The sequence below is a fragment of the Ursus americanus genome, chromosome 22 (assembly GCF_024610735.1).
Source record: "Ursus americanus isolate L20-20 chromosome 22, mUrsAme1.1.p, whole genome shotgun sequence".
NCBI lineage: Eukaryota > Metazoa > Chordata > Mammalia > Carnivora > Ursidae > Ursus > Ursus americanus.
Window position 1 is genome coordinate 10,735,186 of NC_142148.1, and position 286,848 is coordinate 11,022,033.

The window sequence follows — 286,848 nt, forward strand, 5'->3', positions numbered from 1 at the left end:
AGAGAAAAAAAGACAAGTTGCAGAAGGCTCCGTAGGGCACGCTGCCATTAACATAAAGTTTTAAAAACATGCAAAACCACACTCTGCGTTGTGTATGGATACAGCCATATGGGGTAAAAGTATAAAGCTGCGCCTGGGAAGGGTGAGGGCCGCACTCAGGAAAGTGGGGGCGGAGGGGGGATGCAGGAGGCTTAGGAACGGGGTTTCGATTATACCCGAAACGTTGTCTTTCTTCTGCTGATGTTGGCTCTCAGAGTTAACCCTATTGAATGCCCAAAATGACTCATTAAAAGCAAGGCAAATAAAAGGCCTGGGATGTTATCTAGATATTATCTAGAAGTGCAGCCTGCTCGGCCCCCCTTGCCCTGGAGATGGGGTGTCTGGGAACGATCTGCGCTCTTGACCAGCGTCTCAGTGATTTCTACCCTGCGCTGAGTTGGCTAGCCAACAGTCATTTTGCTGTCAGGGTTGGTTTTTTCTTTTTTTTTTTTTCCCCTAAATGTGTGATTATGCCTTAGAAACATTTTGCTAAAAATACAGATGCCCGGAGCCCTCCCCCAACTTTCTGAATCGGAATCTCTGGGGAGCGAGACATCTGCCTCTTCACAGCTCTGCCGTTGATTCGGATGCACGCCAAAGTCTGAGAAGGACCCCTGCTTAGGGGCTCCCTCTTGCTGCGGGCTTTACCCAGGGACCCCCGTGGGAGGCCACATCAATGGTTTTCAACAAAGGGGACCGACTGTGTTCAAATCCTCTGGCTTCTCAGTGGAGCTTGGCTGTGCCCCAGCGCCCTGCCCTCAGTCCCCAGCTCTTGGGGAGACCCAGGGGCAGGCAGCAAGCCTGAGGCCTGGCATGCAGCCTGCCAGGGCCGCACCCTGCCCAAACCAGTTTGAACCAGCTGCAGAGATGGAGCCGTGGCGTGTCCCCACGAGCTCCCTCTGGCGCCCAAGCCGGGCTCGGAGCTGAGGCTCTGGTCTCCTGCTTGGGAGTCCTCCGCGGGGGCAGGCAGCGGGCTCTCTCCCAGCCTGCGGGTGGGGGTGCGTGTGGCTGCCCAGCTGGCAAGGTCCCCTGGAGCCACAGTAGGAGTCCCTAGCTGGGCCCCGGGGTCACACACTCTGCCACCCCCCATCCCCATCTGGCTTCACCTCCAGCTACAAAATGGTTGCCTGTTTGTGTCTTTTCAAGGTCAGTTCTCCCAGTTCAGGCCTCAGGCATACAAGGTTGTAGATTAGCAATGGTTCCCAAGCTTGGCGCCACATTGGAAACTCCTGGGAAGGTTCCAGAAAATACTGATGCCCAGTCCCCACCCCAGAGATTGTGATTTAATTGGTCTGGGGTGTGGCCTTGGTTTGGGGGCATTTAAAAGACCCCAAGTGATTTTAATCTGTACTGTTCCAGCTTAACTCTGCGGGTGCTGGTGACCCTGGGGTCCCTCTGTATCCACCACAGTCCTCAGGGTTACTGTGTCCCGAGGCACTGTTCACAGAGAAGGCCCTACTGAACCTCTACCACACCCTGGGAGGTAGGTGGGCCTTGCTGTGAGCCCATTTCACAGATGAAGAAACTGTGACAGAGACAGAGGGTAAACCACGTGCCCGGCATCATAACTCATATAAGCAAGAGCCAGGATTTAAACTCAGACAATCTGATTCCAGAACCCAACTCCTAAATGTTCACATCATACTGCATCCTACAAGATAACCCCTTTTGGTTCCTGGTGTTGCCTCCCTACTTGTAGCCTGGCCTGTTGGGAAAGTCTTGCTGCCCGGCCCCTGCACCAGCCCACCCTCCTCACTGCCCTCCCTCTACAGCACATTCTAGGCATCTCCCTTCTTGCTCATAAACCTTCAGTGGCTCCCCAGTCCCACTGAGTGATGTTCAAAGACCCCCCGTCCCCGGCCCTACCTTGCCAATCCATTTTCACTGCTTTTCTCTTTGAACCCTAAATGACAAATGGCAGCACATGGAGCCGGGCCAGGACAAGAGAGCCATGTGGGGTACAAACTCCAAGGGGACCTCGCTCTCGGGGTCTCCTCACATTGTGTGGCCTGGGTGTCTCGCTTGCCTTACCTGCCACATCGCTTGCTGCTATATACTGAATGTGTCCCTCCCCAGATTCCTTTGTGGAACCTAGCTCCCCAAGGTTAGGAGGTAGGACCTCTGGGAGGTGATCAGGTCAGGAGAGTAGGGCCCTTGTGAATGGGATTAATACCTTTATCAAAGAGGCCCCAGAGAGCTCCCCTGCCCCTTCCACCACGTGAGGACGCAGTGAGAAGTTGACAGCCCACAACCCAGAAGCAGGCTATCACCAGACACCGAAGCTGCTCGTGCCTTGATCTTGGACTTCCCAGTGTCCAGAACCACGAGAAAGAGCTGTTGTTTGTAAGTCATGGTCTGTGGGATTTTGTTATCGCAGCCTGAATGGACTAAGAGGTCTGCAAACGTGTTTGGTGTGGATAACATCATGTTTAAAGATGTGTATCTTTTCATTTGACACACTTTTATTTTTTTAAGATGCATTTCTTTATTTTAGAGAGAGTGCGCCAGGGGGACGGGCAGGGGAGAGGGAGAAAGAGAATCTCCAGCAGACTCTGTGCTGAGCACCGAGCCTAAGGCGGGGCTCGATCTCACGACCCCGAGATCATGACCCAAGCCCAAACCAAGAGTCAGATGCCTAACCCACTGGGCCACCCAGGCGTCCCGACAGGGTAGACTTTTACAGTTCACGTGGACATTCCGATTCCTGGCTTCTCTTGGAAAGAAAGGAAAGATCAGGAAACCACGAGCTTGCCCTGGGATGGCAGTACTTGGCCAGCGAAGGAGCCGCCCCCCGCTGCCAATCTTCCGCACCCGGCCCCAGTCTCTAACTGACCTGTTGGACCCTGAAGATGTCAGGTTTCGGACCCCAGGGTCCCCTGGACATGGCCCCACATCTATGTCCAGCATTTCCAGTCTGCAATGCCCTAGCTTCCCGCGAGCTGCCTCCACCAGCCTTCAAGGACCTATGTCCTGACCCGCAAGCCCGTGTGCCCTTTAGGCTTGCTTTCTGAGACCTTCCACCTTCTAAGCTGTAAATCCACCCCCCAGACTGCACGTTCCTGCAGGACAGAGAATATGTCTCATGCGTTTGGTTTTTTTTTCTTTTTCGCGGTGGGGGTCCAGCAGGGGGCCTCTCTGCACATAGAAGTCCTCAATAAACAGCACTATCTAAAATTTGAAGTCATTCTCCTGCTTAGCATCTCTGTTTCCCACTAGCAAACTCATGTGGAACACAACCCCCCTTCGAAGAGGCAGAGTGAAAAACCAGGTTTGGAAATTCTCACCCTAGAGGGGAAGGACACAGCGAGAGCACGGCTCCTATCCTTCCCTCCAAAGGAAAGCTTCGAATTCTCTGCAGTCATTCCATAGGGTTTTTTTTCTACCTCTTCCCCTTCCAAAACAGAGCTACACAAAGGGTCTCACAGCCTGGGAGGCAAGGGTCAAAGTTCAAACTGGCCCGCGCATGTCCACATCTAGCTTTATAGCTAGAGTCAGCCTGGGTTTGAGAAGCGAGAGAAGAATCACTGGTTTGGAGGAATGAGGAATTCTCCTTCCAGCTACTGAGATGGTTTGTAGAGTTTCCTGGATTTCAAAATTACAAAAAAGGAACTGTGGACTCATTTTCCTGTTTCACGTTTGGGGAAACTGAGGCTCCGTGGCCCAGGCCGACACGTGTAATGGCGAAGTGGAGTCCAGGTTCGGACCCACAGGCTTTCTAGGATCACACATGGAGATGGGACAGAACGCATCAGAAGACACTAGAAAGTGAAGTGCCCCAGCAACCGCAGTATTCTTTAGACTATTTGAGACATCTGAGTGTATTTGCTTTTCTGTTTCGGGAATGAGCGTCTCTGTTCACTCGGATTCAAAGGTCCTTTTCTGTCCTTGGAGGACATGGTATAGCGTCGTGCATACAGTAGGTACTCCATAAAGGATTTAACTGCTCTATATGAAACCTACAGTCATTTCAGCAGCAAACAAAAAAGCCGTGAGGGGCCTCGGGTTGTAACAATGGCCAAAAGTAAACACAACAAAATTTCTGGGGTGGGGGGGAAAGGTGTTTCTCTTAGTGACATTGTGGGAAACCCTGTTTTTAGCAGTTCAATTGACAAACATAGGGAATTTTTAAATTAACTTGGAGTTTAACTTAAGACAGTAAAATAACACATCTGCTAAAAGGCAAATGAGAAAGAGGATGCTTTTCTGAAAAATGCAGAGCAAAGAGCTAAAATTTTGTGGAGTATTCTCTGGCGCTGGATGGCCCCTGCTGGGTACAGAGGGTAGCTTTGAGAGGGAGGAATGCAGAGTGGCTAACTGCACAGACTTCAGAATCAAACTATCCGGTTTCAAATTCTGGTCCCCACCTAAAAGCTGTGTGACCTCAGTGGAGTTCCTTAACTTCTCTGTGCCTGAGTTTCCTAATCAGTAGAACAAAGTGCTACCCCTTCCTACTGCTGAAAAGATTCAACGAGCTGATCTATGCAAACTGTTTCAGTGTCTGGAATACAGCGAATGCTCAATAAATACTACATTCTAAGTGGAATATTGACAAAGTAGAGTGTTTCCAAGGGAGGGCAAAGAAGATGGCCAGATAACTAACAGGTGAAATCGCCAAGCCAGGTATTTGTCACCGAGTACGCACTTGATAAACCTCTGTTGAGACAAACCGAACATAAAGTCCTGTCATGTGATGCCAGTTTGAAGGTGCTGGCGCTGCTCTGCAGGGAGAAAGCCTGGATTATCGAAAGGAAGATCACGAGGAAGGAGTCCGTGAAATCGGCCAGAGACAAAAAGCCAGAGAAACCCCACCCGCCCGGCTGCGCGGGCCGGTCATCGCAAAGCGCTGGAACGCCACTGTGTGAAGGGCGCCCTCTGGTGTTGGCACTGCGCAGCAGCGGAGGGAGGCTGACTGCTAAGCTGGGCCCCAAGATTCCTGGCCGCTGGTGTCCGCACCCTGCGTAATCCCCACGTGCGGGTGGGATCAGCGGATACGATGGGCTGTCACTCCTGTGATTAGGTCACTGATTAGTCCGCATTCAGTTAATCAAAGGAGATTACCCTGGATGGGCCTGACCTAATCAGGCGGGCCCTGAAGGAGAGCTTGGAGGCCAGAGATGAGAGAAGTTCAGAGAGAGACACTCCTACTGACCTGGAAGAAGGCAAGCAGCCGTGCTGCACACTGTCCGTAGGGGTCACCGGGCAGGGGCCTGCAGGTGCCCCTAGGAGTCCGGCCCTTCAGACCTACACCTGCCCGAACTACTGCCTGAATGCATTCGGACGCCCACCCAAGCGGCTGAGAGCCCAGCCTAGTCAAGGACCCAGGTAACCCGTCTTATGCAGACTCCTGACCCATGGAAAGGGAGATAACAGATGTGTGTTGTTTCAAGCCTCCATGATTGTGGGAATTTGTTATGTAGCAGTAGGAAACAGGTACGGGGGCATGAGGGGTACCCGGAAACGAGGGGAGAAGTTGCTAAAAGTGAGGCTTACATGAGTGAGCAGCTGGTTCTCCAAGTGAGTCCCCGCTGATGGGACCATTCACCCCGTCGGGCTGCCACGCCCCTGTCCCTGTCCCTGTCCCTGGCACAGAGGGATAATATAGATGGGGTTTCTGCTGGGGTAGAGGGTTGACATGGGGGTGGTGTAGACGATGTTTCTGCTTACGACTACAAAAGGTCGATGCGTAGATCAGTGTTTGTCAAACTGGAATGTACCAGGTAAATGACAAAGAGCAGATTGTGATCCGGAGGTCTGTTCGGTGACCCAGACACCGCTGCTCTTCAAGCCACGTGAACTAGAAGCCCGCAGGATTTCTGATGGTCTCCAAGTGTTTCCTCTTTCAAGCATTTGCCTTTTATTTTCTTTCCCAGGATGTAGTGTGATATCAAGTCCACTAGACTATTAGCTCCTTGAGGACAGGAACCGCGTTTTCTCGTTCACAGCTGTAACCTCGCACCTGCCACAAAGTCCGCACGGTAGACAGTTGGCGTTTCGAATCAATGAGGTTTGTGAATCACTTTTTAATAGCTTTATTGAGCTATAATTTGCATACCGTTCAATTCATGTATTTAAAGAGTACGGTTCCACAGCATATACTAAAGTTACTCCCAGAGTTGTGAGACCATCACCATAATCGATTTTAGGACATTTTCATCACCCAAAAAAGAAATGCCACACTCCTGAGCCGCCACTCGCCAGTCCTCCCTTCCCTCCCCCTCCCCCCAGCCCCTGGCAGCCACCAGTCTACTTTCTGTCTCTCTGGATTTGTCTCTTCTGGACCTTCCATAGAAACGTAGCCTAGAGTATGTGGCCTTTTGTGTCTGAGCGCTTCCACGTGGCATAATGTCTTCAGATGTGCTCCCCGTCGTGGCATACGTCCACTCTTCGTTCCTTTACGTGGCCCAGTCCCTTTCCGCCCTACTCCATTATACAGATGTTCCACCAGTTGCTTATTCGTTCCTCAGTTGATGGCCATTTGGGCTGGTTATGGATCATTTTTTAATGGCGGTCAGTGATCACCAGTTAGTAGACCATCTCTATATTCATGTTTTCGTCATTCTCACCTTTTCTTGTCTGTTGCTACTCATCGAATTTCACCATATTAAAGGTTTTTTGTGTGTTTTTTTTTTTAAACAGCCTTTCACACACTTAGAAAAGAAAAGAAAGAATGCCATCTAGGGTTGACCAGAAGACGGAGAAGGACCTGGACCACCCAGCAGAATATAAACTCAGAACAACTTCCGCGGAGGGAAACCTGGCAATCCACATCCGGCATTTTATAACCTGTCCACAACCCTAGATCCAGAAATTCCGATTCTCAGATCTTTCCTAAGAAAACAATCGTGTTTGTGTGCAAATCCTTGAAGAGTTACAACAGGAGAAAATTAGAGATAGTGTGCACGGTCACTGACACGGGAACTGAGAAGGTAAATCGGGCACCGCCCGTACACAGACCTTGTGCAGACATAAAGGAGGGGCTGTGGATGAATATTTAATGAGGTGAAGAACTGTTCATACTATGTTGAGTGAAAAAAGCGAGGTCTAGGACTGTGCGGTCGCATCTCAGTTCTGTAAAAGAGAAAACTCCATGTACGCACACAGAACACAGGGCTGACAGCGGCTACTTCCAAGGGGAGGTAATGCCGTGATTTTAACTTTCCTCTTCTAGATTTTGCCTGCAGTGAACATAGATTAATTTTGCAATGTGACAAACAAATGTTTTATTTAAAGAAGTTCTTCTTGGGGCGGCTGACTGGTTCAGTCTGAAGAGCACGTGACTCTTGATCTGGGGGTCGTGAGTTTGAGCCCCTGTTGGCTGTAGAGATTACTTAAATAAAGTTTAAATAAAATCTTTAAAAAAATAAAGAAGTTATTATTATTATTTTTAAAGATGTTATTTATTTATTTGCCAGAGAGAGAGAGAGGGCACAAGCAGGAGGAGCAATAAGCAGAGGGAGAAGTAGGCTCCCTGCGGAGCACGGAGCCCGATGTGGAACTCGGTCCCAGCACCCTGGGATCATGACCTGAGCTGAAGGCAGATGCTTCACTGACTGAGCCACCCAGGTGCCCCCGAAAGAAGTTATTCTTAACCATGAAATACTGGTGACATATTTCTAAAAGGAAGCATCGTCATTGTATTATCCTTCTGGAAGGATTATCTAATTAGAAATAGTGAGCAAGCTATTTACTAAATATACCAAACCCCCAACAATAACTAGTTAGAAAATATAGTGGTTGTGGGCTGTCGGGGTGGCTCAGTTGGTGAAGTGTCTGCCTTCAGCTCGGGTCATGGTCCCGGGGTCCTGGGATCGAGTCCAACATCGGGCTCCCTGCTTAGCAAGGGGTCTGCTTCTCCCTCTCCTCCCCACTCGTGCTCTCTCTCGCTATCTCTGTCTCTCTCTACTAAATCTTCAAAAAAGAAAAAGAAAATATAGTGTTTGCAATAACTCCTTCCTAGGAGAACAAAGAACAGGACCTGGGAAGATACTTAACAGAAAATGTGCAGGAACCTGAAGAAGGAAACTGTGAGACTCTAGGAAAGAATATGGAGGAGGAAGCTACTGAGCGAAGAGGAGAATCCAGACCGTGAAGCTCTTCTCCCCTAAACTAATCCACACATTTAACGAAATCCTGCTCTAGGCCTGCAGTGGAATTTTTCTTTTGAAGTGCAACAAAAAGATCCCAGCGTCTACCTGTGAGAATAAACATAGAATATCTCATCGATCCTCAAACACACTTTTCTTTCCTATTTTAACATTTTTGAGACCAAGACGCATTTTAGATCGAGTGAACTAACGTGTCAAGGTTCACCAGCAAAGTTTTGAATGAGAGTAATTGAAATTACAAAATTATAAGAATTACCCTTCTTGTTCCACGGCTGTTCAGTAAGAAGGCAGAAGAATGTAAAAGATCAAAGCCCCCAAAATATTTTTGCTCACATTTGACACTTAAAATGTGAAAACCTGGGTACAATGGACAATTTCGTAGGAAACTATAACTTGGAAAAATACCAGAGAAAAAATCTAAACAGACCGATTTCCCCCGGGAGCAATGGCGATAGTTGTCCAAGATTTATGCCCCAAGAGTACCAGGGGGAAGTGGTTTCACAAGGGAATCCACCCTACAAGATCTTTAGGGAATAAAAAAATTCCAACATTATTTGAACTTCTTGAGAGCACATAAAATTTCTTTTCCTTCAAATTATCTTCAAAAGTAAACAGAACACTGGTACCAAAGCCGGATAAAAGTGCCACAAAAAGGAAACAAACATTTTCTCTTATGAATATTTATGCAAAAATATTACATTAGGAAGCAGAATCTAATAGCACATTAACAAATACTAATATAGCATAACCCAATGAGGCTTATTCCAGGAAGACTAGTTCAATGTTAGAAAATCTCTTAAGAGAATTAATTCATATTAATAGATCCAAAGAGAAAAATCATGATTTTTTTTTAAAGCTGAAAAGGCATTTGACTAGATTTGGCACCCTTGTTTGATGAAAACACACCCCAAATACCCAAACATACACAAATACACACACACATTCACACTAACTCTAGTAGGAATTGATGGATGATTAAAAACTTTTTATTATGGAGAATTTCAAGCATAAATTGTTTTAAACGTAAGTAAAAAGTTCAAAAAATTGCTAGTTCATGGTCAAGACTGTTTGATCTATACGCACACGCACTTTCTCTCCTACTCGGAAATACAATGGTTGTCTTATACGCAAACGACAACAGGCGAGAAGACACAGTGGAGGATAAAAACATCCAGGAACAAAGCTAACCAGAGAGGAGAAGACATACCTGAGGAAAATCGCACACTCTGGAGGACAGGAGTCTGTCCAACAGAAAATGCGTATCCTATCTTGGCTTGGACAACCTGGGATCGGGAAGAGGCCAGTCTCTCTAAATTACCGCAGAGATTTCATGCAACCCCAGTGACCATCTCAAGAGCTTTTTGTTTCTGCTTTTAACTCGACAAAGTGATTCTCACATTCATATGAAAATCTAAGGAGCACAGAGAGGCAAACCCTGGGGGCGGGGGGAGCAACCGGGGGATGTGGTCGGCAGAATGATCCCCCCATAGATGTCTGGGTCCTAATCCCCAGAACCTGTGAATAGGTTGTTACCTGAGAAGAGGAAATGAAGGTTGCAGTTGGAAGTTCGCTAGCTGGTTGATGTTGATGTGGGCAGATTATCCTAGATTATCCGGAAGGGCACAGCGTAACCACAAGGGCCCTTAGAAGTGAAAGGGGGAGGCAAGGGGTCAGTGTTTGCGAGATGCAGTGTGGGAAACTCGACCCACCATCGCTGGCTCTGGAGATGGGAGGAAGGGGGCATGAGGTGAGGAATGCGCGTGGCCTTCAGAAGCTGGAACCCTCCAGAAATGTCTCCAGAAAGGAATAGAGCCCCACCGGCACCCTGATGGTCGCCCCGTGAGACCCATTTCAGACTCCTGACCTCAGAACTATAAAGTAATAAGTCTGTGTTGTTTTCAGCCAGCAAGCTGGTGGTCACTGGTTACAGAAACAACAGCAAACTAACGCAGGGGATTAGGCCTCCCAAATATTAAACCCTGCCGTAAATCCTCAATAATTAAAACGGTATGGAAATGAGGGGCACCTGACTGGCTCACGGGGTGGGGGGAGCGTACGACTCCTGATGTTGGGGTAGTGAGTTCGAGTGCCGTGTTGGGCGTAGAGATTACTAAAAAAATAAAGAAACTTGGGGCACCTGGGTGGCTCAGTCAGTTGAGTGTCGGCCTTCGGTTCAGGACATGATCTCAAGGTCCTGGGATCGGGTCCTGGGATCGGGCCCCATGTCGGGCTTTCTGCTCAGTGGGGAGTCCGCATCTCCCTCTCCCGTTCCCCCTGTTTGTGCTCTCTCTCTCTGTGTCAGATAAATGAAATCTTTTATTTATTTATTTATTTATTTATTTATTTATTTATTTATTTATTTTTTAAAGATTTTATTTATTTATTTGACAGAGATAGAGACAGCCAGTGAGAGAGGGAACACAAGCAGGGGGAGTGGGAGAGGAAGAAGCAGGCTCCTAGTGGAGGAGCCTGACGTGGGGCTCGATCCCAGAACGCTGGGATCACGCCCCGAGCCGAAGGCAGATGCTTAACCGCTGTGCCACCCAGGCGCCCCAGATAAATGAAATCTTTTAAAAAAGGAAAAACTAGAAGTTTCTGTATGTCAAAACTACTATAAGCATATTCTTTTTTTTTTTTTTTAAAGATTTTATTTATTTATTTTTTTTTGAAGAGTTAGAGACAGCCAGAGAGAGAGGGAACACAAGCAGGGGGAGTGAGAGAGGAAGAAGCAGGCTCATAGCAGAGAAGCCTGATGTGGGGCTCGATCCCATAATGCCGGGATCACGCCCTGAGCCGAAGGCAGACGCTTAACGACTGCGCCACCCAGGCGCCCCTACTATAAGCATATTCTAAAATAACGTAAGGGCCTCGGAAATATTCTATATCCCGACTGCGGTGGGGCTCATATGGACGTACTGAATCTGTTGCGAATCATTGAACTGTACATTCCAAGTACGTGGCATTGAACTGCATTATACCTCAGTGAAGTTCGTTGTTAGGAACAGTCTCGTGACAAGCTGGGAAAAATTATTTGTCCCTACCACATATCATAGTCAAAGGGTGCTCTCCGTCATATACACAGGACTTCTGGAAACTGATAAGAAAAACACCAAGTGGGCAAAGTATATGAAAAGATAGGTGGAAGAAAAGTTCATTCAAGAAGCTCATAATCATATGAAAAGAGGTTCAGTCTCACTCATAAATAAGATACATTCTTCAACCATCGGACCGGTGAAAAGGCACAGGCTCGCAAGGCTCTGGGGAGGCAGACATTGATACCCTTTGTTGACGGGAGTATAATGGACGCACCCCGAGGAAGACGAACCAGCCCTACGTCTCAAAATCACAAGTGCACGTGCTTTTTCCCTCCCTAACTCCTTTTCTAGGAATTTACTTTATCAGTATATTTCCATCCATGCAAAATGACCTATGAGTTCAATTATTGATTGCCACGCAGCCGCTGTGGCTGAAGAATTGACAGAAACGAAGGCCCACCCCTAGGGGATTGTTTAATATATGAAACTGGTTACAGATGATGGAACTGTAGAAGTGAGGGGGGATGCAAGGTGGTATCCCAGATTACACCCTGGAACAGAAAAACAGACATTCGTGGAAAACTGGTGAAGTCCAAAGGAAGTCTGAAGTTCAGTCAATAGTCATGCTAGAGACTGAATATCTGGGTGTCTCTCCCCTCCCCCCATTCATATGTTGAAGACCTAATCCCCACTGCGTGCGTGCGGCCCTGATCCCAGAAGAGTAGTATCTTCAGGGTCCTGATAAGAAGAGATGCCAGAGGTGCGGTTGGTCCTTGGGTGAATTGGGGACAAAGAAAGGAGAACGTGTTTGCACTGTGTACTTTCTAAGCTTGTTTTGGTTGTTTGAGCCACGTGAATTTACTGACCATTCCAATGATGGATTCTGTAAGAAGGAAAGAACATTGGGGAGGAGCAAAAGGATTCGCTCTGTAGATGCAAGAGTGTATTTTAAAGCTTCAGGAATCAAAAAAGCATGAAATGCTTCCAAAGGAGACAAAGAGATCAATAAAGCAGAATGATCTGGCTAAAACAAGCCCAAGAACATCCAAGAAGTGAGTCCACGATCAAGGTGAAATTTCAGTTCGGGGAGAAAGTACGGTCTTACTCAACACATTACGCTGGAATACCTGGAGCCCTGAAAAACCAGACCTCTTTCTTTCACCGAACCATTGGATCATTTTCAGGTGGACTAAATATTTAAATGTAAAAAAAAAAAATCATAAAAGTACTGTAGCACTTCAGCTACAATCTGGGTAAATATTTATAGAATTTGAGGGTTAAGTTGTAAGAGGAAAGAATAAAGGATTTTACTGTAGGAAATAAAAGATTCCTGTGCAATAAATACGAAAGCCAAGGACAGACACCGTAAGAAGCAAATGACTAATGAGGAAAAAGTGAGAGCCAAAACGTTGACTTCCTGAATATATAAAACACTTGTATATATCAAGAAAAGGCCAGTGGTGCCTGGCTGGCTCAGTCCGTACAGCACGTGACTCTTGATCTCAGGGTCGTGAGTTCAAGCCCCATGTTGGGTGTGGAGCCTACTTTAAAAAAAAAAAAAAAAGGCCAGTACCTCAATTTGTCAAGAGTCATGCAAAGGACGCAAATAAAGAAGATAATAAACAAAACACAAATAAACAATAAAAAAAGAAAAACCTTGTCCTAATAATCAAAGATCTGCAATGTAAAATAATGAAATGCTTTTTTCCCTACTAAATAGGCAGACCATAAAAATAATAAATCTGATGTTTTAAAGGGAAAAAGACTCACACGTACCCCGGGTAAGGATGTAGAGGAGAACAACCTTCCCGAAAGATAAATGGATATTTTCTTGAGCCAAATCTTGTGCTTTGACTTGATGATTCCTCTTCTGGGAATTTATCCTAAGGAAAAAATCAAACAAAGAACAAAAAGATGTATTTACAAAGCTGTTCACCACAGCCCTGTTTATAACTGAGAAAAAATGGGGGCACCTGGATGGCTCAGTCCATTGGGCGGCTGACTCTTGGTTTTGGCTCTGGTCATGATCCTGGGGTTCTGGGATCGAGCCCTATGTCCTGCTTCACGCTCAGCGGGGAGTCTGCTTGTCCCTCTGCCCTCTGCACCTCCCCCCTGCACGCACTCTCTCTCTCTCTCTCTCAAATAAATACATAAATAAAATCTTTATAATTAAGAAAAAATGAAAGCAGCTAACGATAGGGAATTGGTTTCCAAAACGATGGCTCATCTATACAATGAAATACGACAAAGCCATTATAAATGATGCAGAGATATTTTGACAGAGCGGAGACATTCACAATATATTGTCCTCTGCAGAAAGCAAACTACAGAATAATTTATATGTTATGATCCCGTCAAAACATATCAGGTAATATATATATTGATATGCATGTGTACCAAAAAACTTAAGAGTGGTTATCTCTGAAAAGTGATTTGGGGGGGCGGGTGACTTTTTTCTTTTATATGTGCACTTTTTTCCTAAAATTTCTCCTGAAATCTTCTGTCACTTCAGGGCACCCTCGGCTTCCCTAAACAGTCAGGGTTTCATAAGCAAAGTTACATACGCAAATACATGTTTCTCCTTCCTGCGTAGGAGAAGCTCCGAGCCCAGACGTGAATATACAAAAAACCTTGCCTACAGTTTTTACTTTTGTTTCCGGTTGATGGGAACAACATCTAGGAATGAGTTCTTCAACGAGAAAAATGCAAAAACAATTAGCCGTAGGAAGAAAGGAGTAAAAATAAGCAGCAGGTCTATTTGCCAAGGAGCCAGTGGTTTGCTGTTCTGAGAAGCCCTAGTCGAGAGCCAACCACTGGGCTGGAAATGAGCTCCCACTAAGGAATAAATTATGCATGGCCACCGTTAAATATTTCATCCGCCCTTAGCCATTATTTGTCTTCGCGTGGCTAAAAGAGGAAAGACTTCGTAAGCAATTTCAGTCCGGCCCTCCATCCCCCATCCCCGAGCGGCCGCCGATGTTCAAACACAAGCCCTTCTCAAGAGGAAGAGTGCTGGCCACGATAACAGTAAGAGATGACTTGGCCGGTCCAACTGGAACTTCACGCCTTGATGAAGGGATGTCAAGGTGACCTCCCCTTCCGCATCGTCATCCCTCAAAATCACGAGCGTTTTGCTCGACTTCACACACTGTTTGAAAGACGGACGTTTATGAAGTCTTGGCGGCGCCCAGACGAAGGGGTTTTGTGTTGCTCTGTATCCACGCCGCGAGTGGAAGAGGCGAGAAGGATATCTGAGGAGTTGTCAGGAGCTGATGGAGCCCATTCAGCCCTTGGCCGTTTGGCCAGCTTCCCCGGCGGCTCTGCCCCCTCTCCTGGCTCTCCCCCTTCACCGTTGCTTCCCACCCTCTCCCCTGGCCCTGTGTGCTTGGCCGCTGGAGGCACATGCCAGCCCCACTGGGCACAGGCCCTGCGGACGCCAGCCAAGACACCCTGGGGGTGCAGGAAGGACAGCCAGGCTGGCTCACTAGAAAAACCCTCGGGTCGCAGCTGAGCGGCCCAGGGTTTACAGTTGCCTTCTGCGGGGGCCTGAACAATTACGACGATGGCCATTTGGGGGTGAGGTTTATTGGGAATCCCTTCTCAAGTCTTGCCTGGCATTTTGTGTGGGCTAGAAATCGAGTTTCACCTTCAGGCAGACCGTGTGTGTGTGTGTGTGTGTGTGTGTGTGTGTGTGTGTGTGTGTGGACATGCATCTACCCGATTTAAAATCAATGAGTCAAAGTTGTCTGTGTTTTTAAGTCATGAAGGCTTTTGCGCCTTTCTCTGCTTTCCCGGACAGGAGCTCAAGCAAGGGGAGCCCACATTTCTGTGCGACATTCTATCATCCTCGTGGCTTGCTGTCCTTCAGAGTGACTGACTGGAGGTTCTTTCTGACTCCAGGGGCTGGTGGGGTCAGCCTCCGGCCCCCCCGAGAGGCACCGCGGTTCGGCATGGCTGTTCCCACTCGGCCGTCCTCGTTGGCGTTCTGGAAGAACCATGTTCTTGAGCCCTCTCCAAGTTCCCTTACCCACGCTCTGCAGGCACTTGCCAAGTTAATGATTTAGTTTCTGAGTCACTGAGCATACAGATTTTTGCCTGAGTCACCGCGGGTACGTACCTGAGACAGCAGCTGAAGGCCTCTGGGAATGTTGGAGAAAACCTGATTTGCAACTCCCTAGCTCCCACAGATCGAAGGTGAGCCTGGCTGGCAGGACCGAAGGCCCGGGAACAGAACCCCTATGTTCTGTAAGAACAGCACTGTGTTTCCTTGGAGGTAACCTGCTCTTAGTCAAGAACAATGGGTGAAGGCCATTTCCTTGTGGTTCGTGCGTTGCTAGAGACCAAACGGACGAGGAATGCTGCACAGACAGAATCAGTGGGTTGAACCACAAGTCCAATTCCAGCCTTTCCCGTCCTTTCTTTCAGCGGATAACCCAGGACAGTGACCTTCGAGGGAAGGGGGGAACAGCAGAGGGAAGAGAGCCGTTGGTAGGTCTGTGGTGGCTGAGGGCAAACCGGCGGCCTGCCTCAGGACAGTTTTAACAATCCGACCGTCTCATGTGAAATTCTGGGTTTCTGGCATCTTCTGCAAAGTTCAAAGAGCTGGCAACACTGGGGCCACACATGCCCACATGGCAATTACAGAGTGTTACACACATACACACACACCCACAAACGTGTAAAAGGGGACTCTGATTTACCAGCGCCACGGGCCCTGTCCCACCCTGGCCCCTTGGGCATTTGAATTTATACCCATTGCTCTAAGACCATGTTTCTCTCGTTTCTACATTTCAAACATAATAAACTTTGAACTTTCTGCCATTTCCGATTGAAGTTTCTATTGGATTTACGTATTCTTTATATACTAGATTTCGATCAGATTTAAATCAAATCAAATCAAAGTAGAGAACAGTACCTGAAAACACAAGTCTAGATGCTGTCATTATCAGATTTAAACTTGTCCTTCAAATTCACAACACTGCCATCAGACCCCAAATAGGATTGCACGTTTACCACTCCCTCGGATAGAGGACTGCTCTCTGTCCCCATTTACCTTTGCAAAGTACTTTATGCTTTTGACCCTCTCCCTTGTGAAACCTGAAAACCCAAATACTTTTATATATATATATATATATATATATATATATATATATATATATATATGTATTTGAGAGAAAGAGAGCATGAGCGGGGGGGGGGCAGGGGGAGAGGGAGGAGCGGGGAGCCCAATGCAGGGCTCTATCCCAGGACCCTGAGATCATGACTCAAGCCAAAGGTAGCCGCTTAACCGACTGAGCCACCCAGGCGCCCCTACCCAAATACTTTATAACCGAAGCTGCAGGGGGTAACCACTGTGCTCACTTCCCGTGGCCTTTCCTCTTTCTTATGGTGGCAGCACCCTGGTTCCTTCCCTGATTCCTTACCACCACCGCCAACCCAGGCAGAGTTGGGCCCATGACCCAGCCAGGGCTGGTCAAAGTCGGCTCTGAGGCTTTCGTTGTGATCAGCGGGGAGGAGAGGCTCCCTCCCGGGTGAGCTGCTCGTACGACCAAACGTACACTGGAGCTGCTGGAGGCCACTTTTGCCACCACAAGTGGGTCATCTGCCTGGGAAAAGAGCAGAGGAAAGCAGAGCAAGAAACGGAGAGAGATTCTAGCTGGTGCTGTAAAATCTGGTGCCCACCAGCTCCATGTGGCTCCATGTAAATCACACGCACGTGAAAATTCAGCTTCGCAGCCACACGGGGCACATCTCAACTTTGCAGCAGCCACGTGTGGGCTAGAGACGACTGTGGGGAATGAGCAAATACAGGCCATGCCCATCATCGCAGAGTTTTATCGGACAGCACTGGTCGAGAGTATCTGTGACCCAGGTCTAGCCTTGGTTTTTCAGCTACGTAGCCAGTAAAGCTTTGTATTTCAGCGATTGGAGTTGGGTTTATTCATAATCCACAGAATCCAAAGGCAGAAGCCTCCGATTCATACTCTTGGGACTTGACCGTGCACATGCTTTAGGTTCCATGGGATGTTTTCCTTCCCTGGAGTCGGTGCCAGAAAAAATCCTCCCTGGGTCCAGAAGCGTGGTTAGGCAGATAACACTCCAGAATACTCCTGCCGGGTCACCATTCCCACCACTTCTTCAGTTAGAAGACAAGCGAAGATGCGCGGAACAGACGGATGTTGGACACGGATGTCTTTCCTGAGCACCCGTCCGTGTTTATCAGCCTAAGAACAGTTAGAACCCTGGATGACTTAGAACAGAGTTTCCCGTCAGCAAGTGTCATGGGGCGCCTGGGTGGCTCAGTTGGAAGAGCACGGGACTCAGTCTCGGGGTCATAAGTTTGAGCCCCATGTTGGGTGTAGAGATTACCCCCCAAAAAGCAACTTTAAAAAAATGTGTGGGGCACCTGGGTGGCTCAGTCAGTTAAGGGTCCGACTCGTGGTTTTGACTCAGGTTATGATCTCAGGGTCATGGGATCCAGCCCCACATCAGGGTTGGTGCTGAGAGTCGAGTCTGCTTCTCCCTCTCCCTTTGCTCCCCTCCCACCTTGCTCTCTTGTGCTCTAATAAATAAAAACTTAAAAAAAAAATTAAGTGTTTTTACATGAGCGGTGTTGAAATAAACTGACAGGCTCTGCCTCCTGACATGGCACAAGGACGATGTAACGTCACATACGTGGCATTCTTGCCCCAAAGCGTAACTTGAATCTAATTATAAGGAAACAGATAAACCCAAAATGAGGAACAGTCTGCAAAAAGTTTGTCTTTAACTTTTCAAAAATGTCAGTATTATAAAAGACAAAGAAAAGCTGAGGAACTGTTTTGGATGAAAGCAAAGCAGAGAGACTTGCCATCTAAGTGAGATACCTGGTTCTGGACTGGATCCTGATCAGGGGAAATCTCCTGTAAAGGACATTTGGGGACAATTGGTGAGATTCTAGTATGGCTTGTATATTACATTTTCTGAATTTGATAAATGAACTTTGGTTGCATAAAGGAATGTGTAGTTCTAGAATATCCATGTTCTTAGGAAATATGTGCTTGTCTTTAGGGGGTTAAGGTGATCTCTGCAACCAATTCTCAAATGTTTCAGGAGAAACTACAGAGAGATAAAGCAAATGTGGGTATAATCTAGGTGAGGGGTATAAGCCAAACTGCCCTGTAGCTCTTTCCCACATCTGAAGTTATTTAAAAATATAAAAGCATGCAGGCAATACAGTGCTACCCCCACACACCCCCCTTAAGAAGAGAAAAATGCTGGAATGTTCTATGGCAAATCTTTCAAGCAGAAAGCAAAGTGCTTCCCAAGTGTTTTTCAAATAGTGCATCCTGAAATTGTTTTGGGATGTCCCAATAAACATTTTAAAGAATGGGATAGAAAATCAGGCATTTTTCACATAATCGTTTCACTTTGTGACACCTGCAATTATATATATGTATGTGTATGCTTGTATGTATATACGCACATTCATAACGTATCTGTGTACTGGATCACAAGGATCAATGCATTTCTTACTGTGGCTTAGTTTCTAAAAAAAATGTTTGAAAGCCATTCTGCTACAGTATCTTTAATAGGGTGACTAGCATTGAGACACCTCCAGTTCACACCTATCGACCTGTCCTGTCCGTAGAATTAATAGCAAACGCACTCTAAAGCGTCCTGGTATGGATTATAAATTATAGTCCCTCTTATTTTAAATGCTTGAACTCCTTCTTGTAACAAAGTACGGTATACGTTAAGTATGCTTGGTGGCCAAAAAAGAATTTCAGCCTTTTTTAAATAAGAAGAATGAATTTATGTTATTTGTATAATTGAAAAAAATTTCAACGTTACCTATACTAATCCTGTATTAAGTAACTGTTCTCCATTCCTTGGGATTATAATGAACTAGTTAACTAGAATAAACTAGAAAATAATTATTTCCTATTACATGAAGAACATTGGTTTTGGAATAAATACCATTCCCAAAAGAGAGGCTTCTTTTGGGAAAGAAGGTGTCCCTGGGAAAACTGGGGGCACTGGGTGGCTCAGTCGGTTAAGCGGCTGCCTTTGGCTCAGGTCATGATCTCAGGGTCCTGGGCTCCATGCTCGGCAGGGAGTCTGCTTCTCCCCCGCCCCTCCCCCTGCTCATGCTCACTCTCTCTCAAATAAATAAAATCCTAAAAAAAATGGGAAAACTAAATATAGATTGTAAATAAAGTACGAACTCCACTGAATTTTAATATTAATTTATAAAATGCACAGACTTTATAAAATACAATTTAGGGACATTATCTTTTAAAGTATTCTCTAAATCTTACAAAGTAATTTCCTTTATAATTTACCTTCTAGTAGCCAGTCAGACATCCACCCAATGACACACCAGGAGGCACGGGGAGTCTGCTTTAGCCTGCAGCTAACAGCCACCATCACTCGGTAATACACTGTCAGAAAGACTTTCAATGCCTTGTAAGACACCCCAACACCTCTGTGTAGGAGCTCAACTGCCAAATCATTGACGTAGACACTTAAAGCTTCATCACCCACAATTAAACTGCCATCAACCCAAAAGGCGATCACAGCGAACAGCCAGTTGCTGGTAACCATTAGCTGAGCACCTGAAGGCATACAATCAGAACAGAGGCGCTAATTTCTCCTTGCAAACTTGTTTTTTCCTTAAAATCAAACTTAACTCTTTACCCAGAACTAAAGACTTGGAAGCAGCAGGGATTTAAGATACAAACAACACTGGGGTCCTATTTTGGGGGGTGAAAGGGATGTTTTAGTTCCATACCATCGTTTCATAGATCCTGAAACCCAGAGATAAGTGTCAGGTACTGAATGCAACACAATCCTTACCAATCAGTGATGTAAGGAGTTCTATGTAGATGACGCTTATTATTTACTCAGGATTTTCAATCTGTTTTTCAATTGGGGGAAGGCATCAGAAGGCTTATCCTCCACCCTGGCTGACAGAGTTAGTGCACAGATCAGCTCAGCCAATGACAGTGATGGATTTGGGATTAGAAACGGCTCAGGAGGAGGGTCTGATCTATCTCAGGGCTTTTCCATCGTCCAGTACAAAATGAACGCGACCCATACAGGCAATGCCAGCCAGGGTGGTAATAAATAGCGTAACTAAGTGAATTTGAATCGCAGAAGACCAACTGTCCCATTACAAACTACTTTTGCCTTGTTGCAAATCATCTTACTGCAAATGGTAACTCTGCAGTATCACACGTTACCTCTCACACAACCAGAATAACTACATTTTAAATGCTATCGTCCTGCACATTATCATATGCTCACACAGAGTTGCAGTCCATGTATACACAGCTTGGCGTTTATCTTTTAAAAATTAAAAGTTAAGGAAGCCAGGGTATTATCTTCTTCCTACTCATTTTATATAATGAGTGCTTGGTAAATATTTGTTGGGTGACTTTTCATATATTTGCAAACAAGAAAGTAGCCTTTATACAAGTCTATCTTTATTTGTAAAAAATAATATGCAACTAAAGCTAATTTGATTTTTAAAATCAAAGTTCATTTAGTGATAATGTACATTTTATAACAGTTGTAGTAAAATACTGACATTTGATAGTTTAAACAAAGTATCATTCATGTAAAAATCATGTTGTCGCATGTAAAATTTAATTAGAAAATTCATAGTTCACAAAAGTACATATATTTTGTTGATAGCTCATGAGAACATTTTCATAAATTTACTCAAGATACAGAACAAAATTCACAGTTAGGCTTGACATTTAGTACTATAAAATTTTATGCTGAATCCACTGATATTTCTGTTAATAAGGTACACTTGGAATAACTGATTCTGACTATCAACGAACTGACATTTGATTGTATAACCAAGATCTATTGGTTTTACAATACGTCTAGTAATCAATTATCTCACCAATAATTTAAATGAGAAATCTAGTTTTAACACCACTGACATATACCCTTGGCAGGATAATTAAAATAAAAAGCACTAGCAGCTTTGATTTCCATTTTCATGAATGCATACAAGACAAATCTGTACTTTATAGTTAAAATTTGTACAAAAAGTCAAGCCCTGAAGTATTTTTCCCCCAAGAGAAAAGTTTGGATGTTAAAACTTTGTTAAAAAAAAAGAGAGAGAGAGAGAGAGGTAGTGTGTGAAAGGATTTTTACTTAATGTGTTGAACCCCTGCACCACTTATAATATAAATGAAATTTAACCTACATGTTAACATTTTGCCGTTCAAGAGTCAAATTTCTATACCTCACAGAAGGTTAAGGCTGGAATGCCATTAACAAATAGTGGTAGAGAAGTGGAAGAACTTGGGTGAATTCAACAAAAGTACATTGCATTATATAATGCTGTGCAGTTACTAGTTCAGTGATCATCTGTTTAGTGGTAACGTGAACAAAATACATGAAGTATTCTGAGTCAAGTGGCCTTCCTTCAGTCCAAGACTTCTTCATGTATCTTTACCGTAGAGAGAAAATATCCTTCAAAACGGAGTCACTTAATTCTTCATTGTTTCCGTAGCACGCGGCTGTTACAGAGGTACCCATTCTAGCCCTACCATAAAATTAATTAATAAATAACTCTGAGAGAAATAGCCATAAGCCATAGGGAGCTTATGTGCTTCACACGATCCTGGGTTTCTATATACAGGCCCACTGTAGCGCTCGTGCACGCCGTACGGGGAAATCAGGCGAGGAATGGAAGTCAGCAGCCTTACCCTTCACTTGTTCTAAGTGGATGCATTGGAAAGCAATAAATAGCCTCATAAAATTAATAGCAATAAACTCTACCTGTCCAAGGTGAATACTCTATATTTCTTCATAAAGTGTAGGCAGTGTTCCTAGAAATCCCATTAAGGAAAAACCAAATAGCTCACATAAAAAAGTGCACGTCTGTCCTGTGTGTAAAAGTCTCTTAATCGGGGTGCATTTTTAATCCAACCTGATTCGTACTACTCAAATACAACAGCAGAGTATAAAAGCACACCAACGAAACACACACCAACAGCAAAAGCAATGATTTCCGATGAGACGGGAATGAGGGCGAGAGGAGATGAAGGGGGTCTCACGTATTACCAGTTAATGGAACTGCCTTTTGCAACATTAAGTCATATGTACGTGGAATGAGTCTGTAAATGTGAAAGCTATAGGATGAACAAGGTTGAAACCTGAACAACTGTTAGAGTTTAATTCAGGAACATGGTTTCAATGCTTTATGACATAGGAAGCAACTCCCCAAAACAGGCAACTGGTTTGATTTCTTAGATATCAGAAAAAAAAAAAAAAAAGGATTTGAAAAAAATTACTTGTAACAATTAGCAACAGGGGAACAACACTAAAAAATCAAAATAAAATACAGGGAACAATGGGGCTGAGGTCCCCAAGGTACCGAAGGACAGAATCAGACTTCTTCACATTAGAATTTTAAAAAAACACAGTTAAAGGAAAAGCTAACTGGGCTCTGCACAGCAGGTTAAATACGCAACCACTTCGAACGGAAATGATCTGGTCCTCTCATAGTTCTGAGAATGTGCTCTAACATTCAGTTCTCTAGAGACAAAATAGCAGAAGCACATGATTTCATTAGCAAAGGCCCCTTTTAGGTTTAGACTCACCTCTGACAAACTGAAGTTTACATTAACAATTATCAAACTACTATTTTAGTAACATTTTAAGCTTGCAATATTATTTTTCTCATGCCTACTCCAGGTCACTGGTTCAGAGGTATATATGCTTTGAACTAGCCAAATTTACAAGTCCCTTCGGCAGCCTCACTCCGAAGACATTCAGACAAAGGTTTCATAGTGTTATGATCGTCCCATCTTCTTCTAAGAGTTTTTGACCCGGAGCATGTGTTTCTGTGTTTGTGCCACTTGCTACAGGTGCTAAGCTCACTTCATTAGAAGGAATAAAACCATTCTGTCCAGACTCAAAATTGAGTTCTATTTGCGTTAATGATTCGAGGCTCTCGGTATTGGGAACGGCTTTAGGAATCTGCTGTGGCACTCCGTTATCTTCAATAATAATGTCATCTTCATCACTGTCTTCGTCCTCTGGCTCAAAGCTTGGTTCTACCTGCTGGGGATAGCCCAGGAGGCTATTATCTGTGGACTGGCCAGAGCTGCCGGAAGTCCGACTGTTCCGAACAACATTATTCCTCTGGTTTGCTGGTCTCACTGTTATAATGAGGTTGCGGCTGTTGGCGATCATCATGTCTGTTACTTGATCAAGACTCTTCCCTGAAACTTCTATGCCGTTAACCTCTAAAACTTCATCATTAACAGCTAACAGTCCTGTGCTTTGAGCCAGGCCTCCTGGGACAAGTCTGGATATAAAGATCCCTGGGACCTTCTCTAAGCCATGCGGTGTGACCCTGACACTGGAGCCATCCCGGATGTAGAATCCTAAGGGTTTCTCGGTGCCGTACTTGTAAAGACGAACCCTACGATGTGTTTCTGGGAGAATATCCACGTCTATAATAGAAGACACGGGTCTGAAGTCTTGGGGCATACTAATGACTATATGTGGCTTTTTTCTATGGTTGTCAGGACGCAATACATTGGTTAAAACATTCTTCTTCTTTATTAGTGTGTCTGTACCAAAGGCACTGTAGTCTGCTTCTTCTGTTTAAAAATAAAATAAAATAATTATAGAAATGATGTAAAAACACCCATTTTATCTATACAGAAGAGATAACTCACATGTATTTGGTACATAAACAATTTAAATATTAGTTTATTTCTAATCAGATCAAAATGTAGTGCGGCAGTACCATCTGCTGTACTAAAAGGAACCACTAGGTGGCCCTCTCAAGCACACATCGTAAAATCCCAAATGTTCAATCCGCTAAAACTCAAGGACTATTTAACAGTGAGAGGGGAAAATGAAATTCTGATAAGCTTAACAAACACACTCTTGAACAACATTTCAAATGAGTTACTTAAAACGTATTTTTCCTTCATTCGTTTAAGAAATTCCACGTTGCCTATTTCTTAACTCAACGATATAAAATGGGCCACTTTTGAGTCCCAAGGTAAACCAAGAGAATGAACCTGTACTATACAGGCTGGCGGGGCAGGTGATGTAATTAAATGAAACAGATAAAATGCATGAAATGATCATGTAAATTAGATGAACGTATATCTAGAACTTAGGAATTTTGGTCTTCTGCGAATAAACGTTCTCCCTCAGGTTTCCAGGGGTGTTCTTAATCTTCAATTTCCTCACTTTTGAAAGAGGCTGAAGTCCAAGATTTAACTGTTTTCTTCACTGTGTGAAAAACAAAGAAGCGCAGAGGACCCTGTCTCCGCGGTGATGCCGCAGACGACGCGGAGTGGGAGGACTGGCCAGCGGGAGCGCTCCAGCCTCACTTAATGGCATCGCTGCCCCCGTGCCAGGTAGGCTTTCCTCCACTATAGGATTTTGTGTGGCCAAATCCCATTTGCCACGGAGCCTTGTTTTTTAAGTAAAAATGTTTTCGTTTTTAAATGCTGACACCTAATTAAATATCAACCACACAAACCAGTTTGAATCAAACAACAGAAGCGGGTTGCATTCATGCTTCCAGCCAGCAATCTATAATCTCGGATGGAAACTAAGAGACACAGGGCACCTAAAACCAGATAGGCCTTCTGAAGTCATACTGCTGAAGGAAAATACCTACGAACAAAACACCTCATCAGAAAACTAGAGGTCAAAAAAAAAAAGGAAATGAAATTAACATCAGGCGTAAAACTTGAAATCACGTTTCAAAAATAACATAGGAGAAACTAAAAGGTCAGAATCTTTAAGGATAAAAATGTATTTCCTAAGAACAAAGGAGACAAAAGCCCCCTCCCGCAAAGAGCTAGTTCAAAATCTTAGTCTCAGCTACTGCTCCAGATAATAGTACTACCACCGTACTATGATTGTACAGGATTCAGTTCATATTCTTTCCCTTGACTCTCACACTGTATTGATAAATATTATCATCTTTACTCTATAAACCAGGAAATTAAGGGCACAAAATAATGATTAAGAGTACAAAATACAGAGAAAAGACTGGACCTTAATTTTCTTACTAGGCCGATAACTTACCCATTCACAGAATGAGTATTAAGTGTCAGGTGTGTGTTGGAGTATGGAGAACTTTTTTTTCTCATGCTGCTTCAACATTCTTCAAAAGCTAGTTGCAAAGAAATATACGAGACTAGGGGTACCTTAATTTTTGGCATTTCCCCCTCTGGGGATAATTCTGTCTTTATTTATAAAGTATCTACACCCTGTTCTTACAGCGACAAATTTATAATTTGGCTTTGGAAATTAACCCACTGATACAAGAAACTTTTTGGCAACATTTGACCAAAAGCCTATCAACGATAGTCTTCTACTGAAATGTGTTTTCTCAGAAGTATGCATTTTCATTTTAAAACAATCAATTAAGAAAACCCACATAAGATTTATAAGGAAAATTCCAGACCATACACACTGAGAACAAAATTAAGTTGCCTACATGGGAAACCTGACCAAAAAAAAGAAAACAACCCCAAATCTGCATAATTTGGCATCGCGTCCAGACTGTTTGAATGCTCTCTGCTAAATTCTCAAAAGCAATATGCCCCAGCACAAAGGCACCTTTGTTCTCCCATCTAGCTAATCAGTTTCCAGCCACTGGGAAAAGAAATATTTTGGCAGAAAGCCAGGGTGCAGAGTGTTAGTTTAAAGTGTAAAGGTGACTGTCCACAGGGAACCGAGAGTTCACTTTCTACCTGAGTCTGTGTCAAAGCACGAAACTCAGAATAAGATGAAAAGTTTGCAAACCTGGTTCACAGCAGCCTCCCCCGCTGTAAAAACCCAGGCTTATGCAACAGTACATGATACAGGCTTAGACGGCAATCCCTCCCTCACCCCAAGCCTGTCCCTCTGCCACAATCTCGGCTGACGGCAATCAACAAGGATCCACTTGGAATGCCTCGGAGGAGCCAAACTGCGTGTCTCAATTCCTTACAAGCAGAAAGCTCCTGCGCTTTACTTCCAGAGGAGCCCTGCAGGAACTCCCCTCCGGACCTCTTACTGTTTAAACAGTTAAATTCCAAAAAGCCTGGTTATCTCATTTCTTAACTCACAGGGAGTCGCAAGTCACAGATTCAGAGCAGGTGGTAAGGGTCCACCAGTGAGTGGCAGGCACAGACACAGGAAGTAAAAGCCTACAGTGTTAAAGCAAATCTGGGGAGAAAAAAATACCCATATAAATATCTGGGGAGAAAAAAAAAAACAAACCTCATATACACCCCATCATCATCCCTGTACAGTAACAAAACAGTAACAGTTCATGGTAGGGTCATCAAGAAAGTTCAAGATTATGACCCATTTGAAGTTCTGTGAGAAGACAGGGAAGAATGAAGTAATTTTTGAAATTATTCTATTCCAGGGTTGACCACCTTCTCCCCTCCAAGAGCAGCCATTGGCCATACAGAAAGGAACGAAGTGTGGCTGTGTTCCAAGAAAACTTTATTTACAAAAACAGCTAGCAAGCCTTGTTTGCAAACCCCTGTTCTAATCCAAAATGGTTAAATGAACTAAATTTGGCAACTTTAAAAGGATTAAACATCACCTAAAGCAATATTCAAAGTATGCAAATCCCTTCACTTCCTAATATAAGAAAAACCAATCACCAAACATTTCAGAAGCAGGCGATGTGGCCAGGCCTTGCGTCCTGCACTGCGGATTCAGGGAACAGAAGAGATACGGGCGGTGCTTGCTCTCACGGTGCTTACAGTCTATAGGAGGAGACGGCAATGAACACTTGCAAACAAATTATGACAAAGGGGCCAAGAGCCTGGGTGTAGATACAGTGAGCTTTGGCAGCCTAGCCTCCTTGCAGGGTGAAGCGGGGCTTCTCCAGGGGAAGTGAGGTTTGTGCTGAGATCAGAAATGAAGCCAGTAGCTAATCAGGTAGAAGGGAGGGAAGAATGTTCCCGGCACAGGGTGCAACAAATACAGCGGAGGGCAGGTTGGGGTAGACGAAGAAATCCAATAGGGAGGGAGGCGTGGGAGAAGGAGGAGCCAAGAACCCAGTGAGAGGCAGCCTGGGGCCAAGCAGACGAACAGGGCCTCCCGGGGGTGTAGGATTGTGGACTTCAGCCTAAGGGCAATGGGAAGAACACTAAAGATTTGGGTTTTTCTATTAAGCTCACCCTGACTGGAGAGTGACCCTGAGGGAGACCATGGCGGGGGGGGGGGGGGGGTACTGCCTGGTCTGGAGCAGAGGCAGTGCTGATGGGGAAACAAATCCGAAAAATAATTAGGACTGTTGCTAATAGGCTTGGTGACTGACTGAACAACAGGTTATGTGTCACAGGTGACACCCAGGTTTCTGTTGTGAGCAACTGGTATCATACGCTGTTCTTCAAAATTCAGCTGACAATTACGATGCATCTCTCTTGGAGCACTTCTAAATCAAACCTGGATTCATTAAAAAGCAATCGTACACCTACAGACTAATGTCCACTGCACAGTTCTAAGGACCGAGGTGCCTGATCGGGTGTCTGGGCCACCAGGCCGTGCCTGAAGTACAACCATGTGTAAAGCAGGCAAGGCCCTTCAATGTTTCCAACAAACTCTTTCGAATAAATCCAGGATGTGAATGCGTCTGTCTGATGTCACAGGAAAACAGATGGTAACACAGCAAGGAGGTGTGGTGGGGATACTCCTGATCGGATCTGGCGAGCAGCCTGTGCACATCCTCGGGTCCCTGACTTGGCTGCCCCTCACGACTGGCTGGGAAAGCCTCTTAACTCCAATGGGGGATGGCGGTTGGCAAAAGATCTGGGAATCCTCTTTGTGAATCTAATTTTTCAGAGAGCAGGCATTTTGTTTTCTTTGGTTTCTGCTTCCATGACAATAGCCTGAGAGTATGGGGTTTTTCTTCTAACAATAAATTATTATAAGACAAAACCTTTCAAGATAGGCAACGATACAATCTTCGAATTCACACTATATAGTTTACGCATTCAACTGTGAACTTTCACTTCTAAGAAACTTCTAGATGTATCAGATTTTAAAAGATAACATGATTTTAAAATTTAAAATGGTTTTAAAGTTTGTTTTTTAAAATCACTTGGTACCATCTAAGTGTAACTGCCGCCTTACCAATTCCTAAACTGGAATCAACAAGCCAAGAAAACAAAGTGTATTGTAATGAAGCAGTAAAATGTTACTATACTTAATGTCAAGCTTTATATTAACTTCCTGAATTTAATGTCCATTGAAGTTTACCTGAAATCAGCTTTCTGCTCAAGCATCTGCTGAGCTTTAAAAGAAAAAAAGTTATCACTGGGAATCACGGGGCACTGCTTAAGTCTGTTAAGACAGACAATAAACAAGATAACTCGTACTTACATAAGGTAATTCCAGGTCTGATAAAGGTGGGGGCCGGGTTAGGGGGCTCTGGCTAGGGTGGTCCAAAGAGACCCCTCTGAGGAAGTTATTCTGATAAGATACGGATTGAGGAGGGAGCCGGGGGAGGAGAGAGGAGAAAAGCAAAGAGCAAAAGCACAGGGACAGCAACACCCTTTCAAAGTCAGAGAGAGAGCCAGCCAGCGCAGCGGCTGTGATGAGGGACTGGGGGAACAGAGGATGAGGTTGTTAAGTTCAAACAGGAAGGGTTTTATTCTGGTTGCAGTGGGAAGTGGGGGGGGGGGGCATTAAACAGGAATGGCTTGATCAGCTTACTTTTATGCTCTCCATAAGTCGTATTTGTATTACATTTATATTTTTATTATTTTTATTTTAGGGCACCTGGGTGGCTCAGTCGGTTGAGCATCTGCCTTTGGCTCAGGTCATAATCCCGGGGTCCTGGGACTGAGCCGTGTGTCGTGTGTCTGGCTCCCTGCTCAGCGGGGAGCCTGCTCCTCCTCCCCCCCCACCCCCCCCGTCTTGTGCTCTCTCATATAAATAAATAAAATCTTAAAAAAAATAAAGATTTTATTTATTTATTTGACAGAGAGAGAGAACATAAGCAGGGAGAGCAGCAGACAGAAAAGCAGACTCCCTGCTGAGCAGGGAGCCCCGACACAGGGCTCGATCCCAGGACCCCAAAATCATGACCTGAGCCAATGGCCGATGCTCAACCGACTGAGCCACCCAGGCGCCCCTACATTTATATTTTTAAAAACAAAAATGTTCTCTTGAATGTATTGCCTATTTCTAAATAAAACTTTTTTTTTTTTTTAAAGATGGTGGGGAGGAGTAGAGGGAGAGAGAATCCTAGGTAGGCTCACCACTCCCTTCGCCCTTCGGCAGAGACCTGGGGCTCAGGGCTTAATCTCTCAACCATGAGTTCATGACCTGAACAAAAACCAAGAATTAGACGCCTAACTAACCGAGCCACCCAGGCGCCCCTTTCTAAATCAAATTCTAAGAGCTGTTTACTATATTAGACATTTATTTCTAGGACACAGAAAACTTTTGTTCACATATAAACATATTCAAAAGCAAACAGCAGAACATAACCAACCTTAAGAGATGTGAGGATTAATCAATCCCACAATCATTAAGTGTTACAACATCAGTAATGAAAACATGTAGTGGTATAATCCAACTCCCACCATCTTACAAAAAGGATAATCCAACAAAATGTTCTGGATGGCGGTAGTTTAAAAATAAGGCACTCCACACTTGAATACACATTCCAAACAGAAACAAAGTTGTTAATGAGAATTACAACTGCTAATAAGAAAGGCCTAATCATCAATAATTATTGACATTATTCTGCTTAAATGACAAGTTCCACATGATTGCTTTGTTTTCTCTCCTCTGCTGATGTTCTTTTGTCTCCAACAGTCTGTACACAGCTTTACAAGGGTCCATCCCTGGTTTTCATTCCTACGAGGCCTTACGTCTCCTCCCGAGAATTTCTCAACTATCGCTTTTCCACAGACTTCCAATTTTCTCTGACGGGGCCTCTAGATTTCGATCCAAAGTTCCTGTCTACCATTTCCAATTTCCTACGTGGCACGGTTAAAACTCACCAGCCAAATATCCTAAAACCAAACCCGTTTTCTTTCCGGACTTATCTCCCTCTTCCAAATTCCGCTTGTAGATGGCACTGTCCCAGCCATCAGACTTGAACCTGGAAAGCTGTTCTCTGTCGGACTCCTCTTCAACTCGCTGCCATCCAGCGGGGAGCACAGTGGCTCTCAAATACCAGATATGCCCTCTTTATCTAACACGGCCACTGTCGTCATCTGCCTCCCCCAATGGGGCGGCTTCCCAGCTGTCCCTTCACCACCAGCTCCTGGCCCTCCCCCCCCCCCCCAAGACTGCTGCTCCCTCCAACTCATCCCCAACAGCCAAACTAATATTCCTAGATTAACACTCTAATTGTACCACGCCACTGTTATGGATCTATGAAATCCATCTCAGGGGTCTCTAGGAAAATCAATTTGTGTATTTCTAAGTATTCTGTAAATGGTCAAGTGATAATGGACATGTTACCCTTGGAGGTTTATTTTGTTGGTAGACTTTAGTTCCTCCAAACCCAGAAAAGCAAAGCTATGTAATCAGTGGAATTTCAAAGCCCTGGGAGTGGTCTAAGGTTTATCAACTGATTGGAAATACAGTTTCACCTTCCAGGGTAATCCCTACCCATTCTCTCGAACTGCTTTCTGGGTTGGTTTATAAACATAGTAAGGCTTTCATTATCCCACCAACACTGAGCTTGCTGCTATCATGCTGGCTTTCTAAACCTCTTCATTTACCAAAGGCAAAGAAATAAATGGCACACATCAGGCCCATGTGCAGACAGACAGACACACAGACGTGGAGGAGGGACAAAGTAAAAAAAAAAAAAAAGTTTTAAAACTCAAAATACATTTGAAAATGCTTGCCATATAGGATGGTTATTTTGAATGTTCTTTTGCAAGACTAGTATCAGTGTTTAAATTCCTCCACAATAATGACTTGCTATCTAATTTTCTGTGAAAAGCATTCTAAATAAGTAACTTTCCTTCAGGTAGCTATTAAGTAGTAAATACAGCACTTGAAAGTTGGTTGCCACCAAAAAATGAGAAATCTTATTTCCAAAATCACAGTCTTTTCTATCGCACCTTTCTACATGGACAAAATTCTATTCAACGAAGTGAGGATTCAATGCATAATCCTATTAATGAGGAAAATAAACTACTTTTATTTCTAAAACAATTTTTCTACACAGTGGTACTTACCCTTTTTTTGTATAAAAATCCTAAGCAGTGGATTGGCCGTTGAAACAGCTTTGTGATAATTATCATCATTATTTATAGGCAGTAAGTCTCCATGGATGTCTGCATAGCCTACTAAAACGTCAACATTGGGTATCTTATGAACATGCTGCAGTAATCCATAAAACTCCTCAAATTTTCCAGGTTTGGATCTTTCCAGTGAAAACCGACGAAATTCAGCTCCGAACTATAAATACAACGAACATATTAATTAAAAACAAAGCAAAAGGAACAGGATTCAATCTGAAAACGCACTCCATAGGAAAATTAACAGGCATAGTATTCCCATAATAAAAAAGACAGTCTATTGTCAGAAACCTCATTATCTGGAGATAAAACAGCATACGGGAGACACAGGAATGTGCCTTCTCACTGCTACGTCTCTGAAGGGCATTCCCTTCCAGAGATGCAGGCTCCGCTCAATCCCTTGGGTTCCCGGGCCTCACTGGAGACTGTCCTGCAATAGTGACTCAGCTCAAACCCTGTCTGGAGCCCAGATCCTGACAGCAGTCCTCGCCCCACTTAGGCCATGGGGTAAAAAAGATGTGCCCAAGTCTTTATGTTGACCATTAGCAAAAAGCACCTAATTTTCTTCCCCCATAAAAGGAATTACGATTTCACAGGAAGTGGCAAGAATTAATAGCAACATATAAAAAAGGGACTTTGAGCTTCTTGGCATTGAGGCACAATACAAATGGGAGGTACATCATGTAAGAACTAGGTCTAGAGATAAGAAGCATCATCCCTATCATAATCCTGGAAAAAAGCTTTACTGATACATAAAATATATATCCTACAACCGCCCAATTAATGCAAGTAGTGCTTATGTGCCTGGCACAGTGCCTGAGCCCTAAAGATGGAAAGGCTCAGGCCTGCAGCAGGAGCTCACCCATGAGTGGGTAAAGAGGACAAAGACATCAGAGAGGTATTAAGGGACCACAGAAACACCTCTATTATGCCCCATTCTGATTCCTCTTCTAGAAACACACCTCTGCTCTCCAAATGCCAGATTATTAAAGTGGCTGTTATTCAGCACTCAGGACTGGCTTCATCTGGTCCCTGATAAACAGGATCTATGACTTACTATGGGCCCAGGGCGGCAGTTTCTCCAGGTGGAAACCTAGGTAAGGTTAATCAGCCTTTCTCAGAAAGTGTCCCAGCCACTAAGTTTAGGAAATGCTACAAAACTATAATCATACTCTTAGGAATCACTGTGGAGACCAGCTATTAAAGACTCAGCTCAGTCCTCAGTTGATTTTTTTTTAAAACTTTAAACAAATGTTTGCTACATTTGTCAACCACTGAACTCATTTTTCCTCTAAATATCTACTATTAACAAGAAATACTAATGTATTCTAACGTAATGTAATACTAACACAGCCTTAAGCATCAAGCAGAGAGAGTCCCCATCAGAATAATTTGAGCAGATTACAAATGTGTCAATTCATCTTCCCAAGCAACTATGGGATATCTGGAGTCACTGGGTCTGTTACACTGAAGAAATTCATCCGCTTTGCTAATACCTACACTACATTAGTATTAAATTAAAAAACTCACTAAAACCACCTCTCCTAATAAATAAAAACACATTCCTGAAACATAAACACCAACATTTGTCAAGAACATAAGGTGACTCATTGCAAAAACTCTCAAAAAAGTTTAGTCACACCTTCACGTTTCAAAGTAAATAAAAACTCAGCAACACCCTTCATATCAGAGCTAGTCTTATGATGTTATCAAAAGTCACAGTTTCTCCTCCATGTTCTTTATTCCAGTATCACAACGTCAAGCTCCTTGTGCCCTGATTCACGCCAGGGTTTACCACTTCTCCAGGTATGTGAATGTAACATCTAACACTTGAACATTTGAGGGCTCCAACGTCTTTGCTAAAGCTTTTGGGTGAAAATCCTTTGCACAACACGTTTTTCTCGTCCTTAAACGTTATGATAAAAACAATGAAAAATTGTATGGCTTCACAGATGTGCCCTTTTGCAAATGTTAGCAGAAAACAAAACTAAACAAGAGACACTGTTATGCTCCTTGCAGAAAAACAATAGGATTAAGAGAACGTTTTACTACATAAAGAAAAATACTAAGATAGAGATAAAATTAAGACCCAGTCAACTATTCACTACGTGAGCCATTTAGAACTCTTATTTAGGCCCGTCTAGTTTGTCTTGGCCACTCAGGATGTGGCCTTCTCCCAGCATCTGTTGGTACGTTCAAGAAACCACAGAGTTAATTTTAATACTGTTTGCCCATGAATAGTAATTAGAAAACGTACAGTCCAAAGACTGTTCCAAAGTTATTAAAGAATACCACCTTCATTACTGATTGGGAACTTTCCCAGCTCTGCTCAGATAATACCGTTGACACTCTTTTCCATGCAGAAGAAAAAGAGACCCTGAATGTGGATCTGCACGTCACCTGGTTGTGGTTACAAACCTCCTGACCATCAGTTTTGTGAAAAACCGGGATATCACCAAGGCAGCTGACAAAGGGAAATATTGTTTAAAATATCTGTCCAAATACTTTTTAAATGATAAAGATGACAAGTGTTTCATTTAATCCACTAAAAATAAATGTGTCAACAATATCTCCTTAAAACATAAGGTGTCACAGACACACTAAAGACAGTACCTAATATTGTGTCTATTCACCAACATCGAGAAGAACAGAGGATGTACACTTCATTCAGGGCAGGTTCTCAGAATGCCTTGATTCTACGTAAGAGACACGGTTCACTACAAGTCCAGCATGGCAGATCAAACACATAACATGTAGTATAGACACACGTGTGGGAAGGATTCACAGATCAGGTGACAGAAGAGAAGGGGCAGAAAGCCTGAAATTCCAGTCCCAGAGTGCTCCAGGTTTCTAGTCCAGGAGAGAAATTACTATTTGATTGTATTTATCAGTGCCCCTAGAATCTCTACTCCTTTTTTCCTATGGTGAAGAATTAAAGACTTGCTACCAAGATTAGGACCACAAACTGAATTCTAAGATTATGCAACATCATAAGTGTTTTTCTTTTCTTAACCTCGAACCCCACAGATGCAAACTAGATTTATGACAGAAATGCCTGAGAAAGTTCAACCATTGGGCACAGAACCACCACCGCCGCTATTCTGCTCGAGGAAAAACCCTGTTATATCTGGAGTCATCTTAACCCTTAGCTCAAACACGTCTTTTCCATTTGCTCTGGCAGTGCCATGGAGGACAGAGGGAAGAGCACATTCCTTAAATTGCTATAATTACATTTCTATTCTTATTAAACAGAACACTTTCGGTGAAACTACTGCTTACCCTGATACAGATGTCACAAAACGTTTAAATGATACTCAGAATGAATGTGGATATTCCCGAGGCGAAGATCTCAGTTACAGCAACTTACAGAACTTTGCTTATCAATTCTAGATAATAAAGCCATTCCTCCCACCCGCTCTAGGGAGCTCTCCTTACTCTCCTTCACTCAAAACCACTCCCTGATTTGGATTTGCCCTAAGTAGTCTTACATTCAGTGATGTTTCATCATTCTTGAAGTTGATGTGCTCGCACTGTGCTCCCCTTCTTGCCGGTGTTTTGGTTTTCTTAACTATCTTAAGTGTTCTCAAAAACAGTTTTATTCTACAGAGTCTAGAAGTTATTCTACAAAAAGGCTTCCAGGTTTTGGCATAAAAGCAGAGCCTGGCAAAGTCATAACCTTTCTGACCCCTCCCTTTTCTCAGAGAATCAAACTCGATCATCTAAACTCCTCTGGCTCTTCAACTGATGAAACGCTTGCTGAACATGTTGCTGTGGTTGCCGATGACTTTCAAATTCCAGCTCAAAACCCCCTTTGGAAAGCATTTTCTCCCTAATCCCTACAGACTACCCTGCTTAAGGAGCCCTGCAATTTAGGAATTCAGTGGATACGGACGGAATTATCAGCAGACTGGCATGCCTTCGGTCAAGAAGGAAAACACTTGATGTGAAAAGGTAGCACGGCGGAATGAAAAGAGCATCCAGCCTCAAACTGTAAAGGGCTACTCAAACGAAAGGTGATAGTGTTAATTTCACAGATTAAACGCATACCAAAGTTAGTTCTGGAGAAATCCATAGCAGGAAGCAAAGCTAACTTTAAAAGGGCTCCTTACTGCACTGGGCTCTCCTTTTCACCACTCGATGCACCCATGAACCAAAGAAATGGGTAACATTTTGTGACCACGCGTGTTCCAAATACCTTTTACTCATAGACCAGGAGCTAGAATTTCCCCCAAAGCTATCGCACCACACTGCGCTCCGACATCTCCCATCCCTGAACAGGAATGAGATTCAAGGAGATTAAGTGCTCCACTGGTCTTCCCACCTGGGCCAGGAACAAACACAAGGCCCCTCCTTCGCCCCCTTCTCCCAAGTTTACTATCCACCACCTCCTGCCTCCAAATCCCACTGCCGCACCCCCCGCGTTGCACACACTCGGGCAGCCCGTCAGGCCTCCCTGGCCAGCCCCCGGCCTCCCCCAGGCCCGGCCCCGGCCCCCATCAGCCCGCCGCTCCGCCCAGCCCCGGCCCCGCGCACCTTGCTCTTCACCTCCATGGTGCCCAGGCAGCCGCTGCCCGCCCCGTGCCGGTGGCTGCGGTTCATGCTGAGGCCGGGCCCCGCGGCGGCCTCCTCCGGCCGGGCCGCCCCTCGGGAGCGCAAGGAGCGAGTGCGCGGCCGGCGGGCTGGCGAAGCGGCTGCGGCCCGGGCGCCTCCTCACAGGCACCTGCAGAGGGGCGGCCGCGGCTCGGGTCTCCGCGTAGAGCTCCGCTCGGCTAGCTCCTCACGCGGCGGGACCGAGGGTCGGACTGGCGGCGCGGCGGGCGGGGACACGACTCCCTCCCTCCGGGCCTCGGCGGCGGCCGCGAAGGCAGAGGAGGAGGAGGAGGGGGCGGAGCAGAGGCGACAGGCGCCGCAATCTCGCTCTCGGCCACCTCCTCCGCAAGCCCGCGCGCGCGCACCCGAGCCGGGCGGGAGCCGCGGCGCGTGCACGCGCTCACCTGCAGCCTTTGCCGAAGGCTCGGCGGCTCGCGCTCCGCCCACACCCAATAGGAAGCGCGCACCTGCGCCAGCGTCGCCAACCAATCGATACGCGCCTCGAGAAGCGCGTGGGCGGACCGCCTTCTCGAGAATCCCGCCCACCGCCGTGCGATTGGCTCCGCGCGGCGAGGGAGGGGCGGGATCACCTGAAGCCTTTGGCCCCCTCCCTGGATGTAGCAGGAGAGCTGGAAAGCGCATGCGCAGGCTCTGGTGTTTCCGCCTAGGGAAGGCCGGCCGGAAGCGCGAGCGCACCTGGAGAGGAGCTGGGGCTGGTGCCTTTTGCGCAAGCGCAGGCACGCGCCTGACGACCCGGTCCTGGCGAGAGCGCGCCTGGCTGGGCTTGCGCTGCGCTGCCCCGCCGGTCGCAGAAGCGCGGTGGTTCTGTTCGGTTCCCGGCGCCGCCGACCCCACGTCCACTTTGGGGTGCTGCAGCGTGCAGCAACGCCCCTCCACCACCGAGTTGAGTCGTTTAGGCGTCCAGTTGCAACTCTGGTTACAAAATAAAAGTTTTTCCGCCCCTGCAACAGTTACCAGGGGAGAACATAAGGCTCCTCAGGATTGGTTTGTCCATAGAGATTTTTCTGCGATCCTTCAGGTCCCAGGAGGTCGAGAGGGCGCCGCGAGTGGGGAGGGAAAGTGAGCTGAGGCCCAGGATGGCTCCCCTCAGGTCCGGCTTCCCTGAGGACTTCAAGACCCGCCCGCCCGGGCTTTCTTTTTTCTTTGCTTATTTTGTATTTATTTATTTTTAACCCCTGACGTCTTTCTCGCCCTCCTCTGGCCATTTCTTGGCCGATTATTGTTTCCACCAACGGCAGCCTCTGGATAACGTTCTTTTCTCCGAGTGTAGTGATGGAGCCGTGTCCTTTTTAAAGACTGAACCCATTGCTCTAAATGCCCCAGAGTCAGGTTTCTCCTCACGGGGACAGTGCCGTGGAAGTGGGGAAGAGACCCTCAAGTCCCCCCCCCCCGAAGGGCCCACTTGACCCCTTCTCTGAGGCGACCTGGACTTGAGGGGTGCCTGAGATGGCCAGGAGGAATTGGTTCGGGCCCTTCGTTCCACCTGAGTCCTCAGGGCCTCCCCCTCATCTGCCTGCCTCAAATCCCTCCTGACTCCTTGTACATCCTTCCCAGCACCTGTGTGACGAGTTTCAGCTTTTTCATGTTTCTGGAGTCATCTGCCTCCGCCCTAGAATGAAGGCACTGAGAAGACCACATCAACTCACTGTGGAACAGGTGGCATGGCACCTGACTCCTAGCAGGGACTCAGATACGGCTTTGCTGGGAGCTGGTGCTGAGGGAGTGTGGTTTCTCCAGGCTAACTTTGCCCCGCCTTGGCTCAAAGGTGAGAGGCCCATCTTTCCCCCTGGTTCAGTTCGCTAAGTGTCTGTGGGGGAATTTAAGGTTTTTCTGGCCATTTTGGGTGGAAGTACAGATGGAAAGGATTCCATCCCAAGCTGCACAATAATAAGGCTGTGACCTTCACCCCCTGTTAGCACCTGCTATGTGACTCAAGCTGTGCTGGACATGAAGTGTGTGTTGTGATGGGCCAGCTCCACAGCTGAGTCTCAAGACCCCTTAAGACCCTTTAAAATTATGGAGGGCCCCCGAGTATTTTGTTTATGTGTTATGTCTTTTAATACTCATTGTATGAGAATTAAAACTGAGAACGTTTAAACACAAGAACACACACAAGCACACATTCCAGGAGTCACAGGGTGACGTCATCGCATGTCCCTTCTGGAAAACACCACTGGATACCCGTGAGACAATGAGGATGAGAAGAACAAGTGACATGTCAGTATTGTAAAAATAGTTTGAGCTTTGAGAATCCCCTCAAAAGGTCTTAGGGACACCCAGGGCCCCCACTTTAAGAACCGCTGAGTAGAAAACATGTCATAGCCTTTAGGAATCTTTATTCTCAGCTGTCACCCTCCACTCCCCAATTGCCAGGGCTGCGCCCTGGAAGCCAGGGCCGCAGTTCAACATGAGCCAGTGTAGGCTGGTTGAGCTTTATCAGTGTTATCCATACTGATTTATCAGGCCCTCTTCAAAAGGAAGTTCATGGATGCCAGCACACCTGCGTGGGCCCTGCATTCCTAGAGGTATTGTCATGTCCTCTCTCCCCTCCTCCGGGTGTGGTATCCTTCTTGGACTTTCCTTTCTAGAAGGGAGGGCCAGGCCAGAGCTTCCTGGATCTCCTGAGTGGAATTTGCTCTGAGGCCTGCGTCACAGGTGCGCCTGAGCTGTGTAAGGAAGGAATGTGGAAAGTAGTCTGAATTTGATAAAGGTGCTGTGGAGGAGGGGAGCCTTTTCATTCCGAGAGCTGTTGTGGCCACAAGTTTGTTGGCAGGGCCTGAATTTCAGCCTTACTTGAGAAGCATGAAGCCCAGAGCAACAGCACAGAGGAGGGTTTATATTTCTGTTTCTTTAGTTCCCAGACTGAACCCTAATCTCATTTCTCTCCGTCATCCCTCCCCACCCCCAAATCCTCAAGCCAAAGCTGATCAAGGCCTTAGTGTGGAATGAAAAGCGAGCCCCATGCCTGGGAGAATTAGTACCCAGTGAGTTAGTGAGATAAATAAGGTGAGTATGACACGGACTCGATAAATTATAGGTTCTCAAAATCATTAGTTGGGAATGGGCCACCACTGATTATCACACCCACACGCTGTCAGGTCCTTCCAGCCTGTCTCCGCCCCCTGAAAAAGCCAGTGGGGGTTACATCTGTGCTGCATCCCCCTTTTCAATACTTCTGTCTTCAAGTCCTGCAACTTAACACAGCTGTTGTGTTCGTTTGGAATCTATCTTGTGAGGTGGAAAGAGACTGTAATTTTCCACAGTTAGTTTTATTGATTCATGTTTTATACGATAATACTTCTTTCTTTCCTTCCTCCTCCAACTCAGAGAAAGAAGAAAAAAAAAAAAAGAAAGAGGGGCCAAGAAGTCGTATATACTGGTGGCGAGATTTTATTCAAGACGTTTCTCTTGCCGGCTTTTTCTCCTTGATAGCTCAAGTTCCAGTTTTGATGGAGCTGGTTAATAATTCTTTGAGAAAGAGTTGAAGTGTGTATTTATGAATCTCAGACTACCCACCAAAGCATTTTAAGCCCTTTAGCGGAGGTGGAATTAAGTCACATGACCAGTTTTCTGGTTAATAGCTTATAACACTTCGGTACTTGGTGTGGAGGTGGGGCGGGAGTGCTCAAAGCTCAGGAAACGAATGAATTATCTCCTGTAGCCTTTAAGAAGCTAGATGCCCTTTTAGGTAAAAGCCCCTCTTGGTGGGAGGCAGTAGGTGCCAGGCACAGTTCAGGAGCCCTACCCTGGAGAAGTCTGCCCTCTGACCTTTTCCCTCTCTAGGACTCGATTTCTCCATCTGTGAACGCAGGCGCCGGATGAGCTCATCTCCACAACCCCTTCCAGCTCTTCACATTCTATGGTTCCCCAGGGATAATGGAGATTGATCATTATTTCAACATTACCAGGGATGAACTAGAATGAGAAGGGTAATCTTTCCATCAGGCTCAACAGACGGGCTGCAGCATCAGCGAAAATACTCCAGTTCCTAGGGGGTGTTGATGAAGATGATGCTAATTCACATTTACGGGGGTCCTACCTGGTTCCACGCGAGTGCTTTCCCGGGATAATCTTATTTACTTTTAAGTGACGTGAAAGAGGCTTACGTTTGAAAACACTCAGATCTTAATTTTTTTCAAGTGATAGACTCGAGCCGTTGCTCTGCTCCTCACTGGTTGGGTGACCTTGACCTTGTTGGTTTAACCGCTCAGAGCCTCGATTCCTCTTCTATAAGATGGGACAGAAGGCCGCCTCATCACCTTGTTGCAGGGGTCAGATGAGACACAGTGCATGAAGCCGCTCCGCCCACCATCAAGGGCAACGTGCATAGTAGCGGTTATTACTTAGCAAGTAGTACTGCCTACCAAAGCCTTTGGTGGAATTTCAAGAAATCCCTTGAAATAAAACAGAAATGTGTAATAAACCATTCTTCTTGTCTTCACACAGGGTGGCCTTGTAATGGACATCTCTTAGCTGAGATGCAGCCCAGAGTAGTTAAGAATGTGTCTCTCAGATGCCTACATTCAAATCCTGCCTCTGCTATTTCCTAGCTGTGTGACCTAGGGCAGGCTCTTAACCTCTCTGAGCTTCCTTTTCGTCATCTGTAAAATAAGGTTAGTAAGAGAATTAATCGTCTTCATTCGTGTACTAAGCATTTAGGAAAGGGCCCAGCACAGAGTCAGGACTTTGTAAATGTTACCTATTATGGTCATGATTGCTAATTATTTTTATTACCTAGTGCCATAACAGAATTCGTTAATGCAGCAAGTATTTAAAGGCTCAACTATGTCTGTAACACTGTTTTTAGCATGGAGATAAAGGATAAAAAGTGAAGATAGGATTTCTACCGTCTAGCATCTCACAGTTCACATATCAATTGGTTCAGCAAATATCCTTGAGTCCCTACCGTGGATCACGCAAGGAAATCCAAATCTGAATACAATAGAGTTCTTGCCTCCAAGGAACCCACATCCAGCTGAGAAGTGAGAGCCGGGGAGAGATGTCTTCAGGAAGTGGTGGCCCCTGTAGTTAAGGGTAGTGGGGGGTTGTTGAAGTTGACCATCCAGAAGTCACATTTGACTCTACCACCTGTGGAACCATCTTAATCTCTCTCAAGACCACTTACCTTGGGAGTAAACCGAAGATAGTAATATCTATCCTCGTTGAATTAATAAATATTTATTGTCTATTATGTGCCAGGTGCTATTCTAGATGGTAAGCATACAGTAGTAAAGAAGACAACATCCCCGCCCTCCCGGAGCTGACATTCCACGGGGTAGAGACTGAATGCACAAATTAACCACAACGTATAGTGTGTTAGTGATCCGAGTCATGGAGAAAAACGAAACAGGGAGGGGAGACGCAGGGGCCTGGGGGGTAGGACAAGGTGTGGAAGGAGAAAGAAAATTCCACATAGGATGGCAGGGGTGGCCTCTCAGGGAAGCTGGAGGTGAGAAAGTGATCCTCCTGCGTCTCTGTGTGTTGGGGGGAGGCTGCTTTCCAGGCAGGGGCTCGGCCTGAGCGTGAGGATTAAAGGCGATAAAGCTCAGTCTGTGCCTGGCACACGGCAAGTACTCAGAAGACACCAGCTGCTATTCTGAGCCATTACTCAGTGCTGAGGCCAGGGTATGAAAGGGGGGGTGGGAGCAGAAAAGAGAGAATGACTAAGTCAGCCTGGGGGGGTTCTGGAGTGTTTCACAGTGAAGTGACTCTGGTTAGCGCTAGGGCAGAAGAAGGAGTAGGAGTTTGCTAGAGGCATGGCGGGGTGTGGGCTGGGGGAGGACGCATTCCAGGGAAAGGGAGCTCTGCAGCAGAGGCGTGGGGGCGGGGAAAGAACATGGTGTGTTCCCTAAGCCATTGCGTGGGGCGCGGGTGTGCCGGGTGGGGGGCTCTCTCTGGAGGTGGGGGCTGGAGAAGTAGGTGGAAACCAGAGGGGAAGGGCCTCAGATGCCTTGGGGAGGAGTTCATGCTTTCTCCAGTTGGTGCTGGGAGACTCCTTGGATGGTTACAGTGGGGCAATGAAAGGATCAGATTTGTATTTTCATAACCTTTCCGGAGGAGGGAGGCACTGGGGGCAGCAGATTAATGAGTGTTGCGGGGAAGGGTGTAATTAAAAGGCAAAATGAATGGTATGGCTTATGGGACACAGGGAGGAGGCAGGGCATCTATCCATCCGTTCACTTGTTCAGTTCATGGTTAGTGAGGTCCAGCCCTGTGCCTGGCACCGTGAGACCCTGGAGCTGCGCTGGGGACGAAAACCATCTCTCTCCACGAGGCAGACAGATGATAAGTGAACCCAACTTGGGAGGGGGGCAAAGAAGTGTCACAAACATAGTTGTCTAGGGCTCAGACAGGTGACTGAGGGGAGTGCAGAGGCTGGGTGGGGCCTTCCCGGGACTCCTGCTCCGGTCCAGGGCTCACCTCCCGCCTGTGTGGCCGTGGGAGAATGTGTGCTTGGTAGTGACAGGTCTTCTGATCCTTTAAGGGGCTGGACATTTTTGTGTGAAACTTCCTGATTTTTAAATGTTGGCAATTGATCAAACAGAGTGTGGCGATTGAGTATGAGAGTGTGTGTGTGTGTGTGTGCGCGCGTGCGTGTGTGTGTGTGTGTGTGTGTGTGTGTGTGTGTGTGTGTTCTACTCAGGATGGGTTGTAGGAAAAGCTCTGAGGACATGATATTTAAGTATTATAAGTTGGTGGTGGTGGGGAGAGAGAACATGTGCCAAGGATCCAGGCGGGGGAAAAACGTGGTGTGTTTGAGGAATTAAAGGAAAGTCCATGCCTGGAACTTCGAGACTGAAGGAGAATGGTTCCAAAAGAGGCTGAACGCGAGACGTGGGCAGGGCCAGGTCATGCTGGGTCTTTGCAGGCCTGGGGTGTGGGATTTGGGTTTTATTCTGAGTTCACTGAAAGTCTGTCTCTGAGCAATCAGGGATAACTTTAAGGTCTGTGGCATCATTCAGATTCTGCATTCCAGATTTAGAAGAGGGAGGAAAGGAAGAGCAGTTCGGGGAGGAAGAGGGCGAGACCAGAGCGGTTCTCACAGTGTGCAAGCATCCTGGGTAGAGATGAGCAAACCGAAGGACTGCGAGGCAGGCAGCACAGTGGGATGAACTCCGAGGCCCTGGAAACCCTTGGGAAGTGACATTCGCATAGGAGGTTGGTGTCAGGGTATGGAAATCACTGAACCAAGATCCTTGGTCTCTTCTGAATTTCATCTCGTGGGCCAGCGTGCTCCAAATGTGCCTGAGGTTAAGAATCATTTTGGGAGCTCATTAAAAACCCAGAGTCCACGGCTCCCCTTCTGCAAGCCCATTTCCAAAGGTCTGGAACGGGGCCAGGGAACCTGTAATTTTAACCATCATCTGTGGGATTCGCACCCCAGATAAGTCTGGGAAGTGCTGTGTAGGTGCTGGGCGTCATGGGGTGTCTCTGACCTGGGAGTCAGAAGCCGGTGTTTTCAGACAGACGTGAGGCGAGACAGATGGCAGGCAGGGACACCAGTGAAGAAGCCCTTGCATCTGTCAGGACACAGACTGCGAAGGTCTGGACTCAGGTGATGAAGGGGGCTGTCCTCGGTTCCTAGGGCTGCTGTAAGAAAGTGCCACCAACCAGGGGGCTTAAACTGACCGAAATCTGTCCTCTCAGGATTCTGGAGGCCAGAAGTCCGAAATCAAGGTGTTGCCAGGGTTGGTTCCTTCTGGAGGCTGTGAGGGAGAAGGTTCCAGGCCTCTCTCCTTAGCTTCTGGGCGTTGTCGGCCATCACGGACATTCCTTGGATGTAGACACGTCAGTCAGTCATCACATGGCATTTTCTGTATTTTAACCTTCAAGTTAGATGCTGCCTGAAGGTTGAGGGAGATAAAGAGGGAAAAGACGACAAGATTTGTGGAAAAGCTTGTTTGCCTGGCATGTAGTAGTAGATTCTCTGGAAGCTGGTTCTGTGGAGAGGCAAGAAATATTTCCTGGGGACTTTGGGGTGTCGGATCAGTGGCATAGTCGGGGTAAGGCCCCTGTAGAGTGGACAATAAATAAACGAGGACCATGGCAACCAACGGCAAGGAAGAAGATGGCTGCTGGAGGTAGCCGAGAATAACAGCAGCTAAGACTACCGAGCAGTAAAGTGTGCAAAGACTGTCCCTAAAGCATTTACACTGTAGTCCCGTTTCATCTTAGGGTGCGTTTGCCTGGGACTTTCCCAGTTGTATCCCTGAGCGTTCTGGGACAATCCTTCAGTCTCTGCCAAGCCCACTTTTGTCTTCACAAAAATATATGGATTCAGGTACTGTTATCACCCGCATTTTACAGAGGAGGAAACCGAGGCCCAAACGTGATAAGCAGCTTGCCCAGGGCCACACAGATGAGGGGTAGGGCTGCTGCCCAAACGCAAGCAGTCGGGTTCCAGGGCTCTCGCCCTTTTGTTGCCCTTTATAGGGTCAAGTGAATTTCAATTGTCGGTTTAAAAATATTTTTCTTGGGGGGCCTGGGTGGCTCAGTCGTTAAGCGTCTGCCTTCGGCTCAGGGCGTGATCCCGGTGTTCTGGGGTCGAGCCCCGTATCAGTCTCCTCCACTGAAGGCCTGCTTCTTCCTCTTCCACTCCCCCTGCTTGTGTTCCCTCTCTCGCTGGCTGTCTCTCTCTCTTTCAAATAAATAAATAAAATCTTAAAAAAAATATTTCTTTCTTTGTGAAATACATACTTTTGTTTGGAAGCAGAAAGCATGCCTGTGTCCTTTTCCCCTTGCCCTGAGACAATCCGACAGGTAAGAAGTCAGTTAAGACTTGTTGCCTTCTAGGAGCCTTCTAGAAACACGATAGCCTCCAGGGGATCTGCCCCACAGCCCCGGCATCTGATCAGAATTCCTCACGGGACTTTTTTCAGCAGAGGGAGGGTGGTTCACTATGGAGAGGAGTTTCCAAAATGAAAATAAACCAACAAACAACCCAACTTGTTAGCGGAGATCCAGTGACTTAGCCTTATTAAATTCAACATTACGGAGAAGAGAACCAAATCATTTATAGAAAGCATTCTTTTCCCCCCTCAGGGGACATTTAAAAACCGAACATTTTTTTAAAAAATTTAAGGGAATGCCAAATTTTTGTAAAATCATACCAGTGAGGAAGGCTTGAGAACAAAAACGAAGCCAACCAAAGCTGATGCCCAGATGCCCACGATCGCATGCCTTCCCTCGGGAAACACAGACGAAAGCAAGACCCAGGAAGCCAGGAGGGCGAGAGGTGGGTGATGATGGGGAGCACAGTGGGGGAGCCTGGCTCAGTTCCCTGGCCCCCCGCTGCCTGAGCTGGCCCAGCTGGGACAGGGGACCTCACCTCTCTGAGTCCCGTCTCTACAAGGGGCCACCGAGTAGCTACCTCAGCGTTTGTACCAAGAATCCCAGCAGATTATAAATGTGTCACTTCACGCTGTTCTGGCACGTGTTGAATTAGTGGTACCTGTCACTGCTCAAGACTCCTTTGGGCTTGCACTTTGGTCTGTGATTAGAAAGAGCCCTGAGCTAGCGTGTGTGGAAGGCTCACACTGCATCAGGCCTGAGCTAAGGGTGCTACACACGTTCTCCTGTTTACTCCTCCCTTGAACTCGGCTCCTGCTGTCATTCCATTTGCAGATGTCGGGACTGAGGATAAAGGGCCTAATAATTCGCACACAGGAGAAGGGCTTAGGACGCAGGTCCATTCTGACCCCGACCCTATGGCATGACTTCACAGGAAAGCCTAAAAGCAGGGAGCAGTCATTTTTCTCGTTTCAGGTCTCTTTGAGTATTAGGAAGATCTATTTGTCTCTGGAAAGTGCTTGTGGGAAATTTCAAAATGGAGCAAGGTAGGCCCAGCCGCCTTCTGGATTGGGGAGACTTTGCCCATGATCTGAGGCAAAACCTTTCGGGCTGAAGTTGCTTCCCTCAAGGTTGAACCTGTGCCCCAGGGTGGGACCCTGCTCCCTCCTCAGTTTCTTCACCCTGAGGTAAACGGACAGAAAGCTTCCTCGTAAACAACAGTGCTTCAAATCCGAGCTTTGTGCACGGGGCCTGTGTTTCCTGCTCCTTGCTCAGGCTGGTAAGGAGAATGTTTATCTTAGTCTGCTAACTTCATCTGACTTTGTATTCACAAGCGGGGAGTGTTGATTTTTACTTGTGTGTGGCCCTTGCCTCACTTTGCCCTGGTGGGCGTCTCCACGACTTGGGGGAGAAGGTCTCCCAGCTCCCTCTTTAAAATCAGGACACAGAGCCTTTCGTGATGCCCCTATCAAGTCCGGCCGTGACCCTGAAGTCCTAAGCTCTCACCCTTTGCATGGCCCTGAATGAGACACCGAGATTCTGGGTGTTCCCCCCCCCCGCCCCCACCCCGTGCCTCCCTCTCGCTCATTCACACAGTCACTCATTCAGCGATGAGCGCGTTCAGACGCCAAACATGGAGCACCTGCTGTGGTGTGGACGACTCTCTTCTCTCCAGCAGCCTGGTGCTTCTCGGAGATCCTGCTAAAGGACCAGTTTTTAAAGAATTTTCCAATCCCTGCAGATGCATATTTTTGTAAAATATAATAAAAAACGAATTGCCAGAAAAAAACGAAATTAAAAAGTCCCGAAGACCTATCAAACGCAAGCCCTGATTTTTTAGTTAAGGTTCGGCAGAGGCCCCATTTTGAGCAGCACTGTGCGGGAGCCCACAGTTACAATACAGCGTATCTCATAGGGATGAGATCCCAAAAGGCAGAAACAGAAATAGGTCTGTAGGAACCCAAAGGAGGCGGGGCACCTGGGTGGCACAGTCATAAGCGTCTGCCTTCGGCTCAGGTCATGATCCCAGGACCCTGAGATCAAGCCCCGCATCGGGCTCCTTGCTCAGCGGGAAACCTGCTTCTCCCTCTCCCACTCCCCCTGCTTGTGTTCCCTCTCTCGCTCTCTCAATCTCTGTCAAATAAATAAATAAAAAAAATCTTAAAAAAAAAAAAAAAAGGAACCCAAAGGAGGCAATCCCGTGTATAGAAAACCAGTCTGGGGCCTCCATTTCCCACCTGCCAAATAGTCCACCCCACAGGCTGGTGGGTGTAGCTGACTCGTACAGCACGAGATGCACCGAATCCGAGGAACACTGCAAATCTCAAATCATCGGGTTCTTCTGCTAGTTCAAGAACTCAAAACCGCTTAGATGAGATCCACGTAGACTTACCTTATATTATGGCTCTACACTTTAAAATCTTTTAAAGTAATTTTTTTTTTGGTAAAAGTAAAGCATTCTGTAGGGGAAAAGATTCCCCTTCACCCTTCCTACTGGATCTTTCGTTATACAAATATAGCGATATGCACATACCATCAGATTTTTTTATTGGACAAATCTTGCTGGTTTCACGCAAGAATATATCATGGTGGGGGCACATGGGTGGCTCAGTGGGTTAAGCATCTGACTCTTGATTTGGCTCAGATCATGATCTCAGGGTTGTAAGATCCAAGCCCTGCCTCAGGCTGTGAGCTGGGTGTGGAGCCTGCTTAAGATTCTCTCTCTCCCTCTCCCTCTGCCCACCCCCTCCACTGCAGGTGCGCTAAGAAAAAAAAAAAAATGATGGTGATACTTCCACTCTACTACTTACATTCCTTCTTCATTCTTTTCTCCAGGCTACGTTGTTTCCCAAGGCATAGGGTATGCCACAACGTATCTAGACAGTCTTGTGGTGGTGGACACTCAAGTCATCATTACTCAGTTTTTCAGTGAACATCCTGTGCATCTGTCTGTGCACTTCTGTGTGTATTTCTCTAGTCATATTCCAAGAAATCAGTGGGTGTGCACATTTCAATGTGCAGGTATTGCCAAAGCTGTCTTCCTGAGGGACAGTGCCAGTCATCAGCAGAGTTGAAAGTTGGAAAGTGCGCTGTTGAACTTATGCCTCCTTTTGCTGATCAACAGGCGGAACGGGGGAAGAACTTGATGGAAGTCACATGTGAGTTCAAGACAGCCAAGAACATGACCTCCTGACTCTGTCCAGGGAGGGCCTTGTGTTTTTATCAACCTTCAACAGGGCTATGGTCATGTACCTTGACTGGTCTGGTGCCCTGCCCAGAACCAGGAGCAAAGACTTTGAATAAGCATATTCAAGTCACATTTCAACCTCGGTCCTTAAGATCGTGTCTTAAGTTGCTTAAGAAACGGAGTCTGACTTCGGTGCCTTGGCAGTCCCTTTGCGGGGGGAACATCTGGTCCCTTTTGACCAAATCATTCTGGTCACGTCCAGGGACAGCTGAGTCTAGTGAGTGAAGCACATGGAACAAGGCCTCCAGGCTTAGCTCCGCTCCAACTGGGATTTGGGGCATGGCGCTCAGCCTCTCTGTGCCTCAGTTTCCCCACCTTGGAAACAGGAGCCTCTCACAGAGTGATCGTGAAAATAAAATGACAGCTGTACGGGAAGGGTTGGGAGGCTCTCGGGATGTTTGTTTTCCTTCTCTTGTGGAGTTTAAGGACCGGAATGTGGGGCTGAGGCGTCCAACAGAGGGCAGTCTGAGCTGGAAGCGAGGTTCTTCACACCGAGGAGAATCTGCACGGCGCACCCCGGTGCTAATTTGTTCCCAGAGTTGAGATTTAATTGAGGTCAGAGTCATTTGTACTTATCGCTGGTGAGCTGCTCTGAAGAGGTGATTTAAGGACAAGAAGTGGCCACATCCCAAAATTCCTCGGACACTCCCTTTGCTCTTGTTTCTCTCTGGATTCTTCATCTTCTAAATATTATCATCTGTCTTCGCTTCTCCATCTGCAGCGCGCTCCATTCCCGTTCATGGCACCGCTGCCTCTCTGGCCACCCAGGACCGTAACTCTACCATGAGCCCTGAACCCCCTCACTCCCCATATCCACACCGCTGCCTCCTCCAGGACGAGTGGCTAGTAGTGCCCTGGTCCTTCCCCGTGGCCAGGCCGTGGCACGCCCGGGGCGCACCTTCCTGACAGCCGGCGCGAAGCACCACGTCCAGGCAGGTCCGGGAGGGCCCAGTCTGAGCGCTGGGGCTGCGGCCACCTGATCTGCTGCTGCCCGGGTGACACCCCTCCCTGTCCTTCACACGACACCAGGGCCCGACCCTCTCCCTTCCCTTCCTGCTGTCATGGTGGCCCTGCAGGGAGAGGCGACTGCGGAAAGCCAAGGCCTTCGCAGGTCTGACGTCATACGCTTCTCAGGAGATGACAGATAGGAACCGTTAGTGTCTCCTGTCGATGGATGGAGAAACCGAGAGCCTGCTGAGTGCAGCCACTTCCTTCAGTCACGCAGCTGGGAAGCGGTGACACTGAGATCTGACGCCCGATGTGCCTTCACTGTTTCCTAAATAGTGGCCCTCATCCTGCCTAGGGGTGTGTTAAGAGGGTCCCACGAAGTGTCAAAAACGCCAATGGCTTCTGTCTCAATATCGATGTTAAAAAGACGAGTTATTATGTTTGAGTTTCCCTTCAACAGCCAGGCGGCCTGGGAGCCCCCACCTGCCCAGCGAGCACGGACGTGAGGCGCATGCGCGTGGCCCAGCCTCTCTCTGCTGGGTGTCGGTGACCCCCGAGCGCCGGGGCCGTGTGGTCGTGTGGTACGGACCGGTCTTGGCTCTCATACCTATCTTGCTTCATTTCCGCCACAGCAGAGCGTTGCCATTGTCGTGTGACTAGTTCACGAGGGTCCCGTGTCACTGAAAAATCAATATGACAAAGAAAAACACAGCGACGATTCTCTACGTGCCGGTACTCTGTCAGTGGAGCAGTGCTTACAAATAAAAATCTGGAATGATCTCGCCTCTTAGAAACAGACACAAAAACTGAGAAAATAAACTTTTAAAAGCACCAAATGCCAGGAATCCAAGAAAAGTAAGACTTACAAAAGGCGGCAGTTAGGACAGCGGTTCCTTTGCTAAGAAAGAGGCTCCCTGAAACCGGGGACTGTGTCTACTTTCATGGTCGGTAACCCGTGTCTGGCACAGAGGAGAGGCTCAGGAAATGTTTGTTGAATGAATGAACGAACGTCAGGGATACGGTCCAACCCAGGATGAATGCGGATTTCTGGACTTGGCCCTCCAGGAAGAACTAAGTGATGACCAGGATTTCCCGCCCATTCTGGTTTGCGGCCCTCCCCCACCCTCCTCTCCCTGGACCCTTCCCTCCCCCGGCAGTGACTGGGGAAGGAGGTCGGGAGAGGGGAAATGCAGCGCTTGGGGTCCCACAGTAGAAGGTCTAGGCTCCACATCTGCCTAATGAGGTGGTGACTGGCCCCGTTTCTAAAGGCTGAGACCCCCCCAGGCCTGGGTCTAGGACCTCTTCTAGGTCTCCTTCCCCAGGTTATAGTCTTCGATGTCACGGCTTTAAATACCACCCACGCGCTGATGGCCTTCGCGCTGCTATCTCCCGCCCCAATCTCTCCTCTGAACCCAGATGTACATTACTTGCCTACTCGGCCCCTTCATTATTTCTATCTACTAGACATCTCAAACTTAATGCAGTCCAAACTGAACCCCTGATCTCCCCACCCGACGTCTCATCGTGCTTTTTCCATCCACGAGGCTGTCGCTTCCAGGTGACTACCACTGGAATCATCCTCGACTCCTCTGCTTCTCTCACACCCACATCCCATCCAATTGGCTTGACCTCCCAAGTATCTCCAGAATCCAACCCCTTCTCACCACTTCCACGTCTTCCGCCCTGGACCAAGTCGCCACCATCTCTTGCGTGGCCTGTGGCAGAGGCCTCCTCCCTGGTCTCTCTCCTGCTCTTGCCCCTCTACAGTCTGTCCCCGACGCCAAGCCAGAGGCTCTCAGTAAAACCTGAGAGATCAGGTCCATCCTCTGGTTGAAGCCCTCTGAAAACTTCTCATCTCGCTTATAGTCAATGCAAACTCCTCTCAATAGCCCCCCGATAGTCTCTATCTTTCCGGCTTTCCCTAACCTTAACTACCAGCACCCTTCCCCTCATTCAGGGCCTTCGAGGCACCCTTGGCACTGCCTTACTTCTCCAGCTCTGCTTCCAGTAAGAAAGGATGAGATTCTGGACATACTTACTCGCTTTCTTTATTATTTGCATTCCCTGTGACAACATGAGCTCCGTGTAGGCATGGACCTTGTTTTTCCCCGCTTGATTTCCAGAAACCAGAACAGTTCTGGCCCAGAGCAGTGCCCATGAGTAAATGAGGGTGATCAATCAAAATCTATGTACAGTTGACCCTTGAACAACACAGTAGTTGGGGGCAGTGGCCCCACCCAGTCAAAAATCCATGGATAGCTTTGACTCTCAAAAGCTGAACTACTAATAACTTCCTGTTGACCGGAAGCCTTACCGATAACATAAGCAGTAGATGGACACAATAACAACAGATTTTTGCATGTTCTATGTATTAGATGTTGTATTCTTACAATGAAGTAAGCTCAATTAACCATCTGTCCTGGACATTCTGTTTCACTCAGTTTGGGGTGAGTCCCTTAAACCTGTCTTTTTTATGATTTTATTTTTTTAATTTTTTTAAAAGATTGTATTGATTTATTTGAGAGCAAGACAGAGAGAGAGAGAGAGAAAGAGAGAGCGTGCATAAGCAGCGGGGAGGGGCAGGGGGAGAGGGAGAAGCAGACTCCCTGATAAGCAGGGGACGCAGGGCCTCGATCCCAAGGACCCGGGGATCATGACCTGAGCCAAAGGCAGACGCTTTAACCTTAACCGACCGAGCCACCCAGGCACCTCGAAAGACTTTTTTTTTTAAGATTTTATTTATTTTTATTTGACAGAGAGAGAGACAGCGAGAGAGGGAACACAGGCAGGAGGAGTGGGAGAGGAAGAAACAGGCTCCCAGCAGGGAAGCCTGATGTGGGGCTCAATCCTGGAACGCTGGGATCACACCCTGAGCCGAAGGCAGACGCTTAACGACTGAGCCACCCAGGCGCCCCTCGAAAGACTTTAAATAGTCTCTACACCCAACGTGGGGCTCAAACTCACAACCCTTAGATCAAGGGTTGCACGCGCTACAGACCGAGCCAGCCAGGCACCCCAAAACTGCCTTTCTAAAAAGCGCCAGTGGCTGTTTTTGTCCTGAGGCAAGTGGGGAAACACTGAACTTTCTGGAAACGTGCAGACCAACTCTAGAAGTCAATTCTGCTGTTCTTAGTCGCCCCCTTGTCCACTGCAGTGCCCAGAAGTCCTAGGGTCACTCCTGCCCCACAGACAGGCTCCCTCCGGGTGTCCCAGATTGCGTAAAGTCCACATGGAAAGCAAGCTGGTGGCATGTGCTGAGCCCTTCCTCCCCTTCAGTCCCATTTGCCTCCAACTCGGTTGGTTTGCACTGGCTCTTAAGTTTTGATAACTGTATCGTTTATCTCTGTCACCTCCCTCCTGCCCCACCTCTTTCCCTTTGAAAATATTTCAAGACTTTTTCCATGGCTGTTAAACCATAAGGTACAGATTCAAGTACCTTTAAAAAAATGCATAACACACAAGAAACGATTCTATCTTAACAACTGGAATCCAAACAGAATGAAACAAATATGTATTTGTTTTTGGTACTTACTGCTCAGAGAAAAGCCAGGGAATTTAAGTGGCAGAAAGAATACACGTCTCCTATTTACTGTCGGGCAGCTGTCATCAGCCTGCTGATGGAGCGTTCCTGGGGCTCAGTTTCTCTGACCCTTAAACACCCCACCTCCCTGCATCTCGGTGTCTGGAGTCCTCGAGCATCTCTGGGGCCGTGGTGGATCACATTTTCCCAACAAGCAGCACAATTTCTCCCTTAAGGAAACTTGTTATCAAGAGATTGGAGGGGCTGGAATGTGTAATACAAAACAGACATGCAAAGACGACTGAGTTTTATGGCTCAAGAAGAGAAAGAACGACTTTATTGACTATAAAATAAAGTCCACATGCTATAAGTTGGCCTGAACCCACCCTGGGCAACTTTTTTTTTTCAAATAGATTTGAGATGAATAATCTACCAGCCCCTTTGTAGCATGGTGGGACTCCATGCTGAGCAGGGAGCCTGATGCAGGGCTTGATCCGGGGACTCTGGGATCATGACCTGAGCCGAAGGCAGACGCTTCACGGACTGAGCCACCCGGGCGCCCCAAGGCCTGTGGTTCTAACCTTAATAGACCTAAGGCCTCTTTGTCAACCCGGAAATGAGATTCCTCAAATAATGTAACCTAACTACCTGTGGAAGGAGACAATGTCTGTAATTCTCAAACTGTAAGAAGAAGGAGAGTAGAAAGTAATTTATGATGAAATCATTATGCGGCAATGCTGGTAGCCCTAGTGAAGTCTCCAGGTGCTTGAGCTTCCAGGTGGAAAGCCGAGAGCTGCAAGCGCAGGTGGGTCTAGGTGTGGGGTGCGGACCACCCACACGCCCCAAGCACGCTGAGTCTAACTGCTGCTGGAGCTGGTCCTTCAGAATAGCAACCAACGTGAATTCCCGAGCAAAGCCAAGTGCAGTCTTCTCTCAACTTACACAGTCATAGCATCCCAGGAAAGTTCAGTATATATAAAAACCATGAGGAAAACACTCTGTGTTTGTATGTAAAACAAAGTTGGGCTCCAGGTTGACCTAACTAACCCAGCGAACCTTCCAGACTTCTCACCAGGTGAACTCTTTTTCCGGGCACCCCGTGCTGCTTCTTCATGGCACTGGGCACCATTTGTGGTCATAGGTTCACATGTCTTCTTTTTTATTATTTTTTAAATATTTATTTATTTGTTTGAGAGAGACAGAGTGTGTGCACAAGCAGGGGGAGGGGCAGAGGGAGAGGATATCCAAGCAGACTCCCCGCTGAGCGCAGAGCCCGATGCGGGGCTTGATCTCACAACCCAGGACCAGAGCCAAAACCAAGAGTGGGACGCTTAACTGTGTCTGAGCCACCCAGGAGCCCCTGTCTTCTTTTTATGAAAGTCTGCATCCCTCACTAGACAGAGACCCCAGGAGGTCTGGATTTGTGACCTTCCCATCTTTGTATTCCCAGCCCTGAACGTGGTGGTGCCCGGTCCTCGGACATTTCCTGAATGAATTCCTGTCTAGCAGTGTTCTTGTCCACTTCCCCTCCTGTCCCGGGAGTTCTTAAAGTCCTGTGCCAAATTTATCTGTGTCTCCAGTGCTGACGATGGTTCCTTTTTCATGTGGAAAACAATGGCCAATTATTTAATAAGTGAGCAGAAGCGAACAGGGCTACCAGTATCCTCATAAGGACACATTACGACACATGCTTCCATAAATCCTCCAGAAACTGCTGTGCTAGGGACGTGGTCATATGGGAATACTCTCTTTTACAGCTGTGGTTTCAGCAGAGAACCTTCATTTTCACTGTGTTAACAATGATTTCCACTCTAGCTGCTGGGTGGCAAATGACCCCAAAACTTAGGAGCTTAAAGCAACGAGGAGTTGGTTGTTTCTCACCATTCTGTGGGGTGGCAGTCTGGGCAGTAGTGCTGCTGGCCTTCTTGGGCTCACTCTCGGGGCCACAGTCACCTGACAACTCGACTGGGGCTGGAGGGTCCAAGGCGGCCTCCCCCACACACCCAGCAGTGGTCTGGCTGTCAGTGAAGGTGCCGTGGTTCCCTTCCACATGGACCTCTGGTCTTCTAGGGGGCTAGTCCAGGCCTCTCCGCTATTTGTGGTCTTGAAATTCCAAGCAAGTGAAAGTAAAGGGAGAAAGTCCAGTGTGAAGGCCTGGTTCCAGAGCTGGCAGACGAGCATTTCCACCTCATTCCATCAAAGCAAGTCATAGTGCCACCCAGATTCAAGTGGGTGATGACACAGGCTTTCAGAAGGAGCTGATCAGCACACTGCAAAGGGCAGGGGACCCAGGGAGGACACGCAGTAAGGGCCCTTCTTGTCATGCCCACCACAGCGATCTCCCTGGAGCACACTCTTCCTGTTCCTGGTTCTGGAATCCAAAGGGCAGCGCTGGCTCTTTCTTATTGATGGAGGTCCTCTGCGACTCTGGGTCTCCCCTTGGGACTTGGCATCTCCTTCTCTGGCCCTGAAGGTGGAGGTGCAGAAGGTAGAGAAGATGAGGTTGAACGTGTTCTTTTCCAGATCTTGTGTGGTTTAATTTGAGGAGCGGGACCTCATTTTTGCTTTGGTTAAGTCCCAATATCATTTTATTATTTTCTTGCCATTTGCCTTCTCTTCCAACTCGACAGCAATCAATAATTGAGTTAATGCGGCATTCTGGCTAGGGGTTCTGTAGACTTGACTACAGAAGTATCTAAGAGTTGAGAGCACTGATTCTGGAGCCAGACTCCCTGAGTGTGAATCCTGGCTCTAGGACCTGCTGTGGGGCCTTGGGGAAGTGACTTCACCTTCCTATGCCTCAGTTTCCTCCTTCCTAACCTGGGGATCACGACACCGAGGATGAGGCTGTTGTGGGGATGGAGCAGGTGTGCAGAACAGCTGGGAAAAGCCCAGATCAGGACACTCGCCCACAGGTCAGACTGCAGCTTCTGCTATAGATGGGCTTTTTTTGGCGGGGGGGGGGGGAGGCCAAGGGAGGTGGTGGCTTAACTAAAGCGCAGTCTGTAGTCTCTGGTAGTGCGTCCATGAAAGAGCAAAGCCAACATGTGCATGCCTCCTGCTCATAACTGTGTCTCATTCTAGCCCTATTACGAGGTATTTGTGCTTTCGGTATAAATTATAAATCTAAACACATGCAGGGTTTGTTTTCCCCCCAAAGCAGATTCCAACCAGCATGAAACCAGCCAACCCAAATAAATTGTGCACTTAAGTCCATTGTTTCCAGCAACATGTAAACTGTTGGGTTGTAGAGAATGGCTTTGAAGAGGGCGCCCCATTAGTGGCCTAGCATCAGGGTTCAATTTAGGCAGTGCATACTTGAAGAGTTTACTAGACGTTTGTGGCAAAGAAAGACACGCATGCTCGGGGAGAGGGGCAAAGGGCTCTTATCAAATTGTGCAGGATGCATTTAGGCGGTGTTGTCATAAGAGCACAGAATAAAGCAGCAGTCCTGAACTCAAGGGGACTCGCAGAATTCCTCAGCTGGGGAAGTCATTCTGGGAATGCGAAGATCGCTTTCAATGTTATGTTTGTAAGGAAATGACAGTCACCAAGTGGAGAACGTCAGGTCTTCGGAGAAACCCTGGGGGCACTCACGTGCAGAGAACTATTTACTTAACTGGGGCTGGTTCTGAAAATATTTGACTCTGGAGGGTCCCGAAGGGAGTGCGGAGGGTGGCTGGGATTTTCTCTCAGGTCAGGACTCTGCCTTTGCTAATCCCCTCAGCTGATAAAGCTCCCATCTTCAGGGCAGATTCATTCCTCTGCTGAACCAAGGTTTATGGCCCTGGCAGACGCCAGAGCGGGAACCTGTCATTCTAAAGGTTTCCCCAGCAAAACAGAGCCTTCTTCTATCTGATGGACTGGTAGCTTGTCACAGGGGAGCAGAGGTGCCTGGGGTGAGGCTCTGGGTAAAGATGAGTGTGGAGGAGAGGCCTGACAATGAAGGATCTGGGCATTTATCTTCAGGAAGAATCCAGCGACGTGACATTCTCAGCAGCGCTGAAGGTTGACGGGGCTGACAGAGGAGGGGAGTTTTGATGTCATTACCAGGAAAATGATGGATTTTACCAAGTAGGCTGAGTCTGGGGGTTTGTTTTTTCTGTTAAGCTTGCACCTCCACTTCCCGAGTGGGAGGTCCTGTCACCACTCCAGACTTTGTCCCCGCTGTCTTGCAGGATCTGGGGCATTAATGGCAGTAATGAGTCCAAAAAGCCAGGAGTGAGGCCACCTGGTTCCCAGTCTGGCTTCTCCACAAGAATTGGACAAATGAGTGAATTCAGCCCTTAATTACCGAGCACCTACTCTGCTCCAGGCACTTCGCATGCAATGGCACACAGGGCTGTCCTGGTCAGGATGGACCGGGTGGAGGAGAACGAGAAAACAGGTGATCTCGTGGGATGACACAGCGATGATGATGATGATGATGATGATAACGGCTATTTAACAGGAGCCAGACAGGGTCTGCAGACTTGCCGTGTAACGTCTTGTGCTTCAATCACTTTGGGATCCGGGTAAAATGCAGGGTCTCATTTGGGAGGTCTGGGGTGGGGTCTGGGACTCTCCTTTTTTTTTTTTTTTTATATATATATATTTTTTAAAAGATTTTTCATTTATTTATTTGACAGAGATAGAGACAGCCAATGAGAGAGGGACCACAAGCAGGGGGAGTGGGAGAGGAAGAAGCAGGCTCATAGAGGAGGAGCCCGACGCGGGGCTCGAACCCGGAACGCCGGGATCACGCCGTGAGCCGAAGGCAGACGCTTTAACCGCTGTGCCACCCAGGCGCCCCTGGGACTCTCCTAACAAGCTCCAGTCGGCTGGGCCCCACACTACACATTAAGAAGGAAGGTATTGTTTCACCCAATCCTCTGAACATACTCTTGAGGCCCTATAGTTATTCCCATTTTACAGAGGAGGATATGGAAGCCTGGAGACGTCAAGTGACCTGCCCAAGGTCATACAGCTGGGAACAGAGGAGCCCAGACTGGACTCCAGGGCCTGAGTGCTTACCCAGCTCTGCCCCAGTAAGGCAGTGACGGTGGTGCCAAGAGGGCCACGATGCCCAGAGTGGGGGCTCAGAGAAAGCTCTGGGAGAATGTGCCTCTTGGTTGGGTGCCAGCAGGTTAAGGGTTAAGGAATTAGCCCGGTGAGAGCCAAGGAGGGTGGTGAGAGAAACCTGAGGGGAGAGAGTCCCCAGCTAGGGGACTAGGGGACCCGCAGGACAGGGCTTGGCACAGTGAAGGCCCTCAGGCTGTTTATTCAGCCAGAGAGGAGCTCTGCGGGGCACAAACGCTGCCGTTTGGGGCCTTACCCTGAGGGCCCGGAAGGAAGGTTCTCTGGAAAGATCGCATAACCTTTCTGTTTACTCATCCTTCCCTGGTGACACACTTCCTTGGGGCATCCCCTTCTTCTCAAAGGCACTCACCCCTCACTACCTGGGCTGCCATGAGCACTTGGTTGGCTCTGTGGGTGTCTGTTTACACATCCGTCTCCTACGAGAACATTTCCTCCTTATTCATCTCTGTCCCCAAAATACACGGCCTGGCATGTGGGGTGACGGAACCTGCCCCGCTTCCATAGTGAGGACGCTGTGAGGGGAGGGGAGCATGGATATGCGTACTGTCTGGAAGGTGTGTGCCCGTGGAAGCTGTAGTGTGGGTCCTAGGGCAGTGGGTAGTGGGATCTCCCTGCCAGGCCACCTCTTTGCCTAGGGTCCCCCAAATGCCCACAACTCAGGCACCACTTTGACCACTCTGGCCATATTCGTCTCCGGGGGCCCCCATGTACTTAGGATTTTCCTGTACATGGATTTCCTTTTTCCTCTAACTTCACTATGACAAGTTTCCAACCTGCACAGAAGTTGGGTGAAGAGCATCAAGAACACCCGTGCGCCCCTCCCCCAGACCCACCAAGTGTCAGCGTTTTTGCCACAATCGATCTTTCTCCATTTCTCTCTGGACCTACGTGTTGAAAAAATAGCATGGGCTGATTTTTCTCTGGGTTCATTAAAAATGTTTAAATAGACTTTGGGGCGCCTGGGTGGCTCAGTTAAGCGTCTGCCTTCTGCTCAAGTCATGATCCCAGGGTCCTGGGATCGAGTCCCGCATCAGGCTCCCTGCTCGGTGGGGAGCCTGCTTCTCCTTCTCCCTCTGCCTGCTGCTCCCCCTGCTCGCACTGTCTCTGATAAATAAATAAAATCTTTAAAAAAGATTTAAATGAACTTTAACATTTAGCCTAGTTTTCGATTCCTGACAAAGCTGCGGAGAAGTGCAGGGAAGTCTTACGCACCCCACACCCGACCTTCCGCGGTACCGCAGTGCAACTGTCCCGACGCGTGAACCCGTGTGAACACGTTACTGTTGACTCTACCCCACGTCCTACCAGGATTCTGTGCATTCTCCCCTTACTTGGTGGACTATTAAACTTTAAGAGAGTCAAATAGGAAACTGTCCACGGAAAACCATGGTCACTTGCCAAACACTGTTCTAGCCAGACGCTGTTGGTTTGAAGGACCTAAGCCTGAGGCCTGCTTTCTCGTTAAAAGGAGACATGAGGAAATGTTGGAGACGTGGTCAAGTCAGGAGGCACTTCCTCACAGAGGCTTCAGCACTGTGTCGGGCCCAGTCCCTACAGCTGCCTTGGAGGCCGCCTCGTGGGAGCCCTGCCCCGGGCTCCCTGGGCCACACGCTCTGACAGCTGGAAAGCCACGCCTGAGACCACGGGGCTCCAGACCCGGAGCTTCCTTCCGCGCAGGAGGAGGGCGCCGAGGAGCTGGGTGCCCCTGGCTCTGGGCTGCGGAGCATGTCACCTGTCTTCTATACCGTAGCTCCCCTCGCTCAGTGCCCAAAGCCAGCAGGCATGTGACAGGTGAAGAATTTCATCACTAGCACGGAAGGAGCACCTTGCATGGAACACAAGGTCCCCGTGCCTGTCGTGTCCATGTGACGGGGGAGGGGACTGTTTAAATGGCTCAGTAGTGCTCTCTCCGTAAGGCCCCGACTTGTTCATATTCATCCCTGGCAAGTGTTTCTAAATGGTTTTCATGTTCTCTGAGTTAGAGTAGGTGACGCTGTTTCCTGAAACCAAGTCGGCACTTTTCAATACTTTCCTTTCTGATATGTATCTGCTGTTCTCATTTCCAGGAGACCTAAGCCCCCGGGGGAGGCACTCGGACAGCTCTCCTGCTCTTGAGGAATCCCTTCCGTGACGAGTCACTGCTGGTTCAGGGGTCCCACATCTAAGTGGGAGTGATCACACCTGAGTGTCTGGAGAATTGCCAGGCTCACCCCTCAGCACGGCTATGACCTCTCCGCGGACGTGCCGGAGAATTCTCTGAGTCAGTCCACGGGGGCGCGCACTTGGATGACATTTTTTCTGCACCCCGGTGCGGAGGAGGAAGCTGCTGGGACATAGGAAATAGATGATTCCAGCTTCGCTTTTCAAAATGAAACTGTTACAGGTGAGAGCACCACCAGTATACAGTTTTGCCTCCCTTTTTCCCAGAGGTAATGACCCAGTTTGGTTTCAATCCTTTAAGACTATTTTTCAGGCTTGACCTGTGTTTCTGCAGTATCTCAGTTTTTGTGTGTGTGCATAGGGGAGGGTTACACCACCAGGATTATACCAACGATCTCATTCTGACCCCCTTCTCACTCAATCATGTGTCTTGGAGACCCACTGCTGTTGTCACCGACCAACTTAGCACATTCCTTTTAAGCCCCTGCCTGGTAAGCCCTAGCGTGACCCTTTGCATTCTGAGTAACCAGTCATTGTTTGATGGGTGTTTACATTATTTTCAATTGTTTCCTATAATAAACCTTTTTTTTTTTTTTTTTTTTTAAGCAACCCGCTTAAGTGTGAGTGCCTCCCTCGGCACATGCCTGAGTTATGTTCTGGGTGGCGGCGTATGTGCTCATTTCTGGTTTCCAAGGTCTTACCAAATGACTCTGCAGAGTGTGTGGTGTGTGTTTGGGGAGGGGCGTCAGTTACTATTCTTTGGGGCTGTTTATTCCTGGTTTCTTGTCTGCAGTGGCTGCAGGGTGGAAGGGAGCCAAGGGAGAGAGAAATTCATCTCTAGGTGTTACAGGCTGGTGGGCTCCGAGGGGCCAGGCCTCTCTGCCCCGGTGGTCAATGGGGGCTTTGTTCCGGGGCCATCCCTGAGCGGAATCCCAGAGTTGATGTGCCAAGGTGACAAATAGAGCCGTTGGCGTGTCGTGCCCGGACCCCACCCCCTGACCGAGACACCAGCAAGTTTGCAGGAATCGCACATACAAATGTAACAGGGGTGGCAGGGGTGAGGGGAAAGCCTGAACACATTAGGTTGTAAAAAAAAAAGGAAAAAGAAGCTGACCACTAACTCTAAAGACGTAAAGGGAAAATGCCCAGCTAATTCGCACCCCAGGAGAAGTGGGAGGTGCAGATGGGACAACGGGGCTCAGGGGAAACCAGGACCACAGGAAGCGGTGTGTGGACGATCAGATCCGGACAGGACAGACGGAGGGGGACCCATGGGGCAGAGGGAAGAAAGGAGGAAAAGGAGAAGGAGTGAGGAGGGGACATGAAAGTGGCAAGGTAGGAAGAGGAGGCAGAGGCGGCGGAGGGAGGGCAAGGCTGTGTCCCTGTCTGTTTGTGATTAGCACACAGCCGGCGCAGAATGGAGTAAACAGAAACTTCCAGGCGTCCCCACACCCCCCTCTGAGGCGAAGCAGAAATCAGATGCTCCGTGATTAATCGTAGAGAGTTCAGGACAAGAACACAAGCGCTGTGCGGACTTGAAATTAGCTGCCTTTTCCCGTCCCCTTGCCAAGATGGGAGTGGGGGGTGGGACGTGAAGGGGTGGGGGCCCCGCCTGCTGGGGGCCAGCATGGAATTCTCCCTGGCAGAGCTCAGTGACACTGACGGGCAATCGGCTGCGTCCAGAGCAGCAAGCAGCATCCGGGGAGAGCGGCCGGCCGGCCGGCGGGGGGGGGGGGGGGGCCCAGGCGGGCTTCCTGGAACCCGGGCTCCACGGCTGCCTGCACCCGGACGCAGGTCAGATAAGAGGCCGGCCGTGCTATCAGAGCCCGGCAGCGCGTTGTCCCCCAGGCCCTCAGCACCACAAGGAAGACTGGGGGACAGTGGGCTCCTTGGAAGCAACCTCCCGAGGGGCTAGTCTGGACGGGCTTCCCGGAGTCCCAGCTCGACTTCTGCAGCCGATGAGAGCTGCCGCTCACCTCGGTGACAGAGAAACCCAGGCTGCCTGGATGGGGATGCGTACCCCGGCCTGAAGCCCCGACCTGCTTGATGGTGAGTGAGGCTGGCGTGTGGACCAGACGCTAGAGGGAGGTGAAGTGTGAGGAGGCCAGCACTTGCTCGCATGCCGCCCTAGAGCTCCCCGGAGAAGGGAGCCTGCGAGGGGGAGGGATGGGATTGCAGGGGCTTGCTGTGTGGCCTTGGGCGAGTTCTCTCCCCTCCCTGGGCCTCCGTTTGTCCATCTCTGCAATGGAGTGGTTGGAACTCTTTAAGGGGCTTTTACTGTGACTGTGTTTCTTGTGTATCTGCCATATGCCAGGTGCTGTGCTAGGCATTTATGAAACTTTAGCTCAGGGAACCTCCATGAGCCTCTGGTGGGGCAAGTATTATTACCGTCGTGGTACACTGAGCAAGCAGAGGCTCAGAGAAGTGACTCGCCCAAGGTCACACAGCTGGTTGGTGGCAGAAACCAGAATCAGATCTCTGTCTTTCTGACTTGACTTGCCCTAAACTGTCCATTTCCAGTAGTCTATATTCTTTTCTAAGATTCCATGATCTCCTTAGGAAGCCGGGGTTCAGGAGGAGGGGGTGTCGAGGGGAGGATTACCTGTGGGAGGCAGGCAGAGAGGTCAGAGAGAGGCAGCGAGGAGCCTTCATCTCTGGATGGGCAGGGGCACGTGTCCCGGGAAGGGGCTCCCGGCGGGAATGAAGGGTGCCCGATGCCACGTGCTGTGCTCGCCACCCTGCTGGAGTGGGCTCCTGGGGACGGGAGAAGATGGCTAACATCAGGCAGGGGTGGAGAGAGCTGGGCGTGGGGAGAGTGGCACATGCCTCTACTAGGTTTTGTTCCAATTTTATTCTGCTTTTCCAAAAATCTGTTTCAAATCATTCTGGGCCCCCACTGCTCCTCTGGACGAAACAGAATTGTGAAACACATACAGCGCTTTCCACACGCCTCCCCCGGGGGGAATCACGTATTAATATTATCGGAGGCTATTTGCATACACAGCCCCACAGCTGTGGAAGCGGCAGCCAGAGATAAGCCGCAGATCGGGTCAGCGAGTGTCTCCCTGGCACGGAGGAAGTGGAGGCATGTTACATCCGAGGGCCCGGGAAACACAGAGCAGGGCCCAGGCAGGTGGGAAATCCCTCGGTGCCAGGCACCTGGGCAGAGCTAGAGATCCCAGCACCCAGATGTGGCCTCCTCTTTTCTCTCCTCTTGGAAAATTCCACCCTGCAGCAGCTCTGTACTGACTCAGGCCTCCTTTCCTTTCGGGGATTGGCCCAGGCCCTCTGCCTTGGGCTGGAGCGGAGACCTGAGTGGGGGTCCCGGGGCCACCCTTGCCCAGTCCTGGGCACACCGGGACGATTGGTCATCCTACCCACTTCTGCCCTTGATTTTTCTTGTGACCTTGACCAAGTCACCTCCTATCTCTGGGCCTCTGTTTCCTCATCTATAAAATGAAGGGATTGTTTGAGGAAATCTCTAAAATCTCTTTGCGACTCGAAAATTCCGTGCGTCTGCTTGGAGGGCACTTAAGTTCTCAACAAGCTTAGAGAAGACGAAGGTCTCCCACGAGCCCTGCCACCCGGGAAGGCGCCGGAGGAGGCGGGCACGAAGGGGGCTTGAAGAAGGGACTGAGAGCCTCGTTACTGACATCAGTGATCCCAGGCCTTTGGCCCCGAGAGCTTCTGAGGAGCAGAATGGACTGCTTTCACGGGGAGTGACTTCACCCGGGTGCGAGCTGGCCAGGAAGCTTACCTACTCTGCATCAGAAGCTCAGCAGCCCCCCCCCCCCCCCGGGCCCTCCAGTTCTTTCTGGGGAGCCGCGAAGCAGTGGCTCACATGTGCCCAAACTGGGCTCTTGCCCTGCTTGTCCTCTCCTGCCTCCTCCTGCCTCTGCCCCCCTGAGACTCTCAGCGCCCCCGGCCTTTTGGTGCCTGAGCTGCTCTGGGCTCTGGGCAGAGATGGAGGGACTCGCTTCCTCCCCAACCCGGGACACTCTTTGCCACCTGGTCCCTACACTGTGGCGCGCTGGAGCCAGCATGTCCCGGCTCTTGAAAGCCAATGGTCAGACCGTCAGAAATGCGGTGAACGTGTTGCTAAACAGAGCCGTTATTAAAAATTAAATTTCGCAGACTTATAATCAAATCGATGATGGTACAAAGGTAATGGGTACTCACTGCTCATCCCTTTCCGTGTCTGAGGACATTCCGCTGCTCCGGAGGCTCCCGGGGCCACTGCCGTCCGCGCCGTCTGGTGGAAGCACATTCGATAGTCTGCTGTTGCACACCTCTCCCCAAGCCCGCGTGCGGTGACCCCAGGCTGGTGGCCTGGGAAATCAGCCCCAGTGGGAGTCCTTACACCATGGGAACCGGTAACAGGACGACTCAGGGCTCAATTTATGGTTTTGCTGATTGTCTAGAGTTGAGGGAAGAGACAGGAAAAGTTAACGATGCAGATTAAGCATAGAAGTGTGTCCCCTCTGTGGCTGTTCCCTTGTCAACAGCCCCCAAAGGAAGGTCGTTGCTCACTTCGTTGACAAACTACACTCTGTTGTATCACTTTTGTCTGGATCCTTAAGGTAAAGAAAGATACCCACCAGCCTCGAGCTACCCTCACTCATCACTTGTAAGCCTAGGCTGACCCCAGATACAAGGGCTGGGGGCCAAAATCAACAAACCCCTTCCGCGTGACTCAGTCGAGTATGTATGAAACTTATAAGGGGGTATTGTAAATTTTATTTTTATTTGTAAATTGTGTGCTGCACGTCCTTACACCAGTACAATCTATGGTAAACCTGTATGTGTCTATGCACATATATTCGTATGATACACACACACACACACACACACACACACACACACACACGCTCTATCTCCCCTGGAGTGCCAACTGCTAACCTTTCCCAGCACACCACTGGCCCCACAGCACACACGCTTGTGCCCAGGGTCTCAGAAATCCTGGCATGGACTGTCCTCAGCCCTCACCCAAAGGGAGTTAGACTCCAGGCACTGAGTCTGCAGCTTCCTCCTCTTGCCTAAAACATACCAAACAGCCCAATTCCTCAGTCCCATTCTGAGAGATGGAAAGGATGCAGAGACTGTGCTGGGTAGGAGATGTCATCTACACAGGCCGCATCTGGGCCCCAGTGCAGATGGCGGCGGCCCTGGGCTCCTCAGCACCTTCCCTTGCTCTGCGTGCAGGGGCATTTCTGGCGACCCATCAGGGGCAGCTCCCTGTTAATTCCATCCACTTAAAGTCTTGCTCCTGCCGTACTTTATTTTCACGTGCAGAGCATAACTCTCTACCAGAAACGGCATCTTGGAATAAGTAGAAGGAACAGCTAAGCCAAACCTATAGGAAAGTTAAGACACCTTTCTATTTTTAGAAGCCCTGGAAGCCAGGTGGGCCCTTTCCAGTTCTCCCAAGCCAGCGAGCAGCAGAGGAAAGTATTTCCCATTCCTGAGCTCCGTCTCTTTCAGCCGAGGCCAAGCAGGAGGCCCAGGTGGGGACGCTGGCTCAGAGCAGCACAGCTACAATGGCGAGAATGGAGGCATGCTCGCAGCACTTTTAAAAATAATTACAAATGGGTTTTATAATTATTTTATTTTGTGTGCTCGGAAGGGTGATCCTGAGTCTGTCTCAGCGGCTCCCACCCTGGGCAACCCCTGTTAAGAGTCAGGTGTTTATTCTTCCAGACCATTCACTCATTCTTCTTTGCACCTTTTTTTTCTTGTAATTTTAGTTTTCACAACCGAGCTCATTCTATACATTCTCTTCTGCATCTTCCTGTTTCCACTGGGTAATATATCCTGAGTGTTCACCCACGTGAGCTCATGGAGATCTAAAACATTCCTTTCAAAGCCTGCATATCACAAGTCCCAGGAGGCTGGAAGAAGGTATCTATTTTGTGATAGCCGTATCTCTATTTCCTAGTCAGGTCTCCAACTTTCTTGACCCCAAAACACACAAGTAGAACCCAGCTGCTTCCATCTTTCAGGAAAAAGAAATCCTATTGGTTTTCCCTTCAAGCTGTATCTGGAAGCTCACCACTTTTGTCCCCTCCCTTGCCCTTACCCTGGTCCAGGAGGGCATTTCTCTCTGGGCTGTTATAGTTGTCTCCTCACTGGTGTCTGCTTCTCTTGCCTCTCTCACCCAGTGGGGTCTTATTAAAATGAAATCAGATCCTGTCCCTCCTCTGCTCAGAACACCCTCCTGCCTTCCAGTCCTGGGCCCACCTCACCCAGAGTAAAAGGCCAAGTCCTCACCATGCCCGCAAGGTCCCGTAGGATCTGGACCTCATCTCCCCTGCTCTCCCCCTTGCCATGCTTATTATTTTCAATTGTGCCAGGCACAGTCCTGCCTCAGGACCTTTGCGCTTGCTTTCCCCTCTGCCTGGAACACTCGTTCTCCAGATCTCCACATGGCTCATTCCTTACCACTTACCATCATCTAGAATACTGTATTATTTGTCTTTTCTTAAATGTCCCCTACTAGAATGTAAGTTTCCTGAGGGTATATCTATCTATCTATCTATCTATCTATCTATCTATCTATCTATCATCTATCTATCTATCTATCTATCTATCTATCTATCTATCTATTTTTTTCCTTGTTTTGTTCAGTGTTATATTCCATAGTAGGCACTCAATAAGCTTGTAGAGATAGCTGGTTTGCTATGTCGCCAAGAGTGACAAGGCAGTCAGAGCTTCTGGGAGAACCATGAACTAGGGTCACCAGGAATCTCCAGCCACATACTACATTTATGAATGCCACATTTCAATAACCCGTGCCAACACACGCAGTGGACCTTCATTTGCATAACAATGAAGGCAGTGGAACTGCAGGCACATCATCGGCTCTCAAACCAGCCCTGGCCCAGATTCTGCACTCTTACGTGGCTCTTGCACTCACCCCTCTTGTCTGTGTCAGGTGGGGTGGGAGGGCTGGTAAACAACACCATCTCCCACACTAGAGGTCGTTTTTTTTTTTTTTTAAGATTTTATTTATTTATTTGACAGAGAGAGACAGCCAGTGAGGGAGGGAACACAAGCAGGGGGAGTGGGAGAGGAAGAAGCAGGCTTATAGAGGAGAAGTCTGATGTGGGGCGCGATCCCATAACACCGGGATCACGCCCTAAGCCGAAGGCAGATGCTTAACGACTGCGCCACCCAGGCGCCCCTCCCACACTAGAGTTCTGATATACTGGGAGTCAGGCAGGGTATGGGATCTGTTGTGGGATCTGTTGTGGCCAGGCGGCTGTCACTGTTCCATCCCTTGAACTGGCTCTGCCACCCCTGCTCCACCCATGCTCCTCTGAGGAGCGTGCCCGGCCCTGCCTTCCAAATGAGTGAGGGGAAGGGAGGGGAAGACCCTGCAGATGCAAGCACATGGAGGAGGGCAGACGCGTGCCCTCCAAATGCACCACGGAATGCCCCCCCACCCCGCCCCAGGACCAGACAGTCCTATGCCTGATTAAGAGCAGAGGGAATGGCCAAAGGCCTTGCTCACTTGCTCAGCAGCCCCCATTATATCCCGGGTCCCCAAATCCTGGTCCAGAGAACTTTCCTCGAGATTTATAAAATAGACCTCAGGTAAAAGTGAATTAATCAGAGCCTCCACAGGACACACTGGAAGAGGCTCCTGAATGGCCCCATTCACCCTTCCATCTAGCAGTCTCACCACATTTATTTATGAAATAAAACCCCTCACAGAGCCACCCCCCAGCCTGGGAACTAGACCTTTGACAACTATCTACACCTACCTACATGCTTCCCCTGCCACGGTAGCCACCATCTTGAATTTTGTGTTTATCTTTCTGTGGCTTTTAATTTATTTTTAGGTTTTTGTTTTTGTTTTACTTTTTTAGAGAAACAGAGAGAGAGTGTGCATGCATGTGGGGGAAGGGCAGAGGGAGAGGGAGAGAGAGAATCCCAAGCAGACTCCCCGAGGAGCACGGAGCCCAACACAGGGCTCGATGTCACCACCCTGAGATCATGACCTGAGCCAAAATCAAGAGTTGGGACTTAACCGACGGAGCGACCCAGGTGTCCCTTTCTATGGCTTTTTTAAAAATTGTGGTAAAAGGTACATGAAAGGTACCATTTTACCCTTCTTAAGAATACAGTTCGGTGGCATCAAGTACATTCTCGATGTGGGACAACTGTCCTCACCATCCGTTTGCAGAACTGTTTCATCATCCCGACTTCCCTTGTTTAAAAAAAAAAAGTATTTATACCTAAACGAAAGACTATTGACTTTTACTTATTTTTGAACTTTATAAAAAGATCTGTGTTGTCTTGTGGCACTTCTGTTTTCATAAAGCGTTCATCACTAAAGTTCATGCCCGTGGCTGCACGCGGCTCCTTGCTTCCTCGTCGTCCCCCGCTACACGCTGCTGCGTGGTGAACCACAGCGTGTTTCCCACATCTAGAGGCATCCGGGTTGTTTCCCACCTGTGCTTGCTGTCACAAGCGGCCCTGCTCTGAGCATCCTTGCACGTGTCCTAGTGCACACAAGCTGGCCTGTGTCTCCTGTGTCCACCCGAAAGCGGGACTGCCGGGTTGTGGACAATAGCAAACCACGTCCCAAACTATTTTCCACTGTGCTCTGCCAACTCACATGTGCCCTCGACCATGTGGCATTCGTCTGATGGCTTACTTTCTGCCACGTGAATGAGTGGAATTTCCCCTGGATCGCCACTGTCACCGCCGTGGACAGACCTGGCTGCCACTCGCTGCGTATCTCCAGGTCTAAGAATAGCCGAAAGCCTTGAGCGAGCCGCGGGTTCGTGATGGCTCTCATCTTTGTGGGAGAGCTGCTCCTGGAGGGGACCCGAGCCTGACGGCCCCACGACAGGAAGGAAAATATGGAGAAGCGTTTGGAGACCTTGCCCTCGTAGCATTGATGGCTCCCTCCTCCCCAACCCCTGCCTTTACTTAGCCTGGTTCTCGCAAGTGTGGGACACAGAGTGACAGGGGTAGGGACAAATCCTCACTCGTGACAGGTACTGTTGCTCACACGGTACGTGTATCGTTGTTAATCCGTTCAACCCTCAGATCCCACAAACGGAGGCGCTCTTAGAGGCCCCACTTCGCAGATATGGAAACTGAGGAGCAGAGAGATGAAGTAACTTTTTAAAAAAATAGATTTTATTTATTTGAGAAAGAGAGAGAGGGATGGAGGGACGGTGGGCAGAGGGAGAACGAATCTGAAGCAGACTCCACACCGAGTACACAGCCGAACGTGGGGCTCGCTCCCATAACCGCAAGATCACGGCCCGAGCCAAAACCAAGAGCCGGACGCTGAACCGACTGAGCCACCCAGGCGCCCTGAGAGGTTAAGTAACTTGCCTGAAATCCCACAGGCAGTAAGTGGCAGAGATGGGGCTGAATCCGGTTTGTCTGGCTCTCTCCAGAGGTTATGCCACCTCTTTGCAGAGCCTAGGGGTTAAATGTCACAAACTCTTCAGTCCTACAGACCTCAGCTCAGATCCTGAATCCCCTACTACCATGCTGTGTGACTCTGGGCAGGTTACTTCAACCACTCTGCACCTCTAAAATCGCAAGAGCTCTCTTTTCTAGAAGCTTCATTACATATTTTTTGTGTGTGTGCCTTGTTTCTTCTTTTTTTTGAAAGATTTTATTTATTTGAGAGAGAGAGAGAGTGCACAAGAGAGCACAAGTAGTGGGAGGGGCAGAGGGAGAGGGAGAAGCAGACCCCCTGCTAAGCAGGCAACCCGATGTGGGACCCGATGTGGGACTTGATCCCAGGACCCCGGGGATCATGACCTGAGTTGAACACAGATGCTTAACCGACTGAGCCACCCAGGCTCCCCTGCCTCTTGTTTCTTGTTGGGTTGTATGCCTGTTCCTCAAATTTCCCATGCTCATATGCCAGGGCTCATCCCTGGAGCTGCGAGGGGATGAAGTCCCCCCAAACCAGTGCGTGGGGATGGGGGCAAGGGTATCCCAAAGCCAACAGCTGCTTCTAGGAGGGGGGCAGTGGTCCTGGGCAAGAGGAGAGCAAATGTCCACTCCAGGCTGGGCTGCTCTGGGCCAATGACCTTTGTGACCATCTTACTGCAAAAAAGGCCGAGCTGGCTGAGCGGTAGCCTGCGCGGGCCGCCTCTGGTCTCGCCTGGGGGAGGCGGGCGGCTGTGCATGGGCAGCTGCACACAGCATGTCTGGAATACCTATTCCAAAGGGTAATTCCCAGGGATAAAGTATGTTTATACTTTTTTTGGGGGAAAAATTCCATTTCTGTTGCCAATTAGTTCTGCTTGAGAACAGCTTTTCTCAACACCAACACGCTGGCCGCCCAGTCTTGAGTTCTGTTGATTAGCTCCAAAGTGGGGAAAAAAGTAATTTCTTTCTTTCCTTCCTCCACCCCCAACCATGAAACCCGGCTGTTCGTGATGAAAGGGGTCCTGTGGATCGTTTAGTTTTCCTTGTCATGACTCCAGGAAAGGCTATAAAAATAATCAGTGGGCCCCGCTGGCCGTAATTGACTGTAGAGAGCAGTTGGCTACCACAGCGTCTGAGTTATCAGAATCTGTTGCAGACGCAGGACACTTCAGTCAAGCCCCTCTGATTACACCTGCTCCCCGCCCCCCGGCCAGCGCTGGCTGGGAAGTGCTGGAGGTTGTGCGCTTCTCCTCTTTCCCTGGTTCCGGGGAGTTCCTGGAGGAGGGAAGAAGCGGGGAGGCAGAAGGCAGGGTGGTTGTGACGCGTTCTGCCTGCACCAAGCCCCAGCTCCATCGTGTAGCCGTGAGCCTTGGGCCAGGGACCTGACCTCGGGGTGCCTCTCTTCCTCATTTTAGAGTGATGATAATGGTCCCTCCTCCTGGGACTGATACAGGATCTAATGAGTTGATGCACGTGGGAGAGGCTCAAAGCCTTCATAAACGTCAGCTTTTATTACTCAAAACCCTCTCGCTCTTCCCCCGTTGACACCTGAGTCCTATGTGGTCCTGCCAAAGTACCTCGACCTAGTCCCCGGCTGATGGACTTGAGGTTGGTTCCAATCTTTTATGATCACAAATAATGCTGCATTGAATAGCCTGTGGCTCTGTGTACCCGCCCCTCCGCTAAGGTATGTGACCCCCATGATAACCTTGGCTCTGGACTTTGCTTCTTGGGGCCTGCAGAATGAGAAACGTGCGGGTGTAGGGTCAGCCCTGGCCTGGCATGCGGACAGGCCGGTGGGAGGCGGGGTCAGGCTCTCCCCAAGCCGGGCAGGACGGATTCCTCCCGAGGCCTTCAAGGGAGTGAGGTGCCAAGCGGTGAGTTTCAAAAGGTTGGGGCCGGGGCCATGCAGCTCCCAGGTTCCTGGCAAATGTCCTGAGGTGGGTCTGAGGAGAGGGAATGTGCACCATGCAGGTTCTGCCGATCCTCTGCAATCCTCTTCCTCCAGGAAGCCTCCTGGGATCTGGACTCCGAACACCCCTGACTGTCTCTAAACTGATTTAGCACCAGTGGTATACCCAGGTCCCCTTTGGGAGGCAAAATGCACGGTGACTGAGAATCTCAGATGTGGAAGAAGGCTGGGTTTGGTCGTAACTTCTCAGTGCTCCCACCCACGTAACCCCTGCCCTCCCGTGTCCTCCTCTGCTTGGGCGGGATAATGATCATAGTGACGCAACACCTTCTCAGGAAGGTCTTGGGAGGCCGTAGTGACGTAACACGCTGTGACATGTGAAGGGTCTGACATCATGTCAGGCATGAGAAATCCAAGCTTGTGTTAGGAACGTCTCGCTACGGGCGGGTCCAGGTCTCCCCGCGCTGGGCTGTGGGTCCTTGCAGGCAGAGCGTCTCATTTGGAGCAGAGGCTAAAGGGAGCCCAAACTCACTGTGTGGCCTTGAGCCAGTCGTACGCCCTCTGAACTGAGTTTTCTCTCAACAGTGGGGTTCTGAGGACATTATCTGGCGGGTGTGTCGTGAGGATTCAGAGAGGCAAAGCGCTCAATGCTCCTGGATCTACGAATGCTCAGTACGCGGTGGCGACATTGTTCACCAGCAGTGGTAACAGCTGCAAATAGCCTCCCAGAAACTGGCACAGCATCGTGCACGCAGTTGGTGCTTAGTGAATACATCCAGACTAAGTGACAGGGTCAACTCCGCTTGTTATGAAGTGCGGTCTGGGAGAGGCCGTGTTAGAGGGACCCATTTCTCATGTCATTGACCCCTCGGGACAACAGAGGAAAGAGCCCCGTAGGACCGTATCTGTACTTAGGACATCCGCTCTGCTTTGTGAGCTGAGGGACTGGACTCAGCGCCCCCATTTTACAGATAAGAAATCCAGGGCCCAGAGGAAAGGGGAGCTTCAACGGCCCCCCCACGGCATGCACACAGCAGTACTCACTTGTCCTGACTCTGTGCAGTGGTCTTCACCCTGACCCTCTGCCCGGCGCAGGAAATGGACCTCAGGGGTGAGATACAGTGTCCCTCCGTGGCCAGGGCCCTTGCACATTTCTGACATTTTTGTGTCCTGGGACAAAGGGTGAACAAACTCACATGAACTGTTCTTGTTTCCTGGTGGAAAAACACTCCTGACCCAGGGTGGGGGAGCTTGGCCGTGATGTACGGTTTTGCCTCCATTCTGCCCCTCTCCGCCCTATCCTAACGACTCAGCAGCAGCGATCATAGCAAATCCAGATTGCAAAAATCCAGGGGTCACCCTAGGAATTGTTTGTGGGTACTGCATAGGCCAGAGGGCTCCCTGCACCAGGGGTGCTGGCCCCAGGGGGCCAGCCTCGGCTGCCGCTGCTGCTGCCCTTGCCCTGAGCAGGTGAACAAATGAATAAGAAGATATCGCTGCCTTCACGTGGCCTTCTTCCTCCTCAAAGGACACCAGTCATTGGCGTTAGGGCCACTCCAATCCAGTGCGACCTCATCTTAACTAGTTCTGTCAGTAAAGAGTCTATTTCCACATAAGGTCACACTCCTAGTCTCTGGGGAGACATGGATTCTGGGGGGCCAGCGCGCCCGGTAAACAGCAGCTGTTCCTACCGCACCTCTTACTGCAGGGTCTGTGCAGCACCGACAACCGCCGGGCACTTTTCTGTGCTCCGTTCATTCCCTCCCCCGCTGAGCCCTCTCTACAACCTTGTGAAGCGAGTTCTAGGATCATCTCTGCTTGAGGCCGGAGAGGTGAACTGACCTGCGCGAGGTCACACAGCTGGTAAATAGCACATCTGGGAGCAAACCTTTTCTTTCTGACTCCAAAGCTGGCAAGGTTTTGAGACCCTCCAATCCCATTCCAAGGTCTTGGAGTCATTGTTCTTTCTTTCCCAGAATCCCAGCCATGCGAGCTATGCTGTCTCCTGGCCCACACCTCCCTCCACTCTCTCCAGACACATCTCCCCCAAAGAGGCTATAAAAAGGCGGGGGAGGGGGGAGGGGGGCTGGATCTTGTTTTCACAATGGCAAACACGGAGTTGTGTTCTGCCTGGGGTCGCCGGTGCCCAGCTCTCCTGTGGGCAGGAAGCTTGCGACCCCTGTGTGTAAGACCATGCCAGACGCGTACATTTCATCCTTCACATCTGGTAACATTTTAGGAGTCTTGGGCTTACAAATTGAAAAATGGTCCATTAAGGTGTGATTTATTCGTCACCAAGACAATGTTGTTGAATGCTCGCAAAGTGATTCACTCTGTCGGTCCACAAGCCCCAGCTCCTTGGGCCAGGCCTGGCGAAGGTCTTTGCAGGCAGGATGAAGCTGTTTCTCTGACAGCCAGGGGAGAGCAGGGGCCTGGTGGGGCCGGAATGGAGCCTGACAGAGACAGATGAGCGTGCTGCCAGACGAGGTATGGCAGTTTACCTCTTAACACGCCTGTGTCACGGCCATGGAAATAACTTGCTTTGGCTAATGGGAGACGTGTGCAATCAGGAGTGTCTCAAAGCCACGAGCTTGGAGCCATGAGGAAGGATTGTAATTTCCAACAACCGGGGCTTTGGGGCCAGGAAATAGCTGCTCTGTCAGCAGAGAGAGCCAGGAGCCTTTTCCTAGCCAGTGAGCAAGTTGGAGGCCCCTGGGCAGATCAGGGGCTCCCCAAGAACAAAGCCAGTCTGCAGAACTTTGCCTCCCCCCCCCCCCCGGGGGTGGGGGGAGCGGGATGGCGGATGTTAGGAGCTGAGAAAGTGGCGAGCAAGTGTGTAGGAGCCAGCCACATCACTGAGAGCACCGCCCCAAAGCCAGACTGCCTGGGTTCAAATCCTGCCTCTCCCACTGACTAGCCAGGCCTTAGCCCCTCTGCAAAACAGGGATTCTAACAGAACCTACCTTGGGGGTGTATGGGGGTTTCCTGAGCTAGTGGCACAGACAGTGCTCATGAATGCTAATCATCGTTATCATGCTGATATGGTGGGGCTTGCTGGCGTACAGAGAAGAGCCAAAGTCAGGACAAGAGAGAAACGACGATGTGCCTTCTGGCTGTGGATCTAGGGGCAGGCTCCTAACTTGCTGGGTGCACACAGTACAGGAGGCTTCTCCCAGTCCCTGGCCCTCAGGGCAACTGGGAGACCAGTGCCAATGTTGGCTGTCACCCAGCTTGGCCAGCCCGTGTGCCCAGAATCCAAGAAGTGGGATTAGCTTCAGTGGGGAGGACCCGGAAGGAGGACTGGGGTTACCACAAGCCACCGCCTGCCACAGGTGGGCTGCCCATGGGCTGGCAACCTGTCTGCATGCCTGTGGACATCAAGGGTCTGATTCACATCCCCAGCTCAGCAGTGAAAGGAGGACAGACAATGGCCTTGTTGTCCCTGTGCCCCTTCTGCCCAAATGGCTCCAACCTCAAATGAGATGGGGGATGGATATGCTCATCTCTGGGTCCTTAAAACTGAGGTGGGAGTTCAGAGGTGGGCAGCACAGTGGGTCCAGCTCAGGTTTGGAGATCACACAGACCTGGGGCAGGGAGGGCTGGACATGCATCCAAATGGAAAGTCTGTTCTGACTTGGAGTCAGGCACTTGTTACCATGTGAAGGCTGAAGCCTGACTCCTCCCCTCTATCCCTGTATCTCCCAGGACTGACTGCCCAGGAGCCGTGGCCAGCTCATGGTACTCATGCCAGCTGGCTGCGGCTCTCCCACGAGGGTCAGTTTCTAGTGCTATCAGATTCTGCGGCTGCTGGCTTGTTTGTCTCCATGGAACCAAGCCTGGCCAGCTTTTGGGCAACAGCAGCCCCATGGGGAACATAATCCATGAAGAAGGGATGGCAGAACCCAGTGTAGGGATGGCCGCATGGAGGGCAAAGGATGCTGGGCGTCCTGACTGCCGGCAGCTCTGAGCACTGGTCCTTTATTTTAATTTTTAAGTAATCGCTACACCCAATGTGGGGCCCGAACTTACAACCCCGAGATCAAGAGTTGCATGCTCCACGGACTGAGCCAGCCAGGCGCCGCTGAGCTCTGGTCCTTTACAGCCCCAGGAGAAATTCGCTGGGACAAAGTGAGGGTGGAGGTGGGGCTTCGCTTTGGTGAAGGACCTTCCTGGGGGTTCCGGCTGGGCACTTGGCCTTGTGGCAGCTCCCCAGTAAGGACTCTCCACAGCCTCGCTCTGCCCTACCCTTCGGGCTTCATTTCCTGATTCTGTAATCTCCCTGCTCCAGCCAGTTGTCCCATTCATTCGTTCATTCTCTTGGTCCTCACGACGAACCCAGAAGGTGGGCGTGCAGTTATTGTGTCCCGTCCTAGCTCAAGGAACACACGTAAAGTTAAGCAGCTGGTTCAGGAGCACAGAGCTAACGAGGGGCTGGATTAGTTATCCACCGCTGCATAACACACGAACCCACAACTCAGTGCCTTAAAACAACACATGTCCATGATCTTACTGTTTCGGCAGGTCAGAGTGCAGGCGCGGCGCTTCAAGGTGTCCGTGGGGCTCCACTCGCGCGTCTCGAGGTTTCAGGGTCAGGATCCGCTTCCCTGTTCGCTCAGTAGTGTGGGCAGGATTCACGTCTTCTCAGGGTGGTGGCCCTCCGTTCCCAGTCACGGGGCCCTCTCAGGTACGGCAGGTCACTTTGGCACAGTCAATCCGCCAGGAAAGTGCATGTGTGCGGGGGCGCGTGCGCATGCGCGGGGGCGCGCACGTATGTGCGTGTACGCATGCGTGCGCTCAGGTGCCTAGTGCGCCGGTGTGCATGCGTGCGGGTGCTCGTGGATGGGGTTGAGTCACCGATGGTGGAGGTGGTGTCACATCACTTTTGCCGCTTTCTCTCCATTGGAGCAAGTCAGTGGGTCCGCTGGCACCGAAGAGGGGAGTGAAGGCCAGCCGGCGGCGGGACCCCTGTCTGCCCCCCTCCCCGAAGGAAGCCGGGAAGAGCTCCTCCTCCCTAATCCCAAAGACGGGGCCCCCTGACCGCCACCACTCAGCCAGGCACCCTCAGTTATTTGGGGGGCTGTTCGTGGCGCCCCTAGCGCATTTCGGACAGGTGCGGTTCCGCCCCCAAGAGCCGCAGGTTGGTGACGGACCTTGAGGCTGCCTCTTTACCCGCAGCATCACGTGCCTCTGCAGGAAAAAAAAAAAAAAAAGTCTTTTCATTATTTCCTGTAACTGAGCTGAGATTTCTCACAAACCCTAGTCCCAGGGCCACAAGGAAGAACACTAGATTTAGTCTAAACTGGTCAATTTAATCTGACCCAGTACTTGAGATCTTTAGGTAATGTTGGGTCTCAGATTTCCTTCTGTTCCGTCCTCAGCCCCTCCAACGTGGCATGGGGTCTCCAGCCACGTCTCTTGCCCGGGATCACTACTGGCCTCTGGCACATGCGGCTAAAGCTGGCGGCCGGAAGAACACATGCTCTGGGCCTGGAGCCCTGCCCGGCTGACTTGTCTCTTCCCTGGCTCAGAGCCCTTGCCTCCACCGCATCTGGCCCCTGGTGTGCCGGGGCTGTTCACCACCCTAACACAGTGTCCCCTTCCCCCGCCACGAAAAGGGACATCCTGGGTCCCATCCCAGCCATGGGAGGACCCCGTATAGCCAGGGAAAGTGCAACACTGGGGAAGGCCTCTTTCCTTTCAACCTGGGGCATTTGCACGGCCCCCCTAACTTAAATTGGTGGGCAGCAAACTCAATGCAGCTTCCCGTCAGGTCCCAAGAGGGTCAGTGCAAACCCCTGCCTTTGGAGCAGGCTCTATTTGTATTGAACAAACAAACAAACAAACAAACATAAATAAATAAATAAATAAATAAATAAAAGTAGCTGATACTCAGAATGCTTGTAAATATCAGAGTCTACATGAAGCACTTCACACACTAACTCACACATTCATAGCAACTCTGTGAGGAAGTATTCTGCATCCCAGTTTACAGATGAGGAGACTGAGGCACAGAGACATGAAATAATTTGTTCTGGGTCAGAGAGCTTTTTTCTTTCTTTTTTTTTTTTAGATTTTATTTATTTATTTGACACAGAGAGAGCACAAGCAGGTGGAGCGGCAGGCAGAGGGAGAGGGAGAAGCAGGCTTCCCACCGAGAAGAGAGCTGGATGCAGGGCTCCATCCCAGGACCCCGGGATCGCGACCCGAGCTGAAGGCAGCTGACTGAGCCACTCAGGCACCCCCGGGTCAGAAAGCTCTTAAGTGGCAGAGCTGGGATTTGAACCTAGGTAACCCTGCATCCCTACTCTGCACCACCACCCTCCTCTATGCCCCTGTGCTCTCTGTGCTGAAACCAAGAGAGGGGCAGCAGGATGTCCTCCCTTCTTCTATGCATGCTCTCCTTCTGCCCTAGATAGCAAGCCTGGGGTCATGGGTGAAGGGAGACCTCTATTTCCTAGACAGTTTGGGAAAGTACTATGCCTTTGTTATGTTAGTTGGCACCTAAAGGACTTTAAAAAAAAAATGTTTTCTCATGGTGGTGGCTTTTAAGTCTACTGTCTTGTGGCAAAATCTGTTTTGATTATGAGGGACTGACTATTGCCACGATCCTGCTCTTTGTTCCTCTATGAATGCACATCGTCCCCAGGCAGATGGGTATCTGCGGACCAAGGGGAAGGACTGTTTACCCAGAGAGGCATAGAGGAAAGCACAGTCATACTCTTCTTCTCCTTTTTTTTTTTTAAGATTTTATTTATTTATTTGACAGAGATAGAGACAGCCAGCGAGAGAGGGAACACAAGCAGGGGGAGTGGGAGAGGAAGAAGCAGGCTCATAGCAGAGGAGCCTGATGTGGGGCTCGATCCCATAACGCCGGGATCACGCCCTGAGCCAAAGGCAGACGCTTAACCGCTGTGCCACCCAGGCGCCCCCATACTCTTCTTGTTACAGAAATTATCACACACTTAATTAGTGGGAGTCGCGGTAAATGTGCTGAAGGAGAAACATTCAGAGCAGTGAGTGTGTAATAGTCGGCTTCATATGCTCAGGTGCCATGACCAAGTACCATGGACTCAGTGGTCAGAGCCTCCGCCATAGCTCCGTCCCTGCCAGCAGACTCTGGGACCTGGGCAGAGGGCCAGCCTCAGATTCCCCACCTGGGGAAGAAAGAGCCATCCCTCACCTCTGAAGGGATGAAGCAGATAGGTCTCCAGAGGATGGCCAGGCATGCTGACAAGGCGTGATGTCGGACCCCCCCAGGGCCGAATGATGCCGAAGTTCTGAGATGGCTCTCTCTCTGTCTCTCTGTCTCTCTCTCTCTCTCTCTCTCTCCCTCTCCTCCACCCTCCTTCATTCCCGCCCTGGTCTAAGCTGATCTAAATGAGAAAACCACGAATACTCATACTATGACTACTCCAGACTGTCAAGCTGCGTGCAAGTGTTAGAATATCCAATTCTCAGAAACAACCCAACACGGTGGTATTATCAACCACATTTTACGGAAAGCTGAGGCTCAGAGAGGTGAAGCAACTTGTCCATGATGACACAGCAAGAATGTGGCAGACTAGGTTTTGTCCCTAGGTCTATCTGACATCAAAGCCTTCGCTAGACTTCCATTGCTGCTGTGCCTTTCAGGTTCCTGAATGGGGGAGGAGGGAGGGAGAAAAGAATTTGCCCCAGAAAAAAACTTAAAGAGCCAGACTCCAGAGAGGCCCAGAGCTGTTAGTCCCCTGTTGTGGTCCCTGCCTCCCCCTTACCGTGGAGGAGCCGGGCCAGGAAGCTGAGCTGTGTGAGGATATGTGAAAACTTACAACAGAAGGCCATTCTGAAATGTTCTAGGACAGGCAGGGAAGTTTACTCTGGGGACAAGGTGGAGAGGTTCCAGTCCATTTAACTGGAGGAGACGGGGTGGGGCGGAGGGATATTAATGTTGCTAGTTGATGGTTAATGTTCTCTCCCGAGGGTATTTATGATTTATGCCCAGGTTTTTAAACAAAATTCAACCAAGCTAGATTCAGTGTCCCAGGAAGCTAAGGAGAAAGCATTCATGAAAACAACGCTTTGAGGGGGATTAAAAAGATATTCCAGACAACTTGCCCCCTTTTAAACACTACTTGTCCAAATCAGAGGCTGTCTTATCACAGGGACCCCTGGCAGGTGTCTCCCAGGTCTCTGCATTTGAAGAAACTGGTATCTTTTCTCTGCTTTCTAGGCCTCTTGCCTTGGCTGGATCAAACGGGAACAAAAACACAGTCCCGAATGTTCTCACTGTCAAACTAGCCAAATCCGTTTTGGTCCTCTTTTTGGGGCCTGACTGGGAAGAAAGAATCTGTGTGTTAGGACTCCGTGAGTTCTAAGTGATGAAAGCCCGATTCATACTGCGTAAGCAAAACAGAGAATGCATTGGCTCCTGTACCTTAAAAATCTAGAATTAGATTCAGTGTCAGGTGTGGCAGGATCCAGTGGAGTGGGTGGGAATAAGGGATCGTAGGGCTGATTTTCAGTGACCTGACCTGGTAGAGATCACCTTGGCCGAACCCATCATGGTGGCTATAAGGATGTGGGGGTCTGAATGGGCCTCCATGGTGGGCACTGAAAAGGTAAGGGAGCATTCACCATGAGAAGCCTGTGGTGCTGTTAGAATAAAGGTCAAATCAACAGAGAGATCTTCTTAAGTTTCGTGTGATCCCATGAGACCTTAAGACTCTGAGCCATTTCAAGCTTTGAGGAACTTTACAGAGTACCTGGGTTGGGTTGGCAACTATGTGACACCAAATATACCATCCTTCCCATCCTTCAGTTCGTGGAAGACATTGCTAATCGACCACAATACCGTTTCCAGTGAGCCCGAATACGGCCTCAGAATCCATCTCAACACTACACCAGAAGCAACCTGCATCCACCAGCTGGTGTTAGAACATGAGCCAAGACCGATCTGCAATTTCTCTTCTCAGCCCACGGAGATAAGAAAACAGAAGGTCCGAGGGTTGGTTCGCCCAGTGTCGTGTAGGAACTTAGTGACCGGCCCTCCTGGGGCAGCCTCCTTTCCTGTGGCATTCTCCTGATTCTAGCAGAGAGAGGAGGTCTGTCCCTTAGTGGAGATTTCCACTCCCGACAGCTGCTGCACATGGAAAACAAACAGACTTGAGGTCAAAGGAAAGACGGAGAGCTTAGCCGCTGACCTCTCTCGCTGAGTGCTGTCTGGAGCTGAGTGCAGCCCGGGGGGCAGCCGGGCAGGGCGAGGCGCAGGGAACCTACCGGTCCATCCACAGACATCTCAGTGAGCTTTTGGAGGCCCTACCTTAAAGGCAAGAAACCCAGGTAACGTGTTCTATTAGGCTCACATTCTCAAATGGGGGTGATGCTGACGTTACTCCCTCCTGGAGATGGGGGCAGGGTTGTCTTGGAGCAGAGGACACATGGCTGGCCACCAGTCTAGGAAAGCCAGAAAGTAGAGAGAAAGCTCCAGCACAGCTATCACGCACCCAGCTGGGCCGCACCCAATCAGAGGAAGAACAGAGGTGCCCCGAACCAGCTGATGATTTGACTGGAATAAGGTAAGCGGTGTCCTGACCCCAAGGAGCCTATTGTGACAGCTATGATATGTGGACTTCATGACTGTAGTGGGCTGACATGGAGCTTGCGGTGCTAAGAGCATTGATTAATTCAAAGTCACAAGACAATCCTATAAAGTAGGTGGAGTTATCCCCCGGGAACAGACACCGAACCGGAGGCTAGGAGAGAGGGGACAGAGCTACCCATGGCCAAGCGTAAGGGCAGAGCTGGGCTTGAGGTCAGGTCTGCCTGAGCCCAGTTCTGACGGGCTGCGCTCCACAGGCTAGCAGCCGCCGTGAAAAGGCACAGAACAGGGTATGTGAGTCGCTGGAGAACCTTGCTTCGTGCAAGGTGCCAGGTGGGAACAGAGAAGCACGTGGGATTCCTGCCCTCGGATCATTCCCAGAAAGGATGGGGTGTGCACTTGGGGAAATGTCACCATGGAGGCTGAAGAGCAGAAACAAATCCCTGTCATGACTCCCTCTGTTGAGCTCATGGCCTGCAGACAGGTGTAGTCCACAGTCTAGAAACTTCTGGGCTACCACGAGCCCCCCAATGTACAGGTGAGAAAAGTGAGGCTCAGAAAGAATCGACGTCCCCCCAAGTCACACCGCCAGTGAACAGGGACCAGAAGGAACCCCATGGTGGAAGCAGCAGGGCATCGGAGAGGAGGGTCCTGGGTGGACTCTGGATGGAGAACCACCATGTGTGCCGGGCCCCGATGCCCACAGCTGTTCCCCTGGGGCCGGGGGCGGGGGGGCTGCCGAGATTATGGCAGCACCCGTGATGTCCCTTACCCGGGCTTGAACCCCGGCCCAGCGCCTGCCTGGCCCTTGAGAAGCACCCCATTTCACAGATGGGGCCAATTACAATTGCTTCTTTCCTTTTGGAAATTTACTTTTAATTTCTCTGGCTTTCCCCTTCTTCGGGGGGTCTGGTCCTCATCAAGGCAGCCTGTCTGACGACAAAAGCAGATGCTCCCAGGTAGTCTGGACACACCCACGCCTCCGGTGGGTCTGGCCGAGGCCGGAGGGAGAGTCAAGTTTGCGGCTAACCCTCCTCAGCAGCAGTGAGCTCCTTGGAGCCCCTGGGGAGGGGGGCCCTGGAGGGGCTGCTGATGACAGAAGCAGCTGTAGGGGAAATGCCGCAGCCAAAGCCTGCCGTGGCCAGAGCTTCGCTGCGGTGAATTGGAGATGGTGCCCCACTCGGAGCCATCAGACGCCGGTGCCCATCCCAGGGCCCCCACTCACTGCCAAGCCCCTTTGCCTCGGCGAGACTCAGCACATGCCCATCAGTGCCTTCAGCCCTGGGTCGCTGCCTATCCAGTGAATGCTACTTGTCCCTAGTGTTGGCTAACCTCACTGCGGACAACAGCTGTGCTGTGGGGGCCCGAGGGAAACGGAAGACATATTTCTGCCCCAGCCCCTGCCTGCCCCTTCTCTCCCAGGCCCCTGACCTGCCCTCAGCCTCAGGAGTTCCCGGCTTCACCCTTTGTCCAGGACCTTCAGAGAGATTCTGATAACAGTAGTTTTGAGGCCGAGAAGGGGTCGTCGTGAGGACAGCATGTCCCTGCAGCAAAGTTCTAACCTCCTGGCCCCTCCTCCAAGTGCTTCAGACCAGAGAAGGGGAACTCGTCCACTTGGGACATGCAGAGACACTGCTTCGAATCCTAAACTCTGCCGAAGGGCTTCTGCCTGCTTTGGTGTAGTCTGTTCGGTTCTATGTTATAAATCTCTGACAATTTCAGGTAAAAATGGGACACGTTGGGAGGTTATAGAGATGTTCTTTTTGGTCATAAAAAAAATGGAAACTCAGAAAAACCCAGAAAACCTAACAGAAGGAATTTGAAGAAAGATTTTTGTTGGCTCGTGTAATGGAAAAGTCAGTGGTAGGGTGGGTTTCAGATAAAGTTTGAGCCAGCTGCTCAACACTTTCACTGGGAGCCAGAGCGCCACAGTGCCTACCCCTTTACTACATACGTCTGTGTGCTTATGCCCCCAGAAAGGCCACCCTCACCCCAAATATCCACGACCTTTCAGCTCAAGTCTCTGCACCTACTGGAATGTTCTTCCATGCCTCTTGGTTCACATTCTTTCGGGAGGGAATCTGATGTCCGGGTTCATCCCTTTGGACCAAGCACCAGAAGTCTTATGCTTCTGGCCAGTGAGTGAATGGTCTCTCCAGGGCCCAGTGTCCGAGGCTCGTTCAGATAGCGGTGGCCAGACCACAAGGGCCACAGGCCTGTTCCACCTCCGTAGAGGCAGGGTGTCTGAGAAGGGGTCACGGACCAGTCGGCCACCCTGGTATCTCCCAGAGAAGTCGGGACTCAGCCCCTGCAAATTCTTCCCTGGACTAGAGGCTATCTGAAGAGTCTCATTTTGTTCTTAATTAATAACTTCAGGAAAACTCTAAGTTTGGTTCTGGTTACAATTTTTTTGCCTCACTGTTTCCGGAGGTTCTGTTTCTGGTTCATTCAGGCGGAGAAATTCAAACTCGGGCTCTGCGACGTGTCCCCATTATTTCAGTGAGTCCCGATCACCCTCCGAGGGCCGCTGACAGGAGGCAGGGTGGCTTCTCCAAACAGACCTGCATTATTTTATTACTTTCATACCAGGAAAGAGGCCTGAGCTTCAGAACAATGTACTCACGTCATCAATTAGGCTGGAAGAACTTGTTTGGCCAAATTTAGAACCCACAAAGAAGGTCAGAGAATAAATTTAGAACTGAACTCTGAACCTTGAGGGCCAGCCCGGCATGGCTAACATTGCCTGCCACCTTGAGTTGGGCTGGTCTCCCTCCAACAGATCTGTCCACAAATTCTTATAGCATAACATGGGCCCGAAGAGTCAGACCCAGCACCTAGGCCTGTCTCAACTGCTTATAAGCTGTGTGACTCTAGGAATGTGTTTAACCTCTCTGAGCCTTCCTTTCATAATCTTTTAAAGAATGGTGGGGGGTGGTTAATAAAAACATCTACCTTACAGGATGTTAGGAAGATTGATTAAGACTTTTTTGCTCTGGTAAAATACACATAGCATAAGATTTACCACCTTACCCATTTCAAAGTGGCGTTAAGCATATTCATATTGCTGTGAAACCATCACCACCATCCACCTCCAGAACTTTTTCATTTCCCCCAACTGAAACTCTGTCCCCATTCAACACTAACTCCTCAATCCCCTCCCCCAGGCCCTGGCTCCCACCATTCTACCTTTTTTTTTTTTTTTATGATTTATTTATTTGAGAGAGAGAGGGAGAGCGAGCTTGGGCACACAACCTGGGGAGGATCAGAGGGAGAGAGAGAATCCCAAGCAGGCTCTCTGCGGAGAGCAGAGCCTAAGGGCCGGGGGCGGGGTGGGGTGGGGCTCGATCTCTCGACCCTGAGATCACAACCCGAGCCACCGAAACCAAGAGTCGGATGCTTGACTGACTGCGCCACCCAGACTCACCCCTCCCTCCACCATTCTACTTTCTGTCTCTATGACTTGGACTGCTCTAGGGACCTCAGTTGGGGGAGTCATATCATAATTGTCCTTTGATGACTGGCCTCCCTTACTTTGCATCATGTCCCCGAGGTTCATTCATGCTGTAGCCTATGTCAGAATTCTCTTCCTTTTTAAGGCTGAACAGTATTCCATTGTACGGAGAGACCACATTTTGTTTATCTGTTCATCTGTTGATGGACACGTGGGTTGCTTCTACCTTTTGGCTACTGTGAGTAATGCCGCTGTGAACATGGGTGTATAAATATCTGTTCAAGTCTGGGTATACACCAGAAGTGTGGTTAAAAGAGTTTATGGAGAGCCCTTTGCCCATGCCGGGCATATAGTAAACATTCAGCAGTGTAGCTAATAAGACCAGGGTTGGGAAAATAGTGGGTGAAATTTTTTTAAATGCAAATTAAAGAATGGGATGTCAAATTAGCAATGACTAAAAAAGGAATATTCTTCAGTGCAGTTGGGGTACGGTGAGATGTGTAATAATGTGTAAATATTATATATATTCCTCCCATAAAATAGGTGCCATTTGTGGGATCATTTACTAAGTGCCAGAAATGCTGCTACACTCTGTATATATTTTCTCTCATTTACTCCTCCCTCCTGACAACTTAAAGGGGTGGGTCTATTATTACTCCATCCTACAGATGAGAAAACAGAGGTCCCAAGTGGTAACACAGCTCTCTGGGTCTCACAGCCAGCAAGTGGCAGAGCTGGGATTCAAACCCAGGCCCTTGGCTCCGAGAGTAGAAAAGCAATGGAAAAAATTGCTCTAAAGGCTGACCGCGGCCCCTAGGAAGGATGGGAGTACTTATTTTCCACCGCGCATTGGTCTGTATTTTTTCTCCAAGCCAGGAAAAAAAGAGCATATTAGATTTAAAAAAAAAAAAAAAAAGAAGGGAAGAAACAGTTGCCTCTTGCAAGCAGGCATCTTTGATGATAATATATCCATGTCGTGTGTCTCATGCCATGAGCTCAGTTTGTGTCTGTTTTTTTTTCTGGCTGAAGAACAGCAGAGTGTCCTGGCTGTGTCTTCTGGCTGATTGCTTAATAATCATGGACGCGCACACACACACACAAACGTACACACACACGCACGGCCCAACCCATGAGAGGAGACAAAGCCAGCAGTAGCCAAAACTCTGCTAGATCGATGCGGACTGTTACGGGCACAGCTTTCCAAAAAGCAGAGCTCAGTGAAATAAATATTTTTCCTGTGAGAAGAGGCTTAAGTCGGCGATCTTAACAACCCCCCAATTCATTCCAGATCCACTCAGAGTGGCTGGCGTCAGGGAGCCCATCTTGATGTACTTAGGATCGCTTGGTAACGGCAGCGTGCCTGCGTGTCTGGCTGGCTTCTCCCACGTGGCAGCGTGCCACGGGATGCTGGCCAGGGCCGGCAAGAAGGAGTTTGTCTCTGGAGGATGCTCTCTCCACGCCTCCTGAGCTCCCACAACTTCCTGGGGTCCCTAACTTGCTTCTCCTGGGAAACCAGCACTATTTGCTCTCAACCGGAGGCCTGAGAATTCAGCCTCTTTTCTCGGCAGAGGCTCCGTTCTGTCGGTCCTGGAGACAGTCTGCAGGAAGAACTTAGAATCAGGGCCTTCGGAAACCAATACACATGAAGCCGCTTGGGGTATCTCGAAAACTGGGAGCCTCACTACCCAGGCGAAAATTCCTTGATGATTCACTCATTCACTCACTGGGTGGCACACTCAATAATTGCTTATTGGGTCACCTCCCAAGGGTTAAGATTTGGTACGAAGCTGGCGTAAGACAGTATGAAGTTGCTGGAAGCCCAAGATCCGTTCGGTCACCCATGCCCCCATTCATTCATTCAGCAGGTATTTACCGAGTGCCTCCCAGGTGCCAGGCCCTCTCCTGGGACGGCTGGTCCGTTAGGGCACGCATTCTAGCTGGAGGGACAGACAGGAGACAAGGAAAATGCAGTGAATAGGATATCTGCTGGTGTTAAATGCTAGAGAGAAAAATTAAACAGAGATGGGGAATTGGGAACGTGGGGGGGGGGCAGGGCTTGTCCCACTTAGATGAGGGGCCAGGAAAAGCCTCAGGAGGAGGTGAGATTTAAGTCATTGCAGGAGAGGAGGGAAGATGATTCAGGGGACAGGCATTAACAATGTGACTCACGGATCACTTAAGTCCCCTTTCAATGACCTCTCAGTCCCAATTATGCCAGTGAGAGTCTTCTTGTTGTTCGTACGTCTTTAATGCCTCGCTAAGACCTACTAATCTCCCTACCTTGAAAGAACAGGCTTAGCTGGCAATGTGCCTGCCTGCACTTGGACGTGGCTCTGTGTGCAGTGTGAATATTTCACAGTCCCTGCTTACGATCTTATTGATGGCAAATGATGCTGGCTTTTCATTTACAGTCATGATTAAATTGTCCTTTCAAAATATGCTTATTTTTTGAAAACTGAGTTGATTTACAGAAAAGCATTCAGTAACTTGTAACACAGGTGGTACTCCAGTGTGGGGAAGTGGGGAAGTCAGGAAGGCGATACACGCATGAAGTTTGGGACGCACTAAAACAGGACAAGACCCTTCTCAAGTTGCTCAGAGCCTGGCTGGGGAAACCTTCTGGGTGGGATTCAGCCTGCCATCCGCGACTCCCTTTAACGCCTCTGGAAGAGGATGGCGCTCCCTGGATCAGGGCAAGGGGCTCAGAAGAGGCGCTGCTGGGGGCATGCCTGAAGGCAAGGGCAAGTTTGGACCTGCCCACGAACAACAGACAGGGTTGCAGGGAACAGTGGGAACATCGTACACCAAGGTAGTGCCAGTGGAAAGAGAAGAAAAATCAGCTGGGCAGCATGTGAATAAGGGAGCAGAGTTGCTGGAGGAAGCAGACCCTCGGGAAACCACCCCAATTTATCTAGTCCAATGACTAATCCTAACACGAATTCTACAACTTCCCTTCACTGAGCACTGCTTTCTTGTGTCTTCTTATGTCATTTTCGCAGACTGGCAAGGTAGTGCTGTTATGGCCCCATTCTACAGATGGGGAACTTGGGGGCTCTGGCCAAGTTACCTGCCCAAGGTCATGCAGCTAGTAAGAAGCCATCACGACTTTTTTTCAGCCTATTTTTTAAGACGGAGATATAGCTCACGTACCATAAAATTCACTTTTATTTTTTTATTACTATTTTAAAAGATTTTATTTATTTATTTGAGAGAGAGCGCACACACGAGCCAGGCGGAGGGGCACAGGGAGAGGGTGAAGCAGACTCCCCACTGAGCAGGGAGCCCGATGCAACGCGGGGCTCGATCCCAGGACCCTGAGATCATGACCTGAGCCCAAGGCAGACGCTTCACTGACTGAGCCACCCAGGAGCCCCTAAAATTCACACTTTTAAAGTGTCCAGTTAAGCACATTCACAAAGCTGTGCAACTGTTGCTACCATCTAATCCCAGAACATTTCCACTGCCCCCCCAAAAAAAACCCCGTCCCCATTAGCAGTCACCGCCCCCCCATCCTTCTCTGCTCCCAGCCTCTGGCAACCACTAATCTATGTTCCGTCTCTATGGATTTGCCTATTCTGGACATTCCATAGAAATGGAATCATATACTGTGTGGCCTTCTGTGTCTGGCTTCTTTCACTCAGCATCATGTTCTCAGGATTCGTCTGCAGTGTGACATATACGACCGCTTCGTTTCTTTACATGGCCGAGTACTATCCCGCTGTATGGATGCCCCCCCGTTTCAGGATCCACTCGTCAACTCATGGACACTTGGGTAGTTTTGGCTCCTTGGCTACAGAGAATAACGCTGCTGGGAACACTTGCGTGCGGGTCTTGTGTGGACATGTGTTTTCATTTCTCCCGAGTGTATGTCGAGGAGTGAAAACTGCCCCACAGACCGTAACTCTGTGCGAAGCATTAGAGGAATGGCCAAACTGTCTTCCAAAGCGGCCGCCCGAGCTCCGTCCCGACCAGCGGGGTCCGAGGCTCCGGTCTCTGCATGCCCTTGCAGGGACAAATTCACTTTCAAGATCACTCCTGTGGGTGTCATTTGGTTCCATGTGGCTATAGGACTGAGTTCCCTGCTTCCTGACTAGCTGCCAGCTGAGGTCACTTCCAGCTTCTAGAGGCCCTCAGTGTTCCTTGCCACACGGCACCCCCATCTTCAAAGCCATCAGTGGAGACGTTCCCTCACACAGAACCCCTCTCCTACTTTAAACCTCTTTTGACCGGAAGAGCCAGACCACTGTGCCTTAGAGGAGGGGCATCCTGGGGGGGAGGTGTGAAATGGCATCTCCTTGTGGATTCAGTATGCTGGGGAAGCAGCCAAGGGGGGCGTTTAATTCGAAATGTTTGGTCTCGCTGCCCATTGTTGCCAAACCGGGGTCCAAGGGAACAGGGAGGCGGGAGGACTGATGGAGTGTGGATGTATGGGAGGGTGGCCAGGGCTCGGGACCGCTCCGAGGATGGGGGGAAAACCGCAGGGGCAGGCGGTGGGGCTCAGAGATGGGGAGAGTTTGGGGGTGCAGTAGGGTTGGCGAGGGAACGTGCCAGTAACTGGGAGACTGGACCCCCTTGTCTCCCTGGGTCGAGGGTCAGCCTCTTCTGAGGATAAAGCCTTGGCCTCGAGCTTCTATTTTTTTATTTTAATTTAATATTTTATTTCATAATTTTAAATTTAAATTTAATTAATTAACATATTGTGTATTAATAGTTTCCAAGGTAGACGTCAGTGATTCATCAGTCTTATATAACACCCAGTGCTCGTTCCATCACATGCTTTCCTAATGTCCGTCTCCCAGTTACCCCATCCCCCCACCCCCTCCCCTCCAGCCACCCTCAGTTTGTTTCCTATGATTAAGAGTCTCTTATGTTTTGTCTCCCTCTCTGATTTCATCTTATTTTTCCCTCCCTTCCCCTATGCTCTTCTGTTCGTTTCTTAAATTCCACATGAGTGAAATCATATAATTGTCTTTCTCTCATTGACTTATTTCACTTAGCATAATACTCTCTAGTTCTATCCACATCGTTGCAAATAGCAAAACTTCTCTTTTTGGTGGCTGCGTAATATTCCATTGTATATGTACACGACGTCTTCTTTATCCATTCATCTGTCGATGGACGTTTGGGCTCTTTCCATAGTTTGACTATTGTGGACACTGCTGCTAGAAACATTGGGGTGCAGGTGCTCAGGCTTCCTTTAGACAGAATGAGACTGAAGCTGAGCAGCAGAATTCCTCCTCGGTGCGAAGGGGATCTCGAGGAGGGAATGATACCAGGGCTCTCTGCGCTGGGCAATGGTGTCACGCAGTCCCACCTGCTGCCTCCAGAGTTGTGACTTTCAGGTCCTGATTCCCCAAGGGTCTGTAATGCCCAGGACGCTGGGTCAGGGCTCATTCCCATGTCCTCGGTGTGTGGGACAGGGCTCTGACGACCACAGGTGCACTGTTGTTAGCTGTCAGCTGGTTTCTAATCATTAACACATCCGCTGTTCCTGTTTGTTGAGCATTTACTATGCGCCCTTGTGACGTTCCCTGCCCTGACGCTTCACACACATTTAATTTCCATCCCCATTTCACAGATGAGGAAACAGGTTCTGGGAGGTGAGGGAGGTAGTGTGGCCAACAACACGCAGCCAGTGAGCTGAATGGTCAGGATCTGGGCCTCGTCTCTGACCGCCCGGCACACTGGAGCCTTCCGTTTTAAGGTTTCCTCGACAGACGGTGTTGGTTTTCTGCTGCTGTGTGACACACTGCCACAACCCCAGCTGCTTTACACAATCCCCATGCCCGAGCTCCCTGTTCTGGAGGGCAGAAGTTGGTGTGGCTGGGGTCTCTGCTGAGGGCATTATAAGGCTCGATTCAAGGTATCGGCCGGGCTGCGTTCTTGTCCAGAAGGAATGGGGACAAATTCACTTTCAAGATCACTCCTGTGGGTGTCATTTGGTTCCATGTGGCTATAGGACTGAGGTCCCTGCTTCCTGACTAGCTGCCAGCTGAGGTCACTTCCAGCTTCTAGAGGCCCTCAGTGTTCCTTGCTGCATGGCACCCCCATCTTCAAAGCCATCAGTGGAGATGCTCCCTCACACAGAACCCCTCTCCTACTTTAAACCTCTTTTGACTGGAAGAGCCAGTCCTGTTTAAGAGCTCACCTGATAAGGTCTAGCCCATCCAGGATAGTCTCCTTTCCGCCACAGAAGGTGACACAATCACCGGAGGCAAATCCCATTCTATTTACAGGTTCCGTCCACACTCAAAGGAGAAAGGATTATGCAAGGTCAGAGGTCACCGGGAGTCATCTTAATATTCTGCCTGCCCACAGAAGATCCTAGGTGTTAATAACAACGATCATGATAGCTACAGTAATAGTACAAACTTTCGTTTGTTACAGCTTCATGGTTTTCAGGCTGATCCTACGTCTGTAATCCCGTTGGAGCCCAGCAGCCATACTGTGAGGTATCTGCTTTTTCCCCATTTTGCCCACGAGAGAGGGAATGCCTACCTCGCCCAGCAAGGGCTGAAGTCCAGATTTTTGACCCCCAACCCCGGGCTCTTGGCGCCCACAGGATTCCGCCTCCCCTTAGAACCTCAGACCTCATCACCGTCCTTGGAAGGGGTGAAGCGTCATTTCCAGCCAGCCCAGCCTTCGGGGAGTGCCTCCCTGTAAACTCGCCACATTGGGTCATCGAAACTCCAGCTTTTACAGGAATTGCCACTGGGCTGGGCAAACCTCACCTCATTTAGCAGGAAAAACCAATAAAGCCTGAGGGGCTCAGAATCAAAACAGCATGTGTGCAGGAAGGGCCCAGCTTGGCAGCAGCCCAGCCTCACAGCGGGGGAGGCGGTTTGGCCAAGGCTGTGATGCGTGGGCCGAAAGCGAGGGGCCACCCGCTCCGGGGGGTGGGGGCGGGGGCGGTCAATGTGTCAGGTAGCAGTCACCACTGTCCTGTATCAGTGGGCACGAGGCATTTGGATGCCCCGAGAGTCAGCCCCCGGATGCCCACATCTTCTAGACTTCCCGTGGTGTAGCCCCCCTTTACTATGTGAACCAAGGCCTGAGACCCCAGTGAGAAATCCAGGACCATGGCCCCCACGATCCCTAAGGATTCTTGAGGGTCTTAACATTTCTTCTAGATCCCTTTGTGCTGACATGTTAATTTTTAAAAATTCTCTGCTCTTCTAAAATTGCTGTCTTTTCTCCTTGTATCCCATGCTGGACACTGTTCCAGTTCTTTCATTTCTCCTCAAGTATTGCTGACACAGGCCTGCCGGGAGAGTGGACTCTAGAGATATCTGTTGTGAGCTCACGTGAAAGAATTGAGCTGACTTGAGCTGAGGGGGTCTCCCGGAAGGTCACTGGTGGGGGCGGGGGTGCACAGGCCTGGCAATGGGCCTGAACCAAGAGTTCCAGAACCCATGGTGGGCTCACAGCAGACATTCCGGTCAGGGCCCTGCTGAGCCAGGATGAACAAAATCCAACGTGTTCCATCTCCTGTCCGCCTGCCCCCGCTTTCCTTTTCCAGAGAGGCTGTGTCTGCTTCGCCTGGCGTGGCTCTTGTGCCTGTCCTTGGTGAGGGGACCGTGGGGCTCCTGGGCCAGGCCCAGTGGACCTACAGCAGATGAGCAAAAACTAGGTCCTCAAAAGGAAAATGGGGTGCCATCAGGAAGAGAGAAGGGGCAATGGGAAGCCAAGGGGAGCACACTTGGAAATAAATTTAAGAATCCCCATTGTAAAATTTCATTGCCTGGAGTATTTCATGTGTTGTCCCCTCCCATCCCCCAAAGCCACATTGCTGTGCTTGCTTATACTGACCTAGTGTCTTCTCTCCCACCCACCAATGCTTGGAGCACACCTGGACACATGCAGAATCTCCTTAAACTGCTGCATTAAACAAAGTGTTTTCTACCTGTTGTAGGTTGAATTGTGTCCCCCGAAAGATCTGTTGAAGTCCTATCCCCTTGTCCCTGTGCATGTGACCTTATTTGGAAATAGGGTCTTTGCAGTTGTCATCAAGTTAAGACAAGGTCATTAGGGCTGGCCCTAGTCCAGCGACGGTCCCAAGGTGTCCTTATAACAAGAGGGCCACACCTTATGCAGACAGAGACCACTGGGACGAGGCCGCATGACCCCACAGGCAGAGGCGCGAGAGGGGCAACTATCATCCAAGAGGCACTGAGGACAGACAGCCACCACCAGAAGCTGGGAGAGACTAGGAGAGAGACCCTTTCCTTGAGCTTTTAGAGGGGACATGGCCCTGCTGACACCTTGATTTTGGACATCTAGCTTCCAGAAGCGTGAGACGAGACACTTCTGTTGCTTTAAGCTACCTGGTTTATGGTATATTTGTTACAGCAGCCCCAGAAAGCTGATACACTTCCTCAGGTCTCTAACCTTGGGACTCAAAGCAGTAGACCAAAGCTATACATTATAGTTTGGTTTTTCCTTTTAACAACAACAACAAAAAAAGCACATTCTTGCGACTGTAAAGCGAGTCACAGAAGGTAACTTCAATGATCCCTATTTTACAGATGGAGAAACTGAGGCTCAGAGGGTAAGTGACTTAAGTCACAGAGCTAGGAAGAGGCAAAGTCTGGACTTGAACTTGGGTTGTTTTGACCTCAAGGCTTACACTCCTTACTCTGCTCGTGAATCTGTGGATGTGTAGCTCACAGATTACCACCGAATCCTCCCATCCTAGTCCCCAGGGGTTCCCTTCCTTATGACATGAGCTCAGAACTGCGTACTAGCCTCATACGTATGGAAACCACCTGCTGCGGCCACATCTTATGTAACCTCAGCCTCTGCAAAGTGAGCCCTCTTTCCCTGGTGATTTTCATTATAAAATTGGAGATGCATTCCCACCAAACTCATCTCCCAGTAGGCCAAGTAAGAATGTTTGGCAAAGAAGGAATTAATTGATAAACAGCTGGTAGAACACAAACTCCAGAATCCGCCTGGAGTGTTTTGCAACACTTTTTGGAAACTCCAGGATTACAATTTCAGCACAAACTGTTTATTTCAGGCTGTTAAGCCACACACATACCCTGCATGCCTGGGAATCCACTGGCTCCACTCTGAACACCCCGAATGGAGTCCCTCTCTTCCTTCTGTGCGGACGTTTGTAGTGGCTGGTAGAGCAGGGCTGCAATACCTGGAGAGACCAGTAGGGGTCTTCTTCCAATAGGAAATGGATTTCAGGCTGCAGATTCTGGAAATTCAAGACTTTGAGTTCTAGAAAATAAAGCTGTGCCTTCGGGAGGAAATCCACTCTCCTTACAATATGGGTTAACCATCTGGCATAGAGTCACTCAGTCCTGAGGGTGGGGCAAGAAAAGTTGCGAAAAAATCTGACGTTTCCTGCCCCTCTGTCCCAGGGAGACACAGGAGCTGGGGTCAGGGCGCCTGGGACAGCCTCTTTCTCTGCAGTTGGCCCCGGAGCACATCGCACTGTCGAAAGAAAAACCGAAACAGCGGTCTGGCTTGGTTTGTCTCTTGTAAACTGTTTATCTTGGGATGACCAGATGGCTCATCTCTGGATGAACCCCTAACCATTTCCGGTGCTGTTAACAGCCTCCATCAGCAAACAGTCCCCCTCGACCAGCCCACGTGCCTGTGCAGGAGTCCCAGGGTCGGCTGGCAGGGGACCTCGGGCATTCCAGGAGGCTGACTCCGCACCATTGGGCCAGGGATCCTCATCCAGATGCAGGCGCCAAGTTAGACAACTGCGGGGTGTGGACGGAATGGCTCATGAGCAACTTCGGGGGGTGGGCTTGAAGTGTTAATACCCACTGGGCTCCCCAGTTACAGCCCTAGCCCCTCACCCACCTGGGGTCCCCCAGTGAGGTCCCTGTTCAGCCTATCTCTTCACGTCTCACTACTCAAAATGTGTTCGAATGCCAATATTTCCCTCCTGCCCACCTCTCCATCCACCCCGGCCCCCCCGGCTGTGTGACTGTGGTAAAACCACTTGCCCTCTCTGAGCCGCAGCATTAAGCTGTAAACAGGGAGAGGGCCTGACACCCCTTCCTGCCTGCCTTCTAGGCTGGGCGAGAATGGGGGGAAATAGGAATGGATTGTGTGAAGACTTTGCAAGTCCTCCCCTGCCCCCTGCCTTCACCAGAACGAGACCCAGTTGTGATTCCTTTTTTCGGGCGAGAAAGGGGCACAACAGGTGCTCTGGCCTTTCTGGGCAGTGGGTAGGGAGCTCCTGCCCGCCCCTATCTGGGCTCCATCCTGAGGCACCCCTGACCGAGGCCTCTCTGCGGCGGGTGCTTCCTCAGAGCTTTGCGGGTGCAGTTCTGGGGGTGAGATTTTAGTTCTAGGTGTGTCCAGAAGCCACAAGCCTGGGGAGGGTGTCAGACACCTGATGGACATTTTTAAAAGCTTGTTCTGGTTTTCAGGTGGGGGCAGAGGGCCAGGTGGAGGCAGAGAGACCAGGGAAGACCAGAGAGGTGAGGGGGTCTTGGCCTTGAGGGAGGGGGATGCAAAGGAGGAGACAGATTCAGCGTGTTTCTGAGAAGCAGAGCAGACAGTGAAATTTCTTGGCCAAGGCCCTCTACGAAGGAGGGAGATGCTCTTGAGGACTTTACAGCCTGGCTGGGAAGACGAAATTCTCCCCCAGGGAGCTAGACTTCAGTGGTCTACAGAGTAGAAACTTAATCTTAGAGATGCAAAAAGCAGGTTCCAAACTCTTAAAACATAGAAGGACAATGTTGACAGATCTGGTCACATAAATACTTGAAGCTTTTATTACATACACACACACACACATCATTAAGAACAAGTTAAAAGGTGAGTGAGGGGCTGGGAGAAAACTAGAAGTCACTGAGAAAAAGCTAGGTAGCTGGGACCAAAGAATATGAACTGACAAGTCTCAGAAGAGGAGATTCTAAAGATAACGAGCATATAGAAATACTCTTGATCTCATGAGGAATCAGGGAAAGGAGGGTGAAAAAGCCCCTTTGCCCACACCCCAGGGAACAACACGGGAGTGAGGTGGGAGGAGGAAGGGATCCAGCCCTCCAAGAAGAGGAGAATCTAAACAGTGCTCAGTGGGAGACTGGGGGTGGGGGGACTCGAAGGCTCAATGACGTCAGCAAAGCCCCTGCCAATTCCAGAAAGCTGGCAGTTAAGGCCTGTGGATAAGAGGCTGACTTGGAAGCCAGGCTGCCTGGGCTGGAACTCCTAGATCCTAAGGGCCAGAACAGGGTCAAGTGGAACGTAGGGCATAACAGTTTGGTAAGGGTCAGAAGAGCATAGTCAGGTCAAGTGCAAGGCCCCACCTGGCTCTGTACCCCTGTCTCTGCTGGGCTGGCCAGGCAGGGCGGCCGGGGAGCAGGGAGCAGGCAGACCGAGGCCAGGTGGACTTGCGAAATGTCAAGCAGCCAGAGAGGGAGTCTGTGGGTGAGAGGTAGCGGCACTGTTCCAGAAGCAGATACATGGAGGGGAGGGTAAGCAGAGGGCAAAGGGCAGGGCCCGTGATGACTTTCTTGAGCCCCCAGCACCTTGGCCTTCGCGGGATGCTTCCTCCATAAGAAATATTAAATAGTGTATGTTACGACTGAATTGGTGTAAGGATGGAAAAATTACATAAAAAATACATGCTATTAATATGTAAATAGTAACACATATACAATATCATATAACAAAACATTCTATTTAACCTACAAGTTCATTTCTTAACTTCTGATTTTAAAAGTAATCCAACCATTTCCGCCGGCCCGCGCACAAGCCCCCTGTGCCCAGTGATGTCAGGCCAGGGAAGGGCACCTAGCTGCTCTTCCTGAGACAGCAGTGGGGAAAGACATTCTCGCTCAGCCCTCTGCCGGGTTAGGAGAGGCTGTTCTGATGTCCGGCTGCGTGGGTGAGCAGGGGGAGGGTCTGTGTCCCTGATTATGGAACATTCGGGCAGTTCATCCAGTGCGGAGTGGCTGGCCAAGGTGGCCCTTGGGTTTGAATCCGAATCCTGACTGTGTAAAGTGGACCCAAACCAGTGTGTGTTCATCAATGGTTGGGGTCTTTTGGATAAAACAAGTAGGTTGCCTTTGGGTCTCTCTTCACGGCCAGGAGGGGGTCACAAAGAAGGCGGGTCTCATGCAGAGCTCTGATTTTACAGCAAATACCCCAAGGCGTTCCGTCACCAAGATCTTGTCCAAGCTCGAGCCCTTGCTCTCAGGCCCCAGGCCCTTGTCCACATCCCAGTGTGAGTGTACAGGTGCACGCATGGGGGGCGTGGGGGTGGCAGAGGCTGCGGCCCCAGGGACCCTTCTGAAGCTGCTGGGCTGCTGGGCCCCCCCCGATTCCCACACCCTATTCAGGTGAGGGTGAAAAGCCTCAAATATTTGTAGCCAACGGAATATAGTCCCTTCACCACCACTACCTGCAGCCATGGAAGTGATCCCGAAAGCCCACGGTGCTAGTTCACGAATCCCTGCGCACAGAGGGAAGTGCTCCCTTTAACCCCGAGGTTCCCTTTGGACGGATTCTGCCTCCAGAGGACGAGTGGCAGCGTCTGCAGACACTCTCGGTTATCACACTGGAGGGGGCTGGGGTCCTGGTATCCAGCGGTGATGAATACACAGGACGAACCCCGCGGCAAAGAATGATCTGGCCCGAAGTGTCGAAGTGTCCGTGGGGCTGAGGCTGACACCCTCCCAGTCTGGAGTGAGGGCTTCTTTTTTTTTTTTTTTTTTAAAGATTTTATTTATTTATTCGACAGAGATAGAGACAGCCAGCGAGAGAGGGAGCACAAGCAGGGGGAGTGGGAGAGGAAGAAGCAGGCTCATAGCGGAAGAGCCCGATGTGGGGCTCGATCCCATAACGCCAGGATCATGCCCTGAGCCGAAGGCAGACGCTTAACTGCTGTGCCACCCAGGCGCCCCTGGAGTGAGGGCTTCTGCTTAGGGTCGCGCGCCTGTTGCTTGGTCATGGCTGGGATGTGGAGGACGTGCACACGCCCCTGAGGCAGAGCGCCCACACACGTGTTTCAAGGTGAATCACTGATGCTAGGGTGCTGCCCCTGCGAGTTCCGGCCACTTCAGCTCTACAAGCCTCAGTTTCCCAGTCTGTAAAATGGGGGTGGTAACAGCACCTGCCTCAGAGCCGCGGGGAGATGCTGGGTGTCCAGCTTTCAGCCCAGTGTCCAGGATACAGTAAGGGGGTGCCGCTCAGCAGGCCCAGAGCTCAGCTGAGGCCACACTTTCTGGGTACCAGGAATGAAATGAGTTAATTCTTAGAATAGGGCCTGGGCGCACAGTAAATGTTCTCAAAGTGTTGGTTCTCATCAGCAATATTACTGCTTTCAGTTTTTAACATCAAACAGAGGTGCTTGGCCAGGAACAGTCACTTGACCTCACCCTGACCTGCCAATGAGGTCAGCGCCAGGAGGGGTCTGTCTACCCCCTCCCTCCATCTCAAGCTCTCTCTGCCAACCTGTTTCCTTCCTCCCTTCCTTCCTCCCTTCCTTCCTTCCTTCCTTCCTTCCTTCCTTCCTTCCTTCCTCCCTCCCTCCCTCCCTCCCTCCCTCCCTCCCTTAGATTTTATTTATTTGAGAGAGAGAGAGCATGTGCACAAGCAGGGGGATGGGCAAATGGAGAGGGAGAAGCAGGCTCCCCACTGAGCAAGAAGCCCGATCTGGGGGCTCCATCCCTGGGATTATGACCTGAGCCGAAGGCAGGCGCTTAGCTAACTGAGCCACCCAGGCGCCCCTCAGCCAGCCTGTTTCTATAGCTGGCCCTACAGCCACACACCAGCGTGGAGGAAGCATTTGCGAGGGGATTCAGCTGCCCCTCTCGCGCTTCCCAAAGGATCGGCTTTTGTCCCCCCATCTCTGTTATCTTGCAGCCAGGTCCTATCTTTCCCAGCCATGTGCCCCTGGTGGCACACACATTCCCACCCCCATGGTGGCCCCAGGAGGCTCCTTCCCCAACAGTTCCTATCTCTTCCAGGTGCCCCGGGCACACTGGGTGGGGGGAGCATGTGATGAGAGCCTTTCCTTCTTGGTGATCAGATCAGTGAGGGGCCCATTTAAATCCAAACACCCTCTGGATATTTCACAGAAATTCATGAGTCATCTTCATCTTACAAAAGCCCAGTGGAGTTAGCTGGGAGTGTAGATAATATTTGTGGGCCTTAAAAAAAAAAAGTTTGTTTTTCTTTCTTTCTCTCTTTCTTCTTTTTTTTAAGAGAGAAGTTTCTCCTTTGACCCCAGGTTCACCCTGAAAAGCAGCATTCTCTAGGTCAGAGGGTACGCAGAGTCAGCCCTGCAGCTTAATTACTATGCAACCAAGGACATGGTGACAATGTTTTTTGTTTTCTTCAAATTAAGATTTTTTTTCCAATCATGAGGGAATGCATGTCCACTGCAGAACAATTGGTAAGGTGTCGTCTCAAAAATAAATCTGAGACCATGTCGTATATAGTTTACCTCTTGGTCTTTTCACTCAACATCGTACTTTGAACATCTTATATTTTCCCACATCATTATTCCTCAAAATCATATTCCCAACTCTTATTATGGCCACGGAAATTTCCTCCGTGTGGCTGAGCCATTTGGGCTACTGAATCTCTCCCTCGCCCTTGGCCATTTGTGGCTGCACCTGGGGTTTTCATCTGTGAAACAGTCACAGGTGCACTGTGAACACAGGTGCACTGTGAAGCCTGAGGAGTTGGCCCACCTGTCCACCCATGTGACTAGTCCCTTTGAGCCTCTGGGCCAGAGCTGGAGCTGGTCACGGACACCTCGCAGGAATGCCCTGGGCAGGAAGGTCACAGGGCGCTGTAGGCTGTGTGATAAACTGAGAGAAGGGACCCTCTTGGATCCCGGAGCCTGACTCCCATGCCTGGTCTTGGACCATCAGAAAGCTTCCATTTGCCTTGCAGCCCTGGGACAATGAACTCTGGGGGGGCAGTTAGGGATCCCCAAGGAGCTTCTTGTGCTTCTCTTTCACTTGAAACCAGGGCTGTCCGCTCCTCTGGCTCTCCGTCAGGCCATCTGCAGAGACACACCGGGGCTTCCGACCCGCCCCCCCCCCTAGCTCCTGGTCCCAATTCCATGGTGGGACCCAGAAATGTGGGCTGCCAAGAAGCTGGGTTCCTACCTGCTCTACTCAAACCAAGTGTCCTTCAAATCCATTACTCTTCATTTAAATATGCTATTATTTTAAAAAACACTTTCTATCATACAGAAGACCGTTTGCTCCAAATAGGAGGTTACCTTACAAGAAATTCAACAAGACACCTGAATAAATTTGAGCTCCTCCCTCTGCCTGCCCATCACCCTGTGCCTGGGGCCAGCTCTGTGTTCAGCTGAACAAGGGGGTGACAAGTGTCAGGTGGCTGGGAAGCCAGGACAGAAAGGGGACTAAGGCAAGTGGGTCACAGTGTCTACTATGCATTCCTCACTTGGCCCAGAGTGGCCTGTGCTTGGGGGACCCTGAATTCTAGACCAGTCTTCCCACTTTATAGACGGGAGACAGAGGCTCAGAGGGGAGGGGACTTATTCAAGATCACACGCAGACCCCCTGGGCATGCTTTCCTGGCTCAGGAGAGGTGAGCAGCGGGGAGGGAGCATCTGAAAGCATCCGGTAGGAGTTGGGCCCACTGGTCTCAACAGAGAGAAGGGGAGCCCAAGTTGGTAGGTGTCAGAGCTAACATGGCCTCTGTCCCCTGTGGGTGGCTATGGGATTTTCCCTTTCAGCGGACTATCAAACATCTGGGTCTTGTTTGTGGGGGAAGCAAGCGGTGGGTGGGTCAGGGATTGATTGCGGAGGGCAAAAACCCAGCTCAAGCTGGTGTAGGCCATACGGGGTATCTGAGCTTCCCCATAAATGGTGGTCTGTGCTGGCCCAGGAGACACAGACCTTAGGCCAAAGGGCAGAGCCCCCCCCCCACAGTGTGACTGCTCCCGGTCCCTGGTTGGAGGTGCCACGTTCGAGGTCCTGGCATGCAGTAAGCACTCATTCATCGTCTACTGAGACACAGCATTGTCCAGCCAGGTGAGCAGTGGGCATACTGAGTAAGTGAATGAACTCAAAGGGCGCCATTACCAGAGCCAGAGGGTGCTGGAGGCCTGTCCTGCCTACTTTTCTCGGGATGCAGCTTAAACCCCCACCCCCACAAAGATCTGGTCCCCACTAGCCCCTCAGGGATGCTCTTTTGTACCCGATGCTCTAGCCACACACACTGAACTAAGTTCATCTAATTGACCCTATCTCTTGCCTCTGAACCTTTGCACATGCTGTTCCTGACACATGACACATTCTTCCAGCCCATCCTCTCTCTCTGCCAATTCCTCCTCCTCCTTTAGATTTCAACATATTGCTTCCCCCAAAGGGTCTCCCCAGTCACTCCCCTTTGGCTGGGTTAGGGGTCCTTGTCAGCTCCCCAGGCCTCTCGTTTCCCATCCCGGTCCAGCCTCATTACCTCATGTCCTAAATCCTGTCTCCTGCTAGACTAGTTCACAGCCATATGCCCAGTGCCTGCATTCAGTAGGCACTCAATACATGTATGTTGAAGGAACAAATCAAGTGAAGGAATCGTAGGCACAGTTCTGAAGAGATGTCCTTCAATTGTTCATTTATTCAAGCCGTCACTTACGAACCAGTACTTTTGGGGGGCCCCCTAGTTGCTGAGATCCTGGACATACAACTGTGAGCAAGACCAAAAAGTTCCTGCCCCATGGAGCTGGGACTCGTGGAAAGGCCACACAACTACCAAGCAGACTGACAAGACAATTTGGGGTGGTGATGAGGTGTCCGAAGGATTTGAAACGGGGTGAGGAGGGAGGCTGTCAGGGGGGGTCAGGGAGGGCCTCTCTGAGGAGGTGACCCTTTTACTGGGACCTAAAGGCTGGGAGAGAGCATCATGGGAGCCCTGCAGGAAGAGTATGCCAGAAGGGAGAGGCCACTGCCTAGAGGTGGCTGCAGCCGTGGAGCCGGGGACTGTGCTGGCAGGGGGAGGAGCGTGGATTCTTCTGGCCCTTCCATTCACCTCTGGGCCATCCGGGCCAGTCAGGTGACCACTCCTGGCGTGCGCACCGGTGAAATGAGGGAGTTGGCCCCCACTGGGCGCAGACAGTCTGATTCCCAGAACGGCCTCCTCCGGTCGCCCATCCCTCTTAGGTATAAATTCAACATTCCTCATCCTGGGCTATTGTACCATTTCCTTTCGTGCTAAACCAAAGGGTCTATTTTGGAAACTCCTATAAGCAAACTAAGCCCTGCCTGGCATTTGAGCGGATATAAAAGAGCCCTAAGTGAGGGACTCAGGCATAAAAGCCACCCAGCCCTGAGAGCCCACGCTGTTAAATTTAGAAGCATCACCTCCAAATGAGGTGAAATTGTAGGTTCCCTGGGCCGGCGGGCGGCTCTGGCCAGCAGTGAGCTGGACAGATTTAGCGGAGTGGGCTCGGGCTCCCTCCAGCCGCACCTTGGGGGCGGAGGCCCAGGACGACAGCCCCGGTGTCTGGGGAGCCGCGGGCTGGGTGAGAAGCCCCTCCAGTTGTCCTGTCCCTGCTGTACTCACCAGCTGTGTCCGAGCCATCTGTCTATGTGAGCGCTGCCCACGGTGCCAGGCCAGAGAGAGGCAGCGAGGGACGTGCGAGGAGGACGTAGTCCTGTCTGCCATCAAAGGTTTGGGACCTGCATGACTTCTGTGCCTCTCTCCTCTACCCGGGGGCCCAGTGAGGTCTCTGGCTTGTCTCTCATGCTCTGCAGACTGCCGGTTGTCCGGAGCTGCACTGAGCCTCCGAGTGCCCCTCCCCAGGGACTTCCCAGACCTCCCCACAATCCAGCAGCAACAGGGTAAATGCCAGCCACAGCGGGGGAGGGAGAGGAGTGGGATCTCCAAAGTGCCCGGTCTCTGTTTTGCGGGGTCGCTGCCCCTGTTGTGTCAATGATTCAGCAACAGGAATATGAGCCTTGGTCAGAAGTGACCAACATTCACGGGGGCTTGTCAGGAGCTACACACTGAAGGCTCCCAAGATTCCAGGGGTCTCAGCCTGGCCCTCCCATCCCCAGTCCACAAGAAGGGAGATGCTTTTGCCACAAGAAACCCAGCTGGGCAACTGCAGCGGTCAACTGGTCAACCACCAGGATTAGCTCCATCAGGGCCTCGGGGGAGGGCTGCTGGCCTCACTTTTGGAGCAGCAGAGCTGACTGGGAGCTGAAGCTGGTCCCAAGAGGCCCACAGGGACTTGGGCTCCCACACCCTGAAGCCTGCAGGGGATGGGGCTCGATTTTTCTCGGCCATCCCCAGCTCACTGCTGGCTACGTTTCTAGCTTGGCAGTTCCCTTTCATGACCTGCTTCCATTCTGGGGCCTCCTTCTCTCCCCTTCAGCCTGGGTCTAGCTCAGGGGCGGGAGCATGTCCTCAGCCCGGCCCCTGGGGGCAGGTGCGGCCTAGCATGAAGCGGCCAGGCTTTTAAGGCCTGTTGTGCCCAGGTCCAAATCCCAGCGCTGGCATCTCCTACCTGTGCGACCTTGGATGAGTCCTTTCCTCGCCTCTCTGAGCCTCGATTTCTTTATCTGTAAAATGGGGATATGAAGAGTACTTACTTCATATAATCTTGGGAGAATTAAATGAGATCTGACGTCCTTGGAGCAGGTAGCAGGCAGAGTGCTGGCTGCCAGGGGTCAGAGGTAGTGCTGGCCACCCAAGGGTCATTCAGTAAGAGCTGCAGCTTTTCTAAGCACTGTTTCACGAGAACACAGCCATGCTCGTCGTTTACATAATGTCTGTGGCTGCTTTTGCTTTTGCGCCAGAACAAGAGAGCTGAAGACTTGTGACAAAGAGAATATGGCCTGCAAAGCCAAAAACTTTAGTATCTGGTCCTTTACAAAAAATGTTTGTCAGTCCCTGCCTTGAAGTCTAGCACTTAGTGGAAATTCTTATCCTTATTCTTCCATTTATCCGGCATCAGGGGGCTGCACAGCCTGGTGCAGTGGGGACAGCAGCCCCAGCCTGTTAGGCCTTGTTCTCTGGGCCCATAAGGATGTGCTGTGAATCTTCCAGGCACCAGGGAACACTCCAGTCCCACCTGCAAGTCGATCTCCCCGGGGGAGACAGAGAAGTCACCATTCACAGTCCACTGTAACTAGTGGACAGGGAGGGTTGGGGAAGGGTGTTCCAGCCCCCCACCCCCCAGCCAGCCACTGACCTTGGTGATTTCCCTCCCTGCTTCCCCGTCGTTCCCTTGCTCAGCTTGGCTGGGGGCTCTCAAGAGTTTGAGAAGGTTCCTAGTGCCACCCTGAGCTCACACTGATAGTGGTGGGGCAATGGTGTTCTGATAAATGTTTAATAACCTGCGGGGGGGGCACCCAAAAACCAAATCTGTAGCACCTGCCAACATCCAGGGTGCAAATATTCCTACCAAAATTCCAGAGAACGTAATAATGGCTTCCTGAGAGCTGGTCCAGGCTGGCAGCAGCCCAGACCAGGTGGGGACAGTGGGACCTCCTTGTGGGACTGGGGCATCTCTCAGAGAGGTGACGCCTGACCACCCACAGGAAGGAGCGCTGGTGTCTGCAAGCCATCACATTCAGCTTCAAACGTGTCTCCACCGCTTCCACGCTGGCTTCCTGGGCCAGTCTCGTCCCCTCTTTGGGCCTCAGTTTCTCATCTGTCCGTGTAGGTCAGCAATAGCTTCTATGCCTCAGGGCTTGTGGAGATTTAATAAGATAATTTCCGTAAGGCATTTCGTGCCGGGTCGGCTTCATAACGAGCACTCATTAGATAATGGCTCCCACCAGGGCTGGTGTTCATAGGCCCACATACAGCACGTGAGGGTCCCTGGCGCGGGGGCTTGCCACACAGTGGGTGCTCCGCAAACACTCACCAGCTCCCCCACCCCGTCAGGCTCCTTTGCCTCTGTCGTCACCTCTGGGACTGCAGCCTCAGTCAGCCAACTGCACTGAGACAACCAACTCTTCCTGAGCGTCCCCTTTGCCTTGTCTCCTGGGTCCTTCTCTGACTTTCCATTTTGCAGCTGTGACCACTGAGGCCCAGAGCCAGTGAATGGCACAGCTGGATTTGAGCCCAGGTCTGGTTTTTGTTTGTTGGTTTGTTTCCAGTGCTCGCCTAGGTACAGCACATGCGGGGTGGGTGGGGGACGTATGGGGGGAGGAGAAGGCTTGTGGGGGCTGCCTGGGGGCTGACCACATGCAAAATGCGGGACGGGACACTGGACAGATGTGGCTCAAAAGAGAACGTTATTCCAGGGGGAGAGGCCCCAGTATGAGCCAAGGCGTGGACACTGGACTCAGCTGGCGGGAGAGGGGACGAGGGGACGCAGGGATAGGAGGGAGGTGGTGCCGTTTATAGGTGTGGCTTGGGTGGCAGGGTCCCTGGAATCCTGGGACTGACTTCACCCTGGCTGAGGAACAGGGTATGAAACTCTAGCTGCAGAGATTTAGGTTAGATACGGAGAACCTTCCGCTCATTGCTGCTGGAAGACACTGGGCAGTATTCCCAAGGGATGTGATGGCATTTTTCCAATACAGAGGTGGTTCGGAAAAAAGAAAAGACAGCCAGGGTTCTAGGCTGGCCTCACTGCAGCCTGGGTCGGGGACAGGGCAATGGAGTCGGGGATTCTGGAGGCCTGGGATGCCAGCAGGCTGGCCTCCGTGGAGTTGGGCTTTATCAACTCCTGCTCAAACCCTCTCGAGGCTCCCAGTCACCCCGGCCTAATTGCAAGGCCAAACCCCTCCCTGGGGTTACCAAGGCCCCCCCCAAGACCTGCACTCTGCTGGCTTCTCCAGCTTCACCTGGAGTCACACTCCAACCCACTACACTGCTTTCTGTTTCTGGATGACACCATGTCCTCTGCACCCCCAGGCCTTTGCCCATGCTGTTACCTCTGCCTCAGATACTCTTCCTTCCCCTCTCCTTTGTCTCCCCTCCTCAGCCTTTCCTTCTCAGTACTCGGTCGCCTCCTCTAAAGCAAGGTCAGGTACCACCGGGGCTCCCCTGTCACTTTGCTAGAGACTTCCTACTGTAACTGGTAGCTCATCAGCCTCCCTGCCAGACTGGGAGCCCCGCAGAGCAAGGGCTTTGCCTGTCTTGCTCAGTGCATGTCTCCAGCACCCTGTCTGGCACACAGTGCTCAGGGAGGGTTTATGGAGGGGGGTGAGGGTTCCGGGCAGAGAGGAGAGTTAACTGAGAGGAGGTCAGCAGGTCTGGTTTCAGGAGGAGCGGACTCCCCCCTGCGGGAGAGCTCAGTATTGCTCAGGCATTAAGAACCAGAGCGCACAGTACAGAGACCTCGGTTCGAATCTCGCTCCTGCCACTAGCCCCAGGCAGGTTCCCTAACCTCACTGAGCCTCACTTCTCTCACCTGTCGGCTGGAGACAGGACCTTGGGGGCCCTGGTGGAGGGGACCCGGCCGCGGTCAGCACTCACCAGGCTGACTCTCCTGTCCTCTCCCCGCATAGGTGACGGCCATGTCGGTGAGGCTGCGGTTCCTGTCCTCCGGGGACGCGGGGGCCGTGGGGGTCGTGGGCCGGAGCGCCTCCTTCGCCGGCTTCAGCAGCGCGCAGAGCCGGAGGCTCACGTAAGTTCTGCCCGGCGGACGGTTCGGGGCTGGTCCGTCTTCCGCCGCCTGGGACCCGGAGGCTCGCCCTCAAGCGAAGTCTGCAGCCCAGCACAGTGTGTGCGCATGCGTGCGTGGGCAGGCGTACAAGCGTGTGCGTGCGTGCAAGCGTGTGCGTGCGTGCGTGCGTACGCGTGCGACACTGGGTGCGGGGAGAAACCTGTAATTTCCTTGAGACCCGAACGGGTATCATCTCAGTTGGTCCTGCAAGTCCGATCGGCCTGAGCTTATCAGACCCTCAGAGAAGTGGAGCTGCTCCCCAAGGTCACACAGCAAGGCAGGTTCAGCCCTGGAACTTAGCCTCCTGGGGTGGGGTTAGGATGGAATGTTCTTCCTGTTTGACAGAGTGGGACGTGGGGCCACCTATCCCAGCTCTGTGACCTGGGGCCAGTGACTTCACCTCCGAGTCTCGGTTTCCTCATCTGTGAAATGGGGATCATGAGTGTCCCTCCCCCACAGAGCTGTCAGGAGAATACAATGAGGTGACACATAGCAAGCAGCCAGCACAGGCTGGCGCTCGGCAGGTGCTTGTGGGAAATCGTCAAGGGAGGCGCAGCAGCCTCTGCAGAGCTGGGCCTGGGGTCAGTGCAGACCCTCTAGACACGAGTTCATGGCTGCTCCATGTGTTTCCTCCAGCTGCAGGTAACCCCCAGGAGGGAGGGTCGTCTCCACTCCTGGGGGCCACCGCCTGGTCCTGCTAGTAGGCTTAGGGGGTGGGGCAGTCCTTCAGGCATTCTGAGGGGCCCACACACCTGCCTGTCCGAGCCAATGTGGTAGACAGGCAGGAATCCCAGCCAAGCAGGGCTCCAAGCCTGGTTGGTCAGTGAGTCAGTCAACAACCAGATCTCACCATAGCCCTCTCCTGCCTGAAGTCCGCACAGGTTCCCATTCACCTGGAATACAATCCAGTCCCCTCACACGGCCTAACAAATAGCTCCCTGTGATCTGGCTGGCTAGCCTTTTTTTTTTTTTTTTCATTTGACAGAGCACAAGCAGGGGGAGCAGCAGGCAGAGAGAGAGGGAGAAGCAGGCTCCCTGCTGAGCAGAGAGCCCAATGTGGGGCTCGATCCCAGGACCCCGGGATCACGATCTGAGCCAAAGGCAGACACTTAACCCTCTGCCACCCAGGCGCCCCAGGCCAGCCTCCTTTCTCATCCTCTGCTTTTGCCGTATGGACCTCTCTCCCCTCCAGGCCTTAGTGCAGGCAGTGCCCTCCACCTGGGCCTCTCTTCCCATCCCTGTTTACCTGGCCAGTTGCTGCTTAATCTCCTTTGGGCCTTGGTTTCACTGCCATATCCTGGGGTGGACCACCTGAGCCCCAGACCAGGCCGTCCTACGGCTCCTCCCTGGGGTCCCACAGCTGCACGCTTGACCTCCAATGATGCCTGGTCCCTGAGGTCAGTCCCTCCCGGCTTGCCCTCTTGTCTCTTGGCTGCTTATTTCCAGCATGTGCCTGGGAGGAGTGGCATCTCAGGGCTGCAATTATGGAGTGTCCCAGTTGGACGCACCCTTAGGAATCCCTAATTCATTCCACAAATATTTAAGGAGCACCTACTTGGCCCAGGCCCAGTCCCAGGCTCTGGGGACAGACCCAGGCCCTGCCTCCTGTCAGGGCAGCGAACAAGAAGCCAACTGTAATCAAGATGGATTCAGCCAGTGGCAAGTGCTGTGAGAGAATTAAAACGGGGCTGTGCGAGGGCAGCAGGGGTCTCAGAGGAGGACCTCAGTGGGGAAGCGGCACATTTAAGGCCAGAGAGAAAAGTTGCCTATTTCGTGCAGAAAGCGGGCAGTGCTGGGGAAGTCTTCCAGGTGGAGAAGGCAGCCAGTGCAAAGGTCCTGAGGTGGGGATGAGCTTTGCAGTGCAGAAAGGGGGTGTGTGGCTGTCTTGAGGGATAGAAGTGAGAGAGGGAACTGCAGGGCTTTGCGGGAGACGGTGAGGACATCTTCAGTGCAAGGGGAACCTCTGAAGGGGCTGAAGCACCGGAAACGGAAATTCCCAGAGGGAGTGAGTGCCCAGTTTCCCCCCACTCCCAGCCTCCAAGAGGAGAAAGTGTGGATGCCATTGTGAGGAAGGCATACAGTAGGCACTCCATAAGTGCTGCTGGGAGGGGCTAAGTAAACTGGCCGGGGAATGATGATGTTCCTTGATGGAACCACTCCCCAGCTGCCTCTGCTGGGCTTCTTCAGGGCCCCCATCCCATGGGGTCTGTAATCAGGGCTGCTAAGGACACTTGTGCGGGTCACCCAGGCAAGAGGACATCCAGCCATGCAACCCTCCCAAGCTCTGGGCTCTGGCATGCAGCTGGTCCACCTGGCGGGGACCTTTCTCTAATTCACACAGAGGCACCCTGGGGACTTTGTTCGTGTGGTCTGGCAGTGGTGGGCGGCGGTGGTGGGGTTCCACAGACACTGCGGCCCAGGCCGGCTGCATGAGTGTGCCACGTGTGTGCTCACCAGGGCCCCGAACTCAGATGAAACGCTCTGTTCTTACCTCCTTGAAATCCTTAATACGTTTTGCAAAAGGGGCCCCGCTTTTCTTTTGCACTGGGTCTTATGAATTCTTGCCTGGTCCTGCCTGCAGCTCTCCCCCTGCCAGGCCTTTGGGGGCCTCTGGATTTCCTTGCATCCATGGGAATGTTCCAGCAGGCCCCAGTCAGGAGCTCTGCCCAGATAATGTCCCAAGGTGGGTCCCTGATCTCTTGCTGCCCCACTCTGGGATTTCTGGGGTCAGCACTCTGAGTGGGAAGAGGACAGAGGGGATCTGACCCTGTCCCATGAAGGCTCATTGGCCATCAGCAAGGACAAGATCACGTCCTGCAAGGCCTGCGTCCTGGTTCGAGAAAGGTGACCCTGATGGCCAGACCTCTCCTGGGGGCTCCTTCTCCTGGAGGATCCCCCACTCAGGGAATTCCGGAAAACTCCCAGCCTGGGTGGGTTCTGAGGTCCCTGAGTGACCACCATCTGGCCTCAGTCTCTTCGGCCCCCTTGCCCATGGGTGAGGAAGAAGCTGCCCATGAGGACAGGGAAGCAGCACAGGGAAGTTTTTAACTTCCTGTCTCTGTCCAACTCCCAGGAGTCTGGACCCTTGGCTCTGCGCCTGGATGGCCTAGATTGGGTTTCAGACCTCACCTTCTGGCCTTATTTCTCAGGTAATCCAACCAGGCTGCAGCACAGCCACATTGCCGAGGCAGGCAGGCAAAAATAACCTCAGATAGGAGAGCAGGAGATCGAGGCTCGTGGATGCCTTTTTTGTCCCCAACCCTCGCCCCTGTCCTGGCACCTGAAACCCCTTTGACTCTGGCCGTGGCTTTTTATTCCATAACCAAAGAATTCACTTGAGGAAGTGATCTATCTGGTGGGGAAATTTTACACTAAGGTGTGAATGATGGCTATTACAAGGCCGTATCTACTACGTATATTATATATTATAACATAAGGCCATATGTAATAAGGTGGGGAGAGGAAGAAGGGGGCCAGGCCCTGATGCTGTCCCATTCTGCCCCAATTCACAGGCATGGCTGCTCTTAACCCCCTCCTGCCACTCCCCAGCCAGGTCAGCTCTCCCCCAGGCCGTCAGGAGGGCACCCCTCTGAGCTAGGAGCCACTGTCCTGGCCACCTTGGGCATCCCGCTGTTGGGATGGCTGGGGCATGTGGGGGTGAAAACTGAGCTATAGCCTTTGATTTTCGAGGCAAGGAGGCTGGAGAAAGAGGAGCGGTGAGGGGTGCAGACTCTGCGGCCAGAGGCAGTCACTGAACCCCTGTTTCCTTGACTGTAGAGAGGGCGACACCTCAGAGGCTTGTGTAAGGACAGGCTAGCCCTCGTGAGGCTTGACCGTTGTGTGTGCCCTGTGCATGTTACTCACCCCCTCTACCCACCCAGTGCCACCAGACGCGGGAGAAGAGGTTAGCTTACACCGCCAGCGCCCTGGGTCCTGGTCTGAGACGTGTGCGGTTGGTCCTATAATTGCCCCGTGGCCGCTCCCAGGCCCGCCTGCCTCCAGTTCCCACACCTGCAGCAGCTGTGCACCGAAGTGCGTGTCGACGACCCCAGGCAGAGGGACAGTCCCGGTGGCCTCACGTGAGGGCGGCGGCCACTGGGTGGCACGTGCCTGTCTGGAAGCTTGTCTGGGATGCCAGAGGCTGTTTCATATGGACTGAGTCCTCCCCGAGCTGGTAAAGCATCCGCCCCCAGAGGCTGCTCCCTCCCCCGGCAGCTGGGTCACCAGGCCAGACACGCAGCCTGATTTCGCCACCCGAAGGAGGCACAGGCGTCCAGCACTCAGAGCAGCCACCGCGCCCGCCCTGCGGAACCTCAGACAAGAGCCCTGAACTCAGAGCCTCCCCGGGAGCCAGGTAGATGGAAGCGGGGCCCGGCCAAGGGCACCTACCTCCTGGGGACCGTGGACCCCTGGGAGCTGGCAGGTGAGCAGGGCTCCTTGCCAACCCCGCCTCCCTGTCTGCCTCCCGCCCGCCCGCCGGCCAGGGCCCCTCGCCTGTCTGGAACCCTCCTCCCTGAAGGCAGCAGACCGGCCGTCTCTGCCTGCCCGGAGATGTCCGCTTTGTGCAGGGCCTGTTCCGAGAGGTGGGTGATGTGGCCTCAGGCAGGGTGAGGGCGGAGAGAGCACAGTCCCTTCGCGGCCTCCCAAAGTGTAACTTGACGTGTAACGTATGAATAACAGCAAAAGCAGGTAAGGGATGGGCAGTGGGGGTGTACCAGGCTTGGTGCCCAGGGCTGACTGGGGGGGCCTTCCCTGTTCACCCCCATGTCATTTTATCACCCTGCTTTTATTTTTGCCCTCAGCACTAAGGACCATCTGGTGTTCATTATCTTACTTAACTCGGACACTTACACAGTGCTTACCCTTTGCCGGGCACCGCTCAAAGCCCTTTCCATTTCTTAACTCACGCGACTCTCACGTAGCCACCCTTTGTCTGGTGCCCATTTTACAGACGAGAAAACTGAGGCACAGAGAGGTTCAATAATTTGGCCAAGGTCACACAGCTTGTAAGTGGGGTTACCATAGAGACCATGGCATCTAGCTCCAGAGCCTGCGCTGGCTGTCCCATGGTCCCCCGCCCAGCTGGCCTGGCAGCTCACAGACATGGGTTTTGTCTGTTTTGGTCACTGTTTTACCTCCAGCCCCTACAGTGGTGTTTGGTGTGCAGTCAGTGCTCAGGGAATATCTGTTGAATGAAGGACTGTCTCGTGACTGTACCATGGGGTACACACTCTTCTTACCCCCTTTTACACATCGGGAAACTGAGGCCCCAGTATGTTAGGTAATGGTGACCTCGGGCTGGGATTGGAACATGGGCGGCTGACCAGGAGCTTGTGTCTCACGAGACAGTATAGGCTCCCAGGTTGGCGAGGCCCCCGATCCTCCCGGATCCGTCTTTGCGGCAATATCCTCCGGGACCCTGTTGTCAGTGCGCTCAGGCAGGGCCTGGCATCTCTATTTCCAGCTGCTGGTTTGTGATGTGGCTGCACAACCGCGGGTGGGGGGGAGCGCAGCCAGAGGGGAGGCCGGGACGGCTCCTCTCTCTGGAGTCAGCAGCAGGTGTATGTGTGTGCACGCGTGTGCGTGTGCACGTGTGCGCACGTGTGTGTGGACCGTGCAGTGTCTGGCTGGGCTGGATCTATAGCCTGGCTGCCTGCTGAGCCTCCTGGGGTGCCTGCGAGCTCCTCTCAGACCTGCCGAGGGAGCTGGAGCCGTGTGCCGCTTGCCCCCTGCCTGGCTCTCCAGACCACAATCCTCCTCTCTTCCTGTGGACCGAGAGCCTTCGAGGGTGGGACCCGGGCCTCTTGGCTCCCATCACAGTGCCTGACTCAAGGAAAGCCCTGCTCTGTGAGTGTTTGAATGAATGCATGAGTCCGGGACCCTTGATCTGAGGTCTCAAAAAAGTGCAGGAAACTCTACAGGGCTCCCAGGGAGAGAGGCATACCTGGGTTTCCAGCAGGAGGGTGTCCCCCGAGTGGAGCCGATAGTGAATCCCCTCAGACAGTGGTCCTTGGACCAGCAGCATTGGCAGCACCTAGGAACGTGTTAGCAATGCAGATTCTCAGGCCAGACCCGGTGACCCCAAAACTGTGGTCGGAGGAGGGCTCAGTGACCTGAGCCTAGGTCCTCCAGGTGACCCTGAGGACCTGCTCCCAGATGGGTGCTTCACCTCCCGGGCTGGGAATCTGCCCAGGTGTGGGTTTGGGTCCCAGCTCTGCCACCTACATGGTCCGGGGCAAGTGACTTCTCTGAGCCTCAGTTTCCCTAGCTTGCAACGGGGTTAAAATCAGTATTTATATAAAGCCCTTAGCAGGCACGGGAAGCCGCGGACACTCAGAGCGCACCTCTGTCCGTGCACCATCATTATGCTCCCCCGTTGTCGTCCTCGAGGTCTTTGAGGCTGGGGAGCTGACCGTCTACCCATCGTAAGTTCCCCCAGGCAGGGGGGACCCCCATATCCGGCTTCACCCGCATCTTCTTGCCCTGCTTCCATCAATTCTGGCTCCTTGCTGCGCTCCCACCATCACACACAGATTGGATGGCTCCTCTCCTCCCTGGCTCACTCTGTCCCCCGACTCAGAACACCCTCCTGGGGCTGACCCCTCGTCCTGTTCTTCCTTTGAGGTCCAGCTGAGTGCCTTGGGTTCCCGGACGTCTCTGCTCTCTAGTCCCCACGTCACGCTGTATTTCCCTCGTTCCGTTCAGCTCAGGATTGACTGAGCACTACTGTTTTCCAGGCTGTGGGTGCAGGGAATGACACGGATAGGATGTGATGATTCTAACAGTGGCAAACACTTGCCAAGCACCGACTGCCTCCGTTGTGCCAGATGTCTGAGCTGCAGCTCCCCTCTCTGATTCAGGGTCTCCTGTTTCCCATGTAACAGAGAAGTAACTAGGCTCGGGTAATGGCATTATGGTAGAGGTGAAGTTCCTTTGACAAAGAAACTCCCCCAAATACAGGGACTTAAATAAGACTGATTATTCTTCCTTGCACCCCTCCCCACCTCCCACTTTCGTGCATGCTCCCCCCCCACCTTTCTCTCTCTCTTTCTCCTCCCCCTCCCCCAACATTTCTCTCTCTCTCCCTGTTCTCCTCCCCCATCCCCACACCACTCTCTTCCCCCCCCACCCCCCCCTTAGCCCTCCTTAGAGCACAGGTTGAAGCTGGCTCCTTAGCGCACCTGAGAGGAAGACAGGGAGGGAGGAAGTTGGAAAGAAAGGCTAGCCGCTCCTTTAAGAAACTGACCCAGATGTTAGTTTGAGTGTCGTTTCCACCCTTGTTTCTTCCGTGAGAAGGGAGTCTGAAGCCGCACCTGGTGTAGGGGCATCTGGAAAACAGTGTCTTTAGAGGCTGAGCCTTTAGAGGATGGACTGAAGCGCGCCTGGTGGTGAGTGTGTCAGCCGCCCTGGACTTGCACATAGTGGACAAGGCATAGGATCGTAGAACTCTAGAAGGGGCTCCGACGCCCGTGAAACCAGCCCTGTACTGTGACAAGGGTACCCGCACCCTGTACTACTGCAGTCAATCCTGAAACGCTGGTGTATCCCTCAAGGGCTGAGAGACACAGCTGTCACTGCCGGGAGATACCAGGTCTTAGGATCATTCAGTCCGCGCCCCCAACTCCAATAGGCTTAAGCAAAAAGAGAACCAACTGGCTCACGTAACTGAAATTCCATGGGCAGGTCTCGCTTCAGGCATAGCTGGATCCAGGAACTCATAGTCGTGTGGATTTGGCCCACCTCCACCCGCTTCTCCCTGCATTGGTTTCATTCTCCCTACATGATGCAAAGGACATGGCTGGCAGTTCCAGGTGTCTGTGCCCCCTGAATAGCAATGTCAGAAGAAAGAAACCTTTTCTTGCCTGTGACTTTGGAACCAAACTCCAGGCAGGGTTACTGGCCAGACTTGTGTCCCATGCCTCTCCCTGAGCCAGGGGAGTGGAGTCTGTTGACTAACCCAGCCCTGGGACATGTGTTTGCCTCCAAATGCCTGTGTATGTGTGTGCAGCTGTGTGTGTGTGTGTGTGTGTGTGTGTGTGTGTGTGTGTGTGGTGATTTGTTAGGCTAACTCCCTCCAAACCACTATATGAGTTAAAACCAGTATAAAGAGCAGAGTTAGGGAGGTGCCCCAGAGGACAGCAGAGGTGGTATTTCCAAAGGCAAGGGCCTGGATCCTGGGCAGACAAAGCCAACAGGTGCCCGGCTATGATCTGGCCACCTGACTTGTTTGCCTGTGTAGACAGAGCACACTGAGCAGAAAGCATTGGCCTTTGGGCGGCCTGAATGTATTTCTCACTGTGTTAATTTCTCAGGTCAGGTTCTTTGTCTTTTTTTTATCTTCAAACGCAAGCCCTCATTTTGCAGATGAGGAAACTGAGGCCCGGAGGGTCTTTCCTGAGACCACACAGCTTGGTGGCGATGGGATGGGACTCAGCCAGGCCTCCTGACAGCCTGGGGTTTGACCTCTGATCCCAAAGTGCCTGCCCTCCGGGGAGGGCTCTGTCTAAGATCCCTGCTCTGACCCTCCTCCCTTCTCACAGGAAGTCCATCCACGGGAACTCCGTGAGGTCTCGAATGCCTGCAAAAGCCTCCAAGATGTACGGCACGCTGCGGAAGGGGTCTGTCTGCCCGGACCCCAAGCCGCAGCAAGTAAAGAAGATCTTTGAAGCCCTCAAGAGAGGCCTCAAGTAAGGACCCCGTTTGTTGCCCTTAAAATGTGTGTTCTCTGTCCTCACTCGCTTCTCCTCCGGGCCCCTCCCTGAAGAACGCGGTTGCGTCTTATCTGTAAGAGGCCGCATAGGGAGCCAGCTCCTGCCTATTATTTGTGTCCTGGGCGCAGCTCCACACTCGGGCCTGTCCTTGGGCTCTAGGGGCGCAGTGCAGGCTGCTGGAGGACCCTGGTCTCATGGAGCTTATGGCGTAGACGGGAGACAGCAACGAGGGAGGGACACGATCAATAACGTAACTCCCAGCAGCCCTGAGTGCAGTGAGGAAGGTGATGGGGAGGCAGCATGTGGAAGGCCTATCAGACAGAGTGACCGGGGAGACTCACTGAGGAGATCCAGATGGTTGTGTTGGCCTCTGGGAGATAAGCATCCCTGGCAGAGGGAACAGCACAGGCAAAGGCCCTGAGGTAGAAGTGTGTAGGACAGGAGGCCAGGGTGGCTGGATGTGAGTGAAGGAGAGTTGGACTGGTTAGCTGGGCAGAGGCCGGGACAAGAAGATTCAGTCACTCACGCCACATCTTTTGATTGAGGGCTTATGGAGCGCTAGGCACAGGGCGTGGGAGTGAGCAACACACAGAAACCCCTGCTGCCATGGGGCTTCCTAACGGGAGACAGACAGACAATAAACAAAATACAGAGTAAGTCAGGTGGTGGCAAATACCATGGAGGAAAACAAATTAGGGTAAGAAGGCTTGGGGCTGATTTTAAATAAGGGGTTCAAAGAAGTCCTCATTCAGGAGGTGACATTTGAGCAAAAATCTAAAGGGGTGAAGGAGTGAGCCCACCAGATAATGGAAAAAAACATTCTAGGCCAAGGAAGCCACATGTGCAAAGGCCCTGGGGCAGGAGCATGATTAGAACATTAGGAGCTCAGTGAGCAGGCCAGCTTGGGAGCTGAGAGAGGGAGGGAGGGGTGAGGAGGTCTGGGGGATGTTGGGGACCAGATCATGTGGGGCCTTGTGAGCACACAGCATTCACTCTGGGGGAGGGCTGGGAGCCACGGAGGATTCCACGTGGGGGAAGGACGTGATCTGAGTTTGGTTTTAATAAGATCCTTCTGGCTGTATGTGGAGAATGGACTGCAGGGGGCCAGGGCAGAAGAGGGGGGAGGCCGGTGAGAAGGTGACTGCAAGGGCCCAGGCGGGAGACGATAGTGGACTTGGCCAGGTGGCAGCTGGGCGGTCAGGGCACAGGGTCAGTTTCAGGATACATTTTGACGGTGGAACAGAGAGGATTTACCGAGGGAGGGGCTGGGGGTGAAGAGGGATTTGAAAGGAGGTAGTCGGGGCACAAACCTGAGATTCACAGGAGAGGTCAGGGCCCTGGCTTAAGCGTAGTGTTGCCCCAAGAGCAAGTCACATGGAGGGGCTGCTACCAGTAGCCTCTCAAGCCTGGACGCGCAGTTCAGGGTCCTTCTGGCTCCCAGCAGCCACCTGCTGCTGTCCCAGCCCCGCCCCCACCCACCCCTTCTCCACCTGCCGCCCGGCTCTGCTCAAGTCTCTCCCATGGCTCCCTACTGCCCTTGGGAGGGCATTCAGGGTCCTTTCTGACCTTCAACCTTTCTAGACTTTTCTTCTATTATTCACTCTCCATCCTCACCGGTTCCCCCGAATGTGCCATCTCCCTCCATATGCCTGCGCCGTGGCTCTCCTGAGCGGCTCCTGGGCGGTGGGGAGTCTCCGCAGGCTGCCAGTCGCCCATATCCCTGGATCAGCACACATGCACAGTTTCTGAATCAAACGCTACTCCTTCCCGCTGGGATGCCTGTCCTGCTCTTCGTGCCTCACTAATTAATAATAATAACAGCAGCAGCTGTGGCTCGTTTGGGGCTTTGTACACATCATGTCCTTGAACCCCTGAAGAACGCTACCAGAGAATCTCCTAACCTCCTCCCCTCCTCAGGAGAGGAAACTGAGTCCCAAAGTTGGAAGCAACTTGTCCAGGGTCCCACAGCCAGGAAGCAGGGAGTGGGGTTCCAGGGCCAGTGCCCACCTGCCCTCTGTTCCCCCCTCCTCCTGGGGTTAAGGGTAAATGTCACCTCCCTCACTTGCCAGGTCCTGACTCCTGCCCAGGGGGCATCTGTCACCCTCCGCCCACGATGCACACTGCATGCCCGGCCCAGTGCTGGTGCGGAGTGGGAGCTGGGGTGTGTGCCTGAGCCTATCTTTAAGCGGCTCATCTCTCAGGACTGCTTCTGCTGAGTCCTAAGGACCACACATTTGGGACTTGTCTGGGCTCACTCAACAGCATCCCCTTCTACCCGGGGAGCCCAACCCCTAAGTGAGCAGTGGCCTGGCAGATGGTGGTGTAAGTGGGCCCAGAGAGGGTGAGTCCCATTCCTGGGGCGGTCCAGTAAATCTGTGATGAAGCAGGATGGGGCCTCACCCTGGCCCCCAAGTCCAGACCTCAGGTTTTAGGTCTAAGGCGCTTTAGCTGGAAAAGAACATGAAAGGTCCCCTCCAGGCCCACAGCATTCTCTGTGCTTCCCAGGATGGGTCTTCCAGCCCCTCTCTGGTCTTTGGTCCTAAACATGTAGACAGCAGGATGGCCTGCCTTTGTCGGTGAGGGAGGCGTGCTCTTGCTGACCTCCGCATGGGCTGGGGCGAAGAGAATGGAGATGACTGCCTGGTTTAGATCTGGGTTCGGCCTCTTCCCTGCTGTGACTCTGGGCGGAGTTACTTGCCAATTTTGAGGGTCAGTTTGCCCATCTCTAAAATGGGTATAATAACAGTAAAACCTGCTTGTGCGGCTATTTGGTGAATTAATGGAGAGATTGTGCCCTCAGCATGTGGGGTCTGGAGCCTGACCGAGCTGGGGCCAGGCTTCCAGTGGGCGGAATGGCTCTGCCCCTAGGACCGCTGACCCCGCTGAGAACCACCGCCGTTCCTGCTGGCAGCTGTGGCTGCCTCCACTCCAGAACACTGGTCATCTGGCAGTTTCTTTTCCTTTTCTTGTTCCTTGGCAAACTCCTCTTCCTCGTTGTCCTCGCAGGGAGTATCTGTGCGTCCAGCAGGCCGAGCTGGACTACCTGTCAGGTCGCCACAAGGACACCCGCAGGAATTCAAGGCTGGTGAGACCTCTCCCTGCCCCTTCCCACCCAAGCAGCCTTGGTGGGGTGCAAAAATGGACTCTCCCTCATACCCCTGCCCACATCAAGGGTGTAAATCTCAGTCTCAGAGCTCAGAGGCCTAAGGAATGGACTGTTTTATTTTGGGATGAACTCACCTCACTTAGCCCCTGAGAGATCTAACCTCACAGACAGTTAGAAACTTCTACCCTCCTTCCCCCTACTCTCCTGCCCCCCCTCCCCCTCCCCCTCATGGTCCAGCACTTCACCTCCACTCTGGCTCTAGAAGTAACCGTACGGTAGGCCAGTGTATGAAGGCTCCTGCGGTCTAGCTGCTCCCATTTCATAGGTGGGCACGCGGAGGTGTGGGAAGGGGTGGCCACGCTGGGGACCTGGGGTCCTGTCTCCCTGGATGCTGCCGCTTCTCAGCTTCCTGTGCAGTTTTTCTTCCTTCCAGGAAAAGGCTTGAGAACTTTCTTATTTCTCTATAGCTTACGTGGAGTCTTAATTTCACAAGTGCACACGTACAATTTCTTATAAATGCATATGTGGGAAAACAGACACTTTAGGGGGGATTTAACCCACCTTTCCTTTTGCTTGACACCCCCTCCTCCCCAGTCTTCAGTGTCCCACCCTATTTAACCCCTGAGGACAATCTAGCATTTCTCTTTCCCTATTTTTCTCCCTGGTCACATAAACACACAAACGCGGACAGAAGGTTTCGGTCAACAGTCGTCTTAGAAAGATGAAGTTGCAACTTACCACTGTCGCACGTCCCGCTCTCTCTCTAGCGAATCTCTGACTTCGTGGAAAATCCTCCCGGGTCAGGCAGGGTGATTCAAGCTACGTGGGCAACCGACGGCCCGTTTGGAAATAGTTTCTCTGCACGCAGCCGCGGCTGACACTGCCGTGCTGTGCGTGGCTGCGTGCAGACCACGCGGCAGAGACCACGCGGCCCCCAAGGCCAAAAGTAGTTACTCTCTGGCCCTTCATACGGTCTGCCCAGTTGATATGTTCTTTTCGTTGGCTGCCCCCTGGCCCCTGGCGTGGCTGGACCCGTCTGGATCTGCATTTTCCCAAGCCTGAACCCCTCCCTGGGGTGGGGGTACCCTCCCTCAGTTCTTCTGGCCAAAATCACCCCTTAAACAATCAGACCGCAACGGTCCCCATTTTGTTGAGGGCTTACCTCGTCCTTGTCATGGCAACCCTATGGGGCGGGTGTATGTGCAATGGCCACCCCATTTTACACAAGGAGACAGAGGCTCAGAGATGTGGGGTAACTGACCTGGGACACACAGCTGGGAAACAGAGTCAGGCTGAGAATGGCCTCAACCCAGAGCGCACGTGTGTATCGCTCTTCCCCCGGGGTTCTGGACCAGGCCACTGACTGCAGGCCGCGCAGGAGGGCATGGCTGCTGGCTTTCTGTCACCTGAGTTCAGGTGCCCCTGGGATGTAGCCTCATGGGTCTCGGAGGAGCACCTGGAGCCCTAATACCCCGTCCCTCCCCCCCTTCTTCTCCCTCACAGGCTTTCTATTATGACTTGGACAAGGTGAGTGTGACTTTTTGTCTGCAGAGCCGTAAGTGGGCCAGGGCTGGGCCCTGCTGGGAGAGGGACCAATGTCGTTGCTCGCATTTCGTCCCTCGGGCCATCCTGCAGGAGGGATACCTGGGTTTCCTCCCTACTTTACAAATGGGGGAAAAGGTTCAATGATGCGTTCAATGATGAGCCTTTCTTGAGGATGGTGAGGGGCTGGCCCGGCTTCGAGCCAAGTTCTGTGTGTTAGGACCTGGAGGAGGGGGCTGGGGCTGGGGGCTGGGGGGTGGCCCAGGCTACTTTTAAAGCACCTTCTGTTTTTCCGGGAGAAGCAAACGCGCTCTGTGGAAAGGCACATCCGGAAGATGGAGTTTCACATCAGCAAGGTCAGCCTGCCTCCCGGAGGTCACGGGTAGGGCAGGGGCGTGCTGGAGCGCCTGTGGGTTAGCAGGGGAGAGGCTGAGGAGGAGCAGGGACTGCAGGGGCTCGGCCCTGAGGTGGGAGTCGGGGGAGGGGGCGCTGGGGTCCCCAGGAGTGTGGGGTTTAAATGGAAAGACCTCATGCTCCATCTTATAGGGCGAGAAGGCAGAGTCCAACCAGCCCATTGCAGAGATGGGAGAGTAGAGGCCCAGAGAGGGACAAGGATGGGCCCAAGGTCACAGAGCAAGTCCTTTAAGCTTTATACTCTGCCAGCTCTTCCACGACCTCGCTTTGCTCTCCTGGTGGCCCAGGGGCTGGGCAGGGTGTCACAAACCCACCTCCCCTGTTTTACAGCCCAAAAGTTGGGCAGGGAGAGGGGAAGTGATGCGTGCACCCATGCAGTTCACTAGTGTTTACCGCGTGCTGTGTGTCGGCTGCTGCCAGGCGCTGGGGATACAGAGCGGATGAGCAATGTGGTCCCTGACCCGGGCTCGCGTTCATGGGGACCCAGGACCGCTAGCCCAGTAGCGCAGGGCTGTGTGGCCGCTCGTGGGGGTGAGCATGTCAGGCAGGCCCGGGGCCCTGAGCCTCGGCACGGACGGTGTCCACCAGCACGCACGTGCGGCCTCTGCAGGTGGAGGAACTCTTCGAGGGTTACTGTCTCCAGTGCCGCCTGCGGGACGGTGCCTCCAACATGCAGAGAGCCTTCTCCAGGTGCCCGCCCAGCCGCGCCTCCCGAGAGAGCCTGCAGGAGCTGGGCCGCAGCCTGCAGGAGTGCACCGAGGTGGGTGGGCAGTGGGGGCCGCGGAGGGCAGCCTGTGCGGGGCGGGGGGGGGGGGCGCTGGAACCCGAGGAAGCATCCCTCTCTGCCCCCGGGCCTCTGGCTGGCAGGATCTGCATGCCCCCTCCCCCCACCTCACCTAGCCCGGGGCTGGGCGGTGAGCCACCTTGTGTGGGGCTTTGCAGGACATGTGGCTCATCGAGGGGGCCCTGGAGGTTCACCTGGGAGAGTTCCACATCAGGATGAAAGGTAACAGAGCTGAGAGCGGGTGGGCAGAAGGCGGCTTGGGGGGGGCCCCAGGCCTTCTTGGGGGCCCCGGGACTTCTGCTGAGGGTGGGGGTTTGGTCAGGATCCCAGGGGTCCCGGCAAAACCTTGGGTTTCCACTCATGGGACTTGTGACCTCAGCCGAGTCCCGTCCCCTGAGTTGGACACGAGGGCCCAGTCCTGTCCACTGTCCATCCTGATGATTTATCCCTCCCTGAAGCGGACCCCCTCTTGGGCAGGGGATCCCCCAGTGAGGGCCTGTGGTCCATGGGGCAGGGGCAGAACAGGCCAGAGAGGAGATGAGCCCGTCTCTGTGTTCCAGGCTTGGTGGGCTACGCACGCCTCTGTCCCGGAGACCAGTATGAGGTATGGCCACCTCCACTGTCAGGCCTCAGGGTCCCCCACCAGGCCTTTGGGGGTTGGGAGCTGCTGGGAACCAGGGTCCCAGCCGGGTTTCTGTCTCCACCCGCCCCTGGCCAGCAGGGAGGGCCCCCAGGCAGGTGGCAAGGGGGAGTGCCTACCTGGGGCAGCTGACCTAGCCCTCGTTGGGCCGTGCCCACAGGTGCTCATGCGCCTGGGCCGCCAGCGCTGGAAGCTGAAGGGCCGGATCGAGTCAGACGACAGCCAGACCTGGGAGGAGGAGGAGAAGGCCTTCATCCCCACCCTGCACGAGAACTTCGAGATCAAAGTGGGTGGGGCCTGGGGGGCGGGGCGGGGCCGGGGTGTGCAGGGGCTCAGCTCAGACACCATCCACAACTCCCACCCCCCAGGTGACAGAGCTGAGGGGCCTGAGTTCACTGGCAGTGGGCTCGGTGACGTGCGACATCACTGACTTCTTCACGACCAGGCCGCAGGTGATCGTGGTGGACATCACAGAGCTGGGCACCATCAAGCTGCAGCTGGAGGTGCTGTGGAAGTGAGTGGGGGCCACCGCCTTCTGGGGTTCTGAGGCCCCTGCCCAAGGCCAGCCCCAAACTCCCACCCACAGGACTCCCGCCTGGAGTGGAGAGATGAGGGGCCTCCCTGGCTCCCCCTGGTGGTCTGACCGCACCCTAGCGCCCATTCGTGAGCGCGCCCGCGCTCCTTCTGCCCCACAGATAGTCTGGAACCCAGACTTCTTTGTGGCCTCTGTCCACCCCACCTTCCCCGCCCCTCTGAGTTCCAATTCCCTTCTCACAACTAAAGACCCGTGCCGGCCAGAGCCCTTACCAGGGGCCTCCTGGGCTGGGGTGCATGGAGGAGCCTGGCCTCTGCCCAGGAGGGGTCTCCTTACTGCTCCCACCACCTCCTTTCCCACTGGCCCCTGCCGTCCAGCAGGTGCAGCCTGAGCAGTCACTTAGCCCCCCTGGACCACAGACTCCACGGATGGGGGACACTCGTGAAAACAACCACTTCCCCGGGGGTGGGGGGCTCTCCATCAGGCATCGCAGGGGACCAGGGGGGACGCCCGTCCGGGGCGGCTGACTCATCACCTTCTTGGGCCATTCCATGAATGCTAGTGGTCTCCGCAGGCTTTGTAGTTTGCTCTTCCTCCAAATGAAACCTGTTTCAAGAGAATTCTCTTTGCCCCCCAAGGCAGCAGGACCTAAGGGCTGACACATGCTTCCTCTGTTCTGGTGCTTGCTCTGACCGGTTGGGGCCAGTCTCTTCTTTCTGGGGTGGGCGTTGGAGCCCGGGGTCACTGGATGCTGCCCTCTCCCCAGTGAGCTGGGTGAATTGGAGCGAATGAGTCCCTGCAGCCTCAGTGTCTTCATCTGTCTGGGGGCGCTGAGCACACTTCTTCCCCGGGAGGCCCCTCAAGTCTATAGGGTGGTGGGCAGCCCCGTGCTGTCCAGCTGGAGGCCAGGCAAATGCAAGGCCGCAGGCATCCCGTGGCCTGCAGCTGCCCTAGGCAGGCAGGGGAGGCTTCCCAGGAGGTGCCTGCAGTGTCTGGGCCCCGCGGAGCGAGAGCCAGGCCTTTGTGCAAAGGACAGCGAGCAGGTTTCGGTGGGGCGGGGAGGTTGCCCAGACCTGGCTCCCCAAGCAGGCTCAGTGAGGGCCCAGCTGAGCTCCACTTGCCCTGTGTTTCACACGTTCCCTTTGGAGTCCCAGCTTTACCTGTGACCAGGACCGACAGAGGTCCTTTGATAGATAATGGCACCCCTTTACAGATGAGGACGAGAGGGGTGGTGACATTGTTGACCCAGGAAATGGCAGAACTCAGTGTCCATTGTGCCTCTGCTGAGCTTCTGAGGGGACCTCTAAAGGGGGTCCCATTCACATGAGTGGTGGCCGATGGCTGCCCCTTGCCCTCTGGCTCAGAGCACTCAGGGTGGTGGAAGTCTGAGTTCCCAAGGGGGTTGAGAATGTGCACCTAGAGTCCCCAGGCTGTGCCTGTGACCCCAGGCCAGGGCCCCACCAAGCCTCCATCCCTCTTATAAGTCCCCCGGGTCTGGTCTGTGCTCTGGTGTCCTCCCAGGTGTTGCTGACACCCTGCCCTTCTGCTCTCTCTTCCAGCCCGTTTGATACTGAGAGCTTCCTGATGTCACCCAGCCCCACAGGCAAGTTCTCCATGGGCAGCAGGAAGGGCTCCTTGTACAACTGGACACCCCCAAGCACCCCCAGCTTCCGAGAGAGGTATTACCTGGTGAGTGAGGGGGGGCAGGGATGCTGCGGTCACGCTGGGGTTGCAGACTGCGGCAGCTCCCCAGGGGCCAGCATGCGGGGCTGGGCGGAGCAGCCTGGCGCCTCCGGGGGTAGCAAGCTCTGGACTCAGCCTCCCTTGTTTTGGGGTCAACCTGCATGGTTTTCAGTACTTTTTCTTCCTCACTGTCAACCCTCCATTCTGGGGGCCTCTGGACTTGGTTCTGGGCTTGGCTGGTTCTCCTGGATGTCTGGAATTGGGGTTCTCTGGATGGTTCTACCACTCCCGCCATAGCCTTGGCCTCCAATTTATTTGTTTTAAAATTAAATTTAATTTGTTTCTCGTAATACCTTGACGCAGTGCACAGTAAAACATCTCTTTCCCGTGACCTCGAGAGATCTGGTTCTTTCCTTAGTGCCAACTATTGTTGTCAACTTCTTCCATATTTTGGCCTGACATACTTTTTTAACGGAATTAAAAAAAAAAAAATCACATCTGTCCCAGAGCATGGACTTGGTAGCCACACAAGTGGGGGTCAAATTCTGCTTATGCCTCTCCCCTGCTGTGTGACCTTGGGCAAGTCACTCAACCTCTCTGGCCGTCAATTTCTGTATCAGAGAACTGAAAACAACAGCATCACTCGGTGGGAGCTTGCAAAGGTTAAACGAGTTAATAAATGAGAAGTGCTTGAAAGAAGGCCTGAGAGAACAGGTGGTGCTGTGGGAACATCAAGTGTTATTAGGGGTCTGCCTGAGGGGATGGGAAGGGCTGCAGCAGAGGGGGCAAGGGCTCGCCCATTCGCGTCACTCATTCAGAACTCTGTGCCAGGCTCTGTTCTAGGCCAGGTGAGGACGGTGCCCTCAGGGAGCACCGCCTGCCCAAGGGGGTAGGGACCGTGGGAGCATAAGCAGGAAGGGGGAGGGGACTGCCGGGGCAAGGTGGGACCTGCTCCTTAAAATAGGGTGTGCAGGGGAAGGTCCCCAGAGAAGGTGCCATTTGAGTGAGGGCCTGAGGGGGCAAGGGCACGAGCCGAGAGACCTAGGGGGAAGAATGTTCCAGGAAGAGAACACGGTCACTGCAATGGCCCTGGGACAGGAAGGCGAGGAGCCTGGAGGACTTGAGAAACAGCACGGTGGCCTCAGCGGCTGGAAAAGAGTGAGTTAGAGGGACGATGGGGGATCAGTGAGGAGAGGCTGCGGGTCCTGTCAGCACCGCCGGTCACCCTGGTGGGCCTCAGTCACGCCGACAGGGTGGGTATGCAGCGTGTTTAGGGAGGGAAGCGCCGCTGGGGGCCCTGCTGTCGTCCCGGGTGTGGCAGTGAGGCTGGTGCTGTGTCCCCTGCCCCCGTCTGTCCTACAGCAGCCCGCGCAGCGGGCCCCCTCCATCCTCAGCTACCTATCTGACAACGACCTTCGGGGCCCTGGGCTGCGGAGCCGGAGTCAGGAGCTGCCCGAGATGGACTCGTTCAGCTCCGAGGACCCCCGAGACACGGAGACGAGCACGTCAGCATCCACCTCAGACGTGGGCTTCCTGCCCTTGGCCATTGGCCCCAACACCTCCATTGAAGAGGAGGCCCAGGAGGACGCCCAGCCCCTGGGCCTCCGGCCAGAGATGGCCCACCTGGCGGGAGGCTCCTTTGCGGAGCAGCCTGGCTGGAGGAATTTGGGAATAGGGGACCCCGAGCTGCCACGGGGCTCCCCATTCCACGACCATACAGCCCTGGGTAGCCAGAAAGAGCACGATGAAGGAGGAACCGAGGACAGAGTGGATGGGCCTGAGGCGACCCTCGAGAGGCCCCTGCGAGAGGTCCTGGATTTACTGAGGTCCGTGGACCCCGCCCAGCCGCAGCTGCGGCAGCTGGAGTACCAGGTTCTCGGCCTCCGGGAGCGGCTGCAGGTGCGTTTATTCACCGAGGGGCGAGGGGCGGCAGCCCTGCTTTACCGGTGCCTTACAAGGGGGCGGAGTCTCTGGGGGCGGCCAGCCGGGGCCGGCATCCTGGGCAAGGTCTTCCCTCTGGGCCTCTGTCTTCTCATCTGTCAAGTGGGGAGAATAATGGCCCTCACTGGCTGGGAGGGGGATTATAAGAGGACGTTGGGGATCGGGGTAGATAACCTGCTCTGCGTCTGGCCAAGGAAGAACCCAGCCCCATCTGGCATCTTCTGACCCAGGCAGGTGGGGCTGAAGCTGGTGTTCCATTCCCAAACCTGGGGTGTGTTCGGGGTCAGAGCTGGTGCCACAGAAGGCCCCACGCAGCTGCGTACCCTCCCCTGAACGGGCTCCTCGGCAGGGCCTGTGGCCAGGGCCGTCCTCGGGTGGTTCTCAGGGGTGCCGGCCTGGGCAGATCATTCCATTTTCCAATTACATAATTTTAAATGTATGGACAATAAAATGCGTAACGCCGGCACCGACTTAAACATCAGTTGATTGATGGATCCTCCGTCTTTGGTGTAGGACACACTGGTACTGAAATAGTTTCACGGCTCTCTTCAAATATTTGGGGGCGGATTTCAAGATTTAAAACGGCCCCAGCCGCAGCGCTAAAGCTTAGCGTAGCGCTCCCAAGCGCAGGGAGGCCGGGATGGGCCTCGCGACGACGCGCATGCAAGCTCAGCCTCGGTCCGGCGTGAGTCCCCACGCCGGGGGGGCTTGGCTCCGTGCGGATGAATCGTCGGTGCAAATTCAATACGGTGTCTTTACCCAGAAACACACATAAAACCGGGTTCTGTACTGACGGGCTGATGAGAACGTCGTGACCCGAGGCTCGCGGTCTCTGCGCTTCTCCTAGGAGTGATGTTCGGGACACCTGGAGTCAGGAGAACCGGCTGTGTGTGTGTGTGTGTGTGTGTGTGTGTGTTTCTATCAGGCGAGGGAATCTCACGGCTAGCCTTGTCATTCTCTTGTTACTCAAGGTTTTCTCTGCGGGCTCCACTTTTGGGAGCCTCGTCCCGGCTCTCAAGGCAGAATCTGGGTGCAGTCTGTGTGGGACGAGGCCTGGGCGCGGCGGGGATGGGGACACGGCAAGCCCCGGAGTCCCGCCACGAACGGAGAGACCAAAATCTCCAGCAGTGGATTTCTAGATGCCGAGGAGGGGACCTGCCTTTGGGAGACGTGACCCGTGGAGGCGCCGTGGCACCAGCACTCTCTCCCCACCCCTGCCAGTCAGGGGGGCCTCAAATGTCCTCTCCTCCCACCTTTCCCTGGGAGGAGAGACACTTGAGATCTAGAGGCTCCCGGCAGCCGGTGTTTGGCTTGACCCACGCCATCTTCTTAAAATAATTTGGAATCGGTTGCCAATATGTAAAAACTGGCAGCTTCCCACGAAAATCTAGGTTTCCAGCTTTTTTTTTTTTTTTTTTATGAAAATCGAACATTTTGGCAGCCTTGACCCCACATTCCCCAGTGGCAGGTGTCCGCCAGGGCAGAGCAGCAGCCCGGCCTCTTGGGGGAGGGCGCACGTTCTCCTGCTCCCCACCTGCATCACCCACTCGCTCCCCTCACCCTGTCCCTGTGGGCTCTGTGAGCCAGGTGAGGCCTTTCAGATCCACGTCCCTTGTGCTCCCGAGCCACACCTCGTCGCAGGCTATTTGGGAGGGACCTCGGGGAGTGCCGCGCCCCTGCGCCCGTCCTTGACTTGGGGGATCGCCCTTGGGCAGCTGAGGCTCGCAGCCCTGCTGGTGGACGGTGCTCGTGAGCCCCCGTCCTAAGGGTCTGCCCTAAGGGCTCCTGCTCCGTCCGCAGCCCCGCGGAGCCCGGCAGGAGCACGCCTCTGCTGAGAGCCTGATGGAGTGCATCCTGGAGAGCTTCGCCTTCCTCAACGCCGACCTAGCCCCGCAGGAGCTGTCCCTGTTTGGGGGCTGCCAGGGTCCCCGGTAAGTGCACTCCCCTCCCAGTGCTGACCCTTGGGACTAGCCTCAGTTCCACGCTTCCTGTCGGCCTCCTGGCTGGTGCCTTCCTTTGCCCTGGGCCCAATTTGTACTTACCGTGTTTGTCTATCGTGCGCCCGCCCCTGCGTGTCCCCTGCCTGGCGCAGAGCAGGCCTATACTGACCACTGAGGGAATGACAGTCCCCCAGCACGGTCCTGAGCTCTGAGCAACGGGCTATTTTGTGTTTACCTTAAAGAACGACGATAAGGCCCACATACGAGCAGCAGTGAGCAGTGACTGAGCTCCCTGTTCTGCCCAGCCATCCGCCCTCACCTCCGACACCTGCTTCTTTCTCAGCTAGGCAGCCCCCAACTGCCCCGCTCATGCCTGGCTCCCGTACCAAATCTCAGCAGCACTGAAGAGGATACCCAGTAAACTCAGTCCTCTCCTCTCACGATCCCACAGGGAGGGGGTGGCACTTCTACCCGACATCCCAGTGTCACAGTGTCCTCGGGCCCAGCTCCTACCATGAAGCCAACATGGTGGCAGGCCTGCTGGCTGGCAGGGCCGCACTTACCCCTCACTGCCCCGAGCTTGGTATTCCTGTCCCCACTTTACAGATGAGTACACTGAGGCCAGGGGGGCAGAGCTGTCCAGAGCTTCCCCGTGTCCAGGGCCCACACCATCCCACCACCTGTTTTGAGTTGTTGCTGGCTTTTGCTGCTTTTCCTTTTCTCTTAGTCTTGTCCTTGGTATAACTCTATCTCCCTGGGACCCGGAGTGGGCCTCCCTGATCAGCACTGTCCAGGGAGGGAGGGTTTCTTCTACTCTGGGAGGGGGCTGGACTGCTAACTGGAATGGTCACCCGGTTCTTCTCAATCCAACTCAGAAAGGACAGGACCCCGCCCTCGCCGCCCCCACGGAAGGCGTCTGCTACGGAGCTCACGGCCGGGACCCTGGAGCTGGACAGGCTGCTTACGGTCCACCTCCAGGTCTGCAGAGCTCTGCTGCAGGTGCTGAGGGCTGTGGGGCCGGGGGGACGGCTTGCTGGGAAACCGGGTTGGGGGGTTGGGAGTTCTTTGCAAAGAACTGCTCTTGATGGGGTGGGGAGCGTGATGCCAGGAAGAGAGACCCCCCGCCCTGAGAGCCAGGGAGACTGAGGAGATTCCTTGTGGAAGGTTCAGGCCTGGGTGAATAGTCCCGTGGCTCTTATGCATCCCAAGCACTGAACCAAAAGCAGTGGCCACGGCTCCTTCAGCTGCAGACACCAGAACTCCCGTCCAAGCTGGCTCAACCAGAAGGAGCTTTCTGGCTCACAGAATTGAAAGGCCCAGGGGTAGGCTTCAGGCCCAGCTGGATCCAGGGTTTCAGATATCATCGTACCTGGGTCTCTCGCCGCTCTGCTTTCCTGCGTTGGCTGGCTGCACCCTCAGGCAGGCTAGCCCTCTCTGGCGGCAAAGGTGGCCCCCGGCAGTCACAGCCCCCATCCCACCATCTCTGCCACCTGGGTGAATCAGGAATCCCAGAACGACAGTCAGAGAGCTACCGTTGGTATAGAAAGGATGGGCAGGGGGGAGGCGGGAGCTGCCGTCGTGATGGCTGACCTCAGAGGGGCATGTTCTGTGCTAACCTGGAGCATCGTGGGCTACTTTCCAGAAACTGGCCTCTCCTAATTTGTCGACGATGGTCCAGGAGTGCCTTCTGGAAGAGGCTGTGCAGCAAAAGGAGGTTCTGGAGATGCTTTCTGTGCTTGACTTCGAGAAGGCCAGCAAGGCAACATCCATTGAAGATAGTAAGTGACTGCCCACCACCCACGGGCGGCTCTTGTGAATGGCATGCAGCAATGGTCTTTGAAGCCCGGGGCGGGCGGGGGTGCTCGTCTTCCTTCCTGATGTCCAAAGTTAACTGGAGCCCAGGGCGGACGCGTTGGGGTGGTGGCGGCTGGGCTGTTCTCTGACACACATACTGTGGGGCCGGGAGAGGAGGCCACACAGCCTTGGAGTCGGCGGCACACACTCTTCCGTCTGCTGTGTGACTCTGGGAAAATGATTCACCTCTCTGGGCCTCAGCTCCCCCATCTGTATAGAGGGGAGGCCACGGGAGAGTGTTCAATGAAGTAATCCCCAGGACACATTCGAGGCACAGAGCATGCACTCAAACACAAACAGTACCTGTGACCTCAGTCCTGCCTCAGCCCCCCATGGAACCTCCCCGTGTCCATAAGGAGAGGCTAGAGGCGGCAGCTGTCTCAGTTGCTGTGGGGACTGTGGGGACAAGCTGGGCAAGGAGCTCACAGCTGAAGCTGCTTGTCCTCGTGGGTCGCACTGGGATGTGGGAAGGGAAGCTGCATGGAGTCCGGTCATGCCTCACCTGCCTGACGTCTCAGGCCTTAGAGCGGGAGGAAACTTTGGGCTGCCTCGTTCCTGGCCCTTCCCCACCATCAGCGGGGTCCTGACCCGGGCTTTCAGTCATTCCGCAGACCGCTCGGAGGAAGGGGTGCCTGAAGCTGTGGAGAGGGTGCACGGAGCCCGGCAGGGTCCTGTCCTGCCCTGCCACGACGCTGCTGAACCAGCTCAAGAAAACGTTCGTGCACAGAGTCCGAGGGAAGTACCCGGGGCAGCTGGAAATAGGTACCCCCCGCCCCAAGCAACGCCGTGTTTCGTCCTCCCGGGGCCAAGTTCTAGCCCGCCCGCATCCCCGTGTCTTCATGACACCAAAGGGAGGACGGTTCTCAGCTCGCCCACAAGTCGCCTCCTCTCACTGGGGACAGGAAGGGGTCTGCGAAACCCTGAGGCTGCCAATGTTAGCCGGTGGTGCATTTTTCCGCATAGAAAATGCTTCGTAGCTTTCTGCGTAGCTTCCACCAGAAGCTTAAGGGGTTAGGAAAGAACGTTTATGGGAAGGTAGGCGGGAAACGGTGTCCTCCAATGTTGGCTGGACTCTTCCTCAGGGTACAGAGCGTCTTCCTTTGTCGATGACTGAAGGGTGACAGTCGTACTCCCTTCCAGGGGCTCTGGAACTTGGGCCGCTCTAACCAGCGCCTGGCCCAGCCCGAGGCAGGGGATGCACCCCAAGAACGCCTGCCTTGGGGCCTGCAGACCCCAGCTACGACATGCTCCGGCCCACGTGCCGTTAGCCTTTCAACGGACCCAGCTGCGCCTGGCGGAGAAGCCAGGGGGCCGGGCCTCTCCTCACGGCCTTCTCCTGTGTCTCGCCAGCATGCAGGCGGCTCCTGGAGCAGGTGGTCAGCTGCGGTGGGCTGCTCCCCGGAGCCGGGCCTCCCGAAGAACGGACGGTCACCTGGTTCCAGTTCCACAGCTACCTGCAGAGGCACGGCGTCTCTGACCTGGAGAAGCATTTCGTGCAGCTCACCAAGGAAGGTAGGGGCTGGGCGGGTGGGGGCCTCCAAGCAACCCCGGAAGAACGGAGGGATACCCATCCGTGGAGCCCTCGGTCCTGGCTCTCTGGAAGCCGGTTTCTCCGAGCCACGGCATCTTTCCCCTCCGGCTGTTCTTTGGAGAACCCAGATTTAATGAGATCCCACGTCGTGCAGTGAACTCCAAGGGAAGGTTTTACAAAGCTCAGAGCAGGGGTCAGAGCTGGATACGAGGGTGACGCGTGGCTGGCCAGCGTCCTTGAAGTACTGGCTGAGGTTTTATTAATTTTCAGGGTGTATCTGATCCTTTGCTAGAAAGCCTTCCGAGAGATTCCAGGAGGCCCCTCTGAAACCAATCCAGACTGAGCCTTGGTGGTCACATGGGCTTGCCCCGGGATTCGCTCCCCACCGCTACTGGCAGCGGCCACACAGACCTGCAGCCGCACTGGCCACGGCAACCAGAGGGACCCTGGTCCACTTCTCTCTTCCAGTGACAGTCGTGGAGGAGCTGCAGTGTGCGGGGCAGGGCAAGGCGGTCAGGAAGCTGCGGGGCAAGCGGCTGTGCCAGCTCCAGCCCCTGCCCCAAACACTCAGGGCCTGGGCGCTGCTCCAGCTGGACGGGACCCCGCGAGTGTGCAGGGCAGCCAGTGCTCGCCTGGCCGGCGCAGCCAGGAACAAGAGCTTTCGGGAAAAGGTATGGCATGAGGACAGGAGATGGCAGCCCCCTGGCTACATGTGTGCGCCTTGCGTTGTGGGGAGGTCAGCTTTCTCTCTCAGAAAAATACTCCAAAGGAGTGAGTGATGTGTTGAAGGGGGCTGCATTTGCTGCAAGATATTTTGTTTTTTTAAAGATTTTTTTTTTAAGTAATCTCTGAGCCCGCTCTAATGTACAACTCCGAGATCAAGGGTCACGTGCTCTGCCAACGGAGCCGGCCAGGTACCCCAAGACATTTTGCTTTTGGGATGCCCCAACGGCGCAAGCACAGCCCTTTTCCTGCCGTGGCCCCGGGCGACACCAGCCCTGCGGAGGAATCCGGGCTGGACTGGGCTGGCGCGGTCACCTGAGGACCCCACAGAACCTCCCGCCACCGCCTGACCCCCTCGTTCCTCTTGGTGCCTCCGACACATGTCCCATCCATTTGGTCTGAGAGGTCGCTTGCATGTAGAGTATCTCTTCTTTAGGCTTCTCACGGTCATCCTCACTTACTTCCAATTAATGTGTGCGGCTGGCTGGTTCACTGTATCTGGTCGATCTGAAAACCAAGAAATTGGACCCCTCTGCCTTTTAGGTTTCTGGACCCATGACTATCCTAGATTTAAGGTAGCTGAGCCCAGGGTGGAGAAGGGCAAGATCGAGGCCTTCCTAAGGTCTCTTGGGCCACCCCTTGGCCAGGTGCATTCTCACATGCTTCCTAATGAACCTGTGCCATTTTGGGAAGCCGGTGCCAGCTCTCTTCTGGCTGAGGTGGCCGAGGGGACAGGGCCATCGCCGTGACTGGGAAAGGGGGCCGAAGGGAAGAGAGGCTTTGCCCTCGGGCCTTAGGCAGCAGCTCTGCTTTCCGCCCACAAGGCCGCCTCCCTCTGGACGTGCAATTCTTCCGTCGGTCCCGGCCGGACATCTGATTTCTCTAAGGTCACACTTCCTCTCGATTTGGGAAATATTATTAGACAAACAGAGCCTTCTTCACTTTGATTACCATCAGCCCAGGGACCAGTGTTTTTAGAGATAAACCAAATGTGGCAGCAGACACCCCAAGACTGGGTGCACCTGGCCCAAAGATGACTAGATCAGGGCCAGCACTGGGAGGACTGGCCAGCCCCCACTCACAGCAGCCTCCTTCCCCAGGCTTTGCTCTTCTACACCAACGCCCTGACCGAGAACGACGCCAAGCTCCAGCAGGCCGCGTGTATGGCGCTAAAACACCTCAGGGTGAGTCTAACCTGTCCTCGCCAGGGCGGGGAGCAGCCCGAAGTTAGTTCATGCCAACGTTATTCCACTGGAATTACTGCCAGCAAAAAACCGGAACGAAACAGAACCAGCAAAACCCAAAAACAGCCTCCGAAGAGCTCGTTTTAGGGGAGATGTCAGCTCCGCCCGCAGTGGCCCCTCGACAGTAGTCAAGGAGCGTTTGCTCTGGCTGTGCTTGAACAAGCAGGTGGCCGCAGGGACTCACTTCTGAGGCCTTGGATGCTACGTTTGACTAACCTCAATTGAAAAATTCTAAAAGCACCCTCAGCTACTTGTAGGGAAAAAAAAGGTGCGACATACAGAAACGCAGAAGTTACCCATCATCCTAATACTTAGCAGAAAGTACTGTTGGCATTTTGCTGTATTTCTTTTGTTTGTGGGTGTGGGTGAGCATTTAAAATTGTGGATCACGCCAAATACAATTTAAAAGCAGTGAGTAGGGGCGCCTGGGTGGCACAGCGGTTAAGCGTCTGCCTTCGGCTCAGGGCGTGATCCTGGCGTTATGGGATCGAGCCCCACGTCAGGCTCCTCTGCTATGAGCCTGCTTCTTCCTCTCCCACTCCCCCTGCTTGTGTTCCCTCTCTCGCTGGCTGTCTCTATCTCTGTCAAATAAATAAATAAAATCTTTAAAAAATAAAATAAAATAAAAGCAGTGAGTAAAACAGGAACTCTCAGTGGCAGGCTGGCAGCGCTTTCAAAGTCTCTATGAAGGGGCCGTCTTAAGCTAACGGACTCCCCCACTCTCGTGTGGTAGAAAACTGAAGTTCATCATCCATTTTTTCATCATAAATAGTGTCGTTATGAGCATCTTTGTGTACCAAGACTTTAAAAAAAAATATATGGAGTTCTGAATGATTTCCTTAGGCTGGACTCTCCGAAGCGTGACTCCAGGTCAGAGAATATGGAACTTTTGGAATTTCTAGATACAGCTCAGCCACTGACACTCCCAAAAGCAGATGTGAGCGGATGTCCATCTTGCCTCTACCTCCCCTGCATCTGGAACTCTCGTTTCAGAAAAACCACTGCCAATCTGCTAGATGAAAAATACATTAAAACTCACTCACCCCATTCGTTCTGGAAAGAACCAAAGAGAAATTCTAAGAGGACCACCTGGTTATAATCAACCAACCAGTAAGGGGTTAGGGGTGGGGACCCTGGAGAAGCAGCCGAAGTGCGCTCTGGTCCTTGGCCTTGGAGGAGAGCAGCCAGGGTCAGCTGTGCCCAAACTTGGGCCCTGACTGACGCTCTCACGGTCTGACCAGGAGGGGACGGTCATGAGAGCGAGGAGGAGGTAGGAGGGTCCAGAGGGAAGCAGGTCTTCCCATTTTCAAGATAGGCCTTCTAGAAGGTATCCATAAAGCTCTGCCCATGGCCTGGCTCACGAGCAGGTGTCAGGATGGAAAAAGTGAGGCACTTCCAATGGCACTTCTGATGAACTCGAGGCCACATCAGAAACCTGTAAGCCTTCAGAAAAGGAAAGGGCTGAAGCCCCAGAGACCATGCCAGGGCTGGGATCTTGCAGAGCTTATAAAAGTAGATTCCACCTGCTACTTAAAATATCCCCTAACGGATCCTCCCCCCCTCCACCTCCAACAGGGCATCGAAAGCATCGATCAGATCGCCAGCCTGTGCCAGTCTGACCTGGAGGCCGTGAGAACAGCAGCCCGGGAAGCCACACTGTCGTTTGGTAAAGTACAGCACCAAACGCCGGGTGCAGTGGGGTGCCCGAGGACCTCTGGAAGGCTGTGCCAGAGAGGCCACGGCCAGCCCTCCAAGACGCAAAATAGCACACGGGCTGGGGGCACTGTTAGCGACCCGCTTAACTGCATTTGGCCAAGACGGGTTTCCTTCATAGTTGAGGTAGCAAGGAGTGCTTTATTTCCCTCTTAATCTTTAGTTTATGATCCTGGGGAATGAAAGCCAGATGCAAGGCAGGAATACAATTCAGCAAATTCTGTCTTGAATGCAGGGGCGAGGCACTGGGCCCATGTGAGTGGCTGGCAGGAGCTCCCCAATGCTCCCCACCTGTGCCCCTTATAGCAGCACCCAAGACCCAGGTGTCAGTCAGCACTAAGGCCATCTTGGCTCACCAGAGCAGGACACAAAGGCGGGGGACAATCCAGTGACGGAGCACCTTAATATTTCAGGTGAGAAAGGACGCTTGGCTTTTGAGAAGATGGACAAACTCTACTTGGAACAAACAGAAGAGGCCTTTTGCCAGGAAGCGGATGTTGAAATCACGATATTTTAAGCCTCAGCTGATGAGCTCCAATCTGGCATCTCCGTTTTCGCTCCTGCCCCGCCTTGACACAGGGACGGAGTCTGCGGTGGGGGAACGCCGTGTGCTCCCCCGTAAGTGTGAGCTGGCCAGAGCTGCTCCCTCCATTTCCAAACCAGTTACACAGCCCAGGGGCACGGATGAGGCTTTTCGTACAGGAGCAGAGGGATGCATGGCGCTCTGAAGGCTGCGCGGCTTTAATCACATGATCAGCTTTGGGTTTTGAGACTCTGTCTGACCTTCCCCAGTCAGCTGCACTCCGAGGGGGCCGAGGCCAGGCAGGATGCGGCCTGGAGTGAAAGGCTCCAAGGGGAACGTGCGGCACTTAGGGTCTCCCTGCGGGTTCTGCTTCAGTAACGAATGGGGGTGAACTGGCAAGTGAGCCGACCGCTCTTGCTGAGGAGGACGCAGCGGGTCCTGTCAGCAGCAGCAAGCTGTCCCCTCGGCAAGCTGGGGACGGTGAGAAGGCACGGAGCCAAGGTTTCACGAGTCATGCTTTCCATCCGAGCTGCGGCCCAGATGCTGCCATGGAGCCTGCTGACCACGGACCGTAGTCTCCCGTGTTCAGCACAAAGAAGAAAATGCCACTGGCCGAGAAACGCTGAGTGTCAGGTCAGGAGAGCATTCACTTTGACCTCTCTCATTAACGTGGAATGAAACTTTGGAAGCAGGTCAGTGGAAGGCCTATTAAATAAACTGCTTCGGAAGCCATGAGCTGGTTTGAAAAAAGACTTCAGTGGAGAACATGTTTAAAGAAAGAAAATTTGTTTCCTATTTAAACCTATTAAAAAACCTCAAACATGCCCCAAACTGTTGCTGTGTTGAGCTGCAGACAGCCTGGGGCATGAATGCAACGCCCGACACCGGCACTGGGGACTCTGTGACTGATACCTTCTCACGTAAGCTCCTGTATATATTCTGCGCTTTTCCGTTGAACTTAGTATTTATTTGCCTTGCCCCTAAGTTCAATTTTCTGAAATTCCCATTAAAGCGATTTTTATGGGTGTTTTTTTTTTCCCCAAAGATTTTATTTATTTACTTGACAGAGAGACAGCCAGCGAGAGAGGGAACACAAGCAGGAGGAGTGGGAGAGGAAGAAGCAGGCTCATAGCGGAGGAGCCTGATGTGGGGCTCGATCCCAGAACGCTGGGACCACGCCCTGAGCTGAAGGCAGATGCTTAACCGCTGTGCCACCCAGGCGCCCCATGGGTGTTTCCCTTTACCTGAAAGAAGCAGAGAGCAGTGGTTGCTTCCCCAAACCTCCCGGGAGGGAAAAAGTGGCCCCTTCCGTCCCAAGGACTTTCTCTGGTGGACAGCTCGGTCAGCCGGGCTCCCCCACGCGCAGTCTGAGGGCAGCCTGTGGGCTCAGTGCCCTTGGTACTCCCCGTGCTCGCAGAAGGCTCCCAAAGTGCCCGCTCCTACACAGATACCAAGCAGCTCGGCCTCTCTTTGTCCAGCCCTTGGCCTCGTCTGATTTCTGTGCCAAAGTTAAGAATTCAGCTCTTTTTTTCCACACTGGCATTCCACCTCTTTGTGAAAGCTTAGATGTCATTTCTGTATGTGAAACAAAGGCTGAAGTGACAGTGGGTGTGACACCACCATCCAGTGGCCACAGTCCTCTGCGGGCATTCCGTGGTCACACGATCAGAGCCTGTGTTTACTCCCCAGTTCTGTGGATCCTGCCAGGAGGCCCAGGGGCCAGTCATACAACCCTGGAGGATATAAGGGAATTCTTTGTATTATTTTTGCAATATTTTATAAATCTGAAATTATTTCAGAACAAAAAGCCAACCAATCACTTTAGAGATTAATGGTGTACAAGAAAGGAAGACTAGGTGAATTTTTTATCTTGTCACTTCTCCATCAAGCGTGGCTCGACAGAGGTACCGAGAAGTGGTGACCGTGCGTCTCACGGGCAGCTGGCTAGGGACACATTCTGAGCAGTCTTCCAAGCAACTTGGGTGGATTAGAGGGTGGGTTTTGTCGTCATCCAGGAAGCTGGGTTGAGGCCGAAGTGTCAAATAAACTCACCGGGAAGGGAAAGGTCCCCGAGCTCAAAGGTGCGCACAACCCCAGGAGGCCACAGTAACCCTTGGCCACCTGACCAACAGCACCTGTTTCCTGGCGGCGGCAAGAAACAGGAGGTACCTGTCCTGCTTTAGGCCCGCTAAACAAAGGCACGGGAGGCACCCCAAATCCATGTTCTTTAGAAAAAAATTTTTATTGTTGCAACTAAAATGCAAACCCATCATTTATAGGGCAAGTTGGAAATCTGTACAGTCGGACAGTTCTGTGAGGTCACAGAAGACCCTGAGACGCGCCCCCCACCCCCCATCATGCATCCATGTATACACACACCTGAAAAGGTATTATACCAAAACACCTCGCTTTTTTTGTGTTTTTATTTTTGTAAAAATGGTTTATTCCACGGCCATTGTAAAAAATAATGACCTGATGAGTAAATATTGGCTTAAGGCATATAGCAGAGCAGCTCGCTACTTCTCTAACATACGTGTAACAAGATGGAGAGCCATCTGTTCTCCAAGGATAGGAGGTTAAACCAGTATATCCATTTTGAAATGCTACTATATACACACACCCGAACTACTACATACATATACAGGACTTCAAAAAACAAACAAACAAGCCCAACTCAAAAATGCTTCCAGCCTGGCACCTCAGCCTCACCCACCCCTCACCGCGGCTCTGCGGAGCGATGCCTCACATGTTCCCACCACAGAATTTCTCTGCACGGGCTTCTAACACGTGAAAGGCAAAATGTGAAAATGCTGGCGAAAGAGCAGCTCATGAGCTACGGCTGCCTTGGGTTTTTTTTTTTTTTTCTTGTTAAAAAAGCCACTTAATGTGGAGGTCTTAAGTTCCCTTGTAGGAAGAGTCGTGAGCACCATCAGTCCCCAGGGTTCAAGGGCGGGGGCAGACGTGGCTCTCAGCAAGGCCCCCGGAACGGGACGGCGGCAGGTGGACTCCGAGGGACTGTCACCCAGATTGCTTCAGGACGTGTGGTTTCCAACAGGTGCCTTGGTTCCAAATCACAGTCTGCTCGAGAAGAGCGTGAACTTCTGACCGTGGAGGCTGATCCCCAGGGTGTTGGGGGGACCCTGCTTGCCTGAATGTCCAGAGCGTGAGGTGGGACTACGGCTTCCCATACCCTTGGAATGTCTGAGTTACAGTGGGACCCGGCTGGACAAGGCCAGGCCGGGCCTCACCAGGAAGTCACCAGAGTGTCATGCCAGGAATTCGGCAAATATCTGTTACCGGAAAACATCACTCCATTGCTGAATGGCGATGATTTCAGCAAGTCTTAGGAACCACAGCCATGTAATGATCAGATCATGCAAAGGGAGATTTGGACTTGTACATGGGGCACATTAATAAGCAGAGAGCTAAGTATTTCAAGCACATGGTATTTGATCGGGACGCAAGACGACCGTACATGCATTCTAATACACACAGGGAAAGCAGTGATTGAGAACAAGGTTCTAGCAGATAACCGGGAGGGGGTAACTGGGACAAAGTAATCTCACGTCATGTATCTTAAATATCCAAGCGTTCAGTATATATTATCCCATGTTCTATAAACATATGCCAAACCTCTTCTCACGTTACCCACAATGTCACGAAATAACGACTGCTTACAACCGTCCTCCTTCCTAGTACTGGTCTGACGCAGCAGGCTCACGGCAAAGTCTCACGTTCCCAGCACTACCTGAGGGTTTATTATTGTACTTTTTGATAAAGCCCTTGATGCAAGGCTGACATCAAAAATTTTTAATATATTATTGGTTTAAGAAAATGCTAGTGCACTATGGACGCCATTGGGGAAAAAAACAAAAACAACAAAAAAAATAAATATGGAGTGGAGAGGCTCACTACACACAGTCTCCGTGGAGGTCCAGAGAGAGGACACCGTGTGCTGCCCCCCCGGGATGTGCTGGGCCACACCAAGGGGGGGCGTGCGGCGGGGCGAGCCTCGCGACTTGCGCAGGCCACCAGCACCAGACTCTCCTTTGCTCTCCTCAAAAAATGGGTTGTGGGTTTGGTACTTGAAGGAAAGGGAGGGGAAACAAAGTCAGAAAGAGTAAGAACCAACAGCCCGGGGAGGGTGGTTCTAGTGCAGAACGAACACCCGTCCAAGTCGCGGCTGGCTAGGCTGCCCTCGGCGCGTACCCACCCGGCATGCCAGCGGGGCAGGCGTGGGCCCCGGCCGCGGAGGCGGACAGTGGGGTGCGGGTGGAGTGGAGGGGGTCAGATGACATGCTGCTGCTGAGCAGGAACTGGGCTGAAACCAAACATTTCCAGGTGAGCCTGGCCCCGCCCCGCAGAGCGGCGGACTCGGGCAGCACCCCGGCCACCCCGCCACCAGCGAAGGGCCTTGGCGTTTCTCTTCCATGACAGCCCTTCTCCCCAAAAATTACCCCTAAGGAAAACATTGTTTACATGTTGCTAAACCATCCGATGTACTCAAAGATGGTTGCCTGGAAAGAGAGAAAGTATTTTAAAATGATTTTTAGAAAGTCCTGTGAGGTGATCTCCATGACTAGTCTTGAGGCTAATCCTCGCTCTTCCACTCACGCCCACAGCGGCACACTGCTCACAGGCGGATTTCTACTGAAACGGCATTTCTATTTCGAAGGCAGTGGAAATGGTTCCTTCTGGACCTCAACGGCAGGGTGAAAAGCTGGTGGCCACCCTGAGGCAGGGGCCTCGAGGAACCCCGTTTGTGGAGGTGGGGTGATGAGGGCGGGGCCTGACCCAGATGGCCCTAACGAGAAGGGACCAATAGAGAAATGAGCAATGGGAAACCGGTGGGGACACCCTGAGCAAAAGCAGAAGCCGGGCTTTGTTTTCTAGAGATGGCCTTTTGTTGTTTCCCTTCTAAAAACAGGAAAGCTCGCAGGCACTGCGCTGAGCTCAGTCTGCGCACAGCAGAGGAAGTGACTGAGCGAGACTGCGCCCTAAACCCTTACACCCTCTTCTCCAAAGGAGTTTACATTCGTAAAAGCATGGGAATCTTTCCCTGGGAAATCAAATATAAACTGTGTATCTGGTGACACCACCTAAGGGTACAAGAAAGTTTCGTAAGTGCCTAGTCTCTTTTTTTTCCAGAAATAACAAAAGCTGCTTTTTATAAAGGTTAAAAACAACAATGTGTTGTAATTCTATTATTTTTTTTTCAAAAACAAATAACAATAACAAAAAAAAGAGAGAGAGAGAAAGAGAGAGAGACACATATTTGGCATTTTCTCTACTTACTCCTGAATAGGTTAAGGCCCTGAGATTAGACTCTTATATATTCTTGGGACCACAGGGCTCCTTAAAACCCCAGTGCATCAATCCTCAATTCTCTCTTGTTAGCCCTTCACAGTTTCAGACTTTAAAAACCTTTGCTCTGTTTCTTCCAAGACTGGCTCAGATCCTTCCACAGCACTGAAAGCTAACGCCGGGCTGTCGGCCAGCACGTCCGTCAGTGAAAACATACCCTGTAGCAGAGGTACGCGCCGGCCGTGAGGACCGTGGCCATGCACACGTTGACGAGGAAGGGCTTCCAGGGAGTCAGCGTTTGGTCCTGCCCCTCCTTGGGCGGCGAGGGCTCCCCCTGGGTGGGACCTGCCCCCATGGCCCGCCTTCTGACTTCAGTGTCTGGACTCGTGCTGAGGGAGGAGGGGAACAGAGACAGTTACTCATTCTGGGGAAAACCGATGGCGAGGATGCTATTATTACGGTTGGAATTCCAGGAAAAAATGAGCCGCGTGTCAACAGACCTTGAATATGGACACTGGCCTGAAGCCCACTTGTCACACCTCTCCCCGCAGAGACCCAGGCGGCCCCCACCACCAGGGTATGGTTCTGGAGACCCATGGACTCCTTAGTGATGGAGGGCGGGTCAGACTCTGCTGAGAAACATACTGGTACAAAGACAGGTGCTAATTTGTCCTGGGATTTGCTTGGAGAATGTTCCCCTTCAGATCAGGGAAGGCGATGGTGTGGCCCACATGCTACCACTCCCTCCACGGGCCCCCTACATAGGCGCCTTCGTTGCTGCTGACGTGAGGACATCACGCATTCCCTCCGCCCCTCAGCCCACCGTCCCAGGCTCGAGTCCCCAGCATCAGTGCAATCCCGCCAGTAGGACGGTTTCTCGGGCATCCTATGTGCAGCACACTGGTTGCCCTCCTGGTGGCGAGCCGGAGCCCCCGCAGGGGTCACGCGCACTGTGTTCTCAGGCCAGGCCTGTCTCAGGAGAGGCCAGTGGAGGCCCTTCCTCTTCCTGCAAGCTCCCTTTCCCTCTCCCCTCGCCCTTGCCTCCCTCAGAGCCCTGACCACAGGATGTCCTGCTCCCCACATGCATCTCCACAGCCTTTGTACCCCAACAGCATTTCGTGTGGCAGGCAGGACCACCCGGAGCCACCACCAGGAGACAGGAGGCGGCGGCGCAAAGCACGTGCTTTTCGGCGACGCCCCCGCCTGCCCCGTGAGGCCCCGGCTACAGGGCTGAGGCCCACGTGCACGTGGGCCCCCACTGGTGTCCAGAGGCACTTATGTTCTTGGCACAAGTCCACTTTTTCCTGGAAGTCTCTGGCTTTTAGCTTCCCAGAGCCACACTGCTCTCCTCGGCGCCTTCACATACGCACCCTAAAAGGACCCTCTCTCCGCCATGGTCTTGGCAAACACAGAGCACATGACGGACTAGACACCAGTCACGTGCCGACTCTCACCTCTCTCGCCCTCAACCCTTGGCAGGCCCTCAGGTGGAGCACACTGGCTCGCCCTGAGAACACCGCCCTGGGAAGCTAGGCACAGTGTCCCTGGGGGACTGTCACTGAGCTACGGCTGAGCACATCACGCGGCACCTGCTCTAGGAGGCCCCGTCGGACGAGTCTCTCTTAAGCCCTGGAGCCAGATGTGATGCTGCTGTGATAGGGACCCAGCTGCACGAAGGACCCTGGTGACTTAGGCACATGGGTCAGGACTGGGGCCTGGCAAGGTGCATTTGGCAAGGGCCTAGGTAAGATTCCGATGATCAGTGTAGCCCGGGGACCACTCAGGCACACACCAGGTATAACCTGCCTTCTTGAGTATTACAATTCCAGTGTCTAGACCCATCAGTGCATTCCCGATCCTGTCCTTCAACGGCTCCGAAATATCCCGAGGTAGGGAGAAAGCATCATTTACCTAATTCCTAGATATATCATTGGCTCATCTCTAATTTTTCACCATTTCAAATGATGCTTCAATGAATACCTCTGCCTACAGATCTCTTTGGACACCTGTTTGCAAACCACTGCAAACCAAATTTCTAGATGTGTACAAATGCTGGGTCAAAGCATGCACTCATCCAGAAAGCAGGAACCAAGGGCACTGTCTCCACAGGCTCAGGCTCACTCCCATTCATTCTTCAAGCTTCCACGCCTCATGCAGGCAGCCTTCCTTGCGCACCCTGGGAAGGCAGGGTATCTCTTCTCGAAGGCTGACTACGTGCACTTTGATGTCCTTATTGTCCACAGGCTCCCATCCATAATCCACTGTCGCCATCCCAACAAGATGATCCAGAATGCAGACCAGGGGCCGTGTTCTAGCGATCTCAATATTTCACATACATCAATACGTGCTCAATAATCTTTGCTAAATGGCATTAAGTTAATCAAGAATATACAAAAAGGTTAAATTCCCAGAAGGACCATTCTGGGGGCTGAAAGTACATGGTCTAACCTGAACAGCACGTTCCAGGACTGGCTGGAAGCCGGGGGCAGGGCATGGTCATCTCTCTGTGGGGCTCCGTTACATGAATCCCTGATTCCAACGGGCACCACAAGGTGGTGCTAGAACCCCACTGAAGTAGGTCCCTTACCCCGGCCAACCTGTGGCCGCATCAGATGCCCCTGGCTCCTACAGCCAAGGGAAGAGTCGTAATGGTCCAGGGGTCCTAATCCCCAAAGACGCAGAGGCAATGCTTGCCAAGAGGAGGCTGTGTCCTCAGGGTTTCAATATCAACGTGTTTCTGGATCGGAGGGTCAGTCCCCCACGCCCCCGATAAGCCAGGCCCCTCTGCCCTTACCTTTCCACACTGCAAGGGACATTTAAGGGGGTTCTGGTTTCTTCATTGATGGAGCAGGCTTCTTTATCCTCCCCGGTTTCGTCCTTCACCCACTGGTGGTTGGAGAAGAATTCCTTGCACTTCCCATTGTGTGGTTCCAGGATTCGTTTGGGGGGCCGGGGAGGAGGGGGGACGTGTTCCGGTGGGGGCTCCAGGTCCTCATGGGAGAGCTCCTTCCATTGCTCCTAGGGAAAGCAGCAAGAGAAAGCCCTGTTAGTATTCACAGTGGGCTGATCTGTCAAGAAATCTGTTCCCCCTTAAAGTGAGCAGAAGTGAGGGGCTCTCTCTGCTTCCTGGGGCTACAGACATGTATACTTGGGAGGATGAAATCTTCTGAAAATAAAGTCTCTTCTCCCTATCAACATTCTCTATGTCAGCACATGAAAGGCAGAAACTGGATCACGGTGAACATTTCCACTACTTTCTAGCTATTTAGCCACCGAGGAGAGCTATTTCTGACACGATACAATATTTGAATTTTTACGATTGACAGCCTCCTTCTCCAGAGACAAAAATTCAAAATCAACACACCCGGATGCAAGGAGAAGCAAGGCTCACCTGCACTGAAGAGTCTCCCATGATGAATTTGGCACCTTCGATCACAGCCAGGTAAGAGAAACGGAGCTGGTCTGCTGTCTGGATCAGTCCCATCCGAAACTTCCTCATTTCTAAGAGAACTTTCTTGATATCAACAGAAGAAGGGTCTTTCCTCTTGTCCATCTGAAAGCCAGAGAGGAGACACCATTCAGCCAACCCCAAATGGCTGTGACTTTCAATGTTCTGGAGGAGTCCTCCAGTTTCTACTCAGGAAAAACCACAGCAGGGAGGCAGAATTCTAGCAAATGTGCAAACACGCAGCAAAATCAGGACCAGTGGAGCACAGGGGAAAGAGTAAGAGAAAGGGATTCTCTGGGTCTTCCTGATTCCACATTCCACTTAAGAACACCCCTCCGAACAAAGCTACTTGGCTTAGAGCTACTTTCGCAGGAGGAAATTGTTAAAAATGGAAGATGCCGGCTACTTCACTGCAGAGACAATGACAGAGAAGCTGGGGGCAGGCCAAAGGAGGGGCTAACATGGGCTCCCTTCTCTTTCCGGGGCCTTCAGGGGCCTCCTTACCAGCAAGAGGCAGGTGTCAGCTAGACAGAAGGTCCCCGACCTGCCGATGCCGGCGCTGCAATGCACCACGACAGGGCCGTGCTCCGTGCTCAGGGACCCCGACTCGCGAACTTTAAAAAGGAAGTTCAGGAATGAAGCTGGCGATTCGGGGACTCCAAAGTCAGGCCACGTGGTATAGTGGAAATGTAAGATCTCTCGAGTTTCTTGAGACTGAAAGAAAAAAACAAACAAAAAACTCATGACGATTCTAAGAGAATCATCTGTACAGAAATCATGGCTTCCAAGTAAGCACGAAGTGTACCACCCTCCCACTCCCCCCATCTAACTCAAAGAACAGCTTCCCTTCTCAGAGTTCCTTCCGTCTGCTCACCCAGCCAAGAAATACCAAGCACTGGGGGGTGCCCAACACTGGACCCGGAGGCTGCTCCCGCCTCGACTTCCGTTCCTTTAGCATGGAACATTCTCGCCCACATCTCTCCTCCGGTACCCTATCCCCTCTGCTGTCTTCACGGTGACAAGAGATTTCTCTCCGCCCCACAAGTCACAATGACGTTGCGTGGCCGCCCACGGCAATCCTGTCCTAAAGCACCGTGAGGTTTCCCATGAAAGAGTAAAAAACGTAATTGCATGTGTACGGCACCAGCTCTGGGGAACTCAGGGCTTTACAAGACTATCTGAAGTCTCAGAGGACTGTCATTTTAGAGAAAAAAGTAACCAACTCAGTCTTCAAAGACTAGCAGCTGTCAGGTGTGGCACAATACCCAGCTGAGGAGGGGGGCGTCCACACCACCGGCCCCGCTGGCCGCGCTGTGTTCCACACATCAGCCCACGGAATTCTCGCATCGACCCTTCCAAGGCCTCTATTCCCATATCCCCATTTTCTCGACTAGGAGACGGAGGCTCGGAGGCCAACCCTCCGTGAAGCACGAGTTAAAATCACAGTCTGCTGGACTCCAAAGCCCATGTTCAGAGCCTGCTGCAGGAATTTCTGAAACGAGGGCTCTGGCCCTTGTCCCCAGCTGACTCTCCCCCTGGCCCAGTCTGCTCGCAGTGGAACAGAATGAAGAATGGTCTCTGGTGCCCTTCCCAGCTCCAGCTCTAAGGGACCTATGACGAGTCCCGAGGCCTGCTTACAAACGTCTCCCTTCACTTAGCAAAACGTCCACAGCATGCCTACCAGGTGCCAGCCACTGTGCCCGGCAGGATACGGTAAAGACACTGCGCTCGCCCTCCTGGAGCTTACAGCTTTAGTTCTAACCACCTCCCTGGGCCCAGGATGATGAAAACTTCTGAAAGAGCCTACGTTACACACCAACGACCTAACGTCAGCAAAGACCACACGTATGGAGCCCTGCGCCAGCTCCGACGCCAGGAGGATCGTTTACAGGACTACCCTAAGCAAGGCCATTTTTCCCTCCCCAGAAAATGGCCTCCTTGTATGGCTTCAAATGAGATGCCCTTTCTATTTTTCAGGGAAAGAACAACACTTACAAATAGATTTTAAAAATGGAGTAAGAAGAAAATACACCAAAAGCAAGTTCCTTCTTTGATCATTAAAAAGGTGTGGATCTTCGGCTCAGGGCATGATCCCAGCGTTCTGGGATCGAGTCCCACATCAGGCTCCTCTGCTAGGAGCCTGTTTCTTCCTCTCCCACTCCCCCTGCTTGTGTTCCCTCTCTCGCTGGCTGTCTCTGTCAAATAAATAAATAAAATCTTAAAAAAAAAAAAAAAAAAGGTGTGGATCATCTCCTGCTGACACCCTCCCGCGCAGCTGGCCGCCTCTTCCTCAAGGAATTCATTCTAAACCTGTGCTTGAACTGATACTCATCGGCGTAAAGAATTTTCAAGAACAAAGTCTGTTAGAGCAAACAGACCTTCCCAACATCAACACCTCCACGCTGCTGTAGGTGCTTCGCCATGCGAACAGCACGAACCCCTTCTGCTCTGAATTTCATTTCCCTCAACAACCGGCAGAACTTCTCTCGAGTTTACCAGAAGTCCGCCTTAATGTCAGGCTTGCAAATTTTAAAAAGCATGAAAAGGAACATCTACGACATAATCCTCCAGGCACATTCCAACACGCTGCCAACATTATTCCCGAAAATCCTCCGTCAAGCCCCTCCATAAATCACAGCCTCGGAGGCCGCGTGCGGGGCCCCAGCAGGCTCGGGCTGCAGAGCACTCGCACAGACCAGAGACCGCGCCCAGGGGCTGCACCGCTGCGTTCCGGAAAAAGCCACGAGACTGACTTTCCTCTGCTTCGTGGTAACCTGCGCTAAGTTCTAGGTCTTACTTCAGTTAGTAATTCAACAACAGGAGTCACGTGGACTGGAAGGCAGTCAGCTGAACACTAACATGTGAGCAGAACTCGGGGGCAGCCCCCCAGCAAGCCCCCATCCACGTCAGCGCTGCTCCCACCTTCCCTCCAGTCCGGGTGGGCACTGCCCTGGATAATCGGGTCACTTCAACCCCACAGAACCTGCTAGCCCTTCCCGGCATGTGCTCTGAGCCCGGTGCTGCCCTAACACTTCCCTGTATTACCTCCTGAACCCCGAGACACGGTGAGACGTACTGCCCCTCACCCCAAGGCTGACAGTCTGACATGGAGGGGCCAGGAATCTACCCCAGGGAGTGGGCCAGAAGGGAGTGGCTGATTGCCACAGCCAAGGCTGTCCCCAGGAGCTGCCGTGAGCTCCCTCCTGCTGCTGCCGGTACTGGCACAGGGTCCTCAGGGTGATGGCTCCTGGTGAATTATTTAGAATCCCCACGGGCAGGGCCTTCTGGGGTGCTGCTTCTTAGCACGGTGCCTTGGCCTATTCCGAGACCATCTTCCAATGAGAGCCAGCAGCTGGTGTTAGAAGTCTTCCCATGACAAGTAAACTCAAGACCTCACTTAGAAAACGTACACTGACTACGACCTTGGGAGTCAGCTTGAGAGGCCCTTCTTCCCTCGCTCCAAGCTGGAGACTGTGGACCACAAAAAAGGCAGCGGCTGCTCTGTAACCTGAGGCCACCACTTCAGTCCCTCTGCAGTTGCAAAGACAGGAACAGAGAAGTTTTAGGTGAGAAACTCCCTTTTCCCTAGAGACTGTGATGCAGTGTTACAGTTTAGGGAGAGAGCTCTGTGGAGGAGGAACTGAGGACGCCCCCGGACTCACCATTCCCCCAGCTCCCCTGGTCACCGGGCACGTTAGTGGGTAAGCGCTGCTTCCCACAGTGCTAAGATTACATCCTGCTCAGAGTGTACAAACCTCAGACAAACTGGCAATAGGTAATATCACCCAAGTGAAAAGACAGCTCAACCAGTGGCTGTCAGAAGGACAGAAGTACATGCCATACTCACTGTAAGGTTTTCCAATTCTAGCTGCCGTACTGTGTAATACGACTTAATATCTTCGGAGATCAAGGTTAATTTCAAATTTGTGTCTTCAAAGATCATTTCTTTTTCTTCTTTTTGTGGCCAGTACTGTGCACATTTTAACTAGGAGAGAAAATGATGAATTACTATAAGCAACGGACTGTCTTCCCATGAAGGGAGGTACGGAGTACCTTCCATGAGCTTCAGGACAACCCAAAGGAAAACCGGGGGTTTTCTGACCTTGGAAGTCACTATAAGCATAACCTACCTGCTTCTTGGGGAGATGGGGGGACGGGGTGAAGACCCAGGGCTAGCTGGGCAGAGAGGGCTCAGGCCTCCAAATGCAGCCGTTCCCACACAAGAAGGTGCTTCAGGGGTCTGGCCCTTCCAGAACCTCTATGAGGTGAAGCCAGACTGTACAAAAGTTTTAGTCTCTCACGGACTAATTTGTGTAGCCATTTCAAAGATTACCAAGAACCAGATCGGTGCTGTGGGCACAATGCAGACCCCTTACCCAGGGGAACAGAACCCAGTCTAGAGAAGACTGTGGGACACTGTGAACAGGCTGGAGGGCTACAACCAAATGTTTAAGAAGGCGTGGAGAGGGGCTCCTCCAAGGCTTGAGGTCACCTGCTGCCCCATCTCCCCTTTCATTCTTGTTTGGCTCAGTCCCAAAAAATCCTTTTGATTTTCTAGTTTAATAATTTCAGGAACTATTCAATGGTCTTCATTTAAATATAGCTCATCAACTTTTTTTTCAAAGCAAGCACCTCCCAAAGACTCGGTTCACTTAGAGTTTGATAAAGAAAATCTGACTCAAATTTAGCGGCACACTTTGAGTCAAGTTTCTACACCAGACCTTTCTGTTTGGTGATGAACGTTTTGGACCAAAACAGCAGGCAGATGGGGGCTAAGCTGTAAGGTCTACGAGCAAGAGGGTCGGACAATGTGCCCGGACAGAGGGAACCCCAAAGACATTATGATTTCCATCACATGAAATTATCAGCGTGTGTAACTAGCTCTGTCGGAAGCGCTACAAATTCGAGCCCACTGCACCTGAACACGCACGGGCCCACCAGCACCTGCTCTGACATGCAGGACAAGCCGCCTGAAACGCCACAGCAGGTGGAGGGAGTCCCTCCACGCCCAGCCTCTGTCTGTTAGAAGAGACTGTTGGTGCAGATCGGTGATGAGGGTTTGTGGCGGGAGTAAACGCTATGGATGTGCTATGGGAATTCAGAAGAGGCAAAGGTCCAGGCCGGCTGAGGTTATAGGCAAGAGATCAGAGAAAACCCTATAGAAGAAGTGGCCTCTGTCATGATCCCAGGGTCTTGGGATCGAGCCCCACATCAGGCTCCCTGCTCAGTGGGGAGTCTGCTTCTCCCTCTCCCTCTGGTCTCCAACCCGTCCCTCTTTTGTGCTCTCTCAAAAAAATAAAATCTTTAAAAAAAAAAAGAAAAGAAAAAAAAAGAAGCGGCCTCTGACAGAGGCATGCTTGGAGGGGTGACTAGGATTTCCTAGGCAGTGACTGCCCAGAAGCCGGTCTCAGAGGAGCAACAGGGAGCAGGGCCAAGGGAAGAGCAGACCACAGCGACTCTGGCAGCAGGCCCAGGAAGCTGCGGTGTCACCTGGGCAGTGAAGAGCCAGGAGGCTCCTGAGCAGAGTGAAGATAGAATCAGGATGGCCCACCGGTCCTGCTCTAATGAAGCTGCATGCTGCCCAAAAAACAACAGAAAAAGAAGAAACAAACCAAAAAACACCAGCCTGGGACGCCAACATAGCATCAAACGTCATGGTCCTGAAACGGAAGGCCAACAGGGCCTGGACCGGGCCTGTTTGAAAGATTGGCCAGTTTCACCCACATGCCCTCCTAACGATGATGAGGCGTTACCAACAATGAGCCCCTGGAACAGGACCGGTCTGTCAGCATCAAAGCAATTCGGCCACTCAGGACACACGAATGCGCGTCAATGACATGGCAAGGTCCCCTGCTGAGCCCAAGGGGGTGGGGCAGCTGAAAGGGGGACTTGAGTAGACACTTGGAGGATGCACTCCTTCCCACACTTCCAGTAATCAGACCCGTGCAATTCCTGAAGACCCCAGAGACAGAGAGACTGCCCTGGCAGGTTCGACACCACGTGTGCTGGAGCGCGTCCCCAACACCACGAGCAGAGAAGCAGAAACATAGGATGGCTGGGTGCTACCAAAGAAGAGGCCAGTGCTTTCGAGTCTCACGGGCAGGGAAGAGTCTTTTACATCTCACTTGCACACAGCAAACACTCACTTTCAAAACCGAATATAAAGCCCAACAAATCTCTGTGATCTGGGTAAAGACCAAGATTCTAGAAACTCCACTACCGTGCAACTCTGGTGCACACTAAGTGCCCATCAAGCAATATTTATTTTTCAGAGCTCTCAGGCAGCCACAGTAACATGCCATGCTCTGCTTGCTGTCATTTCCTGCAGACATTTTTGTTTTAACACACAAAATAAAGCAAAACACAAAAATAAACTCGAGAGCACTACTTGCTGCTATTCTGTTAAACTGATCCGTCCCAACCTGAGAAGGAGATTTATATTATTAGAAAGCAGTCCTTCACCAGGATTCAAATTGTGCCGTGTGCTGGGTCGGCAGCAAATGGCAGCGCCAACATGCTGGGTGTCTCTCACAGATGCCTTTCCCACCCTGAAGCTAGATGTGAGAGAGAGGCCTTGGCGCCTTCCCAAACAGCGAGGCAATCTCCAGGAAAATCCATGAATGTCACCTGGGGTGACCCTGTGAGGCAGGATCTGGCTTTCCCAAGGAATGATGAACCAGAGAGCTAACTAAGCACATGGGTGAAGCCTGACGTTCCCGCAACACAAAGCCAGAGTCTCATTGTGCACAAGAGCACTGAAGTCAAACAGCATCTATCAGGGTTTTGGGAGAGAGATACAGGCGATGTTCCTGGTTAAACACCACCTTGTTTGTTTATTTCCCCTGCCTAAACAACAATCCCCGCCCTTATACACACACACACACACTCTTCACGGACATGTCCCAACTCAATCTTTAAATCGAACCCACAAGAACTTGGGCTACTTGGCTGAGCCTCGCCTAACACACGTAATCATTTTCTGCACTACTGTTTTCCAGGAAGCACATGGTCCCAAAAGGGTAAAAGGCAGGTCTGCCAAAAATAAGAGGGGCACATCCTATACTATTCAGAGAAGGAAGGAAACCAGAAAACAAATATGCATTGCGTGGAAACGCTCTGCGAGCTGGTTCTTACCGCAGGCTATATGCATAGTTCATAATTAGATCAGCCGAGCAAATAAGACACTGTGACTTAGAATTCTCCCCAGTCAGCTCTAATGGGGATGATAATGTTGATGCCGAACTGAAATTGTTGATCCCAAGAAACTTTTAAGAATCTCAAACCACTTGCTCCTTCCACACCAGTGTGCATGCCTGAATGCCCCTGAGCGGGAAGAGTAGTTACACAGGAAAACAGAGACTACTGTCACATGACCACAGTAAACTACATGGAAACCAACTAGCCAGGTTTCCTTCTTTTTTTTTTTTAAATGGCCAAGGGGAAAAGCAGTTCATTTATGGTCAGCCTTGGATGGGAGACAATCAACAGCAGGCCTAGGGGGCCAGCATGCAGGGAGAGAGTCAGGACCGCACCCTTGCTAGACTGGGCCAACAGCAAAGGGGTTTCACCCAAATTTAGTAACAAATAAAGAGGAAATGTTACCATATCCAGTGATTTCTGAATAAATAACTCGATTTTAAAATTCCCAAACCCTCAACACCATCTAGAACACTGCTTCTCAATGGGGGGAATTCTGCGTCCCAGCGGACCCTGGACAACGTCTGGAGACATTTTTGATGGCCACACGTGGGGGTGGGTGTGCTAGTGGTCCCCCTGTGGGCAGTGCCGAGGCTCTGAGACCCCGAACGCTCATCAGCGCCGAACACATGCACCGGCCGCCATGTTTGTCTCATTTCCCTTGCGGAGTGTGTGCTGTGGGAACCTGAAGTTTGTTTCTTTGTTCAAAACTGCTGACAAGAGTGGTGATGGGAGGGAGTTGGCTTCGCATTTGCAACTTCACATTTTACTAATCAAGCCACTGAAGCAGAAAACATGAAAAACCACTTTCACTGAAAAAAATGTTCTCAGCAGCATTATTTCATTCTTTGAACACTCAGGTAAGCCCTTCATCTGTTATTATCAAGCAAAGAAATGCTTTAAGAAAAGGGGGCTGAGGCAAAACCCGTGACTTTAAACTTGTGCTGTCGTAAGAGGAGGGTTTGCTGTGACGCAGACTGTCGCTTTGTGTGGGGGAGGGGAGGGGCTTTGCGGTGAGTGCTTCCTGGTTCACCACTGGCGTTTCCTTTGATGTGTGACTTCTCTGCACTTGTATTCGTTCCCTCTAGGGCCGTGACTGTGCTTTCTTTGGAGGGGCGGCTTCTCCGGAGCCTGCACGTTCTCCTGGCAAGCCCGGTCCCCAGGCAGCCAGGCCAGCTGGGAGAGCAGCGGCCCTTCGAGCCTGAGCACGGTGCCAGCACCTGGCAAGGCCCGGGCACACGCAGTTCTCTGCGCCTGGGCCGCCTGGAGTCCACATTCCTCAGCCCATCCCAGCGCCTTCCCCTCTGAGGCCGGCGAGCCCCGAGTGTGCTGGCCGCTGGCTGTGGCGGGAGAGGAGGGAAGGAGCCAGGGTAGCAGGGGTGCGGCGTCGATTCGCTACGGTGCTGCCACACTGTGCCCTGCCTTCCACGGGAGACAGGCCTCCAACAGGCAATCTGCAGTGAGAGGGGTGGCGGCAGCACGAGCGGCGGCTGATCGGCTGATCGGTGGCTAATCGAGGGAAGCGCCTGGAGACACCTGCCAGAGGGGTGGGGCTGGGCGGGGACTCGGACGGACAGGCCGGAGAACCTGGCAAGAAACCGACATCAGAAGTGTGTTCTGGCTGGAGGTGGAGACGGAGGTGGGAAATCAGAGTCCAGGTTAACTAGGTCCTGTAGCCACATGTGCACATCCCAGGAGGCAGTGGGGGCCGCACAAGGGTTTTCGGCTGCGAAGAGGTGTGGTGACACCTGGTTTTGAAAGAATGTTCTGGACACCCAGGGGCAGGATACACAGAGGACAGAAAGTTGAGAGGCCACAGCAGCGACTGCAGGGACAGATGTGTGGAGGGTGCTGCCTGAACCATCACACACCTCCAGTCCACATGCTATCCCGGGGGATGTTTTAGGAGTTGCAGAGAACTCGGGAGAAACGCTAACACAAATCCTGCAGTGAACGCACAGGCAGACAGCGTCCACGTTAAAGAGGCGGCCAGGAGTCAGGTGTCTGGGTATTCGAGAGAGGCGAACCCCGAATGCGGCTGCTCCCACAGCTCAGTCAACAGAAGGCGAACTTGTACCAGCTAGAAAAGCCGAGATGAGGAGGGTACAGCAGAAACTTGCTTTTCAAAATACAGCTACGCTTACACAGCTCCATAATGGAACAGCAGCAGCCTGGGAACCACGGGCGGAGGAAAGCAGAACGCACGCGTGCACTCTGGAGAGAGACCGACTGATGAGGGGTAGAGGTCCAGGGCAATTGGACTTTTCCCCCTCTTTTTAATTCATTTACTTTTCTGACTAATAAACATGTATTTATATACTGCTTCTTTACGTTTTTCTAATAAAGAAGATACCACGTGAAAGAAATACAAAAGTAATGTAAAGAAAGAAACTCAGACGTCACCTTCATGAACTGGGACACACATGGACGGTGAGGTAAACAGGAGATAAATCCATGACTTACCGATCCTTTCTCCATCACTCTGTTGAGCATGACAACGCCCCTGCTTTTCTGCTCCCACACCATCTCCCAAAAGTGACCGCACGTGTTAGGCAAGGGGCCCTGCAAATACACAATCCACAAAGTGTATACCATTTTACACACCGACACGCTCCAATGCGAGCACACTACTGGTGGTTAGCAGCCGACAGTGCCCTTCGGCAGAGTGGTGACTGGGGTTGGGACAGGGACCGCCCTCCCTGCCTAGTGGTCAGTAACCTCAATTCTATTTTCTGCCACGTGGTGAAAGGTTATTTCTGCCTCTCAGGGCTGGTTCAGGGCTGACCAACAGAGGAGAAAAAAGGCTGATTCTGCTTTCTGGTGCGAGCTGACTGGAGGAGGGGCTCCACTGAGGTCCCTCTGGAGCGTGGGAGGCATATGGAACGAAGCTAGTGGGTGCAGGCAAGAGGCAGTATGGGGAAGCGATCGTTAGCGACACTTCCGGTGGCTCAAGTCTCAGCTCCAATCACTTATCATCCATGTGACCTTGGACAAGTCACTTCACATCTCCATGCTTCAGTTTCTCCACCCATTGCTCTTGACTAATCACAGTCCTTATTCACAGGGTTACGAAAGTTAACTACACTCATACATGTGAAGGCCTGGAACAGAGTAAACAGCCAGTAAAACGTTAGCTGTTATTACTATTAATAATAATGGACCCGATCATGGACTGCCTTCATCCTTGGACCAAGGAACATAAGTGATGATCAGTCGGAGGGCCCAAGGGGTCGGAGGGCCCAAAGGGTCCAGTGTGGGCATTGGGACATGGTGGGCTGCCTGCCAACCCAACAATGGGTACAGACATTTACTGGATACAAGAATACGAATGCCTCTGTTTGTGTCAAGTGTTAGTACTGCCTGGAAGGGACATCACCTCTCATCTCCACGACGGAGTGTGTCACCTCCTCCGGCCAGCACCATGTCGAGAATGGTTTCTAGTTTCACCTCTTCTCACCTAAATTCTCCCGATTCTTTGCATCCGTTCAAGTCCCACCACACCTTCCTTGACCACGTGAGCCTTCAGCACCCACACACTTTCCTGAACTCTGCTCCCTCCTGCTGTCTAAACCAGACACATCCGTCCGTGCTAGACACGAAGCCTCAGACAACAGAAGTCAGATGCATAACCCCTGCCAGCCAATTAACAGAAAAATGGCTCCTAGAAGACAAGGGTCCTAGGGCCTCCTGGCAGCCACCTGTGTCTTTCATCCTGCAGCTTGGGCACGAGGACCAGGTCTCACAGCTACGGCTCTCACCAGTTACCAGCCTGTCACCGACCCCCCTCCCCATCACCCAACTTTAGGATGGGTTTCAGGGATGAAAAATCATATAAGATCTGAAAGGAGACACACCAAACTTAGCCAAACAGTTCATTGTGGAAGTGACAGAGTGCACCTCTGACATTATTTCCTACAATTCCATACCACTGCCTTAAAAAAAAAAAAAAAAAAAAAGACTATCGACTTATATTATTTGCATAATGAATAACAGTGAAAATTTAAAAAATGGGCAGGTTTCCATGGTCTTGTGCCTTGGAAAACATGTCACTTCAGCTGTCTTGAGGTACGACATTGGGGTCAGGCTACTTCGATTCCTTTTATAAATCCCAGGGCAAAGAATGATCGTTACAGGCAGCTAGATATGTCCACGGTACCACCTGACAAAAACAGAGACCTTCAGAGGTGCCAAGTAATTGCTAGAGCATGGGGGTGGGGAGGACGGTGGTGTAACAGTTTCCATGGTGATATCTTAGCACTCCATTTGACTTTATACCCCTGTCTTTGCTTTGGACTTCCTAACCCCACACCAAAGTTGAAAGCCTAAAATCAGGAAGTAAGAAACTTGATTTCTTCTAAAAAGAGAAATTACCAAGAAGCTGCTTTTCCCCTCAACCTCTTCCCGCCAGCCTGCCACCACCAGGATCTCCTTATCACCCTACCCCAACCACGCCAGAGGTGCTGGGAAGACCACAAGCTGAGGCCTGGTAAAGGGCCTGCCCCCCGCACATATACCAAGAACTTCCTCAATGGCCCCAGGACTGAACGTGGAGTGGCTGATGTTCCATGCGCTGGGAGGCACCTGGGCTGATGTTCTTCATGGGCTGAGGAACTGGGACAGGACAAGATGGGGCAGTAAAGAAGGGCCATGGTAGGTATGCCCTGATCCAGCTTCCTGCCCCAGGGCAGCCTTTGCTCGTTCGCTCTCTGGCTTCACTGTCATTTTAATCTCCCAGTATGAAACAGAAGTAGGAAGTTCAAAATCACCTTATACCCCCAAAACCATACAGAACACTGATAAACGGATACGGAATGAGAAAGCAAAAACTATGACTAAAAAGACAGAGAAACTTCAAGTGTTTAGAGCAACTTACAGGTAACAGACTAAGACTTGAGAAAATGAATTAAAAAGAAACTTCTCTTCTTTCCCAGATACCCATGGTCTTGGGGTCATATGCCAGTAAGTGTTTCACAAGAAGGTCAAGTATTAAATCATTTTTATGATTTTTTTCCACAAAGATGCCAAAAGCCAATGGGAATTTTAAATGATTTTGCATGCTTGTCCACATAACCTAAGGATGCCTTTTTTCTGGGCCGAAGAATGAAGACCGTGTTGAGGAATCCTAAATGGACACCTGCATGAAGATCACTGGTCTACTGCTAACCCTCTTCTATTTCCGTGAGCAGCACTTGATGCTCTGAAGTGAACGCTTACGGAATCGACACAGGTACAGGCCCTTCTCTTGCCACGGTCCTGCTCCCTCTGTTAGCGGACCACAGGCAATGCCGGCACTTCATGCTGTTTTCTAGAAGCCCAGCAGTGGCATACTTCCCAAAAAAGATACATGTTACAACCAAACCAAGTCCCTGAAGGAAGATTTTTTCCTTTCTCGTTGCTTTTTCGGATTGTGTACAACCTGGCCTCCTGAAGGATGTGGCAGATTTTATTTGAAGTACAGATGACGGTACTCTAAAATTCTTAAGCTGACATCAAGTAAGGCAAAAACCCATTAAAAATTTTTTTGGACAATCCGTTTACCTGGGTAAGAATGTAACTCCTTTGGGCTTCTTCCATCTTTATCAAACTGGCATTGATGTAGTCATTATCTTCTTGATGGAGTTTAATCCGGCTATGGTCAACTGAAAGGCAAGCCAGAACTCGGACGTTAGTCCTGGATGATCGAAGTGTCCACACAGGTAGTGCAACCCATGGGGAAAGCAAAAAAAGGTGAGTCGGTGGCATTAAGGGCGTTCACACTGGCTGAGGCCATGTTATTTTAATTCAGATTAGTCATCAATATGAGGATGACTTAGTATTTTCAGAAAGGTTTCTGGAAGTGTTTGAAACTTAATGATAAATAGCAAGAGACAAACTACACTAAAACATGGGTTCTGTCCTAATTGGACATCTATTCTTAGGTCCTATCTTCCTACACCATCACTGCCCCACAACTCAGGAGGCTGTGGGGGGGGGGTGTGCCAAGGGATCTGTTCTTGGATGCCTAATACATACTTTCATAAGGTAAAAAAATACAGTAGATTCAATCTTTAAAAGGGAAAAAAATCCATCAAAAATTTCACCCAATCCCTAGAGTTCTAGTTGGTACAATGAGCCACAGTAGGTAGGATTTATGACCATATCTCCACCTAACCTATGTCTAATGGTTTGAATATGAAATGACCTAAATATATAGTTGTGTGGAAAGGGTTAACTTGAATTCCTTTATATAAAAAAAATTTTTTTTTTAAGTTTCGAGTGTAATACACTTAAACGATTCTAATCTATGAACAGAATTCAATTAAAACTGAATTCTAATATTTCAAATTCAGGAACTGTCATGATCAAAGACATTCAAAAGATAATTAACTGGAAAAATAAACTCTGAAGCCAAAACACTGAAAGTACATTAAATGTAACTTTCAGAATAGTTTTTAAAAATAAACTCTCATTTGGAAGGTCTGCCCCAGGTTCCTGAAAATGCATATCCACTTTTTTTCCTTTTTTATTTTATTTTATTTATTTATTTGACAGAGAGAGACAGCCAGCGAGAGAGGGAACACAAGCAGGGGGAGTGGGAGAGGAAGAAGCAGGCTCATAGCAGAGGAGCCTGATGTGGGGCTCGATCCCATAACGCCGGGATCACGCCCTGAGCCGAAGGCAGACGCTTAACGACTACACCACCCAGGCGCCCCCACTTTTTTTTTTTTTCCTTTTACCATGACTTTGTCACAAAAGCAGTGGTTCCCTGAGGGCCACTTTCCTTAGCCTGCTAGTGCAGCTAACAAGAGCAGGTGGGTATTTTTATTTCTGGTACAACACAAGGGATGATGAGCACAGGTGACCACTTGTAAATACTATCTTCTCTCCCCTAGCCCAATGGGAAAGGAGAAATTAATGGGGACATACGGTTTGGGGCTTTTTGTTCTAAAAGTTTTCAAGGAAATCTCTTGAAATCTTTTTAAAAATCAGCCACCATTTGGAATGATGTTTCTCATCGTAGAGGACTGACACGAATTGAAATACCTGGGTGATATTTAAGTCATGGAGATAGATCTCAAAAAAGATGACGAGACCATGTAACCCCTGGGTGGGTTACACGAATGGGTTCAAACAGTACTGGGTGACCCTGGACAAACAACTCCTCCCCTGAGCACTGGGCTTTTCATTGGCCAAATGGAAGACAGAAAAAGATCACTTCTATCTTGAATCATTCTCCCCATGTCCCCCATGACCTTAAGAGCAAATTATCTGTCCTGCTGGACACTGGAGTTGGGGGAAAACAAGTGAAACAGGAGTGAGATGGGGGGTGAAAAGGTTTGGGAGTTGTTTCCTGGGAAGAATATTTTAAATGATTTTTTTTTCCCCCGCTGAAAGACTGGCTCATAAAACCATTCAGACGAGCACTGATGGAAAACGTAGAAAAGGAATATTACGAGGACATCACTGCCTAGTGCAGAGCAAGGACAGCAAGGGGGTCTCCCAGCTCCGCATGAAAGATGCCAACAGTGATTTTCTTTGAAGTTCAGAGCAGCTGTTCGGGACCTCCCAACAGAATTACCGGAGGGGAGGTCTGCCACAGCACAGACGTGCTGAATCAAGAGCGTCGGGTGTCGGGGCGCAATCGTGTGCCGCTTGATGACCTAGCACTACACTTCCGATGTGCCTGGCGTGTGCCTTCAGCTAACAGCCGTCTCAACCACAGCAAATATTTATGAGCGAGACACTGGCTAAGTGGCTCCTGTTATTTTATTTCGTCTTCATGCCATCCTGAGATCTGCACGGCTCCTGCTTTACTGGAGATCAGAGAACAGACGAATCTGCCCGAAGCCACACAGCTGTAAGCGGCAGGCTGAGATACACACCCGGGCAGGGAACCATGGCAGCACTCAGAGGCAGACTGCCCGGGACCAACCTAGGTCCATCTCTGCGCGCTCCCAGGAACCGGGTGCTGCGGGGCTCAGGGCAGCAGGCGCTGCCGACTCGCCCGCGGGGGCGGTGGCACCTAGCAGGCATGCGGGAAGCGCCTGTGTGAGGGAGGACGGACTGCGTCCTGTGTCCCTGGAGGATGGAAGGGACTGCCATGGGAGACGCTGGCAGCGACAACCCTCTCTGACGGACAGGGTCTCAAATCCCCGGAGGTGAGTCAGAAGGTTCTCTGTGGCCTAGAGGAGATGGCAAAGTCCATGCTCTTTACTCAGCTCCAGTTTTTCTTGCTTTACACAAATTCTAACACCTTTAGTTCTCGACTTTTGAAATATCAGTAGATTCAGAGCCAATTACTCAAAGGGCAGAGGAGGCTGTCAGAGGCCAGCAGGCATGCTGAGAGATAATGGCAAGAAAGAGCTAGAAGAATGAGGATGGAGGTGGGGGTGGGACTCAACAAGCAGAGCTGTCTTTAGTAGAGGGGGAGTGCCACCCCCACTCCTTAGTGTCCGAGCGGGGCACCATCACAGTTCAATACAATGCTCGGGGTCTAATAATACTGTTGCTGAGTCATCCAGAAAAGGTTATATTATGCCTACTATACTCTGCTTCAGCTGGCAGGAAAATGATTCATCATAAAAATAGTCAAAGCTAAAAAAAGTGCTTTGAACTGAGCTGAATTTTCCAGAAACTGAAACCTTATTCCTTCTACAATTGTGGAAAAAACGAACCATTAACTCTAAGTCTCTGATGCCTTTATTATAGGAAACAACCAAGTCATAAAGCTGTACTGCTATCGCTTTATTACGACACCCCGGGGCTCAGGGGTCCTGCCGCAGAGGCCCTGCAAGCAGAGGCGCCGCCGCCGCAGGCGCGCCCAGTGGAAGCAGTGAGACTGGTAACGGCAATGTGAATACTTACAGGGACTGACATCTCTGTACCTGTTTCGGTTTTTGTTCTTAGGAAGCTTGGCCACTCTACATGGGAAGTCACTGGCTTCGTGTCGGATATCCTACAAAAAAAAAAAAAAAAAAAAGATAAAGAGTTCTCTTTTGAAATCTCTGGCATCAGGAATCCATGCAGACATTTAACCAAGCGTGCGCTATGTGCCAGGCACTGAGAGGACCCGGGACAGAAACACATCAAAGAGAACGAGCAGTGTGGGAAATGCAAGGTGATAATTCAGAGGCATGTACAGGTCATGAAGAGAAAACAGAAGAGGAACAACCACATGACTGCAATGGGAGGAAGGCATGGGGCTGGGAGCTGGAAAGATGTGGAGGAGGGCAGGAGACGGAAAGGGGTGGGGGCGGGGGGCCCTTCGCTCAGGAACATCCAGCACAGCAAAGGCTGGAGCGCACATCTTCTGCGAGGGACAGTGAGTGGGCTGGCGGGAGCAACGACAGACGGCTGGAGCACACAGGTGGGCAGGCCAGATCTTGGACAGCCTTGAACGGCACGCCTGGGAGTCCCATCTGTAACCTTGTATAAAAGCTACAGTTATTGAGAGCAGATAAAATGCACTTTTATGCCAACAATTGTTCAACTGCTTTCCAAGATGGTAGATAAATCCCATTACACCAAACTGTCAGAAAAAGGAAGTGCCTGGGTTAACAAAAGACCCAAATTATGCTTCCCGTTAGACTGAGCATAGGCATCCAGTTTCGCTCTTTTAAAATACCACTATAATCCCATTTAAAAATCTTTTCTTTTTAATTTGTATTTTATTCTTATTAAAAGATAAACCCATACAACAATGTGAATATATTCACTGCCACTAAGGTATACATCTAAAAATGGTTACAGTGGTAAATTTTGTTATGTATACTTTATTAAAATTAAAAAAAAAAGTCAAACTCACAGGAGAGGGCAGAACAGGAGAAGATAGCAGCAAGAGAATTTTGGAAGCTGGAAATCTTATTAGTAGTTGGCAGGTCTGAGAAAGCTCAATTACAAACCAGCAGTGGGGAAAGAAGAGCATCAGCCTATTTCCACCACAGAATCCTGCAGAGGCGCAGGAAATGCTGCTTCTGGATGGAGGAGTGGGATTCACTGCAGGGGACAGGCTGGAGCTGTCTGAGAAGCAGCGGATCTCCCCACCGCCCCCTTCCATGCTGCTGGGTGTGCTGGGTGACTGCCACCCCACACCACAGAACTGTGGAGAATCATTTTCTGGAGAATATAAATCAGGAGACAGAGTGCTTTCTATGTGATCTGATCAGACAAGAGGAAAGACCAGAAGATACTATCACCAGGGCGTGCAACCAATAGCCCAGCTAGAGGACTCATGGCCAGATCAGTGCTGATGAGCCCCTTACACCTTCTCAGAGCTCTCAATCCGCCTTGTGAGCCCCAACTCTTCATCACGCACAACCACTGATTCTAAGATGTAAGAAGAATGCTTCTAATATAACAGATTTATAAGAAAAATGAAACAGGAAAAAACCCCTTGGAAGAAATAAACTACAGAGAAAAGAAAGCTTTAAAAAATATATTATTATTATACTCAGTGAGGATAAAAAAAAAGATATTATATCTATGAATTAAGAACAAAATGTTAGGTAAAGGTAGAAGAAATCCTCCCAGAAAGTAAAGCACCCCCTGTCCCCAAAAACCCACAATAGAAAATTAGGCAAAACAAAATACAAGGAAAGAAATAAATAGTTCAAGGAAATCTTCCAGAACCATCAAACGCTCATCATAATGATAAAAACAGACCTAAACTAAGGCACATTAATATGTGATTCCAGAATCCTTCAAAGAAAATATTCTGGGGGCAGTTGGGTGGCTCAGTCGGTTGAGCACTGGACTCTTGGTTAGGACTCAGGTCATGATCTCAGGGTTGTGGGATTGAGCCCTACATCAGGCTTCGTGTTCAGTGGGGAGTCTGCTGGAGATTCTCTCTCTGCCCCTCCCCACCACATGTGCACACATGTTCTCTCCTTCTCTCTAAAATAAATAAATATTTTTTTAAAAGAAAAGAAAATATTCTGTAAGTTCCTAGAAAGAATAGTTCACTTTCAAAGGATAAGTTCATCAGAAATGGCTTCAGACTTTGCGAGAACACTGAAAGCTAGATAACAATGGAGCAATGCTTTTAGAATCTGAAGCAAAAGGATCTCTAGCCTAGAATTCTATATCCAGCCCAATTATCACCAAGTGAGAAGGGGCAATAAGTTAACTAAATTAACACTGCAGAGAGGCAAAGCCTCAAACACTTGACCACACCCATGCTCCTGTCCTCAGCAATCCACTGGAGCATATCTTCCACCCGAGGGAAGAAATAAAACCGAGAAAGAAAAATATACGATATGGTAAAGTAAAAAAAAAAAAAAAAAAAAAAAAAAAAAAAAAAAAAAACCAAAAACCTGACACAAGAGCAAAGGCAAAGGAAACTTCCACTGAAACCGTGGAGGGAGGAGCTCTCAGGATGACAAGTATGTACCAGACCTAGGAGCAAGAGGGCCAGACCAGAGCAGCATGACTCAAGAGACAGATGTGTCAGCGACATGCCTTTGTCCACCGTACCCCCCATGACTGAACGAAACCACCAGAGGGAAAAAGGAGAAGACCTAAAATCCAAGAAATATGGAATCCAATCAAGAAAAATAGAGGAGTTTCAGGATGATAGCTATGTTTGCCAGGCCTACAGACCAAGCAACCCAGACAGAAGGAGAATGGAGGTCTCCAGAACAAAACCTGAAAACAAGAAATCACCTGAAATTGCTCTAATACAGCCGCCACTACCCACATGTGGCTGAGAGCGCACGAGAGGTGGCCAGTCTGAAAAGAGGTGCTGTGTAAGTGCAGAAATGCAGATCGGATTGTGATGACAGTACTAAAAAAGGAAAGTAAAATATCTCAAATATTTTCAGCAGTATTTGTGGAAATAACATTTTCAACATATTGGGTTAGATAAACTATTAATCTCATCTGCTTCTTTTTACCTTTTTTCCTGTGGCCAGTAGGAAACGTGAAATTATACAGGCAGGGTGCCCTGTATTCCTACTGGCCAGTGCTGACCTTGTGGAAAACTGCCCGAGAGGCTCCAAGAGGTATGGGAAGAATTAGCGACAGGCAGAAAGAACCCTTTGCAGATGAAAGTATATGAGGCAATTATTAACTACGGGAAAACTTTAAAAAGGAAACTACGGTACGACAGCATCTGTGGCTACGTGCGTAGGCATTAAGGTAAAGGATGGCGAGGTGGAACAGAGTAGGAGACCAGGGAAGGGGAAGCAAAGGGGAGGAGAAGCAGAAAGGATGGCTGTTCAAGAAAACGAAATCCTCCACCTGCGTAAAGGTCTAAATTAATGAATCAGAAAATAAACGTTCTCCTTAGCAATATGAAGATCTACCCAAGTGAGAGCAGCAGCTCAAAGAACTGGCAGTGGCCGCGAGCAGAGAGGCAGGGCACGGGCTGAGGCGCGGACGGCACAGCAGCGGCCTGTATCAGCAACCTATCAAGGTCGGCTTTCGCTTCTCACACCGTGTGCAGACGCCACGGAGTTTAAAAAACCCCGCCACATTCTGCTCTTCTACATACTTTAAAAAGCTGCAAAATGACAGGGAGGCCTTTCTGACTCACACTGGAGATGAGCTAATAATTTAAAAGCATGTTTATAGATGATAAATCTACCTGCGATGAGCAAAATAATCCAGCATAACACACTCACCATGTCATCTGTGGGTGAGATTAAGCTTTCGGGGAAATGCTATACAACACGGAAAAATCACTTGAAGGAACACGAATCTAAGTCTCAAATATGTTGTTCTATTTGGTTGGAAGCACTTAGCAACAAGGAGGAATTCTGCCTTGGGAGGTGAAACAATCTGGTCAGTTCAGCTGGCGTGACTGAAGAGACGGAAGAAATCACTGACATGGTTAAACCACTGAACCAACAACTACTCGCTCTGAGGAAAGAAGGGCCAAAGTATCAGTAACTGTGGGCAACTGATTTTACTGAGCCAAAGGATTATCTTAATATGTACTTTTTTGTTGTGCCCGCCCCCCAAAAGAGAGGGGGAAAGAAAGTAAAATTTGGGGGGGCACCTGGGTGGCACAGCGGTTAGGCGTCTGCCTTCGGCTCAGGGTGTGATCCCGGCGTTATGGGATCGAGCCCCACATCGGGCTCCTCTGCTATGAGCCTGCTTCTTCCTCTCCCACTCCCCCTGCTTGTGTTCCCTCTCTCGCTGGCTGTCTCTATCTCTGTCGAATAAATATATAAAATCTTAAAAAAAAAAAAGAAAGTAAAATTTGGAGATGTCATTTAGTAAAGATATTGAGAAAATAAGAGGTATTCGCATAACACTTTTTAAAAATTGATTTTAAAATTAAGGTAAACTCACAGAGTAAAATGCACTGATCTTCTGTGCAATAAGCTTTCTTAACCAACTTTTCCCTACAAATAATAAAATATACCCATTTAAGTGTTTCTCCACATTACAGTGGCATATGGGAAATACATGCATGCTCTGAATGCAAGTATTTTTATTTCATTTAGTAAAATAAAGTGCCAGGATTACAGTCTTGAACTTGAGGAGTGATAAAGTACCTTTAAAGTTAAAGGTAACTAATAACAGTAGTTTGAAAGTAAAATGGACTAGACCAAAAACCTTTACAGAATTACAGCAAAACAAGATTTCTACATTGTGAGACCATATCAAAGGTAAGCTAACTTTCTAAGAGCTGTAGAAAAAGCAGATTACTGACTAATGAACAAGTTTAAGGAGACTTCCATCACCAGCATGCTGATCAAGATTAAATAATCTAAGAAGTGTTTAGAATTTCCACCCAGAGAAAAGAAAATAAATAATAATAAAATAAAAAATAAACTAAAAGGCCTTAAAGCTGATGATGAGAAAATGAATGCAGGGTAAATTGGGAGTCAAGACAAAAAGGAAATAATGAACGTGCCACGAAACAGGTTCCCAGAAGCATCCCTTAAAGAGAAATACCAACATGTCCAGATCGAAGCGCACATCTCAGGGCGCCTGAGTGGCGCAGTCGTTGAGCGTCTGCCTTCGGCTCAGGGCGTGATCCCGGCGTTATGGGATCGAGCCCCACATCAGGCTCCTCCACTATAAGCCTGCTTCTTCCTTTCCCACTCCCCCTGCTTGTGTTCCCTCTCTCACTGGCTGTCTCTCTCTCTCTGTCAAATAAATAAATAAAATCTTTAAAAAAAAAAAAAACAAACAAAACAAAACAAAAAAAAAGTGTACATCTCAGCATTTTGGGGACAGGATCACATTAAATGAAAAATTATACTAGTAAGAAATGAAATATACTAACGCATAACAAATAGATTGTTTATCTAGCCCCTCCTCTTAGCCAGTTCTTTACTGGGTTTTCAAGAGCCTACTTCCTATTCTTCGTGTAGATTTCAGAAATGTGAAAGAATAAAAGAGCACGTGGACTAGATGTTAAAGGTTCATGCTCTCCTAGAACTAATGTGATAATATGCTACTGAATGGGGGCTCACGTTTGGTCAAAACTTACAGGCAAATGATTGAAATTACACTGTATCATTTTATACAGGCACTGGGCACCCAAATGATCTGAATCATCTCTATAGTGAACTACTGTCATCAGAAAAAATTAAGTTCTTTCAAAATTATGACTTAGCTAGAAAGCTGTGCTACAAATGCTTGATAAGTTATAAACAAAACATCAGAATTGGAAATTTTAAAAGAGAGCAAGGAAGTGATTCGGACTTCAACATTACCTAAATAATTTCTAAAGCTGGTCCCTGATTCCTATCCACCCAATTAAAAAAAAAAAGAAAGATTTCATTTATTTATTTGAGAAAGAAGACAGCGGAGAGAGAGAGCATGTGAGCGTGGGCCTGTGCACTCGGGAGCTGGGGGAGGGGCAGAGGGAGAGAAGCAGACTCCCCACTGAGCGTCCCTCCTCTCAATGCGGGCTCTCAGGCTGATGCTGGGCTTGGCTGGGCTTGACATGGGACTTGATCTCACCACCCTGAGATCTTGACCCCAGAAGAAATCAAGAGTTGGATGCTTAACCGGCTAAGCCACCCAGGTGTCCCCATCCTGCCCCACTCATTTAACGAGGTAACAGATAATCTCTCAGTTAATAACAAAGGGCTAACATACTTAGAAAGCTCTGGTAACAGAATGAATTAGGGCCCAGGGTGAATTCATTTCCGTACCATTCAGGAAAGCTCATTATCCATTATTCAAATACCTCCCAAATCCAACTATGCAAAGTAAAACTTGGGTGATAATTTTTTATTGAGATTTCTGGTTTTTGTTTTTTTTTTAACACACACAGGCATAAAAGCCAGTCCAGCCTTGCAGAAATATTTTCATGTTTACAGTAAGCACATCGTTAAGTTAAGCATAGCAATTTTGGTTTTAACACCCTTTTCTCTTCAGTCCCACAACGGGGTCAATGTCCCTTATTGGCTCTGTGGTAAAATGCATTAGTCACTTTTAAACTGTTCCACACGTGACGAGGTAGCAAGCATGGCCATCTGCCAGCAGCTATGAGTCTGACAGAAGTGCCTGCGTCCTCGCCTCTCCACCCCTCCTAGCACAGGCCCAGGCCCAGAGGAGGACACAACCAGATTCTGTCGACGAATTAACGAATGGTCCCAAAAGCTCCCCAAACTCAGAGTCCTTACCTCTATACCAAATGCTTCATTTCGTGGGACAGAAATGCTCCTGAAAGGGAGGGAGTATGTTTAAGCAAATGTCTGATCCGATCCTATTTTCTCAATTATCTGTTACAGAATGGAAGTTATTGGAATAATAATAAATATTCTGCTTTGCAATTGGGACAGTCTCATGACAAGATAGTACCAAACAAAACAGCTACCAATATATGGATTCAAAGCAGAAAGGGTTATTTTTTAATGGCTCTGACAGTGATCTGTTTTACAAGCCTAAAGGAAGAAAACACTCCAGTGGTGCTCTGCATTCGCCAGGACCGAGGTGACCTGCAAAGTCCCTTCACATCTTCGACATCTACCCCAACCCCCATTTTACAAATGGTGGCCTAATTTGATTGTTCGAGCTGTCACCTAGTACTTTATGGAGGTCCTGGCTCTCAGAAATGGACATAGCAAGCTAGATTGAAGGGAAGTGCTGAAGTACAGTAAAGGCAGTAATTTAAAATGCAGTAAGCGAGCATACAGGGGTGTACATTTCCTGGAACTCTCGCGGCAGTTGCCAGCCAAACAGGCAGATATATATATAAACGGCGGGAGGGAGTGCTAACCTAAAATTTAAAAAACCAAATCTTCAAAGTAACGTGTGGACCAAATTTTGTTAGTTATAAATCTCATTATAAAAGTGAACATTAAATTTCTGTATAACAAAGTATAATATTTTTATATACACTCTAAGAAATATAAAATTACCCAAGTCAGAGGTTAAATGCCTTCCAAGGTGAAAGCAATACTGTGTCCTTTATATATGGAAATTAGTGGAACAATATCATTTACTATAAAAACCTTAGGAAAATATTTTTATTATACTCATACCTTTATAAAATCAACATGCAAGAAATCACATACTCAATACTGTTGAATTTTAAGATAAACTACAATGTTGAGATAATAAAGAGCTTAAAATTTAGCTAACCAACACCAAGCCTGTTTCGGTTTAAGTTTTCAAATGACTGTGTCTTGAATAAAAAGAAAAGATGCTGAGAAGTAAACCAAGTACCTAAGAACCTTCTGTGGTGGCTGAAAGGGAGACAGGGAAAGAAGGAAAAACTGTCAGCACTTAAGAGGCTGCAGGATGTACAATCATCTTTCCTGCCAGAGTCTGAGAAAGTGCTGAGTCTTCTACACGAGTCCCGGGCAAGGTTAAGATAAGGGAGTTACAAATCACTAATAGAACAAGTATGCCCACGTGGGAAATGAGATGGAAAAAAGCATAATCAAGTTGCTTTACATACTCCCCACAAGTGAGGGGAGGCGGGATGGGGGGTATGGAATGCCCTTCACAAAGTTGGCAAGGGGAACATCTGGTGGAGACGGTGGAGCCGATTCCACGCTCTGATGTACGCCCTCCACTCAGAACACAGAACAATGGTCCATTAAACACAGAGAAAAGCACAAAGGCATAGCTAGGCTCAAAACCAGAATGAGAATGAATGCAAAGGAAACAAAAGCCCTCCCACTCAAAATGGCCTGTAAACACAGTACCCAAAACACAGCAGATGACTAGTTTTGAAAAAGATAACCGACAAATCTGCTAGGAAATAAATCCATTCCACGTGAAATGTATTATACACCCTGTCAGACACTTTCAAGATAAACAGACACAAGATCAGGGATAAAAGAAAGAAACCTTTTAAAAAAGATGTTATCAACAAAAACAGGGAGAAATGAAACCAGAATAAGTAGACAGGAAAGAACAAATGAGAAATCTTGGAAATTTAAAAACAAAAACAAAACACAAAACCTCAAAAGAGAGGATAAATGCTAGATTGAATACAGTCAAAGGAGGAGTAAATTGAAAGCCAGGAGGAACAGAGCATGAGAAATAGGACACAGAGGAGAGAGGCCACAACACACACCCAAACAATAGTCAGTACCCAGAAACATCAGGGTGAAGTTAAGCTGCAAAATATTAAGGATAAAAATCTTCAAAACAAATTATCTTTTGGAAGCTTAACAGAGCTTTAACATTATCACTCAATTTTTAACAACTCTATAGTTACACAGCCATTTAAAGTAAAGAATCTTAAAAATATAGAAAGGGACCACCGTCATTGACGATGACCCTAAATCATCTACAAGAACAAAGCCACTTTATGTATTTGTAGTTAGTAGCTATTTTTGATTCCTAAGGTCTTATGCAGTTTCAGAACTGAGTATGTTCCAGCTGCAATAATAGGATTCATTTAGAAATGGAGGATCTGACCTTTAAGAAAGCTCTGTGACTGGTGAGAGCATATCGATATGGACTTCTACTACTGAAAAACATTGATGCAGATAAAATTAATTTGGAAACAGCATTCTGAGTTCAGTACAGTAAGCTACTACAACCTTAAATTATTTGTACATCAAGTAGAACAATTAACAAAGAGGTATGAAAACTGCTTTTTCAAGTGTCACTGATTCTAAAGCCTATTTTTACAGTCCTTATTACCTGTTTTTTCTAAAAAATCACTTATGTTTTCTGTTAAATGTCATGACTTTCACCTTGGGCAGAAATCAATAGGCAGAAAATGAATCAGACTTACAGTAATTGATGTCAATAAAACACACTGGAACCAGTATCTTTTTAAATGCTGAGAACCACAAAGCCATTCCTGTAAGAGAACAGTCTCAAAAACGGAATCTACTTTCGCTTCTGTTTTGTTTACCTTCTGCTTTCCATAAGGACAGTTTAAGTACTTCAGGCCCTGGGGTGCTGGCACTTGGCCGGAGGACAGTGGTACAGCTGACTAAGGACACAAGTAGCCGGCAGACACGAGAGTGGAAGGCTTACACCTTCCTTTACAGGGAACCGGACTGCCAACCACCAGTTTCCTTCCTCCACGGTTAATTCCCCTAAGCTCAGTGGTCACAGGGAGGGACCTTCAGAACCCACACGATGTTCCCTCTGAAATAACCGAGAGCCATGCTTATAAAATGGATATGGTACTTCTGTGGATAATTTAGGAGGGGGAATGGGAGGAAGACACAATGTCCAAATGAAAGTAGCTTTGGTTAAAAATTCCTTAAATATTGCGACAACAGTACAAGATCCTGAGGCCTTAACCAAGGGTTTTTTTGCATTATCATCATCGAACAAATAAACTTTTTAAATACTTTCTAGAGGTAATACGTTTTTTCTATATACCACTTAGGGGATCAGGGATGAAGAAGGAAGACATTACCAATGCCCCCAAAGCACTGTATTAGTTCTTCAGTGAGGCCACAAAAATAAAGTGATTTGGGGAAGAGAGGAAGCAGGTGACCAAGCTCTTCAATATGACTTTCCATAGAACTCTGTAGAGGGATTAAGGAAGGTAGGCTTAGATTCAAAATATGAGTCCCTTCAACTCATCTAAGTATCAACTGAGCACTGACCATGTGGCAGGCACTAAGGATATGAGGATGAGCAAGACAGGCAGATCCTTGAGTTCCTTGAGTTCCACTGGGGAAGACAGTCAGATACACTAGACGTTACCTTCTGAGCTAGGTGCTGTCACATGTCACTCCCACAAACACACCCACAACCATTCATCTGGGTTACACGGCATTAACAATGAAACAGATTAAGGCCCGCGAGCAAGTGGACATTCTACCTACGCCCCCACCCCACCATCAGGGTCTGCTCACTCTTGGAAAGGCACCTGTATCTTTTTGCTTCTTCCTGTGGATTAAATTTAGGGTTTCAGCACTGAAATGTGCCTAAGAACAATAGTATCAGGCTGTATGCGTAAAAACACGTGCATCAGACTTTAGGCACAATTTAAGGATAACCTGGTCTAAACACAAATTTCTCATCTTTTTTTTTTTAGACCCCAATCCATGAGGGAGATGCAACTCACAGACATAAGGCTAGTTTAGGATGTTGCTAGAGCCAAGAGCAAAGGTCCTAAAAACTTCAGGGCTTCAGAAGAAAATCTCCTCAGGCCAATTTGGTGAGAGAGGGCTTCCTGACAAAACGTAAAGTCATCGGTTTAGTGTACGCTTACTATTTACCATGTCAAGACAAGCTAGTCTTGTCATGAGGTTACAAGAGACAAAACCCTTGTGAGCCCATAGCCTGTGGTTTTCTGCTCAGGCGATACTCAGGGTGACTTGAAATCCCTACCCGAGAAAGCGTATCTGAATGCAGCAAGTGAAAGTAACATCATGGGAATGGCTTTACAGCCACTCTAACTGAGTTATTTTAAAGTAACGTATTCATCACATCAGCAGTGAAAAATTGTTAACTGGTGGCACGCTCGCTCATAAGACATCTGGACAAGGAGCCCCACCAGCACAAGATACCACTGCTACAGGACACAGGGGCCCTTGAAGTGTTTTGGAGAAAGGTTTACTTTGTTTTGTAAATTCTATGAGTTTTGACAAATGTATAGCAACATGTATCCACCATTACAATATTAAACAGCATTTTCACTGCCCTAAAATTCTCCCTATTCATCCCTCCCTCTCTCCCCACAAATCCCTAGCAACCACTGATCTTGTTACTGTCTCCATAGTTCTGCCTTTTCCAGAAATGTCATATAGTTGGAATGATATCATATGTAGCCTCTGTCCACTTCTTTCTATTAGGCTGTCTTTTTCTTAATATGCAGTGCTCCTTATGTACTCTAGGCATGATGTCCCTTGGTGGTCATATATACTGCAAATATCTTCCTCTGTATCAGTTGGTTTTTGCTGTGTAATAAACCACCCCAAAACATAGGGCTTACAACAACTGCTTATTTGCTCATGACTCTATATAAGCAAGACAGCTTGTCTGTGTTCCATGTGTTGTTGACTGGGCTCGAGTGTATGCACTTACGGTCAGCTGGTGGCCCAATGGCCTCATTCACACACATACCCAGTGCTTGGCTGGCTACTAACAAGGGTGATGGCAGTCATTTAGCCACATGTCCTTCATCAACCAACAGGTCAGCCTGGGCTTATTAATGGGGCAGTGATTATAAAATTCTCAAAAGCAGCAAGAGAGGGCAAGGCTCAATATGCAAGTACTTTTTCAGGCTTCTGCTTGTGTTATGATCACCAATATTCCATTGGCCAAAGCAAGTCACAAAGCCAAACACAAATTCAAAACTGGTTCTCAACCTCTTTCTGGGAACCACACTCAGAGGGGCAAGCAGACAGGGGTGAGAATTTGAGGCTAATCTGCAAACAACTGAATGGTATCTTTTGATGAACAGAAAGAAGTTCTTAACGTCAATGTAATTCAATTTACCAATCTTTTCTTTGTTTTTAAGGTTCGCTTTCTGGGGTTGTCTTGTTTAAGAAATATTTGCCCATCTCGAATTCATAAATACAGTCTCCTACATTGTTGAGAAACTAAAGAAGAAAAATGTTTTCCACACATCTTACTTTATATCTTATGTCTCACAATGTTGGAAGAGAAGGTACAGGCAACAATGTCACAGGTCTATACCCCTTCCAACAGCTGGTCACGTGCACCGGAAGTGCAGCTCTCCTAAGAAAGCCTAATTAACTTGGCCTAACTTGGTGCTCAGTGTCCGCTGGACGCTGTACACATAGTGATCTCTCCTGTCCTTTGCCGCCTGATCTTTGAGAATATCAGTATTTTTCTTTTTCCCATAACTTCTTTACGTATTTTAAAGCCACCAATTCTGTCTCTGCCGGAAACCACTCTTCCAATTTATTTGTTGTACATTTAAAAACTTTTATGTATGAAACTAAATTTAAGTGTGGGAGGATGATCATGAAGCTGTCAATGTATTAACAGTGGAGAGGCTACTGCTAGTTGGCAAGATGATGAGTGGGTTTTTAGTTTTCTACTGCTTTCCAATACTTCCTACAGGGAACATGCATTGCCTGTGTAATTAAAAGTTTAAAAGCAGTTTTAAATTTGCATGCATTCCAAACTATTGACCTTTTCCTGTGCAATTTCCTTTACTGCTCCTAGCAGTAGAAAGTCTTTCTTCCTCAATATGGTAATATCACTTTTTAAAAAAACATTTAATCTATCTGGAGTTTATTTTCCTGCAACAATTTTCAACTACGCCCATTATTAGCCTTTAAGCCTCACACTGTGCTTCTGGTTCAATCAGCTTACCAGTCCCACCACACTCAGTGCAATCTTTGTGCTTGTGTATACAGTAGCTCAAATTGTATATTACAGAGAGCTCCTCCTCCCTCTCCCTAAATTGAAATAGTAACAAAATGCAGCTGCATCTGATAATTCTGATTTCAGAATGAACAAATCACTGTTTTTCAGAGATAGACGAACCATTACAATTACGTAGAGTTGTTTTTTAAAAATGATGATGCAGCCTACACTCATTTTTTGCAACTACTTAGCAAATTAAAAATCAAAAGGAACACAAGAGATTAAAATATGGGGAATTTTAAAAACCTACAATAGTAGTTCTGTAGTTAAAATGAATACTATTACTTTATTCTTCTGTAAGGAAAGAATGGCCAGGATGGCTCCGATACAAAAATCTCTCCCATATTTATCTAGTATGTATTACTATGTATATAAACTTGTAGCAAAATAAAAGAAAGAATTAAAAACATTAAATTATTTCTAGTCACCATGTTCATAAGCAGTTCTGTTTAAAAAAAAAGGGGGGGGGCAAAGTGTTGCTTACCACATCAACTGCCTGACTTCTAAGTTCAGGAAAAGCAAATTTGACTCTATTATTAAGTATATTTAATTAAAATGCACCTTTTAGATAATATCCAGGTAGTAGTTTCTCAACAAATTAAATTAGTACATCTTCCCGCCCTGTCAACATATTTAGTGAGATGAGATTTTTTTTTAAGGGTTCTACCCCTTCCTCCTCTCCACTCACAAGCCTTGGGCTTTTGGTCTTCTGCCTTCTTTGAACTGAATACACGAAAAGCACATTCTCTACACAACGGAAAGAGGCAGTGAATCTTTGCTAATAACATGCGATCAATTTTTAGAAGCTTTTTAAGGCTGATAGATGCCAAATCCCTCCTCAAGAGGGTTTGCTCAATATCTCAATGCCACAACTAAAACTAAATAGGAACCAAAATCCATATACATATTGCTAGACACAAACTGGGGTCACTATTGTTACAGAAATAACTGAAGCTACAGAAGACGTAATATCCTTTAAAGATACTACAATTAGCTAAATACTCTTCCTTCCAAGGCTCACTAAATGACTAGCAGGAAAATAAATCCCAAGGGCCAAATGGATCAAACATTTTGCAAAAATCAGGATAAATAAAGAACTTTAGAAGCACTAAATCTAGGGACACTTTCATGTAACAGCAATACATAAACTCAAAAAAAAAAAAAATCACTAGCGGAGTGTTTGTTTCCCTACTGTGCTGAAAAGCAAGCTTCACAAGAATACTCATGGCGAACAGTATAAAATCTCCCTAAGTTATATTCATTAGAGGACAGGATAGTTAAAAAGCCAGAATTGTAGAATTCTTCAAAGGTAATTGGTTTTGCCACCCAAATATATTCCTTAAAGCAAACTCTTCCACAAGATGCCAAAGTCGAGTTTTGACAATGACCTTCAGAATCAAAACCACAATATATCATTGTACTTGGAGCCAATTTTTGCCCTTGCATTTCAAGTTGTGCCAAGTGTTGATGAGGCAGGTAGTTAGGTCATGGTCCCCGTCCTCAATGAGTTCCCACTTAGAGGGGGAAGACCACCTGTGGCCACAAACAAATACTGCAGGAAGTACTGATCAGAGGGGAAATCTACTCCGCAGGAAAAGGGGCACCGCACCAAGGTCAGCTAGTAAAAATGGGAATAGTAAATTCAGGAGTAACTAAGTGCTGAGCAGCCACATCTGGCACAGAAGAGAGATCTTCCTGGACCTGCTGATCAGTCGCTTCTCGTTGCAGACTTTGACTGGCGTCAACTGGAGGAAATAAATCACACAGCTATGTCCCAGCTGTTTTGCCCAGTCTGTCCCGGCACTGTTGCTTGAAAGAAAACCCTGGCACGGAGGCATGGGGTACAGAAGGGATGGCCATTCCTCCTCTCGGCAATCTCAGAAGCCTGCTGCTTGGGCCACAGACTAAGCCCCTGTCATCACAGCAAGGTCAGGAAGGAGAGTGGGTCCGCACCCCACTACAGTGGCCTGTGCCCCATGTCAGTGTGCCCAGACTCCTAGGGATGCCCAGGGCACAAAGAACACTTCCTAAACTTCCTACCTCCATTCAACAGGGCCAGACAGGCTTTCCGGAAGAGATGAGAGAGGAGTCTCCCCTGCTCAAAGCAGCAGACACTCACCAGGTCTAGCTTGTTAGGCAGCACAACCCAATTCCTGCAGCAGGGCCCTCAGTAAGGGTTTACTAGCTGTGAGGTCAGAAAGAAGCAGGGGAGAGCTACGAATCTGGAATTAAGAAAAGAGCTACAGCATGAGGGTGACAGTGCATACAAAATGACTGCAATTAGAAAGCACTGATAGCCGAACTAACTTTGAGAGTTCTCTTCTCTCTTTGACCTCCTCAATGCAAGGCTCACGGGTGATTTTCCAGTAATGAGTAATTTCCTGCCTAGGATACCCAGGGAATGGCTGCGTGTGAGAGAAACATTTCTTGGAAGGATGTGCCTCTCCCAGCCCCCCTTCCCCTGCAGGCAGAGCCATGTTCTGATGAGATACCTTCCTGGAGAAGGCAACATTCCATCCATGAATGTACACCCGCCCTACAAATCTGGGATGGAGCAGGCCAATGGCTGGGATATCAAGAAGGACCTTCCACAGAACTGCCAAGCCAGGCTGAGGAGGGACTCAGTTTAGTACAAAGCACTCCCAAATTATGACATACTGGGACTCTCTGCAAACAATATTCAGGCAGGAAGAGCAAGCGTGGTCTCGCTAGCTCCTTGTGCCCAGCAGGGCTTGCCAAGTTCATCAGCTCCCGAGAAGCTGCACTCTGACTGTACTTCCAGGCTGATGGGCACCTCAGCCCAGACCCTGGACGGTATCACCTCCTTCCCTTGATCTTTCACCTTCCTCTCAAAGTCCAAAGTACAGGTGCTTCTGGCTTCTCCGATCCCGGACCATTCAATTTTTTTTTTCTTCTTTGAAAAAAGTACTTGTTATGGTGCTAGGATTTACTTCAAAACAAATCTGGGCTAGGAGGGGTTCATGGGGTGGGGTGTGGGGAGTTCAGATGAAAGACGATGGGCCCTGAGTTTATAATTTTTGAAACTAGGTGATGGATATATAAGGGCTCATTATACTAATCTCTCTAATTCTACATGTTTGAAAATTTTCTGGAAGGAGAGTCTAAAAGCTCAGTTTTTCAAAGTAAGGGGATGGTATACTGAGATGTATGTTTCTGAGTGATTACTCTGGTTTTAGCATTGGGAAGGTGGCAGTGGCAATGGCAGTTTTCCCTTCCTCCCAAGTTCCTCCACATAAGTGAAGAGAGCAAGAAGGACAGAAGCCTAACTCAGACGACAACTAAAATAAAACCGGGACAAGGCACCCATATGATCCTGAAAGTACAAGGACGTGGGGACAAGCCACTCACTGAGACCCATGTGGCATCAGCATTTGTGTGGGACGAAGGTGAATCAAGATCGCAGGTGATTCTGACAACTCTGAGATCGGAAGAACCCCCAAATCACCAGCAGGTGCTCGCTGCAAAGTGTGATGGCCAGTGTGTGTTAGTAGTCGCACCAGGAACGGATTCTGTAGGCTCCGATTCACAGGCAAGGCCAAGCTCTCCGGCCATCCAAGGTGCTGGGGTGTTCCGGGCCCTACAGACTCTCAAAACTGCTTACAGAAAGGCCCTCCTAGGACAAAGCCCCACACTGAGGAAAAACTTCTAGGAGTAGGACACACTGAGCAAATACAGGCAAAAGGGGGCTAAGGAAAGAGGAGGCTGCGATAAAGTAAGTCTGATGGGAGGAACGGGAAGCAGATCTTAGGCAGTACAAGGTCATTTTAAAATAACTCCACAAAGACATCTGAAGAGGGAGCTGGAGAGCACTAAGCTAGACTATTTGACCCACCCCTTCCTTCCTAAAACTACAAGGAAACTGTTCACTTAAAAATGATGCGAAGACAAGGGGCAGTTGAGTTCCACACAGCATTATTCTAAGGAAGACAGTAAGGGACACAGCAGTATCTCTACAGAAAATAAAAGCCAGTTAGAAAGACGACCATGCAGGGGCGCCTGGGTGGCACAGCGGTTAAGCGTCTGCCTTCGGCTCAGGGCGTGATCCCGGCGTTCTGGGATCGAGCCCCACATCAGGCTTCTCCCCTACGAGCCTGTTTCTTCCTCTCCCACTCCCCCTGCTTGTGTTCCCTCTCTCGCTGGCTGTCTCTATCTCTGTCAAATAAATAAATAAAATCTTAAAAAAAAAAAAAAAAGAAAGACAACCATGCAGATGAAAACTCATCTAACTAGCAAACAGAAATTAAGAAAGTGGCAGAAGCTATGGAAGAACAATATAGACGAGAATGAGAAATCAAGAATCAAGGTCACTGAAAAAAAGAATGATCTGAAAAGAGAAGTAAAAGAAATCAGGAAAGAATTAAAAATAAAAGGAAAATATATTTTCAGAAATGAAGACCAAAGAGGACCATGAGTGCAAATAAACATGTTTAATGCCTTAAAAGAAAAAAGAGGGGAGTCAAAAAAATTTTAAAGAAATAAACAGAGATAGGTTCCTTGTACTATTATTATAATTTTTCTGTAAAATTTTTTGAAATTATATTTAATGTTTTTAAATTAAAAAGACTTTTTTAGAGAGAGAGGGTACAAGCAGGAGAGGGAGAGAGAATCTCAAGCAGACTCCATGCAGCTTGAGGCGGGGCTCGATCTCACGACCCTGAGATCATGACCTGAGCCAAAACCAAGAGTCACTTAACTGACTGTGCCACCCAGGTGCCCCATATTTTAAAAAAAAAAATGTTAAGCTGCATTTAATATATTTTTTTTAAAGTAATCTCTACCCCCATCATGGGGTTTGAAATCATGACCCTGAGATCAAGGGTTGTGTGCTCTACTGATTGAGCCAGCCAGGTGCCCAGGAATTTTTTTTTTTAATAAATGAAGAAAGATTTTAAACTTTTTGAGAGAAAATGAAAGAAACAGATGACAGGCAAAGAAGATCAAACACACACATAACAGTCTAAGTCCCTGAAAAAGGAAACCAAAGCAATGTAAGAAAAGAAATACTGGAAACTCTAAGTCAAGACTTTACTAAGGTTTAAAAAAAAAAAAAAAGAAAGAAAAGGTTTGAAACTCTTCACTGAAAGAATACACTGATTTTTTGGAGAAGAATGACTGAAAATGGTGACCACGGCATGGTTTAATAAATGATTAGACTTTGAAATAAGAGGATCTAGCTGAAAGACCCAGTGACTTCTAAGGGAAAGATAATTAGGTTGTCAAACATCCACAGCAATGCTTTGCACCAGAAAATAACGGAGTAACTTTAAATTAAAGAAAAAAAATGTGATCCAAATGGTTCTATATTCAGGCAAAGTGGCCTTCAAATTAAAGGCTTCAGACATACTGTTAAGAACATGCGCCATCAATTCACAGAATATTGTTCCGTAATCTCTCCTGAGAAATCTGACAGAGAATGAGCATCAGGCAGCCAAAATGACGAGGGAGATTTGGGGGAGAACGGGTAGTTAGCCTTTGTATTTGCTAGTAGATTTAAGACACAAGGACAGTGGTAGGAAGACTGGGCACTGTGTGATAACGTAGAGCAAATGATCACAGAGAAGTAGGGGAGGCAGAACGGAAAGAGTTTTTATCTTGCTGACGGTTTTATGGATATCGACTGAGAATCTTCAAGTACCAACTGAAAGTAGCTCAAATCAGATGCTGGGGAAGAGGAAGGGAACAGGAATAAAAGGCCACTAGGTAACGTCAGTACTGCTCACAGAAGGCATCACAGTAATAGCCAAACACGGAGGGCACTAAGGGTACATAATGAAGATTTGGTACAGAAGGAATCATTAGAAAATACAAACATTCTGGGACGCCTGGGTGGTTCAGTCGGTTGAGCATCTGCCTTCAGCTCAGGTCATGATCCCAGGGTCCTTGATCCCATGATCCCACCTTGGGCTCCTTGTTCGGCAGGGAGCCTGCTTCTCCCCCTGCTTGTGCTCTCTCTCTCTGACAAATAAATAAAGAAAATCTTAAAAAAAAAAAAAAAAAAGAAAGAAAGAAAACACATTCTTCTTTTTTTTTTTTTTTAAGATTTTCTTTATTTATTCGACAGAGATAGAGACAGCCAGCGAGAGAGGGAACACAAGCAGGGGGAGTGGGAGAGGAAGAAGCAGGCTCATAGCAGAGGAGCCTGATGTGGGGCTCGATCCCATAACGCCGGGACCACGCCCTGAGCCGAAGGCAGACACTTAATTGCTGTGCCACCCAGGCGCCCCAGAAAACACATTCTTAAATACCAAAAGACTAAACCATTTATAAAGTTCCTTCTCAAAAATTATAAAAATAACATGTTCAGAGTAGAGAATACAAAGATGTAACAAAAAACTTTAAACAAGGTTAAGAGTCTAGTCATTGTCCCCTCTTCCAAACTTTTCTCCAAACACATGCAAACATAAATCATGAATTCTTACTGCTTGTTTTTACACAGACAGGCTCACACTATACACATTATCTTATAATATAATCTCGTAATCCGGCCATCTAACCTGCCTGCATTTACTCATTTTTTTTAAAAACTGGTTTTCTAAGTGTATCAATCATGTTAGCAAATAGACTAAATCTGCCTCTCCCAGTACTTCAGCAATAATTTAATTTTATCTTATTACTTTACCTAAAAACCTCCAAAATAATGTTCAATGAAAGCTGGATTAAGTTAAAAATAACTTCAGCATTTTACCAGTTAGGCTTGAGATATAAGTTTTCCTATTTAAGTAGCTTCCTTCTATTCTTATGTCATTACTTTTTAATCATTAAGACTGCTAAATAAGGCCGGTTAGAACTCAACAGTTATTTTTTTTTTACCAGGGAGAGTCTAACCTTCACAGAGAGATGCTATTCTGGACAGAAAGAGCTCCCTGCCTTCTCTCATTGCCCAAATTCTAACTTCACAATCATACCTAACTCGTTTTTTCTCTTTGGGCCTTTCCCATTTGCTTGGATCAAGTCCCTTGGCAGTCATCTCCTGCTTTTAACTCTTCTGCAGCTGACTCTCTGCTCCATGTGCGTTGGAGCTACTCATGCAACCGGACAAGCAGCATCGATCACCCTGGCTTCTCTCCGGCTCTCTTCATGATTTCTCAACTCGGTCACTCTAAAACAACTTCCTTTTCACACACCTACTGTTTCTTTCCTTTTTATAGCCCAAATTGAAAAACTCTCATTTAGAAAATCCAAGCAACACTGAAAACCGGATCACATATGAAGATCCTATCACCACTGAGAATCAACTGCCCACATGCGTAACAACCAGGCTGGTGCTGATCTTTTCGGTTCTTTGTCCCACACAGCCGTGGTCACGGACAGTCAGATGATCTGTTATCACCTGAGAATGTGCACTCAAGAGTAAGAGCAAAGATCTCAAAGCCTCCTTTGTTACTGGTACTTTCCCTGGATGTTTACTCTTCTACTAACTCTGCTTTTTTAAGAGGCGACTTGACATTTTTATCACTGTCAGGCCTTTTTCAGACACTGCTGATACTTCAGTCCATTCTGAATGGCACTAAATGGTTCTCTCTTGGTTAGAAACAATCCAGAGTATCTTTCAGTAGCCAGGTCAGAAACTATAAACTAGCTAAACAGTCTATAAATAACCAGTAGACTGGTAAACTACATTCAGACTGACAATTCTGTTTCAACCTATTTCTCTTACAGGTCGGTAGCTGCTTTCTTAAACAGGTTTAGGGAAAACACATGGGGGCATGACAGGGGTATATGATTAGGGGACGAGATGCTTCTTAAGGGCAGGAAAAAAAAACCTTATCATTAAAGCATCAAAAATAACATTACTAACACAAAAGTCTATGGAAAACAATACAAATGAATCCAAGTGAAACTGAGGAAATCTGAATAAGATGGGCAATTGTATCAAAGTCACTATCCTGGTTGTGACATTGTACTAGTTTTGCATAATGCTACCATGGGGGGCACTGGACAAGTGTACAATGGATTTCTGTATTATCTCTCACAACTGCATATGAATCTACAACTATCTCCATAAGAATTTCAATTAAAAATGTAACTGACAGGAGCGCGTGGCCGGCTCAGTCGGTAGAACATGTGACTCTCGATCTCAGGGTTGTAGTTTGAGCCCCACACTGGGTGTAGAGATCCCTTAAAAATAAAATATTAGAGGGGCACATGGATGACTCAATTGGTTAAGCGTCTGCCTCTGGCTCAGGTCATATCTCAGGGTCCTAGGACCCAGCCCCGCATCGGGTTCCCTGCTCAGCGAGGAATCTGCTTCTCCCTCTTCCTCTGTCCCCCCTCCCACTCGTGCGTGCTCGCACTCTCTCTCAAATAAATAAACCTTTAAAAAAATAAAATCTTAGGAGCACCTAAGTAGCTGAGCTGGCTGAGCATCCAATTCTTGACTTCGGCTCAGGTCATGATCTCAGGGTCGTGAGATTGAGCCCCGCCTCAGGCTCCGTGCTCAGAGCAGAACCTGCTTAGGATTCTCGCTCTCCCTCTGCCCTCCCCCTCACACTTTCTCTTGCACCTGCACACTCTCTCTCTAAAATAAATAAATCTTCAAAAAAAAAAAATCTTAAACGATAGGCAGAATACAGACAAAATGTTTATAGTACTTATATTGCATAGTGACAGGGATAAAGCAAATTTTTATTCTTTGTTTTCACTTTACAACGAAACACAGTATAAATTAGAAATATAAGAATTCTTAACAAGGTTGAAAGGATATAATCAAGACTTTGGACATTTAAAAAATATTTTATAAAACCTCAAGGAATAGGAGGAAAGTAAATACAGGACTGTTCAACAAATCACAGGATTCTACTATAAAACAAATCCTTAATTTTAAAAATCTGTACAACCAAAGTGAAAGTACTACTTTCTAGCAATAAATAAACTTCCAGGAGTCACTATCTCAAGAGGTGACATACTCCAGAGACCAATACTCTCGCCACGCATGCCTTCCCTGTGTTCCTGAAAACTGCTAAGCCCCTTCTAAATGAAAGGCTCGCCCATCCTCTCCTTCAGGCCTCACTTACCCATTCAGTGACCCCTTCAAACCAGCTTAAAGCCCAATCTTCAACACTCTCCTGGCACCTCTTATGTTTCTCTCCCAGCACTTCCTCCACAAGATTAATTGTTTGTGTGATGGTTTCACGCTGTCTCCCTCCTAGGACCATGAAAAAGACCACAGGTCTATGTTCCTGATCACTCCTGTCCTTGTCAGTGCCTAGCACACTGCCTGGCACCTACAGGTGCCGAATAAACTCATGATGAATTACGTGCCGGCATGATTTATATGAATTTATAGATGGCTGTCATAATGGTTTATAGGGAAAATTAGAGGACTCTCCTGTTCAAGAATAATTGTTAGGTAGATTACTCTAAGTGCTGAGTCCTTCATATGGTTCATTTCATTCCACAAACATTTCTGAAGGATTTACAGAAGTATCCAACTGTATATAGCAACTAAATTCTATAGTTAGCAAAAAGCAAAACCATATGCAATTAAGATTAACCTTGGAAAAAAATACCTTCAACTGTCAGCACAGAAGCCTCAGATACTTTAAAGCCCAGACCTCAACCTCTTCTGTTTCCCTTTCCCTACAGAGGATATCAAGGTGTGGTCTGCCAGGACAATGTGGTATTTAAAGGAATGTCTTTCTGTTTGGGGTGGGGGGGCAGGGAGGATAACTCTACGTCCAGTTTACCTAAGGAAGGTTCAATGTGTGCTCAGTGCAAGTCCACAAGGCAATGCTGGGCCAGACGTTATGGTACTTTAGGTACCGAGGACACGAAGATGTGAAAGACACGATCCCATATTCCCAGAGGGTTCACATGCCAGCTAAGAAGAAAATAAATACATACAAGGAATAAGAATATTACTTCATATAAAATGCTAAGTATTAAAAAGGAATAGCATGCTGCAGAAAAACACTATTTGGCATATTGGAAGCTGACGGATGTTCTTTCTAGTGGCTTTCTTTCTGTCACCAAATCCTGATTTCCCCCTAGGCAGAGAATTCCTTGGGTGGACCAAGGCCAAGACAGTGAAGCAGCTGAAGGCGACTGTGAAAGGTCAGAGACCAGGAGGGCCTGGACGCCCTCAAGGAAAGAGATGAGCAGGAAGGGGAAGCAGTTCAGACAACCATCCAAGAATGAAGACGGAGGACTCGGCCATCAGCAGGACGTAAGGGTGAATCAGAGAGCTGAAGATCAGGCTGAGTTAGTGCCACTCAGGATAGAGACATAAATGTAAATATCCACTGATTTTATAATCACCCAACGGATTTCTCAGAGCAGAAAAAATAATTCTTAGTGGTTAAAAAAAAAAAATCAAGCTTACAAGACAAGACAAAGCAGTGGTCAATATCACAAAACACATCTTCAAAAAGCATATGAAAGTCTACAGAAACCTATTTCATACAAATAGGATGTATTAGAAAATACATAAAATCTTTTGGGTATCCCACTGCTGATCCCATTTTAAAAGAATGGAGCGTATTTGCACAGGTTGAAAAAAAAAAGACAAGTGCTTGAATGATTTTCTGGCAAAAACAATTACACATTTTTCAGAAGAAATGCTAGTAAATTATATAGAGAAAAAAATCTAAAGTCTCATTTAGATAAGATTTGCTAAAAAGCAATACCCATTGTCTGTAACAGCTTCTATGACCAGATACCCCCCCCATTCTGTGCCCATGATTAAGGGGGGAAAATGCCAGAAACTTCCCTCACACTATGCCAGAATGTACTTGTGGGACAATCTGTAGTTCTGGGGAGCCACACGTTCCTCCTCCCGCTCCCCCTGACCCATGTTCCGGATTATGATGCCAGCCTGAACCTTTCAGAAGCGGTACATCAAACCCCCTTTCCGGGTGTGCACTGCACAGTGTCCTTTTCTGCTCAGAGGGAAACAGCAGCCATCAAGTCAGGGACAAAAAGCTGGATGTGAATAAGCAGAGAACCTCCAGCTCTGCGGTCTCCAGCAGCCAGTGTAAAAGCGCGAGCTGCTAAAGGGGAACACTCGGGCCCGCTCTCTCCATCATTGGGCTAACAGCCCAATGTCCGAGCATTTTGGTAGCGTTTAGTGGAAGAGAAAAACGAGGTACAGGTTGAGCTATGTGTTCAGGGAGAGGGATGTAATATCCGCAGGAGAGGAGAAGCCTGGAGCAGACGCTTTCCCACAACACTGCCAGGGCCAGGCCCTGCGGTGCCATTCAGCCCTCCCAGGTCCCATCTGCTAGACTGCCTGACGCTGCCCGGTCCTTGCCCCAAAAGACAGACTATCTGTGTACCACGTGAAACAGGAGTCAAGCCATAAGAGACCATAGTCAAGACCTACCCCAACGTCTAGCCTCTCTCCTGGCAGAAGACATGCTGGACTCTGAAATACCGCAGCGGGCAGTTTTAGAGGGGTAAGGAGGAAGTGCGCTGTATAAGGTCGTGGACTGTCATGGAAAGGTCTTTCCTGAAAACGAATCAGAAATCAGATCTGCAACCAAGGCAGGCGATGTTAATTATAAAAGCTGTTATTTTCTGCAATGGGGTATACGATAGAGGAGGAGGAGATTGAAATTCATTTGGTTTATAAAGTTTAGTCATCTGGGATTCTATAATTTCTCACAGCAAAAATAACATGTGATAACTCTGCCACAACATTTAATTTAGAAAACCTCAAAAAGACTATATATTTCTTCCAAAAGCTGGAGATGGATAGGGTATTTGGTTATAGACCAGAGAAAGCCCCTGCTCAGAAGCGACAAAATGGCAACCAAGGAAAAAACAGGCCAATGCCTGGGGACCCAAGAGGAAAATGAACAGGGGGTAAGGAAGAGAGAGCCAGGCCCAAGCAGAGTGCCTGGGAGCTATCATTGCTCTCTAGCCCCAGAAACTCTGGCCTAACTGTGTTCCTCTCAGCTCTTATCTACTCCCTGCATCCCTGAATCCAGCCTGCCTCCAAAATCCACAGGAGTCCGTACTTACATGGAAGCGAAGAGCAAAATCACATTGAGTACCAGTGCTGCACAGCAAGGGGAGATATTAAGCCATACCCCTACCCACCGTCCCCACATACACACACATACATATTACCCCCTAGACAGAATCCGGAATGGTTCTTATTTGTAAAATCACTATCATGTGTAATATTAATCACTATCACATAGACTAATTCTATGGGGAAACTACCTATTGTATTAATAGGAACATTTCAGGTGTACTGCAGATTAAAACGGTTCCCTGGGTGAGCCTGGAACTTAATCACTAGAACACTGATTCTATAGAAAAACATGTTCAAAGTCCCAGACACCCAACTTTCAAACTTCTGAAGCAGACACATTTGTGTATCCGGGACTGTCTGTACGTTCATGCTTGGTTACCATTTTGACTCTACGCCAGCCAGAAACGTCCCTCTGAACATAGTTCCTGTGAACTGACCCAAATAGGATTTAAGGGGATGCTTTGGATGGTAATAAATTTTGAGGTACTCCACGCCACAGAAGACTGGCCATGGCTTTTATCCAGGCCTGTCGATTTAAAAAGGACTATATGGGGATATTAAAAAATAAATAAATAAATCTCAAAAACACAAAATTTTGCCACAAACTGACCCTGCTCTAGTCTAGAGACACACTGTAGTTCGTTTTCTGGCTGTTTATTCACACCCCTCCCACTTGCTTCAGCCTGTGCTTGCTTCTATCATCCAGCCTCCTCAACGGGCACCGGCAGATCATCGATGCACCCCAAATGCAGAGGCAGCGAGCAACGACAGATGGGCCCGACAGCAGAAGAGGCAGTTTACTGCTAGTTTGCAGGCAGTCAAATGTCACGAGGTACACAGGAGAGAACCCACAGAGTTCGGTTACCATGTCTATAGCCAACACCACATGCCCTGTATCCTTATAGGGAAGCAGCCTCAAGATCCAGCACGTCGGTAATTGCTAGCGGTGGCTGCGGTAGCCATGGTGGGGGGGGTGGTGAGGAAGGGAAGCAAGGAAGGGGGAAAACAGGACAAAGAGTACGATTGTGGGTGGGGACTCAGTGACACAGACTGCAACATGGGGACTGAATAAGCGCGCTTGAACCCAACACACTGGAACACAAATGCTTACTGCTTCCCACACAATCTTCAACACATTTTGTAAGACTCCTCCCAACAGCCCTGTCTTTAAAGCTATTTCTATTCTGTTCTTAACTGTTCTACCTCTGACCCTTCAAACCGTGTTTACAGGCATTTTTAGGTTTAAAATCCCAGTAAGTAGGGGTGGCTGGCTGGCTTGGTAGGTAGAGCATGCGACTCTTGATCTCAGGGTCAAGTCCCATGCTGGGTGTAGAGATTTCTTAAAACAAAAACAAAACCTCAGTAATTAACACCGAGGATTCAGATCTGCTGCTCTGACATAAGCAGAGTGAAGACAGGCAAGCGCTATAATCTAATAGGAAATCTCTATTCCGTTTAGACTCAGTTACTCTGACAGAAGGCAATCCTGGGGCTCCAGGAAAGTAACACATCTGCAGGAAAGGCTGCTGGACCAGGAAGAGCAGAATTCCCTTCGGGTCAGAGGTCTGCTCTGTGACCACTTACTCACACAGGGGTCTCAGTTCACTTGAGAAACAATCCTTGCCCCAAGCTGTGTACCATAGTGACAGTTTTAAAATAGATGCTCTGCAAAAAGTGCTCTGCAAATTACAAAACTAAGTGCTTCTATTCTAAATTCGATTACAGTCACATAAAAATTCCAGTTTAAAAGAAAAACCTAAAAAAAAAAAAAAAATCAAATACAAGAAGAAGCCAAACCAACCCTAAGTATCCCTTCTTCACCAGAGTAGATGTGTCATTCCGCTCCAAGCTATAAAGCCGAGCCTGCCCAGGCAAGAAACAAGGCTTTCACATTTATTTTTATTCCTCTCCTCCTCTTCTCCATTCAAATAATACCGCTTGTTTCATAAGATCCAGAAGATGAGGGAAAGGTTAAGATCCACAAATAATAGAAAAATCTTCAGGGCTGAACCAGGGATAATATGTTAAGAAAAAAGTTAAAAACAAAAACCGTGACTTCGTTTCAGATGCAAATGCTTCACCTGCCCACAATTTTTTTTGCTCTGAACTTTCTGGCAAGATCCAAATCTCAGGAAATTCCAAACAAATGAAACCCTAAAGGCAATTTACTTAGGAAAAAGGATCTAACTTTAGAGACCCAAGCACACAGCCCTCATTCTTGTCTCATTCTTCACTTTTACAAAGTTGCACCAAACCAACCACAAAATCATATGCTAACAAGAGCTTTGCTTCCTGCAAGTTGACAACTCTCTGGCTTTTAATAAATGCCTCTATTTCCTGTCAGCATTGGTCAGTCTCGGCTACCAAACCCATGAAGTCTGAGGGAGGGAGACTTTCATACCATGGCTGTCCCTCATACTTGGCCAGCATGCTGGAACACAGCAGCTAATAAGCCACAGGGAAACTGCCCCTCCAGATTGGCATGGTCTGTGCATGGCACAGAGGCTGGGCCAGCTGAGGAAGACAAGGACAGATTACAGAGGAGACTCTGTTCCATTAGGTGTAGTATGTGTTTATGTGTAGGCATGAATATATCTGGGTTGAGGCCCAATGAAATTAAATCTGAGGACATACAAGGTACTGTGAGGGAGACACCCAGAATTATACATGGTTGTCCCTCAGAAGGGGCTTCTAACCTCACTGGGGGAGGGAGGGTATGTCAGACACAGAAAATTAATATAAAGCATATAGAGAAAACAAAGTGTGTGCTAAATTGATGGTGAGTCAGTAACACATGGTTCCCATGACACTATAAACACAATGCCTCCCTATCAAGCAGTTCGTGAACCTTCTTTTTGGGGGGGGGGGCAGAGGGGGGAGGAGAGAGAGATCTCAAGCTGACTCCCCCCTGTGCGTGGAGCCTGGAATGGGACTCAACATGAGCTGAAATCAAGAGTGGGACGCTTAACCAACTGAGCCACCCAGGCACCCCAATTCATGAACATTCCAAATAGCATAGCTCATCTGTTTGTTCAGGAACGACTTACTGGGCACTTTCCATATGCCAGGTACTATAATGGATACTGAGAGATACAAATGACTAAGACAAAAGCAGTCCTGACTCTTTTAAGACCTGACAGATGACTTGGAAATTAGTCGATAAATAGGCAATTAAATAACAGTGGATATGATTACAGTACAACCACACGACATGCTATGAAAAGGGAAATACGGGGGTCATGGGAAGACCTAAGAGGTACCTAACTTGGATCTGGGGAAAGGGGAAATCAGAGAAAGACTCCTAAAAGAGGATGCCTAAGATGTGACTGAAAGGAAGAACTAGAATTAGCAAGGTAGAAAGTTCTAGGCAGAGGAAACAGCCGTGGAAAGGTTCTGTGAGAGACAGAGAGCATTACCATTTCAGGAACTAAACGTGTTTTGAAAGCGGCACGAGAGTGCAAGACTGTGTACGTGCAGGCTCTGAATTCAAGGGCCATTGCTACTTCCTGAGTGAATAGCTGAGGCAGCCCCGGAAGAAACAAAGAGTCAGATGAAAAGGAGCAGTGTGGGGAGACCCCTGAGGAACTTCCCCAGTAGAGGATCAGAGAAGAAGCCCAAGAGGGAAAGCGAGGACTAGCTAGAGAAACAGAAGCTATAAAAAGAAAGAAAAAGGAAATAAGAGCAAGTTATGGAAACGGGGGTTAGAGAAAACTGAAGAAGCAAACAGAGGTCAGCCATGTTACACGGTACTATGATAAGGATGCAAAGAATCCATTGGATTAGCATCAAGGAAGCTAAAAGTGACCTTCTCAAGAATTGTTTTAGTGGCTTGGTAGGGTGGAGCCTAACTTCTCTGAGCCAAAGGGACTGGAACACAGAGCCAATGGACACAGTGACCTATTTATTTCAAACACTTTAACTGGAGAAGAAAACTGAAGAGCAGTGGCTGGAGGGAGAGTCACAGCTGGAGGAAGCCTGAGAATGTTTCAATGGTTCAAGTAAGATGACAACAGAGAGGGAGGGTTAAGGACACCTGACTAAAAGGTCACTAACCTGTTAGTGCAAGATGCCTTGAACAGGTGAGACAGGAAGGTGTCAAGAGCACAGACTTAATAAGGGTTGCCTCAAACAGGAACGAAAGGTCCCTTCTCCTTGTGAGAGAAATGAGGTAGGAAGGACGGCAGCTGAGTTTCAGATCTGACAGCCAGGGACTGGGGGAGACAGATCAAGGCTGAAGACTGGATTTCTAGTGGCCCAACCTGCAAGACTGGGAGATTTTCTCCACTTGGAAGATTTTCTTCCCTTAGCGCTTAGGAGCCTGCGCGCAGAGAGAGAAAGGCTGGTCCAGGGCTAGAGCTGGTCACGTATGATTACAACTAGCATAATAAAGGCAAGTAATAAAACACTTCCCCAATATGGCAATTCACTGAATAGGAGGAAAGCTTGACCGGCTCCTAAGATTAAGATACACACCCCCCCTCCATCTTCCCTCCAACCCCAAGTGTTTTCACTTTCCTTAGCAAATCTGAAGACAAAGCATAATCGATGAATCAGGGATCTTCTCCAGAGTCTGGACTTCTATAAAGAACGCCTTTTTAGAATTCTTTCTTATTCACTTCCACCTTAAAAATGCTTGCTTCCCCCGCCACCCCCTGCAATATTTTGGCCATTTAATGGCTATGTTTTAGTGATTCTCTTGAGAGGCTCGTGAACTATTCTTTTTCTACTCCATACATCTACTTCTGCTATGTTCTACAGACATGGGCATGATTTCAAAATAAGACAACAAAACACACACACACACACGCACGCACATGCTTAATCATCCTGCTCACCGTTAAAGGAGAAATAGTCAAAACGTCTTTTATTCTACTTGTCTTTTATTCTACTTGGTCACCTACTGGTAAGAAAAACTCTCCTTTTCAAATCTTTAATTAGTAATCAAGGACTATTTTTTATCACATGCAGGACAACTCCTGCACATAATCTTCACAGCTAGAATTAGAAGAAGGGAAAAGGGAAGAGGACTCACAACCATAATGGTTCGCAGATACCAATTCTGACAGCTTCTATGCGGCAAGGAAGGCATAGTAAGCATGTGAATGAGAAACAGGCAGTAACCGGTAAATCCTTCAGAATTTCTCAAGATGAACACTTCTGCGTCTAAACTTAAGCAATCGTAGTCTCAGAATTTGTAATCATACCTAAAGTGTTTAAATGCCTGAAACTTAAAGCCTATTTGCTAAGCCATTTTAAAGAATAATTACCAGCAAATTTAAGTTATTTTATAAGGTACTTGAAAGAATCCCTCAAACAAAGCCATCTGTGTACTAAAAGCTGCTAATAAACAGACCACATAATGGGATAAGCCAGCCAACATCATTAAAAATATCCTTTAAAGTTCACAATGAATAATTGAGACCTTTATTCTCATAGTGTCAGCTGCAAATCAGGGGTCTAACCACATATTTTCAATTTATTCTAAGCGAGTCAGGCTTAAACTTAAAGATTCTTTATTTTGCCTATTAAAATATATAACACTTCAGCTTTTTGTACAGACTGAGGACGCTCTGCATAAACTCTTTACACCAGAGTCACCAATCATTACAGTGAAGCTGCATTGACCTGCGACTAAGCACAGCGCACCGTGCTCTCCGGCTCTAAGCCGACGGCACACCAACCTCCTCCTGCAGACGACATCGACACAGACGACTTCACTGCGTGGGGGCACGCGGCCAATGCCATCCTGAGAAGGCTTCAGAGGCCATCAGCGCAGTCAAGGTAAGAAGTAACGGCACAGGAAACAGAAAAGGGAGACAGGAACTCTATATGGGAGGGCAGACAATACACATGAATTGTGTGCTAGGGCTGGAGGAAGGGTTAAAACTGAAGAGAAAGTTAAATATGTTCGCATGCTTTCAAACGCAGGTAATGTAACACTTAATATGTAGGGCAAGGAGAAGCGTGCCCAGATTAGGGGTCTGGAGAACACATGGGGCTCATGCCTGCTTGCTCCTGGGATCTCCACTTAGACATTACATTTATAGACTATCCTTACCTGACAGCTCCTCCATCTGTTTTTCCTGCTCTCAATCCCAACTACCTCCCTCTTTCTGAGGGTGCCCTGGTCCTAGGGCTGTGAGAGCTCTTATCACTCTGAACCGAGACTGTCTCTATTCAGCCCCTTTGCTGGCTGGACTACGAAGCTTCTAAGGGCGAGGACCAAGTGTCTCTTGTCCACCGCTTCTCCTCACTGGCTAGTGAGGGACTAGCACCAGGAGCTGTCCACGCATTTGTCGAGTGAGTGAATGAATGGACTCTGCCTGCAAGAAGCTTACAATCTAGAACAGAGAGGAAATGAGGATGGATGAAAAGCTTCATGGCGAAATTAGTCTTCAGGTTGATTTTCATTTCACATATACAAAAAAAGGATAAAATGGCTAATGCCATCCTGTCACATGATTTAGGGGAACTAAAACACTGAGCTGGTTTTGGGATCCCCTTTTGGGATTCAGCTTTGGGGGGAAAGGTACACAACTCAGAACAAAGACCTTGACTGTTTAATAATGGTAAAGAATCTTATCTATTGTTTGTTCTAATTTGTCATATACAACATATCTCTATGGACGATGTATCTCTATGGAATAACAGATGCTCAAGAAGGATCAAAGAAAGAGAATGACCTACAGTATAACAGGTCCTTCTGCTCCTGAACAGGGACAGAGACCTGAACAACACACACTCTTTGTAACCTGTAGATTTACTTTACTTGTATCATGACTACCATTTATTGCATTCCTTGACAGAGGAAGATAGAGAAGCCATCTAATCATGAGTTCAGACACATGACAAACGGTATCATCCCTAACCAAGTCACAAAACGAGTCATTAAAAACACTACTTCTTCAGTTTTTGTGCAACTCATTCTTTTTATCAAGTCCCAATTTAATTTCCATGTTGGTCATCAAAAACAGTTCACGGAAATAGCTGAACACGGGACAAAAATACACTTACATTCAGTTGCCCAAGGTGGAAAAAAAACGGTGGCAGCTTCCAACTTCCTCAAAAATAGCAGAAAGGGGCTAAAGATGAAGAGGGAAAGGGGAAGGGCAGGAAAAAGCACCTGGTTCAAGATTTCATCCTGGATTTTAATGTCAAGGGCATTCTCCTAGGCATTTTCACACTAGCCACCAAACTTTATCTCTGGCTAGTCTTCCCTTGCTTTGATCTTTCCTAATGACAGTGTATCAATTACTTAGCAAGGCTAAATACCTTTTTAAAATCATCTTAATTCTAATACTAACAACAAATGCCAAGAAAAAAACCCAAGTTGGACGAGAAGCTGCAAACTCAAGAGCATCCGAGGACTGGGTGGTTCGTGTAAGGGAGAGCAGTGTGATCCACTGTGGAACTGTGCTAAACTAAAGAACACACACGCGTCCGTCTGGCAGGAGTGGTGCCCCTCAGCCTAGCAGACCACTGCCAAGGTAGGCTCAGACAGTGTAGTCTCCAGATTTTAAGAGAAGACCAGAAATCCAGATTTGTATGTAACTTCTCCTGATTTAGAAACAATGACAAAAATTTAAACTCTTCTTGAAAAAAACAAAAAACAAAAAACCAAGAACCACCGTGTGGACCAAACAAAATAGGACTGCAGGTGGCCAGTTTGTAACATGTAGAGAAGAGGACAAAAAATTGGGTAAAGGTCTGAATCTACAAACTATCTCTTCTATGCCCTAACAAATCAGGAGACTTCGCACAACTCCTTGTCTCTCTTTGCAGCTGTGCACCAGTGTGAGCGTGACCACAACACTGCTGTCCGGTTGGATTCAGGACACGGGAGATCTCAAGCAGAGAAGAACATCAAGGCTCTGACACCTAATTGTCCTCCTAAAACATCTCCTGCTATTAAAGCCCAATTTATGGTGCATAATATATGGTAGTGAATGTAAAGCACTTTGCACAGTGCCCGCAGCACAGAACAGAACTCAATAAATGTTAGCTGTTTACTGGGTTTTATTACAAATGAGGGTAGAACATGGATCAGACTGTGTGTTTCTCCCTTGAATGGGAGGTATTAGTCCAATTACAAAACCCGATAATCCTTTTTAGACATAAAAAGTATTTCTAAGGAAAGAGTTTCTAAGGAAACCACATTCATCAATGTGGTATGCAGCAATTTTATAAAATATTCTGATTTATGCCCTCACTGGGCATTGTCTTCATTTTTAAGGACCTAATAATGGATTTTTAAAGTTTTAAGTTGAGTTACTATGAAAATGTAAAGATCCATCTCACTTTTAGATAAGGGGGAACCACATAACATACAAAGCTACCAAATCCAGCAAGGCAGGACATGAAGCCCCGAGTTTTCCAGAAAGGTTGCCCCATCCTCCTGGCTCCTTGTGCGACTCTGCAGTTGTGGAATGTTAGCTTCGAGTCACGCTGTAAGGCTATCCCGTCTAATCACCACATTTTACACATCCTGCATGTAACTCTTTCAAGGTCCCACAACAGTCGAAGGCCGACTGAGAACCCGGACCAGCCATCTTTTTCCATTACCTCACAAATCCCTGGGGACAGCTCTGTCCACGGTGGTTGCTTAAGGGTGGTAGCGGGGCAGCCTGGGACTAAAGCTTGGAAACACAACTGCCCTGTGTGAAACTGACCAGCACTGGGGAGAGATTTAAGGCCCAGCCCTTAGGAGCAAAAGGCCCTACCGACGGAGGGCACAGGGTGGGGAAGGTTTCTGATACACAGCCAACCAAAGCCTCGCTTCAGGAGTACTTCTCAGGGTCAATCACGCTCTTTTAAAAATCCTCTAATATTAACTGTGCCCTTTTAGCTACCAGCCTGGAGCAAGAGTTCCCAGCCTCTATGAAAGAATCTAATTCACTCCCTGGAGAAGCAGAGATGTCGCTAAGCAAAGGAACGAATGATTTTAAAAGAATGTTACTATGCTTCAAACTGTCCAACTTCCAAAGCACTGAGAAAGTATCTTGTGAAATGCAGGCCAGGGGAGAATATAGACTGTGTCCTACATTCGAAATCTTTCTAGAAAGCATGTTTTAATGTCAAAGGATATAAAGCAAGCTGTGAACAGGAGACTAAAATTAGCTCAAACCACAAATAACCTAACATACTTATCACTTCCTCATGATCAACCTACAAAAATCAACATTAAAGGCATTTACCAAACTAAGGGCGTGATGCGAATTCACGCCTCTAACTTCAGCTGCATCCTTTCTTCCTTCTGAAACAGACCTGACGTGTAAACATAACCAAAAAATGGCATTTTATTAATTTGAAGGCAAGTACGAGGGAAACCGTTCGAGCTAAGTTTTGCCCCATAAATAAAACAGCACGTACGGCGCAGCTCTTAAGCGGTTAGAATGGTAACCGCCTCCTCCGACTGAGATAGGAAATTTTAGAGCACGGACCACACCCATCGCCAGCTGCATTTCACACCGAGAACTAGGGATGCACCAGATTCCTACTTCAAACCAAAGCTTGCCTAAACCCATTTATTTCCTACTTTCAAAAACAACACCTTCCAACAAACAAAGTCTGTTGGGAAACACAAAAGTTTCCTGTCATCAAGTAGCGGAGCAAGTTGCAAAAGGAAGCTCAGTTGACAAATACACGTTCTTAAAAAACAGCAACTATGGCTGTTAAATTTTTACAGTGATTCTCTGCATGATGACTATGTTTTGGTAAGTTTTCTGGGGAAAACACAAGCTCACAAAAGACAGAAACAAGTGGTTAAGGAAAGGTGAGTGTAGATCCTGCCGATGGCCTCCTTGCGCTCAATACCGTCACTCAAACGCTCAGAAGCACTCTTCCCAGCAGGCAGAAAAAGAAGGGAAAGCAGCAGACCTGGGCGCTGCGGCAAGAACAGATGAAATCAAATACCACTTACGACACTAATATTTGCAGGGTATGCTAAGAAAAGCTGTTAGTGGGATGTGAAGGAATATTTAACATACTAAGATAGAAATGGTACCATGATGGGTACATAAAGGATCCATTAAAACCCAGCACCACAGGGATGTGGATTCTCAAGGACTGTTCAAAAGACATGACCAGCTATCCCCTAGTGTAGCTAAATCAGCGGGTGCACGGGGGACTGCTCCAGAAATGTGGCTTTGGGCCTGTAAACCTGATGTGGCTTCATGCAACTTCCTGACCTTGCACCATTCCGCTGCACCTCTTCACCCCACCCCAGACGAGGATGACCCAAAAGACCCTGGCAACGGGGAGGTGGTATCCAGGTGGGGGTGAACAATAACAGCGATGTTCCCAGATGCTCCGAACTCTAAGACGCCGTTAAAATACAGTCCTGATCAGAGACAAAACAAAGCAAAACAGCAACAAAGAAACACAAAACAAAATACCCTCCCCCAAAGACCACGAAGTATCTTCTTAGAGGCACCTTCTCTCCCTGCAAAAGTGAGCTGCACAAGTATTTATGACCTACTGAAGGCATTTCTTTCCTTGGCCTTTGCAGAAGCAAGCTAAGCCCTATCTGAATGGTGAAGCAGGACAAAATCTAAGAGAGATAAATATAACAGTGACAAATGTTTAACCATCAAGGGAATTTAAAGCTGATTTACCACATTACGTTAAATGCAGCTTGCCTATTTGTTCTCTTGAGTGAAGTTATATTCAGAAGTGATTTCATCCACAGGCATTTTTAAGTAACCTCCTGTTCTTAAGAGAACTCCAACTATTTGGAATAATTACTTGATGTTCGCTTTCCTGTAAGCAATTCACCATAGTGTATAATTTTCTGAGTAATCAGCACTCATCAGAATAAAAATTAGCTAGGCTGTTCAGTGAAACTTAGTGTGGCAATTTTAAAACGAGATTCCTCAAAAGGAAGAGATGCACCAATAAGAAAACCATTAAGTAAGAAAAAAAGTTGGGGGGAAAACATTTCATGAGAATAACAGATCAGGAAGACTTTTTCCTTCTCCAATCACTAACTAATACATTTAAAAAACACAATTTTGGAAACCTAGTTTTGCTATGCTCATCTTATCTTTGCAAGTGGTGTCACTTGCCCACAAAAGCCACAAACACAGCCGAGGTTTTTCCTGCTTCATCTGTAAAAGAAAACATGCCCCACTCAGTCTTTGGGAAGAAGCCTCTGCAAGTAAAAGAGAAGGAGCCCAGGACACAAGTCCACTTGGGCCCAGAGGTTTACTTCAACAAGTGGTAACCCCTCATTAAGATCCTGAATTTCCCGGCACAGTACCAGATTCAGAGTAGGAAGCAATACATGTACGTTCCCAGAGAAAACGCAGACCTTAAGTGTCACTTTGCTAATAAGCCATGTTTCCGTCGTAAGTCCATATGGTAAAAGTAACTTCTTGAAGCACCAGTTCAAGCACTCAGAACTGCAAACGGAATCATGTCACAATTTTTTTTAAAAGACCAAAAATCACTTAAGAATAGTTGTTATTTTGTCTGCAGTGTGACTTGTACCACAACCCATCAATAGATATGGGGACTAGACTTTTCTTTGGCTATTTATTTCAGGGGGAAAAAAAATCTTCCAGGTGAAATGGTCTTGTTTCGAGTCTTCAGACATTCAAAATTTATAAACCATTAGTGAGATACTCGTGATTATATCAAGCTGCCTAAAAGGGCAGCAGCTAGTGAACTATGAAGTCCACTTCTACAAAGTACTATTTCTAAAATGCCGGAGACTTAGGTACTTTCTTCTCAAACATGGCAGCTGTGTAAACTATCATACTAATTCAAATGAAGTGTAGACCAGATGTAGGTTTCTTTCTAAAATTACATCATAAAGGGCAGCTACTCTCCGGGTACCTAGCTGGGGCTGAATCTTTCGTAAATTCTCAAGAATCAGTTCCTCTATCTTTTACAGGAAAAACCACCCAATTGCTACTTAGAGAAAAACTGCAAGTATATTGCATATGTCAGTGCTACTCATTTTCCCACATTACTAAATCAAATGAGCTCTGCTTGCTAAAAGTGTTTAATACTTGGGGGAAAAAAAATACTCAATTCTTTTGAATCGTTAACTATACTCACAAAACTCCAATAAATTTTTGAGCCTAACTGTACTCACCGACACCCACACACCTTACAAAACTGAGTAACCACTGCAGTGTTTACAAGGATGACTTCGGGAACGTTAAATTCTCTTTGTGAGTACATTAAAGACTTTTATTACTTGACGTGAACTCAGTGATCAGTTAGGCCAAGATCATTTTTACAAAGGAAGGGACTGGAGAAGAAAGGAAGGGGCCCAGTTAGCACGGTTAGTGACAGAGCTGGGACCAAAAAAAAGCAAAAGATTCAACTACTCTCCTGGCCGGAAGGGTGGTCTGATCAAAGACCAAAAAACATTTGCCTTTACGGTTTATACTTTGGGGGGGGTGGGAATCACAGACTTTGTAAGGGTTGTTACTTTATGGAGAACCATATTTTATATCCCATAATCAAAAATATTTTACAAACCAACCACATGCAAAGCCCTTCTAGAAGGCACGTGAGAACAAGTCAAAAGGGATCAGGACAGAGTAATTCAGTAATTCTTAGAGCACCTCTAATTTTCCTATTAAGTTCGCCTCAGTCCAAGTACAAATTTGGTATTAAATATCAAGTTTCTATAAAACAAACTGGTGGCATCAGCTTCTACTAGGTAAGAATTCAAGCCTTTCTTCCAAGCCGCCATGGCAGGCAGGACTAAACTGCCTCAGTAGGCCATACCTTAAAATGTGGTGATTTTCTCCAAGAGTGACCTCTGCCATCAGTACTAATGCAGGCTAATCTCATTGTTTCTACCATTCTCTCCCCACCTAGAACGGGAGTTGGGAAACAGGTCTCGTCCGTCTTTCTACTGGCAGGGCCTGGCAGAGTGCTGCCAACCAATTTAATCCCAACATTTCTTAGGCACTTTGTGCCAGATGCAGGGGACACCAAGATGAATGAGAGAAGGAAAAGCTGACCTCAATAGCTGGGACTCCAGAGCCCTGACAGAAAGAAACAGTGCCTTTAAGAGCACGGCTTTAGATGAGATAGGTATGAAGCTGTGTGGAATCACCCACACCCACACCCACACCCACACCCACACCCACACACACACACACACACACGAGAGAGAGCAAAATCCAAAGCGAGGAGGCCCACATTTGAGCTGGGAGATGCAAGCCAGATTGTGAGAGAGGCCGCCTGGACAAAGCGTTAAGCCAAAACATAGAGGAGTGAAAGGAGGCGGCTGGGGGACACTGCCCCTTCTAGTGCGGCTAGAACAGAATGCACACGGGAGCGGGTGGCTGGAACCTGGCTGCCATGCTACGGAGTTTAGACCTCACAGGTATTACGAAAGCACGAGAAGTAGCTCGACCTAGTGAGAGGCTCAGGTCTGTTTTTAACACAATTATTCTAAGGATAATGTCAAGCATATACAGGGTGGGTGGGGGAAGATGTGAAGAGACTGTGAAGGGACCACTATTAATTCATTAACAGTTTCCCTCGTTTCTGTGGTCTGAAGCTAAAAATGACAAGTGTCTCATAGGCAAAATTTGAGGACCTAGACCCCTGCGCTAGCAGAAAGGATGCCATGGCGGCCAATCAATGAAATGTGGTAGAGGGAATCAAGGACTATCCCCAGCATTCATGCACATTCAAAACACGCACATCAATTGACTGGTACCAAACTACACAGTCTTGGAAATAATGACCCAGCTAGACTTCCCGTTTTGCCCCCAGAACATGGGCAGTAGGAAGAAACACACCCAGCCTATTTGTCAGTATTGCCAAATTAACAAACTGACAAAGTAACAAAAATGAACAAATTAACATAAACACTAGGGAGGAATACCAGCTTGCCCAAAATATGCAAGACTCGCAGGTAGGTCTACAAAAAAGTACCTGCTCAATAAAACCACGGCCTAGGACAAAAATTGCCAAAAGAATTCTGCAATCTAAAGATCAGAAAATACGGGCGCCTGGGTGGCTCAGTCGTTAAGCATGTGCCTTCAGCTCAGGGCATGATCCCAAGGTCCTGGGATCGAGCCCCACATCAGGCTCCTCCGCTGGGAGCCTGCTTCTTCCTCTCCCACTCCCCCTGCTTGTGTTCCCTCTCTCGCTGGCTGTCTCTCTCTCTCTGTCAAATAAAATCTTAAAAAAAAAAAAAAAAAAAAAAAAGAACTCAAAAAGGGGGTGGGGGAGAAAATGAAAAGGCACAAATATTTCAGCAGTTTATAGTCTGGAAAACCCTTACACGGCATTTTAAAAAATATATTTCTATTATGAAATTCAGTATACATTCAATTACATTACTCAATACCAGGTATTTCTATAGGTTTGGGGGAGCCATTCATGCTAAAACACAAACGCAGTGAGGAGGCTATGGAGCCCATTGGTAGATCACTGATAACTGAAAATCGTCAGCGTCACCATGATCCCCTGGCTGACTTTTGAGAGTCAAATGCAGTTTACATACTTCCAAAACTACCAAAGTATACCTACAAATATGCCAGGGATGCCAAAGAAATAATAATAGCAAAAAGTCCTCTCCTCCACTATTTCTACTTGTGCTTCCAGTTAATTTGAGTCCAGACAATTACAGAGTCTTCCCACCATCTCCAAAGTGATGATCAGACACCCAAACTTAGCTCACTCAGACCAGGGCTACACAAGAGCATTTAGATCTAATGGGTCACTCAGATGACTACAACTTCCCAGTCTCTCCGTGTCATTTCCGTTTGTCTTTTTGTTTTTTCAAGTGAAGTGAGTCATAGTGTATAGATCTTTCTCCTCTGCACAAAATACAGTTTTTCTCTGAAGAGAATGGTATTGATATAAAAATTATTAGGAAATTTTAATATTCATTTTCTTGGACTGTAATGCTATAAGCTGTATACAGCAGTAAGGGATTCGAGCGAACTACTGTCATAACATGGTTTTAACCTAGTCAGGCATTCGATCAGCTTTCATAACGAAAGCAGCTATAAAAACAAATGTCAATTGGAAGAGTGGCCCACTTTACAAAGCCTGCCTCTAACATGAAATAAATCTTGACTTCAAGTCAGTAGCTATTGTTGCAATCTCCTTTATCTGAAACAATCACATCATTCACAGTGAAAAATAGTGAACAGTGTCAGAGAATCAAAGAACTGGAGATGAGACAAACAGCAAAACACCTGACTCAAACCTTAAACTACAAACGGAGGGCAGCTCATTAGCTATTTTCATTCATTCCAGCCCTCTTCTCTCTCATTCCGGCCCTGAAAACCAAGCCTCCCCGTGTCCACGAGCCCTCTCCCCTTCTGGACGGCGAGACGAACTCAAACTCCAGGCTCACTAAATATTACTTCCACTTTTCAAAACAGGCACACAATCGCCTAAATGACAGAAAGCAATTTTTAAAACCATCTACATATGCTATCAAAGCTGACTTTTTATATATCTAAATGCTGATTAGTATCTACGTGACTAACAGTTAAAAACACAAGTCATGCTCACTTTATCAAGCTCAGCTAGCACAGAATCTTCGCCCAAGAAACATTTGTTTCCTATGCCACCACATTCCTCGGCATTCAAGTCTACTTCACCCTTTGTTCTTCTCCCAATTGTTTCCAAGTTTCTGCATCTTTTTGTTTGAGTTAGGACAGAAATATAGTGAGAAATAACTGCACTGCCTCATTTACAAAATTTTAAGCAAAATTACATATTAGTTTTCTAATCACAATAGACTACGCAAGCTCAAAATGACTTCGTAGAAGGCTGCCCTCACTGTGACATGCTATAAAATATTAATTTTTTTACTTCTATTTTCTACCAACGATGAACACATTTCTTTGAATTCTTGAAAAATAATGGTTTTGGTAAACTGACACACACTTTGGGAAATTTGCCACCTTAGATTCAAGGTCGCTTCAACTCTACGTTTTTAAAAATGCCACAGTTGCCCCAAAAGAGTATTTTACACACTCCTAAAACACTTTTAAACTCAAAAAGGAGAGGAGATTCTGATTTCAATTTTAGAAAAGAAAAATATCTGTATGCTTTAGGTGAAGAAAGCCTACAGTGGACAATTCTCTAAAATAAAAAGAAACCACCTCCAGGAACGTGCAATCCACTAAGAAGCGGGGGAAACCTCAACACATTGCAGTACCACTAACTCCTGGCAATCAAATGTGGGAGACACACATGAGACCCGTGAGGGAAATTAACTGAAGACCAACATGCTCCATGCCGGTGGCGTGCATAACACAGTTTTAACAATGCTTGGGGGATGGGTTTCCCATTTTGCCCTAAAACAGTAAGAAATAAAATTCAACCAAGAACTAGGTTTTTTTTCTCCAAGAACTTTTTGTAATATGATTTTGTTGTTGCCAACTTAGTTTCAGTACAAAAGATTTTCCCCAATGCTTCCTAGAGGCCATCTCTACTGTGATGGGGTATATTATAATCAATACTTCGAACCAACAATTTTTTCATTTAAGGCCCCTTGAGACTCTACTGCATTAGATTTGATGCAGAAAATGTGTCTACACATTCTCAAAGTCACTAGTGGAATTCATTCAATTAACTCAGAGATGAGACAGAATACAAAATTCATATATTGATTCAGCATACTTATACAGATTACAGTGGTTACAAGTATTAGTCTATCAGAAGTTAATATCCATTACAGTCCTAGTAAGAGGAATCCTGTCAGATAAGCTTGATGCAAATCCACATGAAGCCAGGCCTGCCAAAAAAAGGCTTTTGTTAGTCAAGCATACCAAGGAACTCCTTAAAGCTTTTTTCAAGTGGAGCTCAAAATAGATTTTAATACGACCAGCTGATGGATCTCACAATTTGCCTTTTGAGCCCATAAGCTGAAAACAGAATAAAATGCATTCTCCCTTTACACAAGTAACAAAAATCTCCCTATTCTGTCCATCGCCTATTTAAAATACCGAGTGTGGTTTTGGTTAATCCTCACAACCCCCGCAATGACATTTAATCAGGAGCTCATATTTTCTGTAGAGGATTTAGCTGATTATGAAAGCAGTCCTTTTCGTGTTGTTAATCTGATGCTGCAGATAGGTGAGAAATCCTACCTTCCTAACTTTTTTATTTATGAACCACGTAACCCACAAGGAGATGAAGACTGGGAGGACTCCATTATTTCTCAGCCAGAACAAAAAGGGTAAGATGCTCAGTGGGGAAAGAAGCTATTTTAGAGAGGGCAAAAAAACGTTAACCTTCCCTGCTTCCAGCCTGAAAGGGTAATACTTTGGCCCCAGAGGAGTGGGTACCGCAGGCCTTCTGGCTGAAAAGCTCATTCGCCTGACCTCAGGGCTTGCTGCAGCTCCTCATTCAGCACACAGAGCAAAAGTCTCTTCCTCTGACAGATCCTCCCTGATCCCCCTTGAGGTGGCCCACCTTCCAGGCAGTGACTCTACCCCGTTATGGTGTTTCGTTTTCTTCACAGCATTTGTCACAATCTGAAATGATTTGCTCATGTGTTTGCCCTATTAGACTCTAAGCTCCGCAAGAAATAGGGTCCTGTCTGTCCTGCAAACACTACTTCCAGCGCCATGCCCAGCATGGAATTGGCACGCCAATTCATGTTCACTAAATGAATGAACAGGAAGGGGGAAGAGGACTGTCATCCTTGGGATTTGACACATACTGAGACGAGGGGAAAGGAAATGTGAAGGAGGGAGGGGGGAATAACCCTTTCCCCCAGGGAGACAAAGGAACAGAGTCTGAGGTGGTCCAGTCTAGAAAAGGAAGTAGTGGGGGTGTTCCATCAACCCCAGGGGACAAAGAGTGGATAAGCAGGGGGGCGGGGTCAGGGTGCGAGGGATTCGCGCTGAGAGCACCGACGGGCGGCCTCCAGGTTTCAGAGCTCACCCGGGCTGGAGGATACGAGGTGGGTGGGGGATCAAAGGGGTTTGAGAGGCCCGGGAGAGAGGCAGGCCCACCCGGGGGACAAAGAGAGAGGAGGCCGGCCTCTGCCGCCGTCGGATCGAATCCTCACGCAGCCGGGCCGAGACCCCAAGGGAGGACCGGGACCGGGGGTCTGAGGGGAAGGTTCACGCGGCCTAAGCGAGGGGCATGCCGCGCTCCGGGGCGCTACCCCACCTGGTAAATGGCCGCCCAGCTCCCGGCCTTGTCGATCTGCTCGAACTCCTTTTCCATCTCCATGACGGGCCAGGGCGGCTGCTGCGCCTCCTCCTGGGCCCACTGCACCGCCTGCCGCTCTAGGCCGCGCCGCGCTCTCAGCTCTGAGACCCGCTGCAAGCCTCGACTCCCGCCGCTACTGCCGCCGTAGCCGCCGCTGCTTCTTCATGTCAACCCGGCAGCCGGAAGTACGCACCGCGCTGCCGCAGACCCCGCCCCCCGCGCGAGAGAACCAGTCAGCATTCGAAAATGTCGGCCAGCACTTCCGCGGGGCGGAGCCGGGGGGAGGGGCTGGGGGAAGTGGCCTCAGCCCCGCGAGACGTCAGGCAGCGTGCGCTCCCTCCTCCAGCCTCGGGGCTCGGGGCTTGGGCGTGGCCCACGCCGGTTGCCTAGGCGACCTTGGGAGTCCCGCCCACGGAGCGTGGGTTTGCAAGGCCCCGGTGGACCTTGGGTTCAAGCCTCGACGCGGCCGGTTGAGTCACAGAGTGACCCTGAAGTAACCGTGCATCTGTCCTGCAGCGCCAGGCCCCTGGCCTCAGTGCTGCAAGCTGGAGTATGGGCCGAGGGCTGCATGCCTTCCCCTAAGGCCAAATGTCCGCCGCTTTTTCGAGGGTACTGTCCTTGTCTGAAACGCAAGATTTCTGTTTGAGGTCTCCTATCCTGGGCACTGCAGGAATGAATGGAATGGGGTCTTGGCATGATTTTCAGTATTTCTCAAAGTAGCAAGGAAATCCTGCTCAGATTGGACTCAGTGTAGCACAAATTACGTGGTACATTTATATATTGAATAATGTAGATTTCTAGAATCCCCTTAAAGGGATTCGGATATCAGGAATCTGTATTTTTCACCAGCAACGCCAGTTCTACTATACCTGTGGTCCTTAAAGCACATATGGGACAGATTGCTCAGGTTGCCTTCCTGTGGGTTCTAGCTTAAGCCATCCATTCCTGGGCCTGGCACATTATGTGGAGATTGTGAATTAACTCCATGGGGTCAGAGGACCTAGAGAACCGGATCACCTCTTTTTCATTGTTCCCATCTCAAGCTTGCCCAGAGAAGCTGCCTGATTTCACTGGTTGAATTCTAGCTCATTCTTTCAGTGCTTGTGGCTGCCATTCCAAGTACATGTTCTCACTTAATTTCTACAACAACCCTATAATATAGGCACTATTATTATTCCCATTTTGTAGATGAGGAAACTGAGGTGCACAGATGCAAAATCACTTGTGTTTAGTCGCATTGCACATTGGCACGGAAGCCAAGATTCTCACCAAGTCTCCGGGGGAGTGCTTGCTTTGGAGCCAGGCTGCCTAGATCCAAATTCCAGCTCTACTAAATGCTAGCTCTTCAACTTTGAGTGAATGATCCAACCTCTCCCTGCTTTTGTGCCCTCCTTTGTAAAATGAGGACAATAAAAGTACCCACCTCATAGAGGTGGTGTGAAGACTGAATGATTATACACATTGCTAGAGATCTGGCACTTAGTATAGCGAGTGGATCAAATATATTAACCTGTGTGATTATATACTTCCCAATAATAGCAAATAGGGAGGTAAATGAGTAATTATTGAATAAACGCAATTGGTTTGATAGCCAATGTCTTTTTTTTTTTAAAGATTGTATTTATTTATCAGAGAGCGCACAAACAGGGGGAGCGGCAGGCAGAGGGGGGAAACAGGCTCCCCGCTGAGCAGGGAGCCCCATTCAGGACTCCATCCCAGGCCCCTGGGATCATGACTTCAGCCAAAGGCAGAGGCTTAACGACTGAGCCATCCAGGCGTTCTAGCCAATGTCTTTAGAAGCTGAGTATTCCATCGGGGAAAATTAACAGAAGATGCCCATTCTGGTGAAAATTTTGGAAACCCCTACACCTAGAAGCTGCCTAATTTAAGTCTTAGCCATTTAGGTGACTCTCCTGTCTCCTGCATTCTTCCTGCCCTCATTTCTTTGAGTGCTGGTTTGTCTGAAACTCACAGAACTGAGAGCTCCTTGGAGGAACAGAGAACAGGGCTGGTTCATTCCTGTCCTCCTGAATAAATAAAATATCTATCTGGAGCCCAGGTGGCCCACATGCCTGCAGGGAGTGCCACCCAGTGACTGGAACGGCCTCAGAGTGGCTCCAAAGCTATGCACAGGTTCTTGGGGGCTGCCGGAGGCGGATAATGCGGGGCCCGAGTTTGGGCTGTTTCGTGGCTGTATTAATTTCCTAGAACGGCCATAACAAATGATCACCAATGTGGTGGCTTAAAACAACAGAAATTTATGTTCAAACAGTTGTGGAGGCCAGAATTCTGAAATCAAGGTGCAGCAGGGCCTTGCTCCTTCCGAAGGCTCTAGGGGAGAATCTTCCTTGCCTCTTGCAGCTCCTGGTGGCTGCAATCATTCCGAGGCTTGTGGGGTATCGCTCCAGTCTCTGCGTTCATCTGGTTTTCTCCTCTGTATCTTCTCCTCTTCTGTCTAAGCTCCCTCTGCCTCACTCATATAAGGATACCTGTCACTGGATTCAGGAACTACCCTAATCCAGGATGATTTGGCAATCCCAGGTCATCCAAGACGATCTCATTTTGAGATTCTTAAATTAATTACATCTGCAAAGCCCCTTTTTTTCTGAAAAATATCATATTCTAGATTCTGGGGGTTAGGACATGGATATATTTTTTTGGGAGGCCCAACTCAACCTATTACTGCAGCAGAGGGTGAAACTGGTCACAAACATTGATCCTGAATGAAATCCCTAATTTCAGGTATCTGCTAATCCCGTTATATCCATTCTTCACATAACAGTAGGGCTTTTAATATTTGGATCATGAAGCTCTTAATATGTAAAACCCTCCAATAGTTTCCCATCCTTCTTGGAATGAAACTCAAATAAATCCTAACCCTGGCCCATAAGACCCAGGCAACCTGGCTCCTGCCCACCTCCCCAGCCTCTCCCCTCTTCTCATACTCCACTCCAAACCAGTCCTTAATACATCGAACTAGTTTCTACCTCAGGACCTTTGCACCAGCTGTAACTTCTGCCTGAACCACACTTCTTGCAGATCTTCTCACCCTTCAGGTCTCAGGTCAAATGGCACCTCTGCGGACAGGTCTTTTCTGACCACCTTCTAACACAGACCAGAGCTTGTTCTGTGCACCATGGCATTCACCTCTGTCTAAAATTCTCCTGTTTATTTCTTTGTTGGCTTGCTTCCCTCTCCTGCCCCCCACTATAATGTTCTATGGGGGCAGGGGCCTTGATTTCCTGTCTGTGTCCCAAGCATCTGATACTGGGTCCGGAGGGTCCCAAGGTCTTCTGCAGCTCTCTGAGGCTTCCTTTCATCTGTGAAGCTCTGCCAGTTCCTGCCATGGCCTGGCCGAGAACCAGCCGAGCCCTGGGATCCCTCAGAGATTTGCTGATGATGACTGGGACTCTTTGAGTGATGACTGTTAAGAAAATAAACAAATGACCATGTGTCGTGATAGCTAAAACCTTTTCCCAGCAGGCATGCCTGAGGAGTGGGCTCATGCAGTTTATTGGGCCTTTCCTTCATGGATTTAGCTAATGAAGGAAATCAATGACCCATTAAACTTTTTAAAAAGTCCTAAAGAGCTGTCAGTGGAGAAGGTTGGCTGTTTACCACGCCTCCAACAGATCATCTGCTCCTAACTTAGCCGTGTCAGCAAGTTTTCCTAGTCGTTTTTCTGGGAGATGGCCCAGGTTAAGAGCTTGGGCTCCACAGTGAGACCAAAGTGGTCTCTGATGAAATGTCCCTTCCTCAGAAAGACCCTCTCTGACGCCTTCTAATAAACGGTATCCCATCACCCTATCCCTTTTCCCTCTTAGCACTTACCAGGCTTTTAAGGACTTATTTTCTCCTGTCTGTTAACATGTGATGTTATGTTCTATATTTGTTTTTTTGTGTCTATCCTCCATATCCATCACTAAATATAAACATCACAAAAGAAAAGAGACTAAGTTGATTTGGTTCAATGCTGTCTTCCTTGAGTGACAGGTCATTCCCACATGAGCACAGGATTCCTGGGAAGGTTCCAGAATCCAAAATGACGACAGGGCTTCTTTCTACTTCACAGACTCAGAGCTCAGGGTCATCCAGCTCCCTTTGTCCACTGATGAGGACACGTGGCCAGGAAAGGAAATGGCCCTGCCATCTGAGAATCACACATGCTCTCCTAACATAGTCTGGCACCTTGACTGGATGGATGGCTGGTTTGGGGTCAGCCAAAGACCTCCCTGAGATGGAATAACTAACTGGGGACAAAGCCAAGGCCCACAGCACTGGAGACTGGATGCATAGTGTTTCAGTCTCTAGCCACAGACTGTACTGTGGTCTTGCATTTTATACTTCCCAACAGCCCTGCAAGCCTCGCATAATCCCATTTTGCAGATGAGGAAATGGCTGTTCAGAGAGCACAAAGAGGTAAAATTAGTGAATATCTAATACAGAACACTGGCTTGGGCACAGTGGATAGGAAGATTTTAAATCTTGCATCTGCTACTTACTTGCTTTCAGGCCTCAGGCAAGTTGCTTAAGCCCGGTGTCAGCCTGGATGCTTTCCAGTGAGAAAAACTCAACTGAAAGTGGCTTTCACAAAAAGGGGAATTTACTGGCTCATGAAACTGGGAAGTCCAAAACTGGCTTGCTTCAGGTACAGCTGTATCCAGGAGCTCAAACAATATCATCATGACTCTCTCCAGCTCTCTTACCTGCTGCCTCCTGTGTTAACTTCAGACTCCTATAGACTCTCCCCCTGAGGTCACCAGGATGGCCCCAGTGGCTCCAGACTCACATCCTGCCAGCCTAGCAACCCCAACGGAAAGATTGCTTCTTTCCCCTGGTGGTCTCAGCATAAGTCATGGCTTTGCATCCCATCAGTCAACTGAGTCTCACATCTCGACACCAATCTCTCTGTCCAAGGGAAATATTGGTAAATGAAGAAACTGAGGCCCAGAGAGGTCAACTTCTTAACCAAGGTCACACAGCTGTAAGTAGCAAAGTGGGATTCAAATATGGACAGTCTGATTTCAGATCCTGTGCTCTCGGCCATGATGCTATACAGTCTCTCCAAGAACTCCCATGAGCATTAAACAAATAATCACCCCAAAGAGATCATAATAGTGATCATAATTGTCACTTACAATAACACAGAGGAGCCTGTATTATTCTCCCCTGTTTGAACTGAGGCACAGAAAGGTTAAGCAACTTGCTGATGGTCACACCACTAAGAAAGGATGGAGCCAGGATCTGAACCCAGTTTAGCTCCAGGTGCTGCTCCCAGTTCTGACATCCTGTCCACAGATACAAGTTCTGCACTGTTTCAGAATTCTGAGCAAAGTCTGCAGTCCAGAAGCTCCTCACTCACATCCTTACTGGACTCCCCCACCTCTCCACCCCCAGAAAATATTTTAGACTACTCCAAGCCATTAAAAATAAAAACAAAAATAAATACATGAATCTAATCTGGAGCTGCCTGTCCTAACGGGCGACTGCCCAGCAGGGGGGAGGAAAAGGCACTCAGGGGGAACTAGGGGAATCACGTGTGTTCTGAGAAAGGAGGGTCAGAGGCATGGGGGGAAGGTTCCAGAAGGGAAGTTAGACTCAAGGATGGAAACTAGACCAGGTCCCATGCTTTCAGCGAAGGAGGAGTCCAGGAAGGTTTCCAGAGGCCATTGCAACTTCCCCTACCCTCTAGTTTAGAGGGTTGGAGGTGGGGGGACACTTACATTGCACACTTCGTGATTCTGGGCACAGGGTCTGGAATCCAGCTGTCTTGGGCTTGTGTGCCCTTGGACAAGTTCCCCACCCTCTGTGATCCTCGGCTTTCAATCTTCTTCCATCAAGGCAGGAATGTGATGGTCAGATGAAAGGGTGTCCAGCCCGGTCTCCAGTTCACGGCAAGGAATTAATATACATGGCTGTTGTCATTCTGCCTGTGTAGGTTGCTGAGTGGAAAAAGCAGGCTGCCACGGGCTTCCAGATGTTTCCATAGTATATGTTGTAACCTGCTGTCTACCATCTCTAATTTTTGTCCTGCTGGTGGAGGTGAGCAGAGTCAGCCTTGCGGGCGTGTGTGCAATCTGTGCATATCCTTATGAAGATTTTGAACTTCTTGGTAATTTCTGAACAAGGGAACTGTGTATTCATTTTGAACTGGGCCTCACAAATTGTGTAGCAAGTCCTAGAGGTGAGATCTCGATTTTCAAATTCTTGCAGTGGGCTAGAAGCCATTTCTGTCTTTGAAAATGGAAATGGTCTCTCCCCTTTATTCTGGGAGGAAGCACTGCTCTTGGGGGAAGTCCTAAAACAATGACATTGTCCAGATAGATTCCCCATATTGGACTGTATACTATTGTTAGTAACAGAAATTAGAATAGCTACATGTACTGGGTGTTAATTGTGGGCCAGTCTCTGTGCTAAGTCGGCATTTTACCTCCATCATCTCTCTAGATCTCCCCAACAAACCTGTGAATGGGGCTGTCATTAACCTCATTTCAAGATGAGGAAAGAGAGTGGTTTTGTAATTTGCCCACTGTCACACAGCAGCATTGGCATAATGAGTTGAGTGGGTCTAAAGATAGCAGGCTTTTAGAGAAAAGGAATTACATTCTAAGCTTACATTTAGATAGAAATGTTCTGGGAATCCTTGGGAGAGATGTGTGTCTTTTTGATCAAGTATCCGCTCTAGTAGTTTCTGTATTTGAAGATGGAGATAGCCTTTCATATGAGACCCCGCTGCACAGAGAAGGAGCCCCTGGCCCCAAATTTTCTTCTTCTTGTGCTGGAGACAGACATGTGGAGAGGACCCACACTTGGAGTGACCGAAAGCAGACGGAACCAGACTAGGAGGAATGTGCTTACAACTCTAATGCTGGCCTCGCTTGGGCTGCGGGGACCGCATAGTGTAGGGAGCTCCCCCGCTGCCCATATCTGGGGTAGGTAAGGAAGAGGAGGTTCTAAATTCTAGAAAGAAAGGGTCAGGAAGCCTCCCTCCATGAGAGGTAGGCTGGCTCCCACAACACGGTGGCAGGCTGGAGAGAAAGGAGGGTCAAGACCAGCACGAGAGAAAGAATGATCCAGGTACATGGGTTCAAGGAGCTATTTGTTTACAATTTCATTTTGCATGTTCCTTTTCTGCATTGTAACTCCACCTGTTATCACCAAGGCTTCAGTAAAATTTCATTCCCTGCTATGGACTCATCTTAACTTTGGGGTCAGATATTAATTGTCACCAACATCAAATCTCCTCTTTTTTTCATAGAAATGGGATTGCAGCCAGGCAAATGGCTGCCCAGCAAAAGACTACATTTCCCAGCTTCCCTTGCAGCTAGGTATGCCATGTGACTACATGCTGGCCAATAAGACGTGAATGGAAGTGACCTGCTCCACTCTGAATCACACCCTCAAAGAGTCAGAGGGTGCTGGGTGTTGGGGGGCAGGGCAAGTTCTTTCTTTCACATTTTGCCCATCCTGCTGCCTACAATGTGGACATAGTGGGCTCCAACTTGAACTGTGCGTTCAAGGGAAACAACGCAAGGGAAACAAGAGACTAAGATAGAGGGAGCCCGGGACCCTGACTCTGAGGAGCTGCCCCATCTTCCCCAAACTGATCACACACAGATTGTTACATGAGAGAGACATAAAAAAGGGCTGCTATTCAGCTGATATGCATGGATCTGGTCATCCAGCTTGTTAGAAATGAACTGCTTTGTTTAAGCCGACGTTAGTGGTAGTCGTGGTTATGATAATTGAAACTATATTCTGAGGAACCGAGCCATGATCTTGGGGGCTGTTAAGGAAGAGGGCTGGCTACTGCTGCCAGGTCAGATGGTGCTGGGGACAGGCGCAGCATCCTGGTGCAGGCAGTTAAAAACTGGCGGCAGAGGGCCGTGGAAGTCCTGAGAGAGATGGCTCACTATGGTTGCCAAGCAGCCCCAAGGATGGTCCATGGGGCATGTAAACATCCTGCCAGAGATTCTGAGTAATATCCTGCAGAAAAAAACTGACAAAAATTTGGTCTTCTTATAGCTATGGGGTCCTCCCAGAAATTTGGGGGATAGCTGGAGTTATAAACAGTGCCCAGCCGATGTTAATTCCCTTCTGAGGTGGATACTTCTGGTTGTCTCTCTACCCATCATTCCCTTCCCCTTTCTTCTTGGTTGACAGAACCCACCCATTATAACAGAGGCTGAAAAGATGAGATGTTCCTTTTAGAAGCCACCTTCACAGAGCACAGACATATGACTCTATCCCAAGCCAGTGGGATGGGAGGCAAAGTCTGCCCAGGAGCTTCTGGGAAAGGCTTTTCCCTCTCGTAAGAGAGACACAGGAGAGGAAGTGTGCCTTTTCTTTGCCAGGCTAAGGCCGGAGGAACAGAGAGAGAGACAGCACCTGGGTTCTTGGCAACCTCATTGGGCTGTTATACTGTCCCTGGAACCACCTACCTCTAGACTTCTTTGTAAAGACCATAAATGGTTTTGTTGTGAAAGCCACTTTGGGTTGGCTTTTTTGTTACTCACAGCCCAAAACATGCTGACTGATCCATGGCCTTTATCTTCTTTCTCTACTTCCTCCAGCCCAAGGGTCTCAAGTTGACCCACATGCCTTCTTCAGAGCACTGGTTGCTTTGGAGGTCAAGATCTCTTGGAAACCACCTGTGTCAACTTGTCACCACTGTCCTAAATAAGGACCTCCCTGTCACTTCTTACTTCTTCATTTCAGGAGTGAGATCTGTATCTGGGTGGGGTGAGAGCAGAACTTCAGCCCTTGTGCAAACCTCAATTTCGGCACGGATCGATCCTTTAGTATTGGCCCCATCAGGCCACCTGTGTGTCTCTCTCAGCTGACTAGGAGCCCCTCACAGGCAGGGACTGTGTAGTATTCATCCTGGCACTTGTCCAGGGAAGCTCAAGACCTGGGCAAGAGGAGGTGCTCCCTGAATGCTTCTTGAATGAATACATGAAAGAATGAATCATCTCAACCCAATGTTATCACCTCCCTAAACAGAGCCGATTTTCCTCCCCACTGTCCTCCTACGCTACTCTAGGACAAGCCAGTTCTTGCAGAAATAGAGCCAGAAAGAAAAAGTTAATCCAACTCTCCTTGCAAAGCAGCTTCTAATCCTCCCCTTAAAATCCCTTTAACCCACTGCGGTCAGCCTCAGTTATGGCTCAGCATGGAGCCAGCTCTGACCCAGGTCTTCTCAAAAAAGGGAAAAAGGGAGGAGGGAGAGAAGGATGGAAAACTCTATTTAAGACACTTTGAGAAACATGGAAGAAGTAAAGATAGAAGAAATCCGGAGCGGGTGTTCCCTTCGCTCGGAGTTCTCAGTGCTAGCATTGGGGGGGGGACATTTTTATTTTTCTCAGTTCTTTTCCTATCACAAAACGAATACACATTTAATGAAGAGATCTTGGAACGTCCATGTGAAAGAGAGAACACTTACTTCTTTGTCTCACTGCTTGTCATGCCCACTGTTAAAATTTTGGTGCATGTGTTTTCACGTTTCTTGAGTTCTCCGCCTCTTCCTTTCTACCTCCATCTCCCCCTACCTCAGCCCCTCTCCTCTCTTCCACGCTGTCTGTCTCTCTCCAGGTCTCTGACTCTTTTTCTCCTCCTCTGTCTCTCAAACTTAACTATTTCCAAGTTCTTCACCCTTCAGAGGGGGTCATTCCTCCCTTTAAGAACCCATATGCATGGTCTAATTCCCATCTTACAAGGCAGTTGGAAATCAAATCACCTTCCCTCCATAGTGCTTTCTAGAAATCCGAATACAGTGTCCCTGAACTCTGATTGTCACTGCCTCTCCTTGCTGTAAATTGTTGCTTCAGTCTCCTCTCTAGCTCCCCCTTGCTCTTCACAGATCAGTGCAGAATGCTTTCAGCTGCAAGGAACATTCGATCCGACTAATGGCAGCTTGAGCAGGACAGAGTTTATTTTCTCCGCAGAAGAAGGCTGGGGAGAGGTGTTCTCTCGTCATGATGATGACCTGCCCGCATTTTCTCAGCATATGGTGTTCACACCTGCAGCTCTCAGGGCCAAAAGCTTTCTCTGGCCATGGGAGTGGGCTCAGCTCACCTTAGGGCCTGGCCAAGAGTGCTGGGGAGTGTGTGTGCTGGGGAGTGTGTGTCCTCGGAAGCAGCCCTCAATCAGTAACAAATGCAAGTTGGTGAATAAGTACCCCAGCTCCTTGTCCCTCAGGGAGGGCAACTCAGAGGCGTGTTCTGCAAACTCTCCCAGTGGTCCCCAATGAGAAGGAACCCCACTTGCCTGCAGCAGTGATCTGCTCATGAATGCCCCTTCACCTCCCAGTCTCATTTCCCCACTCCTGAGATTGCCTCTTGAATAAGTTACTTGCCTTCAAATCCTTGTCTCAGAGTTAGCTTCTGAAGGAACTCGGCCTAAGACAGCACACTTTTGGCTTTTCCTTTTATCTAACTCAGAGGCTTCAAATAGAAGTGACTTCTCTGACCACTGTGACTCCACAAACTTCTAGCATCTTTAAAATAGCACTGCATCCCACCTTCTAATCCTCAAGACATCAAAAATATTGGGTTTCCACCCCGGGGGCCTCTGTTATACCTGCTTTGTACCAGGTACTTTGCATACCCAATAAAGTATCGTTAGGAGCCCTCTGGGCCTCTGAATCACTCAGCTAAGTTTGGAGGTCATCCAGCAGTTGGGGACAGCCACCTTTCTTCAGGGCTCGCTGTGAAGCTATTTCAATGAAATGACACCCCATTCCACTCCTATCTTGCACTGCCCCACCCAGTTCCAAGTTCCTAGAGCCATGAGTCTAGCTTGAACTGAGTGATGGGAGGGAGGGTATAAAAGAACTCTGAATCGAATCTGAGACTGAAATTATTTCAAGTACATTTTCATTGAAATATAACACATATACAGAAAAGTAAATGCATTGTAAGTACAGAGATGCAAGAATTTCCACAAACTGAACATACTCATGTATCCAGCATCCAGCTCAAGATACAGAACTCTACCAGCCCCCTAGAAAGCCACCTTGTAGCCCTTCTTATCACTTCCCCGGCTCAAGACCTACCATCACCCTAACATCTATCACCCTGGATTACTTTTGCCTGTTTTCAAATTTTACATAAATGGAATCACGCGGTGTATGCACTTTCGTATCTGCTTCTTTAGCTCAGCATCATGACCATGAGATTCCTCCGTGTTGGGGAGAGTCGTGGCTCACTTGTTGAGATGAACATTTTAACTTGAGGAGTTTTAAGTTTTGAAAGCTGAAATGAGACCGCTTTGGTAACCAAAAGAGCCTGACAAGTTACGGAATGGCAGAAAGGTAGGTTGAGGAAACCCATCCCTAAAGAGCTGCATGATTTGGGGCAAATGACTTAACTTCTTGTTTCTCTGTTCTTATAAAATGGGGAGAATACGGGTTCCTGCCACCTACGGTCATTTTGATGATTTCATGAGCTAACAAATCCAGGGTATTTAGGGCTGTGCCTGGTGCCCAGGGAGCTCTCTGTGAGGACTTGCTACTACCTCTACTACTGTCTCTACTACTACCACCACCACCACTACTCTGTGATTTTATTATTACCCAGAGGGAAAGGGAGGTTTCAGCAGAGGATATTTGGTTGTAGTTATTATAAAAACAAAAACGATTTCATAGCTACATCTCAACGAGTTGAGACATATCACTAAACCGGTTAGACGTGTGTCATCTCAGTTACACTGCACATCAACCTTGAGAAGCTAATATGATAATGCTCATTTGACAGATGAGACAGCGGAGCCTTGGCGGGAGAGGGAACTCCCTTGGGGTCACACCCTGGGTGCGTGGTGGAGCCAGGGTCTCTCTGACCACGGAATCCTGTTCTTCTCTTTGTCCCTTAACCTAATTTGGACCCTGGCTGGATCTAGCAGTCTTCAGGATGGGCTGGGGTGACTTTGCTGGGCTGCCTTTGGCATGACCCCCGCCCCCCGATTCGGTGTTTTCTTTAGAATTTACCAGACTGTTTACTGTGTTGATTTTCCCATCCACCTGACCACACGAGACTCAGTCGTTCTTGTAGGTTTCAAGAAATTTGTAAATTACCAGGTGAGTCAGTCATACTCAGCAAACACGGTTTAAGGTAGCTCCACGGTGGTGGTATGGTGGCTGGGAATGTGGGGGGTTTTTGGCTGAAATTAGTCAACTGAGGTAATAGAATTTTCCCACTACAAGTCACGAAATTGGTTCTAGCCAACAGGAACAGAAGAGGAACTTGTTAGAAGGACGCAAGGCACTTTATAGAAATAGAGTGAAAGAACTTTCTAGAGAGAAAGTTCCAGAAGCAAGTTTGAAAAGGATTGGAAACAGGATGCCCTGGGGGGGTCTTGGCCTCATCAACTGGCTAGTGTTCTCTTCAGCTCTGATGATGTGTCACTTAGGGTGTTTTGGCTGCAAGTAACAGAAAACTCAGTTTGAGCTGGCTTAAACAGTAAGGGAGTTGGTTGGTAGGGCAATTCCAGGGTTGGTTGACTCAGAGATTCAAGAATGTACTTGAGACCCAGGTTCTCTTTGTTTCTTCCCCTACCATCCACGTATTAGCTTCATTTGAAAGCCCGTTCCCTCTATGGCTGCAAAGGGGCTGCCAGTAGTAATCGGGCTAGAACATTGTTAATGCCCAGTAAGGGAAGAAAGAGAGAAAGAGGCTTCCCTTGGCTCTCTCTCTTTCTCTCTCTCTTTTTCTAAAGACTTATTTATTTGAGAGAGAGTGTGCGAGCAGGGGAGAGAGGAGGGAGGTGCAGAGGGAGAGGGTGAGAGAATCTCAAGCAGACTCAAGCAGAGTGAGGAGCCCAATGTAGGGCTCGATCCCACCACCCTGAGATCATGACCTGAGCCAAAATCAAGAGTTGGAGGCTTAACCAACTGAGCCACCAGGCCTCCCTCTCCTGGTTCTCTCTTCAGAGTAAGGAGGTGTTGCTGCCAGACGCGTCCCAGAAATCTGTTCAGGTGTCTCAGTGGCCCAACTGGCTGAGGCCTGTTCACGCCTGAACCAATCATCAGGAAGAGGCACAGGGGGTGAGTCTTGGCCCCCGGAGGACTTTTGGCAATGTTGGCAGGACAATTTCAAGTATCACAACTAGGGGAGTGTTAGTGGCATCTCATGGGTGGAAGTCTGGGATGCAGATAAATATCTTACAATGCCCAGGACAGCCCCGCCCCCTCTTCACAAACTACAGAAAATGATCTCTTCCAAATGTCAATGTGTAGAGGTTGGGAAACCCTGGATTAGACTAATCACGCCTGTCCTGTACCTGGGGTATAATCACTGGTGGGAAGGCACCTACAGTGTCCATTGCAAACTTTTATTTCAGAATTTTTTGTCACTCCGTGTGAGATTAAAATTTCAGAGAGGGTTTGTTTGTTGTGGCCTGGGTCACTGCCCATTCACAGACTCACAGAGTGCAAGGCACCCGTGGTTGACCACTAGTTCCCCCACAGGAAGATTGGGATCCTAGGACAGGAAGTGGGAAGGGATGTTAAACAAGCAAAAGAAAGCAAAAAGCCCACCTCAATTTCTCAAAGAATCTTTAGGTCTTGATGCTCCTGGAGGGGACAAGTTTCACGTCTTATCTGGAGCCCACAAAACTGTGATGCATCTCCTCAGTGGTACTCCCCTCGAAGAAGAAGAGGGAGACATCCCAGAATGGTATGGGAGGGGGAGAGCATGTAACATCCTGGGATAATATGGGGTAGGGGTGGGTAGAGGAATAGTAAAATATACATTAACTTGACTTCAAAGATGGCTACCATCAAGTTCTTCTCTTGAGATATGGGGTCTACTCTTCCAGCCCTTTGAATCTGGGCAACAAGGAACAGAAGAATCTGGACTGGCCTTGACCTGTGTCTGTTTCGACCAATAAAACATGGTAGAATAGATGCTGGGCCATTTCTGGGCCTCCTGTCTCATACCGCCCTGAGCCACTGTAGAAGTCCAGGCTACGCCAGGGACAGAGCACTGAGACACCATCTTGGATGTCCAGCCCAAGTCAAGATGGCGTCAACCCCAACGATGGCACGAGAGAACCCAAGTGAGAACCACTCAGCTGAGCCCCATCAACCCACAGAAGTATAAGCGATAATAATAAATTGGGTTTTTAAAAAAGATTTTATTTATTTATTTATTTGACAGAGAGAGAGAGAGACAGCCAGCGAGAGAGGGAACACAAGCAGGGGGAGTGGGAGAGGAAGAAGCAGGCTCCTAGCAGAGGAGCCTGATGCAGGGCTTGATCCCAGAACGCTGGGATCACGCCCTGAGCCGAAGGCAGATGCTTAACGACTGTGCCACCCACGCGCCCCTAAATTGTTGTTTTTAAGCCACTGAGTAGTGAGGTGCTTTGTCATGCATCGATAGATAGTGAAAACAATCTATAAATACAAATAAATATAAAATACATACATCATTAAGATTTTTCTACTTTAACATTCACTAATATTAGATCAGAAGACGTCATGCTGTTGGCGTTGAAGATGGAGGATGTGCTACGAGCCAAGGAATTCAGCTGGTCTGTAGTAGCTGGAAAAGACAAGGGAATAGATTCTCCCCGAGAGCCTCTAGAAGGGTGCCGTTCTGCCAACACCTGGATTTTAGCTCCATAAGACCCATTTTTTGGACTTCCAACATCCAGAACTCTAAGATAAGAATTCTGTGTTTCTTTAAGCCGCTAAAGCTCTACCAATCTGTTACAGCAGCTCCGTCACCGAACGGAGCATCCTACACGCGGCGTCTTACGGAATTCTCCCGACCACCCTATGAGGCAGGTCCTGTTACCATCTCCATTTTCGAATTGAGGAAGCTGGTACTCAGAGGGATGAAGGGACTTCCTCAGGCCCCACGGCTATTAAATGGCAGAGCCAGGGACCTATGTTGGCCCTGCCATTTATGGTTATGCTTACAAATACCGCTAGTATAGGATTTATGTGGACTTATGTAAACATACAGACATTGGTCTATGCCTCTGCCACGTTGCCATCTTTTTTTAGTTGTTTGTTCCAGGGTTAACACTGTGACTGCTGTGGAAGTCCCCACCAGCCATAAGATGAAAACACCAGTTTTGAAATTACAAGGGTCACTGACTCATTAGTCTTTGTTGCTATTGGCACCAAAGCGTCTCATTTAAAAAGACGAAATTCACGTGGGGTTCGGGTGGGCCAGATGTAAACCCGAGCTGGAATTCTAGCGCTCTGCCACTTACCCGCCATGCTACCAAGAGCGAGTCCCGTTCCCTGTCTGACGCCATTTTCTCATCTGTGAAATGGGAATTATGAAAAACACGACTGAGTGTGCTAATGGATGACAAGTGCCCGGCGCTTTGTAAATGTCGGTTTTGTACCTTTCCCCCTTTTCCTTCCTTGTCTCGAGTGTCCCGGCCAGCATCAGGGCCCATCGTCGTCCTCTCCAGCCCACCATGGAGGACTGCCTGCAGTTTGGTGGATTGTTCTCTATATGCCTTTAGCTTCTCACCTCCGGCACCTGCCTAGGGTCTGCGTGCTGGGCGTGCACACAGCAGGGCACAGGGGTAGTACTTGAGAGTTGATGATGCCAGCCACAACCTTCCACCATTGAGAGATGGGCGTTGTTCTTAAGTGTCCTGGCTCCCTTGCTCCTGCACAACACACTTCTGAAGGGTACTCCACATCAGCTCCCAGAGGTCCCCACTGGGCCTGGCCCCAGGTGCCCATAAAGGGAGCCAGCTCATTGACATGCCCTTTGGTGGGGGTCCTCCCATCCCCATCTTGCTTCCCGACCCCCTCTTTGTGCTTTCTGAGATTGTCTCCCGAGTCCGCCACTTGCACCCGGGGAGTAGCCGCTGCTGTCCATAGTCCTTGGGTTTTACCATGTGCCCACCTTCTGTCTGCCCATCCTCCAGTTGCTAGCATCTGCATTGTTCTGCGTGAGTTTGAGCTTGTTTTCCCTCTGGTTGTTGGAGTCAAGCAGGCTAGCAGTGATGGAGAATTCGTGCTTCCTTCCTTTCCCCCCGGCAGCCATCACCCAACGCTTGGGAAGAGGTGCTGCATGGATACCCCAGTTCCCTGGTCCCCCAGGTAGGATAACTCTGAGGCATGTGCTCTACACTGATAGGATTAAGGTCCAGTTGCGCACGGTAGTAACTGTCTTGATAACTTGGTTGATTTCAGTGGCCCTCCCTTCCTTGGCTCACTTTCCTCTTCCCTATTGGTGTGGCTTTTGCCTTCCAAATAAATTCTTTGTCCTGGAATCTTTGTCTCAGGGTCAGCCTCTGGGGAACCCCCAACTAAGATACAGGCCCTGCTGTTGGGGGTTTCCAAACTCAGATATCGATGAGATCCCATTGTAGTCTTGCTTTCAATCTCCCCCAAAGAACAGGGTGGAGCAAGGTGCTCTTCAAGCAAACAGCGCTCCCCTAGTAACTGCACTTGGAGCCCAAGTTGTTGACTCTTATTTCCTGGTCGGAGGGACCTCATCTTTCCTGTGGCATTAACAAGCCTCACACCCTACCCTTGGGGACATAACCGCCCCCTGTATTTCGCCTGAACTCCTTTTTTGCATTTCACAAAGTTACTGAAACACAGAGCATGCTCTGTTGGTAGTTTTGGAAATGTCCCTTGGGTCTTTAGTGGGGGGGGGGGCATCTCTTGCAACTATTTAGTTCCTTTCTGCAGGTAGTCACACACATTTGAATGTTGGAAGGGAAGAGCCAGTTTGGCTCAATACTTTCATTTGCCAAAAAATAAAAAATAAAAATAAAAAAATCAATCAATCAATCAATCTTGCAGAGTGGCTGATGGGAAATTCCGCAGCAACTACTCCCGACCATGACACTTTATGTTATTTTCCAAATTTTCCTTCTTTCCTACCGGTGAGTATGAAGGACGTTTGTGGGCTGGGGCTCCTCTGCATCTACTGCATTCCCTTCTGTGCCAAGCACCCCACTTCCCAGGGTGCAACCACCTGAACCCTAAGTCCCTCCCTCCAGCAGGTTGCTGCCACGCCCCACCCCACAGCACGTGTGATTTCGCACCAGCCAATCACAATGGCCATCACAATTGGTTCGGGGAGGGACTTGCAGTGCATCCGAGCCAGCGGAGCTCATCCCAGGATTTGTTCAGTGGCTACCAGGGGGCAGCTCTCTCTTGCTCCCTCTGTGAGCTTGGAGTGGATGGGACACTGACAAGTGAGCTTGACTTGCTGAACATCTCAATTCCAGAGAAGCTATTTTTTTTTCTTCACGAAACACTGCCCCCTACTGTGTTATGTTGCATCTCCCAGGAGAGCAGATTCCTTAATAGTATTTTATTTTATTTATTTTTAAGTAGGCTCCACACCCAGCGTGGGGCCTGAACCCACCACCCTGAGATGGTGACCTGAGCGGAGACCAAGAGCCTGATGCTCAACCAGCTGAGCCACCCAGACTCCTTCGTGGTATTTTTGAGCAGAGTTTGTAACTTTCCCATCCCTTGTGCTTGTTTTAAAAAGCTCAGCCTAAAATAGTTCCAAAATCTGAGCAAATCTCTGATTTAAATCTTGTAGTGCTCAGGATATCAGTTCAGCTGCTGTAATAAAAGCCAAAATAATTGGCTTGAACAAAATAAAAGTTTAATCCTCTCTCATGGAACAGTCCAAGGCTTAGTGCCTGGTAGGCCGTGGTAGTTCTACCTTGTCTGGGATTCAGATTCTTGCTATCTTGTTGCTTACCACCCTCAACATGTGACTTTCACTATGTAGTCTAAAAGGGCTGCTGGAGCTCCTGCCATCATATCCATATTCCTTCTTATGAGTGAGAAAAGGAGAGGGAGAGGGCACTTCTGTGCCTTCCAATGGTACAACCCAGAAGCTTGCAGTCACGGAGTAGGGGATGCAAGCCCTGGTCTTTAGTCTCCTCCTCCAGTCTGTCCGCTCTGTTCCATGACCTGTGTGGACAGCATCAAAGGGCTCTCCTGCCTGCTGGCTTCTGATTGGGTTTGACCAATGAGAGACATTGGCAGGAGATGGGAAGAAGGAAGCAGAGTAGGTCTGGGTATTTATTTCCTGGCTGTTCCGTTGGGCACCAGGGGCTACCGTGTCCCTCAACTGAAGGTCACAGGTCCTTCCGAATGCCTCTCTATAGGATTTCTTCTCTCCAGATCTGCCAACCATTTCCTTCTTTGCCCCTTCAGGCCTAGGTGAGAACACCTCCACCGTTTCGATCTAGGGGCTGGAGTGCCCCCAGTTACTATGTGGCGGTAACACGCCCTCTGTCACTAGCCTTGGGGTGTCGTGGCATCCCCGCAGGTTCCCTACACCCCAGCCACACCTTTACAAACAGTTTGTTCCTAAACTTCTACTCCTGCTGGGACCCTGGCTGATGTGAGTTCTCTTCACAATCCCAAGCAATAGAAGCTTTTATCATCATCCCGATGTTACAGCCGAGACACTGAGAGACAGAGGTTAAGGGAACTGAGTCACAGAGCCGGTCAATGGCGGCACCCGTGCTTGAACCAAGACAGCCTGGCTCCCGAAACCACGTTCTCTACCCCTTCCTGAGACTTGGCTTCTTGGAAATGTGAGAAGGACTGCGTCGTGAATTAGCCCTCAGGTCATCATGAACCTGCTAAGGGTCTCTGTTCTTCATATTTTTGGTGAAGGGCTTCAACCAGTCCAGGAGCTGCAAACCCAGATGCCTGCATGGGTCAAAAAGTGACATCAGCAGGGAAGTGGGCTGGGTCATTGCCACAGAGAGATATGCTTTCTCCTTTTTTACTTTCAACATTTGGCCTTCTTGTCTATCTTTCCTTTCCCCGCTAGCATAGAACACCAGGCACAGAGATAACTCATTTAGATACTGCAATTGGCTGACAGTAACAGAGACTTGACTCCAGTGGCTTAAACAAATTAGAGATGCATTTCTCTTACGCAGAACCAGTCTGGAGGTCCGCATTCTAAGGGGGCAGGGAGGGTAGCTCCATGATGTTGTCAGGGATTCCATTCCCTTCCAACTTTAGCACGGAGCTTCCCTCCTTGAGGTCACAAAATGGCTACTTGGGCTCCAGCCATGTTTGTAATTATAGGGAAAATGAAGGAGAATGGCAAGACACCAAAGGCCTTTCTTGGAAGTCCCACCATCATCTTCAATTTACAACACACGGGACCACTAAGGTGCAGCACTAAGGATGGGCATTCTGGACTGAATAACTCCCCCTTACGGGAGACTGCCCCGTCTTATGGGATGTGCAGCGGCATCCCTGCCTCTACCCACTAGGTGTCAGTAGCACTCCCCCTCCCCAGTGTTGACACCCGAAAATCTCGTCCCTAATTGAGAAGCATGAGGGCACTCACAGATTCCAGAGAAGCTGGGAAATGTGATTTTTGAAGATCTTGCCACTCCCAATAGTGTAGGAGTTTCCATGAGTAAGAAAGAAGTAGAGATAGTTATTAGGTTGGCAAATAACCGTCTTTGCTCCAAGAGAACGTGTTCTCTTGTTTCTCTCTTATTTCTACTAAAAGAGAAATGGTGACCTAAGAGGGATGATCCGCTTTGGTATCAGGGGTGATAGAGAAGGGTGGGGACTGTGGCAAACTGAGAACACAGGCCCCAACTAAAGAGGCCGTTTTGCAGCTTTGTTGCTGAAAGGGAGTATGGGACCAGAGTCACTAGGGCTTCTGAGTTTTTTCAAGAAAAGCAGGACATCCAGATTTTCAGATGCAAGCACCCATTTGTAGGTATTGGCAGCCAGTTCAATTTTTATAAAGATTTTTACGAGTGGTATTTACCCGGATAATAGTTTGTAGTGACTGGTATATATGACTTTAAAACATACTATGGAAAATATCAAACAAACATATACAAAAATAGAGTCATGTAACTAACATCTCGGTATCCACCTCAACAATTATCCACATTTTGCCAATCTCATTTTCTTTTAAATTTTATTTTTAAGTAATCTCTACACCCAACCTGGGGCTCGAACTCACGACCCTGAAATCGCACAATCAAGAGTCACACTCTCTTCCAACTGATCCAGCCAGGCACTCCTCATTTTTATTCTCTCTCCTCAACTTGTTCTTTCTTTGCTCAAGTATTTGGAAGCAAATGGCAGGGCTCTTGTCATTTAACCAGTAAATATTTGATGATCACATTTTTTAAATGAAATCACCATGCTATTATCCCACCTACCAAAGTTAACAATGAGATCTCAGTGTGGGCCAGATGGTTTTTAAGGGCCTTCTAGATTTGCCATTCTAAGCGTTATTAACTAATTCTCCTCCTTGTCTCCTATCATCCTTCCTCTTCTCTCTCTGCCCCTCCTTTTACACAGACACACAGACATATATAGAAACACGCAGAAGCACGTAGACAAACAACACAAACAGAGAAATACGCACGGACCAACTCACAAAACACCACACACAGACGTCCCAGAGCCTGCGTGCACACGCACACACCCGTCTACCGCTTCTTGGGGAATAGAGCACACATCTTGAATTTAGACCCGCAAGCGTTTTACACTGGGCTGGAGTCAGGGCCTGCCTGATCCCCACCCACATCCTGCCATCTCCCTGGTGCTGACAAACTTTTGACCCTGAACTTGCACACTCACCCAGGCCTTCATTTTCTTTTGTGCAAAACAGGGAGAACAATTCCAACTGGCCTCCGACAATGATGCAGGGAGGGACGTAATTAAAGGATTGCACACTCCTTGGGCAAGTCTTAAAGCACTTAATAATCACGGCGACAATAGCAATGATGAGGTGATTATGAGCCCGGGCGGAAGCCCGGCGTAAACAAAGAGGCCGGAAAGGGCTCTGCGGGTCTTAATCTTCTGATTCCAGACAATCTTAGACCCACAGCCCTCCCATCCCTGCAACCTCACGCTCGGTGTCTATTAATACAGGAAGATGTTTTGGCCGCCTGGCAGAAGAGGTTCAAAATCCAAATTCCCAACTCAAGCCATTAAGGGAGACAGATATTTTGCAGCTTGGTTCCTAAATTAGAAGATGATTTCTGGGTGTTTAAATATCTCCCTTTATCTCTGTACCATTTATGCTGGGGCTGACACAGCTCTGGGGCCGGGGGGGGGGGGGGGGGGGGGGAGCCTGGGGTCAAGGGGAGGCCGGGTGACGCATTCTTTAGGTCCGTCCTTGGAGATATGCAAAGAGGCCCCTGGTCTCTGCGGTGCTCTGCCCAGGACACTCCCAAAATATCCAGGGGACAGATGCTATTTTTGAGGCTCAGCTTAAAGGCCGTGGTGTGGCCCCCACGTAATCTGGTTTCACTCTGAGCTTGCTTTCAAACAGCTTGTTCCCTAGCCTTTTGTTCTTCCGGGAAACTTGGTTTCTCTTGGGGTTGAGTAAAATGTGAATTAGCTTCAGTCCTCCTGGCCTTTTCTGGAGAACCAAACCCTATTTTGATGTTAAAAAAAATTTTTTTTTAACCCTTTGCAGTTTCTTTCCTATTATTGAGTAGAGAGAGTGGTAGCTAAGTGCTTGAGATAAAAACTTCAGAAGCCAGCTTTCAAAATCCAGTTCTTCCTGAGAGGGCACGAACTGGTCATTCCCAAAGGTCGGTTTCTGGCCTAGAGTCAACAGACAATGAGGCATTTTTGTTTCCTGTTGTTCTGCTGTCTTAAATGCATAGCAGAGGCTAACTCTCTTTGAAGGTAATTTCAGCTGTAGAATATTCTAAAGAAGTGGCCATTTTTATTCTGCAAAGAGAGCGAGATCACAACGAGGATGATGATGACAGCAGCCCTGTGTCTCCGGCACGGTGCTGAGCTTGCCCTGGCAAGTCTCATTTAATCTTATCCGCAGCCCTGTGAAATATGTACAGTTGTTATCCCTGTGACGAGGACCTCCACCTCTTCCAGGAAGCGCTCCCTGACTCCAGTCCCATGCCCTTATTCCAGGTTGAATGCTCTGTCCTTTGGGCCATTGGGGTGAGTGCTCTTCCCATGCTCTTTGAAATGACTTGATTTCATGTCCTTGAGAGCGGAGCCCATGTCTTGTTCGGCATTTGTATCCTAAGGGACCAGCAGATAGTAGGCATATAGTTAACACTTGTTGAATGACTCGAATTAAGACCTTGGGCAAATTATCTAATTTCTCTGAGCTGCACTTTTCTCCTCTCTAAAACTGGGCTAACAACAACAATCATAATAGTGAATACTTATTCACTGAGACTTCATGTGGCAGAGATGGCTGGCTGCTGTCTCAATCCATTCCTTATTAACAGACCCTGATTTTGTTCTAGGCAGTGATGTGTCTCCCATATAGCTAGGAGAGAAGCAAGCAGAAGTTGTTGGGTGGAGCTGATGGCACGTATACACCTTGTTTCCTTCTTCATTCTGCCTGGAATGTGGACCTGATGGCTGGCACTCTGGCAGCTATTTTGGTCCATGAGGAAATCTTGCCGCTGGTGGAGCAAAAAACTAGAAGTCTAGGACTCTGCTGACTGTTCATCATTCTAACTGTGGATACCACACCTTTTAATTTCTTAAGTACGTGCACAGGGGTAGGGAGGGAGAGAGGGAGCTCTATCTTGTTTAAGTCACTTATGTGGGTTTTCTGTTTTATATGGCCAGATCTAATTCTAACTGATAAGACTTGGTCAGGCCCCTGTTGAATGCTTATTATGCATTCAGTTAATCATCACAATGACATTTTTAGGCAGGCATCATTCTTTTTTTTTTTTTTTTTTAAGATTTTATTTATTTATTTGACAGAGGCAGCCAGTGAGAGAGGGAACACAAGCAGGGGGAGTGGGAGAGGAAGAAGCAGGCTCCCAGCAGAAGAGCCTGATGTCGGGCTTGATCCCAGAACGCTGGGATCACGCCCTGAGCCGAAGGCAGACGCTTAACGACTGCACCACCCAGGCGCCCCTAGGCAGGCATCATTCTTATCACTTTTATTTTATAGATGAGGAGACGGAGGCTCAAAGGGATCTGAAGTAGGCTTTCTGCCTCCAGAGCCTGGACTCGTGGCTGCGACATTAAACTGCCTGCTTTACTGAGATCTTGTGACGGCTGTGGGAGTGCTGTGCATGCCGTAAAGCAGGGGACACATATTCACTCTCTCTCTCACCTACTCTTCCACGTATTAATTCACTGATTTAGTCAACAAACATTTACAGGGAGCCAACTCAATAAACTTACATTAGGTTTGGGTGTTACGAAAGAAATCGAGATGGTCGTCTGCCCTCCAGGAGTCCCTCAGTGGGAGGTTCTATTATTATTACTTTCCAGGGACCGGGAGTGGGCCAGGGTCCCATATATAGCGATGGACTGTATCACCCCATATGGCACCATCTACATAAACCATAATATAAAACCATATCATTCCCCCTAGAGTTGGGCAGTCTGTGACTTGCACAACTGTATGTGGCAGCCCTGTTAGTCACAGAGCTGGGATGCAAACTCCTGGTCTTTGGGCTCCTATCTGGATGCCTTTTCATCTGCTCCCTGCAATATTTCGGTTTTCTCTCAGACCCCTTTTACTGTGTGTTGATGCTGGTCTCTGTCTTTCATGCTGGAAGTGCTTCTCAGATGTCAGGGACTCTTTGGACCTCTATTCATATTTGAGAGGGAGGCACTAAAAACCGTTTGGAAGCTCCATGTGTTTCGCTATAATGTGGCTGGGCTGTGAGCCAGCTTTTTCATTCTGGGACCCAAATGTCATTATCAATCAGTCTTTTTGCTGAGGAGGTCCACTTCCACCTCTCCACAGAGGGTTCCTGATGGAGCCAGGCTGCCTGTGTTCTGGAAGCTGAACTAGGGAAGGGAGCTGGGTTGGACCATTTTGTTTTTAGCTCCTGGCCTCATCCCTAGCTTCTGCAATGTCTGACGTCCCTAATGCCCACCTCCTCTCTATCCCAATGTCTCCAGAAACTAGTCCCCAGACCTCTGCCAAGAGAGACGGGCAGTCACCTGGCTGCACAGGCTGGTAGAGGGGATCGAGGGCCTTCTTACCCCAACTTCTGGCGAGGCCCCTATACTCAGTCCAGCCCTGGTCCCTACCTTCAGAGACATTTGGTGCCACCAAGACATTTTTTTAAATGGAAGACATGACTTACTGAATAAAATGTTGAAATGTAATTCGACATTCATTTAATAGGAGAAAAAGAAATGGTAATGAAGGAATTTTCAAGATTCAAATAAAAAATCTTCTATCCCTAAATTTATTTGTTTCTTTCATTTTTTCCCCTAAAGTTAAGGAAGAATGATTATATAGATAATAAGATAATGGAAGCCTTAATTTTTTAATTATTTCTGTTTTTAAATGGCTGTGTTGGTTTTTGCTAAGATGACATTAATCCACTTCTTTTTCAACAATATTTTTAAATCGAGGGATAAGAAGCATACAGTAAAGCAGCTAAAATGCTTCTTACCTATGTTCATACCTGGGTAATTACCACCCATTTCTAGAAGACTTCTAAACCAATCCCCCGCTGCAAATTTCCCTTTCCTTCCCAGGCTATTCCCTCTCTCTCACCTGAGAGGACCCCTATTGTGACTTGTATCACCAGAGGTTAGTTTGGCTGATTCTCGAACCCCGTATGCACGGCATTATACTGGACGTATTTCTTGGTGCCTGGCTTCTTTTGCTCAGTTACGTCTGTGAGATTCATTCATGCTGTTGTGTGGATCAGCAGTTTTCTTTTTCATCATTTGAGCCCGTATCTCCTGTCACCCTGATCTGTCTGTTGTCTATCTATTATAATTTATTTACCCAGCTGCTGTTGAAGAACACTTAAGCCATTTCCAGTTTAGGGCCATTCCGAATAAAGCTGCCCTGAACATTCCTGAACATGACTTTGGGTAGGCATGGGGCCCCAACTTGGAATCCACGTGGGACCTGCCCTTGTTATTCTGTGTAAGTCATGTCGGTTCTTCCTGGCTTCTCCCATTGCAGGCTCAAGCGCCCAACTGCCTACTTGACATTTACCAGTTAGACGTTTTACCAACCCCTTGACCTTAACATGCCCTCCCCTGGAATGCACCTCCATCCCAAGCAACCCTAGCCCCCTCCCTAGTCTTCCCAGCTCAGTCACCACGGTCACCACCTACATGTGAGCCAGAGATCAGGCTCCAGTCTCCCCTTGGCTTCACTGCCCCTTCCAGTGCCACATCCAACCCATGCATTCCAACTTGGAGCTGTCTTTTAATCCTGTCCAGTCCTCACCATCTCCACCACCACCTCCAGGTCCAGCCCACCTTCTCTCTCCTGTGGCTAACTGTCCAGCCTCCTAACTGGCCTCCCTGTTTCCATCTTGCTTTCCTCCAACAATTTCTCCAAATGGTAGCAAGATGTTCTTAAAATGTGAATTGGATCATGTTCTCCTTTTGAATGTCTTCCCACTGCCTTTGGACTCAAGACTTGAATCCTAAATGGTGGTCTACAAGGCTCTGTAGCATCTGGCTACCACCTGTCACATGTCATCTTTCCCAGGCACACTCTTAGTCCTTGGAATTTACTCCCCCCCTCCTTTTTTCTTTTCTTTTCTTTTCTTTTCTTCTCTTCTCTCTCTCTCTCTCTCTCTTTTTTTTTTTACCTTGGGGCCTTTTGTATATGCTGATTCCTTCAGCACCCGGTTACTGGACCCTTGCATATGCTTCTAATATATTTTTCGCATGTATGAGCAAATGTGAATATAGATTCTTTTCCCCTCCACCCTCTTAAAATGTTACAAATGAGTACATGGTATACACATGGTTCTGCACATTGTTTTGTTTTCTTAGGAAACCCTGGCATGAGCTTTACTTACTAGTTCACACACAGTCACCTCTTTCTTTTATACCAGGGAACACTATATGCTGCAGATGGACTGCCGTTTTTTTCTACCCTTTATCGATAGGCATTGCCCCCCCCATCTTTTTTTGCTATTAAAAGCAACACACAGTGAATAACTATATGTATGCCATTTAGCATATGTACTAATAAACCTGCAATTAAATTCTTAAAAGCAGAATTGCCAGGGTAACAGGTATGAGCATTTTAAATTTAATGAATATTGCTAAAGGCATTTTTGGGTTTTTTTTTTTTTTTTTTTTTTTGGCGTTTGTTTTATTTTCATGTGGAGTTGCTCATTGTCTGATATACCAATACAGTGGATTGTCAAACTGGGATTTTTGTTAATCTAATGGGGTGGGGATATCACATTTCTCTTATTATGTGTGAAATTGAACATCTTTTCATATGCTTACAGCCATTTGTTTTTCCTTCTCTGTGAATAATCTTTTTTGCCCATTTTCCTACTGAGTTGTTCATTTCTTTCTTATTAATTTATTGGAACACTTTGTATATTAAGTAAATTAGCCCTTTGTGATTAGCCCCAATTAGCCCCACTTGCCTTTTGGCATTTAATGTAGCAAGATTATTTTTAGCTATAAAGATTGTTTTTAACATTTTTATGCTGTGAAACTTATCTATCTTTCATTTTAGGACAGTCAGGCTTTGCTTCATTATTAAAAAGGTCTCTTACAGTCTGAAGTCATTAATTACACCAGTTTTATTTTACTACATTTGTGGTTTCACTTTATATGTTCAAGTCTCTGATCTGCTGGCAGTTTGTCCTGGTTTAGGTGTGAAGTGGGGATTCACCTGCAGTTTTTTTTTTTTTTTTTTTTGTCCCCTATGACCATCTCGTTGTTCCTTCCTAATCCTCCTTCTTGGTTTAAATGTCATTTCCTCTCTGACCATCCTAGTCAAAGTCTTTTCCACCTCAGCCCATTGTCTGTGGCTTTAACAGAATTTACTGTAATTTGTAAGTTTAAAAACATTTGTTTGCTTGCTTTTTTGGGTCTCTCCCACAAAGATGTCAGCCCCTTGAGGGGTGGGACAAGGTCTTCTTGTTCATCAGCACATCCCCAGCAGCTTGCATAGTTGGTGTTTTCGGTGGTTGTGATGTTGTTTTTGCCCTTCAGCATCTGTCGTTCCTTCTTCTGGCATTGCCACCCCATTCCCCTTTGGGCAAAACCGCACCCCCACTGATTCTCGTCCACCTGGTTTGGGCAGTGGAGTTTCCACCTCCGGCTTCAGGGAGTGGGGTGTGAACAAGCGGTGGTCCACTCGCTGGCAACTGTGATTGGCTGACACGGGCACGTGATCCCAACTCAACCAATGAGATAAACCCCCAGGACTGACAAGCAATATTGAGAGGGAGGCATCATCGCCAGAATATCCCTTCCAGTGTTTCGTGCTGCCTTTAACTTTATGGGACAAAGGCACCAGCCTCCTCATCTGGGGGAAAAAAAATCCTAAGCAAGGCAACTTTGGCCTCTCTTTTGTTAATCTTAAAAACAAAAGAATATTGTAATTCCGCATCTGGGGGTCTTTGGTGGTTCAGTTAAAGAGAAGCTTTCATTGCTTTCAATCCAACAAATTTCTTGAGCGCTTCAAGACTTGAGCTGAATTCTGGGGCTGGCCTCAATTCCTGGCAGTGATGTTTTGTCCATACAGCGTTCTTCTTCTTCTTTTTTTTTTTTTTTTAAGATTTTATTTATTTATTTGACAGAGAGAGAGACAGTCAGCGAGAGAGGGAACACAAGCAGGGGAGTGGGAGAGGAAGAAGCAGGCTCCCAGCGGAGGAGGCTGATGTGGGGCTCGATCCCATAACGCCAGGATCACGCCCTGAGCCAAAGGCAGACGCTTAACCGCTGTGCCACCCAGGCGCCCCCATACAGCGTTCTTCTAAAAATTTTTTGAACATAACATATATTAGAACTTTTAAAGTGAAAAAAATATATAAAGGCAAAAAAAAAAAAAGGTCCAATTACCCTTATTGACATTTAAAAAAATAATATGAGCAATACTTGCACATGGTTAGAAACCTGATGTCATTCGGAAAGGCTCAAAAAATAGCACTCAGGTGTAAACAATCACCCTCAAATTCAGGGAATTAAAATAATTAACATTTTTTTAAGCTCGCAGATGTAAAAAAAAAAAAATGGCACCAAGTCTATTCCCTTATTAACAGTTTCCCGTGGCTGCCTGTAGAAAACTTGTATGCATATATAATAATATTTGTGTGTATATGCCAAAATATCGCTTTGCTTTTAATTTACAAAAGTGATTCCAACCTGCATTCTGTTCTGCCCCTTCATTTTTTTCATTTAATGATGTCCGTGGAAAAATGGAGAAGGGCTCTGAACACACAGTTCACAGAGAAGGTAATACAAATTGCTCATAAACATATGAAAGGATGTTCAACCTCCTTTATAATAAGAAAAATTCAAATTAAAAGTACACAGAGAGATTGTTTCTCACCTATCAGATTGGCAAAAATCCAGAAGTCAGATAACACCCTGTGTTGGCAAGGCTGCAGGACAAGCTGCACTCCTGTATCTGTTGGTGGAAGTGGAAATTGGCACAATCCGAGGGAGGGCAATTGGACCATATCTATCAAAGTGAGAAATGCGTATTGTCTTCTGAAAACGTATCCTTCAGATAATTTTGCTCAAGTACAAAATGACATATGCTGCGATCATGTTTAGAATAGAGGTTTTTATAAGGGAAGCCCTGTGAGGGCAGGGACCCTATTGGTCTTGCTCACCACTGGGTCCCCAGCTCCAATAACAGTTGAAAATAGCAGATATCACAGAGACAACACTCACTCAACCACCCTATGCTCTCTGCCTTCCCCAGCCTCCCTTGCAATCAGGTTCGAACTCTGTGGCTCATTTCTGCCTAACGGCTGTACAAAAGTGATGTAAGCCACTCCCAGGCTAGCCTTTAAAAAGTGCCATTAGACCTTCTAGCTCTCTCTTTGCCTGCTATGTCCATCTCCAAGATCACCTGTTCCAGATGACATGGCAACAAGGTGAAGGGGACTCAGTCTGCATCATGATGTGAAAGCAAGAAATAAACCTTCGCTGTATTGAGTCACTGTGATTGGGGGGGGGGTTGCCGCTGCAGCCTATCCTATTTCATCCCAGCTAAATGGTGGGCACTCAATACATACTTGTTGAGTAAGTGTGTGTGGCAATGAGTATGCTTGTGCACAGAGCGGGACTGATGAGAATAATTGTAGGCTAAGTTTTCAACCATGTTGTTGGGTCTTAAAGTACACATTTCACATCTTGGTAGATAGTGCAACTGTCCTCCAGAAAGTTTGCCTCAGTTTATAGTCCTGCCAATGGGTATAAAGATAAGTACAACGTGTAGCTCCCACTCTGTTCTGGGTCCTACGCTAGGTGTTCTGTACCTGTGACATAAACTCGCCCTCACTGCCGCCCTACACCCTACGGTGGCAGGTGCTATTACTGCCCCCACCTAACTGATAAGGGAACAGCAGCACGGGGAAGCTACATAACTTGCCCAAGGCCACACAGCTAGTGAGATGGGGAGTGTTTTTAAAGTTACGAATTCCTAATATTCTACTTTTTCAAATGAACTGGCCAAGGCCCAGGAATCTGCATTTCTAAAAGACTACCCATATGCAGTGATAGTCCAGCCAGCTTTGGGAACCAGGAGCCTGGAGGACTTAAGTTAAAGGTGCCAAAGAAGGGTGCCTGGTGGCTCAATCGGTTGGGTGTCCAACTCTTGATCTTGGCTCGGGTCTTGATCTCAGGGTTGAGAGTTCAAGCCCTGCGTTGGGCTCCATGTTGGCAAGTGTGGAGCCTACTTAAAAAAAAAAAAAGGTGCCAAAGAATGGTTTTGTGTAGTTATGTTACAGGGGCATCCAGGGTACAGTATCTTCCTTTAGATGGTTTTAAGTATATATTGAAAGTATGTATTAAGGATGTATGTATTTTTTTATAAAGATTTTATTTATTTATTTGACAGAGATAAAGACAGCCAGCAAGAGAGGGAACACAGGCAGGGGGAGTGGGAGAGGAAGAAGCAGGCTCCCAGCAGAGGAGCCTGATGTGGGGCTTGATCCCAGGACTTTGGGATCACGCTCTGAGCTGAAGGCAGACGCTTAACGACTGAGCCACCCAAGCACTCCAAGGATGTACGTATTGAAAAGGAATAAACTGATATAAGTCAATCAAAGCTGTGTACTTCATTCTGCTCTTTAAAGGATTTATTTCATGTATATATTTTATGGGCTTTTCCAAGACAGACCAACTTCTTTAGAGGTATGCATTAATTTGAATATAATTTCATCTGTGGGGTCCAGAGACATGAGACAGAAATACAATACGAGGTTCATTTTCCCACAGAAGCCTGAGTTAAGGTGGTGGCTCTACATCATTATGTTGTCAGAGGCTTGGGTCCCTAACTTGTTGCTCCATCAGCACTACCATGTTGTCTCCACCCCAAAAGCCAAACAGCTGTCCACCATGTTTGCTTTCTCAAAGGTTCTGCTCACATCCTATTGCCATACCTCAGTCCCATGGCCACTCCTTGCCGCAATGGAGGCTGGGAAATGTAGTCTTCATTCTGTGCAGCCATGTGCTTCTATCGTTATGAAAGTAGAAAGCTGATATTGGGGGACAACTCTCAGACTCTACCATTGCAGGCATTATTAAAGAGTTCAGAATTTTGAATCTGCAACAAAATAGATTACTCATTCCCAATAACAGGACTGCGCCATATGGTTTCAGAATTTCAGCTGACCATGACTGCCAATTTCAGGAGGCCCCACTTGGCTGGTTGTGGGGTTTGTGGCATGCCTTATGGTCCTATCATGCAATAAGCACATGTGGGTTCTCAAACTAATCAACAGTAACAGATCAGAGCCAACAATGTTTATTTTTACATTTCTCCTCAAGGGTGTCGTCCTCAGTGTCAGAAGAGATTAATATTTGCTGATTATGTAAGAAGTTGCATGCAGAAAATTAAGATTATTTTTGGTTCCAAACTTTTAATCTCTTTCAACAATGTATTAATGCCACGGATATACTGGCTTCTAGGGACTGTCCCATCACCTGCTCCTTTTTCTAGCTCTATCTCTGGTATTAACAGTGTTCCTCCACCCCTATCCACCCCCCTCACACCTGAACACAACTTTATCCCAAATAAGGCTCCTCATTCACAGAACCCTCACTAAGTCCTAGGGACTCAGCTAGGTGAATAATTTACCTTTTTGTTTTTGCCCACCTAGCGTCCTTTTCCTCTTTCTCTGATAACAGCATCACAGTTTTCTTACAGAACGCTCCTGCTTCACCTTCAGTCCACACGATTTAGATGGCGCTCCGCCTATTTCTGGGCTTATATATGGACATTGGACCTACACCTGGCCAATCAGTGTATTCCATTCTCCCGGGCCACAGTGATTGGTTCAGGGAGAGACATGTGATCTGTGGCAGCCAATGAGACTCAACTCTGAACCATTGGCAAGAGGGGTTCTTTAGCAGCTGGATTTGAAGCTGGTGCAATGGGGGCGTAAAGCTGCTGGTGTCCACCTTTGCCATCTTTTATTCATTCCTTCATTCAGCAAGTGCTTACTGGGCACCTGCTATCTGCCCAGTGGTGTTCTAGGCACTGGGGCTACACGAGTAAAAACAAAACAAAACAAAGCAAAACAAAAAAACAAAACAAAACAAACAAAAAAACACCAAATGCCTGCCTTCAAGGAGCTAACATTCTAATGGGGGTACAGACAATAAAGAAATATGTAATGTGGTCAGAGGGTAATAGGTGATACGGAGAAAAAATCCAGGATAAGGGGGCAGGAGAATGAGGGATTGCTATTTTATATAGGATGGTCTTGGAAGAATTCTTTGAGTAAGTAATATTTAAGCAGATACCTTAAGGAGTGTGGGAACTGCCATGCTCCTATCTCCAGGAAGGGCATCACAAGTGGAGAGAATGGAAAAAATCCCTCAGGCAGGAGGGTACTTGCTGTGTTTAAAGAATAACAAAGAAATCAGTATGGCTAGAGCAGAGAGCGCAAGAGGGAGAGAAGAAGGAGATGAATGGATAGACTATATGACCAGCCTGGTAGGCCATAATGAAGATTGAAGACTTATCTGAGGGCACAAGGGAGCCATCGAAGAACTTAGAGCAGGAGAGGAAACTGATGAGATGTGCATTTTAGAAAACTCACTCTGGCTACCTGGTGGGAGGCAGATGGGAGTTTGAAATGTGAGTGGGAAGTGTTGGGGGGAGGCTCTGACATGAGCCACCTGTAACCTGGAGTAACAATTTTCACATTTAAAATCGGGCACCAATGTTTTCTAAACTTCAGTCATCCAACCCCTACCTTCATCATTTATGTCCCCTGCTGCCTGCACCTTATCTACTTCATGTTTTTCTTTAAATGAGCACATTAATTTTACGTAAGTGTATTTATTTTCAATGGAAACATTTTATCTCTACTGTATCAGTCAACTCAGGTTGGGTTCTGCTGCAGTAACAAACCACCCCACAGTCTCCCTGGGCTGTTAACAACCAAGGTTTATTTCTCATACATATTTCATGTTGGTTGCAAGTTGGCTGCAGCTGGGTCCTCTTTACTCCAGGATTCAGGCGGCAGCCGCAGCCCATCCCTGACCCATTCCCTGCGCATCTCTCTGACAGAGAGAAAGGAGCAAATGGCAGAAGGGCATGCTGACTCTCAGAGCTTCTGCTTGGAATCTTAACTCACATTCTGTCGGTCCAAGGGTGTCACACAGCCAAACCTGAAGTCAGAGTCACCAGGGAACAGCCCGTAGGAAGGACTAATAAACATTGACAGTAATACAATCTACCACATCTATTATAAATGGAAAACCAACAAACCTTGCCCTCAGTAGAACGTGGCCACAAAAAAATAAATACTATGAAAACATTTACTTTATTAAATTGTGGCCAAATAACCTTGCCATCCGAAAGCTCTGAGGCCTGCTCTCCTTTTGTTCAAAAGGGAGGTGGGGAACCCTTGGGAAGGCTTTAAAGACAGCAGTATCAATCTGACACGGTTGCCTAGATAGAATCAGAAAGATCAAAAGGAAATGTACCCATTACAATCTTCCCGTGAAGCACGTGGGGACTCGGTCCGCACTTTGGGAGACTGCGCTTTAGAGTCACTCTGGGGGAGGGTGGAAGGAACAAAGAATTTGGGGGAGTGATGATAATGAAGGCCACGCACTTGGAGGTGCCTGCTGTGTCGCACAATGTCACGTATGCCCTCCAACCCCCCAACTCTGGCGGGCCTCAAGTTGTGCAACTTAACGGTCCTGGAGACTATTTCCGTGGGCTTCCTCATTTAATCTTCACCTCCGCTCGGCCAGGTAGGCAGCATTATCTCCATTTTCCAGCCGAGAAAACTGAGGTTCACAGACGGTCAGCCCTAGCTCGAGACCACAGCTGGAGCGGACAAGGAGCTGTTCCCAGGCTCCCGGAATACCCGCGGCCCGAAGGCGTAGTTTCAGGTTTGGCCACTTGGTGTCACTCTCTCCAAACTGTGGGGAGACTAACCAGCGGCGGCGTTGGGCCATGTACTGGGGACTAGCGACACAGCCAGTGGCAAACTGATCTCCAGGGATGCAGAGGGCCCCCCATCCTGTCCTCAGCCCTGTCGCCCTTGCGTGTGCAGAATTCCTTCCTGTTCCGTGTGTGCCCATCGTGCGTGGAATAAAAACTGGGTCCCGATCTGTGTCCACCCCGAGTTAAGTGCTTGACGGACATCGGCTCGCACAAGCCTCCTGGCACCCTTGTGGTCTTCCCATCTCTGAGCTGAGGAAACGCAGGCTGAGCAATTTGGAACTCGTGCCCAGCTAAAAAGGGGCCCGTTGGAACTTGATTTGAACCCAGATCTGGGTTAGAAGCTTTGGGTTTTGATGCCTAGCAAGTGCATGGTAGGAGGGCTGTATTAATTCTCACTTTTTCATGGACTTTATTTCTAACCAGCACACCCCAGACTCCATAATGTTTTTGGCAATGAAAATAATCTATTTAGGGGCTTGCATGTTTTGGGGGGTGTTGTTGTTGTTTGATGTAGAAGTGAGATTTCCTCTGACTACCCCCCAAAAAAACCCACTGAGGATCTCCTTTTCAAGAATTTTTAATCTACCAAATATTCTTTGATAATTATTTTTAAAAATTAGAAAGCCATCTAAGTAAAAAGAAGAAAATAAAGGCGACTCCTAGCTCACATCAGCCACCCAGAGTTAAGCACTGCTGACACTTTGGAGCACATCCTTCCGGGCATTTCTCTCTTTCTCTCATCTATCGATGCATTCAACATTTTTAAAAATAAATTTTAAAGAAACATATTCACATGAAAAATAATTGAAAGCGTACCAGAAGATTTATAGTGGATAATCTCCTTCTAATCCTCAACCCCCTGTCCCCCAGCTCCAGAACTCCAAGCTCCCTTCCCAGAAGCCATCCTGGTTTTGTTTCTTGGGGATTGTTACAGAGATATACAGAATATAGATAAGCAAATATGTACATGGATTCCTCTAGTAGTTTCTTTAAATAGAAGCATATGACACACCCTGTTCTGCACTAGTTTTCTTTCTTTCTTTTCTTTTTTTTTTTTTAACTTAACAATATACCTTGGAGATCTTTCCAGATCAGCAGGAGAGCATTCTTCACATATCCCATTGTCTGAATATAATCATTTATCTAACCAGCCCCTGGTGATAGTCATGTCAGGCGATTCTAGTCTCTTGCTGTGGCAAACAATGCTGCAATTAGTATCCCTTTCACAGGAGTCTTTCCATGTATGTGGATCTATTTCTGTAAGATAAATTCTTAGTAACTGAGCTACCCAGTCGTAGGGCAAGTGCATTTTAAAATTTTGACACTTATTGTCTAAATGCTTACTAAGGTCATACCTACCAATTGACATTCAGACCAACAACCTACGTGAGCAGTGGTTTCCCCACACTCTAGCCAAGGCCAACCATTATCAGACTTCTCGATCTTTGCCTTGCAGATGGGGATAAAGGTATTCACTAAATTCTAATCTGCACGGTCTTTCCTTTTATGTTAGATTCGAGTTTAAAAATATATCTAAAGGCCATTCATATTTATTTTCTGGTAGCAAAGCGTTCATGTCCTTTGCCTGTCTTTCTGTTGGATAATCATCTTTTTTGTTCATCTGCAAGAGCTCTTTATACACTAAGAAAATGGGGTCTTTGTTTTTCGTGTATGTTACAAATGTACATATTTTAAAATATGGATTTATCAAACAAAAATGGGGTCCCAGGGTGCACAATGTTTTTGAGGCCTGTGGTTATCTGACAATAGATTGTGGATCCCTCTGCATATCAGTAAATATGCCATGGCAACAAAATTATTTATTTGATACTTACTTAAATTTCACCCCCGGGACGTTGGAAGTTCACCGAATGTAAAAGACTATGGATTTATGTGAACACCAGTGTCAGAGGGGAGGAGGACGAAGCATCCGATATGTGCCGTCTATTTATGTCTGTTACTTAATCTAATCTTCCATGGTGAAGTAACATCATTCCCAATTTACAGATGAGGACCTGAGGTCCAGAGGGGTTGTGGGATTTGTCTAAGGTCTCCCTGCTGGTCTGTGGAAGAGCTGGGAGTTCAAACCCATGTCAGTTTGTCTCCCAGGCCTTGGCTGCTGCCTTCCATTACCTTAAATCCCCACATTCCCAACTAGCCAGGAGGAAGGTGGCGGTGGGACAAGGTCCCATCCTCCCTCCCACGGTCCCAGGCTGGGGAGTATCATGCAGTTTAGGGATGAAGCCACGGGGAGGCGCCAGGGACACATCATTTGCCTCGCGTGTGGCCAGGTTGGGTCCAGGCATCCTGGAATGGGACAGTCCTGCAGGCTGGGGTAGCTCAGGGCCAGAGGTCGTGTCTCCTGCCACCCCCAAGGCAGTGTCCTCAGCCTTGATCTCCCTTGAGGGAACCACCACTCGCAGCCCCAGGGCCTCCCACCCACACGTCTGGCCTCACCTCAGCCCCTCTGGGAGCTTGGATTCTGCAGACCAGAAATCCTACATAATCCTTTGCTGTGGGGTGTGTCCTGTGTGTCGTAGGACCTTTAACAGCATCCCAGCGTCTACCTATTAGATGCCACCTAATGGTGGCACCTCCCCTCAAGGTGACAGACAAAAATATCTCTAGATATTGCCAAACCCAGACATTACCACATGACGCTTGCTTATAAACCCCTGCTGTGGACCCACGGGGTCCAGACAGGTCACACCAATGACCGAAGGTGGTAAGAACAGTTCGCATGCAGAGAGCTTACATGAAGGAACTTATTAATTAACGTCCTGGGAGGTGGGGACTGATACCATCTCTGCTTTACAGGGGAGGAAACTGAGGCCCAGAGAGATTCAGTGACTTGCCCTGGGCCACGCAACCAGTATGCATTGGAACCAGGGCTCGAACTCCCGTTGTTAGCCTCTGGCATCTGTGCCCTTAAGCTCTGTACTCTACCAGCCTCAGGAAAGCATATATTGCTCATGGGTCAGATTTGCAGGAATAGCCTCGACGTCCACAAAGAAAGACCTCTTCTCCTGGTTTCTTCTTTACCTGTTTTCATTTTCCCACTTCTGAGGGAGAGTCATGTACAAGGGATTTTTCATCCTCCTTATGATGGTTTGATGAGAAAAACAGCAGCCTGGCAGCGGTCACCCAACCTCAACAACAGGGATGCAGTGAAGGGCGGGGGGCGGGGGGGACTGGGGGCCCCAGAGGGCGTGGCCCGAGCAGTCCTGGCACTTGGTTTCCTAGTATATGCACTGGTGTAATTTTTCAAGAGAAGCTGGAAATCTAGATTTCTAACATGAACTTTTCTAATTTTTATATAATGGCAATTAATTTTAAATATTTAAAACCCTGTAACAACCAGACAAAACATGTCTGAAGCCGATTTGGCCCGAGAGCTGCCAATTGCAACCTTTCTGAAGGGCATATTCAAAGTACGGGAACAAACACTTTCATTCTCTTGGAGCCCTCTGCCTTTCATCATCATTTATGTAATTAATTCTTTTTCATACTCAGCCATACATTCATTCCATGCACGCATTTCCACCCATCCCATCCATCCATCCGTCTGTCCATCCATCCGTCTGTCCATCCATCCATCCATCCATCCATCCATCCATCCGTCATCCATCTATCCTTTCATTCATGCATTTCACCTACCTAACTCATCACCCACCCATTTATCCATCCATCCATCCGTCCGTCTTTCCATCCATCCATCCATCCATCCATCCATCCATCCATCCATCATCCATCTATCCTTTCATTCATGCATTTCACCTACCTAACTCATCACCCACCCATTTATCCATCCATCCATCCATCCATCCATCCATCCATCCATCCATCCATAACCTACCGATTTGTTAGTTCATTTACGCAATCATTATTATTAGGCTTTCATTGTGTGCTAGACCCTAGGCCAGGCCTTAGGGACATAGTGATAACTGTGGCCCATTTTTTTCCTTCAGAAACTCATCATCTCTTAGTAGAAACGAGAAGGAAGCCAATCATAGATAAGGATGGAACCAAATGGTGTTAAGTTCAGACTCTGCCATTTACCAGCAGGGCAACCTTGGGCAATTAAGTCTTTCGACCCTCAGTTTCTCCCTCTGTGGAATGGGGCTAACAGCGGTACATATCGCTTGCCCTCAGGCTGGCTGTCAGGACTAGGTTAGGTCAGGCAATGTACGTGGAGTGGGGCACATGGCAGGCCCTTTACAGACACAGTGGTGTGGACATGTGAAGCTGCAGGGAGGGGGGCTGTGGTGGTGTGCAGGATGGTTGCCCCCTCTAGGGAGGTGTCCAGAATGTTCCACCATGCCCTGTGTGAGGAGAGGGGTTGCTTTGTCATTATTCCGCACAACTTCCTCCTGGTCGGCTGACACCCTTGCCACCCTGAAGGCGCTGGTTTTCCCACTCTTGCTTCACTTCTAAAGGGCAGCTCTTTCTCGGACCGCCCCGCCCCGCCCCACCCCACTCCAGTTTGTGGGAAAACTGTATGGAACAGAAAGGGCTTGCGGGCTCCCTCTTCTCCAGATTTGTTGTTATTTTTTCTCATTTAAATTGAAAACATGCTTATTAAAGAAGATTAGAAAAAAAACACATCAAACGAGAAAGAAGAAAAATTATTCTTTGTCCTATCCTTCTAATTCAACCACACTGAACATTCTGGTTTTTTTCTTTCTCTTAAGCCAGGGTATGGGTATGTGTGTGCGTGTGCGTGTGTGTGTGTGTTTGCATAGTTATAAATCATACTGCTCAACTATTTAGTGTTGTGGTTTTTTTAAACTTTTCCATTATATCATAAGTATTTTCCCCCATCGTTCGTCTTCACAAACATATTCGAAGGGCTGCACTCATTTATGCAGCAAACGTTAAGTGAGCACCTACGATGGTCTGTGGAGAGAGACAGAGTGATAACAGAGCCGACCTTTACTGAGTGCAAACTCTGTACCAGATGCCGTTTCCACCACTTGCACTAAATCCCTTCTTCCTCACAACAACCCTACGAGGTATGTCTCACCATCATGCCTATTTTTCCACACGAGAAAACTGTGGCCCAACGTGGCACAGCTAAGAGGGGCAGCCAGCATCTGAATCCAGGTGGGCCGGGCACAGGTGACTCCACTCCAGAGTGATCAGAGCTGGAACAGGGAATGTACAGGAACAGGTGACAGCCCGAAGGAGGCTCTAGATCCATGCAGGCACATCAGGGAAGCCTTCCTGGAGGAGGAGATGACATTCTGGCTGAGGAGGGAGGAGGTGAGGGTGCTTACAGGCAGAGGGAGCTGTTTGATGAGGATCTGAGGTAGAAGTGGTTATGGAGCGTTGGCAAGCTGATGGCACTGAATCTAGTTGGAGAGGTGGGCAGGGCCAGATTGAGCAGGAACTATAGACCCTGGGAATCCCGGGGAGCCCCAGAGGGGTGTGAAGCTGGGATATGGCATGACTGGGGAGGCCTTCCCCCACCTGCTCTGTTCCCCATGGTAGCACCCAGCACCCTGGGCACTTCTTGCCTGTTCGTTGCCTGTCTACTATTCTAGACTGAAGAAAGTTCTGGAAAGTGGGAACCTGGTCTCATTTATTCACTCTGTGGACCAACATCAATGCTGGGCAGGTAAAACGCTCAGAATGAGATAATGGTGCACAGCTCATAGTGGTGCTGTGTCAAGACTGCCAATGCCGTCTGCCACAGCTGTGGAGACGGTGCCCCTTCTGTGGCCCCCTCAGGCCCCTCAGGGAGCAAGGCCTCTTTAGGATGTGCCTGGGTCTTGAGGTGTGCCAAGACTTTGCTCCAACTTGCCCACCGTGTCTTGTTTGGTTTAGGAGATGCCCGGGAGGATAAGCCAACCCTTGCTGGGCCCTCTCAACGCTGTTCTTGAAGGTTGCAAAGAAGGGGCGCAGAACAGGCTTGTGTGCGGTCACCTTCCCACCCCTTCTCCTTCTCCTTCCCCAGCCTGCTTGGCACCCAGCACGGATCTGCCCTCCTCCCGTCCACACCAGCCACTGCCGGAGGTGGGGAGAGACTTCGGGGGCCGCGGCCCCTTCCTGCGCTCGGGCTGAGGGCCTCCAAGGTGAGTATTTACTCCCGTCCCCCTCAGCCGAGCGCGCTATCTTATCAGCTCAAACACTTCAGAGTTCAGGCCAAGAAGCCAAAGTCAATTCTGAAAAAGTCTTTAAAAGGCCAAACACAAACACCGGGGAGGGAGTTTGCAGGGGGTGGAGACGAGGTTGAGGAAGGGATCCTTCCTCCTTTAACAGGGCTCCGAGGGGCGCCATGGCTTTCCCGCCAGGACGCTCAGGAGAGCCTGTTCGCCCCCCGCGGCCGCCCCTAGAGCAGATCAATAAATGATGAAGTGCATACAGCCTTTAAAGAGAACAAACCACTTCATAGGCAGTGATGTGGAAATAGACTGTAAAGTGGAAAAAAGAAAAAGCAAAGCTATAAGGCGGTGTGTATAATCAGGTCCTTTTTCACAAAAGGTGGGCATATAGATCTCTGCGTGCCTGTTTGTGTGGAGAAAAGTTCTAGAAGCGCTTAACTGGGTATCTGGAAGTGTTCGCTGCCTCCGGGGCAGGAGTCAGAGGGAGACAGACTTCTCATTATACACTCTTTGTGCCTTTTGAATGACTTTATAGCATGTCAACGTAATATCATATAAATAAATCAACTGAATAAGAGTATTAGTGATTTTGTTCTAGGCGAGTGGCCAATAGCACAAAAGATGGAGGGGGAAATGTTTGCAGGAGGTATAGAGACTTGTAGCACAGATCAGCTTATTGAAGGTCTAGCTCAAGGGGAAACCTAAGCCTATTTAGATTCTCTCAGTGGCGGTAACCACATTCAGACAAAGCTTTCAAAGCTCTCTTGTGTTTTATAAATCTAGCTGCTTTCAAAACATCGTCTCATTGAACCTCTTGAGGGTTCTATAAAAGTAGAATCAGATCACTGTAGACTGATTAATTAATTCAACAGATATTTATTGTTTTAGGTGATGAGGATATAGCAAAGACTAAGATAATCGAGATGCCTGATCTCATGGAGTCAATGGGTTTAGAGGGAGTACTGAACAAATACTATGTAGGTAAAACAGCTACACAAAAAACAAATATGATCATTTCGGAGAGTTAGAAGCACTGAGAAGAAAACGAGCCCAGGGAACGTAGTTGAGGATGGCCGGTGTGAGGAATGGTCAGTGAGGGGCTCTCTGAGGAGGTGACACTTGAACTGAGACAGAAAGGAGAAAAAGGAACAAGTCACAAGAAAATCAGGGAGAGGGTAGTTCCAGTGCAAAGGTCCTGGGGTTACCCTAAGCTTTGCTTGTGGGAGGAACAAAATGATGGCCAGTGTGGCTGGAGCTTGGAGAGAGAGCCAGAGACGGTTGGGGGATCCAGTTGGGTTGGGCAGACGCTGACCCTGTAGGCACAACAAGGCGTCTGGATGAAGGAACCAAGGCTCAGAGTGGTACATAATTGGCCCAAGCTGACACATGTAACAGTGGCTGAATCCGAATTCAGACTGAGTTTCCCCAACTCCATATCCAGTCCTCTAACCATTCACATATGCCTTCACGTGGCAAAAACATGAAGCATGTATTTCTGTATAGCATAGCCCATATTCTGAGAACACCGTGTGTGGGTTTTTTTTTTCTAATCGCACAGAAAAGTACACACATCATACAGTGAATTTTCACCAGGCAGACAAACTCATGTAATCAGCACCAAGATGAAAAAACAGAACATTCCAGAAACCCCCTTCGTGTCCCCTCCCCGTACATCTCCCCCACAGTTAACCACTGTACTGAATTCTAACCCCATATATTAATTTTATTGCTTTTGAACTTTATATAGAGGGAATCACACAATATGTGCTCTTTCCTGTCTGGTTTCTTTCACTCAGCATTACGATGGGGGAGATTCATGGTATCCCAGTAGAATTTTACTGTGTTCCAGGACAGACCAAGTCAGCGTGTGAACCACGAAATCTTCCCTCCTTACAAAGGCCACGAGAAAGTAGCTAGTGTAGGGAGCAGTTCAAAGTACGTCATTACAGGGAAAAGGCAGGTACAAAATAATATGTGTAAAGTAATCCCATTTCTCGGTGGGGGTGGGGGGAGAGTCTCTTTTTGTATCGAGTCAAAGTGGTCCTGGAAAAACATGTGAAATTTTCTCTCGTCCACAGTGTACTATGAGCTCTGAGCAAATCAAAATTGGGCTGGAGGGGGTGTCTTGAGTTTGGAAACACGCTGAGCTGGCCTTGCCAGCTAGACTCACCGGACTATTTCTTCTGCCTCCTTCTCCTCCCGCTCCTTTCTTAGCCCAACGCGCATGGTGACATCGCGTAAATTAAATGCCTGTGTGTTATGATTCTACCATGGAGTCGACTGTTTCATGGAGATACTCCCCGTATGGTGAGGATGACAGGTGGACTTCATTTTTCCTTATTTGTTTATTCTACATTTTCTACAAAGAATGAAAATTCTTCTGTGTTGAATAATAACCATGGCAGCAGCAGCAAGCAGACACACAAAACGAAGACGTTTCTGGTCAGCCCAGGGAAGGGGACGTCTGTCACCAGACACACTGGGTACAGGGAAGAGAGCACTGATACCTTCCTCATAGCCTGCAATGTGGGGCAGCACCCATGGGATCCCCAGCCCTTATGGTGGTTAAAGAGGTGGCCCCGAGGCCAGATAGACCAGGGATGGAATTCTGATCTTGCCCCTTACCAGCTGTGTGTTTTGGTTACTGCATAACAAACCTCCCAAGATTTAGTGGCATAAAAGAGTTATTCTAGTCTCATGAAGTCATATCCCTCAGATTCTGTGGGTTGGGAATTCAGACAAGGCACATCCACGAGGTCTGGAGTCTCGGTGGGAAGACTTGAAGGCTGGGGGTGACTTGGTGGCCGGGAGCGGGCATCATCAGAAGGCTTTACTTGTATGACTGGCAGCTGGTTCCTTGCCTGTGCAAGGACAGACACCCTCTCTGTGACTTCTCCACGTGACCCCTTCACGCAGGCTAGTGTGGGCTTCCTCACAACATGGCGGCTAGGTTCCCAGGGCAAGTGTTCCAATAAAGCAAGAGGGAAATGCAGGGAATATTTATGGTCTGGTCTCGGAAGTCATGTAGGATCGTTTCCACGGCCCTCTGTCGGTTGATGCTGTCATAAAGGTTGCCCGAGATTCAAGGGGTGAGGACAGGTAGGGAGGGAGAGACCTCACCACTCAGTGGGAGGAGTGTCAAGGTCACTTTGTAAGAACAGCTGGAGGAGGTGGTGGTGAACTTGGAACTTCACACACTGCCAGTGGGGTTTATAAATGGTGCAGCCACTTTGGAAAACAGTCTGGCAGTTCCTCAAAGGTTAAACATGAAGTTACCATATGACCTGGCATGTCCATTCCTAGGAACACACACACACACATACTGTCACACAGAAACAAATGAATGGAAGACCGAAATGTGGCATGTCCATACAGCGGAGTATTATTCGGCCATAAAAAGGAACAGTACTGATACACGCCACAACATGGATGAACCTCAAAGACATGCTAAGGGGAAGAAGCCAGTCACAGAAAAACCACATATCATACGAAATGTCTACAAGAGGCAAATCCATAGAGACAGAAAGTCAATTAGTGGTTGCTGGAGTCTGGAGGGGGGACGTAGGAAGTGACTGCTAAGGGGCACGGGGTTTCTTTTTGGGGTGATGACAGTGTTCTAAAATTAGATCGTGGTGATAGCTGCACAACTCTGTGAATACGCCAAACCCGCCAGATCGTATAGTTTACAAGGATGAATTTTGTGGTATATGAATTATATTGCAGTAAAGCTATTAAAAAAAGGAAGAAGGAAAATATCATGAGGGATGGGAGATACTTGTGTGAGTCTCTTTAGAAAATACATTGTGTGTACAGGAGCAATCTTCTTCTGCCTCAGTTTCCTCATCTGTAAAATGGGACTATTTAATAAGCAAATGAACTCATAGGGTCTTTAGGGGATTAAAGGCTGCATCGTGCAAGGACAATGTGGCTGGAGCAGAGTCAGTGAGGGAAGTTTCTGACAATTGCCAAAAGGAGCCAGGTGGGAAACACAGTATGTCCAGAAGCCAACCTTTTCTCCCCGCCTCCACCATCTTGTGCCTAGAAAATTGCATTAGGTCCTCACTTGTCTCCTTGCTTTGCTCTTGTCCCCCACCCTACCCTCTACACACACACACACACACACACACACACACACACACACACACACACAGAGTCCATTCACCTTGTGTAGCCAGAGGAAGTCTGTCAAAAGCTAAGTTCAACGATGTCCTTCTGCTCAGAACTCTCCATGGCTCCCACCTCACTCAGAGTAAAAGTTGAAGATCCTATGAGTCCTGTCAAGAATCATACCCATCATCTCCCTGACTTCACTTCTCTCATTTGCCTCCTCTCCCCCTCCTGCCTAGGCCTCCTTACTCCTCCTCAGAAACACAGGAACAGTCCTGCCTCAGGGCCTTTGCACTTGCTATTTTCTGTGGCAGGAGCATTCTTCCCACAGATATCCTCAAGGCTTGCTTCCTCATCTGCTGCAGGTCTTTGCTCAGATGTCACCTTCCCAGTAAGGCCTTCCAGTAAGGCCTTGTCTCCACCTTTGCTGCATTATTTTCTTCACAGAATTTTATCACTATCTGGCATTATATCTATTGTTTCTTCTCCTTCTTCTTCTTCTTCTTCTTCTTCTTCTTCTTCTTCTTCAAGATTTTATTTATTTATTTGAGAGAGAGAGTGTGTGTAACTGGGGTGTGGGGAGGGAGAGGGACAAGCAGACTCCAAGCTGAGCGCAGACCACGACGGGGGGCTCGATCCCACAACCCTGAGATCACAACCTGAGCCAAAATCAAGAGTCCAAGAGTTGGACACTCAACTGACTGCGCCACCCAGATGTCCTGTTTTCTTCTTTTTTAATTCATTGTCTGTCTTCCCTTTCTGTCTGTTCTTCAACTGGAATGGAGGTTCCATGAAATGGGGGAATTTTTGTCTGTTCTGTTCATATCTATAACCCCAGTGCCCGACACATAGTAAGTACTCAGTAAATACAAGTTCATCGAATGAAGTATCGATAAAAAAGGAGTGAGTGAAGCAACTCTGAGGGAGGGCGACAGGGACCGGTGGGGACTGAGGCGAACTGGGAGCCCTTGTCCCATCTGGAAGGTACAATGACCACTTGGCTAAAGCCCAAAGTTTCCATGTGGCGGGAATGTGGGCCCAGTTGGCTGAGCTCCATTTCAAAGGAAGCCAGAAGCTTCTATATTTATGTGAAATGTCTTGACTTTGAAACGATTGCTGATCAAAAATCCACATCTGTTGCTTACCCAGGTGGGAGGCTGCCCTTTGTGGTCTCACCTAGGTCGAAATGCTTGCACATGGGTTTTAGAGAACCCCAGATTTCTGGGAAAGCTGACTGCAGTTCCAAGACAGGGTGCTGAATGAGTAGACTTGGCCTTGAAGTGTTTTGTGTGTGTCAAACAAATGGCATTTTCATATTTAGGTTCTTGATCTTATTTCAGGGTGAGCTCCCTTCTCTTCTCAAATCTCGCAGTTCCACCCTCATATTTATGCTGGGCCTGGGCATCTTTCCTCCACTCCGGAGCAAAGATCAGAAGTAAATATTGGCAGAACATTAGTTTTACTGTGGCTCAGATAAGGAACAGCATGAAACGGAAATAGAGAGGTTTTATTGCTCCTCCTTCAACTTCCACCCCAACCCGACTCCCACAATATTTGCCTATTAATTTTACTTGGTACAAGTTCTTGGAGTTAATTTTGTTGCCAACAGGGCTGCTACACAGGGTGGATTCTGCAGAAGCCTCATGGCTTCGTTCTAGGAGGGCCCCTCCTGAGCGGCGCCCCCTGGAGTTGTGCCGTGGTGGCCTATGTATGTGTCTATCTAGATCCCATTTTCATTGGCCGCGGCACAGGAATCCCTTTTGCTTTGGCCAATTCTTTCTGCTTTTACAAGTAACCAAGCACATGGAGAAAAATTCAAATAGTAGAAAAGGGGGCGCCTGGGTAGCGCAGTCGTTAAGCGTCTGCTTTCGGCTCAGGGTGTGATTCCGGCGTTCAGGGATCGAGCCCCACATCAGGCTCCTCTGCTGTGAGCCTGCTTCTTCCTCTCCCGCTCCCCCTGCTTGTGTTCCCTCTCTCGCTGGCTGTCTCTCTGTCACATAAATAAATAAAAAAATCTTAAAAAAAAAATCAAATAGTAGAAAAGGGTTGAGGTGAAAAATGTGTCCTTTCTGCCTTCATCTGGCCTTTCCAAGATCCTCTCTCGAGAAGCTCTTAACTGTTTCCAGTTTCTTGGGTGGCCTCAGATATATGAACAAATCTCTCCTTCTCTCTCTTCCTCCAAACATGTATATCACACATACAATACAGCACTCAACCTTTCCTCTGATCTCTGTCATTTCTTTCTGCACCAAAAAGATTTATACGAGGGACCAGCAGATGACAGTCCTTAGGCCAGATCTGTCCCACTGTCTTCTCTACAGCCTACAAGCTAAGAACAGTTTTTACATTTTCCTCCATTTTTAAATGGTTGCAACAAATCAACAGAAGAATAGTACTTTACGACGCAGGACAATTATATGAAATTAAAATCTCAGTGTCCACAAATAAAGTTTTATTGGCACACACTCCCGCCCACACGCTTACATGCTGTCTGCGGCTGCTTCTGGGCTGTGATGGCACACTTGAGTAGTGGCCACAGGGACTCTATGGCCTACAAAGCCCAAAGTATGTACCATGTGGCCCTTTCCGGAAAAAGTTTCTGAGTCCTGGTCTATGCTGTACATACCATTCTGCTTTTTTTTCACATAACCACAGGTCCTGGAGCTCTTTTGATATCAGTGCCTATTGATAGACCTCATTTCTTTTAACAAAGGCTCCTGCGTATTTCACTGTCTTGCTGGGCTCAATTTATTTATCCCGTTCTTACCACGTACCCCGGAATCCTCGTTTACACGAACAGAGTTCGTGTTGTAGGAAAGCATGACAATTCCTGACAAAGACCAGAAATCTCAGGTGGTCAATCTGTTCATTATTTATATCTTGTTCTTTCAGAAATAGGATTTGCGGCAGCTTACCACAGGAGGGGCAGACCCAGTAAAGCCGTAAACCCACTAAGGCAGAGGTGAAATACCAGGAAGGGATTGGAGTCAAGAAGACTGCCCTTCCCGGCGGAGGAAGCCTGGATTATATTTGAGCTGGAGGCTTATTTGAATCATATTTGCAGATGATGCAAAAATCTTTGTGGGTGTTTATTTTCCTCAAGAGGGAGGTTGAAGGCAGAAGGCCTCTGAGAAGTTGGAAAAAATGCCAAGCAGGATAACATAGAACAGTGTTTCCTACCCTTACAATTGCCAAATCTTGAAGTAAATGAACTTATTTACTTAACATTTTTCTTTAGCTCATATATGTATTTAAAATACAGTTAAATACAGTTGTTTCATCTGGAAAAATAATATCCATGAATTCATGATTCTGATGAGTTAGCCATAGATGTAGTTTTTCAAATGCTCATAAATACTTAATAAATACTAAAACTAAACACACACACAACTTTACCCATGTACCACCTACAATAATCTTGCAGACCAACAGTGGTGACTGTGCTAAATATTTTTAAATGCCGGGGTATCAGACACAGGGGGTTGCCTTACCAACTGCCATTTCCCCCTTCCTTCCTGCTGACAGAGCCCTGAGGAAGGCTCTGCCCAGTCCTGGGAAGTAAGCCACATTTGGTTTAAGCGAACCATGGCCAACCTATTCTCCTAGACCTGAGATCGGTCAGGGGGGCGGGGGGGAAGGGTCATATGACCCAGTTCTGGACAAAGGGTAACTCTGCTGGGGACTTCTGGGAAAGAATTTCCTCTCTGATAAGAGAGAGGCACATGAAGAAAGATCTTCCTTTCCTTTCCTTCCTGCTTTGAATGCTGGTGTGTGAAGAAGTGATGAGTGAGCTGTGGCAGTCATTTTGTGACATTAGGTGACCAGCCTAAGGACAAGTGGCTGACTTGCTGTTAAATGGGGTAGAAGGAGGGTGCAAAGATCCTTAGTCCTTTATGACAACTTTAAGATGGCAAGGACACCCTAGAGTCTCTAATCTCCAGATGTCTTTTAGATAAACAATGTTATTATAGTCTGAACTGCTGTAGCGAAGTGTCGGAAACTGTCCAAATGGATCCAATTGGCTTTGTCCTTTAGAGCTAAACTCCAGGGTCAAACACACTCATGGTCATACTCCAGTTCCACCAGATACTCTATTACCCTGGGCAAGTGACTTAACTTTTCAAAGCCTTTGTTTCCTTATCCAGTAAAAAAAATATATGTAACATTACTTATCCTAGACAGTGATTTTTGAGGAGAAAAATGTAATTCATTGAAAATACTTCAGTATAGTAATTGCTATTATTATTATTATTATATTAATTTTTTATTATTCATATAATCCTCTAAAAACAGGGGAAAGGCAACATGAGCAAAGACAGAAAGTTGACAGCACCTAATTAAAGGCCACCAGCTGGGCACAAGAAGAGCAGAAAATGATCTGAGCGTCAGAGCTGACCGCAAGCTGCAGATGAGTCAGTGCTTCAGAGAACAAACTCAGTGTAAGCCTGGGGGACTGGACTACCAGTGTGATTGGCAGACTCCTTAGCTGTGAACCTTCTGATCCATGATTCATGACTCACACCTTTCCAGGAGCACAGACTCCACATTTGGTCATCTCATCTTTTTAAAGGAAGTGGGAAGCTGTCCTGGGTCCAAAGGCATGGAGACAGTGGCCTGGGGGCTATTTATGTAAGAGACTGTAAGGATTCAAGAGCAAGGTCATCTCTGCCTTATGTTTACTTTACAAAGCAGCTGTTGGTCATGTCCACAGCAGTCCTAATGGAAGGAAACAGAACAGGAGGTGTGGCATGAACAGAAGGAGCACTAGATGGTGAGTCAGTAGACTTGTGACTCCATCGTGTGACCCAGGAAAATTTTGTTTCCAATGCAGACCAAAGTATCTCCATGTCCATTGCAAGGATCCAGGCTGACCCACAGTCCCTGGACTGTGACAGAAGGAAATGCATTTGGCTGCAAGTAACTGGAAATCCAACCGACTGTGGCTCAAACAATCAAGGGTTCAATTTCCCCCACATAATAAAAAGTTCAGAGGGAGGTGGTTGTTGGTCTTGATTTAGTGGCTCAAGAAAATGAGGGCTCTTGCTAGCATCTCTGCAATTTCTATGGCTTCTCTTCATGGCTTCAGGACAGAGGCTTCAGTCCTTCTCCACGTAGGAAGAAGGCAGAAGGGCAACACCAGCCATACCTGCTCCCTTAATCCCAAAGTAAAAGTTTTCCCAGAACTCTCAGAAGAGCTCCCCTCACATCTCATTGGGCAGAGCTGGTCACATGACCAATCACATGCCTGCCTCAGCTGCAAGGGATGCTGGGAAAGGGAGGACGTGGGCACCACCAGGAAAGGAGAGAGGGGCGATGTAGTAGCTGTTGGAGTTGCTACTATGGGGTTTTAGGGCAGGAAACCCTAAATTCTGCACCCCCTCCAAGGTCTGGGCTTCTGGAGCCACCACTCTCCACCTGTGGGCCTCACGGTTACAGTGTAAGATGTGAGAACAAGAGCAGAGGTTGAATCCTGTCTCTGACACGGGCTTTCTGTGAGACGGAGGGAGAGTCACTTTGTGTCTCTGAGACTTCATGTCTCACTTGTACAGAAAATAAAACCCAACTCGTTACCGTGACTCTGGGACTGACTTCAGGGGTGAGCAGCCTGTATAGGCACACTGCACTGCACCCCACGCTCCCGGGGCTCTGCCCTTGGGGTAACGCTCTGCTGCCGCCATCTTGAAAGGCTTAATTTCAGAGCAAGGGGCCCTGCGTTTTCATCTTCCGCTGGGTCCTGCTTATCGTGCAGCGGGTTCTGCATGGTTTGTCAAGCCTTGCCCAGCCACCTCCTTGCTCCTCCCTGGCCCCATTTCCTGACATCCCCTTCCTCCTCCTCACTCCGTTCCCATTAGACACACTTCTCCTCCCAAGTGCTCCCAGCTCACTCCCCTCCAAGGGCAGGACCGGGGGGGGGGGGGCGGGGGTGAGGTGGCTCTCCGGCGGGGAGGCAGTCTGCGAAGCAGCTGGGAGCTGTCTGCGGACCCCTGTCTCCGTGGCCGAGCAGCAGGTCCTTCCTGGGAAGGGCTGTGGGTGGCGCATCTCCATGCTTGCTTTATTTTTGCCTTCAGATACCTGTTCACCACCTCTTGGTAACACATTGTGGGACAAACTTTAGAATGTTGGCAAGAAGAAAATGAGGCAGTGCAGGAGAGGGATGAAAAGCTTGGGTTTTGGAGTCAGTGCTTGGTCATCTTGCTGTGTGGCTTTGAGCAAGTTACTTCACCTCTCTGAGCCTCAGTTTTATGCAAAATAAGGACAATAGTATTTACTGCGTGGTGCTATGTGCAGATGAGCAGGCTGGGGAAATGGTCATTGTTATTAGAATATCAAAACTCTGAATGGATTATAAGCTTTGGGAAGAAAACAAAAGGCTGTTTCTTCCCTGAAGCCAGTTCTAGTTTTCTCTCCTCTTAACTCCCAGAGAACTTTACATGGATTTCTCATGGTCTGTTTTCGTTGTAGCTATTTGCCTTCTGGTCTGGAAATAGCTCTTTCCCCACTCGTATAGTCTGGGTCTTTCTGTTGAAAGCGACAGAAACAAGCCCAACTCAAAGTGGCTTAAAAAAAGTGTGTATATGAGTGCATTGGTTTACATACAGGAAAAGTTTTGAGATGGGTTCAGCTTCAGGAATGGCTGGATCCAGATGTGTACCTCTTGTTGAGGAATCATGCTCTCTCCAGATCTCAGCTCTGTTTTCTTTTGTGTTAGTTAGAGTCACCCCATAGGGTGGCGAAGACAGTCCCCAGCATTCCTTAGGCTTCCATTCTGCCAGGTCAGCCAGCCAAGTGGATAGAAGCAGACTTTTCTGTGTAGCCCCAGCACATGTCTGGGGGTTGGCTCTGGTTGGCCTGACTTGGGTCACATGCCCATCCCAGAACCAATCTCTGAGGCCAGGGAATGAAATATGCCTGTTGCCCAGGCCTGATCCATATACAGCTCTTGTTGGGAAGATAACCTCCTTCCTCTTGAGCCAGGCGGAGTGATGGTGGGGGAGAGTGGTTCTCCAAAGGAAAACCAAGGTGCTGCTATGAGAAGGCGGGGGTGGGGGGAGATGGACAGTGGTCGGGTACAAACAACATTTGGCCGTTGAATACCCCCCTCAATTGTCCTATTAGCTCTATTCCCAGGCCTCCTTTGGACATGCTTGGTGCTTAATGTTTGTTAAATGAATGAGTGATTGTACAAGTATACTTAAAAAAAAAAAAGTCCATCTGATTTATCAGGAAGGGCATGCTCTTAGGGATAAGTTCCTAGGAGGAGCAAGGCACCTACTGATTTCCCATGTCCTGCCCAATTTTATTCTAAACGCACAGGTTGGCATCCTTCCAAACCGCCAAGCCTTGACTTGGCCTGCCTGGGTGCAGAGCACGACGGCTTCATGGCCGGGTCCCACAGTGGGTCCCACCCTGCCGCAGGCCCGGACAGATGGCGGTGAATCAGGAGTGGCTCACTCGGCCCCATGGAAAGCACACAGGAGGCTCTAGCCCAGGGAGATGATGAGCAGGGTCTGAGAGAGGCAGCCGTCACCGGGTCTCTTTCCTCCTCGTTTTCCTCCTCGCACTTCCGCCCGGTTCTCTTCCACATCAAGGACTTCTGAAGAATCCTCTTCATGCCTGAGTCACACGCAGGGACCAGGCAGGTGGCGCCTGGAGGGAGGCGGGCCCAGGGGCCCTGCGGGCAGGAGCACACACGCTCAGTCTAAGGGGAGCACCTGGGGCTCGGCTGCTGCCCACTGTGCCCCCGTGAAAATGTGGGAGTAGGGTAGCCAGACCTCCTGATTGTTTTAAATAGACTTCATTTTTTAGAGAGTTTTACATTCACAGAGAAATTGAGTACAAAGCACAGAGTTCCCATGTACCCCCTTCCACCCCCCCAACTATCAACATCCCCCATTAGAGGGTACCTTTGTTACAATCAGTGGACCCAGCATTATCACCCAGAGCCCCTCGTTCACGTCAGGGGCTCACTCTCGCTGTTCTACGTCCTGTGGGTTTGGACAAATGTACAATGACAGGTGTCTATCATGTAGTGCCCTACAGAGTAGCTTCACCGCCTAAAATCTCTGTGCTCTGCCTGTTCATCCCCCTCTCCTCTTAACCCCCTAGCAACCAGTGATTTTTTTTTTAATTGTTTCCATAGTTCTGCCTTTCTTAGACCTTTTTAATTTTTTTTTACTCTTTTCCTTGCAACATCCATGGCTACAACTGGCCTGTCAGCATCTGCTCTGAATGGCTGATGCCCGGGCGAGTCTGGTTAAATATTTTGAATACTATTCCTGGAAATATCCCTTTCTTTAAATGCTGATGACAAATCCTAATTTTATGAAAGCACCATGCAGGCAAATCAAATAGTCTGCATTTGGTTCATGGGCCACCAGTTTGAGATGGCAATGTGGGGATTAAGAAGAGAGAGGTTGGAGTCTGGTAGATCTGTTCCAGCTCTGCCACGTCCTAGCTGTGACCTTGGGCTAGGCCCCTTGTCTCTCTAAACCCATCTGTCAGGTAAAGGCCTTGAGTATGGGATTATGGAGGGGGGCCCACCCAGTGCCAGTGTCTGAGGTTGGATGTCCTAGCATTTCTACAAGTCCCCTCAGATTACAATATGCCCAGCAAACCAAAACATAGACGTACTGCTCTTGTAAAATTAAACAACAATAAAAATACCAAAAATCCCAGAAATATGCAGATTTTGGGGGTAGAGAGAAAAGAGACACAATAAGACTTGACACCTGCCCCTTGGGCAAAGGGAAAACCAGTTTCTCTGCATCCCAGAAACCCAACATGACACCAACCCTCTGGAAGGGCTCATGTTGTTGATTCAGGGTCAGGAGCCAGGTTCTGGAATGCCGGTTGTGCTATATATTAGCTGTGTGACCCTGAGCAAGTAACTCAACCTCTCTGTGCATCAGTGCTTCAGGGGTGCTGTTCTTGTCAATCACCATGGTCTGTGTGATTGGTGCCCCCCGAGCTGGGCAGTGGGCAGCTGTCCCTGGTGAGCCTGAGGTCCTTGTCTGGAAAACGCGGATGATAGGTGCAAGGATTAAGTGAGTTAACACATACAGCATGCTTGAAGCGGGGCCTGGCGCAAGGCAGTGGCTTCCCAAGTGTCTGCCAAGAGAAGTCTTATTATCTGTGCTCTGTGTCACCTGCTCTAGCTGCATCTAGCGTGGCTGTGCTGTGATCACCCCATTTTAAAGAAGAGAAAACGGAGGCTCAGAGAGGGCAGGGACTTGCCCAGTGTCACCCAGCTAGCAAGTAGTAACAACGACAATGAAAGCAAGAAGGTGGAAAGGTGGCGAACATCTAACACTGACTGAGTGCCCGAGCTGACACCCTGTCGCATGCTGGGCCCACCGCTTCAAGTGTGTTATCTCCAGCCTGCCTCCAACACCCGTGCACTGCTCCCCCGGGACCCCTGCCCTAAGACGGTGTATTTCCTACTGCCCCTGAACTCCATGGAAGACCTGAGAGAGGGTCAGCTCCGGGCAGGCTGGAGACAGCGTGAGTCTCGTTCTCACAGTGTAGTCGAGGCTCGTTCCCAGCGGGCGCCCTGGCCTTGTGACCAGAGCTTCACCCCTTCTTCCCTTTTATCCTCAGATTTCAAAGCACTTTACGCTCACACCCTAATTAGAGAAGACACCTTCCTGCACTCCCGAGAGGCGGGTACTTATAATTAACTGGCTCTGCAAGGCTGCAGGGCATGGGGCTACAAACACTACTAATTCTAGGATCTACTCACAGGATGTGGCCAGGAAGGCCTTGACCGCCACCTACTCAGAGGCCCTCCCAGACTACCTGATTCGAAGTAGTTCCCTCCTCTCCCTCTGTCTCTCTCTCCCTCTCACACCTGCTCTGTTTCTGTGTACCACTTGTCAGGTTCTTAAAAATTATGTATTTATTTAATAGCATATTGACTTAAAATGATAGCAGCAGCCACGTTCATAGAACAGCCTCCCTGGGCTGCTCCTGCACTTTGCTTGTATCAGCCTCCTGGGGGCACAGAGAGGTTAACTAACCTCTCCAAGGTCACACAGCTAGCATCTAATTGCTTATTTGTTCCTTCATTTGTCTGAGTGTTTACTGTTTGTCTCCTCCACTCGCCTAGCCATCCACCCATCCAACCCTCTATCTCTCCACTTACTCAATCCATTCATTGAACAAAACCTGTGTACCTGGCTGGACTTTGGGCCCTGAGGACACAGAGTGATCTTGTTCACGGCTGCATCCCCAGTGCCCAGAACCATGTCTGCATCTAGTAGGTGCTGGATAAATATTTGTGGGTGGAATGAACTCGGGATCCTGTGCTCAGCCCGTGTGAGAGCCCGTGTCTGTATAAATATAGACATCTTTTTCTGTGCCTGAGGGAGAAGGAAAACCACATCCACTCTTTCCTAATTCTCCACCCTCCTTCATATCTCCACGCCTTTGCTCAAGCTGTTCCCTCTGGTGGCCTTCCTTTCCCCATTATTTAGATCAGGGGTTGGTAAACTACAGCCCAGGGGCCCAATGTGGCCCATCACCCGTTTTTGTCAATGAAGTGTCACTGGAACGCAGCCACATCTGTTTGTCTAAGTATTACCTATGGCTGCTTTTGAGCTATCACCGAACTGAGTCATCGCAACAGAGACCTGTGGGGCCTGGATGTTTACTCTCTGGCCCTTTACAGACAAGTTTTGTTGACTCCTGATTTGGCTAATTTTCTCATATCCTTTAAGAATGAGTTGAGGGGCACTCGGGTGGCTCCGTGGGTTAAGCACCACCTCTTGATTTTGGCTCAGGTCATGATCTTAGGGTTGTGAGATCGAGCCCCGCATGGGGTCTGCATGAGATTCTCTCTCCCTCTCACTCTGCCTCTCCTGCTCATGCTCTCTCTCTCAAATAGATAATCTTTTCTTTTTAAATGAGTTGAAATGCTTCCTCCTCCAGGAAGCATTCTGTGATTTCTCAGGCTGGATTAAGAGCCCCTACTACGTGCTCCCATAGCCCTATGCTTCCTTCTAAAATAGTGTTTCTCAACCTATCCCCATTCTAGGAGCCCTTTAATATATTTTTTTCCCTAACCGCCAACTCCTCTCTACCAGTGAAATTTTAATATACAGATAAATGGTATATCTGTTTATGTACTATGGCCCTTTGGGAGGCCACAAACCATTGTAATATCCAAAAATCTTTTGCCCCTGTTGAGAATACATGCTAACATAACTCTTACTGCCCTGTATTCATTCAGTTGTTCAGAATGCTTTGTGCACCTGCTATGTGCTGGGACCTGTTCTAGGCCTAGAGGACATGTAGTACACATACCAGCCACAGCCCCTGGGTCTAATCATCCATTGATGGGAATCATCCCTCACTCTGAGCAACATGGTGGCAGGGACTCAGCTAATTCAACTTTGCTTCAGAAATCTTTCCCAGGGCCTGGCGCATAGTCGGTATCTGACAAGTTCAACGACCGGTCCACGTAAGTGGTTACGGAAATGTAAAGGCACAGGGTTGAGGGGTGACTGGGAAAAGCAAAGCCGCGTCGGAAGAGAGACAGGGATAGTTGGATTGATGGTCCCATTTTGGAGATTTTCAAGGGGCCACGGCATACTGCTGTCTGGTAGGCCATGGTGGGGTGCCACCTTCCCCAGGCTGTGACACAGCTGTCACAAACCGCCAGCCCCAACTATGGATGTGTATTTTGGTTGTTCTTCACCGTGTTAAAGACTAACACACACAGAAACTAGACTGATTGCCAACCTTTAGAAATCGGGAGACTTCATATAAAAATCTGAATTTCTGTCTTCTCTGGAACGGGAGGGAATGGTCCGGCAGCCTTGGGCCTGCAATCCTCATTGGCAGGAATCCGATGCAGCTGAGGAGCTGCTGCCGCTGCAGATGGGACTTACACTCCCTGGTGTGCCCTAGTCCCTACCGCTCCCTGCTGGCTGCTCAACCTGGAGCCAAGAGTCAGCTGCTTTCCTTACACCTGGCCCCCTTCACTCTTGGCAGGCTCCTAAAGGCTTTTGAGATTTTGATCCCCAGGGTCTGCAGGTAAGAAGGTCACAGTTAGAGACCTGCGGCAGGCCCTGCCCTCTGGCTTCCTCAGGGGGAGGTTGCACGGAGGGGGCGAGGGGGCGATGGGAGGGGAAGCCAGGGTATTTCTCCCCCTCCCTATGCCCCAGGCATTAGATGGGCTCCTAGGTGGCTGCAAACCATCTCTGGCCTAGCCCTCCCAGGCCAGCTGGGTTGTGGGATTCGGTCCCGCCTTCTGTCCCTACAGCCCCAGAGCTAGCAGCAGCTTCCTGCTCTGGACTCCCTCGCCCTCCTGTTATGTCTCCGACCCGTGCAACCAGTCGTCGTAGTAAATTCCGTCTGCTGAAGGACCTGAGTGTGTGCAGGCAAGTGAGCCCTCCTCTCTGGGAGAGAAAAGAATGTCAGGCTCAATGGTCTCAGAGGCCTCTGGTCACTGCCAGTTGCTGAGCTTCCTAGGGAAGAGACGGAGTGTTTGATCTCCACCACCTCCAGCTGGAGGACTCCACAGGAGGCCCTGGTGAGGCAGGAGGACAAGACCCTTCTGGAGTTGCTGGTCCTGGACACTCGGATGAAATGGGGCGACGGAGTGAGATCAGTACGGCGGTGGCTGCACGGGAAGGGGAGGCTTGAGCGTGCCCCTGACTGCCGGGAGGGGCAAGATAGGAGCTCCGAGGTGGGAAGCCAGGAGATAGAACCTGGCACCTTCCCAGCTCTCCTTCTAGAACCCATAGGTGACTGGGCCTGGCCTGGCCAAGCTGGAGGGCAGAGTCAGGGAGAATCTCTCTGGGCATGTCTGCTGTAATACAAATGGGGCAGCACGGTTTCATTTTTTTCTTGAACTCAGGACATTGCGATCCTGTGCTCATGGCGGTCACACTGGTCAGAGGGTGATTAAATAAATGGTCGAAACCAGAAAGGCACTATACGGAATGTCCTTTTTGCTTCCTTTGATGGGGGAGTTCAGGGAGTTCTTAATTGGGTGTGTGTGTGTGCGTGTGCTCATGCACGCACGTGTATGTGTGCTTGTGCTTGTGTGTGTGTGTTACACGAGCTTCTATAACGCATCTAGTTGGGTCTTTTAGAAAACGAGAGTCTACGTGAGATGTCACTCTGCAGGGCAACTCGATCTTTGGGAACAGACATCTTCCTAGCTCTTTGGGTGCTGTCTGTCCCCCCCACCACGTTGGTACCCCCAGGGGAAGAGCAACAGGCCTACTTTGCTCCCCATGTCCTCAGGGGCATAGGTGTGAAAATACTAAAAGTCTTGGTACACCATACACAAACATTGACTCCAACAGATCAAAGACTTGAATGTAAGACCTGAAACCATAAAATTCCTAGAAAGAAACGCAGGCAGAAAGCTTCTTGACATCAGTCTAGGCAATGATGTTTTAGATTTGACACCGAAAGCAAAGGCATCAAAAGTAAAAACAAACAAGTGGGACTCCATCTAACGGAAAAGCTTCTGCACAGCAAAGGAAACCAACAGTAAAATGAAAAGGCGACCTACTGAATGGGAGAAAATATTTGCAAATCATATATTTGAAAAGGAGCTAATATCCAAAATAAAGAACTTACATAACTCAATAACAAAAAAACCCAAACAATCCGATTAAAATTGGGCAGAAGATCTAAACAGACATTTTCCCACAAAATCTGTACAGATGGCCACCAGGTTCATGAAAGATGCTCAACATCACTAAGCATCAGCAAATCAAAACCACGATGAGATACTGCCTCGCACCTGTCGGAATGGCAATTATCCTAAGATTAGAAACAACAAGTGTTGGCGAGGATGTGGAGAAAAGGGAGCCCTCGTGCACTGTTGGGAGGGGGGATGTAAATTAGTGCAGTCGCTGTGGCAAACAGTATGGAGGCTCCTCAAGAAATTAAAAGTGGAACTAACATACAATCCAGCAATCCCACGTCTGGGTATTTATCCAAAGAAAATAAAAACACTAAATCGAAAAGATACCCGCACTCCCACGTGCATCACAGCATTATTTACAATAGCCAAGACACGGAAGCAACCTGAAGGTGTACCAACAGGTCAATGGATAAAGAAGATGTGATGCAATATATATATATCAGAATACTACTCAGCCATAAAAAGAAGGAAATCTTGCCATGACAACATGGATGGACCTTGAGGACATAATGCTAAGTGAAATAAGTCAGACACAGAAAGGTAAATGCCATATAATCTCATTTACATATGGAATCTAAAAAAAAAAAGAGCTCATAGATACAGAGAACAGACTGGTGATTGCCAGCAGCAGGGGAAGGGGGTGAAAGGGTGAAGGGAGTCAGAAGGTACAAATTTCCAGTTTTAAAATAAGTAAGTCATGGCACTGTAAGGTACGGCATGGTGACTGTAGCGAATAATATTGTGTTGCATATTGTAAAGTTGCTGAGAGTAGATCTTAAAAGTTCTCATAGCAAGAAAAAAATTCCACGACTATGCATGGTGATGGATGTGAAACTAGACTTATATGGTGATCATTTTGCAGTATATACTAATATCAAATCGTTATGTAGTTGTACCTTCGTAAAAAAAGAAAAAAAAGAAAAGTCCTGGGTTACAGTTGGTTTGCTACCCTGCATGGTTCCGATGTCACCTCTGAGATCTGCCTCCAGGCATTTGCACACACTGCGTCCTCTGTCTGGGTAGCCTTTCCAGCCTCTTTGGCCCAGTTAATATCCCATCCCAGTTCATATCTCTGCTCCAGTGTCACCTCCTCAGGAGAACCTTCCCCGGTTTTCCAGACAAGATTCAGTCCCTTTGTCAAGTGTTCTTACATCATTCATTCATTATTTCTTTCCATCACTTAACCATTCAACCACTTATCCAATAAACAGCACCTACTCTGCTCTAGGAATTGTTCCAGGAACTGGGGACACAACCTTTGCCCTCATGGAGCTCACACTTAGGGATTATTCAATAAACAAGCAGAAAGACATGTGTTATGAAGGAAATAAATTAGGGTGATGCTGTGAGAATGACTGGTGGGAGGGGGTGGAGGCCTCTCTAAGGAGGTGATATTTGGATCAAGATTTGAATCAAGAAGCAGGAGCTGGCCATGGGAAGATCTGGAGAAAGCATACCAGTGGGAGAACAGCGAGTGCAAAGGCCCTGAGGCAGGACTATGCCCAGCACATTGAGAAATACCTAGGAGGTCACTGTGGCTGGACCACAGCAGGAAGAGGTGAGCCCACAGAGGTAAGGTGGTAGCAGGTTGTGCAGGACTTTGAGGCCTCAAGGAGAGCTCTGGATTTTGACCTGGAGCAGGGGGCAGCCATTGAGGGTTTTCACAATAAGGTCTTGTGATTCTTCACAATTCCAACCTTCACCATCATTTGTAATTCTACTTCTGCGTGACTATGGGGGTATTTGGCTCTCCTTCTGAGTTCCCAGAGGGGATAGCCACGTCCCTTCTGATCCCCAGATATACCCGTGTGTCTGACTCACAGCACATGTAGGTCTCAGGCTGGGTGCCCCCGGAAAGAGACACCGAGACAAGGATTCAAGTTATTTGGGAAGTGATCCCAGGAAGTAAGGGAGTGGGGACAGGGAAGGGAAGGCAGCCAGTACAGGGTACCTACTGAACGGGCTGGGAGCCTCTATCCCACTGGGGAACCCTGGGACCAGTGTGAACACGCCTCCACGGTATTCCCACCAAGAGGGGAGGAAATGGGGGTTTCTATCCACCACCTCCCATCAATCATTGGCTGCTGTCAGGGGCATGAGCCCTTGGGCACTTCCGGCTCGTCCCGGCTTAATGGGTTCTGGTGGCCAGAGAGCGCCCTCGGCAAAGAGACACAGGCGCTGGTGACTGGGAGCCACTGGGTCGGGAGCAGAGGGGTGCAGTCTATATTTAAGTAAATAAATGACTGCTTACCGGTAGAAGAGCCGAGAGAAAAGTGCCTCTGAGCACATTAGCGTGGGCATCACTTCCTCTTGAGTTTTCAGCAATTCCTCAGAGTTCCTCGGGGGGGTTGGTTTTTGCTCCAGTCTCTTGCTTTTTGTGTGGTTGGGATAGAAGTTTCTGGAAGCCTGCCCTGCCATCCCAGGAGGCTGTGCTCACCACATCCTGGGAAACTGGGGAGAGGAAATCTGGATTTTTCTCTAGGAAGCAGTTTCCTCAACAGTCCACAAGGCTTTATCAGAGTCCGGCCTTCTCTTATTCGGCTGGGCAGCCCTGCTGGTGATGGGCCCTCCATTCCAGGAGCAAAGCCCCGCTCTCCTTTCCCTGCTTGGGAACGCTGGACTGCACTTTGATAGCGCCATGGTCCCCTGCCCACGACCCAGAAACTGGCCTGGCTGGCAACAGGCAGGTGGGGAGGAAGGCAGGGGTTTGAACATGCCCCTCACCGCCTTGGGAGGGGTAGGGGACGGCAGGGGTGAGCTGTGGAAACGTGATGAGGTCACAGTCCCTTGGGGTGTTGCCCTGGTCTCGTGGTGCAAGATGCCTGGACCTCACATTCCACATTCCAGCCAGTGGGAAAAGAAAAGGGGGAAAGGCATTTCCCTCCCCTTTAAAATACAACCTGGAAGTTATCCCCAGAGCTTAGGATCACATCCCATAGGTCATGTCTAACTGCAAGGGAAGCTGGGAAATGTAGTCTTTCTGGAGGCAGCACCAGGATCAGCTACCAGTTCCCCGCTAGACAACTAGGGGAGGATGGATACTAAGGGACAACTAGCAGTCTCAACCACATCCCATTTCACAGATGGGGAAACCAAGGCAGAGAGTGGTTAAGTGGCTTCTACAAGGTCACACAGAGAATAAGGAAATAAAGTAAGAAAATGTATATAAGGCATAGGTGCCCAAAGCCAGCCTTACTCCTTAACCCTCTTCCCATACATCCTTGTAGTACCATCCATTGCAATTTATCGGTTTCGAGGGACTCCTTCAGAGGAGGATGCTAGAAATTTCCCCATACCCTTTAGGTCATCCAGGTATGACCTCGAAATAACCCAGAGGTTTTTAGGATCATTTCTCAAGCAGAACAAAGGACCCATGGCCCTTGTTTTCCTCCATGCCCTAGTAGGAGATGTTTCGAGGCAAGTTCCCAGCCAGAAAGATTCCCCTGAACTTCATAGAAACTGAAGCTCAGAAAGTGGAAGGGTCTTTCCCAAGGCTGCACAACTTGTTCCTGGCAGAGACAGGATTAAGACCCCAGATGCGAAGCCCTGGAGAAATACTGTCCTCCAGCTTCTAAAACCCGGGCCACATCATTCCTCTTCACCTTCTCATTGCCTATTCTCTATCCTGGTGTGTTTACATCCGTTTCTGTTTTGTTTTTGTTTTTTTAAGGTTTTATTTATTTATTTGAGAGAGAGTGTGTGCAAGCCGGGGGCGGGGGGCAAGGGAGAGAGAGAGAATCTCAAGCAAACTCCCTGCTGAGCACAGAGCTCCACGAGGAACCAAGAGTCAGCCGCTCAACCTCCGGAGCCACCAAGGCGCCCCTGTTTATGTCCGTTTCCGTTTTAATCTCTTTACTGCTGTGTTAGTGAGATTTCTGGAAGAAGCTGAGGTTTACATTCAGACTCTCTTACCTTCCAAAGCAGAACCTTGATTTTGTTTAGGAATGAAAGGTGATAGTTTTGCTGCAGGGGAGAGATTAAGATTGGGCTAAAACAGGGACGCCTGGGTGGCTCAGTCAGTTAAGCATCTGCCTTTGGCTCAGGTCCTGATCTCAGGGTCCTGGGATCGAGTCCCATGTTGGGTTCCCTGCTCTGCAGGGAGTCTTCTCCCTCTCCCTCTGCCCCTCCCTCCCAGTCTTGCAGGCGTGCGTGCTCTCTCTCTCTCAAATGAATAAATAAAATATTAAAAAAGAAAAGAGTGGGCTAAAACAGCCATATTACCTTTGCTATAATATCTCCCCTTTGCTAAAAGGCACTTCCTAGTCTCCCTTGCAGTGTGGAGCAGACACGTGACCAGTTCTGGTCAATTAGATGTGAAGGGAATCCCTCCAAGAAGATTGTGGGAAAGATTTCCTTTCCAGATTGAAAGAGCTCAAGGAGAAAGGACATTCCACCCTTCCCTAACACTTTTCTTCCTGTCTCGAACTTTATTAAGAATGTGATACTTGTGACTGTGGCAACTATCTTGTGACCATGAGGCAATGAGACTAAAGACAAAGCCAAAACACAGGATGGCCAAGCAGAAGGGCTGCTAGTGGCCGGATACTGGATGACACAGAGAGATGACTGATATAGATGCTGCCTTGACCCTGAAACTATCTCCTTCCAGACTTTTTGTTCTCTGAAAGAATTAAATGCCTTTACTATTTAAACCACTGTTAGTGAAATATTCTGAAATTTTCAGCTGAAGACATTCTTAACTGGTACACTTACGCTTAGTGCACCATATTTCGGCCCTGGAGTTTCTTCCCAAATCGCAGATGGCAGGACTGTCCCTGATTTCCCTGAGCAGCTACCACCCTGCCCCCCTTGCTCCCTTGGAAGCTGATGGAGAGCACCCCAATGGATCTACTTGGATCCTTGCGGGACGGGTGACCGTAAAGAAACCCACATAGTACTCCTTGTACTCAACATTTACTCAACTTAAAAGGGTACAACATTTGCTTATATTTTGAAGCTTGGATTCTCTGAGGAATTATCAACTCAGTCGTACGGCATTTGGAGAATTTCTGACTTCATAAACGTGTCTGTAGGAACTGGAATGCTTGGGCGCAGATAAGAGAATCACGATGACTAACCGTTATATGTTCAGTATAGCTGGCTGGGTGCTTTAATAAGCACTTCACTTACATTAACTCATTTAATCTTTACAACAACCCTATTAAGGAGATACTTATCTTTCCTCCATTCTTCAGATAGGGAAATTGAGGCACAGAGGTGGTAAGTGACATACCGGGGACGCGCTCCCAGGTACCTGACTGCGAAGTTCATGCTCTTAGCTGTCACTCTATAGCGCCGGTTAGCACTGGCTTCAGCCATATGGAGACCTATCATTTATTTTAAAAGAAGTTTGGTGTGGTCAGCTCTGGAGTCCTCTGTCCCTGCCCTTTGTCATCCTCAGCACACCAGCCTTGTGCCATGTCACTGGCACAAGATGGCAGCTGGGGCCAAAAAACCCTTCTCCCCCTGCTGTGTCTAAGGCAGGAAGGCTGGGGCAGGGGCGGCACTGGCAATCCTGCTTAGTGGAGACCATCTCCCTGGAGCGCCCATGCGGTGGACTCCCCTGGTGTGTCCTATTGGTCAGAACTAGGTCACATGCTCATCTTGGACCAATCCCTGGCTGACTGGAATGGGTGTGTCATGACTGGCTAGACCAATCACATTCATTGCCTGGGGCAGGGCACAGTGTGGTTGGCACAAATCAGGGTTTAGCTAGCCAAGAAGGAGGGGGATGGCTGTTGGGTAGACACCAATGATGTCCGAGAGAGACTGACATTTACTGAGCATGTACAGAGAGCCAGGCTCTGTCTTCGGCACTTTGCATATATATCTCAAGTTTTCATGGTGTTATTTATGATGAACAATTAGAAGCCCAAACAACTTAAATGCCTTACTCCAAACGTAAACAGGACAGGAGGAACTTGGATTCAAATGCAAGCCCCTTAGACATCCACTGTCAACCCCAGTAGGTAGGGGTACCAGATAAAATACAGAATGCTCAGTTAAGTTAGAATTTCAGATAAAGAAAGAAACTATTTTAGTGTTAAGCATGTTCTAAGTGTTACATGGGGCATACTTATACTAAAATTTTTTTAAATTGATCTGAAATTCAAACTTAACTGAGCATCCTATATTTTTATTATTTGCTAAATTTGACAATCCTACTAGAGTAACCAGGAAAGAAATCTAAGCCGGGGGGGGGGGGGGGGGGCGGCGCTCAGCCACGTTTTGCTTGTATAATGAACCCCAAGGAATATTCCTCAGTTCCACAAAGAAATATGTGTTCTCCCATTTTTCAAGATACCTGACCCCTCTTGGATTATTGTTTTCCTCCTTTTGAGAGAAATATAGGTACAGAGAAAATTTCCCTACTCTCAGGTAAACAACTGTGTAGGCATTGCGATAAATGGTGACTGGAATTTGGCCTGAGGGGACGAGGGAGGCAGTAGGGAGAGGTGGGGAGTGTGGAGAACTGGAGCATCCCTTTCAAACCGTCCCACCCCCTGTTGAATGTGGGCCCAGCACAGTCAAATCTTCCAGTGTTTTAGGGAGGTAGAAATCTGTTGTTTTTTTTTTTTATGTAAAAATCCCTTGATTTGTGAACATTGGCTCAAATTTTATTAAAATGCCACATGTGCCAAAGGAAACATATCTTCAGGCTTGTGGACGGCCAGGAAAAAATCTCTGCTGTTTAGCTTTGAAAGAGGAGACTGCAACCCTGTGAGGAGGGGGGTGGAGGAGAGACGGCATTGGCAACTGGAGAGTGCTTGGGGCTAGGAACTGCGGCCAGACCTAGGTTCAAATCTCTTCCCTTCCAGATAACTGCTGTGTGATGGTGGGTGGGTTGCACAGCCCCTCTGTTTTCTAAAGCATTTAGAGGATGTAATCATATGCATCCATCTCACTGAGTAGCTGTGAGGCTTCCACTGAACAAGTTGGCAGAGGTAAAGCGCCTGGCACCGAGGGAGTGTATGCTAATTCCTTTCCCTTCCCTGGGAAGTGCTCACACGAAGTTCAATTTAAAAATGACTTGTTCAAGTTCTTTCTCACTCCCTCCTTTCCTTCTCCCCCTTCCTCCTTCCCTTCTACTTCCACCCCTCCTCCTGCTCCTCCTTCTTTTTCTTCTTTTTAAATCAAACAGAGTGAAGATTTAGGGCCACATGTTGGGAGATCTGGGACCAGGCCCTGGCTCTATTCCAATCTTGGAGCGAGACGTTAGGGGAAGGGTCACTTCCTTGTGGGGCCTCAGTTTATCCCTCTGTGAAATGGGCAGGTTTGATTGGAGATGGAGAGGCTCTTCCAGGTGTCAGGGTCCTGCTGTTCTGCGGCACCTTAGCAGGGAAGAGTGAGGGGTGGGACTGCGGCCTTGGTGGTCATGGGGGGCGGCCATGGCAGGAGGCTGAGTCAGAGGCACTGTCAGTGCTGGGAGAAAGGGAACAGACCAGCATATAGTGCCCGGTGACTTGCAAGCCACAGGAAGGCAGGAAGGCCTGTGTCATCGGGGAGCCCATAAACACCCTCCAAGGAGACCAAGGTCCCTGCTTGTCTTGGATCTGACCACAGGCCCATCCCAGGGATTTGGGATGAGAGCTCTTAATAAATCATCCTGCCCAGAACATAGAAGCCTGGAGCCGTCCTCCTGGCTTTCTGAGATCTGACCTCTGATGACCTGTCCCACCCACCTCCCTCTTGCCAGACCCAAGACTGGTGAGGTTCTCCAATACACAATTCTCTTCCTGCCTCTTCAGGACTTTGCACCCACTGTTCCCGCTGCCTGGAATGGTCTCTCCCTTTCTCCAGGCTTCACCAAGATAACGCTTCCTTATAGTTCCAATTTCAGCTCAAAGATCACCTCCTTCTCTGTTCTGCCGGCAAACGCAGGCCCTCCTATGGTCTCGTTCATCTTCTCCTCAAAGCCCTCACCACCATCTGTGAGCTGTGTTGAAGTGCTTGTCTGTTTGATCTCTCTGCCCCTCTCCTGAGGGTGGGGACTGGGAGGGCCATTTCAGCTACTCCAGTCCATTCACCGAATGAATGAATGAATGAATGAATGAATGAATGAATGAAGCTCTCAGGAGGGTTCCAGGTAAATTTCATAGGCCTGGGGAGCTCAGCATCCTTTCAAAGAGATTTCACATCAGGTCTCTTTCATCAGCCTCAACCCTCCAGTATCTTTCCATTGTACTTAGAAAAAAATCCCAGGCTCCATCCTGGGCCTCACAGCTGCCCCCCCAGGATCCAGCCCCCACTGAGCTCTCTGACCTCGGCTGCTCCAGGCTCCAGGTCTATTCCCATCCCCATCCCAGCTCCCACAGCCACACTGGCCTCCTTTTGTTTCCTCACCACACCAGGCTTGTTCCTGCCTCAGGGCAGGCACTTTCTGTTCCTCGTGCCTAGAATGCTCACCCCCAGGCCCTCCCGTCCTTCAGGTCTCAGCCACCCCACCTCAGGAAGGCCTTTCCCCTTTTCTCTCTCCCTCCCTTGCCCTGTAAAGGAGCCTCAGTTCCTTCACAGCAGGTATCACTATCTGAAATTATCTCATTTATTTACAAATGTTTGATCAACCTTTAGCTGAGTTCATGGACATGCAGAATAAAAATGGCTTTCCCCAGCTTCCCCAGAAGCTAGACCTGGCCTCGTAACTGGGTTCCAGCCAATGGTTTGTAATGGGGAGTGTGTTTGGCAGTTTCTGGAGTCTTTCCTAGAGGTTTAGCTGTGGCCTACCATTTACCCATCATCTTTCCCTCTCCATCCTGCCACCTGGAAGGCAGATGAGAAGGCTGGCGCTGTGGCCTCCACTTTGGATCACGAGGAGAGCCACACCCTAGGGATGGGAGAGTCATGAACAGGAAGGAGCCTGGGACACTGAGAGCTTTGTGGAGCCTCCAAAGCAGCCCTGAACTGCCTACATCTGGACTTCATTCACACAAGAGAAAAATAAACTCTTTTGTTTATTGTTGATTTTTTTCAAATTAAGTTTATTATATTTTATTATGACTACATTTGTATGTCCTAGCAGTACACTCTAATGCAAAATGTCAGCTAGAACACACGCTGTGTCTTTTTATTTTAAAATGTGCTTGATATGTGTTTATCTACCTTGTCCAGAATTTTAGCTGGACTTAGGAGGAACCCTAAGCCTGAGAGGGGAAGCCACTTTCCTGAGGTCACACAGCAGAGGAGGGGCAGAGCTGGGTTCGACTGCAGGGCCCCAACTCCTAACCCCTAACCCTCATTTTGCAGAAGCTCCCAGCTTCCTCCGGGCGTGGCCGGGACAGCGGGGTGTGTGGGCTACCCCTACTCTCCCTTATTTCTCGGGGGCCCAGAGCACACTGGGAATGGGAGAGAAGACCCCAATTGAGGGAGTGGTGGGGGCTGCATCCCAGTTCTGCCACTGGCAAGCTGTGTACCTCGGGGAAGACCTCAGTCCCTCTGAGCCTCAGTTTCCCTATCTAGTAGCCACCTGCACCAGGGCAGGTGTCCTGTGGGTTTCCTAAGGCACTGTCCTGAAAATGTTTGCTACCTTAAGGAGGATAGAGCACTAGACACCCCCCCAAAGTGGAAATTCCTGGATTGCAGGCAGTGTCACTGGTATTAGGAGGGAGGCTACTTGGCGAAAACTTTGCGATCAGTTCTGGGTTCCAATCCTGACCCCGCACCTAGCAGCTGTGTGACCCTGAGAGTCACTTCCCTTGTGGTAGCTTTCTTTAGTGTCCTCATTGGAAAAATGGGGATTTGTTCCTTCATTCCACACATTTGTGCTGAGCACCCTTCATGCCAGACCACGTCTAGGTGCTGGAGACTCGGTGAAGGAATTGGGTGACGTCCTTCTCACAGGGCTGACGACCGTGTGCAGGGAGCCCGAGAGCGCAGAGACAAACACGGAGCGCACGGGATGACAAGAAGACACACAAAGCAAACTGAAGCAGGGAGGGGGCGACAGAGCAGGAGGGGCTGTCTGATGCCCGGTGGTCAGGGAGGCGTCCCTGAGGACAGAACATCGGGGCAGAGGCCTGAATGGTGGGCGATGTGCAGTCCTGAAACGGCTGAGCCTGGTTCCCCCCATCGCCCCGTAACTCTTCCCGGGCCTCGTCCGGCTGAGTCCTGCCCTAGAGCGGGAGCCACACAGCGGCCAGCTCTGTGTCCCGGGCAGCAGCCCAGGGATGACTGAGTGAAGCTGGGGACCCTAACTCTCTCCTTTCCTCCCCCTAAACGTCCCGTCCGGCAGCAAGCCCGCCTGTTCTGGCTCCTGAGGTCCTCACGAATCCATCCACTTCCTGGGGTCCCTGCTCACGTCCTGCCTGGTCCCCCTGCACCCGCCTCGCCCTCCCGCGGTCCGTCCTCCCCACAGCATCTGCACTGGCTGCCTCTGGCTCCTGGAACACAGCACGACAAGCTTCGTGGCTGAAAACAACACAGACGTATTTGCTTACGGTTCCGGAGCTCGGAAGTCTGAGATCAATCTCGTTGGGTTGGAGTCATGGTGCTGGCAGGGCTGGCTCCTGCTGGAGGCTTCCAGGGGGACGCTGCTCCCTTGTCTTGCTTTGTTTCTGGTGGTCACCTGCACTCCTTTGGCTTGTGGTCCCTTCTTTCGTCTGCTAAGCGTGTCCCTCCAGCCTCTGTTTCTGTCACTCTGTCTCTTCTCTCGGCCTCCTCCTCTTCTATAACCAAACCTCCCTCCCTCGGCCTCCCTCTTAGAAGGCTCCTGTGATTTCACTGAGCACTCAGATAATCCAGAACCATCTTTCACCTCTAGCTCCTTAACTAAGTCACAGCTGCAAAGTTCCTTTTGCCGTAGAAAGTAACATTCAGAGGTTTGGGGGATGAAGAGGTGGACATCTTTGGGGGAACATTATTCAGCTGACCACAGCATCTAAAGGGATCCTGTCAGAACCTAAGTCAGGTCCTGTGCCCCTTCTGCTCAAAATCGTCCCTTGGCTCCCACCCCCCCTCAGACCTGACACATCTCCCACCTCCTCTTGTCCTCCTCCTCTCCTCCTCCCTGTCCTGGCTCCAGCCACAGGCCTCCCTTCTGTGCCTCAACAGTCCATGTAAGCTCCTGCCTCAGGGCCTTTGCAGACACTGTACCCTCTGCCTTTAACCTTTCACCCTGCCTCTTCCCAAGGCGGGTTCCTTGTCATCCTTCAGGACTGCCCTCCCCAGAAAGCCCTCTCGGACACCCCCTTCTCTAGAACAGCCCTTCCCTCTCCTCACAGTCACATTTAACACAGTCTGAAATTACCCTTCTTTCTTATTTATTGTCCCCTTCCCCCACTAGAGTGTTAGCTCCTAACACCCAGGAGGGGCTGGGTCTTTCTGGTTCTTGGCTGTATCTCTTTTGCACCTAGGACCGGGCCTGGCACATGGTAGGTGCTCAGAAAATACTTGCTCCATGAATCCATGTGTGGCCAGTTTCAAATGTCCCTCAGTGCTGCTGCGAATAAGATACAAATTCATTTAAAGGCATTCTGACCTTCCCAGGGACTTTTTGGCTTGATTTATTTTCTTAGCCGACGATTAAAACACTGCCTTCAGATATAAAAAGTCAGCGAGGCATCACGTATACTAGGCAAGCAAGGACTCAGAAAGGCCCGGCCTAGAGCCAGGGGTCTCCTGAGGACAGAAGCCACCAGGAGAGGCAGGGGGTTCTTCTGATGAAGAGCAGGAGTGTGGCACATGGCCACCTGGGCAAGAGGTGATTTCTCTCTGTGCCTCAGTTTCTGCATCTGTAAAACGGGCAGCACAACAGGGCTTACCCTGTAGTGGGGACCTTGGTGCTATCTACATTTGGGACCAGATAATTCTGTGTTGGGGAAATTGAGCAGCATCCCTGGCCTCTGCCCACCAGATGTCAGTAGCAGTCCCCCCGTTGTGACAACCCCAGATGTTCCCAGATATAGCCCCATGTCCCCCGGGACGGGGGTGGGCCAAGACTGCCCTTGCCTGCCTCACAGGGTCATCCTAGGGGGTTGAGAGGTGATGTGGGCAGAGCATCTGGCCCCGAGCCTGGCGCTCAGCAGCTGCTCAGGGAACAGGGGAGCCGCTGTCTGGTTAAGCAGGTGACCAGGCTGGAACCCTGCCTCCGCCACTCGTCAGCAGCTGGTCTTGGGCAAGGGACTGTACCCTGCCGAGCCCAGTCTGAAAAATGGGATAACAATAGTGTTCATTGTCTTGGGGCCGTCAGGAGAATTAGAGACCATGCCCAGCACGTAGTAAGTGCTCAATAAATGGGAACCCTAATGAAGAGGGTGAGGGATGAGGAAAAGAAATATCCTGGAAAAGTGGGAACAAGAGAAAGGGTACTTTTAAGCTCTCCCTGGGGTCTCTAGAGTGTGTGCCCCTGCATTATTGGGGGACCCAGAGGCATAGCTGCCCACATCCAGGAGGCCAGTGGTTCAGCCCCTCAGCACTGCTGGGCTGATTTAATAATTAAGCTGGAAAGGGGTGATGGGGCTGGAAGGCCTGCAGTGACCAGGGCCTGGCCTTGTTTGGCTTCGGTGACGTGATGGCCCTGGGATCATGGCCTTCTTGAGCCCATAAACAGGGGGTTGGGCCCCGAGACAGGCAAGGCCAGGCCAAGGTCTGTGCCGGTGGCCTCCTGCCCGAGTCATGGAAGGGGTGGGAAGGGAGGCGTCCGGTGGCTGCCGCAGGGAGGGGGTCGCTGTGGAACCAGGGCTGTTGCTCATAGGGTCACTCCCTCCCCCCGACTGTTTCTCTCCCCTTCCCTGCCCAACAGCCTCTATTGTCCCCTCCAATTTATTGTGCACTTACTATATGCAGGGCTCTGCCAAAACACTTTGTATAGATTGACTCCCCCACCCCCCACGATGAAGGGGTACTCCAGCCCCGCCACAAGTGAGTGAGGCTCCCACGGCCCAGGTAAGCCATCAGAGGCTCCCAGCGCCTCGGAGGGCAAAGCCATATCCCAGCCCAGGGCCAGAGTCTCCCAGGCTAACCCCACAGCCCAGCCCACTGGCTCACCACCCCTTCCCCTGTTGTTCCCTCTTGCTTCCCTTTCTTTGTGTCTCTCTGTCTCTCTGTGTCTCTGTGTGTTTCTTTCTCTCTGTTTCTCTATTTCTCATCTTCACGTCTCTGTCTCTGTCTCTCTCTCTCTCACTGTGTTGCTCTCTCTCCTCTTCTCTCCCCGCCTAGCCTGTCTCTCTCTGACCGCCCCGCCTCGCGGCCCTGTCTCCCTGCAGCCAGCCCTTGTCCCGACGCCAGCACATTATGTCCCTGGTCAGACCCTGACGTCAGGCAGGGCCTGGCGGGCGGCCACGGGCTGCTGCCGGGCAGGCGGAGGGAGTGCACGCCTTCCCGGTCCCCACTGTAGTGGCCGCCTGCCCAGCTCACAACACCGGGCTCTGGCCCTCCCGGCCTGGCCTCAGCTGGCCCGAGAGTGGATGGCCCTTGGTGGCCACCTGGCCTGTGAGCCTTGGGCTGCCGGCCTCTCGTGTCTCCCTCCTCCACCCAGACCCCACAGCCACACGAGACGGCTCCTGGCCCTGCTCAATCCCAACCAGCATTCTGCAACTGGGGGGGAGTGGGGGAGGTTTGGAGAGTGTGAGGGGGGTGATTCTGGGTGACAGATGACGGGATGGCTCAGCTGGGGTTTTAGGGGCAGGGACTTGCCATTGGGGTACGGCCAGGCATGATGAAGGAACGCCCCACCTGAAGTACAAACAGTGCCCCTTGCCGAGTTGGTCTTAGGCCCCATCAGAGCTCGAGTAAGTGGTTAAAAAAATGTAATATTTCTTGTTTGGTTTGTTTGGTTTTCCCCCTCGGATTTTCAAAGCAATGCAATTTCCTTGAAGGACATTCTGAAGGGCACCTGAGCATCCTGGTTTAAAAACAGACTTTGGGGTTTGGACAGACCTAGCTCAGACCCAGCTGGGGGACCTCACACCAGTGGCTTCAACCGTGTCCTCATCTGTCCAGTGGGGATAAGAGACATAACACGCCTTGGACGGTTGTGGTGGGGATGAAGCAAAACCATGTTTCTAGAGCACAGTCGTCTTTTCTCCTGTCTCTTCCATTCTTCTCGTGTTAAATTGAGGAATGCAGAAAAATACCGAGAAAAAAAAAACAAAAAAACAAGGTCGCCCAGAGAGAACCGCTCGAAGATTTTCGTGGCAATTCAGCTCCATGGACGTTTTTGTATTGAGATCCTACTGTTGCTGGCTTTGTCGTTTTTCACGAAACCGAAACCTGACTTGAAGTTTCTTTTCAAAAGATTTTGGCTTATTTTATCACCGTTTTGCGAGCACATGCACATTCAAAAGGTTTGAAGTGGGTCTAGTGAGGAGCAAGTCTCTTTCCCACCCCAGCCCCAGGCTCCCCTTCCTGGAAGCAAACACTGCTGGCAATTTCTTGTGTGTCCTTCCTTCCTTTCCTGGTGGTAAATCATCTTCAGACGCATGATTTCTAACCCCTCTATTCATCTGGGCTTTGGCTGTGCTTTTTAATTCACTCCGTTATAAAGCATGACATTACCAAAAAAAAGAGAACATACAGACACTCAAAAGGAGGGGAACATAAGGAAAGCGAGTCACCCGAAATCTTCCGACCCCTTCAACATTCTGGAGCACACCCTCACTGGCTTCCTGCATCCTTGATGTCAGGGCACATTGTTGTAGCTGCAGTGGGTTTTCTTCTTAGTGCTGACCCGAGTTTGTGATGATGTATTTGTGTACTGATCTGATTGTTATCGGCCTTCCCTGCTCGGGACAGGGACGGCCATGCCTCTGTCCCCCCCGCACCCCACAGCAGACTGCCGGCACACCGTAGGCCTGTAATAGATATTTTCCAAATGAGCAAAGGAGGGAGTGAATTTACGAAAGGGATTGTACGCTATATTACACTACCCTGTAACATATATATATATATATATATATATATATATATATTTTTTTTTTTTTTTTGCTTAACATACCGGGTACATCTTTCCACATCTCCATTAGACAGCAAATCTTCATTTTTCATGTCTACACGGAGGCACCACAAGAAACATCTTTTTGATGCTGGCCAGAAGCTTCTGCCCCTAACTGGGAAATTCTTTTTCAAATGCAGATTTGTTAACAGATTCCATATGATCTACCCGTGCCCCAGCCCTTTGGCGTTTACTTTCAGCCTGACACTTTACTGGTTTTTGTGGGCCCATTGTTTTCTGGGACAAGTCAAGATTTACTGTCTGTCCCTGACATCATGTTTTTCCAGAGAAGCTGAAGAGTAAAGAACTCATCCCACCCCCACCCCACTGTTTCCGACAGTTAAGGGTTCTGTGGATTTGCTGAAGTTGGGAAACCCAGTGTAACCCTTGCCTCTCTGGCTGCCTCTTTGCAAAGAGCACACACCAAGCTCAGTCCTACCCCGGGGCCTTTGCACTGCCTGTTCCCACTTGCTTCCCATGGATATTTATTCAACTAGCCTACTTTGGGTCTCTCATCAAATATCACCTTCTCAGAGAGCAGAAGTCTGCAACCATTTTTCTAAATTAGGATCTCTCAGTCACTTACCCAGTTCTGCACTTCTTCATAAAACATATACCAGTACCTGGTATCATGTTATATCATATTATATTATGTTATATCGATACATTGGGGTTTTCTTATTTGCTGTTCATCTCCCCAACTATGAGGGCAGGAAGTTAGTTTGTCTTCTTTCCTGCAGTATCCCCAGTACCTAAAACAGGGCCTGGAGCATGGTAAGTGCTCAGGAAATACTGGCTGCATCGATAAATGTTCATTTCAGGATTCCAAGCTTCCTTCCAAGGCTAAGAACTGACTGCCATCATTCATTCATTCAAGATTTATGCACTGAGCACCTAGCACTCGCCAGGGCCCGTCTGGGTGCCGGGAGTACTATAGTGGGTAAGACGGACAGGTAGTCCTCTTGAAGGATGTGGTCTGGGAGACACCCACATCAGATAACGACATGCAGGTTGACTTGCTGGTCGCAGGTGGCAGGGTGAGAATGAGACTCGCGCTCTGCCAGATGTGGGCCCTCAGCTCTAACTCAGCCCTTGCAGAGCAGGGTAAACTGCCATGGTGATACCAGTGGGAGTGACATCCTCATCTTCTTTACTTCTGTCTGCTGTTCTTTCAGGACAAGTGGAGGACGTATTAAAAAGTGATGCAGGGGGGCGCCTGGGTGGCACAGCGGTTGGGCGTCTGCCTTTGGCTCAGGGCGTGATCCTGGTGCTGTGGGATCGAGCCCCACATCAGGCTCCTCTGCTATGAGCCTGCTTCTCCCACTCCCCCTGCTTGTGTTCCCTCTCTCGCTGGCTGTCTCTATCTCTGTCGAATAAATAAATAAAATCTTAAAAAAAAAAAAAGTGATGCAGGAAGCCTTTCTACATTCCTCCCCAGCCCAGAGGGTCTTTGCTTGGGGAGCGAAGCTTCGCCCTACTTTCTGGCTGCCCCGCACCTTGCATACCTGTTTCCTTCAGGGAAGCTCCTTCCTTAATGGCCACTCTCCTGGAGGGAAATGCCAAAAAACTCACTTTCCCACCCTTCCTTGCAGCTTGGTGCAGGCATGGGGTTTGGGCTTCACCAGGGAGACATGCCTCCCAGAGACGTGTGATTAAAAGAGAAGGACAGGAAGGGGAGGTGTGGAGGAGAATGCACGGGCTCTAGCAGATGCAGTGGGAGGGGTCCTCAGCCACAAAGCAGGTTCCCTGGGGCAGCTCTTCCATGAAACACGAGAGAGCCTGACTGAGCCTCGCTCCTGGCTATGTAGATCTCCTGGGGTGATGGCTATTAACAGGCATTTAAGAAGGTTCATGTTCTTTGCCCCCCCCCCCCGCCAAATCCCTATTCTGGAATTGTGTACTGAGGAAATAACCACAAATAGTGAAAATGCACAGAGATGTTCACGACAGAATTATTAGAGTAGTGGGGAGTCCGAAACTACCTAACTGCCCAATCACCAGGGAACAGTTGAGCTAATTAGATGGTAATTCCTAAAAGAATGTTAGAGACAATTCCTCCAGCAAAATATTAGTGCAATACTCAGGATTAAGTTCATCTTTGAGTGGCTAAAAGCCCCCAAATGCCAGGGGCTTAAATGAAACAGAAGTTTCTCTCTTATCTAAAAGAAATGTGGAGATGGCTGGTAGGGTGTTCTTATAAATTCATCCAGGACTCAGGTGCCTTTTCTCTGGCTGGCCCACCATGGCCCAAAACTGCCACTCCAATTCTGGCCATCACGCCTGTATTCCAGCCAGCAAGGAGGATAGGAAGAAGAGCAGGCACCCCCTCTCTGAGGACACTACTTGGAAGTTACTTATGTCTCATTGGCCAGAGCTTAGTGACATGGACACATCTGGGAAATGTAGTTTTTTCCTGGGTGGCCACATGCCCAACTAAAACTTGAGATTTCTATTATGAAAGAAGAGGGAGAGGTCAGGGAATGGAGGAGACACTGGGGTCTCGGCCACAATAGGCAACAATTACAAATAATGTCCAAGAGGATTTTGTAATAACATGAAAAAAAACAGTTTTGTAGTTTGGGGAATTTGTATATATAGTGTGATTGCAACTGTGTGACAAAATTTCAAAGCAGACAGAGCTTCTCAGAGGACAAGACTGCGAGAAAGTGGGGCTTTGTGGGAAGTCCAATAAGAAATTTTATTTTTTCTTTTTATTCTGTATTTTCCAAATTGTCGATAATTAGCAAATTTAACTTCTTGAAAAAAAGAATCCTGTGCAGATTACGGAATCTGTTTGGGCTATAATTCATACCCTGCAAGTCTGCTCTCAAACGCACCAAGGCAGCCAGATGGGAAAAGCAGAAATGAGATTACATCTAGTCACAGACAACATGATTGTGAATGGGGAAAAGTCCAAGGCACCCACAAAAACTGACTAGAAAAAGAGGGACCTGGGATTTCTCAGAGGTTCAAATCACAGCATTGCTGAAATGTCAGCCCCACGACCTTGGGCAAACCACTCACCTGGCTGTTTCTGCCTCTGTACAGGAGAAGGACGAAAAGCATCCATCTCCAGGTGTCCGGGGCTCTAGAAGGAGGTCGTTTCTGCAAAGTGTGTGCACCTGTGCCTCGCACAGAGCAAGCTCTAGATCACAGATTCTCCACCAGGGGGGAGGGTTTTGTCTCCCAGGGACATGTGGCCATGTCTGAAGACATTCCTGGTTGTCACAACCGGGTCGGAGGGAATGCTACTGACACCAGGGATGCTGCTCCCATCCTACGCGGCACAGGTCAGACTCCCACTACAAGGACTGATCCAGCCCCAAATGTCCATGATTCTGAGTGGCAAAAGCCTGCCCTAAACACACATCAGCTGCGACCATTATCGGGCCGGTTTCCTGGCTTTTGTCGTCAGACACTGCACACACGGTAGCGCTCGGCTGGGTCCGACGCCTGGGTGTGGGAGGATCGGCGCAGGATGTGTTTTCGGGCAGGAGTCGCGACAGCAGCCCTGCTCTGCCTCACATGCTGGAGCCTCCTGAATGCCCCCGCGGAGTCTTCCGCCGCGTGTCTCAAGTTCTCCACCAGGAAGCTGGGAACATGTCTGTACAGCGAGCTGGGAGAAGGAGCAGTCCCCCCAGTCCAGGGACTAACAATGCGGCCACTGCTGGTACCAGCAGGACCTGCAGGTGTGTCCTTGGGGCTTTCCATCCAGCGGGCACACTGCTCAGTGCCCCCCTGAAACCCTGGGGGGCAGGCACTACCACCTGCTCTGTGTCCAAGAAGTGGAGGCAGGCTGCAGGACAGTGCAGGAGTCAGCTGGTCCCAAAGCCAGCACCCTTCCCCGAACTCACTGCCCTGCTCAGGGGTTCGCCCCTGGCTGCACATCAGAACCACCTGCGGAGCGCTGAGGAACCCACACTCCCAGGCATCCCCACGGACCCAGTGAGGCCAAGCTTGGTTCTGGAATCAAACAGATCTTGACTTGAATCTTGGCTCCTCTATCTCCTGGCTCTGTACCTGGGGTCAGCGACTAGCTCTCTGAGCCTCAGGTTTGTCCTCTAAAAAAAAAAAGATTAGTGGGACACCTGGGTGGCTCAGTCAGGTAAGTGTCTGCCTTCAGCTCAGGTCATGATCTCAGGGTCCAGAGACTCCCTGCTCAGTGGGGAGTCTGCTTCTCTCCCTCTGCTGCTCCCCCCGCTCGTGCTCACTCTCCCTCTCTCAAATAAATAAATAAAATCTTAAAAAAAAAAAAAAGATTAGTATTAGTTACTAGCTCAGAGGGTGGCCATGAGGTTCAGTGAAATGCCCTACCTCATAGGCTGAACACGGGGCCTGTTATACAGTAAGTACTCATTAAGTGTTGGCTTTTATTTTTATTTTTGGAGGAGGACTTGGGCACCTGTGTGTGTGTGTGTGTGTGTGTGTGTGTGTGTGTGTGTGTTCTGTCTACGCTCTTTAATTGATTCTGATGTGCCCAGCTAGTCATCTATCCATCCATCCATCCATCCATCCACCCACCCAATCATTCATCCATCCACCCACCCATCCATCATCCACCCATCCATCCATCCATCCATCCATCCATCCATCCATCCACTGAATCATCCATCAATCCATCCATCTATCCATCCATCCACCATCCATCCATCCATCCATCCATCCATCCATCCATCCATCCATCCAATCATCTATCCATTTATTTATTCAACCGTTTATTTAACACAAACTATGTGCCTGGCTGGGCTTTAGGCCCTGAGGATGTAGACGTGATCAAGAAAAAGACCTGCCCCTCATGATGTTGACAAAATCAGTTTTGGGAGAACAGACTAGAAAATAAGTGAATAAGTTAGTAAAGTCATGTGGTATAAACTACTGGACACATAAACAGGTGGGATAGTGGAATAGCATGGGATGAGCCTCTCTTCCAGATGGGGTGAGAAGCAGATATCCTCTGTTTGGCTTCCCGACCCCCCTTCACCCTGCTCTGTGTCTCAGAGCAAATCTGGGTAGACAGCAGCAACCTTAGGAGCCCATACCTCCCCAAGGTAGATGCCAGAAAACTCACGTTCTTAGCCTCTCCTGCAGCCTGGGTGCAGCCATGACAGCTGTGTTTGAGAAACAGCAAGGAGGCGCGAGAGGTAGACGTGGGAACTGAGGTTCAGACAGGGCAAGGGGTTCATATGGAACCAGGCAGCTGGGGAGGGATGGAGGCCAGCTTTGAACCCAGATGTACAGGCTCTCTCAATGTGAGCCCCTCACCGGTTCATGGCCCTCACTCTAGGCGGTTACAATGACAGGAAGAGAAGGAAAAGTTGAGAAGGAAAAGTTGAGGTCAGCCGGCGTCACACCCTGAGGCCCAGTTTAACGTTTACCAGCCACCTGCTGTAATCCAGACCTGGCTCTGTCCTTCATAAGCATGGGCTCACAACCCTACAAAGCAGGATGGGCAAATCAGGATTCAGAAAAGTCAAGCAAATTGCTTGACGTCACCCAGAAAAGGATGCAGTACACCCTACTTCCAACAAGAAGACCAACTGAAGATGTGTGGGCATATGTCTGACTCTCTGACCACACCCTGAGCAACCTGGGGTCAGGGTCCACATCTGAAACTTTTTTCCATTTCCAGACCAAAGCCAGGGCACTCCATATGGTAGGCCCACAATAAATACCATAAACACTGCAAGAAAGCATGACCAATTTACAGAGTTTTGCTTGAAATTTTTAGAGACTCAGAGGCTCTTCCTTCTTACATTTTTTTCTCCTAAATATTTTTCACTTAAAAACCCTAGCTGAGTCATTCTTTGGATTCATTTTAGTTCTTCTAAAATGACGGCCTTGTGTGTGTGTGGGGGGGGGAGGGTGTCCGGGTGTAGAAAGCAGTATTTCCCACATTCTCAGCCCGGACTGTAGTATGTATCTACCCAGGCTTCCATTTCTCCATTTACCTACCTGCCATCAATCTATCTACACACTTCATGTACCCATCCTATTCACTCACTCTATGGAACCTTCCATTCATTCTTTCATTGATTGATAAATTCAATCATCATTTCTCTGTCCATCCCTTCATCCACCAATCCATCCATCCATCCATCCATCCATCCATCCATCCATCCATCCATCCTTCCGTCCCCCATCTATCCATCCATCTCTCCCTCCCTCCATCCGCAAACAGCTACCAAGCATCTCCTTTGTGCCAAGCCCTATGCTGGACTCAGAGGTACTACGAACAACTAAGACTTTGTCCTTGACCTCACAGAGCTCCCAGTACAGTGGGAGAGACTGCTATGATGAATGGTAGGACGGGCTTGTTCATTCATTTATTCTGCCTGTGTTCCATGCTGCCTCCTATGGGTTGAGCAGTGTTAGACCCTGGAGAGCAAAGATAAAGGAGACAAGGTCCTTGGGCTCCCATCCTAGTGAAAGAGACAGTAAATACGAAGCCAGGCAGGAAGCGCGTGTTCAATAATAATTTTGTTCATCCACACATGTTTGCTGATGTCCCCCACATGCTGGATCTGGACTTTGGGGACACCAAGTTATGAAAGATTTATCCTTATCCACTAGGAGCACAGTCCAGCAGAGAGTTTCTTCACAACGTGGTATAAGCTGCCATTGGGGTGTGAGCAGGGGTGCACAGAAGCAGGGAAGGTGGCCTGGGGAGCTTCCTGGGGGAGGTGGGGCCTGGTTGGAGCCTCAAGGACCTGCTGGGGTCTGCTGTTTAGCCCTGCTCCCTGGACTCCCCGCAGCCTTCTTTCCTCCCTTCTGCAGAAGGCGAAGGTCAGACTCAGGGGCCCCCAGACAGCCCCTCCTTCCCACCCAAGCAGAACTTTTGAGGCTAGGACTCAAACCCTGTCTCAGGGCAAGGCCCTGGAGAGCTAGCTGACCGAACCTTGGAGACTGTCCCACAGTGACCAAGGTCCATTGGTGACATTGAGATTGTTTGTGCAAATGTGCTCCATTTTCCTATGCAGTCTTGTTTACAGAAAAAACCAACTCTGCTGACATGACTTATGGTGGGGTGTGAAGGGGGTGGCTGAGAGTGTCTACCATGCACGGTGCCCTGGGGAACAGAGACATTGGTGCCAGGGGGAGGCGAGCGGCAGAGGTCAGGCTGGACGTGGCAATAGGAGCCAGATCACACAGGACCTCACAGACCTTAGGAAGGGCTCAGGGTTTGCTGTGAATGGTAATGGAGAGGATTTGAGCTGGGCTCCACTGGGTTAAAAAATAAAATTCAAAAACCTCCAGATGGCCCGTGATTAGTTCATTTGCTCATTCATTCATTCAACTAATATTTGAGTACCTATTCGGTTCCAAGCATTGTTCCAGGCACTGGGGAATCAAGGTGAACATAACAGCCACAGACCTTGCCTTCTTGGAACCAGTGGGGACACAGACCCTAAATCAAATAATCACACAGTGAAATACAGACAGTGACAGTGGTATCAGGGAAGGCTTCTCCCAGGGGACACATAAGCAGCTGGTTTAATCCTTCATTCAGCCAATGTGTCAAGCACTGTGCTGGGTGAGCAAGGCAGACCCAGCCTCCTCCCTCAGAGGCCAATGTTCCAGTGGGGGACACACCCATAAACAAACAACAGCACAGCGACGTAAATGCAGTTGGGGTCCTAAGAGGGGCTGTGGAAGCAGGGAGGGCTTCCTGGAGGAAGGGTGATGAACAGGAGTTAGCTAGGTGAGGGACTGTGTATGGAGGTGAGGGAGGGGCAGGTGGCATGTCTCTCCTGTGACCCGCTGGACTTGGGGCAGGGGGAGGCGGGAGAAGATGCCATAGTTTTGAAGGAAGGTCAAGACTCTGGGGAACGAGGACCAAGGCTGTGGACAGAGGGAGGCAGAGGGTATCTCTGGGGCGCCCTCTGTCTCCCCATCTCTGTCTCTGTCTCCTTTTTCTGTTTCTCTCATTACCTTGGTCTCTGGCTTTCACCGTCAGATACTAACAGGTCCTCCGATTCTCTCAGTGTCTCTTGGCCTCTGTTTCTTTCTCCTTTTTCTACACTCTGGTCATCTTCGCGAGATGTCAGTAAGAGACAAGGATACTGGGAAAAACCCGGGGCGGGTGGGCAGGAAGCGAGGTCAGGGGCACAAGGACAGCTGAGCACAGGGACAGGCGGTGACTGAATGTTCTGTTTTGGAAAGACAGCTCTGGTCAGGGGCGAAGGTGGCTGACCACGAAATCCGATAACCTGGCCTAACTCTGCTCCAGCCAGCCCTCTGGCCAGCAGCCCCGTGACCTGTGGGTGCTGCACAGAATTTTCCCAGAGGGAGGGGACGAAGGGGGAAAATGGCCCACGGGCAGCTTTTCCTCTGCAAGTGGGACCAACAGGAAGGGATGGAAATAAGGGAAGAACGAATGCCCCAGTGAGACCTCGGCGTGGCCTGCTTGTCTCTACATGCTTTTCAAAGGTTTAACAACTTCGGAAGTGCTTCTGTGCGCGCCAGGCACCACGTCCTCGCGAACGCTCCTAAGCAGAGCGTTTGGATTTGAGACCGTGGACTCTGGAGCCCAGGCCACCTGAGTCTGAACTCCGGTTTTGCAGATGCCTAGCTCTGTGACCCTGCATAAGTCACCGAGCCTCTTTCTTCACGTGTGAAATTGGAAGAAAACAGCACCTGTCTCATACATGGGAGGTCAAGTTTAGTATTAGCTAATACATGTAACAAAGTAAGTGCTCAACAAAGTTCAAGTATTTTTATGTCAGCCTTATGATTGAAGAGCTAATGCTACGGAGGCAGAGGGAGTCACGTTCAAACCCCGCTCCACCACTTCCTAGCTCTGTGACCTTGGTTAGGGCTCATAAGCTCTCTGGCTGTCTCTTTTCTTACCTGCTAAGTGAGGAGGGGTGTAGTCTTCGCCTCAGTGGTGGTTGAGAGGTTCTATGTATGTGGCAAGTAGATAGAAAGCACTCACTTCACAGGTGACGGTAAGTCCCAAAGAAGTTCATTCTTTTCCTCCATATGTCCAGCAAGCTCCGGCGCCTCAGAGCGCCTACGAGGTACTGGGTCCTATGCTCTTCCTGTTCGGGAAGACAGCAGTGGACAGCTGGAGAGGGAGTGAGCCCCCTGGGTGCCCAACTCGAGACCTGACAACAGCCTTCCCATGAAGGCATTATCAATCCATTTCACAGAGGTGGAAACTGAGGTCTGGAGAGGTAAGCAGGCCGCCAAGGCCAAAGGTTCGTGAGCACCGGCTCCTCGGAGCTGCTCTTGACCTGAACTTCTGTGACAACCCCACCCACCACTTCCTCTGTTGTCAGAGGCAACTAGGACCTCATCCACTCTCACACACTCGGCTGCATCCTGCTGCCTTGGGGTCTCCGGATGGCCCAGAGTGCACCTCAGAAATGTTGGTTGCACCAGACAGAATCTGCAAGCCCAAAGGGCTTGTGCTGCCCCTGAATTAGCCTTCCCCGTCCTTGGCCTGCTTCCCTATCCTATGCCAGCCAGCTGGAGGAAAACCAGAGAGCCATGAAGGCCTGGAGCATCTCTCACTACCAGGGCAAGAAGCAGGTGCCAGGTGCAGGAAGGGACAGATTGGGGTCTTGGGGTCTGGAACTCCAGAGCCCCAGGTTCTCATGACTGGTCGTGTGACTTTGGGCATGGCACTTCCTCTCTCTGAGCCTCACTTTCCTTGTCTGTAGAATGAGCACAATCATCATAATAGCCACCCCTTCAGTTGATGTACAGGATAGAGAGAACATGGGCACAGCACTAGGAAGGGGGCAGGTGCTTGGAAAAGGACAACCGTCCTGACTATGTGGGAGGGGTGGCTGAAGCCCTCTCCCCCAGCCTCAATCCCTCAAGCCCAGTTTGGCTTCTATGGTCAGTGGTGAGCTCCTCATGAGACAGCTGAGTGGTTAAGAGCATGAGCCTTGGTCTTGACTGCCTGGAGTCAAATTCTGCCTCTGCCACCTGCTAGCTGTGTGATCCCCGCTAAGTGACTTAACCTCTATGGGCCTTAGTTTCCTCGTCCATGAATAGACGTAATAATAGTCCCTGTCTCTCTGAGTTGTTGTGACGATCAAATGGGTTCACAGATGTACAGGCTGGGATCCTGCCAGGCACACAGTGAGAGCTAGAGAAGCATTTGCTGCTCTTCAGACATCGAGGGCAGAAGGGACCTGGTCTTCTGCACAATTTACAAAGGCCTCAGGACCAGGGAAGGAGTGGGGGAGCTGGGGGAAGATTCCCATCTGAGCCAGGTGGGATTTTGCAAAGCAAGAGCCGTCATATTGGCAAAGGGCTTTGTGCAGGTCCCTCATGGCCCCAGGGAAGGGCTGCCGCACATCTGTCCTTCCATGGGAGCCCAGCACAGCGTTTGGGCTTCTCCATAAGGTAGAAGGGTCATCCTTCCAGTTGCTCAGCCTGGAACCCTGAACTCATCCCTGATTTCTTGATTTCTGTCACATCGGGTGGAGCAGCGTGTCCTGTCAGATCTACTTTCTGAACAAATCTAGAATGTGAGACTCTGGACTTCCCCGCTCCCCACCTCCATGGCCACACCCTGGGCCCGGTCATCATGTCCTACAGCCTGGACCGTTGCAGACACCTCCTCAATGATTGCTCCCCTTCCCTCCTCGCCCTGACAGTAGAATGCTCCACACATAGCCAGAGCGGTTCTTTCAGAACCTAGAACCCAGACCACACCCTCCTCTGCACAGGACCCTCCACAGTTCCCATCTGTCCTAGAGAAAGCCCGAGTCCCTCCAGTGATGTGCAAGGCTCTGGGCAAGCTGGCCTCTCGACCCTCTGCCCTCGCTGCTTCCCACGAAAGCCCTCACTCAGGCCACCCCAGCCACACTGGCCCTCTTCTCCTCCTCACACTGCCAGGAACAATCTTTAGGGACTTTGCACCTGCTCCTTCCTCTGCAGGGACGCTCTTCCTCCAGATAGCTCCCCTGCTCCATCCCGCTTCCTTTCAAGTCTGTCCTCAAATACTTGCTCCCCGGGCCCTCCTCCTGCTTCAGGATCTGCATCCCTCCGAGACTCTCCATCCCCCTTCCCTGCTTTACTCTTCTCCTTAGCACTTATCACCCCCGCAACACAATATAGTCGATTTACCCATTAATGTGGATTCCGCTCTTCACCTCTACCTCCCGAATGTCAGCTCCACAAGGGCAGGGGTTGGTCTCCATGCCTTGTTCATTGTCGTGTGTCAACACACACAGGCAACCAATGAATATGAGTGAGTGTGTCACCTTGGCCACTGCCGGAGAACAGACAGCCGGAGGCGAGGAGAGGCCAGGACCACTGCAGGCTCTGGCAGCTGGCTGGGATGGAGAGGCTGCGGGCCCACTGGGGTGGGGAGGAATAGTCCCTCCCAGATGGAGCAGAGACGACTGGATGGGGACTAGAGAAGAGAGGAGGACGGAGCCTTGCTGTCTGGCCTGAGGGTCTGGAAGGATGGAGCTGCCACTGAGTGGGAGGGGGAACTGGTGGGAGGAGCAGGTTTTGATCGGGGGACAGGTCAGCTGAGAGCTGACTCTTAGGGCTTTGCTGAGGCCTGGCCACTGCTCCAGGAGCTCGGGATCCAGCAGAGTGAAACACCGAGCCCCTGACTTCTTGGCACTTTCTCGTGAATTTGAATGCCAGAGCTGCCACAAACTTACCAGGAAGCCTTGAACCAGTGCATGCCGTCACTCCCCGGCCTCGGTTTTCCCATCTGTCAATGGGATGACAATCCCTCCCTCCCAAGGCTATGGTGAGACTCAATGATCTAATGCCTCTGCAACGCCTGGCACCCGGTGGGCACTTGACCAGAGCTCATTTGTCCCCCTTCCAGCCCCCACGCTGGCTGTCCCCCAGGGGACTGTGCTGTGAGCATTATTTTTAACTGTGGCTCCAGCAAGCTGGGCAGTGGCTCTGAAGGCCGCGGGAAGACCACAGGGTGAGCAACATCCCGGCTCTCTCGATGCCAGGAGGCCGTGGCATGGAAACATCAGGGGAGGCCACCCTGGGTCCATGCTCTGCCTGGTAACCCTTTATGCAGAATTATGTCATGTCACCCAGTGCTGTTTATAAACACCACTGACCTTTCCCAAGCAGGGTGCTGGGGGAGGGGGCTGCAGCCCAGTCTCCCCGCCCCTCCCCCCCATCATGAGCTGGGGGAGGCCCCTCCCATCAGCCCTCATTCACAGAGCAAAGTTGGGGCGGCTGGCCTGTGGCCAGGCTTCGCCTGCTTGTTTCAACACCTCTGAGCATTTTGCAGCTGACCAGCCCTGGGGTATTTTTAAACGCTGGCCTCGGCCAACCTCTTTGTCACATTCCAGTCGGGGCTTGG

The 286,848-nt window shown here is 49.2% G+C and overlaps 3 protein-coding genes across 8 annotated transcripts; 1 reads left to right on the top strand and 2 right to left on the bottom strand.

Moving 5' to 3' along the window:
- Positions 1–22,442: 22,442 nt before the first annotated feature.
- Positions 22,443–36,336, bottom strand: PARD6B (par-6 family cell polarity regulator beta). Its single transcript, XM_045771546.2, has 3 exons — positions 35,971–36,336; positions 31,375–31,597; positions 22,443–23,793 (listed from the first exon to the last, which is right to left on the bottom strand). The coding sequence occupies exons 1-3, from the start codon at positions 36,034–36,036 to the stop codon at positions 22,970–22,972; spliced, it is 1,113 nt and encodes a 370-aa protein (XP_045627502.1). The 5' UTR covers positions 36,037–36,336; the 3' UTR covers positions 22,443–22,969.
- A 25,096-nt stretch (positions 36,337–61,432) lies between these two features.
- RIPOR3 (RIPOR family member 3) lies at positions 61,433–135,631 on the top strand. 4 transcript variants are annotated; one of them, XM_087853505.1, is made up of 23 exons: positions 61,434–61,841; positions 79,907–80,427; positions 105,563–105,681; positions 114,261–114,407; positions 117,438–117,516; positions 119,041–119,064; positions 119,382–119,435; positions 120,104–120,253; positions 120,436–120,499; positions 120,838–120,881; positions 121,078–121,203; positions 121,286–121,431; positions 123,012–123,141; positions 124,498–125,034; positions 126,877–127,007; positions 127,892–128,015; positions 128,659–128,794; positions 129,471–129,632; positions 130,221–130,382; positions 130,870–131,072; positions 132,225–132,308; positions 133,944–134,034; positions 134,495–135,631. In XM_087853505.1, the coding sequence occupies exons 3-23, from the start codon at positions 105,572–105,574 to the stop codon at positions 134,596–134,598; spliced, it is 2,808 nt and encodes a 935-aa protein (XP_087709631.1). In that variant the 5' UTR covers positions 61,434–61,841; positions 79,907–80,427; positions 105,563–105,571; the 3' UTR covers positions 134,599–135,631. The 4 variants fall into 4 exon arrangements, with proteins under 4 accessions (XP_087709630.1, XP_087709631.1, XP_045627495.2 ...); XM_087853504.1 differs by lacking the exon at positions 79,907–80,427 and having other exon boundaries at positions 61,433–61,841; positions 124,501–125,034; XM_045771539.2 differs by lacking the exon at positions 79,907–80,427.
- A 1,196-nt stretch (positions 135,632–136,827) lies between these two features.
- Positions 136,828–202,606, bottom strand: PTPN1 (protein tyrosine phosphatase non-receptor type 1). Of its 3 annotated transcripts, none has more exons than XM_045771512.2 (9): positions 202,380–202,606; positions 159,398–159,488; positions 156,092–156,192; positions 153,017–153,115; positions 147,204–147,341; positions 143,861–144,070; positions 143,300–143,461; positions 142,703–142,926; positions 136,828–140,297 (listed from the first exon to the last, which is right to left on the bottom strand). In XM_045771512.2, the coding sequence occupies exons 1-9, from the start codon at positions 202,440–202,442 to the stop codon at positions 140,111–140,113; spliced, it is 1,275 nt and encodes a 424-aa protein (XP_045627468.1). In that variant the 5' UTR covers positions 202,443–202,606; the 3' UTR covers positions 136,828–140,110. The 3 variants fall into 3 exon arrangements, with proteins under 3 accessions (XP_045627468.1, XP_045627469.1, XP_087709633.1); XM_045771513.2 differs by having other exon boundaries at positions 159,418–159,488; positions 202,380–202,496; XM_087853507.1 differs by lacking the exon at positions 202,380–202,606 and having other exon boundaries at positions 159,418–159,479.
- Positions 202,607–286,848: the final 84,242 nt, after the last annotated feature.

Excerpts from the sequence above, each read along its gene's own strand:
- PARD6B (XM_045771546.2), bottom strand. The coding sequence starts at position 36,036 with ATGAACCGCAGCCACCGGCACGGGGCGGGCAGCGGCTGCCTGGGCACC. Across the intron at positions 31,598-35,970 it reads CCATGGAGGTGAAGAGCAAG|TTCGGAGCTGAATTTCGTCG; the intron begins GTGCGCGGGGCC and ends TTGTATTTATAG. Across the intron at positions 23,794-31,374 it reads GATTTTTATACAAAAAAAGG|AAGAAGCAGACTACAGTGCC; the intron begins GTAAGTACCACT and ends ATTTTTAAACAG.
- RIPOR3 (XM_045771539.2), top strand. Across the intron at positions 119,436-120,103 it reads TGGAGTTTCACATCAGCAAG|GTGGAGGAACTCTTCGAGGG; the intron begins GTCAGCCTGCCT and ends CGGCCTCTGCAG. Across the intron at positions 125,035-126,876 it reads GCCTCCGGGAGCGGCTGCAG|CCCCGCGGAGCCCGGCAGGA; the intron begins GTGCGTTTATTC and ends CTCCGTCCGCAG.
- PTPN1 (XM_045771512.2), bottom strand. The coding sequence starts at position 202,442 with ATGGAGATGGAAAAGGAGTTCGAGCAGATCGACAAGGCCGGGAGCTGG. Across the intron at positions 156,193-159,397 it reads GTACAGAGATGTCAGTCCCT|TTGACCATAGCCGGATTAAA; the intron begins GTAAGTATTCAC and ends CTTGCCTTTCAG. Across the intron at positions 144,071-147,203 it reads TAGAATTGGAAAACCTTACA|TCTCAAGAAACTCGAGAGAT; the intron begins GTGAGTATGGCA and ends TTTTTCTTTCAG.